The following is a 286,208-nucleotide window of genomic DNA, read 5'->3' as shown; positions in this document are numbered from 1 at the left end:
AGTGGCTGAGGGACATAAGAATGGCTGTGGGACATGGGAATGGCTGTGGGACATGGGAATGGCTGAGGGACATGGGAGTGACTGAGGGACATGGGAATGGCTGTGGGACATGGGAGTGGCTGTGGGACATGGGAATGGCTGTGGGACATGGGAATGGCTGAGGGACATGGGAATGGCTGAGGGACATGGGAGTGGCTGTGGGACATGGGAGTGGCTGTGGGACATGGGAATTGTGCTGAAACTTCAGTGAATCCAGGAATGGTTTGGGTTGGAGGGACCTTAAATCCCATCCAGTGCCACTCCTGATCCCGCATTATATGGAAGGAAAAACCCAAAGCCAACTCCCCAAACCAACACAGACTCATGTGCCTCACTATAAATTATACATTATAAATATCTTATATGAGATATAAAGTCACTTCCAGCCCCAACCATTCCACGGTTCTTCCCATGACTCTGGTTTACAGCTCATATTGCAGCCAGGGCTTTGGGAATGGCCTCGTGCTGCCGGATTTCCCCCTGCAATGGGAAGCTGGAGAACAGAAAGAGGAAAATCCTCTTAGCAGGGCTGGGGCGGCTGTGCCAGGCTCCAATTAACACCAGAAGGTTTGTTATTAATTATGGGAATGAGGGAAAATGGAGGATGTTAGAGCTGGGGGAAAGGAGATGGCCCCAAATAAGTGCCAGGGAGGGGAGAAGGAATTCCTGGGGAGCAGCACTGGATCAGGGATGGAGGATGGAGCCAGCCTGGTGTTCAGAACAAATCCCCAGACGCCTCCCAGGCCTGGGGCACCCCTGAAATCCCAAAGCTGCTTTTCCCTGGAGCCAGAAGACCTGGGGATATCCAAGGTGTTGCTTTTCCCCTGGGAGGCTGCTGGAGTTTAACTTTGTCCCCAAACCAAATCCCTCCCCATGTCCAACCCTCCACAAAACCCAGCCCAGGCAGGGATTTTAAATCCAGCCAAGAGGGATTTAATCCAGGGAATTTCAGGAAATGATCCAAACACACCTTGTCCAAAGCTTTGAGGAACAGACCCCAATCATACCCAGAGGACTGGGGGGTTATGGGGTGGACACCCCTTTCCCAGGTTCTGTGTCCCCAATTCCCATCCCTACGGATGGATTGTGGCTGTGAGGGGCAGCACATCCATGGAGCAGCTCCTTCCCTTCCCTCCCTCCCTCCCAGGGGTGGGAATCCAGGGCTGGAGCAGCCCCTGGCACCAGGGATCATCCCAAGGGATCCAGGGAGGGATCCCAAGGGATCTGGGAGTGCTGCAGAGGGGCTGCACATCCCAGCGGATCCCAGAATTCCAGGACACAACTCCTGCCTGCTCTCCCTGCCCCCAGCACATCCCTCCCTGGGCTGAAGATGCTGAGTCACAATCCCACATTCCCAAGAAATCCACAGCCCAACATCCCAAATTCCAGGAAATCCACAGCTCGGCTGGCAGAGTCTCAGAGTTTAACACCCTCCTGGAATAATTTCCTATAAAATCCCCAGCCCCACAAACTCCCTTTAGGTCACTCCAAGAAATTTGTCCCCTGACCTTGATGCCCTTTATGAGAAACAAAACCATAAAATACATCAAATAAATAAAATTAGAGTTAAAAATAACAACCTAAGATCCATTAGGATGCCTCCCAAAGATCCAAGATTTGCTGGTGGAGTTGTTGCTCCTGCAGAAGAATAACATCCACGGATATTTTTAGCTGCCGAGCTCAGAACGGAGCCTGGGGTGCATTTTGGGGAGAATGTGCCAAGACATTTTGTACTATTGTTATTATTATTATTGTTATTGTTATTGTCGTTATTATTATTACTATTTGAGGAATAGTAAATGTTATTCTAAACTAAATGCTAGGTATCCCTTAATAACAAAACCACCATAAATAAATAAATAAATCCCGAGTAAATAAATGTCCAATTAAATATCTAAACAAACAAATAAACATTTAAATAAAAAAAGTATTTAAAGACTAATGAATGTCCAAATAAATCAATGTTTTAATAAGCAATGTATTTGTGAGCTGCTGAGGGGGGTCCAGGCTGAGCTGGGCTCTGGAATCAGAAACCCTGGAGTTCTTCCCTATGCTTCAGCTCCTTCCCCGGTGCCTATAAATTCCTCCTCCTTCCAGCGAGGCCCAGGAGGGTTTTTTGGGAATTATTTAAAGGATCTGTGCCCAGTCTGTGCCTCTCAGAGGGGACAGAGGTGCAATCGAGCCGCAGAGCAGAGCTCAGACCGCAGGCAGCGATTTCAGGGTACTCACACTCATCTTCCACTCCGGCTCCTTTCAGGGCATTTTGGGGCGATCCCGGGGCTTGGGATGTCGGGATCCCCGCTACGGCCGCGCTCCCCCGTTCCCCTTCCCGCTGCCCATTCCTCTGGGATTCGCCCGCGGAGTTGAAAAATCCACTTTGAATTCCTCCGGCATCCGCGGTGCCCGCTGAGCTCTGTGTCCCGCCGCTTCCCAAAGGATCTCCCCGAATCCAGACGGCTCCTGGAGCCGCCGTGACCCCCGGGATGGAGGGAGATCCCTTCCCGAGGAAAGCGGGATGCTGCTCTCTCCAAAAATCCTCCCCTTCACAAGGCTCGACCTTGCCAGGGAAATCCTGTCTGCCCTGAATTATTCATCCTCTTCCCGTGCTGCTCCAGCAGACAATTCCAAGCATTAATATGCCATGACTTTTTATCCTTTTGGGGTTATTCCCTCCCCTGCTTCCAAGCTCACGCCATCCTGGAGGTGTTGAGCAGCATTCCTGGGATTTCCCAGCTGGAATCGGCGTCTGCAGCCCCCGGCTCGCCCTTCCCGGTGGGAATGAGCCCAGGAGCAGCTCCGGGAACAGGGATAGCAGGGCTGGATCCAGCCGGAGCTCCTGCTCCTGGCAGCGCTTCCCAGCCTGCCTGGCCATGGAATGCAGGGGAGGCATCCAGCAATGCAAGGAACAACCCGGAGCAAGGAAAATCCGTGCTGAGATTTCCAGGACAAACCGCGGGATTTTCCTTTTTAAGGAATGCTGGTGTTGAGGTGGTGGCCAGGCCGGGCTCTGCTCCCCGTGGTTTCTGCTGGCCGCATCCCTGTGGCTCCCACCTGGAATTTCACTCCTTGTGGCAATCCCAGACCTGCTCCAAGGTCTAGAAAGGGAATAAAGTGTCCAGAGGACCCTTTTTCTTTCCTTATGGAATCCAGATTCCAGTCAGAATGGAAATTAAGCTGCTCCACCGTGGCCAAACCCCAAAATCCGCTCGTTCCCATGGAAAACCCCTTTCCATTGGAAGTGGGATGAGCAATTAGCTCATCACTAGCACTTCCCCCTGAAAGGGCTGGAAAAGTTGGAATTCCTGCCCTGTTGGCTGAATAAATGACATTCCAGCAGCAAGCAGGGAACTCCAGCCAATGAATTCCCAGCCTCATTTCATTGCATTTGTTATCCCCTGGATTATTTTCCATATTTAAGGTGGGCTTGTTGCTACCCTGAGCTGTGTCTGAGAGGAGAGGGTGTCCCAAGCCGTCCCAGCATGGAATTCCCAGGCTCCTGCAGCTCCAGTTTATCCAAAATAGGAACAGACAGATTCCAACAAAATCCCCCTTTTCACGGATTTTGGAAAGGAGGGAATATTGGAAATATTTCCCCTATGGATGACAACATGAAGCTGCGCTTTGGGATGGGCTGTCCTTGGCTGGAGCAGGAGTCAGCTCTGGGATTGGGAGCTCTCAGAATTTAGTGGGATTCGAAAATCCCTGATTCCACCCGGGAAAAAAAATATAAATCTCTAAATCCAGCATTGCTGGGAGCTGAGTCCTGATCCACCTGGAGGGTGCCGTGTTCCACTGCAGGAACTGTGAGGAGCTCTTTTAAAAATAGCACTGAAATTAACCCAAATGAGGCAAACATCGCGTCTGAGAACCGTTTACTGGTAACGAAATAAAACCAAAATAAAAAGGAGTTACCTTAGTAAAGAGGGGTAGGAAAGGCAGGGCAAGGGGGAAGAAGGTGGGAGTGAGAGGGAAAGAGGAGACAGAGGGGAAACAAAGTGTTAAAAAACCAAAATAAAAAGGAGTTATCTTACTAAAAAAGAGTAGAAAAGGCAGAGCAAGGGGGAGAAAGATGGGAGGGAGATAGAAACAGGAGACAGAGGGAAAAGATAGCAGCGGCGCTGGGGGAGTGCCGGCCGTGTCCCCGGGCCGGGGCTGTGCTCGCTGCCGGCCCGGGATGGCTCCTGAGGCCATGGACACAGGTGAGGGGACACTCGAGGGACACAGGAGGGACAGAGCCAGCACAGGGTGTGGGCAGTGTCTGGATCGGGGTTCGGGCAGGGAGCAGGAAAGAAGCAGGAGGGACACGGGGAGGGAGGACAGAAATGAGGGAGAGACGGGACAGCTGTGAGGGAGAGACGGGACAGCCGTGAAGGAGAGCGGGGACAGCCTGAGGGAGAGACGGGACAGCCGTGAGGGAGAGCGGGGACAGCCTGAGGGAGAGACGGGACAGCCGTGAGGGAGAGCGGGGACAGCCGTGAGGGAGAGCCGGGACAGCCTGAGGGAGAGACGGGACAGCCGTGAGGGAGAGACGGGACAGCCGTGAGGGAGAGCCGGGACAGCCTGAGGGAGAGACGGGACAGCCGTGAGGGAGAGCCGGGACAGCCGTGAGGGAGAGCCGGGACAGCCTGAGGGAGAGATGGGACAGCCGTGAGGGAGAGCGGGGACAGCCGTGAGGGAGAGACGGGACAGCCGTGAGGGAGAGACGGGACAGCCGTGAGGGAGAGACGGGACAGCCGTGAGGGAGAGACGGGACAGCCTGAGGGAGAGCGGGGACAGCCGTGAGGGAGAGCGGGGACAGCCTGAGGGAGAGCGGGGACAGCCGTGAGGGAGAGCGGGGACAGCCGTGAGGGAGAGCAGGGCGGCTGGGGTGGCCATGAGGGACGGAGAGCTGAAAGGCAGGTCGGGCAAAAAGGGCAAAACACGGGCCGGGGCCAGGGTAAAAGGGACAAAACACAGGCAGGGACAAAAGGGATAAAACACGGGCTGGGCCTGAGGCAAAAGGGACAAAACGGGTCAGGGCCTGGGCCAGGGCACAAGGGACAAAGCACGGGCTGGGCCCGGGATAAAAGGGACAAAACACGGGCCAGGGCAAAAGGGATAAAACACAGGCTGGGCCCGGGGTGAAAGGGACAAAACGGGCTGGGGCCAGGGGTAAAAGGGACAAAACACGGGCTGGGCCCAGGGTAAAAGGGACAAAACCGGAAAATAAAAGGAAATTGGCTCCTCACAAGGGGATTAAAGGGAGCTGTGGGAGTGCGACCTTGTGTTCTGTCCATACAAATCTGCTTCTCTCAGATCTTCCCCCACTTTAGCTAGGACCAGTTTGTCCCCGACTCCCTCAGAATTAATTAATTAATGAACTGTTAATGATGTGCTACAACTCCAGGCATGGACAGTTCCCTGGGTCCCTTAATCCCCCCTTTCCAATACGGGATTACGGTTTTCCCTAATGGGTTTCTGCTAATTCCTTATGAGATTGGAGCACAAACAAACACATCCCTGATTCCTCCTTCCTTTTGCCATTCCCACGCTGTGAACACAACCCTTGGAAAAGGACAGGGAAAGGGGAATGGCTTCACAAGGACAGAGGGATGGGTGGGACATTGGGAAGGAATTTCTCCTGGGAGGCTGGAATGGATTTTCCCAAGGATGCCCCATGGCTGGGAGTGTCCAAGGCCAGGCTGGAGCACCCTGGGACAGTGGGAGAGTTTTACATTCGTTGTCACAGAAATGTACAGTTCATCCAAGAAAAAAATGCGAATTTTTCTAGCAGCAAGAAAATTGTAGGAAGTTCAAAAATGGGGATTAATTTCCAAGCACCAACCCTTGAAATCTGTCCATACACTTCTCCTTTCCACAGGCTCTATGGATGGTGGGAAAAGGCAGGAAAAATCCCCCTTTTTCTGAGTCAAACCACAAATAAAGCAATCCCAGACCAATATTCCAGCCCTTCAAACTCTTAGTTCCATTCTGCCGTTTAAATTCCAACTTGTTATAATTCACTTTTCCACAATAAAGCTTGGAAACCTCACCCCCATCAGAGGTTATTCCCTTAGATAACCTGACCTGACTTTTGAAATTCCCCTTCTTAGCAGACTAAAAGGAGCTGTGAAGGTTCCAGCAGCAGCTGTTGGGATGTTCTGCATCCTGACAGGAAATGCAGGCTGACACTTGGAGCAGGAGAATCCCAGGGGAGGTGTCCTCAGTGCCCTCCTTGAGCCTTTTTTAGGTAAATTTTAATTTTTTCATGGATCAGCACAGCTGGAAAATCGACACAAAGTACTCCCTGCTAGTTTCTCCCAGGGAAAAAAAACCATTAAAATAAAAATATATTTATTTTCCATCTTTTTTTCCCATTGCAGGTCCTCAGGGATGTGTTAATCCTCAGGGGATTCCTCCCAGGAAGAGCCACAAGGAAAAAAATTCCTTCAAGGTTTAAAGAAAAAAATGTGAGGAATGTTCAAGAGAGAATTTTTCATTTTCAAGGATTAAACTATGCCCAGCTCAAACAAAACCAAGGAAAACAAATCCCAGGAAAAAAGGGAATAAATCCCAGAATTTGGCATTCTAGGTCCATCTGCTGTTGGAAATATGGAAAGATCATCAAGATATTTTGGCTGTAAAATACCTCCAGCAGGGGCAGATTGGGGAAAAGCCTCCTGAGCAAAGCTGGAGTGAAAAACACCCAGAGAGAATGGAGGAAAGTGCAAAAAATGGGGTGAAAAGTATTTTAAAAAGTAAAAAAAAAAACGAAAAAATTCAGTGGGGGTGGTGGCACATAAAACTGGAGGAAAATTGGAGGAAAAAGCCCCCAAAAATGAGATTAAAGGAAATAAATTGAGCAGACAAGAAAAAAAAAAAGCCTGGAAAATGTCCACATAGGAGTACAGTGACAGGAAAAATACAGCAAAAGAGGGGGAAAACACACCAAAACGTTGGGAAAATACAGCAAAAAAGGGGGGAAATACACCAAGAAGTTTAAAAAAATACAACTTTAGGTTAAAATCTGAATTTATTTCCCACTTGGGCAGTGGTGGAGCCTGAGCAGGGCAGGATCAGCCTCGTTCCCTTTCCCTGAATCCCTGCTTGGAAAAAAGAGATTCCAGAGCAAGTGAGGCCATTAATTATTAATTAGCAGGGGAGAATTCAAATTGGAACGAAACCTTGGATGATTTAAAATAAACCTAAAGCAGAGCTGAGCTGCAGAGGGGGAGGGAGGGCTCTGGAAAAGCTGGGAAGAGCTGCTCCAGAGGGATAAATAATTCACAGGGCTTTTCATTTATTCAGCTTTCTTTACTTTCCTAATGTTCCAGGGAGGGAGGGAAGGATGGGGATGAGTGGCTCAGAAAGAAGAGGAGGGAATGAGGAGAGCCCAGCAATCCCTGTCCTGCAATCCCAACCTTTCAGGACATATTTCTATCCCCTTTTTACATTAAAAATGGGATTTTATATCCATTGATCTCCATGAGGTGGCTGAAATCAGCCCTCAGTAATTCATTCACTCCTGCAGGCACAGGGATGTTCCTCTCTGGTGTCTCTGGAATGAGCACTGGGTGTTCCCCTCCTCCTGCTCCAGGCTCCTGAGGCTGGGATATCCTGGAGTGGTGGCTTAGGAAGAGCTCCAGGCTCTCCCTGTTTTGGAGATGTGGGAGCACAGGGAATGTGGAGAGCCCAGCAAGCCCTGCCCTGCAATCCCAGCCTTTCAGGGAACATTTCAATCCCTATTAGACACCCAAAGTGGGATTTTATCTCCATTTATATCCATGAGGTGGTTGAAATCAGCTCTCAATTCATTCACTCCTGCAGGCACAGGGATGTTCCTCTCCTGGTGTGTCTGGAATGAGCACTGGGTGTTCCCACTCTCCTGCTCAGTCTGGGATATCCTGGAGTGATGGCTTAGGAAGAGCTCCAGGCTCTCCGTCTTGGAGAGGATGTGGGAGCACGGGGAATGAGGAGAGCCCAGCAATCCCTCTGCTGTAATTCCAACCTTTCAGCACACATTTCAGTCCCAATTTGACACCAAAAATGGGATTTTATCTCCATTTATACCCATGAGGCAGCTGGAATCAGCCCTTGGTGATTATTTCTGCAGGCACAGGGATGTTCCTCTCTGGTGTCTCTGGAATGAGCACTGGGTGTTCCCCTCCTCCTGCTCCAGGTTCCTGAGCCTGGGATATCCTGGAGTGGTGGCTTAGGAAGAGCTCCAGGCTCTCCCTGTTTTGGAGATGTGGGAGCACAGGGAATGAGGAGAGCCCAGCAATCCCTCTGCTGTAATTCCAACCTTTCAACACACATTTCAATCCCAATTTGACACCAAAAATGGGATTTTATCTCCATTTATACCCATGAGGCAGCTGGAATCAGCCCTTGGTGATTATTTCTGCAGGCACAGGGATGTTCCTCTCTGGTGTCTCTGGAATGAGCACTGGGTGTTCCCACCCTCCTGCTCCAGGTTCCTGAGCCTGGGATATCCTGGAGTGGTGGCTTAGGAAGAGCTCCAGGCTCTCCCTGTCTTGGAGATGTGGGAGCACAGGGAATGAGGAGAGCCCAGCAATCCCTCTGCTGTAATTCCAACCTTTCAACACACATTTCAATCCCTATTTTACATTAAAAATGGGATTTTATATCCATTGATCTCCATGAGGTGGCTGAAATCAGCCCTCAGTAATTCACTCACTCCTGCAGGCACAGGGATGTTCCTCTCTGGTGTCTCTGGAATGAGCACTGGGTGTTCCCCTCCTCCTGCTCCAGGTTCCTGAGGCTGGGATATCCTGGAGTGGTGGCTTAGGAAGAGCTCCAGGCTCTCCCTGTTTTGGAGATGTGGGAGCACAGGGAATGTGGAGAGCTCAGCACAGTTGCTTCTTTCCCTCTCCTGTAATTCCAACCTTTCAGCACACATTTCAATCCCTATTAGACACCAAAAGTGGGATTTTATCTCCATTTAAATCCATGAGGTGGTTGAAATGAACCCTCAATAATCAATTTATTCCTGGAGCCACAGGGCTGTGCTTTCCTGGTGCCTCTGGAATGAACGTGAGCTATTCCCCACCTCCTGCTCCTAATTTATTCCCCGTCCCGTATTTATTTCTCAGGCTCCCTGATCAGGGGGAAACAAGTGATTAGCGCTGATGGGAGCCTAATCAAGAGATTATCAGCGAGGACAATAAAATCAGCGCTGGGGGACAAAAGAAATCCCTCCTGGAAATGCAGATTCCGGCTGGGACAACAATGGGATTTTGGGATTTTGGGCTTCAGCAAAGGGATAAATTTGGGTTGGGAGGGCTCAGGTGAGCTCAGAAAAGCGGAGTCAGCTTTAATTGCAGGAGTTAATTTGCATTTTTGCGGTGACATCACTCGGCAACGGTGACACAGCAAAATTAGGGATTTATTCATGGATTTGGGAGAACTCTTCACTCCTGGAGGGCGGTTTTATGGATGAGCGGGATGGCAATGATGGAGCCGAACCACAGGTGCCATGGAGCCTTTCCCAAAGCAGGAATTGGGGTGGAAAACAAATCACCCCTCAGAACCCATCTCCAAAGCACATTCCCTGCAGGATGTCCTGCAGGGTCTCACAGCAGCACCCCAAATTCCCTTGGCTCTGTGCCACAGGGGCACCTCGGGTCCCAAATCCAGCTGGGAAGAAGCAATTCCTGGTTTTGAAAATGAGGATTTTTAGCACCAATAATTCCTTTGTGTCATTTGCTGCATTTCAGGTCAGGGAATTGAAGGGCTGAGTGAAATTGGTGGAGACCAGAACCAAAAAGATCCCCCCAGCTTTGATCTGGGGCCAACCCTCAGCATTAAAACTGCAACTTGATCCCAAAAGTTCTTAACTGGGGTGACACTTTTGAAATTCCTATTTGTTTTTTTTTATTTTTTTAAATTTTAGTTTTTAAAAGATTTATTTAAATTTGTAAAAAATTAATTATTTTGAATTTTCTTTTTCATTTTTAACTTTTTTTAAAACTCTGTTTTGTTTTCCACCACAAAAACATTGCTAGCCCCTGGTCACAGGAACAAATCTATCCATGGACATCTCAAGGGTGCTCCAATCCCACACCTGGACACAGCTGGGTTGGGATCAATAAAAATCAAGGAGTTCAAGGCTCCTCTCATCCCATGAACAGCAGCACCATGGTAAATTCCCCTCCTAGGAAGCAGAGCAAAAAATCCAATGGCAGCACAAACTCTGGCCAGGATCTCCTGCATCCCAAACTAGGAGGTGGCAGCAGCAGAGAATTTAATGAAGAATAAAGAACTTTTTAGAGCAGCATTGCTGAGCAGCTTTTAGAGCAGCTTTTTATCACTGGAGAGGGGAAACTGCCAATTTTCTTTGCTGGTTTCCATTTCTGCAACTCCTGTCAGCCAAAATAGTGAGAGGCACAGAAACTTTTCAAATGAGATCTGGCAGATTGGTGGGAAGATAAATTTCTTTGAGTTCCACACCTTTTCCTTGATGCTGTTCCTGGGAAGAGGATTTGCAGCTGGATTTGCAGCTTCCCAGTGTCAATCTTTTCTAGGAATTGTTAATAAAAGTCAGAGCTCCTGGGGGCAGAGGGTGGGGCTGTTGTCTGATGTCTCAAATGTAGAAAATTGTAATAATCCCTCATTAATTCCATCAGCTCCCTGGCAGACAACTGCTGGATAATTGGAGGGGGAAGGATTGAAAGGAGGATCCTGATTTAACACCCAACTTCCATCCCAGTGAAACCCTGGGAAGAAAATTAATCTGAAAATTAAGGTAAATGCCAATGGAAATGTCTTAACCCTTCATATAAATATTTTCACTCTTTCTCCCCCCTTTTTTTTTTGTAGGTTTATTTTAAAATAGGTTAAAATAGATTTATCAACCTATTTTTGTTTGTATTTTTAAAAAAAAAAGTTGATCCAGGTATTAATATTTTAAGGTTATTTTAAATATTCAATTTTCTGTTTAAATTCTCTCATTTCTTTAGAAGTGAAGCACAGCTGAGTATTACAGGCATTCATTAAGATTTCTATTTTAGCTTTTATGTTTCATTATGGACAAAAGCCACTGCAGGGAATTGTTCTGTCCCCACCTCTGGTTTTTAACTTTTATCTCTTTGGGGTTCCTGTTGGTTTGGAAGGATCAGGGAATGGAGAAATTGAGGAGGAATGAAGGAATCTGGGTCCATGCAGGGCCTGATCAGGTTGTTATAAACTCATTTATTGAATAAATCTGTGATAAGAGATAAGAACATCACATCAAATAAACATCTGCCCACAAAGGTTAAACTTCAGGCTGCCTCATTTGGGGAAAATCATTGTTTTCCTAAAATAAGCAACCCATTAAAGTGGGAAATAGCAGGAATAATTCCTGGAAGAGCCTGCACAGCTCTCCTGAGGCTGATCTGTATTGGCAGCCAGGGGAGCGTGGCCCCCTAATGGGACAATTTAAATGCATAACAGCTGCAGTAAACTCCTTAAAGGGTGTCCCCACATTCCTTATGCTGACATGGTCCCCAGAAAACTCTGCATAACTCACAGGCCTTTAAAGCAGGAGGAAATATTGTCCTGCCTGTCTCCATAACAGTTCTGCCCTTAAAGGTGGGATGGATTGTGTGGAAGGCAGAGCTCACATTCCCCTTTCCTTCCACCCCGTTTTAGACAAAGCTAACAAAAAAACCTCTTTAAAAACCCAAAACTATTACAGCGTCCTGTGTGGGTCGCTGCTGGTGAGAGAGAGACGGTGAATCTTGTTTCTTGATCAGAAGGCTTGATTTATTAATATATGATATTATACATTATAGTTATACTAATAGAATATAGAGAGAGGTTTTGCAGAGCTGCTAGCTAAGCTAAGAAGAGATAGAAAAGAATCCATAACAAAGTTGTGTCCAGGGACTCAGTCCCCTATCTTGCACTGATGATTGGCCCTTAATTATAAACATAGAAAATGAGCCAATCAAGGTGTTCCTGTTGCATTCCCCAGCAGCTGATAACAATTGTTTACCTTCTCTTCGGAGGCCTCTGGCCTCCCGAAGACGCAGAAATCCGAAAGAAAGGATTTCTGTGGAGAAATGTCTGCAACACAAAACTATTTCTGTAACCATGTCAGCTCCCCCAAAATAAAGCAACCTGCAGTGGTGGGGAAAATGCAAAGTTTGGGACAGCATCTGTGAGAGGAAAATTTTCATATTTTGGGAGAAAATGCCTTGGGCAGCTCCTGTTGGTCTGATTGTTTGAAGGCCACCCAAAATTGAACAGTTTGGGTGTCCAGGCTCTCCTGAGCCCCAGGAAATTTCAATTTCTCCTGATCAGATTGTCCAAAACCAATTCAGTTTTCCCTGATCCAATTGTCCAAATTTCCCCAAGGGTGTAATTAATCTGTCAGGTTAATTAGGCTGTGGTTTTACTTCTTAATTTTTTCCCAGTTCTTGGGTTGAGGTAACAATTATTTGAGATTTAGCAGCACCTTCAAGTACTAGATCACTCCCAATCTTTCCCCACTGGGATTTTGCTCCTCACAGGTCTTGACTCTCAGAAGGCCATGGCTGAAATGCCCAATTTTCTCCTGGAAAATTAAAAAGTAGGCCCTGGCTTTGCTCAGGAGCAAGACTTGAGGTAAATTCACTTTGTGTTTTGATGGATGCTTAATGAAGCCAGCATTGTTCAGCTGGAAATCTTGGAGCAATTTTTCATCCCAAACCTCTCCTGAGCAGAGCCTTTGACAGGTTATTAAGATTTTAGTGTCACTGTGGAAACATTTTCCCAGGCTGTGATCAGGAGAGGTTCTCTGCTCCTTTGCCATCTGCTGATCTCCCAAACCAGCTACATTTTAAAATCCAGCTTTTTTTCTTCAGAAATATTTAACAAGCAATGATTTCCAATCCTGGATTTTTTGTCCTAATGACCAAGGAAAGCTTTCCCACGTTGAATGGAGGTGCTGAGGGGAGGAAGGTGAGTTATCAGTGGGAAAAGTCAGGCTGCTCTGATAAATCCCCAAATCCTGGAGGCAGGGAGAGACTCATTTAGGGACTGATGCCACAGCCTCCCTGTGCCAAGGGATCCAGGAGCTGGGATGCAGATGGATACCAGATGGATACTGGATATTTGTGTTTTGCACGTGTCCATCCAGGTGTTATAGAACAGGAAAACATCTGCATCATGCAATTATAAATTACTTCATATATGGAAATATTTATATTAGGATACAGCTACATTTCCCATTTACATCCAGGTGAATTTCCCAAACCTCAGGTAATTTCCAGATTTTAAATGGAATTCCACAGGAATTCAGTTGATCTCCAGCATTGATTTAACCAAGGAAATAAACAACATTTTGGGACACCTTCCCCATCCCTGGGAGTGCCCAAGGCCGGGCTGGGCAGGGCTGGGAGCACCCTGGGACAGAGGGAGGTGTCCCTGCCCAGGGCATGGGGTGGGATGGCATTTAAGGTCCCTTCCCACCCAAATCATCCTAGATTTCCAGTAAAACACAGGAGGAGCAAAAACCCCAAAGCATTGCGAGTTCACTTTTAGACACCCACGTTTCTGATATGGGTCAGTCCAGAATGTCCAGCCCTGCAGCCAAAGCAGTGCTGGAATTACAAACACAGCTCATTCCCTCTGGTTTGGCTGCTCCATGGAGAGGACACTAAAATTAACTGTTAAAGGGAAAACACACCATCAACCAACCTCATACTCAAGTTCCTGTTCAGCCCTAATTAAGTGGGAAAACCCCAACAGTGGTTATGTTTAAAATGACTTTTAATTCAACTTTAAAAAAAAAATTATTTAATTAAAGTTTATACTTACAGATTAAAAAAAAATCTCTCTTGGAAGTGCCCCAGTTTGGGAGTAAACCCAGATTTACCTGTATTAAACCTGGCCCAACCTGATTTGTTCTGTCACACTCTCAGCAAGACCCTTCTCCAACCTTCCCTCTCTTTATGCTCCTATTGCTGCAATAAAACATTTACTGAGGCTCGTGTATCCCTAAAGAAATTCCAGGAGTTTTTAGGACCTTTTCTACCATTGACATCAACCCTTCCAGCAGACAAAGTTCCACTGTGTGGCAGAGGCTGCAAACAAAGGACAGTGGTTCTGCAAAAAGGCAAATAAAGCCCTTCAGTGCTGCTGGAAAATGCATCCATTGACAGCCAGGAGCTCTGCAATTCCTTTTCCATGGAGAGAGGAGCCAGTGACAGCCTCTCATTTCTCTGCCATTATTATCTCATGGTGGGCACAGCCTTTAATAAATGAAATAATTCTTTTCTTGTGTCAAAGAGCAGGGTTTAAAATGAAAGCATGGAGAAGATAAATCCCCCAAACAAGGACAGCTGAAAGGACATTGCCACGGAAGGTCTGAGTTTATGCTCTGAGGGAAATTAAGTGGGAACATTTGGAATTAAAATATCTCCTCGCTGGGAAAAAAAATGTGAATATTCTTAATTTTCTGGATCATTAAACTCCTTCTGGAAAACGAGTTAAGGAACTCTGGGATATTTTTACAGCATCGAGGGTTTGGGGATTTCTGATGGTGTGATGAGTCAGGCTCAGGTTTGCCTGAATCAGTGCCCTCCCAAAGATTTCCCCAAGAGGGAGCAAGAATCCTCAGGGAAAGGTCACAATCCAGGCACAAAGTTGTCCAGTTCCCTTTCTTTTGGGACAAGAAGCGGTAAAAGATCTGTTCATTCAAAGGGAATGAAGGAGTTCCTGCAGGTGGCCTTAACAAAGAAGTGTATCAGGATTAAAGGCATGGAATGGGAACTGGGACACAGAAAAGCCAGACTGGGGTTTGGTTATGCAAATTCCAGACTCCTCTGAGCCTCAGTGTTGTCCTAGAGGAGATTCAGGGCTCAGTCAATGGTTTGGGGCTTTTCTTCCCCCAGAAATTGAAAGGGACAGACAAAGGTCCTGCCCTGCCCTACAGACACCCATGGAACTCCCTCCAAGAAGTGAATTTAGAAGAAATTCATGGAAGAAAATCCAGGAAATATTTGGCCAGGAAGAGAAACATCAAAATGGGCCCCAAGAGGGCAGGAAGCCGCAGCAGGATTCCCAGTTTTGGGAGGGACACCAAGGCCAGAATTTAATGGAATCACAGAGTCCTTAAGGTTGGAAAAGATTCACAAGATGAACCCTCATTCACCACTAAATAATGTCCTCAAGTGCCCCCTCCAGACATTTTTGGAACCCTTCCAGGGATGGTGAATCCATGAATCCACCACTTGCCTGGGCAGCCTATTTTCATTTCTCTATATCCCAAAACCCACAGCTCTGGATTAAAAATACTGAATTCTCCAAGGCACCTCCATATTCCCTTTCCATTTCCTTCGAGGTAAGAAATCTGATCCTGAAATTTGGCTTCAATATTTCATATTTAAGTTTGCATCCCAATTTTGCAAAATTAAACACAGGAGATGAGATAAATCCCTGGCATTCTGGGAAGCACAGCAGGTTTTTACAGGAGAGGGGGAAACAGGCACTGCAGTGTTCATAAATAGCATGAATTCAGCATGGGAAATATTATGACATCTTCATCTAATTTACATAATTTACATAAAAATAAAATTACAGAGGAATATTAAATTCCTGCATGCAAAACCATCTCTTCCTTTCCCTCCCTGAATGAGATTTTCCTTTTGCTTCCCAGCGGATTTTATCCAATATCTGGGATTTCTGGACACTGACATAATCAAATCTAACAATAATTTGATTTCCTTCTGAGCTCCTCAGAGCACCAAAGCGATTTTATTATTCTGAAGATGGTTTGAAAGCATCTTTATTGAAGGCCCATAAATGTCTTTAAAGCTATCTCTGTGCCAATGGATCAAGAATACTCCTGAAATTCCTTGTTGTGCCTTGTACCTGAAAAATCCATTTGGAACAGCTTCTCCTGTATTGAATTCCTGTCTGGAGCAGCTGATTTAAGCAGCTGATAGAGGATGGCAAGTGGCCCATTCATTGTGTTATCATTTTACACACTCTGTCCATAAAACCCCCAGGAGAAGGATGGACTGTCTGTCCATGAGAAATAATCCACTGGCTGAGGTTTATTGGAACAGTGATGGAATTTTAAACACCTTGGAAAAGCCAAAGCCTGGCTGCTGACGCGATTGGAGCTCCACGTTCAGGCTCGGAGTGAGAGGAATTAATGCAATTAAACAGTGCCTTAATTAGCTGCTGGAAACAAGGGCTTAGTTGGAAAAACAAGAGCTGCTAAATTTTCAAATAATGAAGGACTGGAGTACACAGGGTGTGGGGAATGTGTTATCAGAACAGCGGGGAAATGTCCAATAAAATAAACCACAGGAATATTCCACAGTTCACCTCTGGCCCTGGTGTTCCCAGGTGGGAACTGCTCAGCTCCCAGAATTTTCCTGCCCTAGACAATGGCAGGAAAAATATTTAATTCAGTGTCAGCAAAGAAGGGCAAAATAAGGGCAAAATTTCAGGAGTCACCAGGGAAGGAAAGTTTAAAGCACAGTCCAAGGGATAAGGGCACAAGTGGGGTCTGAGGTGATCCTGGGGCTGCTGAACAAAATCTAACTGGAGAGAAAAGCCTGGGAAACAGGAACCCCTCCAAAATTCACTGTTACTTGGGTAGGACAGAGGAACTTTGGGAGTTTTGGGGTTCATAAAGGCTGACACTTTAAAGGAAAGGGAGAGAGAGCAGAAAAAGTTAAAACAGGGAGAACCAAGTGATGCAATCAAACAAATCATGGAAGCAATAAACAATCCAGAATAAACCCCAAAGTCCCCTTTGGACTTAGATCTCTTAAAGAGCTTTGCTGAAGGGTGGCTTTGCCAAAAACTATTGGTATGAGGGATGGGCTTGGGAGAAAATCTGGAGACCTGAATAACTCCAGCTTGGGAATCTCCATTAACACAGGGTTTAATCAGGTTCTGTTGAAATCCTGAATAACTCCAGCTTGGGAATCTCCATTAACACAGGGTTTAATCAGGTTCTGTTGAAATCCTGAATAACTCCAGTGTGGAAATGTCCATTTAAACTGGGTTTAGGGAGGTGCTTGTTGAGGAGCAAAGCTGCCCAACCTTCCTCCCAAAAGTATCACCCATGATTGGGCCCAGCTTCAGGATGGGCAGAGCAGGTGGGACATGAACCACCACCACCACCACCAGGACACCTCCCCGCTGCTCATTTTGGGTTCTTTGTTTAAATTAATATGGCTTTTTCCACCCCCAGTGTGAAATTTTCACTCTCTTGAGAAAATCTTCAAAGAAAATACAGCTTTTCCCTTAAATGCCTCCCTCAAATGCCATTTATGTCTTCCTAATGACCTTTAGATTACCCTAAGAAGTAATTTCGCATGTGGAAAATTGCCTCAAAAAATGGAGTTATTGAAACAGAGTCAGAATCTCCCAAAAGCCAGAATAATGATTATTGTTTGCCTAAATTCCAAGCAGTAAAATAGCTCAAATCATATTTATTCCCACAAAAATGTACTTTTCTGGTGTATTTACTTTGAAAATTCATTTTACGAGCAGAAATCAATACTCTGCCCTTTGGAAGGAGATAATCTGGATATATTTGAAAAGATCCACTGTTCTGTAATACACCCCATTAAAGTGCTGCTGCCACATTTCAGTGGTGATAGAGCCACTAAAATAATTTAATGGCTCAGGATGGGGCAATTTCCATTGGATTTTCTCTCCATCCCAGTAAGCTTCTATTAAATATATTTTATACATCTAATTCCTCCTGGTCTAATCATGACTTTATTGTCCATTACTTAAATTTCTTACATTTCCCCCTCTTTTGTGGTCCCATGAAAATAGAATTCTGAAAATCCGTCCCTGCCCTCTGGAAGTTCCTCAGATAATGGAGATTCTGGATTTTCAGTGTGCTGTCACAGGGCTGGGGAGAAACCCCCCAAGAACTTTCTGTGATGGTGCAAATCTGCTCTACACCCGCTGCTTAATTAAGCATTAAAATCTTCTTTAATATTATTTTTATTTTGGGGCCTGGCTTTGTAAAAGGCAGACAGTGGAATTTCCCTGCTGTGGGAATAAATGAGATATTGCAAGTAGAATTAGTTTAGAAAGGATTTATAAAGGATTCAGCCAAATTTCCTGAAGTGGGACATAAATAAAACTTTTTTTGAGACCTCTCATCAACACCCACCAGAGCCATCTCACTGTGAACCTTCACAGAGCTAAACCTACACCAGAACTCAAAAAATTGTTCTCAAATGTCTCAGGTAGCTGAATATTCCCCCAGAAAGTTCAACAGAAATGTCTTATCAGAGGTTTTATCATCAACCCCAAGAGCATTCCTGGATTGATTTTCCTGCTGCTGAACCACAAGGCTCAAGCTGACATCAATAATCACATCAATACCCAACCCTCAATGCACACAAGATAAAAGAGAAGAAATTGCTGGTGTTCTGCTCCCACCACAGAAAGGATCAAGAGGATCCTTTTGTATCCCAGCAGTTCAAATCCCATGGGATAAGATTTGTAAGAGATTTAAACTTGGATAATCACTGGGGATGATTATGTACACAAATAAACACAAACTCAACAACTATTTCTCCATAAAAACCCACTTCAAAGACAAATTCCATGTTAGGCCACAGCACTTTGAATTCCCTGCTCACATTTAGAACTGAGATTATCCAAAGCCAATGGGAGGGATTGAAAACAACATTTTTTTCCATGTTCTCTTCATTCCAAGTGTTATCTGACAGCCACATCAGCGTTAATGTTTCTCCCCAGCCCATCAAATATTTTATTTCTAATTAAGGCCTTTTCATCTCAGTTGGATTTGTCTCCTCATCTTTAATTATGTTTCCATCCACGCTGCTCAAGAGCGAGGATTTGCATTTTTACATTATATAGAAATCACATTGTAAATATTTATCAGATGGTTCCCTCTCTGCTGCTCACAGATTTGGGAATTCAGGCTCACAGGAAAGAAGGACTGTTCCCATATTAACACCCCACTGCTTGTTAGGATTTCGCTGCCTCCCATACATTGATTTTCCCTCTCCCTCAACTTCCCATCTCTCCTGCAGGTGCAAAACCCACCTGGGAATGTCACAGACACCAGTGGGAAAATGGGATTCTGCTGGGAGACCTAGGAACACACAAAGGCTGCAGAGAGATTTTGTTCTGTTCTAGAACCAAACCTTAACAAATCACTGAGGAAAGTCCCAGCTTTGAAGGTACCCATGGGGCAGGAAGGACGAACAAACTGGGGATTGGGGCAGAGAAGTTCCATCCTGGCCCTTTTGCCATGGGATATTTTCTTTGTCATCAATCAATGGAGAAAGAGTGGGGAAATACTCATTCTTGTTTGGAAAAGTAGGTTTTCTGTGGTTATACCTCTAAAACAACCCATTTCTTGGTAGAAGTTGCCTATTGGAGCGCTGGGCTCAAGCGAAAAAATGGGAATTATACAGAATCTGTTCCTGCCATTCTCGTGAGCATCCCAGTGATTTTTAGGAGAGGAAAAGAGGCGCTTTGCCAGGACCGGAGGTCAGGAGTGACAGGGCAGGGGTAAGATCCGCACCGAAGGGCAGCGAGCCCCGAGTCCCGGGCGAGGAGCGGGAGAGCCCGGCCGCTGTCCGCGGTGCTGAGCGGGAGAACCTGCCGCTGTCCGCGGTGCTGAGCGCCCGAGCGGGGCGGGAACCGGGCTGGCACGTCCCCCTGGACACGGAATGGTTCCTGAGAGTGGGGCTGACACATCCCCTGGACATGGAACCGGCCTGACACATCCCCTGGACACGGAATGGTTCCTGAGAGCAGGGCTGACACATCCCCTGGACACGGAATGGTTCCTGGGAGTGGGGCTGACACATCCCCTGGACACGGAATGGTTCCTGAGAGCAGGGCTGACACATCCCCTGGACACGGAATGGTTCCTGAGAGCAGGGCTGACACATCCCCTGGACACGGAATGGTTCCTGCAATGCTGCACCCACATCTGCTGTCCCCACAGTAAGAAGGACGTGGAGCTGCTGGAGCAAGCCCAGAACTGGCCATGATGTTGATAAGGGGACTGGAAAAAGCAGAAACCCATCTAGGAAGGAAAGTTTTGGCACTTTTCTACATAGTAGCAAAAAATAGAATATTTACAGGGAAGAATATTATTTTAAATCTGTTATACATCTGTCTTCAAATTTCTTTTTAGCAAAAATTAATATGCAAAAGGAAAACAAAAGCAAGTGAAGACAACACAGCTCCAGCCTGTGTGCCCTCATACCACAATATGGACAGTGATCAATAACAGATCTTTTCCGACAGTTGAAAAGCTGTTTGTACAACACACACAAACCTTTCTTTGATACAGAGCAGCAGCCAAACAAGAATTCTCCATTTCCCATCTCACCCCTCAAGCTCTGGCACTGCACCCATTCTATCAGTTCTCTCCATGGGGAACCCCGTGTGGTACCCCGCAAACACCCGGAGATGGAGCCATCACTTTGTCCCCACAAACGCAGAACTCCCAGCTGCCCTTCCTGAGCTCCCAAACATCCCAAAGTGTCATTGTCCAAACGAGATCAGCGCTGGGGAAACTCTGGAGCAGCCGGGAGTGTCCCTGCGCGGGGTACGAGGGACCTCTGCTGGAAGCAGATTCCAGTGGCAAAGAAACATTTATATCCTCATTTATTCCTCTAATTAAAGGAACCAAACCCCTTGAATCCATGAAACGTCAGTGTCTAACCCAATATTCCAGCTCACTTTATCCTCCTGCTCTCCAGCTCCCAACTGAAAATAAAGCAGTACCCTCAGGAATATTTTATTAAAATCTGTCAAGCGCCCAGACAGAAATAAACCAAAATAAACCTGCTGGAAACAGCTTCACTTTAGGCCTGGATCAACACTTGGATCAACCCTGGAAAGAGTCAAATTACCTCCAAAATTCCAAGATCAGAATTTTTAGTGTGGAAAAGCTCTGCTTGATCAGTGCCTTGGGCTTCATGAGATTAAAATCGTTCCAACTTCGCAACTCAAGGCAAAATTAAATTTATTCAGCTTGAAGAACACCACTAACAATGATTCCCAGGTTTTTGTAGGGATTCAGAAGCCACCAAATGCTGTCCTGGGAGTGGCAACAGCCACCGGCAGTGAGGATCCAACCAAGCTGTTCCCTCCTCAGGAGCAGGGAGACACTTCAGCACCACACACCAGGGCAATTTCTGCTCCTGTAATTCCTGAATTATTCCATGAGCTCCAGTCTGCAGTTCCCTCAAATCCTGTCTTCTGTCACAAAGCTGAAGGCAACACTTCCATACTCTGTATTTATTTTGGTATTGGCCAAAAAAAACCCAATTCAGAGATAGTCACAGAGCTGTCTGTATTCCAGAAATGGGATCTGTATTTGGGGTTTATTTAGGGTCACCTTAAAAAGAGAAATGCAGCCTCCAGCCACTGGTTAAGGTGGAATATTTATTCCAAAATCAAATTTAATTTTGATCTCCTACATCAATTTCTCAAAGTCCCTTTTAGGCTCTTTTAGTCTCTTTTAGTCTCAAAAATCAACCAACAAAACAAAACCATAAATCAACCAAGAAACCACATTTCTTTGCATGAAAAGCACCACAGTTTGAGGATTTCTGGGAACACAGTATCCTAAACACACTGGACCACTGGGAAGCCCCTTTTAACCAGCAAGAACACCTCCAAAATCTGCTGAATTCAGGTCTGATACCCACAGTCACACATCCTGATCAGCCCACAAGAGGAATCCCTGCCTGGAGCTCATTTGAGACACCTAAAAACCCCTTTTGAACCCATTACCAACCCCATGAACCCACAACTGAGCTTTCACTCGTCCCAAACCCCAGAAAGGAAGGAAGCAAAGGAAAAGGAGGAATTCCAGCCGGACTCACGGGGGTGCTGCTGTCGGAGAAGGTGTTCATGCTGACAGACCTGCTCATCTTGCCCAAGGCCGGCGACCTTGGGGACATTGGGGACGTTGGGGACGTCGAGGACGGGCTGTCCTTGTCCCGTAGCTCCGGGGATGGGGACAGGTCCTGGCGCTGCAGGTGCTCACGCCACGCTCGCTGGATGCTGAGGGAACAAAGGGTTTCAAAACATTGGCCTTGGGGGTTCCTGTGTTTTGTTTTCCTGTCTGGGTAAAGATCACATGGAAATATCTCTGCAGGGTTTGTATAAGGCACCACTGGGAGAATTCAGGGTATTTTTAAAGGAGAATCAGGGAATTCTGCAGTGGTTCGGGTTGGAAAGGACCTTTAAGATGATCCGGTTCCAAACTCTTACCACGTTACTCAGAGTCCAACCCAAGCCCAAAACCCATGGAAGTGATTTCAGTTGAGGCCATCCAGAACTCGGAATTTCTCCTACATTCCACCATCAAAATTTAAATAACCATTTGTCCATTTAAAGGAATTAACAACCATTTACATCTTATTTTTACCACACATTTCAGATTATAATTCAGATACAACTGGAATTTGAGACCCAGAGCAGTATCATGGAATTATGGAATTCCAGAATGGTTTAGATTGGAAAATGTCCTCTCATTCCATCCTCTGCCATGGGCAGGGACAATTTCCACTATCCCAAGTTGCTCCAAACTCCCTCCAACCTGGCCTAGAACAATTCCAGCATCCACTTCTCTACAGGATTAGCTCCTTGTAGGATTTTTAAGCAATTGAGGTTTATTCACTGGGATGAGCAGTATTTACATATTTATAGTTACATATTTATATTTACATATTTATATCTACATGTATTTCTATTTTAAAAGCCAGAGAATAGAACTGAGCTTAAGTCATAATTGCCCTCTTAGACAGTTCCCTGAAAATGGATTATTTTATCTGGCTTTTATCTGCATGACTAAAAGCTTAAAAGACACTGGGTTTTAATTTGAAACTTCATGTCCTTTTAATATTTTAATATGCATTAATATTTGAATGGGCTGTAAGTGAGGCAGTTTTCTGGATGGAGGCAATTTCTGTGCCAGGGCAGGAGGATCCATGCTGGGAGAGGCTCCAAAAGGAATCCTGGACTCTGATAAATATGTGGGGAACTTTAATTATTCAAAATCAAGACTTCTAGAATAACTAACCCCAGGGGAAACTCTGTATCATGTACAGCAAAAATTATTCTAGAATTCAAAGAGAAGATTGATTTAGGATATGAGGAAGGATTTGTTTCCCATGAGGGTGGCGGGGGGGAGATTTCCCACCCCTAAAAACACCCCAGATCAGGCTGATAATGTGCCCTTATTGATGCCATCTCTGCTCAGGGCTGGACTAAAAATTCTTTGAAGGTCCCTTCCAACCAGACCATTCCAGGATTCCATGATGGTGATGTTTGGAAGTTCAGAGCTCATTCCCGGAGCCCCGGGCTGCTCATCCCTCCCTTGCCTTGCGCTAGGTGTCAGCGTGAGCTTGGCTGAGCCCGCCTCCCGAGCAAATCCTGCTCCTCCCGAGCAAATCCTGCTCCTCCTGAGCACAGAACTCTGCACTTCCAGGGCTGCTCCTGCCACTGAGTCCCGGGTTAACTGATGTTAAATGGGAAAATGGGCACGGAAAAGGCTCCGTGCTGCCCTTCCCTGCTCTGGCCTCTCTGCACACACAGAAAAATCCAGCAGATTCCCAAATATTCTTGAGTTACACAGAGGAAATGACAAAATGAGTGCAGAACCGATGTGTAATATTTGAAACTCAGTGCAAAGGGAATCTGTGTGATTCTGTGATTCAGCCCAGGACGGTTTGGGTGGGAAAGGAATGGAAATCCCACCCAGTGCCACCCTGTCATGGGGGCACCTCCCACTGTCCCAGGCTGCTGCAAGCCCCATCCAAGCTGGCCTTGGGCACTGCCAGGGATGCAGGGGCAGCCCCAGCTGCTCTGGGAATCCCATCCCAGCCAGGAATTCCCAATTCCCAATGTCCCACCCATCCCTGCCCTCTGGCACTGGGAGCCATTCCCTGTGTGCTGTCCCTCCCCAGCTCTCCTGGAGCCCCTTTAGGCACTGGAAGGCCACAATTTGGTCACTTTGGAGCCTTCTCTTTTTTCCAGACTGAACAACAAATTTTCTCATCTCCACATTCTTAAACATAGAGAATTTTTCCAATTTGCTAATTGGAAGCTCTCTTATCCAGTTACACAGCAATCCAGGATGGATCCAGGGTGGATCCTGCAGCTCAGGAATTGGACACCCCCAGTGCATTCCAAGGCAGACCCAACACTTTTCCTTACTCACATTTTCACTTTGGATTCCAGGGGCTGGAGGTTGATAGGATATTCCTGGATATTATTTTCTTCATCCATGGCGAGCTGATGGCTGTGGGAAAAAAAAGGAAATGAGTTTAACGTGTTCCAGCCTGACATTCCTGCAACCCTGGGAATGAATTCTCTAATCTGGACAAGAACAAACAAGAGCTGCTGATCAGGGGGTGTTGCTGTCTTTGGAGGTAATTATCTGGACCTCTGTTTCCACTCCCAATAAAAAATGGGAATTTGGATCCAGTTTTCCAGTGAGAATCTGCCTGAATCCTTGTTTTAAATCTCCCAGCTGCCACAGCTCCAGGGACAGGCACAGCCAGCAAGAGAGCTGCTGTAAATAAATAAAAACAAAACAAAACAAAACAAACCCTGGTAGTTCTAACAGATATTCCTGCTAAATTAACTTCCATCCCTACAGCCACGCTGGAAAAGCTGGAGAGGGAAATGGAAAGGAAAAATGGGAGTCCTGGCAGCAAATGAGTTACAGCAGCAAAAGCCACATGGTGGGGGTGAGGAGTAAATTCTTTGTAATAAATGATGGCCAGGGAGTTGCTGCTGGGAACTGATGGCTCAAAGAAAGCAATGTGAAAATGCTGGAATATCCAAATCCAGCATCTGGGAACACTGCCCTGGGTGCAGCAGCAGCAAGGATTGAATGCAGCTCTCAGCAGGGAAATTTGGGAAGTCAGACCCCGACCTGGGGAGTTATTTTGAGACTTGCTCGGCACTCAATGATATCATTGTCAGAAATTGTCCTCTTGTAGCTAAAAACAGGGATTGTTAGTGGGAGAAAGGCAAAATTTGGGATAATGTCTGTCACAAAGAGGATCCCTCAGCAAAGGGTTCACACCTTGGAAAATCCTTTTCCCTTTCTCATGGGTGAGATATTTTGGAAAAGGCACATTTACCTTTGGAGTGAGTCTTTGCCATCATTGACCTGTTCCAGGCTGTGCTGGAGCCTCCTAAGCTCTTCCTGGAGAGAGAGAGAAAAAAAGAATTATTTTTATGACAAGCCCTTAGAGATTTCCTCTCAGCCTTGAGACAAACAAAGTTTTGAGTCAATCCTGAAACAAAAACAATCCCTCAAGTGCCTCCTACAAGAGTTTAAACCCAAAAATCCACAACAGTGACAAAGAAACCAATATCATGTTGATAATCCAGCACAAGTTTGAAAGGAAATATCAGAGCTACAAAAATAATACAGAGAGTAAAAGAGAGGAGTTTTCTTTCCCATCTTGGATGTCTTTGATTCCAGAGATGCTCCTGGGAATCTTTGTTGTATTCAGGCCCTTAATGAAGAGATTTCCAGCCTGCACCAGTTCCTGTTCCAGCAGTTTTATGTGGAGCTGGGAATCCCCACATCCATGGTAATTCCCAGGAAAAATCCATCCCTGGCATTCTGCACAGAAGTTTGGCTTAAAAACTGGAATTCTTCTGAGGCACAGCTCAGTTCAGAGATAACCACACAACCTCTCCTTCTCCCACATTTTCCCTCTGGCAGTTTTTGCAGCCTCCTCCAGAGCTGGGTACAGTAATTTAGAATGTGAAAACAATTTGCAGTTGACTTTATCCATAGCTCAGGGTGCCAAGAGCTGCCTGACTTCCATAAATCACTCCTGGTGTTTGACATCATTTTCCATTAACCCCGGGGTGAGGACTGAGCAGAGAACAAAAAAAGCAGAAGTCAGAATTGGTTGTGATGTTTTTGACAATGCCGAATGAAACCTCACTGAGCAGTGCCTGTAAAAGCCGGGATAAAAGGCAGCTCTGGAGGGGCCACAGCCAGGTTTGCATAATTGGGAAGAGCAGGAGGCAGGAAATCGATCCTAATTTCAGTCGGGCATCATTAACCGAGGGTATCGAGCGGCGCCGCTCGCTGCGGGGTTGATGGAGCTGCCCGTGGTGCTGAGCCCGGGAAAAGGGCCGGGATGCTGCAGGGACACCGGGGGACACGGGGACAGCCCGGATGGTGCCACCCCAGCCCCGCACCCTGCCCAGAGCCACCCAGCTCCAGGGAATTCCATTGGAAGGGATCCACGCTCTGCTGGAAGCCAGGACGAGTTACGGGGCCTCTCTGAGCCCGGATAAAACAAAAATATTGTGAAACTCCCTGGGCTTTTCTTTTCCCTCCTCCAGCTGCATACCTGGACAGGGCACAGAGACACTGAGGGGAAAACATCCAGGAAAGCTTGAGGAGCACACTCAGAGCAACCTGAAGTGTCTTTTCCTAGTCCTTAATGTGCTCGTTCCATTTATCCATTAATTATTTTTCAGCCTGAGCATACCCAGCATCCTGGGGTTTGTTAATTTTATATTTTTTCATTTTTTTATTGCTTTAATTGCACACACTTGAGTTGGATTATTTTGGAGAGGGATACAAGGAGGTTGGAAAGCAGGCAGAGTGAATTCCAGCATGGCAGGGAGGGGAAGGCAGGGGAAATCTCACATGACAGATCCATTTCTGAATTCCCAGGGGAAGGGTTTTCCCCAGAAAAAGCAGGGAGCTCTTTTTATAGCTCCTGAGCCTGTTAATTCTAGTGACAACAACAGAGGAGTGTTTGAAATCTGAAAGGAAATCTATTAATCCAATTTTCAGCTTTTCAGTGTGGGGAAATGTCTGTAATCCTCACAAAAGAGGGATGAAATAGTTTGGGAATCAGAAAGTTCCTGTAAAAAGTAACAATCCCATCTATGAAAAAATATTATTTCTGCAGTGTTTTCTTCCTGGGGCTTTAGGAGGAAACCTGAGGAGTCTGGGGGATGGAGGAGGCTCAGGGAGCACCTTGTGGCTCTGCACAGCTCCTGACAGGAGGGGACAGCCAGGATGGGATTGGGATCTGCCACCAGGGAAAGGGACAGGAGCAGAGGGAACGGCCCCAGGCTGGGCCAGGGCAGGCTCAGGGTGGGCACAGCAGGAATTTCCCCATGGAAAGGGTGCTCAGGCCTTGGCACTGCCCAGGGAGGGTTGGGGTGCCCATCCCTGGAGGTGTCCAAGGAATTCCTGGCAGTGGCACTCGGTGCCCAGGGGGGGATCGGGCACTGGTTGGATCCTGGAGGCTTTTCCAGCCTTGGTGATCCCGGGATTCCGGCCATGTGCACAAATCACAGCACTGGAAAAGAGAAATCCCCTGCCAAGTGAGCACAGAGGGGAGGAGGAGGCTCTGGAGCTGCTGAGCGGTGACATCTCTGCTCTCAGACATCTCCCTCTCCTCTGATGGCTCCGAAGATGGTTTCAATTGCTCGGCAACTGCATCCACGTGCGGCAGCGCCGCTCTTCACCTGGAGCAGGGAAACACCGGATGGTCCTCAGGAACAATGGATGGCTCCTCAGGAACAATGGATGGCTCCTCAGGAACAAACATCAGGATGGCTCCTCAAGAACATTGGGATGGCTTCTCAAGAACAAACATCAGGATGGCTCCTCAGGAGCACCAGGATGGCTCCTCAAGAACATTGGGATGGCTTCTCAGGAACACTGGGATGGGCTTCAGGAACAAACACCGGGATGGCTCCTCAGGAACACCAGGATGGCTCCTCAGGAACATTGGGATGGCTCTGCATGAACAAACATCAGGATGGCTCCACACCAACCTTGGGATGGCTCCTCCCAAACCTGAGCAGGGCCAGGAAACAGCGACAGCAACGAGGCACAAGTGCTCCTCCTCAAGTTGTGCCTCTGGTGCACAGCAGCAGGAAAAGCCAAGGAAACTCAGCTGCAGGTGGAACTCTTCTCTCCTCCTTCCCACCAAACCAGTCTGGAATTCCATGGCATGAGGCTGCTCTCAGTGTCCATGGGATGTGGAGATGCTGCTCATGTCAGAGGGTCATGGGCCATGGAACTCCAAGGAAGCTTTGGAGCGCACACTGATGATCATCCTGATCCTGGATCTGTTTTCCTAAACCTGGATCTGTTTTCCCAATCCTGGATCTGTTTCCCCAGTCCTGGATCTGGTTTCCCAATCCTGGATCTGTTTTCCTAAACCTGGATCTGTTTCCCAATCCTGGATCTGTTTTCCCAATCCTGGATCTGTTCCCCAGTCCTGGATCTGTTTCCCCAGTCCTGGATCTGTTTTCCCAAACCTGGATCTGTTTTCCTAAACCTGGATCTGTTTTCCCAAACCTGGATCTGTTTTCCCAATCCTGGATCTGTTTTCCCAATCCTGGATCTGTTTTCCCAAACCTGGATCTGTTTTCCTAAACCTGGATCTGGTTTCCCAATCCTGGATCTGTTTTCCCAAACCTGGATCTGTTTTCCCAATCCTGGATCTGTTTTCCCAAACCTGGATCTGTTTTCCCCAGTCCTGGATCTGTTTCCCCAATCCTGGATCTGTTTTCCCAATCCTGGATCTGTTTCCCCAGTCCTGGATCTGTTTTCCCAATCTTAGATCTGTTTCCCCAGTCCTGGATCTCTTTTCCCAGTCCTATTTAGCACACCCAAACCTAAGCAGGTTTCAAGTGGCAGCTGCAGCAGAAGGGTTTGAACTGGGATCTTGAACCCCATCTCATCCCATCACCTGCCACAGCCTGGGATGCTCCTGCTAATCTGTCACAGGGACTGGGATGCACAGGACCCTTAAAATCAGCCCAGAGCTAAAATAACAAACATTTTTCCCTCAGAGGTCCCACTCCAAAGCCAAAGCAGAACCAGGGATCATTCCCAGGGTTTCCCAGCTCCTCAGTTATCCCATTCCCATTCCCTCGTGTGCTGTGGGAAGTGCTGGGCATTGAGCACAGAGCAGCTCTGGGTGTTTGACTGACAGAGTCCCCCAGCATCCAGCAGGGCCTTGGGATGAAGGGCATCCCAGGAAAACCTGAAATGCAAACAAAAAACAGCACGGGAAGCCCTGAGATGGAAACTGGTCACATTCAGTCTGGGAAAGCAAAGAGCTCCACTGCTATGAATAATTCACAAACAGCCTCAGACAAATGATCTCAGGTCTGGAAGGAAATGGGAAAACCTCTGGAGGCTGCAGCTCTTTTTATTCCTGCCTGGTTCCTGCTGAAAGCTGTTTTCTCTGGGGTTATTTTTTAGTCTTTAAAAAAAAAATATATATATATATGGATATCCAAACAGTTAGGCTGGATGTTCAGAGAACACAGCAGACCCCAGAGAAATCCTTTCATTTTATTTTCCTCTCTGTCTGGTGAATTATTCATTAACAGGGATCACGCAATGGGGAAAAAATTAAAAATTGGCAAATTAGTTTTCATTTGTTGACGTTAATTATTTAGTGTTCTTCCCTTTTATTAGAGGAACCACAGAGGGGGATTAGTCTTGTTCTGGCACTCTGAGTTTGCTCCCCAGACAACTCCCAAATCAGCATTGCTGAGGCTACTTCTGTGGAAAATCCATGGGAATGTGACTCCAGGGCTGAGGTGTTGGGGCACAGCTGGAGTTTGGAATTCCAGAGAAGCTTTTGGATAGTTTTCCTCAGTACTTCATAAAAAATAATCACGTAGGGCTTTATTTCCAGGTATCACCCCAGCCATGGCATTAACGGGGATCTCATGAATTAATCTCCCTGAGCTCAGCCACAAACACCCCACATTCCCATCGAGCTCATCGTAACAAAGAAATATCCCGGTATTTAATGGGCAGTGGGAATGGAATTGTCTCAGGAGCAGTTTGGTTTGGATTTTGCAGCTCACTGCCCTGAAGAGCCAGAGGCAGGAGAAGTTAATCACAAATGCTGGAGCCAGACTAAACCTGAGCTCAGCCTCCCAAATCTCTCCCTAATCCTGCTGCTCAGCTCACAGGAGCTGCCAGAGAACTCGTCCAACACCTCATCCAATTTTTCTTCTGTCAAATGCCGGTGGCTGCTCCATCCTGAAAAGCTGGAAAAGCTTTGATTCCTCCCAGCTTTTCTACCAGGCAGCCACACAACTCCCAGGCTCAGCCCTGATTTTTCTGAAATACTCTCCAAATGCAACCAGCCACTCATTTATATAAATATGTATAAAATAATAATAAAATAATGATTGAAACCCCACCTGGCTTTGTGAGAGTCCCCATTATGACCAAACTATACCAATTTCAAGCTTTTTAATGAGTTCCTGAGAGATAAAACTGCTCCTGGTGCCTGAGAGCGAATAATCCCAGCTGAGCCTTTCCAGGGAAGTTCAATTCTTCAATCACAGAGCCCAAATCCCAGTTTTCTGCAGCAGCTGGTCCTGCTCCACTGAATTTCTGTGCTGGGAAATGTGAAGGTGACCCCAGGACCCGCAGCATCCTCAGTTCATTCAGGTGGGGTCAGCTTATAATGAACTGAATTAAACAATCTTGCCTTGATTGGGTTAATTCTGCCCTCACTGGCTGAGGTTTTTGGTGCTTTTTTACAGAAGGGGCCTTTTGCCAGTCCCAGTTTCCTGCAAACACACATCCCTGGGAGGATTTCAGACACATCCACCAGGACAGGAAATTAAAGGTCTCAGCTCCCAGACATCACAAGATCAGATCAAAACCCAAATCAAATCCCAGTGTTCACAAACAAAACCTGGGATAATGAAAGGAGGCCTGGCCACGGGGAGGAGGTGGAATTACATCAGCTTTGTTGCCCTTCCAGGACTTTCTCCAGACTAAACCAAAATGCTGCATAATTGTTCAGAGTAAAAGAACCCCCAAAAGTGACTAAACCCCCCTCCCTCAATGCCTGCTCTCCCTGCAGTCTCTGCCAGCAAGGAGCCTCTGCTTTGGCTTTCCAGGACCAAAACTGAATTCAGATGTCAGACAGAGTAATGACAAAAGCCTTCCTTTGAAATGTCTCCTTCCTGCCTCCATCCAAGGGACAGAAAGGACAGAAACTCAATCCACCAGAGCTTTAAACTCTCTGCCATCCCAAAGCAAGGCAGAGCCCTGGGGCTCCCCCATGGCAGCACTCACTGATTAAATCTCTTCTTTTCCGGCTGCTTTCAGAACACCTTTCATTCTCAAAGTTCGCAGTGACACCAAAGACCTTTCACAGCCCAGCCTGAGAGTGAAACATCCCAATTTTTCCCGGTTTAATGCCACAGGAATGTCAGGAACACCACAGAAACAACACACAAGCCCTGCCAAGCTGCACTGGGGTCACAGGAGTGAACTTCATCAAGTGAGAAGCAGCAGAAAAGGTCAAACGGGCACGAGGAGTCCATCCCTGTGGCTCCTGCGTGTGTGCAGGGTGAGGGGGAAGGAAATGTTCTGGAAATGTTACATTGGAGCTGCTGCTTTAATGCTGTGCGTGGACCTCTGGCAGCTGCAGCATTCAGGGGAGGGATCTGTCACAGTCTGGCTCAAAACAAGCCCAAATGCTGGTGCTGGGTGTTCTCCTGCTGCCTCTGTCAGGGTTGCTGCAGCTGGGAAAGGTCAGATCACGGCTCCCACAGGAGAGGCTTCCCAGGGAGAGCAGCTCTGGCTGGGCAGGAAAGGGCAGCTGGGTGATGCTCTGTGCTCGGAGCTGGGAATGCTGCAGGGATGCTCTGGCTGCTGGGCTGTGTGGGGCATTCCTGTCACAGGAAGGAATTCCATCCCTCCATCCCTGTGCTGGGCTCTCTGGTGGGACAGAGCTGCCGTGGGGGAGTTTGAGGCACAGGGCACACCGTGCCAGGCAAAGCATTAAATCCACCATGAAACAGGAGCTGTAAATTTAGGGATTAAGCCCAGGAGTGTCATCTGTGAAGTGACCCCTTCCTTGTTGGAAAATCCATTTTTATGCCCAGAAGAAACCAACGCAAAACACCAAAGCACCAGGACTGCAGAACTGTGCCAAACCAATCTGAGGAACTCCTTGGAGCCAACCTCTCCTGCTGGAGAATCCCAGGATGGTTTGGGTTGGGAGGGACCTTAAAGCCCATCCAATTCCACCTGGGACACCTCCCACTGCCCCAGGCTGCTCCCAATGCCCAGCCTGGCCTTGGGCACTGCCAGGGATCCAGGGCAGCCACAGCTGCTCTGGGAATCCTTCCTTCCCAACATCCCATCTACCAGAGCAGCTCCATGGAAAGAGGAAAAGCACTCCCAGCACAGTTCTGAGGATGGTGAACAAGAATAAACCAGCACTGAGGCGTTTCTTCCTTCATCACACGAATGATTAGGAATACACAGGGCTGTGTGATGCTTTTTAAATAGGATCTGGTGCTGCTTGTGGGAATACAATTCCACAGCAATAGTTTATCCTGGGAAGTCAGCTCAGTGGGGTTACAGCGTGCCAAGCTGAAATGGGAACCATTTGTTTTCTGTCTGCATTGCAGCAGAGCTGGCAGGGTTTTTATGGAGCATCCCTGACAGCCTCCAACTGTTATTTTTCCAAATTAACGCTGTGCCTATGGAGTTAATGGCAGTGCAGGCAGCGAGGGGTCTCTCCACAGCCTGGCCTCGTGCTCAGCATCCTGTGCAGGAGCAGAGAATAAAATCTGACAAAGCTTTCTGTAATTACTGCTCTGCTGCAGGGGATGTCACCACAGGCACCCCGCGCTGCCCTGTGACAAAGGACACGGTGCCACTGCTGCTCCCCAAACTGGGGCACACTGGGGCATGTGGAGGGGGCTTGGAAAGCCCAGAGGTTTCACATTTGGGAGGGTGTGGAGAACCCACCTCTGACCTTCCAGGGGGTTCCACAAGTCCCTGACCCCACCAGCACTGATTTCTGGAGAGGCCTCTGCAGGGTTTTACCTGAGGACATCCTGGGGGAACAAGGAAAGGCAATTCCTGCTCATAAAGGGGTGGATTGCCCCAGAAATTCACCCCAGGAGGTGCTGTAACCCCAAGGTGCACATTCCTCCTGCCACAGGAGCTCTGGCTTTGGGAAAGGAGTCACACAAGTCTGCTCTGATGGAAAATGCAGAATCCTGGAATACCCTCGGCTGGAAGGGACCACAGGATCACCCAGCCCAGCCCCTGGCCCTGCTCACACACCCCAAAATGCCACCCTGGGCGTGCCTGGCAGTGCTGTCTAACACTCCTGGACCTCTGGCAGCTTTGGGAATGTGCCCAGCACCCTCTGGGGCAAGAACCTTCCCCTGATTCCCAACACTAGAGAGGCAGCAAATCCTGCATCCTTTAACCTCTCCAATTCCCATTTATTACAGAAATATTCCATGTTGGATGGCTCCAGGACTTATCCTGTGCCCCAGAATTTCCAGGCCACCTCTCCTCTCTCAGCCTCACCCTTTCCCTGCTGATCCCTGCCCACCTCCAGCTCTGGATGTGCTACCCTTCCTTGGGCTCCTCCTTTCCCTCCTAACCTGCATTTTATCCCTCCTGGATAACAAGGAACAGCTCCAAAGCAGCTTTAAACAATTATTTTAACCCTACTATATTAATTTGGCTCCTCCAGAACAGCAGCTTTGCCGCTGCACTGAAGCAGGGAATCATTTTTCCAGGAGCAGCTTGTTTTTATTCCAACACTCTCCCTTCCCGATGATCCCACGTCCCTTGCCTTGCCCCGACAGATTTTTGCATGCAGAACTTTTTCCAGATGGCAGCTTCAGTGCAGACAGCAATTTGCATAATTTAAATCTGCTTCCTGGCATAAATTATAGCACAACACAGCTCAGGCTTTGGTTTCCAGCTCCTCACAGCCAGGGCTGGCAGTGCCCAGGAATTGCAGGTGACTCTGGAAAACCCTGGCATGGGCTGGGCAAGAGCTGAAATCAGAAATGTTTCCTCATGGAAATGGTAATTCCCAAGGGAATGTGCTCCAGACAGCAGCATCCCAGTGAAATCCAGGAGCTCGGTGGCTGCTCTGGAGTGAGAAGGTCAAGGAGAGCTCCTGGTGACAAAATTGGATTTTGCCACAAGGACAAACACAACTTTGGGGTGCTCCAGGAAGGCTGAGACAAATCCATGGTCAGTGAAACTCTTTGTCCTGAATTTCCAGTCCCCAGAAGTTGGGCTGAGAGCTGGAATCACCTCTTTGGGATTCACAGCACACACACTGATCCCAAACGTGAGGGGTTACTTGGGATGCAACCCCTCCTGCCAAAATTGGATTATTCACCTTCCAGAGGCTCCAGGTTACACCAAACACAAGTTTCTCTCCCAAAACACACCCAGGAACACCTGAGAGATGGAAGCATTGGAGCAGAAATGTGCTGGCAAACATGGAACACAAACAGCCCCTCTCCCAGAGAGCCCCCAGCAGGAGCCTGAATCCCAAACTAACCCCCTAAAACACACACACTGCCAGAGCCTGCCCTGCTCCCCTCGGTCTGGGGCACGGGGGAGCCATTCCAGCCTTGGCACGCGCTCTGCCCTGAGGCTGGCCAGCACTGACCATTCCTCTGTCCAGGTGGCACCAGGACAGACACAATGGGCCCGAACCCTACAGTCTGCAGCCATCTGGGGTGCTGAAAACAGCAATAAACCCAAAAAGTGCTGGTTTGATCTGTTAGCACCCTGAGCAAGCCAGTGTCTTCAAACATTTCTGTGTCTTATGTCTCCATTAATGCATTTTCATTTCTGCACCAATGTTTGCAGCCTTCTCTCCCTGTTAAATGAGCTTTAGTTCTGCCACTCCCTGAGTTCTGACTTTGAGCTCCCTGGCCCCATTTCCACTGTCAGAACTTGTGTTTGCAAATGCCAGATGCTGAATCCCTTAATTCCTTTATTCCTTAATTCCATTATTTGTGAGATTGTGACAGGCCCCACAAAGCTGAGGCCACTTCATCCCCAGGCAGGGAACACCTCCATCCCCTCTTGGAATGACCATGAAATTCCACACTATCAGGGCCATATTTTCAATTAAAATTTGTCTTGGCTGCTCCCAGTGCAATTCCTTCCCCCAGCCCGGTGTGGGGGTGTTTGCTCTGTCCTGGTGGTGAATTCCCATCAACTTCCTGCCAGGGAAAAACCCCAGGGGCTGCTCAGTGGGGACACATCCATCACCCTCAGGCCTCTGCTGCACTTTTAATTACAGCACTCAGGATCCTTCCTTCAAATCCTAAACCCGACGAAAAGGAGTTTTTCATTGGCACAGCATCCATGAAATTCCCTGCTCCAGCGACCCCCATGTGCTGCTGGTTCCTGGACCGAGGGAGAGATTCCCTCTTTTCCCTTTTGCCACGGAAGATGAGTTTGCTCAAGGCCACAATCACTTTAACACCAGCTGTGCTTTGTGCCCACACTGAATTATAAGGGTCATTTTCCATCAGCAACTGTCTTGTAAATGGATAATTCAGGTTTGTTTTGCCCGGGGTGCATAGCAGTTTGAACACTGGTTTAATTTTAATTATACCCAGTTTGGGTCTTCATTTCTACGTGTAGGCAGAACTTTGGGATGAGGAGTTTGGCACAAATCAGCTGCTGAAATGCTGGCCTAAAACAATCCTGGGAGGGGCTTACACAGACCCATTCCCCCATTCAGGCTGAGCCTAAACCCCACCAGCATTCCCAGATTCCTTTGGCATCCCTCCCTTTGCAAGAGGACATTTTCCATCAGGATTCCAATCAATGACCACACAGCCACATCACTGGATGGAAAATTCCCTTCAGGCACTGCTGGCCTCGTTGGATTCCTCAGGGAGAGGAGGAAAGGATGGGATAAAAGCTTGGGATGTTTTGTGGAGAGGGAAAACAAGACAGGAGATGAGCTAAAATCACCCTGAATTTCAGGCACCCGGAAAATGGAACACTCCACACTTCCCATTCAGTTATTAGCACGTAAAAACCACTTTAAATACTTGATAATGGAAGGAATTTAAAGGATTAACAGGAAATTAATGAATAAAGGACCCTCTCTGTGTCTTTCTGAAAGCAGCTGCTCCACATTGTTTTAAAAGGCACCAAGTTGAACCTTCTCCAACTGCTTTTTAATAAATGTAAATAATATTCCAAAGCAGGGACGAAATGCCAGCAGTTGAGGGGTGGCTGAGCCATCCATGGCATGTAAATGAATTCCCTGCCTGGATATCAGGATGTGGATGTGCAGCCTTCAGGAATTAAATGAGCCCAACTTGCAGAGCTTGTAAAGAGCTTCCCAGGGCTCCCCAAAATCCCTTTTATTATTTATGTGGGAAAAGCAGAGGAGCAGCAAGGGGGAAGAGTTGCAGGTGACACCAGGAGTCAGTGAAACCTGACAGAAAATGCTGAATTTTGGTGAAATTGAGGGCAAATAAATTAATCATGAACAAGGGAAATGCAAAAAAGCCACTGGGGGATGTAATTGGATTTACACACAAAAGTAATGGCAGCATTCCTGCAGCTGGGAGAGCAGATCCAGCTTCCTTCAATGGGAATGATGGAATTATTGAAGCTGGGAAAGGCCTCAAGGGTATTCCTAAATCCAACAGAACTGCCTGGAAATCATCATTGCTAAGGGATGGGAGCTCCCCTCTGCCTTGTTCCCAGTCTGGATTGCTCAGGGGGGTTCTCTGGCCCAGTTCAGTGCCAGATGGGCTCTCAAATCCCCACTTTCCCACAGTTTTCCTGTTTCCACTCCCTTCAGATGAGGGACTGTCCCAGTTCAATCTCCAGCTCTCAGAGAGAGAGGAGAGCTGACAATTCCTTTTCCTCATGGGTATTTTCCCAGCTCTGTTTCTCCCCAAAACCCCTCTTCAGACCCTTCAAAGGCTCTGACCCCGCTGAATGGGAATGTCCCCACAGCAAGGTCCTGCTCAAAACCTGGGGTGACCAGAGCTGCCCAAACTCCAGCTAAACCTGGATTAAGATCCTTGTTTCAGGAGATATGTCCACGTTTTCCCTGGGCGATTTTACTCTCTGTAGTTACTCTCTGTGTTTGCACCCTGTAGTTACTCATCCAGCCTGTTGTAGAGGAGGGAGTTGGAACTCAGGCCCCAGCCCCTGGTCTGAGGGACAGCACAGAAATCTGGGACAGCACCTGCAGGTGCCTCACCCCTCTGCCCACCTGGAGCCAGGGTGCTGCAATCAGGATTTCCAGCTGGAGAAAATGTGGAATATTGGCTTTGCTGTGCTTTCCCAGCTGCAATCGGGGCACTGAGAGCCACTGAAGGCCCCTGAAACAGGAAAATTTCCCCTTCAGAGAGCTCATCCCAGCCAGTTTGTCATTTATTCCTGTGTTTTCTTTGGCATCCAGGGGATTGCTGGAAGTAAAAACATTTCCTGGCATTTGATCTCTTCCCTGTAATTCAGGTCTGTACAAGATTTCACACACAAAGCCAGGCTTTAGCCCTGGGGCACACACAATCCCTGGTTTTATTGGGATTCCAGGAATCCCCAAACTGCCACAGCAGGGACCTGCAGGAGCCCCATGACAGAAAATCCAAGTTTTAAGAGATTTAAAGCAGGGAAAAGAATCCAGTTCTGTCTGTGCCTTGGAATACTCAGGGAAAGCAGGGAACAAAAGTATTGGACACAATTCCAGAGGTTAGACAGTGCTGCACTGGGAACATGAAGTAAATCCCAGCACCTACAGCTCAGGGAAATTCTTATGGGTTTATTTTATTTATGAGACTCCTCTAGAGCTTCTCCAGCCCTTTGGGAAGCTGAAAAACTTGAACCAGCAAAGGGAATCCAAATAAATTCAGCTCCAGGTAAGCGGGATATTCCTAATGCAGCCTTTTGTTTCCCTGTGCAATTTAACAAATGAGTTTCCAGCGTCCGACAAGTTGTCTGGGAAAACTGAGAAGCTCAGATTAATTCCAGCTTGGGAGAAACGAGAATTCAATATTTGCTGATTTCCAGCCACCCACTCTGGAGCTCAGAGCTGTGGAGGATCCATCAATCCCAACCTCCTCCTCCTGCCGTGAGGAATGGGATGTGCAGGATGGATCCTCACCTGAGGGTCGGCTCCCTGCCCCTGGAATTCCTCAGGAACCATCCCCAGCTCCCTGCCCCTGGAATTCCTCAGGAACCATCCCCAGCTCCCTGCCCCTGGAATTCCTCAGGAACCATCCCCAGCTCCCTGCCTTGCCTCCCAGAGTCTCTGCCTGCTTTATTTCCACCCTCTGGTGTTTGTATCACTCCCATCCATCACATCTCAATGGAATGCCTTGGAGTGAGGTTTGGGAATGCCTCGTGGGATGTCTGAACCCTGGCAATGAGGTTTGGGAAAGCCTGGTGGGATGTCTGAGCCCAAACTCAGGGATGGAGTTTGGGATGGAAGGAACCACCCTGTGGAAGCCGCTCCTGAGGGAATCTCTGTCCCAACGTGCTGGGAAGATCCTGAGTGCCCAACCCAGCCAGCCCTGCTCCAACTGCTCCGGCAAAACCCCACAATCCATCCGGGACCGGGATCATCCCAGCGCTCTGCCCAGCGCCAGAGCGGGGTTGGTCCCGCAGCGTTCCCGGGATGATCTCACCGGGATGCAGCCCCCAGCCCGGAGCTTCTCCGCGCTGACAAACGGCCGAACTCCCGGCTCAGGAGCCCTGCATGGATCCGCCGGCGCTGGGAGCTGAAATCCCTGCGGGATCCCGGGGCTCAGAGCCGCGGGCTGCTCCCCCGGGAAGCACAGCCCCAATAATGGCACAACCAAGAGAAAAAGGGCTGTGAAATCCAGGGAAATTCTGCCACAGCACCGGCCACGGCTCGGCAGAGCCCTGAGAATCCTCGGGTATGTTTTCCAAGCGCTGTTCGGAATTGTTATCAACCGGAGACGGTTCCCTCCTTCCCGAGCACAGAGCCCAGCCCTAAATTCCCGTAATAAACTTACAGCACGTCAGGAATCGCATCGCGAACGCTCCAGCCGCTTTCTCCCCAGGCAGAAGTGCCTCTGGATCCCAAATTCCTTAAGGAGATGTGCCTGCTCATCCCTGGTGTGTCACATCCCTGTCCCGCTGGGCACCCCGCACCCCGGCATTCCCTCTCCGGTTATTCCCGGGGAGCTGCTCCATCCCGGAGAGCTGCTCCATCCCGGAGCTCCATCCCGGAGCTGCTCCATCCCGGAGAGCTGCTCCATCCCGGAGCTCCATCCCGGAGCTGCTCCATCCCGGAGAGCTGCTCCATCCCGGAGCTCCATCCCGGAGCTGCTCCATCCCGGAGAGCTGCTCCATCCCGGAGAGCTGCTCCATCCTGGAGCTCCATCCCGGAGCTGCTCCATCCCGGAGAGCTGCTCCATCCCGGAGCTCCATCCCGGAGCTCCATCCCTGAGCTGCACTGCTCCATCCCGGGGAGTTGCTCCATCCCGGAGCTCCATCCCGGAGCTGCTCCATCCCGGAGAGCTGCTCCATCCCGGAGCTCCATCCCGGAGCTCCATCCCTGAGCTGCACTGCTCCATCCCGGGGAGTTGCTCCATCCCGGAGCTCCATCCCGGAGCTGCTCCATCCCGGGGAGCTGCTCCATCCCGGGCCGTTCCTTTAGGAATCCCGTCCCTTACCAGCCGCATGCTGAAGTTTCCCAGGAAAAGGAGGCAGGAACGCGGCTCCTCCCGGCGCTGCCTCCCGTGGAACAGCAGGAGACAGGGAAGCTGCGAACCTCGGAGTTGGGCACCAGAAAAACCTCAAGGAGAGGGAGGGGGAAAAAAATGGGAAGAGCCAGAGCGGGAGCGAGCAGCGACAGCAGCGAGAGCAGAAAGCGCTGGCACGGCTCCAGCGCAGGGATGGATCCGCTGTCATCCCCGGCCTGCAGCCGTGGAATGGCAAAACTCGGATTTACGGGCGCTTCGGAGCCGCTCTGACCCCTGCGAGGAGCGTCTGACGGGGAATCAGCGAGGCTGGCTCCGAGAGGGAATGGCGGGGCGGGTGTGTGCAGCACGGAAATACAGCGATCCCATATTCTACTTTATGTAGTCCGTTTCATAGATTTTATTTTATGTATTTTATTTAATATCGTCTATTTTCTATACTCTATATTCCATATTATATTATATATACGACATAATAAATAATATATAATATATAATACATTATATAATATATAATATATAATATATAATATATAATATATAATATATAATATATAATATATAATATATAATATATAATATATAATGTATTATATATTATACATTATACATTATATATTATGTATTATATATTATACATTAAACATTATACATTATACATTATATATTATACATTATACATTATACATTATATATTATATATTATATATTATATATTATATATTATATATTATATATTATATATTATATATTATATATTATATATTATATATTATATATTATATATTATATGTTATATATTACATATTATATATTTATTTTATATTTCTATTTCATAGATTCTATTTTATATATTTTATTTTATAGATTCTATATTCTACATTCTGGTTTATATTTTATATAAATAAACCCAGCTGCCAGTACCAACTCCAAAGAGCTCGTTCCATGAGCTCCTCGATGGGAATTTTATTATACACAATTCCAACCCCAAATCTGCATCCAGGTGGCTTCACTGAGGTTTATGATGCTCTTCAGGCACAAATTCCTTAAGGGATCTTTCCCTAACATTGCCAAAAATCCATTTTCTGGAGGTAATTTCAGGCATTTCATGGTGCACTGTCAGTGCCCTGAGCCTAAACCTGTGCAAAGATTTCTGCAGAAATCTTTGAAACACTTGGAAAACACTGGATTTTTCCCTGGAAACACCTGGAGATGGCTTTGGATACTTCCTGAGAACTCAATTTTGGTGCTGGGAAATTCCCCCTTCAGTCCTACCTGGTTACTGAATGAAACCCAATGTCACAAAAAGAATTTTCTCTCCTATAAATTCCCTGCAATTCACAGGAAATGCCTTTGGAAAGATTTCCAATGCAAAGTAAGGAATAAGTGATCCAAGTGGGATCTGCAGCACTTGGGGCCCTTAATGAGTGGTTGGAGAAAATTAATTTCCATGTGTAATATACTGAGAGACTATGAGGAAATCTGGGAATTTAATTAATCACAGCATTAAAAAAGGGGGTGAGTGGATATAATTGTAAGTAAATATTTCTTAATTATTATTCTACTTCCATGGCCAATTTAGAGGCATTTCCCTGGACACTGTTCCTGGTTCAGGCTGTGAAATATTTATTGGTCCAACCATAAATTCCACATTTTTTGAAACAATGATGGATTTTCAACGGCTCTGTTCCAAACCCCAAACATTTAAGGCACAAACCCCCACCCCAGTCCAAGCAGAGCTGTGGGATGCAAAGCACATCTTACCCAGGAAAAGCAGCAGGGATAATGCAGATTCCCATTAATTCCTCCTTCATTTGGATGCTGTCATTCCCCCTTTATTATCCCTAATTAATTGCCCTGCCCAGCACCTCTTGTGTCTGTTCATTCTCTCAACAACTTTATTGTGGATTTTGCTCCATTTAAAGCTTCCCAGTGATTTTTTCCATCCCAGAGCAAGAACCAAGAGCTCTCACAGTGAATTATGGATTTCAGCTCCTCGAATCCCTCCCAAATGTTTATTCTGAGCGTCCTTGTGCTGTGCAGGATGAGTGAACTCTTGGAAAATCCGTTTTTCTTTCCAGGGGGAGCTGCCCTTGCTCCCTTAAAACCCAACCCCGACTGTCACAGAGCTCAAATCAAACCCAGGCCTTGCATCCATCAGCCCGGGGAGGAACGAATGGGAAATCTCCCAAATCCCATCCTGCTCCCCATGGACATGGCTTCGGTTGGGTCAAACGCCCTTCCCAGCCTTTTCCTCCAGGAGCAGAGGGATTTCAGGAGCTGAAACTCCAAAGATTTGCGGGGCAATGTGAGGGATTATCTGCAGGGAATGTTCATGGTTCACTCAGAAAATATTTGGGGGGTTTGGTGCTGCTGAGAGAAAAAATCCCTGGGAAAATTGAGTGTATCCATTGGCTCTGGTGCTTTAGGAAAACCAACCAGAATTCATCGAGAAACATTAATCATCATATTTAAATATGAAATCTTCATCCAACCAGAACTCATCTAGAAACACTGAACATCATATTTAAATATGAAATCTTTATCCAACCAGAATTCATCTAGAAACATGAATCATCATATTTAAATATGAAATCTTTATCCAACCAGGATTCATCTAGAAAAATTAATAATCATATTTAAATATGAAATCTTTATCCAACCAGGATTCATCTAGAAAAATTAATAATCATATTTAAATATGAAATCTTTATGTTGGAGAGCAAATAGTAAAAGAACAGAATTATTTTACTCCTGCTCAGCCCTGGGGATGCAAATCCAGTGGGAAATGCTCTTCCATTGTCTGGGAATGGTGCTCCTGCTGCTCCTCAGGGGCCTGCTCCAGTTAATTATGGGATTTAATTAGTCATGAGTGGTGCCTGGGGACTGAGATAAATGGTCTCTCCTGATTTATAACATTCCAGAGATTGCATCAGTCTAAACAAAGGAAAATTGGGAATTATCACTGATGGATGAGCCTGGCTGGGATCTGGGGGAATCCCTCCAGGAATTCAGGACAGGACTCAGGGATGGAAAATCCCAAAAATATGGAATGGGGGGATCTTCCTGCATTCCTGGGGCACTCCCCATGGCAGATCCTGCACTGCATCCCTGTGGATCCCTTCCAGCCCAGGGTGCTCCCCATTCTGGGACCCCAAAGCCCCACTAAAGCCCCAGACCCCAGGTTTATTCTGAAATGCTGAGTTTTGCCTTCCCAGTATCCAAAAAAATGAAATTCTGGGCAGACAGGAGCCAGTTTGGCCCTGGAGCTGCTCCCAGCTCTGCTCCTGCAAATCCACATCCCAAAAATCCCAACTTAAAATGAACCATTGGCACATTGGGCAGGTAAACCTGGCTAAAAATGAACCACTGGCACATTGGGCAGGTAAACCTGGCTAAAAATGAACCACTGGCACATTATCCAGGGAATTCCTGATTTTCTACCAGCTCCACTAATCCCAGTGAGGGATCTGCCCTTTCCCAGTGCAAACACTGCTCCCTGATGGAGTCCTGCCTGGTTTTGGTGATTATTTGGTGTTATTTGGGGTTATTTGATGTTATTTGGTGTTATTTGGTGATTATTTGGTGTTATTTGGTGATTATTTAGTGATTATTTGGTGATTATTTGGTGTTATTTGGTGATTATTTAGTGATTATTTGGTGATGATTTGGTGATTGTTTGGTGACTATTTGGTGATTATTTGGTGACTGGTTATTGTTTGGTGTTATTCAGTATTGTTTGGTGATTATTTGGTGATTATTTGGTATTATTTTATGATTATTTGGTGATTATTTAGTGATTATTTGGTGTTATTTGGGGTTATTTGATGTTATTTAGTGATTATTTGGTGATTATTTGGTGATTATTTGGTGTTATTTGGTGATTATTTGGTGATGATTTGGTGATTGTTTGGTGACTATTTGGTGATTATTTGGTGACTGGTTATTGTTTGGTGTTATTCAGTATTTGTTTGGTGATTATTTGGTGATTATTTGGTATTATTTTATGATTATTTGGTGATTATTTAGTGATTATTTGGTGTTATTTAGTGATTATTTGGTGATTATTTGGCATTATTTTATGGTTATTTGGTGATTATTTCCATTCTGGGAGCTGTGTTATCCTCTCCCCAGCAGCCTGGCCTGCCAAGCCTGGATCATCGAGGCCAAACCAGAGATGGAATCAGCACTTGTGGGGTTTGATAAAAGCCACAATGACACCAAAAATCCCCCAAAGCCACAGAGGACAAAAACCCTGTGAGAGGCAGGGCAGGAAAATGATCTGGCTTTGAAATCACAGCCCACAGACAGCGAAGCAGAGGAAACCTGTGCTTGTACCAAAGACTGCCGGGATTTACATGGAAGGTTTATTTCAAAATAAACATTTTATCCTGCATTAAAAGGGGCCGGTGCTGGGCAACACCACCAGGGATGGTTCAGAAGCACTGGTAAATAACAGGACAATTCCTGTATCAAAGGACATTGGGGTGGCTTCTTCGGTATTTTTAAATCTTAATTTAAATGAGGTGCCGCTGTCCTTTGGTGCTGCATTTCTGGGAGAAAACAAAAGTTAAATAACAGATTAATTCCTGTATCAAAGGACATTTCTGTGGCTTCTTCAGTCCTTGCTCTCCTTTTTTTTGTGCTCATTTTTGGTGCTGCCCTTCCCTCCATGCCCAGGGGAGCCAGAACCAGATCCCACCTGTGCAAACCCCCACAGGTGTGCAAGGTTACTTTTGCAAGGTTACTTTTTCCCCTTTTTTTCTTTTTTTTTTTTTTTTTTTTATTTCTTTCTCCCAGGAGCTTTTGCTCCCTTTTGCTCCTCAGAGATGGAATGAAGCTGCTCAGGGCACACAAGGTGAGCTTGGGGTGGGGATCAGGGTTTGTTGGGGTTTTATTTTTTGCCTGGAATGGAGATGAGGATTTGTTGGGGTTTTATTCTTGTTTGGGATGGGGATCAGGATTTGTTGGGGTTTTTTTGGCTTGAGATGGAGATGAGGATCTGTTGGGTTTTAATTTTTTCCTTGCAATGGGAATGCGGATTTGTTGGGTTGGGTTTTTTGTTTGGGATGGGGATGAGGATTTTTTGGGTTTTTTTTGTTTGGGATGGGGATCAGGATTTGTTGGGGTTTTTTTGGTTTGGGATGGGGATCAGGATTTGTTGGGGTTTTATTCTTGGTTGGGGTGGAGATGAGGATTTGTTGGGGTTTTTTGTTTGGGATGGGGATGAGGATCTGTTGGGGTTTTATTTTTTGCCTGGAATGGAAATGAGGATTTGTTGGGTTTATTTTTGGGGCTTGAGATGGGGATGAGGATTTGTTGGTTTTTTTTTGTTTGGGATGGGGATGAGGATTTGTTGAGTTTTTTTTTTTGTTTGGGATAGGGATGAGGATTTGTTGGGGTGGAGATGAGGATTTGTTGGGGTTTTTTGCTTGGGATGGGGATCAGGATTTGTTGGGGTTTTTTGGCTTGGGGTGGTGATGAGGATTTGTTGGGGTTTTACCCAGGGCTGATCTCAGTTCCTGGGGGTTTTCCAGGGCAGTGCAGGGACTGGGGGGCTTGGCTGGGCTCAGGGCTGCCCTTTGGGGATCAGGGATGGGTTTGGGGCTGGCTTTGGGGCTGGGCTGCTGCTGCTGCTGTGGGGACAATTCCCTGCCACACCAGAGCTCTGTCCTTCCCTGCTCCTCCTGCTCTGGGTGAGTCTGAGCTCCAGGGCCTGGGGATTCAAAATCCCAAAGCCCCAATCCCTGACCCCAATCCCTGACCCCTCTCTCCAGAGGGACCCTGACCCTTTGTTTGGTGTTTTAGGGGAACCCAAGACCCCAATCCCTGACCCCAATCCCTGTGCTCAGGGGAACACAGGGCCCCAGTCCCTGACCCCAATCCCTGTGCTCAGTGCTTTAGGGAACACCTGGGATCCCAATCCCTGTGCTCAGCGATTTAGAGGAAACCCAGGACCCCAATCTCTAATTCCTCTCTCCAGAGGGACCCTGACCCTCAGCTTGGGGCTTTAGGGAACACCCAGGACCCCAATCCCTGACCCCTCACCCTCTGCTTGGGGGGAACCCAGGACCCCAGTCCCTGACCCCTCTCCCCAGAGGGACCCTGACCCTCTGTTTGGTGCTTTAGGGGAAATCCAGGACCCCAATCCCTGACCCCAAACCCTGTGCTCAGCGATTTAGAGGAAACCCAGGACCCCAATTCCTAATTCCTTCCTCCAGAGGGACCCTGACCCTCAGCTTGGGGCTTTAGGGCAGATCCAGAACCCCAATCCCTGACCCCTCACCCTGTGCTCAGTGCTTTAGGGGAATCCTGGGACCCCAATCCCTGACCCCTCACTCTAGAGGGACCCTCACCCTGTGCTTGGTACTCAGGGAGCCCCTGACCCCTCTCCCCGCTGCCAGCCCTGCCACAGGACACCCCACGGGACAGGTGGGAGCCCAGGAGAACCCCAAAACCCCTCTGTCCCTCTCTCCTCCACCTTCTCCTCCTGCAGGTGTTTCCTGCTGCTGCTTTGGGGGTTTTGTTCCGCTTTAACCCAGACATGCCACTGTTCCCACAGCTGCACCCAAGGGGGAATGGCCCAAAGGAGGGAAAAGGTTTTGGGATTGTTACTGGGATGGTTTTCCTTGTCTGTCACTTGTTTTCCTCATTATACACATCCTAGTAAAGAACTGCTGTTCCTTTTCCCATCTTTTTTGCCTGAAAACCCCATAATTTCGAAGTTACAGCCACAGAGCAGGGGATTTTCCTGGGATTTTCCATTCCTGCCCTCCTGGCAGAGTGCTGAGCTCCAAACCAGGACAAAGATTCACCCCAAAGGCTGGGGAGGAGGAGGAGGATCCGTGAGGAACAAGGAACCCTGGCTGGTGCTGCCACTGTGAGTGTTGTATTCAAACAGGGCTGGAAAAATCCCAACCCCACCCCTGTTTTTCCTCTCCCATTTTTTCCCACCCCCCCTTTTCCTCCCCTTCCTCCTGCTTTTCCTTTCTCCCCCTTTCCCCCCATTTTGCCCCAAATTTCCCCCTATTTTTATCTCCCTTTCCCCCCCCCTTTCCTCCATTTTCCCCACAGTTTTTCCCCATTTCTGTCCATTTCCCCCCTTGCTTTTTCCCATTTTCCCCCATTATTTTTCCCCCATTATCTTTTCTCCATTATTTTCCCCCATTATTTTTCCCCATTATTTTCCCCCCATTATTTTTTTCTCCATTATTTTTTTCTCCATTATTTTTCCCATTATTTTTCCCCATTTTTCCCCATTGTATTTCCCCCATTATTTTCCCCCCTTATTCCCTCCCCATTATTTTTCCCATTACTTTTCCCCATTATTTTCCCCTCTTTTTTCCCCCCATTATCTTTTCCCTGTTATCTTTTCCCCACTATTTTTCCCATTATATTTTCCCCCATTATATTTCCCCCTTTATTTTCCTCCCTTTTTTTCTCCCCCATTTTTCCCAATTTTCCCCCTTGATTTTCCCCCCTCATTTCCCCCCCCCCTTATTTTTCCCCCATTATTTTCCCATTATTTCTACCCATTATTTTTTCCCCATTATTTTCCCCCGTGATTTTACCCCATTATTTTTCCCCTGTTATTTTCCCATTATTTTTGCCCCGTCATTTTTCCCCATTATATTTTCCCCATTATTTTTCCCCACTATTTTCCCCCATTTTCTCTGCACCATTTTTTTTCCGTGTTATTTTTTCCCCGTTATTTTTCCCCCATTATATTTTCCCCCCTTATTTTCACCCCCTAATTTCCCCCCCCATTATTTTTCCCCATTATTTTTCGCATTGTTTTCCACCATTATTTTTCCCCATTATTTTTGCACTATTATTTTTCCCCATTATATTTCCCCCTCTTATTTTCTCCCCCATTATTTTCTCTCCCTTCTTTTCCCCCCATTTTCCCCCCATTGTTTTTCTCCCATTATTTCCCCCTCTTTTTTTTCCCCATTATTTTCCCCTCTTTCCCCCCCCCCATTATTTTCCCCACTTTTTTCCCCTGTTATTTTTTCCCCATTACATTTCCCCCCCCATTATTTTCCCCCACTATTTTCCCCATTATTTTCTCCCCCCTTATTTTTTCCATTATTTATTTTTCCCCATTATTTTTCCATTTTTTCCCATTTCCCCCTTTAGGAGCCCCAAGGAGCTGCTGGCACAGAGATGCCAGCGCATCCCTGGGCTGTGAACGTTCCCAGGCAGCCCCAGCCCAGCCCTGCACCAGCGCTGCTGGAAGAACAAAAACTGAGAATCAACAGCAAAGCCAAGCTCTGAGCCTGCATCGGATATTAGGGACGAGAACGACAGCGAGTGACCCCAGAATGACCCCAGAATGACCCCAAGTAACCCCAGCCAGGAACTCAAACATCTCAAAAGCCAAAAATGACCTCAAGTGACCCCAAAATGACCTTGAATGACCTTCAAATGACCCCAATGACCTCGAGTAACCCCAGAATGACCCCAAAATGACCTAAAGTAACCCCAGCCAGGAACTCAAAAATCTCAAAATCCAAAATTTACCTCAAGTGACCCCAATGACCTAGAGTAACCCCAAAATGACCTTGAATGACCTTCAAATGACCCAAATGACCTAAAGTAACCCCAAAATGACCTTCACATGACCCCAATGACCTGAAGTAACCCCAGAATGACCTCAACATGACCCCAAAATGACCTAAAGTAACCCCAGCCAGGAACTCAAAAATCTCAAAATCTTAACATGACCTCAAATGACCCCAATGACCTAGAGTAACCCCAAAATCACCTTGAATGACCTTCAAATGACCCCAGTGACCTCGAGTAACCCCAAAATTACCCTGAAATGACCTAAAGTAACCCCAGCCAGGAACTCAAAAATCTCAAAATCCAAAAACGACCTCGAATTACCCCAATGACCTAAAGTAACCCCAAAATGACCTTGAATGACCTTCAAATTACCCCAATGACCTGAAGTAACCCCAAAATTACCCCCAAATGACCTTGAATGACCTTCAAATGACCCCAGTGACCTGAAGTAACCCCAAAATTACCTCAACATGACACCAAAATGACCTAAAGTAACCCCAGCCAGGAACTCAAAAATCTCAAAATCCAAAATTGACCTCAAATTACCCCAATGACCTAGAGTAACCCCAAAATGACCTTGAATGACCTTCAAATGACCCAAATGACCTAAAGTAACCCCAAAATGACCTTGAATGACCTTCAATTGACCCCAGTGACCTGAAGTAACCCCAAAATGACCCCAAAATGACCTAAAGTAACCCCAGCCAGGAACTCAAAAATCTCAAAATCTTCAAATGACCTCAAATGACCCCAATGACCTATAGTAACCCCAAAATGACCTTGAATGACCTTCAAATGACCCCAATGACCTGAAGTAACCCCAAAATGACCCCAAAATGACCTTGAAATGACCTAAAGTAACCCCAGTCAGTGACTGAAAAATCTCAAATCCAAAATTGACCTCAAATGACCCCAATGACCTAAAGTAACCCCAGAATGACCTTGAATGACCTTCAAATGACCCCAATGACCTTGAGTAACCCCAAAGTGACCTTGCAATGACCCCCAGTGACCTCGAGTGGCCCCAGAATGCTCCTGAGTGGCCCCGGTCAGGTCTCAGTGCCCCGAGCAGCCCCGGGAGCTCCTCAGCCTCAGTTTCCCTGCTCTGACCCCACAGAGGCTCCTCGGGGATTTTGGGCTCCCTCCCCGTCCCCCTGTCCCCAATGTCCCCAGCTGGGGCTCCGGGGGAGCCCTGGGTGTTCCCGGGTGTCCCCCAATGTCCCGGGGCTCTGGGGGTGCCCTGGGTGTCCCCAATGTCCCCCAATGTCCCGGGGCTCTGGGGGTGTCCCCAGGTGTCCCCCAAGGTCCTGGGGCTCCGCTGGGACAGCAGGGACAGCAGGGACAGCTGAGTGTGACAGAGCCCAGCAGGAACTCGGGGCCCTGGGGCTCACTGTCCACAGGTCTGTCCTTTGGGGTTTATTCCATCGCTGCCATCGGGAAAAGTGGCAATTCCTGATCAGTTCTTGATCATTGAGTACAGAGCCATGGGTTAGTCATGGACTCAAACACAGATCAACAATTCCTATCCTTATTTATAATAAATAAAAAAATTCCAAGAATGATAGTCTAGAATTGGGAGGGAGATAAATTATGGAATTATAAAATTGTGGGGGGTTTTTATATATATATATATATGTGTGTGTGTGTGTATATGTATGTATGTATATGTGTATGTATGTATATATATGTGTGTGTATACATATATAATTTAAACATATATATATTTAGATATTTATATTATATATAATATATATAATTATATATAATTATAATATATAATACATAATTATATATAGATATATAATATATCTATATTAATATTAATATATTAATATATAAATTATATAATAAGATATAATATGTTATGTATAATTTTATGTTATGTATAATGTTTTATGTAAATATATAATAGATATATAATATATGTTTATTTTATATTTCTATTATATATTTTTATATAAATATATAAATATTTTAAATTTTTTTTCCCCTAGAATTGCTATGCAAGAACTCTCAAATCCTGCAGAATATTCCCAAGTATTCCCTTGGATTCTCTTCCTGGGTGGCACCTCCCTGTCCTTCTCATTCCTGCTGGATCAGAGCCTTTATTTCATGATTCTCTCAGAATATTTTTCATTACTTTAAACCTTTCCCTGACAGCACCCACACTGTGAACTGGAATTTAACAGAAATTTCCAAAACAGCTCGAAACCGGCCCCAAAATCAGCCTGCAAAGGATGCAGGAGCCTGAAATCCTGAATTATTTTTTCCCAGGAGTCACAGAAGCACCACAGCAGACACAGCCTGAGTGACCCAACAAAGGAAATTTTATTCCAACGATAAAACTTTGGTTTGGTTCCTTTCTTACTGACACAGGGATGGAGCTCCAAACAGAGAAACTCCTGGTGGGCAGCACACGAGACTGGAAACAAATAATAATAATAATTGCATTAAAATCAGCATTTTAAATTTCTGTAAATTCATTAATTGAAGTTATACGTTTTATAATTATATTAATTATTAATTTTATTAATGTTAACAATATTATTAATGTTAATAGAACCTCTGAACATTATTGATGCATCTGCAAACAAAACGAGCACTTGAACCTTAGAGCTCAGCTGTTCCCTGGGAGAACATTTCCCTTCTGGTTTTCCTTCTTCTTTAAAATCTGGAAGGATCAAACACAGCTGTTACAATTGTACATTAACGTCACTTCTATATTTTTGTTTAAAAAAAATGAGTTTGGTGAAAATCTTCATGTTTTCAACAGTGATATTTTCCAAACTGGGGTTTGAAAGGAGCAGGAGAAGCTGAGCTTCAAACCCTGTCACATAAACTGCTACATGGAAATAAAAATACAATTAAAAACTTTGTAAAACACAGTTCAAGCCTTGCTATTAAAGTTAACCTGTTCAGTTCCCATTAAAAAAAAAATTATAAGGATAAGAATCAGTTTACACAACAATCTGTTCTTGTGAAAAACCAGCTCACACCTACAAAGAAAATCCCACCTGCGTAAAACCCTCACTCCCCAAGAGACAAAAAATGTAAATGATCTAAAAAGAGAAAAATGTGAGAAACACATGCATTGGTCATTACCAGGCAATTAGCTGAGTTTCACCAATTAACTAATTAAAGTCACACACAATACCTTCTAATACCATATAAAAATCAACTCTGTAAATAAAAATTCACCCATTCTACATAAAAACCCCCACGTCTCTGTCTATTATGACACCCAACCAGGCTAATTAACTAATTAATTACTGAGATTAATCAGGAGGGTGACACAGGAGAGCAGAGACCTGCAGGGTGCGGCCCCAACCCAGCCCAGGGCCCCATCCCAGACTGGTTTGGACTGGGAGGGACCTTGGGGGGACCTCGGGGCTCCCCCAGCCCTGCAGGGACAATTCCAGCCCGGCCCTGGGCACTGCCGGGAGCAGGGGCAGCTCTGGGAATCCCATCCCGGCCAGGAATCCCCTCCCAAGCCCCCAAACCCCAGCCCTGGACCAGAGCTGCCCCAGCCCTGCTGGGGAACGGGAACGGGGATGGGCATGGGAAAGAGAAAGGGAAAAAAGGGAAAGAAGGGAAAGAAAGAAGGGAAAGAAGGGAAAAGGAATGGGGATGGGGAAGGGAAAGGAAGGAAAAGGGAATGAAATGGGAAAGGGAATGGGGAAGGGAATAGCAAAGGAAGGGAATGGCTGCCAGCCCTGCTCTGCCCTTGGAATGCCTGGCACAGAGTGGGTGAGAGCCAAGCCCGGGAATCAGGGCACTGCAAAAGCACAAATCCAGCCCTGGGGCTGCCTTCCCCCCTTCCCCAGCTCGGGAATGTTTCCCCTGGGATTTCTGGGCAGCAGCAGAGCCCTGGGGCTCAGCCCCATGGATGAGTGCCCAGCAGCAGCTGAGCTCCATCCTCCATCCATGGGGAATCCCAGCTCAGGAAATGAGGACAGAGCCCACCCTGAGCCCCGAGCCCCAGCCAGGGAGGGAGCAGCACATCCCCATTGCTCAGGGGGGCTGGGAACGTTCCCCTGGCTCTGCCCCACCCCTGGGCTGAATTCCCCCTTCCTCCTCCTGCTCCCAGACTGATTTCTGCAGCAGCTCATGAGCAGTAATTAATATCCAGGCAGGATGGAGGAGAGCAGGGTTCCCACTGCTTGGAGATGTTTATTATTTATTCCTCTTTAAGCCCTGTTAGATAAATCCATTTTAAATTACCACATGCTGCCAGGCACAATTATTGTAATTTATTGGGATCATCCTGGTGCTTTATTTCCCTCGGATGTGAGGTGGGGGCTGCAGGAGCAGCATTCCCTTTCCAGAGGGAGCATTCCCAGCCCAGGCTCCAGGCCACACTAATTCCCTTTTTGTTTTTCCAGCACAGAGGAGTCATGGAATGGTTTGGGATCTCAGAGCCCGTCCCATGCCCTGTGCAGGGACACCTTCCCCATCCAGCCTTGGGCACTTCCAGGGCTTTGGCAGCCACAGCTGCTCTGGGCAAGGGCAGAATTCCTGCGCTGAACCTCTCCTGCCTCATTTCCCAGCTGGGAATGGCTCCTCCTCACACATTCCCCGGATTTTCCAAAAAAAAAAAATCCTCCAGCTCTGCCCTGTGTCAAAGACTTCACCTCATTTCTTTAGGAAAACCCCACATTTCTGTTAAAAGCTGCAGCTGCCATTTTCCATTTAACTGCACGAGGGGCTGGGAGCCCATCAACAGCTATTGTAAATAACAGCACCTTAAATAACAGCACCTTAAATAATACCATAAATAAAATCACCCTAAATAACAGCACCTTAAATAATACCATAAATAAAATCACCCTAAATAACAGCACCTTAAATAATACCATAAATAAAATCACCCTAAATAACAGCACCTTAAATAATACCATAAATAAAATCACCTTAAATAATATCACTAAATAACAGCACCTTAAGTAATATCACTTTAAATAACACCACTTTAAGTAACTGCCCTTTAAATAACACCACTTTAAACAAAATCACTTTAAATAACGCCACTTTAAATAAAAGCACTTTAAATAACGCCACTTTAAATATTATCACTTCAAAAAATATCACCCTGAGTAACACCACCTCAAATGATATCACTTTCAATAATATCCCCTTAAATAAAATCACTCCAAAAAAATGTCATTCCAAAAAGTCACTTCAAAAAAAAAAACCCCACCTTAAATAATGTCATCATAAATATCAGTTCAAAAAGCATCACCCTCAGTAACAGCACCTTAAATGACATCACTTTCACTAATGTCATTTTTAAACACCACTTTCAATAACGCTGCTCTGACCCCAAATCCTCCCTCCCAGACCCCTGCACTGAAGGGTTTCACCAGAACTCCCAGGGAAATGCAGCCACGAGGAAAAAAAGAGGAATTTTTCAATGGAGGAGGGCAAAGGGGCTCTTTGGAGAGAAACAAAAGGAACAGAGGATGGGAAGGGACACAGGGGAGCTCCTGATGCCACATCCTGCACTGAGCTGAACTCAGAGTTCAGCCCCAACCCCAATTACAAATCTCCCTCAACAAGGCAGGAAATGGAATTTATTCTCCTATAAGAGCAGCCCCAATTCCAGCCTTTCTCTGTGAGCTTCCAGCTCTGGAGCTTGGGAACAATCCAACAGAATCACCTCAGTGATCAGATCTGTTGTGTGAATTTTGTGCTTTTGAATTCCAGGCTGTGCCCTGCCAGCTGTGAGCAAACAACACCAGGATATTCCCTTTTCTCTGCCATTTAGAACTCTCCATATCACCAGGATATTCCCTTTTCTGCCATTTACAGAACTCTCCATATCACCAGGATATTCCCTTTTCCTCCATGTACAGAACTCTCCACATCACCAGGATATTCCCTTTTCTGCCATTTACAGAACTCTCCATTCCCTCTCCTTTCATGAGCAGAGGGGTAACTCTGGAGTCACCAGGGCAGTTTCCCAACAAGGAATAAACAACCTTTAAATGTTATTTAAGCACTCCCAAGGGCTCCATGAGCTCCCCCAAGCTCTGGTTGAGCTGCTGAGTCCCTCCAGGACCCCTGGGAATGGGAACATTTCATTTCCATGGTTTGGAGACATTTCATTTCCATGGATAACCAGGCCAGCCAGCCCAGCCCAGCATCCCAGGCACATCCCACAACATCTGCCCTTTGGTGAAATACCCAAAAACCAGGAGAAACCAAAGCTCCAGCAGGGCAGAGCCACAGGATGGATCCCTCACATTCCCCAAGCCCTCAGACTGCCCTGGAAATCCAAATTTCTGCTTTCAGCTCCTGCTTTTCCCTCTGGAATACCTGACCACAACCCACACCCAGTATTTCTGACACCTGGCAGATTAGGGGCTTGTGTTTACAGTGAAATAACCAAAAACCAGGAGAATCCAAAATTCCAGCAGTGCAGAACCAAGAGGCAGAGCCCCTCCTGCCCCTCAAGCTCTCAGACTGCCCTGGAAACCCAAATTTCTGCTTTCAGCTCCTGCTTTTCCCCCCTAGAACATTTCACCACAACCCACACCCAATATTTCTGACACTGAACACACTGAGGCCTCGTGTGTGCACTGAAATGACCAAAAACCAGAAGGAACCAAAATCCAGCAGTGCAGAGCCACAGGATGGATCCCTCACGCTCCCCAAGCCCTCAGACTGACCTGGAAATCCAAATTCCTGCTCTCAGCTCCTGCTTTTCCCCCTGGGCTGTTTGACCCGGCCCTCCTGGCACTGTGGTTATTTTAAACACACTTTCAATAAACTGCCCAAGTTGATGCAGTTGGAGCCTGCAAATAAACGAGCTCATTAAACACCCCTGGCACTTAGCAGCATCTCTGGTGGCCAATCCCAGCTCGGGCAGGGCTGTAATTTATAACTTTGATGCCCATTTAATCTGCCCATAACCATCAATCTCTGATTTTTATTGCCCCGTTCTGCAGCCTGAGCAGAAAAGCTGCTCCAATTAGGCCCCCCCAAAGCGACTCTCACAAATAAATACTGGCTTTAGTGTCCCACAGCACAGCTCCCTGGGATCCATTTCTTATTCAGGAATGAAAGAGCTGGGGAAGAGCTTGGTGATGGCAAAAGCAGCCCCAAAAGGGCTGGGGAGCTGCTCTGGGCAGCCCAGAGGGCACCAGGAGGTTTTGGGGTGTGAGATCCCATAAGTGACCCTTCAGAGGGATGGAGATCCCACAGAGCTGCAGCTGGGCCCAGGTTCAGCCCCAGCAGGGAAATGGGAATGTTGGGAATGATGCCTGGAGCAGGGGAGGCTGCCAGGAAAATAAACCAGAGGGAGCCCATTGATACCCAGCGGTGCCAGGCTGCCATTAATCCATCCCAACCCAAGGAGCTGCTGAAGGAGGAGCTGGAATTGTGATTTTCCTCTGTACATCCAAAGGAAAATCATAATTCCAGCTCAGAGCTGGACCCTGCACCCTCTGGAGCAGCAGATCCCTCCTGCAAGGCTCTCCTGGGGAAGAGCATTTCCCACTGAGGGTGAAAATCCAGCTTTGGTCCCAGCCAGGAAAACAAATGGAAGCACCTGAACTGCTGCCCTTTAGGCCTTGATTCCTTCTGGGGATGCCCCTGAGCTCCTGATTCCTGGGGATGCCCCTGAGCTCCTGCAGCCCTGGGAATGCTCCCGAGCTCCTGATTCATCCCTGCAGCCCTGGGGATGCCCCCGAGCTCCTGATTCCTGGGGATGCCCCCGAGCTCCTGATTCCTGGGGATGCCCCTGAGCTCCTGATTCATTCCTGCAGCCTCTCAGGGGGAGCTGCTCTGGGCAATCTCTGCTGTGTCCATAAAAAACCTCGGGCAGGGATCACAGCAGCAGCTCTGGAACTGCTGCATCAAAGCCAAGCTGGCTTTTCTACCTCAAAAGCACAGATTGATCCCCGAGAAAAGCCCCAGTTTGGGAATGTGAACCTTGCTGGCAGCACTGGGCAGGGGGATGTGCTCCTGGATCCCTTTGGTTCACTGGGAGGCCAATTGCTAACTGTGGCAGGCAGTGCTCCAGTGATGGATTCCAAAAGGATGTGCAGGGCAATCAGGCTCTGCTCCTGAGGGCACTAATTGGGTTAAGCTCATCAGCAAAGCCTGGAGAGCAGCAGCCTGGCAAAGGGAGAGCAGGAAGGGCAGGAAAGGGGAAGGGAAAAAAAATTATTCCGTGCAAAAGGGAAAATGTGAGCCTGTGGATTGTGCCCTTCATGTGACACCCTTAAAATGGTCAATGGGAACAGAAATGGCACAAAAAGGGATGGGTGGGGCACTATGGGAGTGCCAGCACGCTGGAATGGTTTGGAGGGACCTCAAAGCCCATCCAGGACCATGGCAGGGACACCTCCCACTGTCCCAGTGTCCAACCTGGCCTGGGCACTGCCAGGGGACAGGAGAATCCTTGGGGAATCCCATCCCAGCCCTGCCCACCCTCCCAGGGAGGATTCCTGCCCAGCATCCACCCAGCCCAGCCCCTGGCACTGCTCCAAGCCAATTCCAGGACACTCCAGGCCAGGAGGAGTTCCCTGTGCCCAAATATCCCAAACAATTCCAGGACAGGAGGAGCTCCCTGTGCCCCAAATACCCCAAACAATTCCAGGACACTCCAGGCCAGGAGGAGCTCCCTGTGCCTGAATACACCAAACAATTCCAGGACAGGAGGAGCTCCCTGTGCCTGAATACACCAAACAATTCCAGGACAGGAGGAGCTCCCTGTGCCTGAATACACCAAACAATTCCAGGCCAGGAGGAGCTCCCTGTGCCCGAATATCCCAAACAATTCCAGGCCAGGAGGAGCTCCCTGTGCCCGAATATCCCAAACAATTCCAGGACAGGAGGAGCTCCCTGTGCCCGAATATCCCAAACAATTCCAGGACAGGAGGAGCTCCCTGTGCCCGAATATCCCAAACAATTCCAGGCCAGGAGGAGCTCCCTGTGCCCAAATACCCCAAACAATTCCAGGACACTCTGGGACAGGAGGAGTTCCCCCTGCAGCCTCCCTGTGCCCCGAATATCCCAAACAATTCCAAGGACTGCCCCAGCAGCCACCTCTGCTCTCATTCCCCATTTGGAGCCATTACAAAAGGACAGGGTTGGATTGGCTTCCCCTGCAGCAGAACAAAGCCCAGAATCCCAAACTCCAGCAGCACCAGTGAGAGATTTTCCCTGGGTTCAGCTCTGAAATAACACTGGCATTACAGCCAGTCCATCATCTATCACTGAATCCATGTCAGAGTCCCAGGCAGGGAAATCCATCCATGGAAATGAGGAGCTGTTGCATTTCCACGGAGCCTGGAGTGCCACCTGTGTCCCCCAGCTCTCCCTGTGTGCATCCCTCATTCCTGACACCTGTCCTGAGCTGGGATGATGGACAAAAATCCCGCCTCCACTCTCACTGCAAACTGCTTGCAGGGATTTCTTTAATCTGAAATCCTGGGAAATTTGCTTTAGGCAGCTCCTCTAAGCAATGTATTTTCTGATAGGATGGGAAATCAAGGTTTGCTCTGGATTTCATCTTCATGGGGGTCTGGAATGCAGGGTGGGCAATGAGGGACACCCAGAAACCTCCTCTGGCCTAACAGAGCCAGGCTGATTTGTTGCTACTGCTACACTGTAAAATAAACCCCAAAATCCATATACAAAAATATCCAATAAAATCAGAAATCCATGTAATGCTTACCTGCAGATATTCTGAGAATAAATTTGGGTTTTTAACGAGATCCTGGAGTTGAAGTAAATTTCCATCAGGATTGAGGGGACAGCTGAGATGTCCCTCTGGGTTTGCCCCAGCCCCAAATGAGCATTTCCCCCCAGCTGCCAGGAGGCTGCTCCTTCCCTGACCTTTTTTGATATATAATATCAAATATCTGTTTTATATATTATATATTATATATATTATATATTATATATTATATATTATATATTATATATTATATATTATATATTAATATATTATGTGAGGTGTGCCAGCTCCACCAGGGCTCAATCCCTGCCCTTCCCAGCTGTGCCCACACACACAGAGCTTTATAAACTCGTTAACAACTCCATTAATTAAGGGCTAACGTTGATTGGGATCATTTGAGGAGCAGCCCCGTGTTCACAGAGCCACAGCTGCAAAATCCAAACCCCAGGAGGAGCAGCTTGGGCAGGGGGAACAGAGCAGGAGTTTTTCCCTTCTGTTCCCTGCAGGCCCCACCTTTGGCTCGGAGAACAGAGAGGTTCAGCCCTAAATCCCAAAGAAATGAGGAAGTTTTCTTCCAAAGGTCAGGCCCAGCTGGATCAGACAAAGCTCATCCACCAGAAGCTCCCCAAGCCCACCCGGGAACAGGAGGAGTAACCACAGAATCCCGGGATCCCTGAGCTGGAAAAGCCCTCCCAGCCCATGGAGTGCAACCTGTGCCTGATCCCCACCCTGTCCCCAGCCCAGAGCTCTGGGGACACCCCCAGGAGTTCCTGGGACACCTCCAGGGATGGGTGTCCAACCCTCCCTGCCGAGCCCTGAGCTCCCTTTCCATGGGGAAATTCCTGCTGCTGTCCACCCTGAGCTTCCCTGCTCAAACCCAGCGGGGAACACCAAGATTCACCCACCTGGAGATAAACTCGGTCCGAGAGAGGCGAGGGATCGAGGTGCTTTTCCCAAAGGCTGGACTCTATCCCATGGAATCCCAGACTGGTTTGGGCTGGAAGGATCCTAAACCCACCCGGCCATGGGCAGGGACCCTTTGCACCACCCCTGGGCACTGCCAGGGATGGGCACCCGTGCCAGACCGGGCCGTGCCAGCACCGGGCCGCGCCAATCAGGCACAGAACGAACCCAAGCCCAGCCCGGAGGGTTTGGATCCCAATTTCCCCAGTGCCGACATCCCGAGGCAGCGCGGGCCGGTGCTGACCTCTAGCGAGGGATGCCTGGAAAAGGGAGAATTCCTGGGACAAACCTCCCGTCCCACCGTGCCCCGTCCCTGCCCCTCCTGCCAAAGGCTCCTCGGGCACTGGCACAGAGCAGGTTATGAGAAACTGGCACAATAAATCTCCGGTTTTGAGATATTCTCAATAAATGTGTCCCCGTGAGGGTTAAAGCCTTTTCCACCGCAGCTCACAGGGGAATTTGTCCCCCAGGACTGGGGCGGGAGCCTGAAGGGCGCAGTAGTGAAACCAAAACGGGAACTGCAGGGTTGGAAATGCAGCCTGGAGGGAGCAGCAGAGCAGCTCCTCCTCCCACCAGAACGTGGCAGAGTTCAAGAGAAGCAGGAGAGCAAAATTCAATTTAATTCTCTCCCTCCCAGCAGTGGGGGCAGCTTTGCCTTTGGATCCTCAAAGAGAAACTTGCCCCAAACTCTCCACCATTCTCAGGGAAAAAATATCCTCAACAACCCCCAAAGGCAGCAACAGAACCCTCAACAAGCAAAAACCACAGGGGCCAGTGTCCAGTGGAAGGTTTTATTTAAAAACACCCAAAATTCACACTCCTACAGGGAAACCAGCCAGCCAAGCCTCAGTGCTGGCTCTGAGGAGCCAGCAAGCACCAGTAAAACCAGCACAGCTCAGGGCAGGGAGCCCCAAGCTGCTGCTCTGCTTTTGTCCTTCAGAATCCACAGCTTTCACCCAAAGGTCCTTCAGGAAAATGAGAGTTTTCCAGGGACATCAAAGAAATCTCCACTGAAAAGTCTCTTAAAACCAACTTTAAGACTGTGAGCGCTGCTTAAATTAAAAAGATTAAATTAAGAATATTCTACATCAAATGCAGCATTTTTATCCTAACAGACTCCTCCACCTGCAGCCAAACACAGGGAAAGGCTCCTGAGCTTTTTGTGGCACACAGAATTCCCTGGAGCCATCCCAGGAAATTCCCCATTCCTGGGGCTCCACAAACCTCCTGTACAGTAAGATCTGCTCTCTTCTCAGGGGTAATTGATCCAATTACCTCGAGGAGTAATTAAACCAAAGCAAAGGGCACTCTGCAGGAGCTCTGGGAACTGAATGAAATGAAATTCCCACTGAAACGATGGGAAAATGATGAGTTCCAGCATGGAATTCAAGGCTTTTCCCTCTGGAAGCAAAACTCAGCTCTTGCTTTAACTCTTTTTATAGTTTTTAGTCATTAACTCTTAAAAACAAATCAGTTTTCACATTATTCAGGCTTGGAGAGGTTATTGCTGTTAGTGCCCTGGGACAAATTCCAAGGTGAACACTTTTTGTCCTTCTGGAATTGGAGATTCCTCTGCAATACTCACTTGGGAGCTCTTCCTCACCTTCTTCTCTCAGGAAAACAAATCAGAGCAATGAAGGGGTCCAAGAGAGGCTGGGAATCCCCACCTCCATCCAGGCTCACCCCAATTCAATGATTGAATTTTCCCATTTCACAGCCAGAGATCCAATCCTGGCCCAGCTACTCACGGAGGCTGGAGCAGCTACTCAGAGGTTCCAGCAGAGCCACAGTTCCCATCAGGATCTCTGCACTGCCCAGGCAGGAGGAGTTTGAGGCAATATTTGAAATCTAGGATCTAGGCTGGCAGCAAAGCACGGAGCATCTGCTGGTGCTGGGCTCTGTGGCCCAGGAAATTCAGATATTCCTGCTTCTCCAAGGGCCAAGCTGCTATTTCAGCACACTTCTGTGGGCCAGGGTTGAGAAACAGGAGGAGTAATGAGCTGGGAGCTGCAAAAAAATAAAATTAAGACATTCCTCAGCTTCTGAGGTGGGCCAGCCTTTGATCCCTTTCTTTCATTCCATTTTTAATTATTGGGAGATTTCCTTCTGAGACCAAATCCCAGGAATTTCACTCAGAAGTGCAGCTGCTGGCTGTTAAAACCAGGCAAACTCTTTAAATAAACCCCTGATTATTCTGGTTTTGGATTGTCTGTGACCCCCTGTTAGTGATACCTGAGCTCCAAGCCTGGACAGGTATTTATTCCTTAAACTAAAGGCATCAGCTTTTGGCAGCAATTTTGCCAAATCATCTTCATTCTGCCTTCTGAGCCTCTCCTGCTCTTCTGCTCTGCAAAAGAAAAGTGGCAGAAAGGTGTTTGCCCTGAGGGAAAACCTGCCCAGCAGGGAATTGTTGAAATATTATTTAATAGTTTAATATTGTTATTTTAATAGCTAGGAAATGTCCTGGGGTATCAGGTGAATGAGCCTGAGATGTGCAGGGATCAATAATTCAGTGTAAATAAAGAGAGAGGCTGATTTCTGCAGGTTCCTTTTATTTCGCTCCAAGATTTCAGTAGAAAGAGAAACCTTTTGCTTTTTCCCAGATTACAATGTGCTCAGGGAGTTCTGTAACATTTTTTCTATCTATTAAAAACAAACTTTCATCCTTAAAATAAACATTACAATACAAAGAGAATCCAGAAGGCAATAAAAGACTGCTCAGCAGTCTCAGAGTTCAGAAATCTACAAAAAAACAAAAGTCCCTTTGAGCATCTGTGGCTCTTTTTGCATTGTGTTGAAAGGACACAAGCCCAAAGCTGGAAATACATTTAAAAAGTGGATTTTGCATTTAGACAGTGACAGAAGCAGCAGCAGTGAGCTGTGGGAGCTCTGGGTGAGAACACAAAATGCTTTTTGCTCAAATCTCCACCTGTGAGCACAGGGGGTCTGAGCCTCACTCCAGGTGCCTGTGGGGAGCAGAGCCCAGCCCAGCAGGAAAAGGAATTTTGGCATTGCTGAAACACAGCAGGGGCTGAGGCAGGGCTGGAACCCCAGGGCTGAGAGATCTTCCAGAGAGCTCCAGAGCAAGCCCAGCCCTGCTGCTGGAGCTCCCACCTGGCAGGGCTTTGCTACTCAACTTTCCTTTCTGAAAGAAACAGGGGACAACAATTACTGCAAACCCTGGCCTGGGGGACCAGACCCCACAGAATCCCTGAATGGTTACTGAGATGGGGCAGCCCAAACCCCACAGAATCCCTGAATGGTTACTGAGATGGGGCAGCCCAAACCCCACAGAATCCCTGAATGGTTACTGAGATGGGGCAGCCCAAACCCCACAGAATCCCTGAATGGTTACTGAGATGGGGCAGCCCAAACCCCACAGAATCCCTGAATGGTTACTGAGATGGGACATCCCAAACCCCACAGAATCCCTGAATTGTTACACAAGGGTGACACACACTGGATTTGGGACATCCCAAACCCCATCAGTGCTGTGATTTAGGCTCAAACCACCACATTTTGTATCACATTTCAGTTTGAGGCCACTGAAATAAAGGAAGGTAAAGAGGAACAGGGCCAGGAAAGGACACCTGGATAATGCTGCCTCAAATATTGACTCACAGGAGGCAGGATATGAAATCCTGAAACAGACTAAATAAAATAAATCCACCAGAAATCAGACTGGAGAAATGATCTGCTTAATCCCTCCAGGACAAACCCTTCCCAAGGCCAGTGACATTTGCTGGCTCTGTACTTACTCAGAAGCAGCTGCTTTTTGCAGTTTTGCCCTTTTCTTTGCAGACCAGTTGAGATCCCCACCTGTAAGAGCAGCAATGGGCACTGAGACCTTTAAAACTCCCCCAGGAGCTCTCAGGGCACTGGGAAAGCAGAAGAATGGTTCCACAGAGGTACAGAGTGAGGCAAGGAGCAGCTGCAGACTCACCTGTGAGGTGATTCACAAAGTACAGCATGACCACAGCTAGCAGTGACACTGCAAAGGCAAAGGGACAGCCTTAGCTGACAATAAATGAACAGGTTTACCCAAGATCTTCATGGTGGCTCTGACTCAGAGGAGTTTCTGCTTTTGTAAATCTCCCTGTGTTCACAGCACGTGGCAATTCAGAAAGGATTTTAATTTTAAACTTATAATTTACACTTTAAAAGGATCATTTGTCCACTTTCACTCAATTTTTTAAACACTGAAACTCTCCATGTTTCAAGGAAGCCCCAAGCACTTCACTGGCTGTGAGCTCACCCCAACACTGCCCCAGCTGGCACCTCTAGAACAGGAATGGTTTCTGTTTTCCAGGAATATGAACCAAAGAGCCCCATGAAGCTCCCTGAGCCCCCTCCCAGCGTGTTCCACACTCACAGCAAACACAGGCACTGAAGAAGACCTCCAGGAACAGGTATCCCCTGGTGTCCAGGATCATGCCAGCTGCTATGGCAATCACTGCCAGGCCCAGGTTCTGGATGGACTGCATGCTGGGACAGAGCAGAGCAGCAGGGATCGCTTTTCTCAGGAAAATGGATTTTCATTTCCTCAGTGGCACTGAGCCCATGGAGCTGCACTGCCCCCATTTGCTGGGACATGGGGAAGCTCCTGTGCCTCCCCCAGCCCCAGGCTCTGTCCCAGCCCCCATCCCAGAGCAGCCAGGAGCCCCTGGAACAGCCTGGAGGAGCTGGAACCAGCAATGGGTGGGATCTGCTCAGACTCAGTGGTTCCAGAGTGCCAGGGACCAGGGGATGGTGTGGGATGGAAGCACCTTAAAGCTCCCCCAGTGCCATGGGCAGGGACAGCTCCCACTGCCCCAGGGTCAGCCTGGCCTGGGACACTGCCAGGGATCCAGGCTCTGGGAATCCCACCCCAGCCCCTCCCCACCGTCCCAGGGAGGAATTCCTTCCCAATGTCCCATCTCAATCTCTCCTCACCGAGTTTAAACCATTCCCCTTTGTCCTGGCACTGCAGCTCCTTGTCCAAGGTTCCTCCCCAGCTCTCCTGCAGGTTCCTTTCCCTGGAATTCCCAGTTGCCAAATCCCACCCATCCCTGCCCTCTGGCAGCGACAGCCATTGCCTGGGTCCTGTCCCCAGTCCCTCCCCAGCTCTCCTGCAGGCTCCCTTCGCTGGAATCCCCAATTCCCAACCTCCCACCTGTCCCTGTCCTTGTGTCCTGTCCCTCCCTGCCTTGTCCCCAGTCCCTCCCCAGCTCTCCTGCAGGCTCCCTTCGCTGGAATCCTCAATTCCCAACCTCCCACCCGTCCCTGTCCTTGTGTCCTGTCCCTCCCTGCCCAGCCCCTCCCCAGGTGACCCCACAGCCTCTCCTCCCCTGCAGGGTGCTCAGTCCCAGCCCTGCCATACTCACAAGCCATAGGCAGTTCCCAGCTGGTGCTCGGGGACCACAAAGGCCACCATGGGCCACAGGGCACAGGCCAGCAGGGAATAGGCCACGCCCAGCAGGCACTGGGGACACGGGGACACAGGGACAGGTCACAGCAGGGCCCCCTCCCAGCTGCAGCCACCATAAACCCACACATCCCCGCCCTTCCTCCCACAAGGAGCTCAAGAAATGCTCTGCGCAGTGAAATTGTAAATAAATATCCACAACTGGAGCTTCTGCTTCCAGGAATGAGCCCTAAAATTAACTCTGTTAATTTAAATTAGTTAATGAATGAGCACCCAGAGCTGCACCTCACTGGAAAAATGCTTGAAAATCAAAGTTTTTAATCCCTGCCCCACTGATGAGCACCATCATCCTCAGCTCCAAACAAACATGTCAGGAAATCTGCCCTCAATAATGCAGATTCTTACTGAGGTTCCAACCAGCACATTACAGGCAGTCTGAGTAACAGTAATAAGCTTCAGAAATAAAATAAAAGAACAGTTTTTAGGAGAAAAGTGAGCAGTTTGTATAACGGTAATAACCTTCGGAAATATATTAAAATAACAATTTTTAGGAGAAAAGTGAGCAGTTTCAGTAATAGTAATAACCTTCAGAAATAAACTAAAAGAACAATTCTTAGGAGAAAAGTGAGCACCTGGCACAGGGATTTAGTAATACAGTGAGGAATCTTTTCCACCTCACAATATATACAATAATGCAGTGCCAACCCCATTGCTTATTTTACATTTATGAAAAAATATTGATATTTTATTTCTATTTAGGTCTGAATCCCAGAAAGAAATATCTGATATTTTATATCTGTTTAGGTTTAAATCCCAGAATAAATATTTGCTATTTTATTTCTATTTAGGGCTAAGTCCCAGAATTTAATATTTAATATTTTATTTCCATTCAGTTCTGAGTTACCATGGCTATCCAGGGGTTCCAGAAGGTGAAGGCCAGCATGATGTGTGAGGCCAGAGTGGTGACCACAGCACACAGCACCCAGATGATGTTCTTGCCAACTTTATCCACCAGCAGGCCAAACACTGGGGACATGGGGGCTGAGATGATGTACACGATGCTGCAGGAGAGGGAAATTCAGCATTCAACACCCCCAGGGCCCTTTGCTCATTCCAAGGCCAGAAGGAAAAAGCACCCCACAAAGAAATCTCAGTAATTTCGAATTCTCAAAGGGTTTGAGGACACGAAGTGCTCAGCATCCAACAGTGACAGACTCAGAGCCCAGCCAGTGTTTCCTTGTGGGGTTTTACTGCTTTGGGCTCTGGCCACATCACAAATTCACCCTCAAACTGCCCAAACTGAGTTCCTTTAGTGCTGTTATTAAACTGCTTTTATCACTCAGAAAAGAAGCACTAAATACTAAAATAAAACCCTCCAGAGCTTTTTCTTTCCAGTGTGAACATCTGTTTTTAATAAAAACCACATCCACATTTCCCAGTTATTCCTTGGGTTGTGTGAAATTATTTCTCCACTTAAATGCAGCTCACAGGAGAGCCCAAATCTCTTCCCACCTGCCCAGAACCCAAAAATCCACCCTATACCCTGGCAGTGTTCCTTATTAAATCAAGCACCATGTACCTGTTGATTGCACTGGCTTCTTGAGGGGAAAATCGGAATTTTTCAATAAAGAAAACCCTGAGGGAAGGAAAAAAATTATTTAGAAAAATGCAGACTTGAAGGACGTGAAATCAAAATTAAGTTAGACAAAGACACGAGAATCTCATGTACAAAAATATTAAACAGAGCTTTGACATAAATATCCCAGATTTTTGTCTATAATTAATTTAGGAGCTTGCTGTCAAACTCCACTCATTTTAATTTAAGGATCATTCAAATTGCACTTTGGGGAACACATAAAAAGTCCATAACCAACATTTAACCCAAATAATGAGGTACTGGATTGTAAATATGGAAGGAATCCTACAGGACCCCAAATTCCACCCCATGTTTTAAACCCGCATCCAGTTTTCATCAGGAAATCAAACATTCCTCGTGCCCCTGAGTTTGTAATTCCCAAAGAATGTGAAGTTTTTAAGCATTTTAGTGACAAGCTTGGCCAAATTCCAGGGGAATGGCTGGACAAGTGAGTGGCACTTACTTCCCCAGGCCAATGAAAGGGAACACTGCAGCGTAGTAACAGACACAGATGACAAAGATGAGCCACAAGGACAGGGAGAAATCCTTCACATCTGTCAGCTTGATCACCTCTCCTGCAGGGGGGAGACACAGCATGGCAGCAGTCAGGATGGACACAGCTGGGAGAACACCCAGTGATCCCAAACCCCACCTGCACCACGGCCCTGGCTGCAGGTTAAAGGTCCCTTCCCTCCAAACCAGTCAGTTCATTTTTAATTGCCCTGAGTTGTCCCACATGGAAAACCCAACCCAGCACACACTGACAGGGAGGAGCTCCGTGGTTCTGCACCCCAGCTAAAGGAAATCAACTCCAAGGAAACTCAGAACCAGTGGCACAAACTGGTGCAAACTTTTGGTTTTATAAATAAAGCAGCTGGCAGAGCATCTGCCTGCTGAGCTGGTGTTTAAAACTAAAACTCCACGTAAAAATGAGCTAAATAGCTGGTGCATTCCAGGAAGGGTCAGCTCCAGCTCAGCCCCAGCACTCACCTGTTTTCCCCTGTTCCTTACAAAGCAGCTTCTCTGCCCTCCTGTCCAAGTAAGCCAGGATCAGAGCACAGCTCAGTGAGAACAGACAGGTGACCCCACCTGGGGAAGGCAACACCACATGGTCAGCTCACAACTGCAGCAGTGATTTGGGGATCCAGCCCAGTCAGAGCAGGCTTTGTTGGGCAGGTCAGGTACACCGAGCTTAGCACCAGCTCCAAGGTTCAGGTGGAAAACAGAACCCTGACACATGGCACACACCTGCCTTGGAGCACAGACATGCACATGGATTTATTTTATTTCAATCATCACCATCACTCCCCCTCAGCTCCTCATCTGCCCCTGGCAGGAACAGAAACAAACCTGGCCTCATTCCCAACACCAAATCTCCATGTCCATGGCTCTGAGGGAAGGGAACACACCCCAAAATTGTTCAAATTCCCTTTTACAATCAGATAACCACAAGCAAACTTTGACACTCCTCAGAAAAGTTTCCAAGCCTGTCCTTTGCTCAGAGGATGTGAAATATTCCATCTGCACAAGACACAAACTTGAACTTGGCAGCCCCAAAAATGCCACAGCATTTCAGAAGCTGCAATAACCTGACAGAAAATGAGAATATGATACAAAAGATGCTGGAATTGCTCCTTCTAAGCTCAGAGCTGTGCTGCTTTTAAGTAATTAATAAATGCTTTTCAGACAGAAAATGAGAATATGATACAAAAGATGCTGGAATTGCTCCTTCTAAGCTCAGAGTTGTGCTGCTTTTAAGTGATTAATAAATGCTTTTCAGAGATTAATAAATCAGTAACACACACAGAACATCACTGACCTATGAGCAGAGCCAGGCCGAGGGTGCTGGGACCAGCATAGCCCAGGAGATCCTGCACTCTGGAGTAGATCCATCCCATAATGTTCATGTTCACTGTGCTCCCCTAGGCACAACAGAGCCCCGTGAAGCACCCAGCACCTCCCAGCCCCAGGGATTCACCAGGAGTGTCTATTATTAAAATGCCACCCAGGGGACAGCAGGGAAAAGCATCCAGGGGATTCCCTGCTGGGCTGATAACAAATCCATCATTCCAACGAGGATAAAACATCACAAACTGGAGTTTGTACAGGTCTGGAGGAGTTTTCACTGGTGAGAAGTGCATAAATCCACGAGCTCATAAACTGAGCTGAAATGAACAGATTTGATCAAACAGGATTCCCAGCTGCCAGGGGCAGGGAAAAGCCCCTTCTGTCCCCAGGGGAGGAGCCATGGCTGCCACCACTGGTGAACACCCCCAGCCCCAGCAGGGTTAACCTGCAGTGCTGAAACCCCCAAAAGGAGCCCCAAAGGAGGCCCCAGCCCTTGTGCCCACGCCCACTCACAATCCTGGCCATGCTGAGCTGCAATCCAAACACCAGGTTGAGCTCCTTGCCCTTGAACCAGCTGACAGCATAGGTGTTCTGGGCCACGGCCAGGGACTCGCCCCCAATCCTGCAAAAGCAAACACAGCACTGCAAAGGGGGCCGGCCAGGGCAGGATGCCAGAGAAACCCCTGTGCACAGGCTGATAGTGCAGATCTGTGTACACAGAAAGCAAATGGAAGTGCAGGGATTGCAGAACAACTCCAGAGGGTTTGATTCAGCAACTCCTGGGTTTGGTTTTTTAAGTTACACAATGGAAAGAACTGGAGATCCTGCATTCCCCAGCTCCAGAGGGCTCAGATGCTCAGTTTTGGCTCCAAGTGGCAGCACTTTTCCAGGAGAGCTTTCCAGGGTTGGTTTTTGTAGTTTTCCAGATGGCCTTACCTCAAAGAGCACAAATGTGCCCTTCCAGACTCACCCAAAAATGAACCTGCCCACTTCCATCAGCCAGAAGGTGTTGAACAGTGCTCCCAGAGCAAACACCACCTGCACAGCAGCAAAGGAAAATGGTGAGTGTGCATTTCAGGCATGGAACAAGGCAGAACTGGCTGAAAACAGGAACAAAAATAGGTTTCCCTTCCCACATCCATTTCCTGCTCATCTTGGTTTTTGCTCCCTCTGCTGTTCATCATCTCCAGCCTGGCCCACCTGGGACTGGGTTATCCTCAACCAATTTCACATCCAACATATAAAAATGTGGGTCCTTCCCACAATTCCAGCCACACTCCAAGGTGAAATGTGGATCCTTCCCACAATTCCAGCCACATCCCAAGGTGAAATGTGGATCCTTCCCACAATTCCAGCCACATCCCAAGGTGAAATGTGGATCCTTCCCACAATTCCAGCCACATCCCAAGGTGAAATGTGGATCCTTCCCACAATTCCAGCCACATCCCAAGGTGAAATGTGGATCCTTCCCACAATTCCAGCCACATCCCAAGGTGAAATGTGGGTCCTTCCCACAATTCCAGCCACACTCCAAGGTTCCCCTTCCCACCAGAGCCCAGGGTTCTCCCATTCCAGCTCTCTACAGTGAAACCCAACCTGCAGGCCCAGCCCATGCTCTGCTCCCTCCCTTGCACTCACCTGCCCAGCACACACAAAAATGCTGAATATTACAGTGCCCAGCCTGCAAAGAGAATAAAATCACTTCATGCACAACCACAATCCTTTATTTTCCTTACAAAACTCTATTTTAGACCTGCAGCAGGGAAACAAGGGGAGGTGGATGGGCAGTTAAAGGGTCTGTGCCATAAATTGTGCAGCTCAATGATTCCCACAGAGAACAGGTAGTACAAAGTGCTGGGTTTGAAACAAATTTATTTAAGTTATAAAGGAAAGGAAGCTCATCTATATTGTTAAAAAATCTTAAGTTGAGTGGGAAAAATATTGAAGAGGTTGATTATAACCTTGATAAGCTTTAGAATATAAAGTCCAAACCTCCCCTGCAGTTTTAGCCCAGGGTTCCCTGCACAGGAGAGGCACAAAGGCTGCACTCACCGGATCCCAAACACTCTGTCTATCAGGAAGCCCCCAAAGAAGCACAGCACCACGTTGGGCCACGAGTACCAGGCATAGAGTGCCATGAACTGGGCTGTGTTCACCTTCATGTCCTGCACAGCACAGGGGCAGGGGGAAAAAACCTTATTGCAGAGTCAGCATTCAGGAGGAGCCAAGCAGAAACAGCATTTCCTGTAATCCACACAATTCCTGATGGACTGGGTGGAAAGGAATTATTTTGTTCCAAGCCCTTCCACTATCAGGGGGTGCCCAAATGGTCTTGGGCACTGCCAGGGATCCGGGGCAGCCACAGCTGCTCTGGGCACTGCCAGGGATCCACGGCTGCTCTGGGCACTGCCAGGAACCAGGGGCAGCCACAGCTGCTCTGGGCATTGCCATAGATCCAGGGGCAGCCATAGCTGCTCTGGGCACTGCCAGGGATCCACAGCTGCTCTGGGCACTGCCAGGAACCAGGGGCAGCCACAGCTGCTCTGGGCACTGCCAGGGATCCACAGCTGCTCTGGGCACTGCCAGGAACCAGGGGCAGCCACAGCTGCTCTGGGCATTGCCATAGACCCAGGGGCAGCCATAGCTGCCCTGGGCACCCCGTGCCAGGGCCTGCCCACCCTCCCAGGGAACAATTCCCTCCCAAATCCCAGCTCCCATCTCCCCTCTGCCCCCGGACTCCCTTCCCCGCTGCCCCGTTAGCCCATGCCCACACAGAATCTCACTCTCCGCGTTTCTCAAAGCGCCCTGAGCGCGACTCACCCGCTGGACCTGGGTCTGCAGAGCGGCCGGGTTATCGTAGCAGAAGTAGCTGCCTGCGGGGAGAAGGGGACACCTCAGGGCTCCGTCCCGGCCCCCACACCCCAACCCCCCCCGGCACACGCCGCCCCCCGGGCCCGTGCCGCACCGAATCCCAGGAAGCACATGAGGGCCAGGACGAGCAGGCGGTGCGGGAGGCGGCGAGGGTCGCAGGCGGCGGGCAGGGCGCGGGGCGGGCCGGGGGAGCCGCCGCAGCCATCGCCGCCCTCAGCGCCCAGCAGCGCCCGCTGCTCCTCCGCCATCGCGCCCGCCCACGTGAGCGCCCGCCACGTGACACCCGCCCGCCACGTGACGCCCGCCCGCCACGTGACGCCCGCCCGCCACGTGACACCCGCCCGCCACGTGACGCCCGCCCCGCGTGACCCCGTTGCCATGGCAGCGCCGGGCCGGGGCCTGCGAGAGAGGCCCAGGGAAAAGGGAAAGTGAGACGTGAAATAAATATAAAAAATGGAAATGGAAACTGTGAAAAACGAAGTTCCGTTTTTTACGTTTAGTAAGCTTTTTAAATTTTTACGAGTTAAAATTTAAAAATTTTACTAAAAAGCCAGTATGAGACGGCAGTAAAGCAAAGGGTTAAAAACAGCCGGGTGCGTGGCACTCAGCCAAGAGCACAGCTGCTGTTCTGCAAACACCCTTTAGTTACCAGTTCTGTTGTATCAGCCTGATACATAGCCACAGACCCCCATGTCAGCATGATATTGTATGAAAAATCCCTTCACCAGGATCTTTTCTCCTGGGAAGCTGGGAAGCTTCAGCTTCTCCATGTTTTGCTGCTTTGGAATGGGATTTGGAGAACTGTTCATCCAGCATGGGAATTGTTTTTAATTGATGGCAAATCACAGCCAGCTGTGTGTGGTCTGTCACAGGTTTTTATTCTTCATTCTTGTTCTAGCCTTCTGGCTTCTTTCTCTTTTTTAGTATAGTTTTAATATAATATCATAAAATAATCGACCTTCTGCAAACTTGGAGTCAGTTCTCATCTCTCACCTCATCCTGGGGACCCCCACAACAGCACAACACCTTCCTCATGCATAGTAAACTTTTCCCCAAACTCATTTACATGCTCTCAATGAGGCACAACCACTTGTGATTTAAGCCAAAGGATTTATTTACCTTTCCAAGGCAATAATAATTTATTTACCTTTTTGAGGTGTAGAAAGCAAAGGGCTGAGTTTTACCTGAGATGCTGAAGAACACATTCACCTCCCAGCCACCCTGTCATGAATTTGGTAAGCAACCATGGAAGAAAGTCAAAACAACCTCTCCAAACATGCAGGTATCATGTTGTGAATCAGTGCAGACTCCTCTGGGACATCAATCACTTCATTTCCCTTGGTACATGTCTGTTCAGAGACCTGCCAAAAGAGAGATGTGTTAATAAATGAATCATGTTCAACTGCTCCAAACTCCTTTAGATTCCTTGAAATCTGAGCATCTCAGTTTAGCACAGTGGCTGTGAAAAACATGGTCTGAAATTACAAGGCTTCCTTGGAAAAGCAGTTGTGCAACAAATTTGAGGGTTTCAGTGACAAACTCAAGGGTTTCAGGGACAAATTCAAGGGGTTTTGTAAAAACTCGAGGGTTCCAGGGAAAAACTCAAGGATTTCTGTGACAAACTCAAGGGTTTTTGTAAAAAACTCAAGGGTTTCTGTGACAAACTCGAGGATTCCAGTGACAAACTCGAGGGTTTTTGTAAAAAACTCGAGTTCCAGTGACAAACTCAAGGATTTCTGTGACAAACTCAAGGGTTTTTGTAAAAACTCGAGGATTTCTGTGACAAACTCCAAGGTTTCATTGCCACTTGAGGGAGCTCAAAGATAATTGTCCTTGCAGAGCCACCTGGAGTTTCCTGATTCCAGGGAGACAATTTCTATCCACAGGTCAAACAGATAACTGTGGGGAGCAAAGCTAAATCGAGCCTGGGGTTGTGTTTATCTCGTTGTGTGTAACATCAGGCTCTTTATCAGAGAGTGAGAAACTACAGCCATGCATCCAGAATATTTAACAGGAGCAAAAGACAGTTTTCTATTTGTAAATTCCCAGTATTTGCCTTTCCCCCATCACCTCCACCTTGCCCTTGGCTGTCTGTGATGTTCCTGTGAGCTCACATGCATTGCAGTGAGCGTTTACATCCCAAATAAATACAGTAGATTGCTATTAAACTGAGGCTTTAGAATGTTGGTTACAGATGCAGTTGGTGCCTCCCCATAAATCAGAGCTTTTAAAGTGCCATATGATGCCAAATGCTGTGGTTAGCAGCAGCAGATGGAGGAAATGCTGTGCACAGAACTTTATGGGGGCCATAAAACCCTCGTGGCCTCCCCTCCTTGCCCAGATCAGGTGCAGGGAGCACTCAGGACAGCAAACACTCCCAGGAAACAAGGAAGAATTTCAGGGTTCAGCTGCTCAGAGCCATTGCTGCCCTTGGGGAGATGTTTCAAACTGCAGCGAAGCAGGAGCTGTGTTCCACATGATTAAACTGACTCCACCATCATTGCCCCATTATCCATTTCCTGAAGGAAAACTCATCTTTCCCCCCAAAGGATGAGGGATCTGTCACACACAGGCATGCAAACAGTTTTTAACCCCTCCACGTGCTGAGGAATGGGTTATTACAAACCTCTGTCTCACTCAAACATTACTGGGTGTTTGTGCACCATCCCAAGGCAAGTCTGATTTGTTCAGAGTGCTGGGACTAGGCTGAGGAAGCTTTTCTGCCCTCTCTGAGAGCAAAGATCCTGGCCTGAGGCAGCTCCTGTGGCTGGGAGGGATCCAGTGCCACACAAACAGCTCCTGCCTCTGCTGAGTGCCACGAGCACAGGTGGGGTGGGTTTGTGGCTCCTGGTGTTAATAGTGTTCAACATTGTTCTGATCCTCCCTGAAATTCACAGCTCCTCCCAAGGGCAGCTGCTGCCAGGCTCCTTCTCCAAAGCCAGCTCAGGTAATGGAGTGGAAATTCCCCCCAGAAGAGTGTAGGAACACATTAGTGATGTGCAGCTTCTCAGCCAAGGCAGGACTTCCAGGAGATTTTTCTGATGTTCCTGGCCAGGCTGGACAGGGCTTGGAGCAGCCTGGTCCAGTGGAAGGTGTGGGATGAGATGATTTTAAGGTCCCTTCCCACCCAAACCAGTCTGGGATTCTGTGATTCTGGGAATTCAGAGGGCTGTGGGGACTGTACCTGAATTTCTGGGTAACACTTGAACTTGGCTCTGTGCACAACTTTCCTCTGTGCCTGTTTTCCTCAGGGTACACAAATTCCTGGTGGACCTTATCAGTGCTAAGTTCTAAAAATCCCCAAGTTATTTGGTGGAAATAGTGAACAACAATAGTTCCTGAGAGCCACTGAGCATTTCCATAGTTCATCTTTGAAAAGATGCCTTCTCAAACATTCACACTTCTTAAAACTCTCATGTTTCTTCCAGCAGGATGGACATGAAGGGTTCCAGGACATGAAGGGTTCCATAGCTCAGCCCTGGAATTTCAGGAGGGAGCTCTGATCCTGACTCAGATGCTGCAGGGTGGTGCCACCCAGGCTCAGTGCCCTGGGAATGAAGGAAGTTCCCACCCTGGCTGTTCCCTCTGCTCCCTGCCCTGGCTGAAGGCCAAGGAGAGCTCACTGTCACAGGGCTCCTCATCCTCTGGAGAAGGCAGTGCTGGAATGGGTGCCAGAGGGAGCTGCTCCCTGGCAGTGCCCCCTGGCATCCCTGTAAGCACAGGAGCCCTCCTGTTCCCACAGCCAGAGCTGGGGAACGTGGGATCTCAGCACCTCAGGACTGAGGTGCAGAGAGGCCGAGACCACCCTTGGGGGGCTCGGGAATCCTGGAATGTTGCCAGAAGTGTCTGGTGGCAGGACTTTGATCCTACACAGGAGACGACGCCTGTATGAGGATGGGAGGATTCCACTGGGTGAATGGTGAAGGGATAAGTTAATTAGAGTGTAAGACACAGGGTTTAGGATTTTGGTACAGGGGGGTCTAAAGAAGTAAGATGGAGGAATTGGGGCGTGTCCTGTCCTTCTTCTTCTTCTTCTTGGCCTCCATCTTCTGTGGTGATGGTGGCACTTTGGGATTGGTTATTACTAGAAGTGCACCGGTTAATAAGGGTAGAAGGTATTGGGGAGAAATGATAAATATTGTACACGTAACTTCGGGTATAAAGATAAGTGACCGCCCCGGGGGCTCGCAGTGTGCTCATGGCTGGCTTGCTATGCAGACCTCTGTCGGGCTGAAAGAAAATCTTTTAGATAAACAATTAATAAACACCAAGACCGAGACAAGATCAGAAGTCTCCTCTCGTCCTTTGAAGCGTCGGCTCTTCAAGGCCATCCCTGGGCCTTTCCAGGCCACCTAAACAGCACAGAAAACTTACAGGGGAACACCCCAAGAATCCCCAAGGATCCAGCTCCTCTCCCAGGCTCCTGCAGGCCCCTCTCAGCTCTGCTCTCTCCCTCAGCTCCTTCATTCCCAGGCACATCTCCTGCCAGCCTCCTGCTCTTGTCCTGCCCAAGGCTGAGCATTTCTGCACATCCAGCAGCTCCTCCTCAGGCATTTCCTCTGCCCTGAACGCTGCTGGAGCCTTTCCAAGACCTGCCTGAGGTGGGCTGGACTTCTTTCCCTCTCTCTGCTGCAGCCTGGAGAACTTTCCAAGCAAACAACTTTGATTCAGTGGGCCTGTTGTTCCCTGAGCTTGAATTCCTTTGCTGATACACCTGATCCCTCACTTTCAATTCATTCCTCCCTTCAGTGGAATTCCTTCTCAGCAGCTCTCCCAGACCTTGGAGCGGAGGAAATTCAAGTCAATTCCATCCCTGTAGTTGACATGGCTATGTTAAATATTCTCATTGGGTTGAGATGGTTTAAAATAAAACCAAAAATGAAAAATCACAATTATTCCAATAATCCTGAGTCATTTCCATATATCCAGCTTTATCTCTGAGTATGAGGCATTGCTTCATAACCCAAGAAAGTGATACTATGGGGGAAAAAATCACAGAAAGCTCTAATTTTGAGGAAAAGAGAAAAGGTGGGAAAGGGGGAGCATAATCATTTCCTTATAGGCAAAGAATTGGAAACAAGCTGGAGAGGGGATGAAAAAACCATTTCACAAACTGATAATTCAAATTAGAGGACAAGAAATTCTGCCTAAGTATTCGTTAAAGTAAGGGGCTGGAGAGGGAGGTGAAATGCAATTTTCTTTTTCATTTCCTTCAAAGAGTGAATGAGAAATTATTCTGCACAGCAAGAAAAAAAATCCCTTGTGATCTAATTCTGAAAATATATCGTTTCCTTTAGAAGCATCTTGCTCAACACTTGATTTCACAGTTTCACTGACAGATTACAATTCTTTGCATTTTTATATCCCTGACCTCCCCACCTTGTGGTTTCCAAATGCAAACAATTTCCTCAATATTATTCATGGCCTGGCAGAAGGAAACGAGAGTTGTTTCCCATAACTGACAAGTGAATAAATCCAAGTGCTCCGGGTGAGTAACTGGAATACTCCCCTCACCTTTCCTGGTACACAGCCAGCTCATCCCACTCAGGAAGTGTGAAGGGAGTTATTCCTAGCCCAGAGTGTCAAGGAAAGGCCATTCCAGCCTCCCTGGCTTGGAAATGTTGTCATTTCTTAGGGAGCTCCAGGACTCACCTTCCTCCCTCGAGGCAGGGAAATGGTGCTGTGCTTTCACCACCTGGGTCTGAGCTGCTCCTGGGCTCCACATGTCCTTGAAAAGGAGAACAGAATTCCTTGAAAATAGCCTGGTTTGAGCAGAAGGAAATGAGTAAAGCAAGTTCTAGATGGTTTTAGTGGAAGTTGTGCTGTGCTGGGAGAACCTTTCCCTCACAGCCTGGTTTATTTCTATATTTACCTTTTCCATTTAGGCAAATCCTGAATTCCACCCAGCCCTTAGCAGCAGCACAAGGAACTGATCCCAGAGATGTGGGGGCCACATGGGATTTCACCTCTGCCTGCTTCCAGTGGGAACAACATTCCCATTGATATTAATATTTAAATGACTGAATTGCACATATAAACCAAATTCTCCTTGCATGGGGGAGGAAATACCACCGTGCTGACCAGGCCATGGACAGCTCCTGTGGAATCTGCTTTGGTTACACACAGAGGAGCTGAAACCCTTTTGAACAACAAGTTCTTCGTCCTTTTAGAATCATCCCAGAATCCCTAAAGTTGGAAAAGGCCTCCAGGACCATCAGTCCAGCTGTTAACCCAGCACTAAACCACATCCTCAGGATTTTTAAACACTTCAGGCAGGGGTGGGGACTCCACCATCCCTGCATGGCAACCAGGAGATGAAGTCAGATCAGAAGAAATTGGAGAGAAAATAAATGAAGTTTTCTTTTTCTCTCTTATCTGGAAGACAAATACAGCTTTTGGGTTGGTTTTTTTTTTCCCCTGGAAATTTGAGATCCACAACCACAAAGCATTCATAGAAAATCAGCTCCAAGTTCAAATATCTGACATCTGACAACAAGTGCCAAGGGCAAGGCTCTGGAAAGCGATAGGGAATGGAAAATGGGGAGGGGAAACTGAACTCAGGAAAGGGAACAGATAAAAATCCTGCTTTAGAGAGCCAGGCCAAGTAAGGACATCCCATCCTGCAGCTGGAGTGTTTGCTTCCTTGTGTGAGCTTGCTGGCAAAGCCTGAACTCACACTTCTTATGTTGCACCCCAACAATAGGAGCTTTGGGGCAGCCTTGGCTCCAGCAGCCCCCGCTGAACTCCCTGGGTCCAGCTGCCACGGAGCCCTCTGGGAAAGGACCTCATTCCTGGGGGACTGATGGCACCCCTGGGCTCTGCCCAAGCCTGGTACCCACTGGGGGGTTTCCTTGGCTCCCCTGAGTTTACATCCCCACCAAACGAGGAGAAACAACTGCTGAGGCTTTTATAGCTGCTAAAATCTGATTACTGCAGGGAATGAGAGCCAGCAGATGCACTGGAGACAAGGGAGGAGCACGTCTGAGCCCTGCTCTGCTGCTGGGGAGGGGGGAGGGCAGCACCCCCAAAACTCAGATCACGGCTCTCACAGCCCGGGGTCCAAATCTGCACCCTCAGGAATCCAAACCCTTCTTTTCCAAAGTCACTTCACCAAATTCACTCTGCAAATTGCTCATAATTCATCAGCTTTGTATAATTTTTTTGTCTAGAATTCACATGTTAAGTTTTCCTTTTAAGGCTGCCTGTTCCTTCCCTGCTGAGCATTCCTGCCTCCAGCCCGAGCTGTCCCAACATCATTTCAGCTTCTACTCCTCACATTCCCAGCCCATTTTCCTGCACTTTCTGCTCACCAAGCACAACTGGAGCTTTCCATAAGCCTCTTACAGTGACACCTGAAAGAGCAGTGCTGCTGTCAGCACATTCCCAGCCTTCCTTCCCGGGGAATATTTCCCAGAGCCAGCCTCACACCCTGTGTGCCCCAGAGGAAAAGTGATTTCCCTACCAGGCTGGAGGACTGGGATTCTCAGGGAGTTGCACCCAGCAGAAAATGCCTGAGAGTGGCTGTGGGTGGTGTCCAGCAGCTCCTCCCCTGTGGCCCAGCAACCTTCCCCAAACACCGAGTGCTTCCAGGAAATGGGAAACAAACACAAATCCCTCGGGATTGGGAAGAGTGCCTGGATGAGTCACTGCCCTCCACAGCCTTCTTCAAGGAAATGAGGAAAAAGAAATGAGTTCCACACAGCACAACTGGCTCCCTGGGGCCTTGGCTGGGGGTCTGTCCTACAGCCACAGCATCCCAGTCCCCATGGAGGCAGTGCCTGGCCCAGTCCCACTTTGGGGCTGGAAGAAAAGCACCAGCAAACAACTCTGCTGACACAGCAACCTGTGGTGGATCTGCAAGGAAACCTTTGTGCTGCTGCTGCTCTCCTGGTTGCTTTGTGCACTCTGCAAACAGATTTGGCAAGCAGGCATTGTTACCCTGGGATCCTCCTGCAGGGTTTATTCAGGGTGTTTAATACCTGCCACAGCCATCCTGCATTTCTCTGAGCTGGCACTAAATGCTGGCCCTCAAGTGACAATTTATTGTTGGTTCTGTTGGCTCAGGATAAGCCTCAAAGCCAATAATGGGTATTAAAGTGCCACTCCCAAAGTGTCCCATTCCCAAAGTGTCCCCTTCCCAAAGTGTCCCACTCCCAAAGTGTCCCCCCCCAGGGCTTGGGGATGCTCCTGTGGTTGTTCCCATCACCTCTCAGCTAAGGGATAAGCAAGAAAAAACAGATAAAATGTCTGCAATTCCTGTTCAGATCAACAGCTGGGAAGGTGCTTTAGCCCCCAGTCACTGCTGGCTCCATAACCAGGCTCTCTTTGGGTGGGAATCATGGAGTGCTTTGGGATGGAAGGGCCTTAAAGCTCCTCCAGCCCCACCCTGCCATGGCAGGGACACCTCCCACTGTCCCAGTGCCCAGCCTGGCCTTGGGCACTGCCAGGGATCCAGGGGCAGCCACAGCTGCTCTGGGAATCCCAGCCCAGCCCCACCCTCAGAGGGAGGAATCCCTTCCCAAGATCCCATCTAATTCTCTCCTCCTTAGTTTAAAGCCATTCCCCCTTGTCCTGGCACTCCAGGTCCCTGTCCAAGGTCCCTCTCCAGCTCTTTCAGGCTCCCTTTAGGTCCTGGAATCCCCAGTTAAATCCCCAATTAAATCTCCCCAGATCTTTCTCTTCTCCAAGCTGGACACCCCCAACCTTCAGGCAATAGTCTGAGAAAAATCTCCTGCAGCCAACTGCAGAAAAATGCACAACTATCCAACAGCTTCTCAAATTCTGCATTTTTAGTTAATTAAATAAATTGACCAGGGAAACCCAAATTGCTTTATGAGCAAGACTGACCTGAACCAGACTCTCCTAAACTCCTGCCCCTTCCTTGCTTTGGAAAGGAAACACAGCAAATGGAAAGATGGAAACACAGCAAAAATAAAAGAAGGAAGAATTGATTTGGTTTGATTTTGGTATTGATCTTCCATCCCTGACATTTCTTTTAACACACGACCTATTTCTGTTACCTCCTCCAGCTCATTGAAACCTTCTCAGACTGCAGTGATGGCACCTCCTGAGCCAGGCTTCTCTTGCTCTGTGTCAGAATTGTTTTCTGTTCCACTCACAATGAGCAATGAGATCATTCCTGCCAAAACTCTGGGTGAGTTCAGCACAGGTGCTGTGACTCTTCCCCTGGGACTGCCGGGCATTTCCTCTCCAGCCATGTGAAATATTAACATCACTCCCCTCCCTTTGAAGAGTCTGGCTAAGAAATGGCAAATCAAACCTGAATCACATTTAGGTATAAATGAAGTACCTCTGAAACCCTGCCATCACTACAAATATGGAAAGCTGATCATTAGAGTTAAGAAGGCTGGAAAAACCATTCATTAACAATAAATCTCTGACCTTTGGAGCTGTTAGAGTCAGTGTAAGTCCCCCAGTAGCACCTTGTGAATGCAGCAGGAAAGGATCCTGAGGTTCCCTGTGCCTCCCAACGGTGCCCCTGCAATCCAGGAGTTTTCCATGGTCACCATTCCCCTGGGGAAGAGGCTCTGGAGCAGAGGATCCACCAGGGCAGGGAGAAGGGCTCTGTGCTGATGGAGCATTTCCCATCATTGTGCTGGAAATACCCTCAGCACTCACTCCCCTCCATTGTTCTCCTCTGGAACCGAGGGCAGCCAGGATGAGGGAAAGAAGGAAACCAAAATGTCAACACAGGTTGGAGCTTTCTGCAGGGAAACTCTGCAAAGGCTTGCACAGAAATAAGGGAAAGTTCTCCCTTTTTCCTCTATGTAAGAATTTCCCCTAAACTTTCTCTATTTGTTTGGACAATTAAACACTCAATTAAAAATCCTTTCAGAGGGAAAGGTGGATGATATCAGAGATTCAGCCACAAAATCACATCAATCATGGGTTACACCTCTCTCATTAAATACATATATATATTGATTTGTAATTTATATAGATGTGGCACTGTGGTGTTTGTCAACACGTCACCAATTTGAAGAGATCTATATTTAATAAAAAATTATAGCACCAAGGTCTTAACTGGCAGCAAATTATTTAATCTGGGATAATTTCATCAATTTCATCCATACAAATAGTTCAGCACACTCTGTAACACCAATACCTGGAAGAATAAAATTCTACAAGTCTGAAGGCATTTTTTCCTTTGGAAAAAAAATTAACAAACCCATCGTGGACATGGTTTTATAACCGAAATCCCTCCCTGGGAGGGTGGGGAGGGGCTGGGCTGGGATTCCCAGAGCAGCTGTGGCTGCCCCTGGATCCCTGGCAGTGCCAAGGCCAGGCTGGAGCACCTGGGACAGTGGGAGGTGTCCCTGCCATGGCAGGGGCTGGGAATGAGAGATTTAAGGCCCCTTCCAACCCATCCAGTCTGGAGTTCCATAATTCTGTGAACATTTGATGGTACCAAAGGCCCATTTTCCAAGCCAGAACCACCTTTTAGACATTAAATAGACATTGAGACATGAACTGTTCCCAATTTCATTTGCTGTCTCTCCTGAAAACTCTCACTTTACAGGAAAACCAGCAAACCTGAGTGCCCCTGGCAGCATTTCTGGTGCATCCCTCAGTGGAGCAGAGGGCATGGTGAGCACAGCCCTGTCACTCCTCTCTGGGATGGGGCTGTTGGTGGGGTGGGGGAGCTCTGCCAGACCACCCCAGCTCCCTCCCTTTCTTTCCCAGGGATCAGAGGGGAAGAGCTTTCTCCTTGGAGTGCCTCCAAGGGGGATGGAGCTGCTGGGTCCCTCTGCTGCTCTCCACAAGCTGCTCCTGGAGCCTGGCATGTCTGGAAGGCCTTTGGGCAGCTGCTGGATGGATCAAACCGCACTGAGCTCACAGCTCTCACCCTTCCCTTGGAGCTTGTACAGGATCAACACTGGCCAGGCACTCCACACTCATGAAAAGCACCACACTGCCCACACTGAGCTTTGGAAAAGCTGAGATTTCACCAGATTTTTACATCCAAATATTCAGCTGGGCTCCCCCATCCTCCTGCTGGTTAAGGCTGTGGAGAAATAAACACAGTGGTGCTGATACATTTCTTGAGGAAACAAGGCCATGTTTGTCCAAACACCGTGACTAATCCAGGGAAAAAGATCCTTTTCTTAGAAGTTCTGGGAACACACAGTGATGCAGAACAGAACAAAGGAGGAGTTATTGCTAATCACAACCAAGAAAACGAGATTATTGTGAGATAATTCACTGACCAATGTGAGATGAGAGAAACCAAACCATGCATCAGTATGGAAATGAGATTTTATATACATTAATTACTTAAAGAACTGGACACTGCTGCTCTGTTTTAATTCCATGTCCATCTAATACTCAGACTAAAATGCAATCGTGGTTGATTTTTAAGTCCCAGGAGTGGTGCCTACAATAACCAAATAAGAACTTTGCAATACAGACAAATCACAATGTGGATTTTGATTTGTTCTGTGAAATAATTGTAGGGGTTTCTGAAGACCAACCTGCCTTTTCTGCTGTCAGGGTGCTCAGTCTGCTTCAATCACCTGGTTACTGGAAATCCTGCAGAAGAGTAAAATTAAAAACCTGCAAACTGTCACCACACACTTTATAGGGTGAGCTGAAAATTGGATAATAGAATCCCAGAATCATTAAGGCTGGAAAAGATCGCCAACATCATCAAGTTCAATGAATAATTCCATGAGTAATTTATGCATCTACTGACATAAATACAGGCTTAAGTGTTTAACTTTGAGCAAACCTTTAAAAAGCCTAAATACAAAATTTGTATGTGAAGATAAAACACCTCATTTAAGTTAATTAATCTCCCTGCAACACAAATTCTTGTTATAGCAGAATTAACAATAAATGTTTTCCACTCTAAATAACATCCCCAGCTCCTCAAGGAAAGTCTCAACGAGGAATTTTTTGTGTTGTATTTTGTCTAAGAGATGTTAACAATTATGAAATCAATAATGTTGGGATCACCTTTGGGGTGTGCCCAGAGCAGTGACAGTGCAGGGCTGTCCCCACAGGGGTTTCTGTCCCTTCTGGGTTTTGATGAAAGGAACCTCGGAGCTCAGCATCCCCAGCTCCTGGAAAGGGGCACAGAGAGGGGACCAGGAGCAGGACATGGAAAATTCCTTGCTCTGAGGGGCCACTGTCACCTTGCAGAGAGGGGTGGCTGCTGAGACAGTGCTGGGGAATTTTGGTGAGAATCCCTCTGCTGTCCTCACCTTGTTCCAAACATCCCTGAGGCATCACCCCCTTGTTGCGCAAATATTTAATGCCTTCTCCAAACATTGTGCAACCAAACACCTCCCAAGTTATTGTGCTGTTGCAACCCTTTCACAGGGGTGTGCACTGAATCTTTACAGAATCAGTGTCACAAAGTCAGCATTACAAGGGGATTTTTATTGCTATCAGGTAAGTAAATGTTAGCCTCAAACAAATTAAAGTTTTGTGGGGTGAGGGGTTGTGCCTCCACATCCATCATCTGCCAGGAATTCCACCTGGGCAGTGCTGTAGAGGCTTCATTGCAGATTCCCATCTTTTAGGGATCTGCCCAAACATCTCTGGAGAGGCAGAAGTGCTGCAAGAGCTGTCCACCAACCAAACATCCCAGCTGAGCTCCCCTGTGACAGCCAGCAAGCACTCCAAAAAGCAAATATTCCCCTCAGCAGCTCAGCTCCAAAGGGCTGCTTTAATTATGTTTGTTTTTAAACAGGCCTGAGCATGATCCCACACGCTTTTGTTACAGTTTCACAAGGCAACACGGTAATTTCAGGTTATTAACAGGGATTATTTACTGCCCATGTTTATTCCTGGCCCTGGGTGATGGCAGCTCACTGGGCATGGAAGGGATTTGTTTGTCTGGAAAGGTTTCTCTGTTCCAGAACAGCTCCAGGATTCAGAGGCAATTATCCCAGAGAGGTTTGCCAATGTTCTGTGTCTCTCCAACGTCAGTACCACGGTGATCATCTGCAATGATTGACTCCCTGTTTATAATCCATGTCCTCTCACTTTCCTGGGTAAAGTCATGGCAGATTCATTCCAATTTCCTTGCAAAACAACTTTTGGGGAAGTGCAGTAAAAGAGGATCCTGTAAATGCTGACGTGCTTGGAGTTTCTGTGCTTCTCTGTTTCACTGGGTTCACCAGGGGATTTTTCTGTGTGGGAATGTCTGACACTGCAGAAGTATTGGTTTGAGACAGTAAAAACCCCAAACTGAATGAAATGGGGCACTAAAGGTGACTTCACACCATGAACCTTCAGGCTGGAGGGGCCTCCAACAACAGCAGCAGAAGTGCTGATGGATAGCTCACTGGAAAAGTGGGAACAGCAGCTAAGAGAGCTCAGAAACTTCCTGGTGCCATTTCAGATGTGCAGGACCTTGGCACACATTTTAAACCCAACATAAAAACACACAAAATAATGCAAACAGCATCAATGAGCTTGGTTTTGACCAGAAGGCCTTACCAGACCTTCCTGGCCGACTTAAATATTGTCCCTTAAAAGTCAAGTGCTGGGGTCACCTAATTATGGCCTTCCAGTACCTGAAAGGAGCTACAGGAAAGATGGACAATTTGCAAGGGCCTGGAGTGACAGAACTGCTGACACAAAATACAAATATTTCTTTTAAAAAAAAAATTCTATTTGTGATTTTAAAATAATCAGAAGCCTTCAAACCCAAATTTTTCTGGAAAAAATGAGCCTCACTAAACCAATACCCATATTTTATTCCTATAGGTAAGGTCAGTCCAGCAATGCATTAGAAGGTGACCAATTCATGGTTTAGCCAGCAAAATATTTGGAGAGTCATTAAAAACAAATTCTTGGGATTAATTATTGAGACTAAATCCCAAATCAGTTAAAATCAAGTAACAGAACTTGTTCATAACTACAACAAGATGGTGAAGTTAAAACTGGAAAAGTTGCACAACCAAATAAAGTGAGTTTTGTCCAAATTCACTGTATTAAATTACAGACAGCTGGTAATGATTGTGAGCCAGTGAGGTCTGGTGTATACAGGGGATATAGAAATCGCCTCCAAATATGAAACTAATTAGGGATAACTGGCACTAAACAAGCACTTGATGTATGAAAAAGGAAAATGCAAACCTCAGAATGCTTTTCAGAGCCCCTGCCTTCACCAAGCCTTGCTTCCAGTTCCACAGGGTCCAAGTCAGCTGTGGCAGAAGTGTGATGCAAACCTTGGGAGCTTCCCAGAATGTCCTGGCTCCTACAGGGGTGGAGAAGGGGACGGGGAGAGAGCTCTGTGAGATGGAGCTGGCACCAGCTCTGCCCTCCTTGGGCTGCAGCAAATGATGTGGGATGAGAGGGGAAAATACTGCCAAGGACAAACCCCCCTGCACCACATTCTAATTAAGCACAAAACACACAATCATGGAATCATGGAATGGTGTGGGTTGGAAGGACCTTAAAGCCCATCCAGCCCCACCCCTGCCATGGCAGGGACACCTCCCAGTGTCCCAAGTGCTCCCAGCCCCAGTGTCCAGCCTGGCCTTGGGCACTGCCAGGGTTCCAGGGGCAGCTGGACCTGGGCACCCTGTGCCAGGGCCTGCCCACCTTGCCAGCCAGGAATTCCTTCCCAGTCTCCCACCCATCCCTGCCCTCTGGCAGTGGGAGCCATTCCCTGTGTCCTGTCCCTCCATCCCTTGGAAATAGTCCCACTCCATCCTTCTTGTAGCCCCTTCAGATGAGGCCTCAGTGAGGTCACCCCAAGGCTTCTCCAGGCTCAGCAATCCCAACTCTCCAGCCTTTCCTCCCAGCACAGCTGCTCCGTGCCTCTGACCATCCTCGGGACTCACTCCAGCAGTGGATGCATCCCCCCAGGGCAGGTAATTCACCTCAGCTCCTCGGGTTCAGCTCTGACACACGGCACAGCTTCATTTCACCAAAGAGCCTGCAGCAACCTTGGCTCTTGGAGGCTGCACTTCCAGCTTTTGAGGGTCCAAAACCTTCAGAACTCAAAGGAAATACATTTCCTAAATGTTGTGGAGGCACAAAATCTTGCGCTTGTACACATTTACAAACATGCCCCAGCCTTGACCTGGACCTGTTCAGCACATGAACTTTTGTTTTTCCCAAGTCAAACTGTTTTGTAAATTCAGATGAAGGGCAGATTACGGCAGCATGATCTCTGCGGCAGGGTAGGAAACTGCGCTGGGATTGTCCCTGCTGTGTCACAGGGCTCAGTGTCCTTGTCACTCTGGGTTACTCACAGTCCCCGGGCTGCCCTCGGGAGGAAGGGAACTGCCCTGTCACTGGGACAGCAGGAAAAGGAGAGGGCGAGGGGGAAGGAAGCGCATCCAGAGTCAGGGATGGGGGCCCAGGGCTCGGCTCTGAGCCTGGCAGGCTCCTTGTGACAAACCTTAGAGGCTTTTACCTCTGTTTATCAAACTCCCCCAGCATGGAAGGCGCCGAGGCTGTGAGTGTGAAACCCCCACGCTGGGTGGGTTTACCTCCTTCCCTGGGCAGCGGGAGCAGGAGCAGCCGCTCCCACCCCACCGCACCCTGCCGACATCCTGCGCCAAAGGTTCCTCACGGGCCATCCCCGCTCGCCTGTCCCTGATCGGCGCTTCCTGCGCTCCCACGGGATCCTCGGCGCTCGTCCCACACCCAGCGCGCTGCAGGAAGGGCAGGAAGGGGACAGCGGGACACGAATGGCACTGCCCGACCCCTCCCAGCGCCAGGAGGGCAGGCAGCCTCGGGATTCCGGCCTGAACGGGGCATCAGCGCTGCCACCTCTGCGGGGATAAACGAGAAAATGTTGGTTTCTTCCAGAAAAATATCGGAGACAAACGTGGCATGTGTCCCAATAAGGAAAAAATCGTCCTTCAGCTAGCCTTGGCACCAAGCAGGGACACCTTCCACTAGTCCAGGTTGTTCCAAGCCCCCTCCAGCCTGGCATGAAAAGATACGAACCGTTAATTACAGAATCTGTTTCAGCAGGGAAAATCATAATAAACAAATTCAGGAAGGTTAGCTGGGTGGTATAAAAAGCTGTAATAAAGAATGATATTATACCTTTACTGTAATAACTCTTGCCCTCACTTAGGAAAGCCTCAGAAACACTAAACTTCCAGTTCTGTGAAAAAGCATTCCAGTAATAAAAAGAGACTTTAAGCTCCACAGGAGACAGTTTGAGTACTTAAGCAGAGTTTTGATTTAGTTTTGATTTACTTCTCTGAGGTCCCAACCCTGAAACCTGCCCCAATACTCATGCAGAGCACAAAAATAGATTCCCAGCTGCACATACAAACCCCCGTCTGCTGGGATGGTAATAGAGCAGGTCATTAAAAATCAGCTTTTTTAACACAGGAAGTGCTGCAGCCTTTTACATTTTACCACATTCAGTCTCTCCAAAGGAGATGCTTCCAGGAGGAGCAAGGCAACAAGCCCACTTGTATCCCAAACATCATTTTAAGGGAATCTGGCTGCTCTCTCTGTTGATTTTCTTCACGTTACCAAGACATGACTGTACTGGTTCCAAAAACTTCACTAAGTGAGATTTATCCCAGAGATGAATGCTTCTTGTGCATTGTATTTGGAATGTTTCAGCTGTGTCCCAGGCAAAGTGTGCCATGGTCTGAGTAAGGCTCTGGACTTTTGGGAGGTGTTGAGTTGTGGTAACACTGAGAAGGAGCTAAGTGTGTTTTTGCAACCATTACCTGTGTGTGCTCTGATCTGTGTCAGGATTGCACATCTGGCTCGAGCTGCAGGCTCCCTTCAGACAAATCCTGTGACTGTCAGTGCCCCTGGCTGCCCTCAGAACCCCTGGTCCTGCTCCAGTTCCAGTATTTTTCAGGTCCCCCTGGCTCCCAGCCCTCCTTGAGTACCCCCTGTCCCCCTCACCTCCTCTCAGATCCCCTGATCCCCCCTGAGTCCTCTTGGCTTCCATTAGGGCCCCTCAAATCCCTCCGACCTCCCCTGATACCTCTCAAACTCCTCTGGCTCCCCTCAATGCCCTTTGGCTCCCCTTAAAACCCCTGGTCCCCCTGGCTGCCCTCCAAGTCCTCAGTCCCCCTCAAATCCTCCTGGTTCCTCTCAGAACCCCTGGTCCCCATCAAGTGCCCCAGGCTCCCCTCAGTACTGACACCCCTTAAATTCCTCTAACTCCCCTCAGAAGTCTCAGACCCCCTCAAACCTCCCAGGCTCCCCTCAGTGCTGACACCCCTCAAATTCAGGCGGCTCCCCTCAGAAACCTCAGACGCCCTCAAATTCCCCGGCTTCCCTTGGAAGTCTCAGACTCCCTCAAACCCCCCTGGCTCCCCTCAATACCCCGGTCCCTCTCAAGTCCCCCCAGCACCTTCAACCCTCCTGGTTCCCAGAAGGTCCCGGCTACCCCCAAGCCCCCGGTTCCCCCCAGCCCGCGGGGCTCCGGGGTGGGAGGGCTGAGGGAAGGGGAGTCGCCGCCGGGCCGGGCCCTCCGGCGGGCGCTGGCAGCGGGCGGAGGGCGGGCGGGAGCAGCGGGCCGGGCCCCGCTATTTGTACGGGAGCGGGGCCGAGCCCGCCCCAGTGCCCGCCGCTGCCCGCACCATGCCGGGGCTCCGCGCCCTGCCCGGGCTCCGTGCCTCACCGCCCGCCTTGCTGCTGCTCCTGGCGCTCGCCTTGCCCCGGGGCAGCCTCGCCGTGCAGCAGCTGGAGCCCGGCAGCCGCTCGGCCGCGGCGGCGGCGCGGGTGGCCCTGCAGTACCGCAACTTCCAGGCGGGATCCCTCGGCGGGCTCCGGGCGCTCGGGCAGGTCCGCAAGGCTACGCTGAAGGTAAGCGGGGAGCCGGCGGGGTGTAAAGGGGCGCCGGGGAAGTGTAATTAACAGCGTGTAATTAATTATTACATTCGTACTGCTGTATGTAACTGAGATTAGCGCGTTCCCACGCAGGGCACCGGGCGCCTTCCCGCGTCCCTCAGGAGCCGCTGCCCCATCCTCGGGCATAGCCGGGTCCCCGCGGGGACCGCTGTCCATCTCCCCTTCCTCAGGAACACCCGGGTCCCCGCAGGGACCGCTGTCCCTCCTCCCCTTCCTCAGGGACACCCGACTCTCCTCAGGGACCGCTGTCCCCTCTCCCCTTCGTCAGGGACACCCGACTCTCCTCAGGGACCGCTGTCCCACAGCCTCATCCCTCAGGGACCCCTGGCTCTCCTCAGGAGCTGCTGTCCTGTAGTCCCTCCCTCATACCACGAGCTTCGTCTAAAGGCGGTGCAGTTCCCACCAGAAAATAAACCTTAATCTTCCAAAAATCACCTGGAATTGAGGTGGCAGAATGGGACAGGAGTCCCAGAGAGGAGCAGCTACGGGGACAGAGCCTTCCCGTCATGGGGAGCTTACCGGGGATGCTCGAGGTGGTACTGGGGTGCAGCCCTTCTCCTCCTCCAGGTCTGGGGTTTTTTTACAGCTTATTCACTTTCTGAAAGTACAGGATCAGGCAAAAACTTCTGGGGAATGTTTGTCCCGGGCTGTAGATCCTGGAAGGAATGCATCCTCTTCCTGGAGAGCCGAGGGATGGGATTTAAATCCAGCCCTGTGCTCCTGCTGCTGGGCAGCTCCTGAGAGCAAGGGCTGCTTGTTCTGGGTTCCCAAATCAACAAATTTGGGATTCTGGATTCTGCTGGGCAGCTCCTGAGAGCAAGGGCTGCTTGTTCTGGGTTCCCAAATCAACAAATTTGGGATCCTGGATTCTGCTGGGCAGCTCCTGAGAGCAAGGGCTGCTTGTTCTGGGTTCCCAGAACAACAAATTCTGCATCCTAGGGCAGCTCCTGAGAGCAAGGGCTGCTTGTTCTGGGTTCCCAGTGTCAGGTGCCAAAGGCAGCACTGGATTCCACTGGATCCTTTCCAGGATCTGGAGATCTTCCACTACTTGTCCTGTGCAGCTCCTAAAACTGAGTAAGAAAGTGTAGTGTTAAATCTCCCCTTTCCAAAAAGATGTTCCAAACCAACCAGGAATATCTGGGATGCATTAATTAATGCAGCCCCTGTGTTAGAGAGATTATTGGGTGCTGAGCATGGAGGTGCTCCTGGGATACTGAAGTTTTCCTGTGAAATTGCTACAAACACCTATGACAGGGATTCTCTGTTATTTTATACTCTCCAAAAGTATCCATGCTCCTTCTGTATTTCCTGGGCACTTTGCATATGTCTACATGTGAACATTTCCTTATATAAACACCTGTGCCTGGCTGAAGAATAAGTGAATATTTGTGGGGAGGGAAAGGGGTTTTTCCCCCTCCATCAGCCACCTGCCTCCTCATACAGGGAGGAAAATAACTGCCTCATTATAGAGAAGTGAAATTGCTCCTTATTTCCTCAGGGCTGGCTGCTGTAGGAGCTCCCTGGAACCACTCTCTGCAGTTTATTTCCTCCCCCCTTTTTTTTGCATACTCTGTGAAAACAAGAGGAGAAATGCATGAAAAGTGGGCACTTCCTTCTTTCCTGTCCTCCCCTGGAAAAAAATGAAAAGCATTTCCTGCAAGGAATTGGCTGTATTACATAAAGGCAAGGGACAAAAATATTGGGATTTGGGTATTTTTTAGGTTTGTCTGGTATTTAATTGTTTTTGAAAGTGGGCTAATTTCCTATTGGTTACTCTATTACTGGATGCCATAAAATCAGGATAATTTTTAGTGGAATTTAATAATGAGCACAGTAATTTAATACTAACTTTATTAGCCCACGAGCTGGTGAAACTGGTAATTGGAAACAGGGAACTCTCTTAGATGGGAAAGATCTTTCAAGTTTAGGTAAAATGAGACTTTGTTTCCTGGCAACAAAATGCAAAACCTGGAATAATCCTTACTTTGCTGTTGGATGCAGATGGTTTTTGTTGTCCCTTCTTTTCTCTTGAGTGAGGATCTTCTAGGAAACAGCAGCTCCTGGAGTTGTTGTCCTGCACTTTAAAATGGACTTTTGATAATGAAGCATTAGTTTGTGCCAGATAAAATCTCAGAATTTAAAGGGAAGCTTTGGGGAGCAGTGCCCTGTCCCAGTCTGCCCTGGAAATCCTAAGTCAGGAGTAGGGAGGTGAAGAGGAAAGGGAAAGGTGGCCTCATGCAACATTTGCTTAAATTGGGCTAGAAAATCCAGTTTTCAAATACCCAGATGGACATTTCACAGCCTCAGCTGGACACAACAGCAGCACCACAGCTCTGCTCCCTGATACCAGCAATCAATTAGAAATGTTCTGTCACCACAGCTCTGCTCCCTGATACCAGCAATCAATTAATTAGAAATGTTCTGTCCCCACAGCTCTGCTCCCTGATACCAGCAATCAATTAGAAATGTTCTATCAATGTGCAGCAGCCAGAGCCCCACGGTGGGTGGGAAAGGCAGAATCCAAGCAGGGGCAGCTCTGACTCCTTCTCCCAGCCCAGTGATCCAGGCAAAAACTGATCCCAGGGGAAAATCCTGCTGGGGAAACAGAGCGGGACAGATGGAAGGGAAAACTGATGGAAACTGATTGGAAACTGATTGGAAACCGATTGGAAACCGATTCCTCAGGGACCTGCAGTGAAGCTGCTCTGAAATTGCTGTTTTGGCCTTCCCAGGAGTAAAAATCTGTCAGTTTTGAAAGTCACAGTAATTTGGAGCCCAGAAGTAAAAGAATCCCGTGACCCAGATATTGAGTGGAAAAATGAATTACTCACTTGTTTTCTTCCCTTTTTGGACACTTTTATCTTTGGCTGCTTCCCTGGGGGTTGCCAGACATCCCTGAGCTCTGCTCAGCCCACACTCTGGGATTGGGCAACAGCATTTGGGATGAGAGCGGGGAAAATAGTGGAAATAAAAGTTTCCCTTCTGGACTACAAACACTTTTGTACAATTATTTTGTGCCAAATGGAGCTTCTCCCTTCTCCCCGGTGAGCTCAGGAAGCCTCAGGTGTTCACACCAGATTAAATATTTGTTTTAGCTGTGTGGCATCATTTGCAAGCTGTCTAGGCAGCAGTAGTAGGATGGTAGTAGCTACTAGCAGTGCTGTGGGGAGTTGCTGCAAATCAGGAGGGAATCTCTGCTTCAAAACCCCCAGAAACACAGAATTCTGCACTCTTTTAAAAGTCCTGCTGAGTATTGCAGCTTCTCTCTCCTGCAGGACTGATGGTACACAGGAGCAATCCTGGGTCACTGTAAAAATTTAATCAGGTTAGGGGTGGTATAAACCATGGCAATAACATCTCTTAGTTGGCTTTACAGCAGTTGGAATCTTAGACTTCAATGTGGTTATTGCACGAGGTGAGACCCTTCCAAACCTAATTCCACTGCAATCCCTCTTTCTTTGGTGATCCTGCATTGCAGAAAGTCACTGTCACTACCCTGCCCATGTCCCACTGTCACTTGGAGGACAGTGTTTGAGGCAATACACAAAAAGGGCAAAGGGGAGAAGGAGGATGCAGAGAAGAAAGAAATTATCAGAAAGTCTGAGCTCATCCTCTCTGTTTCCTGCACCTCCTTCATGGTGAGATTTGGCTCCATACTGGACTTGCCTCATCCTAAAGCTGCAGGAGGGGATTTTTAATAAAAATAGAGTGACTGAAGCAATTGTTTACCTGCATTTCCCAGCTCTGCAGGTGCCACAGGCAAGTGTGAGCTGAGGATCTGCTGTGGGTATGAAACCCCACTCACCTTGAACCATTAGACATTTCCTGGGAAAAGTGTGCTGAGAACAGGAAGGCTCAGGGTTAGATAAATAACACAGAGGTTTGCTTTGGGACCTGCAAACAGCCAGAATTGTACTTAAACACCAAGAAGGACTAAAACTCAGTGATGCTGCACTCAAAACCAGGGAATCCAGAAGGACCCTCCCTCCTCAGAGCTCCTTGCAGCACACAAGGCTTTAATCCCACTGCTGGCTCCATCTTCTCTCTTCCAGAACACCCCAGAGTCTGGCCACAAGTATTACCTGCAGTTCAGCACTGAGGACTACAGGACTGGGGTGAGTTCCTGCTCCTCCTCACCCTGGCCATCAAATCCACTGCAGCAGCTCCCAAACAGGGACATGTGTGTCCCAAATGGATCTGCCACCATGGAAGGACCTTGCTGTTCCTCCCTGCCTGGCTTTGCTCCAGGGCTCACCTGAGTGATCCCCAGGCCTCAGTCCCAAAGGGAATTCTTGCTCAAGTCATGGAGGCCACCAAAGGCCTGAGTGGAACTGTGCAGTGGCCCAAGCTGGTGACAATGTGACAGTGTGGGGCCTGTTCCCCCCCTCAGGTCCCCGTTTTCCTGCTGTCCACCCCCCAAAATGGGAATCAGGAGTTGGCAGCTCCATGGTGTTTCCAATTCCACCCCTCCATTCGCTCTGCCCCAGCTGTCAGCAGCGTTTTACTGCCCTCTTCCTTCACACACACTTTGTGGAATTCAAATGATTTTCAGAACTTACCGTGAAGCCTTAGATTATTTTTGTTTCAAGGCTGGCACAATCAAAGTCCCTGTTATCAATTAATGTTGTTTTTTGAGCTCTCACAAACATATTTCCAAGATGACTTAGAGCATTGTCGTGCCCTGAAAGCAGGACAAGCATTAATGAAAACCTTCTGTTAAATCCCTTTAGCCTTGTGGTTTTAACCTCGTTCCTGGAAAAAAGACAAATAAAATCCTCCTTGACACTTTCCTAATCCCTGAACAGCTCCATACAAAGAGTGAGTTGCTGGTAGATAAAATCTTGATTAAAAGAACAGTTTTAAACTCTCCCTTGACAGGAAGATGCTGGGAACTGCCTGGCCACAGTGCTCTTTCCAAAGAAAAAGTCTCGTCCTGTTGTCAGCATCAAGTGCTCCCACACCAAAGACCAGAAGGAAATCCAGGAGGAGGACAACAAATTTTACCAAAGGATCAGGCACCAAAGCAAGCCAATAACTGCAAACAACATTCCAGGTATATTCCTCCAAATATTCACCTGTATTTCACTTTATCTCAAAGGGCATGAAGGACACCAGCATTTGAAAAGGAGACACGTTACTGACAGCAGCACTGTCAGAGCAGTCCCACCTCCCCAGGGATTCTGGGGAGAACAGAGCCCCTCTGGATTTACCACTGGCACTCAGCCCCATCCTGTGAGGGTGGTTTGGGTTTAAAAGCAGCTCCACACCATTTCTGAGTCCAGTCAATGCAGATTGTCCTCCAGGAATAACAAGTGCCCAAACCCACACAGCTCCCCAGCCGTGGTTGGAAACTCACTGAGGATGACCAACACCATTTTTCCATCCTGGAAAAATCCCATCTTTTCTCCCAGCTGGGTAAGGACTCAGATTACTGTGGATTTTTGGGTTTCTCACCTCTTCATGGGGATCCCTCTCTTGGCAGTGTCAGCTGTGCCACTCTTTATACTCCCCTGGGTCTGCAGGTTCAGCATCATCCCCCTCCCTGTGACACAGCAGAGGGAGGAGCCCTGTGCAAGAACGGTGTTGTGCCAGGCAAAACTGCTCTGAGGTTCATCATTCTGCTGCTGCCCAGCCAGAATTAATATTATTTTCTCTTTCTCCTTGCCTTGCAGACAGCTATGGCAACATCGAGCCTGCCCTGGAGCCACTGTGGGCTCTGGCTGTAGCTGGCAGCAGCTCCATCATGTGGGAAAAGTCCACGGAGACCTTGGGATACTTCCTGGCCCAAGTGAAGTCCGTGAGGCAGTGGGTGAGTGGGGCAGGAGGGACAGGGGCAGCACAGAGCCCCCTCTGAGGGGATTCCCCAGGTCCAGGGCCTGCTCCTCACCAGCAGCTCCTCCTCTGCACGAGCACTTTCCCAGGTTTTGCTGGGAAGATTGTCCTGACTGGATCTGCAGTTCCTGAGCCCCTGGGCAGAGCCCCCTGCTCACACCTGACACCAGCCCAGCTGGGCAGCAGCTCCAAGGCTGCAGCACATCCAGCAGCACTCCCAGAGCCCTCAGCCAGCTGGGATCCACGGGCAGCGTCCAGCTTTGGCTCCTCAGCTATTCAGCATCTCTCTGAAGGAGAGGTTCATGCAATTCTTAGATGTAATTGAGGGTTAAATTCAATTAATTAGCACCTGGTTTCAGTGCAGACAGGCTGCAAGGCCACACAGCTCTTGGTGTCCTCAAACATTCCATGCAGGAAGGGCTCCTAATTCCATCTTTCCACAATCAAAACCCATCTCACTGCAGCCAGCAACCACAGCCACAGGGCCCCGCTCATCTCCTTCCCTGAGCTCCAATAAATCACAGCAGACATTCAATTGTAACAATATAAACCTGTGTTCTGATAATTCTTCCCTTTTTTTACACCTGCCCAGATGAGGAGAGATGATTTTGTTGAGTTTGACTACACGGTGCTCCTGCATGAAATGCCAACCCAGGTAAGGAAGTGCCATGAACAAGCCCTCGTGCAGCAGGGGCTGGGCTGCAGCAGGGTGATCAGAGCTGTGTTGAATTCAGCAGGGGCTGGGCTGCAGCAGGGTGGTCAGAGCTGTGTTGAATTCAGCAGGGGCTGGGCTGCAGCAGGGTGATCAGAGCTGTGTTGAATTCAGCAGGGGCTGGGCTGCAGCAGGGTGATCAGAGCTGTGTTGAATTCAGCAGGGGCTGGGCTGCAGCAGGGTGGTCAGAGCTGTGTTGAATTCCCTTCCCCAGGAAATCATCTCCTGCCACATGCGCCTGACGTGGCTGCCCGGGCAGCCCCTGAAGGTGAAACATTTCTGTGCTCCCGAGGGCCACGGGGCAGAGCAGGGATCCGGGGCAGAGTCAGGATCAGCTGCTGGGCCTTCAGCTGAGAAGGGAGCCAGCTTTTGAGTGAAATCCTCCTTTTGTGGAGATGGATCCTCAGCAAATCCTTGTGCTACAGACCCGGAGCTGGGATCGTCCTTCCGTGCAAGTCAGTGATTGGGAGTGGTTTCACTGATTGTTCTGTGCCAAAATCAATTCCTGTCACTTCTTCAACAGCGAGATTCAAGTTCTGCAGCTCTGCCTGAACCCTCTGCTACTCCATATATACACAGATGAACATACAGCAGTTGATTTGATGTCACTCATTAACTGTTACTTAAGAGTTTGTAAACAAAATTAATATATTTGGATAAAAATCATGAGCAAAGCGTTAATCTGTCACTAAGAGAGATTTGCCTGCTGATTTTTTGCCATGTTTTGGGCTACAATCATGCTGATTTTTAACTCACATCTCCAATAAACCAAATGCCATCACTCAGGGTTGAGGCTGGGTTTTCTTTCTGCTGCTGTTGGAGCCCAAATTTCCACCTTCTCTGTCACCTTGAATCAAACCAGACCTGCAGAGCCAGGGAGGCTCCTTGGGGATGAATCCCCATGTTTGGGAACAGCTCCTGTGACATTCCTGCCATGTCCTGTCCCACCACAAAGTCATGGCTTTGTCCTGTGCCACCAAATTCTCCAGCTGAGTTCCCAGCAGATCCATCCCTGTCCCACCTCTGCTCACTGCAATGTGCCAAACTGTCCCAAAGTCACCTTTTTCCCCATCGGCCAGGTTTGTGGCAGGATAAATGAAATCCTAGGAACAGCACGTTCCTGAGGAACAGAGGCTCTGGGGTGGCTGTTCTGTTTAACCTGGGGTGATCTTCACAATCCTGGAGCTGTAATTGGGAACAATTCAAGGATTTCACACAACAGCTTTCCCTGGATGTTTTCAGGCTGGGTGATGTCAGCTTCACAAATTCCAGCATTTTACACAAATAAATCTGATTTCCTGACTGAAGCTTTTCCCCTCAGCACCCAATAAACTCGGGGAAGCAGCATTCCACACCCTCCTGGTGTTTTCTTTCCTACTGGGAGAGAACATTTCTCATCATCAGATGTGTGAAATCAGGGAGTCAAATTCCAAAATTCCTTAAAGAAGCTGGTGATTAAAATATTTTTTTTTGGAGTTAAGTCAAGAAAATAGGATGGATTTGGCACTTTGGGCCTCTGCTTTTGTCTCCTTACCTTTTTTGTGCCTCAGCTCTGCAGGGCTGGAATAGAGCACCAGGCACTTCCCAGGCACCAGGCTGGTGGAACTGGCTGCTCACAAACTCACAGCAGTTCAGCAGCTCCCCAGGAGCTTCTGGATAAGTAGCAAAGCTGTGGAATTCTAAGGCAAAATCTCCCCCAGCTGCTTTTAGGCCAAGGTTTCAGCCTAAAACCTCAAATCATACAGCAAAGTTCTTGGGGTTTGTTTCTCTCCCGGGTTTGTGGAGAACCAGCACATCTGGCAGAACTCATCGGCCAGGAATTCACATCACAACTGGTCTAAACAAAATATAAACCTCATAAATAGAAATATAAATCACACCAATAGAAATAAACCTCACAAACACAAATATAAACCCCAGAGACACAAATAACATCATACCCACCCTGTTTCCTGTCCTGTGTTGACACTACTTTTATCAGACATCTCCAAATTTTGGGGAAAGCGCTACATTTGCTTGTTTTAGAAAACTTCCAAATGTCTGAGAACCTGCAGGGCTTTTCTGGGAATGAATTCCAGCTGAGCATTCCCAAAACCAAAGCCACGGATGTGCAGGAATTGGGGATTTGTCCCAAGGCAGCACCACGTGGACACCCCACATCTTGCCTGGCATCCATCAGCAGCTCCAGGCCCTGGCAACTCCTTTCCCAAGGTTTCCATAAATCATTTTCCAGCCCTTCCAGAGGAGAAGCAGCCTGGCTGCTCCACTTGTTTCTGTCTGGGAAGCAGCAACGCCAGCGCTGTGCCAGGAATGTTGCTGGGTTTGAACTGGAACTTCACTCCCTGTTTACTGGAATCTGCAAAAACACTTTTCAGCTGAGCAGGGCAGGAAGGAGGAAAGAAAACTCCACGTGGACATTCTGGGAATAATTACAAATACAGAATGATGGGAATATCTTCTCACCTAACACCTTGGAGTCAGCAAAGTCAAGTGATTCCTGAGCTGAACATCGGCTGCAACTCGGCCTCTGGATTGCGAGATTCTGGGAAAAGGGATCTTGGGTTTGGATTTCTAATTCCCTCTGGATTGTGAGGTTCTGGGAAAAGGGATCTTTGGTTTGGATTTCTCACCAAGAGCCAAAAGCCAAGCCCATACATGAATCCACACCCCAAGCCCATTAAATCCACATCTCCAAGCCACGCAGTAATTCCATCTTGTTCCCAGCTCTGGGAAGAGGCAGCTCCTCCCAACATCCTTGGCAACTCAGCTCCGTCCTCGAGCACCAGTGAAACTGCATTTGGTGACAAGCACTGACTGATGGCTTTGCCCAGTGGCTTGAGATTTTGGAGGCTCCTGTGCCATTTCCAAAGGATTGGGAGGGGGAAATTCCATCTGTTCCCTGGAGGGAAGCTGGAGCACCATGTTCTAAGTGATGTCCCACTCCCTGTACCTGTCCAGCAGCTCTTACTTCAGTTTAACATTTCCAAATAAAGATGTATCAAGTAAAAAATAAAATTATTTTAATAGATCTTGATTAAGACAAATCATCAGCCGTGTTTTAACATCTATTTGTTCCAAGAGCATTTACACAGAGCAATCCCGTGGTGATCCCCTGGTGCTGCTGACACCAGCCCAGAGGAAAGGTTCCATGATAAAATTCCAAGTCCAAATCCCACTGGAGCCCACCTTACCCAGCCAGCCTGGGCTGCTCCATGGCTTGGAAAAGCGAGTTGGAGAAGGCTGGGACAGACTGTCAGTGGGCTCCAGAGGAACCCCATCAGCTCTTGGCTTTGCCCTTTTTGGCAGGAAGTCTCCCCGTTGCTTCCAGGTATTTGTTGATGATTTCCTCCTGGGTGCTGGCTGAACAGGGGTGGTATTTGGAGTATTCCATGGTGTATTCCCCTTTTCCCTGCAGAGGTGGGAAAAGAAAGAGAGGATGGGCCATGTGCAACCCTGCTGGGCACACAGCTCCTGTCTGTGAAGGGATCCCAGGGATCCTCCTGATCTCACCCAAACAAACTCCTCAGTACAGGAGAATTGTTTGGCCAGCAATTCCACAGCTCTGCTCTGATCTCATTCCCTGCTGCAGCTGCCAGGGACAGGATGATCCAATGAGCCCAAATGTACAGAATCAAACACGTTTTACCAGAAAGGACCAGGAGGACTCACCTCTGTGCAAGACCTCAGCTCTGTGGCATATCCAAACATATCGTTCAGTGGCACCTAAAATCCAAACACATTTGCTCAAAATGAGGTTTTTTCCATCACTTTTGGGCTATCAGCTAATTAATCCCAATTATGACATAAAGAGTCAGTGCTGTGTGTAAACAGCTCTGATTTAATGATCTGCTGTTGTAAAGCATCTGTTATTTTAATTAATTTATATTTGCAGTGTGTTTTCAGCAGAAAAATCTGAGAGTTTGAGTGCACCAGGAACTGGAATATCCTAAATTCAGTGACGAGTCAACCAGCAAGGTTTGAGGTATCTGCAGACACTCCTCCAAGGACAATTTGAGAAGCAGAAGGGCCACAGGGCGTGGCTGTCCTGAGCCCCTCACCCAGCAGGAAAACACCCAGTGATCCTCTCCAATCATTTTTAAGAGGGAAATAAAAGGAGGAACATTAAAATCAAGTCACCCTACAGCTGTATCCATATAAACTGAGGAAAACAATGGAATCCAACACGGGGAAGGGGAAGTGAGGAGCAGTGAGCACTGACCTCAGCATAGAGGGTGAAGTAGCCCTCGGAGCCGTCCTGGCCCGTGATGACGCCGTGGCGCCGGTTGATCCCGGCTATCACTGCCCCCTGGAACTCCACGGGAGCCACCACCTCCACGGCCATGATGGGCTCCAGGATGCGCACGGCAGCGTTCTCCATGGCTGGGGAGGGATGGAAACAGGAGTGCAACATCAGAGGGGAGCCTGGTGCAAGGCACGCTGCTCCCGTGCACAGCAGCAGGTGGTTCGTGGTTAATATCATGGAAAAACCACCAGCGACACATGGAATTCCAGCTCCTGGCCTTTCATTCCTGGAGCCACAATCACAGAATCATTAAGGCTGGAAAAGACCCCCAGGATCATCGAGACCAACCTTTGGCTGACAGCACTGTGCTCACTAAACCCTACTGTGAAATGCCACAACACGCTGTGTAAGCACCTCCAGGGATTGTCACCCCAGCACTCCCAAGGCAGCCCCTCCCAGTGTCCAACCTCTCCTTCAGTGAAGGAATGTTCCCTAAAAAAGACCCACTTTGGCCAAATGTTCTCTTCCCACCCCGTAAGGATGAAACCAGTGGCACTGCTATACTGAATTCTAGAAAAACAGGATTTCCTTTGTACAGCCACAGGAATTATTGTGCCTCTTTCAGGAATTGTATAAACTCTTGTGCATGTTCTGCTCCATAAAACTGGGTAAGCTTTGGGGGAATGGATGGATGGATGGATGGATGGATGGATGGATGGATGGATGGATGGATGGAATAGGGGGTGGGTAGGTAGGTGGATGGATGGATCCCAGCCAGCAGGAGGCTGTACCTTGTTTGAGGGCTCCCTCTCCCGCCCTGATGAAGGAGATCTCATTGGAGTCCACCATGTGGTGGGCGCCGTCCTCCAGCACGAAGCGCACGCCGGAGATGCGGTGTCCCGAGAGCAGACCCTTCTCACAGGCATCTCTGAACCCCTGGGAATGAACAACACCTCCTGTCACCAGCAGGGACTGCAGCCTCTGCACTGCCAGCCTCTGCCACCTCAGCTTGGTTGTACAAACAAAACCCACACAACCAGGGAAAAACAGCCTCAGGGTTTGCCTTTGTAACAGATCCCACGGCCAAACCCCAAAGGAAAGCTCAGTGTGGAAAGAGCTCTTGCCTGGAGAACAAGATTCCTTTAAGACCATAATTTTTTTCAGGATCTGGCAAAAATCTTAAAGTGTTGCAGCATGGAAAAATGAAGGAATAATTGTAGGTTATTACAGGAATTCCAAGATGTTGGTAGGTTAATTAAAGCTCTGTGTAATAAATTATACAGTGAGGCAGTTACAGAGGAGATAAAGAAAGAGAATTTGGGAACTGAGGCAGGAAATGCAGCTTAATTACAGTTTCCTCTATAACTGGCCTCAGAGAAGTCACAGAAGAATTGGGGTTGGGAGGAGAATTGTGAAGCCACAACCAGAAGCAGAAGAGGCCAGGAAAAAGCAGCTTGAGCAGGAGGCTCTCACAAGGGAAACAGAGGCAGCACACATCACCAAAAACAACAGCAGCTCCTGAATTAACTGGAAACCCCAGGAATGCAAGACATGGAGTAAAACCACACAGCTGTGATCCTGCTGCCACTGGAGCAACAGGAACAGCCTCCTTTCCTGGTAAGGCAGACACAGCAAACGTGGGTGGTACTGCAGGAACACAAGAGCAATCAGGATTTTCTGTGCCACAGAGGGGTCTGTACCTTTTCCACAGCGGGCACAAACTGCTTGGGAATATTTGTGCCAATGGTTCTGTCCTCAAACTCCAGTTTGGTGAAGTCCTCTGGCTCCAGGGGCTCCAGCACTCCGATCACTTTGCCATACTGGCCGGCTCCTCCCGACTGCTTCTTGTGGGTGAACTCAAACCTAAACCCAACAACACCCCAAACGCCAGGTCACTCGTGAAACCATCCACAGCTGTCTGTGGAAAACATTCCCATTCTGCATTTCAGACAATCACAGACTGGTTTGGGCTGGAAGGGAATTTAAATTCAAAATTCCACGGGCAGGGACACTTTCTGCTATCCAAGGCTGCTCCAAGCCCCGTCCAACCTGGACGCTTTCGGGGAGCAGCCACAAATTCCCTGGAAAACCTGTGCTAGGGCCTCCCCGCCCTCCCGATCTGCCATGTAAGGCCGTGTGACACGCTATCTATCGCAGGGCAGGGACGCTCTGCCCCGCAGCGCCCGGCCCGGCTCGGAGCCCGCCCCGCCCGCTGCGGCCCCGCCCGGCGCTTCCTGCGGGAGGAGGAAGCGGCTCCCGGGCCGTCCATGGAGCTGCATCCCGGCCGCTTCCCGGCCGCCCGCGCCGCCGCCGTGGCCGTGGGGCACCTGCGGTACCTGCGGGGCGGCCCCGGCACCGGGCTGCGGCTGCGGGAGCTGCGCCGGGCACGGCGCCAGGTGAGCGGCAGGGACCGGGAACCGACACCGGGAACGGGGAACGGCAGCTGGCACCGGGAACCGGGAGCCAACACGAGAACCGGCAGCGGGAACCGACACCGGCAAGGGCTTTCCCTCGGGCACAGCCGCACGGGAGGGGTGCAGGTCCCGCTCCGGGGACATCCCAAAGCCGCCGGGCGCGCCCCGGTGGCACCGCTCAGGTGACCCTGCCTTGTGCCGTGTCCTTCCCAGCCGCAGCCGCTCCGGGCTGGTGGCACTGTCACCGCGGCGGTGACACCGCCTGGCCCTGTCTGGGCTCCCGGCAGGAGCTCGGTGTCACCGCGGGCGGGGCAGCGCTGGGGACACAGCCCGTGTGTCACCTGTGGGCACAGCGCCGCCCAGAGAGCCCTGCCCTGGCACGGCACCGGCACCGGGCCAGCAGGAGGCTCCCGGGGAGGAGGAGGAGGGTGCTGGGTGCTCCTGTGCGTGCCGGGACACAGAACAGCCCCGCCCTGGCTCTGCAGGGACACCTGGCACTGCAGGGGCACAGCAAAGCTGGCACTGCGGGGACACCTGGCACAGCAAACCCCTCCCAAAGCAAGGGCACAGCAAACCCCACCTGCTCCCTTCTTTAAAGCCAGAAAAATACAGGGCATGATCCAGTTCATAATAACCCGCAAAATGGAATTAATAGAGGGAAGCACTGAAGGCTTGTAGGGGAGTATTTAACTAAGCAGCAAATTCTTGGGTAGTATCACACAGGAGCCCAAAATTGGTAATTCAGGGGTGTTCAAGGATAGAAGTGAGGGTGGAGAGGCCCTGGCACAGAGTGCCCATCCCTGGCAGTGCCCAAGGCCAGGCTGGATGGGACCTGGAGCAACCTGGGGTAGTGGAAGGTGTCCCATGGCAGGGGTGGCACTGGATGGGATTTAAGGTCCCTTCCAACCCAAACCATCCTGGGATGCTCTGATTTTGTCCAGGATGCAGCCATTCAGCATTTGCCAAAATAAATGTTATTAATATTTTCCCTTTTTTAGGACATTGATGGTGTGGGGCACAAGTACTACCTGGACCTGGAGCTGGAGGATGTCCTGGACAAAGTGAGTCACACTGGTTTCATTACACAGCACTTGATACTTTGAATCATGCTCCTGATTTTTCTGTGCTGCCAATCAGGCCCCAAAAAGGCTGAATTTTAACCAAAAGGAACCCACTGACCACATGGTACCTTCCACTACACCACCAGGCAATGGTGCAGGGAGGACAAGGACATTTCAGTGTCACCCAGCTCCACCTGAACAGCACAAGGGACATTCTGCACCCCAACACTGCCCTTCCATCACTGCAGAAAGCAAATCCCACCCAAGGGACATTCTGCACCCCAACACTGCCCTTCCATCACTGCAGAAAGCAAAACCCACCCAAGGGACATTCTGCACCCCAACACTGCCCTTCCATCACTGCAGAAAGCAAATCCCCCCCTCAAACATTCACAGAAATGCCAGGAATTCAACCTTGTCTTAAATAATCACAAACATCTGGGGACCAGACTCAGAGAAAGCAGCAACTACATACAAATGACATTTCAGAAGTGCAAATGACCCTGGTTATACACACACTCTACCAGCTAATAATGCACATCATTAACTCTGCCACAGGACAGGACTGTGAACTGCACTGCTGAGGTTCTGTATCACCTAGGCAGCAAAACCTCTGCTCCAGATGTGCAGCTGACAGTGCAGGGAGAGCTCAGGAGCACAGAGGAGGCAGACAAGGAGTTCTACCATCGGATCAGGAGCCTGGAAAAGGAGCTTGTGGCTGAGAACATCCCAGGTACAGGCCAGGGCTGGCACAGGGCTCAGGCCTTCACCTTTCTCTTTTTGGGGGGTCTGCAGTCACAGCCACTGCATTTATTCCTGATCCTGAGAGTTCTGGAAAAGCAGCTGGCACTGGCACCTGCCCCTGCTCCCTCTGAGGGTGTCCTGGCACAAGTGCACAACGAGGGGCTGCTCTCACCCCAGAGCCAGCCCTGCCCTCGAGCCCTGGGATTTCTGTTCAGAGCAAAAAGTGGAGGAGAACACCCTGGCGGTGCCCCAGGCCAGGCTCTAGGGGCTGGGAGCAGCTGGGACAGTGGCAGGTGTCCCTGCCGTGGCAGGGGTGGCACTGGGTGGGATTTAAGGGCCCTTCCCACCCAAACCATTCAGGGTTGTGTGAAGTGGGAGGAGAACCCTGTGGCGATGGAGCAGCTGTTCCCAAGCTGGGGAAGGCAGTGTGGCAGGACTGGAGCAGCCAGCCCTGTGTGAGGTGACAATGCTCTGTGAAGGGCTCTCTTTCACACCCAGCGTTTGTTTTGATTGCAGACAGCCACGGGAACGTTCCCCCAGAGCTGGAGCCCATCCACCTGCTGGCCTGGGCGGCCTCTGGCTACGTGATCTGGCAGAATTCCACTGAAAACACCAACTTCAACCTTGCCCAAGTGAAACACGTGAAGCAAGTGGTGAGTTACCAGCAGGGACAGAATCCCACACTGGGCTGGGATGGAGGGACATTAAAGCTCATCCCATTCCCCCCCTGCATGGGCAGGGACACCTTGCACAGCCCAGGGTGCCCCAACCCATCCAGCCTGGCCTTGGCTTTCCCTGGAAAGTACTCACGAGCTAAGCAGTTGTGGCAAGGACAATAAATTAAATTAACAGAATTCCACAGATCCTCCCAGTTCTGCTGTGTTCTGTTAGAGAAAATCGATTCTGAGTTAAGAATAACCCTGAAGTGATCATCAGCTTTAAATTCAAGGCAATTTTCCACAGGAGCCAGGAAAAAGCAGCAGGATTTGGGTGTTTAGAAAACCAAAAGCTCCAGAAGTTTTGTCCCTCTGAACAGACAGTGAATTCCCAGGAAGTTCTGGGTCTGAAGGAAAGTCAGGAATTCCTTGTGGGAGGATGGATTTGTGAATGTTTTGCTCCCTCTGATGGCATTTTAGAGAATTCACAGCTGCTGGAGGGCTGTGCACCAGCAAGAGTTTAAAGATTTTCTCTAACAAACTTAAGGATAAAGGACACAAATAACTATTAACTAACCCAGATTAACTGCCATCTCTCTAGTTTTGTCCCTTTTTCCCTGAAAACACAGGAAAATAATCTATTCCAAAGGCCAGGGATTATTTTGTCACTCAGAACCCCTGGCTGTCACTCACTGTAAGGCCTCTGGAGTGTCCTTATCCTCCTGACAATTTTATTTGGGATTGTTTGGGTTAAACTGACACCTGCTAGAATGAGGTGTTCCCATCCCAAAGAATTCCTGACAGGTCTGGTCTCTGTAAGGCAGGAATTAGCAGTTTAAAGCTTTACATTCACTGTCTCCAGTGCAGTTTTGGAGTGCACAGAAATTCAAACCAAGAGCCTTTAGTTTTGTTACAATGCCTGAGCTCCTCCTGCTTCATTTGTGATCAGGAGCTGCCAGTTTTATCTGAAATCCATGAGGGAATTTTTGTGATAACCACGGAGAACTAAACACTTTTTCTGAGGTGGGAGAATCCCCAAATTCAGCCCTTTTCATCCTGTCTTTGCAGAAAAGAAATGATGATGATCTTCAGTTTGACTTTGTGGTTCTACTCCATGAAATGGTGTCCCAGGTAAATAGTTTTACTCCTAAAAAGACTTTAGTGGGTGTTTTAGGACTGCAGCTGTGTGAGCTCCAGCTCAGACACAGATCTGATGCTGCAGGGTGAGCTCAGGGTCCCCATCCCTGCCTGTCTCAGCATTCCAGGAACAACAGCAGCAATTCCCAGCTGCTCTGGGGCTTTGCTGGGAATGGCTGAGGCTCAAATCTGGTTCCTCACAGCTCTCCTTGGGAGATCCCAGTGCCACAGTGGGCAGGGCTAAAGGGGAGGGGCAGCTGGAGCATCCTGGATGCTGAATTCCAGAAAGGATCCTCCATGGCCCAGGATAATCCCAGTAACCCCCAGCAGAAACCCTCCCAGAACAGCATTTACATCTGTGCTAATCTCCAGCAAAATTCTGGGATCTGAGCAGGTTTTTCATAGGAAAACCACAGAAAATTGGGAAGGGAAACTCCTGACTGTAACAATCCAGGGATCTCCCTCCCAGCTCCCAGCTCCACTGCTCCTGACCCCCTGCACTCCCATTCCCTTGGGTTTAATTCCCAAGTTTCCCATCAGGAAGCTCCTGGCTGGCTTGGGGGGCAGCAGGGGCTGCTGACAGAGCTGTGTGTGCCCCACAGGAGGTGCTGCCCTGGGAGGTGACCCTGCTGTGGCACCCCCAGCGCGGGGCCCGAGTGCCCCAGAGCGGCGCCGCGGGGGCACCGAGATCCTGAGGGCAACTGGGAGCAACTGGGAGCAACTGGGAGCTCCTGAGAACAACTGGGAGCAACTGGGAGCAACTGGGAACCCTCAGCAACTCTGGGAACTTCTGAGCACCCCTGTGAAGCTGGAAACACCTGGAAACTCCTGAGCACCTCTGGGAAGCCCTGGGAGCTCCCACACCTGGAAGGAGCAGGTGGGAGTGGGGACCAAGCACAGCACCAGACATGAAATGAAACCTTCCTGGGTGTGTCTGATCCCAGAATTCCAAAGGGACCTCCCCTCCCTCCCAGGGATGAATGCAGCAATTCCCAGCAGGAATACTCACGGCACAGGGGCACAGATGTTCTCCCTGAAGGACACTTTGGGCTTCCCCATGGTGCAAGGACAGCCATATTCCCTCTCCATCCTCTGCAGGAGGAAACCCACAGTGGTTAGGGTCATTCCTTTGGGAATTATTTAGTAACTTCATCAGCATTAATCACTTTTTTGGTTGGGGGTTGGATTGATTTTTGAGGCTTTTTGTTTTTTGGTTTTTGGTTTTTTTTAATTAACAAATTATTCCCCATCAACTTCAAGACATGCATCTTCAGATGCAGGGAAAGGAAACAAAATTAATTATGTTATTAAAATTCAGGTTTTTCAAGGCAAAAATCACTTTTTTCCTCATTTTGTCAATATTTAAGATACATCTTTTTGTGTTAAGATTAAAACATAGACATCAGCTGAAATGAAACAAATCCCTCTAACTACTCCTTTCTCCCTACACCAGCTTTTATTAGGGAATGATACATTTAAAACCACAGAAACAGAGGATTTTTCTGTAGAAATTAATTATAATTAGGTATTATTAATTATCAGAAGCAAAGGCTACTAGAGCAAAGTGTAGTGTTTAATACATTTTTTATGGATCGCACCAAATCCTAAAAATATTCCAGGCAAATTTTCCTTTTAGAAACCTTCAGAACGGAACCACTAGAGAGAAAGAACCTTCAAATGTTGACTTAAAAGTCCAAGTTTTCCCTGAGCAGCTGGAAGGAACAGGGAGGAGGAAGAGGAGATGGGAAAAGAGGCAGAAGCAGAGTCCATGGGATGTGCTCCCCCAGTTACCTGGGCATAGATCTCCAGGTGCAGCTCCCCCATGCCAGACACAATGGTCTCCTTGCTCTCCTCATCAAAGTGGACCCTGAAGGTGGGATCTTCCCTGGTGAAGCGGCCCAGGCCTTTGGAAAACTTATCCAGGTCATTCTGAAACACGAGCCAAGATTTACTCAACACCCATCAGTCACTCCAAGAAAAAAGCCTCAAGTTTTCCCATCCATGCTGAGCATTTCTGCTCTTTGGGTTATTTTATGGGAGATTTCTAACTCTTGATTAAAGTGTTAATTATTTATTTCAAGGTCATGCTTCTGGCTGAGTGACGGCATCCAGCTCTGGGTTATCCAATGGATAAAATCATGGATATTTGGGATAAAACACTTTCCAACAGTGCTTAGACTGTTCCATGAAATCACAAAGCAGCAGAGGGAGGGAACTCAGGGAGAAGAGGTTGGTCCAAAGGCTCCTACCTTGTTGGAAGGCTTCATGGCCACGGAAATGACAGGATCAGGGACGTGGATGGATTCCTGTGTGGCCAAGGAAAAGGAGATTACAAATTCCAGCAAAATCCTGGTGACTGGCAGTGCCTGAGGCAGCCAGGGCCAGGGGGGCTCACCATGGAGATGTCAGTGCTGGTTTTATCCGTGAACGTGTCCCCGCTGGCACAGTCGATCCCAAACAGGGCACAGATGTCCCCAGCATAAACTTCATTGACATCCTGAGGGAAGGAAAACTCCTCTGCACACAGCACTGGGATCAGAGCAGCTGGGGCTGCCCCTGGATCCCTGCAGGTGTCCAGGGCCAGGCTGGACAGGGCTGGGATCACCCTGGGATCGTGGAAGGTGTCCCTGCCCTTGTGGCTGGATGATCCTTAAGGTCCCTTCCATCCCACACCATTCCAGGATTGATTCTGTCCTTCCCTCACACCCAAACTCCGCCTGGATTGTAGAAGATCCACAAACACTGTGTTTTAAGGCTTGACACTGAGCTCCTTAAAAACTCTGAGCTTGGATAAAAAGCTCTGCAAATCTCCCTCTTTATTCAAAGGACAAAAGGGAGGGCTCGGCTTGGATTAATTCTGGATCAAACGAAGCAAAGACCATCCTGTGCTTCAGGATCATCATCCGGGGTGACCCAGGGGCTCAGCAGTGCTGACCCACCCAGGGTGGCCCAGGGGCTGGCAGCCCATCCCTGGGGAGGGACCCACTCACCTCCATGGTGTCCGAGTGCATCCGGACCAGTCTCTGCACCCTGACCTTCTTGCCCGTGCGGGTGTTGTAGATGTAATCTGACTTCTTCAGCATCCCCTGGTACACCCTGACGTAGGTTAACTGCCCAAACTTGCCAGCCTGCGAGCACAACCCACCAAGATCTGGTCATTCTGGGAACCACTGATGCCTCAGGTTTTAGTTTTTATATTTTTCACATTCTGTGCTGCTTTAGTGTGTGGGTCTGAGCTTCTCATGAGGGGATGGTGAGCTGTGTGCGCAGAGCAGGAGACAAAACAATTCCTGCTCCAGCTGGGCACCAAGGACAAATGACCCAAATCTCAGCCCAGGAGCACAAACCCCGTGGGCTGGAGAGAGAAAAACAAGCAGGGTGGGACTGCAGGGGCTAAAGCTGCAATGGGACAATGAACTGCAAGGTGCAAATGGAGCAGAGCTGATCCCAGGGAGAGACCCCGGCAGCGCTCGTGCATTTTGGGGCCATTTTGGTTCATCTTGGGTGCAGCCCTGGCTGGGCTCTGGTGCTGCCCAAGGTGGATCCATGGAGGAGATCCTTTGGGTAAATCCCTGCTTTATTCTGGGACTCTGCCCAGCCTCTGCTCCAGGGCAGCCTGCACAAGGCATCAGCAGCTCCAATTCCAAGCACCAGCTGCACTGACTAAATGTGGTGTGAGTTTCCACACTACTACTGGAAATGAAAGATTCTTAACAGCTTTCATTTGGCTCTGCAATGGAATTTGGCAATTTTCTGAACCAATTTTTCACTCCCAAACCTTCCCAAGAGACTCATGCTACCATGGAATGTGGCTAGCCATTTTCCATATTCCATAGGAATCCTGAAGTGCTGCTCTCTAAGTAGCAAACAACTTATCTGCTTAAATCTCTGCACTTTTTCCTCTCTGACTCTCTCATGTCCCATTGTTTCCAAGGCCAGGATTTTTCCCTGAAAATATTTCCATTAAGCCAACAATCCTCTAGATGTTCAAGTTTTAACTAAGAAAACCAGGAAATACTTGAGGTCCAGAACCCACCCTGAAGTTCCAAACTGGCAGAGTTTTTGGATTTTAGGGTTGAAGCCTTTTTTTTTAAAAAGAAGTTAAATTTCAATTGAAATCAAATATAAACTGCTTTTCAGTATAAAGTGGTTTAAAAGTCTGCTGTAGGTGAGTTTTGGTAGCCCCACCTGGGCTCTCCATGACTGTGGAAGGAGCAGAGTGAGACTCACCTCCAGCTTGAAGGCAAGGCCAATAAAAGGCTGGGAATCGTCACGAGCAGAGTTCAACAGGAACTTGGTTTGGTCCTGAGAATCCCTGAGAAACAGGGATGAGACGGGGGAGAGGTTAGGAACCAACACAGGAGCTTCCTCTAAACATTTACAGGCTCTGCTGTTGGGGGTCACACGTCTGGGTGGGCTCTGCTCCCAGGGACAGGAGCAGAGGGAACGGCCTCAGGCTGGGCCGGGGCAGCTCAGGGTGGAATTTCCCCATGGAAAGGGTGGTGAGGCCTTGGCAGGGGCTGCCCAGGGAGCTTTGGAATGCCCATCCCTGGAGGTGACACTCAGAGCTCTGGGCTGGGTGACAAAGGGAGGACTGGGCACAGCTTGGACTCAAAGATCCTGGAGCTCTTTTCCAGCCTCAGGGATTCTGGGATTCATGTCCATTAGAATAAAACACTATTTACACACTTGGCACATGCTCCCTCCTCTAGGCAGGCCTAGCTTTAAGGGCTGCCATCAATTCTAGAGAATTATCTGACAATCATTTTCCAAATGCAACACTGAATGTGGTAAAATCCCAGCACAGAGTAACCCTTGAATGAGAGAGGAGCTTTGGGACTTTGTGCCCAATGCTGGTGGCACTGTTTGACACCAATGGTAAAGGATTGTGGATCCTGTTAGGAATGTTTCCTGCTTTGAAACTATTCCATGGAATCCCAGACTGGTCTGGGTGGGAAGGGTCCTTAAAGGCCATCGAGGGCCATGGGCAGGGACACTCCAGAGCCCTGCTCCTGGACACCCCTGCTGCTGCTGGATGCACTCACCCCTGGTTGAGGAGGGCGTAGTTCTCCACCTCAGAAGGGTTGGGAAGGTATTCCAGGACAGCATCCAGCAGTGGCTGCACCCCTTTGTTCTTCAGAGCACTTCCCACGAGGACAGGGGTGAAGGATTTCTGCAGCGTTGCCCTCCTGATTGCCAGCTGAAAAACATCCCTGTGAACTCCTCCTGCAGCACAGCCCAACTCCCTGGATTTCCTGGGCCTCTCCTGGAGCAAAGAGCTGCTCCCACAGTCCCCTGGACACCCCCCAACACAAGGGCTTCCCATAAAACCTGCTCTCCAGAATTCTCCAACAGATTGGGAACGGGCCCTCCCTGGGGGGAGGGGGGGAATGGAGTTCAGCTGTGGTGACACAACTCCAGTGAACAGAATTCCTGATACATTGATTGAAGGATGAGGGAACAGGCAGTCCAAGGAAAGTACCTTTAACTGTGCAGCTGTGGGAATCTTCTCCTCCAGGAACAGCTCCCCCAGGAGCTCATCAGCATCGGCCACGCACTCGATGAGCTCCCGGCGCCGCTCGGCAGCCTCTGCCCGCAGCTCCGCCGGGATCTCCTCCACCCGCACGCTCTGCCTGCACACACAGGGGCACAGGGACCCCCAGGATTGCACAGGGACCCCCAGGAGTTCCACAGGGACCCCCAGTAATCTCCAGGAATCCCACAGGGATCAATCAGCCTGCCCACCCCTGGCGTGACCACCCTGACTGAGAACACTCCACCCTGGGAAGAATCCCCTGTGAAGATCAGTGTGTTATCTCTGGTGTGGGAGGCTCCTTCCCACTGCTGGCAGGGATCAGGGAAACCTCCCAGCAGCTCACCCACAGCTGATCTCCATCCCAGGGAGCCACACACGCTGCAGGATCCCCGCATGGAGCACTCTCCTGCTTCTCCAGGTGGGAAGTGTGGCCACCACCCCTTCACAGCAGCCAAGTCCTGCTGCAGCCACCCCCACCCAGAGCTCCCTGCAGGCCCTGGGCACGAGCCCTTCCCAAATTTCCAGAGAGCTGGGTTTCACCTCTGAAGAGAAACTGCAGGAATTCTTCCCAGCTCCAGTTAGAAAAGAAGCAATTTCCAGGACTTACCCAAGTGCCCCATCAAAATAGATTGCTTTTTCTTCAATGAGATCTATAATTCCTTTAAAGTTTCCTTCCAGCCCAATTGGAATCTGAACAAAAGCTGCATTGTGTTTCAACTTGGATCTGAAAAAGGGAAAATAGGAATTATCGAATAAAAAAGTAATTTCTATGTGTGTGCTCCAGATGGTCTTTGAGCAACATCCCCCTCCCACAAAATCCATGTTTTGTCCTTTGGACAGTGCCCAATTCTGCCAATACGGATAAAAACCACCCAGCTGTGGTTTAGGGCTTTGTGTCCCACCTTTTGTATCCCAAGAGGGAGCAATTCCCATGGGAAAGGCAGCAGGGGAAACCAGTTTGAGATTGATTGCTTGATTAAAGGAGTTGCCTCCCCCTTAATGAGTATTAATGAGATTATCTCATGGATGAAATTAGGCAGGGAAAGGCTGGGAGTAAACAGGACTTCCAGGAATCCAAAGCACCCTGTGTCACCTCCCTGCTGGAATTTCAGCAGGATCCAGGGAAAACTAAGGGCTGCTCTCAAAGTGGGTCCTGATACAGTTCCACCAACAAAGCAAACACCAAACCTCAGCCCTTGGTCATTGCAGGTCCTGGCTGACACCAATATTTGGGGGGTTTTGGGACAATGGAGATTTGTCCTGGCTCAGGTCAGGATTTAACCCCGAGTCAGGAATTCTCCAAACTGCAGCTCCCAAGAGGAGCCTTTCCAACACTGCTCCTAATGAGCTGCCACGGGGATGGAATTTCAGGAATCACTGCAAATGCCAAAACCTGAGCTGCTGCACTGCTCTGGCCGGGTTGGAGCCCATCCTGTCCAGTTTGTTGATGAAGGTGAGGAAGGGGACGTTGTAACGCTTCATCTGCCTGTTGACAGTGATGGTCTGGCACTGCACACCTCCCACGGCACAGAGAACCAGGATGGCTCCATCCAGCACCCTCAGAGACCTCTCCACTTCAATGGTAAAGTCCACATGGCCTGGATAACAAACACAAATAAAATGATAAATGCACTGAAGTGATGGAGCACAGAGTCACGGAATGGTTTGGGTGGGAAGGGACCTTAAACCCCATTCCAGCCCTGCCATGTGCAGGGACACCTCCCACTGTCCCAGGCTGCTCCAAACCCCATCCAGCCTGGCCCTGGGCACTGCCAGGGATGCAGGGGCAGCCCCAGCTGCTCTGGGCACTCTGTGCCAGGGCCTGCCCACCCTCACAGGGAACAATTCCTTCCCTATATCCCATCTATCCCTCTGTCAGTTTGAACCCATCACTCCACGTTCTATCACAACCAGGGACACAAAGATGCAGCACATGCCCTGTATCCATGAGGAACAGCAATCCCCAGGTGCTGCCAGCTGCCCGTACCTGGCGTGTCAATGATGTTGATGTTGGTGTCCTTCCACATGGTGTAAGTGGCTGCAGACTGGATGGTGATGCCCCGCTGTCGCTCCAGCTCCATGGAGTCCATGACAGCTCCAACTCCATCCTTACCTTTCACCTTAGGAGAAATTAAAAAACTAGCTCAAGGAGTTTGCTAAGAATTCACATCCCATCCCTGGAAGTGTCCAAGGCCAGGCTGGCCAGGCTGGTTGCTTGGAGCAACCTGATCTGTGGAAGGTGTCCCTGCCCATGGCAGGGGGTGGAATGGGTGAGCTTTAAGCTCTCTTCCCACCCAAACCATTCCATGATATTGTGAATCCACATGCAGGAGTGATGCTGCACGGACTGAGCATCCTCCCTCACGCAGAAGAACACAGCGTGGAGGTGAGTCCCAGGAACATCCCAATGGGAGCTCGGCCCGACCTCGTGCATCTGCGCGATCCTGCCCGTGTAGAACAGGATCCGCTCCGTCAGCGTGGTCTTGCCGGAGTCGATGTGAGCCGAGATGCCGATGTTCCTGATCCTCTCGTTGGGAAGGACCCCCGAGGAGCAGAGCCGGCACGAGGTCAGCAGGAGCTGCAAGGCAACACAAGGGCACCGGCTCAGCCAGGGGTGATCCAACACAGCTCACAGGACACCAGCAATGGGACCGGGGGAAACGGCCTCAGGCTGGGCCAGGAGAGGCTCAGGGTGGACACCAGGAGGAATTTCTCTATGGAAAGTGTGGTCAGGCTTTGGCAGGGGCTGCCCAGGGAGGTTTGGAGTGCCCATCCCTGGAGGTGTCCCAGGAATTCCTGGAGGTGGCACTCGGTGCTCTGGGCTGGGGACAAGGTGAGCATCGGGCACAGCTGGGACTCGATGGTCTTGGAGGGCTTTTCTAAGGTAATTTATCCTGGGATTCGCTGTGCCCATGGCTAAACTGCCAAACCGCTTCCCCACGGCTTCCCGTCAGTCTATGGCGAACCGGTCACCCCGAGCCGAGTGGCCTTTCCAGGGTCACCTCGGAGCTGTCACCGCACCGCGCACCCCGCCCCGCGGCGCATTGCCGGTATCCCTATCCCCATCCATGTGACCGGGAGCTGCTCGTTCCCTGCAGCTGCTGCGGCCCGTCCGGGCTGTCCCTCCGCCCTCCATCCCTTCTGCTCCCGGCCCCCTCCCCTCCCCTCCCTGAGGCGCCGTCCCCTCATGCGGGCGCGGGGCGGTCCCGCCGCCGGTACCTGGATGTGCTGCGGGCGGCCGGGGGCCAGCCCGGCCCGTAACACCCTGAGCATGGCCCCGGCTGCGGCTGCGGCCCCGCTCCCGGCTCCAATCCCGGCTCCAATCCCGGCTGCAGCCCCGGGTCGCTCCCGCCTCTTCCGGGGCTCCGCGCAGGCGCCGCGGTCCCGTCCGGTCCCTCACGGGCTCCTCCGGTGGCGGTGGGAGCCCTGAGGGGGCAATGGAGGCGGGGGGTTCTCATCTCCCCCCCAGTCCCTCAGGGAGCGGTGGCACCTGGCGGGAGCCCCAGGGGCGGAATGGAGAGGGGAGGCTCTCCTGTTCCCCCGGCCCCTCACGGGCCCCTCAGGGAGCGGCACCGGGCGGGAGCCCTGAGGGGAGAACGGAGAAGGGAGGCTCGCACCGAGCCCATCCCGGAGCCGCCCTCGGGCTGGTCCCTTCCCGGGAGCCTTCGTGAACCAGCCGTGGAGTCCCGGTGTGCGGAATTCTCCCGAGTGCGGCCTGAAAGGGGCGGATTTCAGCCGAACCATGGAGCGGACGGAGCCCGCACCGGCGGCGGGGTCACAGCCCGGGAGTTTGGGAATTAGCAGGAATTAAAAACACCTGCAGAGCGGCGCTCTCTGGCCCGGGGGGCTGAAGTGCCGGGAATGGGGAACACAAGGTTGGGATGGGGCACGGGGACCCGTTTGCAACACGTCGTTGAAATCTACTCTTGATACAAAATTACTCCCCGGGAGCTGCTCTCATACCTGCAAAGGCTCCAGGAGCGGCTCTGAAACTGAAAGAGGCCCTCTCCGTACTCTGGTTCCACCAAGCTTTTATTTTTGTGGAAAACGCATGCTCACCTCTGGAAACAGAGGGATTTCCAGAGAATCCGGGACTGGTTCTGCTAAATCCCATCCCATTCCATCCCTCCATGGGCAGGGACACTGCCGAGAGCCCAGCTTTCCTTCACTGAACCGTTTCAAAGCAGCCCAAACTAAGTAATGCACAAATCCCTCTGCAGTGCAGAAAAACCAACAAACCTCATAAATAATAAATAACTTTATTAAAGAGTTGCATTTTCAGATGATTTTACAGAGCACAACTTGTGCCTTACATTGGAGAACAGTCTTGGTGTAGCAAAGGGATCTGGAGGGAACATTCACCTCTTCCCACTGTCACTTCAAACCCAGAATTTTGTTTTATTTCACACAAAAATCTGAGTTATCAGGTGAATTTTCAATTTAACAGCAGCAGCTCTCTAAGACTGTTGCTGTTAATTACTGAGATTATCTCATAAATTAATTGCAGAATCCACGTTGTCTCCAGTGGATGGAAAACGAGTCCCTGACTTTAAGGGATGTCCAACCCCCCCCCCCCCAATCCCCACTGCTCATTAAAGGGTTCAATTATTGCCATTAACATTGATCACATCAACTTATTGCCACTGATACTTCTCTAATTCAGGAAGAGACCACAAGCAAATAATTGTCCTTCCCTTCTCAGAGCTCAACAGAAGTGCTGCTTATTGGGTTTGCACATTAATAAACATTAATTAATTAAAATTAAATAACCTTAAGCAGGAAGATAAAATATGATTTAGAGGCTTTTTGGCCAAACAAATATTACTCTTAACTTACTAAACTCTATTTTATCATACAAACAGTACTTTTAAAGGCTACATTATAATGGAGCCTTGAATTTATATAAAGCTTTAGTGTTATTAATTTATATTATTTAATTAACAGGAATTCTTTCTGCTACACCACAGGGATAATTCTGCATGGTAGAACAGTACAGGGACTGAACACCTGGAATCCCAGGATTTTCCTGCTCTCAGGCACTGCTGGCTCTCCTAAACTATCAAATGTAGATTTAGGGTCATTCTACCCTCAGTAAAACCCTCAGTAAAACACAAAGAACACAGAAAGGAGAGGGGTTCCTGTATCCAGGGCTCTTCACAACACAAGAAATGGTGAAATCATTCCAGTTAAGCTCATTTCTCCCATGTATTTTTCCCATGAGTAATTCCTAGTTGCAGCTGACCTCAGGACACTGATATTACTACAGTATAATTAAAGTAATGAAATACTACAGACAATCCTCAAAATGGAAAATGATGGGCTAACTCCACAGAAACAAAGCATCAGGAATACAAAGTTGACAGATCAGGCACAGGAAATGAGGTGCAAGCACAGCTTATTAACATAAAAACTCTGATACATGTAAAGTATTGTCATATTTCAGTATTTCCTCTCATTTTATGTTACACCACAGTGAGTGTGGGGGTTCTGTAACAATTTATCACATGATTTTAAAGTAGTGCTTTGCAGTGTATTCAAATTCTAATAATTAACCTAGAAAATCAGTAATTATTTCAGCAACCTAAAATAAAGGAAATTTGCTTTCTGTGCAACTCAGAGTGGGAAGGAGGAGCTGCAGTACCAGGCTTAGTAAAGCCTGAGATTGGTGCAGGTGGAGCAGAAGAGCTCTGCAAATCCAAGCTGGTTTCACCAGGCTTAGAGATGTTCCATAAAGTGCTTTTAGGCAGAAAGTTGCTGGGCTGGAATTCACTGAGGTCTGAGGACACTGAGAAGCAGGAGGAGCAAAGGCACAACACAGAGCAGAGATTGGTCACAAATCCAGGTGTATTTTTATGGATGCGAGCACTGAGCACCATTCATCTGCTCCAGGGAACCTCTGTCCCCAGGGAATGGGGACAGTTAATTCCTGGAGCCCTTCAGGGGGGCAGGAGTTCCTTTCACACTGAGAGCCTCCAAGGAATCCCTGGGCACCCTGGATCCCGGAGCTCCCAGGGGCTTCTCTCTGCAAAAACAACAACAACGGTCACAACCTCCACGAGAACAGGAGGAATAACACCTGCAGTTCCCTTGGCACATGGCTCCAGAACTGGATCTTCCTGCTGCTGCTGGAACCCCCTTACCCTGCAGGACAGCAGGGAACAGTTTTTACCTCCTCGAGCCACCTTCCCTGGGGCTGTAATGGGCACTCCTGGATCTCGAACCTTGCACAGCTGCTCTGCTTCGGCAAGGCCTGAACTTCATGATCTCCCTCTGCCACTCCTCATCAAAGGTGCCAGCCTCAGCTGGAAAACAGACACGTTCATTTGAAATGTTAATAAAGAGGGGAAAAAAATTAATGAGTATTAGGGGGTTTGGGTAGCAATTTTAAACTTCGTAGCCCACAATTCTCCACATGGCCTGCAACTGCTTTTGGGGATATGTAAAAGAGAATTTGGATTTAAAGGTGCCTTTTAGGATATCTCAAGCTGGAACTTCCAAATCAGAGAGTGAAACACTGTAAAGCTCATTAACTGCCTAAAAAGACCTACATTCATCCAGGTTGATGAATTCTTGGTTCATCTCCTCATCCCCAGTCTTGGTGTTCTTGGATCTTCTGATGACATGAGCCCGGTCGTGGATGTGGTGACCAACAGAGATTTTCTCCAGGCCACTTTCAGAATCCTTCAGTGCTTTTCTTGTTTCTTTAACCTGTTAAAAAAAAAAAAAAAAAAAGGGAGGGAACTGAGTGTCCTTCCAACTAAAAATGAGGTAAAAGGAGTTCACAGAATCCCAGTGCCACCCCTGCCATGGCAGGGACATCTCTCACTGTCCCCAGTGTCCAACCTGGCCTTGGGCACTGCCAGGGATGCAGGGGCAGCCACAGCTTCCCTGGAAGAATTCCCTTCCAATATCCCATCCAACCCTGCTCTCTGCAGTGGGAAGTCATTCCCACTTGTCCTGCCACTCCAGGCCCATGCAAAGGGTTAAATCCTTTAAATCCTCCCCCAATAATTTGTTATCTTTCCTTTACAAAAGTCAAGTTTTCCAGGCTTTTCCAATTCTCTCATTTCCCGTGTTGGCTGTGAACACACCAACAAAACACAAATCAAGCCTCTTTTCCTTCAGCCACCAGAGAGGAAGATGAAACAACACCTCAAGATTTTTAACTGGGTATTAATTATTGGGGAAAACCCCTCAGTTTAAAAATGCCTCAGAGCCAAGGTTCCAACGTTCTCCTTGGCAACACAAGAGCAACACCCGATGCCAAAATTCCCAGCGTGAGGAACAAGCAGTTACTGGGCTGTGGTGCTGGCTGGCTTGGAGGGCAGGCTGGCCCTTATCAGTGTGCTGGGCTATTATTAGCAGCCTTGTGATAAGGGCTGTGCTGGAGCTGGGACATTCCCAGCCAATCCTGCCCACAGCCTTTAGGATCCTGTCTAGGCTTTCACAGCCCAGGCCAGGTTCACATTCCCACCCCCAGTTCCCAGCAGGATTAGACACAACAGCTGCAAGGGAGCTGCAGCCCAGGGTTATGTAAGTGTCTGCTCAAAGGGGTGCTTGCAAGGCAGGGCTTGCACAAATCAGTGCCTCTACTGGAGTTCAAGTGGACAGGAAAAGGATTCATTACAGCAAAGAGAAGGGCACTGGAAAATTGCTGCTCTGTGCTCTGCTTTCCCAGCCTTGGATGGGTCTGTAATTTATTTTAGGGTGTACTTAAAGCACAAAATTACAGGGAGGAAATCAGGCCTTTAATACAGAGCAGGGTTGGAGAGCCCTGTGTTTTCCTCAATCCCTAAATCTTCTTTGTGCAGTCAAGGGGGGTCAGGCTGTGCTTAGGGAACAGGGACAGGAGGAGAGGGAACAGCCCCAGGCTGAGCCAGGGCAGGCTCAGTTGGACACCAGCAGGAATTTCCCCAGGGAAAGGCTGAATAAACACTGCAAGGGGCTCCCAGGGAGGTTTGGTGTGCCCATCCCTGAGGTGGCACTCAGTGACCAGGTGGGGACTGGGCACAGACTGGACTCAAGCCAAGCTCAGTGATGGCAGGGTTCTGTAAACCCCAGGAGTAACTGTGTGCAGGGAAAGCAGCTGCAGGCCCTGCTGTGGTGGGCAGTGCCCAGCTCCTGCATCACTCACCCCTCCCGGAGCCGTGCGGGTCTGGCTCGTGGCCTGGAACACCTTGGGAGGCTCATCCCCCACTCTGGAATAGGTCATCATGGAGGAGGAGCTGAAGCTGTGTCCCTCGGGCTGGATGGACAGGTCATCCTACAAAGCAAGGCAGGCTCACTGCTGGAACTTAACACTGTGGCTAAGAGCTATTCCTCATTATTTTATTATGGAGAATATCCCTGCACAAAATTAACCCTCATGGCACCACATTCAACTTCAGTTTTATCTTCAAAGAATAAAGAAAAACTATAAACACAATATAATCTGGGCAAAAACCCCTTTAATTCTTACTATCTCCTTGAGAGTAATCCCATTTTTCTTGGCATTATTTTCTGAGGAATATTTGCAATAACTGGCACTCTCCAGAGCAATAAATTCCAGAATGATTTTCTAAAGAACTCACGAATTTCCTGTGCATTTCCAGCATGTTGTTCCTCATGTTTGACATCATCCTGTCCATTGCAGAAAATGGATCCATAAAATCTGCATCCCACTAGAAAAAGGGGAAAAAAAGACTCCAGTCAACACAGTCTCAGCTCTCCCCAGTCCTGGAGCTGCTTTTCACATGCATTTTATCTCAAACAGCTTTTCAGAATGCACTTCACACACAGACAAGCCAAAATGCACCTCTTCAAAAGGAAATTGAGGGAGCTGGATTAAGATGGGAATATTGGGAAGATGAAAGTGGAAGATTTGTTACTCAGATGTCAAACTGGCCACAAAATGAGTTTATTTAACAAAAATATTCATTGAATATTCAAGTATCCAATTATTTCACAAATGTGTTCATAAACCTCACCAACTTCTGCTCTGAAAGTCCTGCATGACTCTTCAGGGTTTAAATTTCAATTAATTCATTTCCAGAGTTATGTATTTAAATGCAGCTTTCATTTTGCAACATTGAAGCTCAAAATGAAGTAAAATTAAAGGACAGAAAATTTTCAACTTATTTAAGTACAAGGAATTGGAATGCTCTGGGCAAGAGCTCTGGGCAGGGGATGGATATTGAACAGGACATTGCAGACCCCAAAGCACAGCTGGAAAACCCCAAGCCCACCTGCAGGGGCTGCCCTGCCCTGCTGGGAGCAGTTTGTGCCACCCCACAAAGGCTGCTCCAGCAGCACTCAAGGTTTGCAGCTTCCCCGGGGTTATCCCATCCATATCCACAGCTCAGTGCCCCAGGAAGGATTTATTTCCCTGGATTTTCTTATTCCCAAACTGCAAACAGCACCAAAAGCAGGATGCAAGCACAGAGCTCAGCCTCTGCCATGCTTTGGTTACACACAGCTTACACAGGAGCTACTCCAGGGATACTAACCCCTCTCCCAAAACCTGCAAAAGGCATGAGGGAGAAGCTGGTGGCCTGCAAAAAAAGGAGCAACATCTGGAATCATTATCAGGAACAGCAGAAATGACTTTTATATGCAGCAGATTACATGAAACATTTCACATCTAATCAAAATCACCCATGAGGGCCTTGGTAATGAATTAATTAATCCCTAGGTATGCGGAAATAATATATTTACACTGATGATATTAGAAAATGATAACTGCCACCACATCTAACAAATATTGATAAGAGTGTGCGAAAAGCACTTGGAGGTTGGCAAACATCTGAACCCCACAAGAACCTTGGTGCTGATTCCACACTTCAGGCCCCACCCTGCAATGCTCCATTCCAGTCAGGCAGCACTGAAAGCTGATTCAAATCAGCAAATCAACAAATTATCCCACAGATATTGAGGACTCCTGCATGGCAGGGCAGTGAGATCCTGGGAAGCACAGGGGTGTTTGCAGGAAAGCCAGACTGGAGAATCAGACAAGGGCTGCAGACACTCGGGGGGCCAGAAGGACCCAACCCCTGGCAGGAACTTTAATGGAAAAAAAGGAATTCTCCAGCTCTGGAATAGCTTTAGGAACTCTTCAGGTTTCTGTCAGATTAGGCACAGCTGTAAATAATAATATATTTTTTCTCTATATATCAATTCCTCACCAGTAAGAGTTATTAGGCATACAAAGCTTATAAACTCTGCTTTATAACAGAGCCACTAAAAGCTGTTAAACATTTGCCTTATATACAGGATAATCAGACCTCCCAAAAACCCAATTAACAGCATCTCTTAATATGCTTTAGCTCATTCCTCCTTCCCTAAAAACTGAGCCTGCTGGAGAAAGGAAAAGCAGTTTTAAATTAGAATCCTACAGTGGCACTCCTTGAGTTGTCCCAACTGATTTGGTTCTTTTTAAAGCAGTTGTAGGCCTGCTGCAATTTAATTAAACACAGAATTACAACACTACTAATTAGTGTCAGTAATTTGAATGAAGTGTATTTTGACATGGCAGCAAAGCTCCACCTTTTCCTATACAAAAATGTAATTTTAAAGGTCTCAGTCCTTGGTGGAGCAGCAGTTTGAGATCTCAAGGCAAGGCAACCAGTGCAGAGTGTGGTGTGACATCTGACAGCTCTTCAGTGAACAGGAGGAACATCAGAGGGGCCTGGGAAGGGCTGGGCAGCTCTGGAATTCTTTCACCACAGAGCTCCTGGAGCTGTCACTGTGCTGCAGGCACAGACAAAGGGTTTGGGGCTCACCTGTGCCCCTCACTGCACAACAGGGACACAACCCTGAGCTCTGACAGGGTCTGTCTGCAAAGGAACAGCTCTGATCTGGCTTTGGGCACCCCTGATCCAAGGGCTCAGGGTCAGCAGAGGGAGGATGATGATGCCCTAATCAGATGCAGTTTCTTTATTTGCCAGGAACTGTCTGAGCAGGGAAGGAATGTGCCAGCCCCTCTGGAGCTGCAGGTGACGGGCTCAGCTCCAGCTCTGGCCTCCAGCCCCTGTCACCTGCCTTTCCTCAACAGCCTCTGGAAATCCAGGGGGAAGCAGGAAAGGAACAGGGAGGGAGCTGCTGAGAACCTGCAGGGAAAGGAACCAGCTCCCAACGTCCATCCTCTATAAATACAGCTCTAGATAAGGGCTACATATGGTGATCCTGCATGGCCAGAGCTGAAAAAACACTTCAATTAAACACACACCATCAGTTTCACTTGGTAACACACAGAAATACTGAATTCCACACCAATTTCCCCAAGCTTTAATTCTTAGGGGTTTGTATCTGAAAGAATATCAACAATAGCCCAAATTCAGAGCATGAAGTGTCTATTCCCAACTGCAAAGCTGAAACAGGGGATGGAATATCCACCCCCTGAGGTGGTGAAACCCAGGCTTGTGGAAATCAAACTGAAACAGCTGCACACAAGGGACTGAAATGCACAAATATGTCATGGATTTATGGAATGGGCTGGACCTGGAAACAACCTGGCCTTGAGCACTTCCAGGGGTAGGGCAGCCACAACCAGGCACCTTTTTAAGTTAACATGGAAAGGAAATACATGTAGAGAACATGTGGGACACTTTTAGTGCCTTTCTCTAACAGAAACATTTAATGTATTGCATTTATGAAAGCAAGCACTGGGTAAGTGATCAGTTTGTTCATTAAATGTCTGTTCAGTGATCAGTCAGCCCAGACAGATGTTCAGCACAGATAAGGGATGTGCCATGAGGGAAGCACCAGAGGAACCCTTCCATTTCCTGAGTGATGGAAGAGCTGAAGGAGGCACCGGGGCAGTGCCAGGGCTGTTCCCCAGGCAATGCCCGTTCAGGGGGCAGTGCCAGGGCTGTTCCCCAGGAATGCCCGTTCCAGGGGCAGTGCCAGGGCTGTTCCCCAGGAATGCCCGTTCCAGGGGCAGTGCCAGGGCTGTTCCCCAGGAATGCCCGTTCAGGGGCAGTGCCAGGGCTGTTCCCCAGGAATGCCCGTTCCAGGGGCAGTGCCAGGGCTGTTCCCCAGGAATGCCCGTTCAGGGGCAGTGCCAGGGCTGTTCCCCAGCAATGCCCGTTCAGGGGGCAGTGCCAGGGCTGTTCCCCAGGCAATGCCCGTTCAGGGGGCAGTGCCAGGGCTGTTCCCCAGGCAATGCCCGTTCAGGGGGCAGTGCCAGGGCTGTTCCCCAGGAATGCCCGTTCAGGGGGCAGTGCCAGGGCTGTTCCCCAGGCAATGCCCGTTCAGGGGGCAGTGCCAGGGCTGCTCCCCAGGAATGCCCGTTCCAGAGCAGAGTCCAGGCCATCACTTACCCTGCGGGGGCCCCTGGTGGCCACCTGCGAGTCCTGCTGGGCTCTGCCGCCCGCTCTCCTCCCCGCCGGTCTCTCCCCTCCCTCCGGGAGGCTCAGGAGCGGATCCCGCCCAAAAGGCTCGGAGAAGTTCCTCATCGCCCGCCTCATGTGCTCATGGTGGGCAGCAAAGGGATCCCTGCACGCCAGAGAGCACCGCGTTATTCCAGCTCATGGACAACGGCTCCAGGATAGCTCAAACTCTGCTTTTTAATACTCCATAAGGTTCTTTATCCAATTTTTTTTACTTTAATAGGACTCAAATGGGCAATCTCCCGTTCCTAACAAACTCTGATTTTCTCTTCCCTTCCCATCTCTAAGGTTGGGTGTTTGAGATCTATTTCCTCTCAGCTGCCCTCACTGCCCTCCTGGCTGTCCCTATTCCTCTTCCTCATCCTCTCCAGAAATATCCATCCTTGCACCTTTCACTCCAGCCCGTGTTTAATACCTGCCAGAACCATAAACTGGCAGGTATTATTATATAAATAAACCATATTTCCAGTTCCCAAATTTCCTTCTCCCTGTCCCACTTAAAATACCTTAAAATGCTTAAAAATAACCATTATCCTCTAAATTCAGGCCAGTTCCATCTATAGTCACCCACTGCTGCACCTGTGCCTTCCCTCTCCACAAATCCTGTTCCCACATCCCTTTCCTGTGCTTAGGAAGATTCTCACTGGCTTTTTGTTTCCCTCTTATTTTCCCCTCCTCCACTGGTGCAGAACTCCACCAGTATTCACAAAGCTTGGCTTGCAAGGAAAACCTTGCTCAACTTCCCCAACTCTCCAAGCTGGTCAAGCCCTGATATTCCTACTTAAGGCCAAAAGAGGAGCAGAGCAGGGATTTTTCTGAAGTGCAGGGTATGGGCAGTGCTGCTGCCTGAGGGCCAGGCTGCAAATGGACACAATTCCCACACACAAATGGACACAATTCCCACACAAATGACCCTGCTTCCCTTCCTCCTTGCTACCCCACTGAAAACCCTTTACTACCATGAACAGTCATTCCCAGGTGTGGTTATTCAGGTTTAGCACAGCTCACCCTCCTTCCCCTCGGTTCCTGCACTCCCCACAGCACAGGACAGCAGAGCCTTTCCTCGGACACCTCAGAGTTCTCCAGGCTGCTCCTGACCTCTCCCTGCCCAGCCTTGCTGCTCCCACCCTTATCTCCAGCCCCACAAACAGCAGCTCCCACATCACGTGGCTGCTTTGATCCTGTGCCAAAGTCACACTTTATGTTTATTCTTTTCCCTTTCAAGTGAAAAAGACAAATGTGAGGTTGGATTAATTTTGAAATAGGATTTTTTTAAACACAAAAATAGCCCTTTAAGCTACACCCAGACTTAAACTCAGCCCAGAAAGTGTTTTAGTGATGCCATGGAGCAGCCCCTGCTCTGCTCCCAGCCTTGGCTCCAGCCCTGGCTGATAAGGAGCTCACCCGGCCCAGGATGAAGAACAGATGGAAAAAGCTCTGGCATGAGCCAAGGGCAGGAACCACACCAGCAGCACCTCGGGATGTGCACCATTCCAGCAGATCCCAAACCCAGAGAGGCTGGGTTATCACACACAGAGAGCTCCTTGGTACCAGCGACAGGGAAATCAGACACAAACTCAGGAATGGCAGGCTCAGGAACACGAGGAAAGGCCCTCAATTCCAAATTTTAGGGAGTAATTAATAAAAAGAATTAATGCTATCAAGCTTCAAAAGAAACACTCCAATTTTGGTATGAGTAGGATAAAACCAATGGAAAGGGAACAGAAAATCCATGTGGAAGACAAAGTTTCCAAGGAATTAAACCCTGGTGGTTCCAATGACTGAAACTCAAGCCAGAATTGCAAGAGGAGCAGCTCACCCTGACAGACACAGATGTACTGAACAAGGCACAGTCTCTGCAGGGGACCTGCAGCAACTGAAGATCCTTGCTCCAAGCACAGATTTTATGGGATGACAGCAGGTGTGGGACACTCTAATTTAACAATTATTGACTTAAATACGACCTTTTTTGAGGGGGAGAAGATACTTTTGATGAGAAGGCTGAGATTTTTGTTATAGCATAGAAGTGATGAGGAGAAAGTGAGGGGCTCACAGGGCTTTGCACAGCACATTTGTGCCCTTCACGTGTTAAACACTAAATTATCTTTAAAATTAAATTCTGCACGGAGACAAACAATTTATACATTTATTGCTCCAGCACTCTGCAGTAACAGAATTTTGTCTAATATGTATTAACCTGACCCTCACCTGACATTAAACATGAAGTGTAACGTTAATGCTTACTTCAGTGCATGAAAAATCACTCCTAGAACAATAAACCCCACTTATTACTTTTGTAAACTGTACTTGGTATTAGATGTGTTTCTTTTTATTAGCTATTAGATGGAAATATTAGATTTTTCCCCCACTCAGGAAGTTATGTAAGGCTGCAGCTGCAGATTCCCCCCGGAGAGAACACCTGGCACAACAAACTAAAGAGAATCAAATGCAGAGTGTGCAGCTGGCAGGGCAAACACAGCCCCTGCACCTGGGCAGGGGGTCAGGGATGAGCCCAGCCTGGCCCTGCACCTGTGGGTGAGTGAGTGAGTGAGTGAGTGAGTGAGTGAGTGAGTGAGTGAGTGAGTGACTGAGTGAGTGACTGAGTGAGTGACTGAGTGAGTGACTGAGTGAGTGACTGAGTGAGTGACTGAGTGAGTGACTGAGTGACTGAGTGAGTGAGTGACTGAGTGACTGAGTGAGTGACTGAGTGAGTGACTGAGTGAGTGACTGAGTGACTGAGTGAGTGACTGAGTGACTGAGTGAGTGACTGCCGCTTCCCCGGGACAGCTGCTGCACAGGGGCTCCAGCCCAGGCACTATTTCCAGTCCAGCACCAAATCTCTCCTTATGAGGCAGCTGGAGCCCATTATGACTCTATTTTGGAGCTAATCTTATCTGAGGTAATCAGCTCATTTCCTCCACTCTATGCAAAGCAGACTGACAGGACAGTGCTGAGAAAATCAAGTCTCAATTTCCAGCTCGTCTTTCACACACACTCCCTGCCTCCACCTCCTGCAATCCTTGTGGCTACAATAACAAGGAATAAATTAATAAATAAGCAACTGTTATTTCAAACAAGACATAATTTCTATTGTAACTTTAATTTCATGCAGAGGATTGCATAGGGAAGTTTCCTGCACAGAACTCACGAGTTGTTATAACAGCAGGAATATTCCTAGAAACCAAGAGTGCCAATGTGTGTGGCACAGCTTTGGGAATTCTCCTGGAATGTGCTGTAGCTCAGCAGGAGATTCTCCTTTAAGCAGCCCCAGCAGAGCTGCCAGTAACCAGGAGATGCAGACAACAAACCACATCACAGGGCCTGCTGCTCCTTCCTCACCCACCCCTTATCTCGGCTGCTAATTAAATTCCTGAGAGTTTTTTCAAAGATTTAAAATAATTATTGAGGCTCCTCAGCGTGCTCTGATCCCATTTCCATGCACTACAAATCACAGTTTCTGACCAAAGACATGAAACGGGGCCAGAGCAGGTAATTCAGCAGCTCCGGCTGAGGGGAGAAGCACCTGCATCACTCACTATTTATATTTAGATTCCAGTGGCAAAAGAAGATTCCCACACGGAATAAACCGGGCTCAGACTTGAGTTCACAGACAGGAGCCACCACTGTGCTCACGGTATGGAAACAGAACCTCAGAATGGTTTGGGTTGGAAAGGACCTCAAAGATGGTCCTGTCCCACCCTCTGCATGGGCAGGGACACCTTCCAGCACCCCAGGCTGCTCCAAACCCACCCAACCTCGGACAACTCCAGGGATGTGGCACCACGGCTTCTCCGAACTGCCTGTGCCTCACACGGGATAAGAACAAAACCCAATCTGCTGGGGTAAAGCAGCACCGTGCCCTCGGGAAACGAGCACAAGGAGACAATTTGCCATCAGTGCTCTCACACGCGCGTCGGCAAAGTTTTAATTGAAGGACAGCCGGTGCTCTAAGCAGGGCTGGCACTGAGAGGAGTTCAGAGGCCGCCCGTGGCTGAGCCATTAATTAAACACGCACATAAAGCCGGATGAGCTGCACCGCTCGCAACCTGTACTTGGGAACCTGAAGAGCAAACAAACTCCAGGATCTCCAGCAAGGAGGCGAAGATCTCCTCTGTGAGAAATGTGGATTAAACCCTTCCCTGCTGAGAGGGGAGGCAAACCCAACTTTCCGCTATGGAAGCTCGCTGAGGACGTTTAACCCCCGCTTGGCACGGGCGGTACCGGCCGGGACACACGGGCGGTAAAACGGCCCCGACAGCGGCATTAACCCCTTTAACCCGCCCTGGTCGCGATACCTGCCCCGGACCCTTGAACCCACCCCGATCCCGGTCCTTCCACCAGCACTGACCCCTTTAATCCGCCCAGCTCCTGACACCTGCACCGATCTCTCTAATGTGTCCCGGTCCTTCCCCCTGCCCCGACCCCATTAATCAGCACCGACCCCCGGAGCTGCCTCAGCCCACAGTCGGTCCCACACACCCACCCCGCCCGCCCGTTTCCAGCCCCGGACCGGCCCGTCGGAGCCCACCGCCGCCTCAGCCCGCTCTCCCCCCGCCTCACCGCCGTGCCCCGCAGCCGGCCGCCCCTCACCTGAAGAAGGGATCATCCTCGAAGCACCTCCCGAGCCCCCCGAACATGGCGGCGGCCGCTGCGCTCTGCGCGCCCCCGGCCCCGCGCGGCCCCTCCTCACCGCGCCGCTCCGCCCCGCCCCTCCGGCGCGCGCGACCTCCCCCGGCCGCTCCCATTGGCCGGTCCGCAGCGAGGGGCGGGGCTCCACCGCGCGCCCCCGTTGCCATGGCGACCGCGGGGCCTCCGCTCCAGAGGGGCCCCGGGAACGGGGAAAGTTCCGGAAATTCCCGAAATGCGGGAAATGCGGGAAATTCGGGAAATGCGGGGACCGCAGCCCCTCCCGCAGCCCCCCTCTGCCACCGGCTGCCCCCGGTCCCGGGGAGTGCCAGGCGGGGACAGGCCCGGCCCCAGCGCGGCTGCGGCGCGTCCCGCTCCTCGGCGATTTGAGAAAAAATTCCTTTTTTTCCAGTAGATGGCAGTAAAATAAAGCTGCGGGCTCCTCCTGACGGCTGGAAACTGCGGGACGGGGGACGGAGCGAGAGGCTGCGGTGAGGGACCCAGAGCAGCTATTGCAGGGATCCAGCGGGATGCCCTGCTAATCAGAATATTGACAAGTAATTAATAAATGACCACTGTAAATGATTTAATCGCTATGCTAAAGACGCTGCTTGTGGCATTTTTACTGTAAAGAAACTTTACCTTCAGAGCAGTTTTAAATAATCTTTGAGTAACTGCAGTGCAGAGGTTGAGGTTACTAAACTATTTGTAATATTCTGTGTGTGGCTTCAAACAAAGCTGAGTTCCGTGTGAGACAGTAAAACCCGTCCCCACTGGCAGGAGATGTCCTGAGAAGCCCAGCAGAGGCAGAGCTGCTCCCTGAGCTGGTTTATTTGCTGCTGAGCTGGTTTATTTGCTGTTCTCTCATCCCCAGAGCTCACCTGGGCTTGATGCCCTCAAAGGCCACCTGGAGCAGAGGCTGGAAATGATAAAGGAATAAAGCAGGGATTTGTTAAAAGGCCTTGACAGGACACACCCTGGGCAGTGCAAGAGCCTGGCCAGGGCTACACACAAGATGGACCCCAAGTCACAAGTTTTCACCCTTTTATCAGTTTTGGTCCATTTCCACATTGGGTTCATTGTCCAATTCCAGCTCAGGCTGTGCAGTCCCACCCTCCCAGTTTCTCCCCTCCATTCCCTGCTGTTTGCACTGCTTGGGCTGAAGGTGCAGCCTTGGTGTCCTTGGTTCTGGGCTGGACAGGGATTGTTCTGTGTGCCTGAGCTGGGAGGGGAGCTGCTGGCACTGTGTGTGGGGTTCAGAGTTACACACTGTGAGAATGCAGTGCAGAAAATGAGAAATATAAAAGCTGAAGGCATCAGGGTGACCCTGTCCCTGCAGCATTCCCTGCCACCAGTCACTCCCCAGCCTGGAGTGAATCCCAAAGCCTGGGATCTGAGGGAATTCCACAGGATCACCTGGTTGCTGTGATCTGCAGCAGTGCTGCAGCCTCAGTTCGTTCCCCTCTGATGTCCCTGCATGGGTGGATCCTGTTGGAACAAGGATCTCCTCTCCTTGGGAAGAGGAGAAACGCTCCAGGGAAACGCTCCAGGCTCCTCTAATCCCAATGGTCATCCCAAACAGGCGTGTTTCCTGTAGGGAATCTGAGGAGGGACAGGACACAGGGAATGAATTCCCACTGCCAGGGGCAGGTTTGGGTGGGATTTTGGGCAGGAATTGTTCCCTGGAGGGTGGGTAGCACTGGGATGGGGCTCCCAGAGCAGCTGGGGCTGCCCCTGCATCCCAGGCCAGGCTGGACACTGGGGCTGGAGCACCTGGGGCAGTGGGAGGTGTCCCTGCCCAACCCAACCCAACCCATTCCATGACTCCCTCAACTCAGCCCTGTAAAAATAAATCATTTCTACCCCACTGTGGAACTGTCCCACAGCTGTTCCCAGCCCTCCACATCCCCCACACTCCCCTGGTTCATCTTGTGCCCACTCTGACTCCCAGGGATGGAATCTCTGCCAGCCAGAGCAGCTCCAGCCCTGGATCCTGTGAGGAACCCAGAGATGAAACTGCAGAGGTTGTTTCTTTCCCATTTTCCTGGATCCTGAGCAGGAATCCCAGGATGAGGCTGCAGAGGTTGTTAATTCCTCATTTTCCGGGATCCTGTGCAGGACCTGAGGGATGAGGCTGCAGGGGTTGTTCCTTTCCCATCTTCCAGGATCCTGTGCAGGATTTGGGGGATGAGGCTGCAGGGGTTGTTCCTTTCCCATTTTCCAGGATCCTGTGCAGGATTTGGGGGATGAGGATGCAGGGGTTGTTCCTTTCCCATTTTCCAGGATCCTGTGCAGGAATCCCAGGATGAGGCTGCAGAGGTTGTTAATTCCTCATTTCCCTGGATCCTATGCAGGACCTGAGGGATGAGGCTGCAGGGGTTGTTCCTTTCCCATCTTCCAGGATCCTGTGCAGGATTTGGGGGATGAGGATGCAGGGGTTGTTAATTCCCCATTTTCCAGGATCCTGTGCAGGATTTGGGAGATGAGGATGCAGGGGTTGTTCCTTTCCCATTTTCCAGGATCCTGTGCAGGATTTGGGGGATGAGGCTGCAGGGGTTGTTAATTCCTCATTTTCCAGGATCCTGTGCAGGACCTGAGGGATGAGGATGCAGGGGTTGTTCCTTTCCCATTTTCCAGGATCCTGTGCAGGATTTGGGGGATGAGGATGCAGGAGTTGTTAATTCCCCATCTTCCAGGATCCTGTGCAGGATTTGGGGGATGAGGCTGCAGGGGTTGCTCCTTTTGCAGCTGTAGGAAGGAGCTCATTATGGGGTGCTGTGTTTGCACAGGGATCTCTTTAATTGCCCAGCCCTTCTCCAGCTCTGGGGCTGCTGCAGCTGCAGCTCCTTTGTGCAGATTAAAAGAGTTCTGTGAGGAGCTGCTCGTGCTGCAGCTCTGCCAGGCTGGAGGGCATCTCCAATGAGATTAATGATGTCTGCCCTAATGGAAGAAAACTTTGCATAAATGAGATTATGGTTTCTGCTGAAACCTGCCAACTCTTATTCATTTGCAGTAAATATTATCTTTAATTAAAAGTTTTAAGGTATCTTGTTCCTGAGCTAATGAGATCTACAGTGATTTCCCTTAGGAATTAATTTACCTTCTTAATTCTTATTCATTTTGGTGATAGGACTATTTAAATCTGCTCCAGACTTCAGAGCTTCCTTGAGCACTTTCAGCCAGAACAAAAGGTCATTTTGCCATATTGATGTTTGTTGGTATTTGTAATTCCCTTGTTCTCTCTCCATTCCAAAGATCCCTGTTTAGTTCCTGCCCCAAACATTTCCTTCCAAGCCCTGAGTTCCTTTTCACTCCTCATGCTGAGAGGTTTCCCTCCCACCAGTTTGGGTTTGTGTTTTCTGTTGCCTCCAGAGTAAAAGTCAGTTCTGGTGATGCCCAAAAAGACTCTGATTGTGATCAACTTTTTATATAAAACACACTAAAATCTGTGGGAAACACTTGGTGAACTGCTGAAATATTCCCAGGGAATTTTTTCTGCCTTTCTGGGAAATCATCCACTCTAACTCCTCTAATAATCCAAAGGATTATTTTGAAGCAGCTTTAACACTTGGAGGTGAAAATTGCATTTCTGCAGATGTGTTTGAGTGGGAAAAGTGCCAGACTGGGCTGGGAGAGCTGGAGCCAGAGCCCTCCCTGAGGCTGCACACACACTGCTGGCCACACTGGAATTCATTCACTATTAGAACTAATAGACAAGGTTCCCTTCTTTAAAACAGAAATACAGATGCAAATTACCCAGCAAATTTCAAAGGAAATACCCGGTTTGTACACACAGAGAAGAAACCAAGAGGAAAGAAAGAATTAATTCTCCTTAGCTCATTATCAGCAAATTTTTTTGCTGAAATCCAATGTGAATCTCCTCTGAAGATGCTGGGTCTGACAAGGTTTAAAAGCTGGGTAATTAATTACCCTAATGAGGGAAATGGAGCAATCAGAGCCAAGTGTTGACCAGGGGTGGTTTTGTTCTGATGAAATATAAAATACCTGTTCAGGACTATGCTGTCAGCCTACTTGGATAAGTTGAACCCTATTTTATAGAAGATGCAAGCCAGGGAAAGACAAGTCCTCCCTTCTACAGAAAAAAAAAAAAAATCAATTTCTTTTACTCCTTTCTACAGAAAAAATAATCAATTTCTTTTACTATTATTCCAATCTTTTCCATTCCCCACCCAACAACTCGTGACAGAAAACCTCCCCATGTCCTCTCTTTGTGCATGATTAGGAAATATCCCTAAAAAAGTGCCCTTGTGTGCCTGCAGCTGATAAAAGGAGTCACTCCTGCCTGCAGGAACTCCTAACCCTGAACTTGCAGCACCAAAAAAGGGGAAGAAACACATTTTGGGGCCGGGTTGGGTTATAAATAGAGCTGTCAGCAGCTCGTGCAGGCTGCTGATGGTGTCCCTTTTATAGCCCAGCTCCCTCACCCACACTGATGGGAGATTGGCAATTAGGGATGGGCTAATGAACAGTGCTGGGAGCAGAGATCCCTCTGGGAGCAGGAGGGACCTTGGGGTGTGCCAGGGCCACTCCAGCCTGCCCTGCCCATAAAGTGGGAAATGGGATTTGGGTGGGTTCCTTTGAGGAAGCTGAGAACTGGTACAAAACCCAAAGTAAGACACCAATGTGGGTACAAAACACCTGCAGGGATTGCCAGGCTGGAATGGCTGGGATGGATCCTTGGTGTCCCCTTTGGGATTCCCCAGGCTGGAACTGCCAGAGCATCCCCAGGAGCTGGATGTGACACAGCAGCCAGGTGTGGCACCTCACTGCCACCCCAGCCCATTCCCAGGAGAGCCAGGAGAAGCTTTTGGGGCTTTTGAGAGGTTCTGGATGTTCCTTTTCAAATCATCTCTACAGTGGAGAGTCCCTGAGGTTTGGGTTTAATGAATCCCTGGCCTTCATTTCCCATTGTGAGCCAGCATTTCTTTAATCAGCCCTAATTTTGTGACATTATTTTCTCTTGGTTTTGTTTAGCAGAGTGACAACTGAGGCACAGAAATATTCTCCCCAAACACCAGGAGCACTGGGAGCTCCATCCCTGACCCCAGGATTTGATCCCAACTAGGATTTGTTCAGATGGGCTCTGGTGCCATCCATCAGTCACTGGGGATGGAAAAAGCCTTTGGAAGCACAGGGAATTCTCTCTCACTTTGCATTCCCAAGTCACCAAAAATACCCATTGAAGGTGCTTGAACACCTTGTGTGGGATCTCAGAGTTATTCCTTAACAACTCAGAGTTATTTGCCCCTGCAAGGGAGGGACAAATTCCTGCTCAGCCTCGGCCCCAGCAGTGGGGCAGGAGAGGGAAAAGCACTCACTGGGTTTTGGGGCTTCCCTCAGCAGCACCTCTGGGGAGCCCTGATCCCTCTGAAAGCTGGAGAGGCAGCAGGGGCAGAGATCTGGATTTGGGCTGGATTTTGGAGGTTTTTCACAGGAAAATGTGTCTCAGGTTAATGGTGAACATCATCAAAACTGAGCCCAGGTTTGGCCACGGCCTCAAGCTGGAAAATCAGACAAAAATACAGAACAAAAAATCTCACCAGAGCAGCAGGAGCTGCTTGACTTATTTGGGGCTTCCAGGAGCCCTTTTCCAGAGGGATCCCAATCCAGGTTTTCCTGGGACTGGCACCAGGTGAAGGCACTTTCAGTTTAAAGCCCGTGCCAGCTCAGGCCATGCTGTGTTTGTTCCAAAGGGCTCTCCTGCCTCAGTGGCTGCAGCTAAAAATGCCTCCTGCTAGTTCAGCAGATCCCATTAATCCCATGTTCCAATTAGTCCTGGACAAACTGAGGGTACAAGTTATCACAACATCGAGTTCCTAGCTCAGGTTCTGGCTGATGGCACAGCAGGGCAGGGATAAATTGTCAGTTCCACCAGCCAGGAGAGGTTTCACTGCTCACTGGAGAAACACCCAGCTTCTATTACACAATTACTTCTTAATTGCATTTCTTGCAGCCCCAAACTTCCAAACATTTAGCTCTGCTTACCCAGCTAGTGAGAAATAGCAGAATTAGTAAAAATAAGGATTTCCCAACTATTTTGGGAGAAATGGGAGCACCTGGGGCCCTGCTTCATTCTGTGCCCAGCAATGTCAGGAGCAAGGCTGAAGGAAACCCGAGAGGGCTCAGCTCAGCAGGGCTCCATCCCCAGCAGCTCCTGTTTCCATTTCCCACGGATTGGCAGAAATGAGGTGTCCTCACCCCTGCAGCTGCTCCTTCCAGGTGGGCTCAGAGCTGCTCTGCAGTTTCCTGAGGTTTCAATGGATTTTTAGTGGGAGAGGCCTTTGGACTGTGCTGTTCCACAGCTGATTTCAGTCCACAGGTGACATCAGCTTCTGCCAAGGCAGCTGGTGATGAACTGTTGGTAAATGTCACATAAAAGCAAGGACTGGAGGAAGATGTGTAAGAACATGGAAATTATTATTTGATTTAAATATCTCTTCAGCTCCCAGTTGCCCAGTTCAGGAATTTGTACGAGGCCTGAAATAAGACAACAAGAATTTATAACAAAATACTGTTAAATTCACTGGTACAGAATCAGGGAAGCATAGAATGCTTTGGGTGGGAAGGAACTTAAAGATCATTTAATTCTCATCCCATCCATGCCAGGGACACCTCTCACTATTCCAGGTGCTCCAAGCTCACCCAGCCTGGCCTTGGGCACTGCCAGGGATGCAGGGGCAGCCCCAGCTGCTCTGGGATCCCATCCCAGCCAGGAATTCCCAATTCCCAATGTCCCACCCATCCCTGCCCTCTGGCACTGGGAGCCATTCCCTGTGTGCTGTCCCTCCATCCCTGTCCCCAGTCCCTCTGCAGCTCTCCTGGAGCCCCTGCAGGCCCTGCCAGGGCTCTGAGCTCTCCTGGAGCTGCTCCTGTCCAGGTGAGCCCCCCCGGGTGTCCCAGCCTGGCTCCAGAGGGGCTCCAGCCCTGCAGCAGCTCCCTGCTCCCCTCTCCAGCAGCTCCAGAGCTTTTGTGGGAGCAGAGCCCCTGGAATGTGGGAGCTGGGCTGGGAGCTCAGCTCACCCTGCTGGGAGCACCCTCCTCCTCCTCTGTGTCCTTCCAGGAACAGGAGCCACCCGGAATCCCCTGTGTGGCCATTCCAGAGGGACCCAGGGCACCGAGCCATTCCCAACCTGGGCAAAACCAACCAGGCAACGCTGCCCTGGGCCCAGACTACAACAGGGGAGCATTGTCAACCCTGGTTCGTTGTGGGTTTAGGGTTTGTGTCACTTTGAAGCTGAGGAGTCCCCCCAGCCCCGGGTCCAGCCCCGGGTTCCAGCTGATCCCCACTCACAGAGGGTTCTGGAGTTCAAGGATCCCACTAAAAATAACTCCCTCCTTGTGAGCTGACAGATGGGAAAGTGCCCTCGCGCAGAGGGCTGGTTTAGGTTACAGCTGGCACAGAGGCCCTGGCATCTCCCAGGGCTGGAGTGACTGCAGCAGGAGGAGCAACATCCGATCCTGGCCAGGAGGGGTTTCTTTGACAGCTTCACCTGAGCAGCAAAATCCTCCTAAAATAATGTACCAAAACAAAGAGAACCAGTTAAAAACCACCCCCAGGGATGTGCTGGGAGGGACTGGGAGGGTGGCAGGGTAAGAAACCAGAAAAATCTCCCTACAATGAACCCCCTGAGGCAATACCCAAGTTGTTATTCCATGAAAAGTGCACAATCCTGAGGAATTCATGGATGGTCTGATCACTGAGCTGCTTCTGGAACGATAAAAATCAACTTTATCCTGATTTGCTCCTTGTTTCCAGTGGTGTCTAGAATATTTCAGCACATTTTTCATTCAGCTAAATTTTCTAAATGTTATTTAAATTATCTAAATGTTATCTAAACATTAAAAAATTTATTCATTTAACTTATTTAAATTAATTTAATTTATTAATTTAATGTATTGATTTTAATTTATTTCAATTACCTAAATGTCATCTAAACATTTAAAATTTTATTCATTTAACTTATTTAAATTAATTTAATTTATTAATTTAATGTATTGATTTTAATTTATTTCAATTACCTAAATGTCATCTAAACATTTAAAATTTTATTCATTTAACTTATTTAAATTAATTTATTAATTTAATGTATTGATTTTAATGTATTTAAATTACCTAAATGTTATCTAAACATTTAAAATGTTATTAATTTAACTTATTTAAATTAATTCAATTTATTAATTTAATGTATTGATTTTAACTTATTTAAATTATCTAAATTATCGAAATATTATTTCCATTTTCTTTCCTTGCTCCCAACTCTCCTCCAGCAAATTTAGATCTTGATTAATAAGCAATAAATAAATAAACAAACAAACTCTACTTTAAATCTATTTACAGCCTATTGTAACATTTTCTAATATTCTACAGGGCTGAAAATAAAAGGAATCATTTTACATCCAATGAAAGCACCAAAATTATGCAACACAATGTGTGAAAAGAGGAATTTACACCTGGACCTTCCTTGGGCAAACAGTTTTTATTTTCTATGAAAGAAACATAAAAGGTGATGAGAAAACGCAGCAATGACAAATATTACCATTTAAAAATGCTGAAATGAAACAAGGGAAACAAATTTTTTCCCACTTTTTCCTGCAGACAAGGTCTTGGACTATTTTGATGCAGGATAGAGTCAAACTAACACTTCATAAAGGAAGTAAAAATGTCACTCAACACATTTTCCTTTTACATCCAGGATCTAAAACAAAAAATAAAACAACCAAAGTCCATTTGCAGAGTCAGCCTCCATTTTTTGTCACCACAGATGTGAGAACCAGGAGGAATAACCCCAAAAATCCCAGGGGAATGGTGGTGCAGGGCAGCTCCAGGGAGCACACCCAGAGCTGGGGCTCAGCTTTCTCCTCTCCTGATGTGACCATTTCCTCCCAGTCTTGCTGAAGAAACACTTTTGTACTTTATTGATTTGATTTGGTTGATTTCCTGCACTCAGATGGATGATGGGCAGCTTTTTGTGGAAGTTTGTCCAGGCTAAATTGAGATGTTCAGACTAAACTTTGATTATCTGAAATCCCCCTGGCCCAAGGGAAGTCCACGGGCTGGGAACAGCCCCTGCCCAGAAGCAGGTGTGTGGTAATTCCATCGTTTGGTAATTCCAGAAATGATGAGCTGATAAAATTCCCCATCTGGAGCTGCAGGAGTGGCAGATGCTCAAGGAAACGTGGAGCATTCCCCCAGAGAGAGAAGTGGGAGCAGAGGGATGAACACATCCAGGGAGAGGATTCCCTGGGAGGAGCCTGCACAGGAGGGAGGGATGGCAGGGATGGAGCCTGGATCCTCTGCAGGGGAGGACAGGGATGGCCTGGGATGGCTCCACACATCCCTCACTGTCCCAGCACTCAGCTCCCACCTGGCCCTGGGAAACCTTCTGGATTGGGAGGGATAAATTATATTCCATTGGGAAGGATAAAATGATATTCCACTGGGAGGGATAAAATGATATTCCACTGTGCCAGGTGCTCCTCACCTGAGGAATTACCTCTAAAAAAAAGGAAATGCCCCTGGCTGTGCTGCCATGCCCATCTCCAGCACTGAGCTTGGAGAGAACCAGGGCAGGACATCCCTGGTTATTCAGGAGAACCAGGAGAGGACGTTCCTGGTTAGCCAGGGGAAAAAGGAGAGAATATTCCTGGTTATCCAAGGGAACCAAGAGAGAAGATTTCTGCTTAGTCAGGGGAGCCAGGACAGAACATACCCAGTTACCCAGGTGGAGCAGGGCAGGACATTCCCAGTTATTCAGGGGAACCAGGAGAGAACATTCCTGGTTATCCAGGGGAACCAGGACAGAATATTCCCAGTTACCCAGGTGGAGCAGGCAAGGACATTCTTGATTCTCCAGGTGGAGCAGGACAGGACATTCCTGGTCATTCAGGGGAGCCAGGACAGAACATTCCTGGTTATCCAGGGGAACCAAGACAGAAGAGTCCTAATTATTCAGGGGAACCAGGAGAGAACATTCCCAGTTATCCAGGTGGAGCAGGGCAGGACATTCCTGGTTTTCCAGGTGAGACCCTCCCTGGCTGCCCAGCTCACTGAAATCTCCTCTAGGAGACAAGAAGAGGAGCAGAGTGTGGAGTTCCCAAGGTGGGGAAGGGCCTGGGATGTCCTGGGGGCTGTCAGGCCACGGGGCTCCCCATCAGCCTCTCCTGGCGCAGAGCCACCAGCCTCTGGAACCACTTCTCCTCAGCCTCTGCCTTCTCCATGAACAGCTGCCAGGGCAGAAAAGGGCACAGTCAGCAACTCTGGGTCTGTGATCATCTCCTGGAGCACCCAGCACTGCCTCAGGGCACACAGGAAAAGCTCAGGGGGTCAAAGGGGAGCCAAAACATCCATAACAGCAGAGACTGTACAGGGAATCCTAAAATGGTTGGACTTGGGAAGGGTCTTAAAGATCCTCATGACTGAAAAGGCAAAGCTCCAGAGCAATTCATCATTGACATGTCCTGATCTGTTCTCTGTGTCTACTCTACAGAACCCACACTCATTTCTTCACTGCAAGTCATATTTAACTTGCTACTTCTTAAAAAACCTTTTATTTCCCTCTAAAGCTCTTCCAAAGGGATTTGCTCAAGCTTAGCTACAATGATTTAAAATTAGCTGAAGTCTGTCTCGTGTTTAAAACTTTGCAAGTTGGCAAAATGAGCGAGTTCTGAGTTTTCCACCAGGTTTCCAACTACAGAAACCAATTTGCCTTGAATTTTTATTTATCTTAAATTCCCCAATGTTACATTAATTATTATAAAATTCTCTAAAACTGCTGCTGACCCTCCTGTGGGATTGCTCTGCGGGGTGGTGGGAGGAGTGGGATCTCTTCATCCCAGAGCTCTGGGGTCCCACAACCCTGCTCTGATCCCAGGGGCTGCTCTAAAGCCAAGGGTGGGATAAATCCTGGCTGAAAAGATGGGATAAACACTCACATTTGGGTGTGCCAAGGAATTGTCATCCTGGTACTTGATGGCAGTGGGGATGTTGGCAGCTGGAGGCTCCTTCTCAGCAGCAGCTGCCTCAGGGGCTCCTGCTCCCACATTCACAGGCTCCTGCTGGGGCTCAGCAGGTTCTGCTGACTGGAAAAGAAACACACACACAAAACTGGAGTGGTTTATCCCAATATTCCCAACTGGGGCAGGATTTTAACCCAGCTCTTGGCTGTGTTCCCTGAAAGGATCCTCATGGATCCTCAGTGGGACACACTGGACAAAGGACATGAAGTGACAAAACCAAGGTGTAGGGGGGAGCTGGAAAAACTGCACCACTGGGATTTTGGATCACTTCCTGAAGAAGCTGCACCAGATTCTTGGAGATTTCTAGAAAGGTAAATTGCACATTCCTGGGGAAACAGCCAGGCTAATTCCAAACACTCACTGCCAGTGGGAAAATGAACACATCCCACACCAGTTCCCAGCAACACCTGCTGGCCAAAATTCAGGTGAATTCTGGGATCTGCATGTCTCCTCTTGGGTTTCTGGAAAGCTGATTGAAAACCAAGCTGCTTCTTTTCAGGAATAAATACAGACTTAAAGTCTGGCTTTAGTTAAGCACCATTAAATCATCTCCACTTTAATTACAAAGTAAATGTGATTAACTTTGGGATTTGCATTCTTCTCCTTCTCCTAACAAAAGTCTTCAAATCAGGTGATTTCCTTAAATTCTGCCACATTTATATTCCCTGAACCCACCCTGAGACCACCAGGGAGTCCTTGGTGGGATTTCAGGTGCATTTAAGGTTCTCAACATTGATGCTCTTTCATTGATGGAAAATCTTAATAGTGCAGCTTCCTCCTGGCTCTGAGAGGATAATACAGCAATAAAGGGACTGAAAATGTCCCTTTTGGAAGGAAAATGCCCCTTTTGGAAGGAAAATGTACCTTTTTGACCTCTTTGCTGGACCTGAAGGTCTGAGGGACGAAGGCGTCGCTCTCGATGGCTTCGATCTCCTTCACTCGCTTCACCTGGTCCAGGAGGGTGGCTTGGTCTGCACAGGAAGGTGGGATTTGTGGCATTTGTGGCATTTGTGGCATTTATGGGATTGGTGACATCCTGGGAGCCAGGCCCTGTCCCTGGAGGAGATTTTGGGACACACCAGGAAGAACTGCTGGTGCAATGCAGCCCAAAATCTTCTGTTACAAGGGAAAGCTCTGAGTAGAAATAACAGCAGAGAGGTTGGGAACATCCCAAATGCTGACCTGAGGGTTTGTGGGATAAATGGGGAGGAGAAGGATCCAGGGAGAGCTCAGAGCCCCTGGCAGGGCCTGCAGGGGCTCCAGGAGAGCTGCAGAGGGACTGGGGACAGGGATGGAGGGACAGCACACAGGGAATGGCTCCCAGTGCCAGAGGGCAGGGATGGGTGGGAGAAAACTTGTGCTTGCAAGTCCTGCTGCCTTGGTGCTGAAACCTTCTCCTTTAGAACAGATTCCCAAGGATTTTTGGGATAAACCAAAGGAGGAGGAATCAAAATTCACTGAGGTTTTGGATACACCTGGTCTGAGGGTAAATAAAGGATCCTGATTAAAGCCGGGCATAGAAAGACAGAAAAAGAAGATTTCAAATCCTCAGCTCATCTCCAGCTTCACCAAATCCCAGGCAGCTCCAGGATCCCACCCAGATCCTGCACAAAGTGATGGGAATGACAAATTAGGGAAGGGGCAAAAATCACTAAAAGCTGCCAATGACATCAGTGACATTAACGGGGGAAAATGGACTGGAGGAAGCAGAGCCCATTAGTGCAGGGCAGTTTTGACAAACACATTATGGGGAGATAAAACGACTTCCAGCTGTTGTTTGTCAGCTGTCAGGGGCAAGGATATGTATTTCATAGGAAAATCAAAAACAATGGAGTCAGAAAGCTCCCAGGCTTCAGACAAAAAAAAAATCAATACTAACTCAGTGCACCGTGAGTCTTTTCACCCTGTTAGGGGGGAAATAAAGGAACTAAATCTTGGATTAGGGCTGGTTTTTAATAAAAAGGTGATTCCAGCAGCAGGCACAATTTCCAGCCCTGTCACCTTGGCAGGGGGAGGCTTCCCAGTTTAGCTGGGAACATCATCATCCTTCAGGGATAATTCAGTATTTTACAATTCTCTAGTTCCACCTATTGCTCTCCTCCCATGTATAAATACACACACCCAGCTTTACAGCTGTAAATTCCTATGGAATTGGGCTGGAATGTCACTTGAGAACTAAAATGGGCTGGAATTCTCTCAATGCCACCCCAAAACATTACACACACAATAATCAGAAACAGCAGAGAATCAGATAAAAGAAACAGGGAATTCTATGATTCTACAAATCAGGTGAAAGGAAAACTTCCCTGTGGGCTCTGCCTAAAATACTCCCATTTTTTCCTTAAAGACAGAATTTATTCCACTAAGAGTTTTAAAATCACTGAAATAGAAGCATTAAATGACCAATAATATCTTGTGAAAGACCCATTAAACAAAAACATGTTTTAAATATTTTTTGGATAATCTCTGAGTGTAAATTTTTATGGATTCATTGCTTATCCATAATCCTGACCATGAACATGAACTTAAAGAGATTTTTTCAAGCAGGTCTAACTCCAGTATCAAAGCAAAGACAAAAAACCTCAAATATTCCTCAGAATCTGTTTCTTCCTATTTTACTAATTAGATTTAAGGGGTTAATTTAATTTAAAAATATAACACATTTTACATAAAAAGCTTTGAAATACAGAAAAAAGTTGCTATTTTTTCTTGCTCTTTTGAGTTGAGGATTAAAAGAAGGAAACACCCCCAGATCCCAGACTAAACAAACAACTACAGCAGAAAATACTTCCCCTTTGATCCCATTTTATTTGGGGTTATTGGAAGTGATATTTTTATCCAGCTGCCTTACAGAGCTGTGTGTTTTCCACCAGAGCTGGGTTTTCACACGTCCCATGGTTTTTAATTGATCCCAGTTTTACTCAAGCAGCACAAGCTGACAAATTAAAGAAAAATGAAGTTTTGCCTGGGTAATTTGCAGTGGGTGACACAAAACCCTCCCTGGCTGTGGGAGATGCTGGAGTCTGCTCTAAGCACTGGGAAAAGGAGGAAAATCCAGCAGGACAGGGGGGACTGACTGTGGCTGTGTCAGCTCTGGACCTCCCCAGCCCTGGGGCTCTGTCCTCAGGAATTCTCCTGCCTCGAATCCTCTCTGTTTGGATCAGGAGAGGAGCAGCTGTCCTGACCCTGATCCCGTGGGATCCCAGAGCCCTGACACCCTTCCCAGCCCGAGTGCTGAGCTCCAGACAGTGCGGGCTGCCTGGAGAGATTCCCGGGAGAACCCCCTTGAAAATCCCCCTGGAGATCCTCATTGCAGACCCTCCCTGGAGCCCCTCTCCGAGGTGAGCCCTCCCAAACCCGGACACAATCCTGAGGGGATGAGCCCAGCCCTGTCCCATTCCACAAACCCCTCCCGCTCCTGCCTAGCCCGGAGGGGGCTATCCCGGGATATTTCCTGGGATATTTCCCGGGACATTCCCCGGGATCTCCAGCCGCTGATCCCGTTTCCCGGCCGGGCTCCGCTGCCGTTAGAGGGAGGCACCGCCTCACTCAACAGCGCCGGAGCCGCGGACGGCGAGCCCGGGGATGCTTCGAGCGGAGCGACCCTGCGGGATCCATCCCTAACCCATCCATCCCTGCGGGATCCATCCCTGCGGGATCCATCCCTAACCCATCCATCCCTGCGGGATCCATCCCTAACCCATCCATCCCTAACCCATCCATCCCTGCGGGATCCATCCCTGCGGGATCCATCCCCAACCCATCCATCCCTGCGGGATCCATCCCTAACCCATCCATCCCTGCGGGATCCATCCCCAACCCATCCATCCCTGCGGGATCCATCCCTAACCCATCCATCCCCAACCCATCCATCCCTGCGGGATCCATCCCCAACCCATCCATCCCTGCGGGATCCATCCCTAACCCATCCATCCCTGCGGGATCCATCCCTGCGGGATCCATCCCCAACCCATCCATCCCTGCGGGATCCATCCCCAACCCATCCATCCCTGCGGGATCCATCCCTGCGGGATCCATCCCTAACCCATCCATCCCCAACCCATCCATCCCTGCGGGATCCACCCCCAACCCATCCATCCCTGCGGGATCCATCCCCAACCCATCCATCCCTAACCCATCCATCCCTGCGGGATCCATCCCTAACCCATCCATCCCTGCGGGATCCATCCCTAACCCATCCATCCCTGCGGGATCCATCCCTAACCCATCCATCCCTGCGGGACCTGATCCATCCATCCCTGTGGGATCTGATCCATCCATCCATCCCTGCAAAATCTGACCCACCCCTGAGGGATCCATCCATCCCTGCAGGACCCATCCACCCCTAAGGGATCCATCCCTGCAAGATCCATCCATCCCTGCTGGTTCCATCCCTGACCTATCCCTGCAGGATCCATCCATCCATCCCTGTGGGACCAACCCATTCATCGCTGCAAGATCCATCCCTGAGGGATCCATCCATCCCAGATTTTGGGATCAGCTTCCATCCCCCCCATAACTCATCCCAGTTAATTCCCATTCACACTTCCCAATCCCTGAGACCCCCTCCAACACTCTGTCCCAGCTGTTGGGATTTCCAGGGAAGGATTTCCCTGCCACGGTCACAGGAACAATAACTACACCCCAGAAATAGAAACTGGGCAGAGAAACCTTTGCCTGTTCATTTTTCTGCTCCCAACTTCACTGCAAGCACTTGAAAAATACAATTAAATTTGTTGAAGTAGCAAGCTGGGAGTACCCCGGCATCTATTTACTATGGGAAGCACATAGGATTTACAAATTAAGCTGGAAAAATGTAAATTAATGAGAAAAACTTTGCCTAGGCTTGTTTTAACATCCTGTGAAAATGAGGTTTTCATTAAAATATATAAAAAATAGTATTTTGTGAGCACTGTGGTACTTACTACAGAACATACTTCAGAGAGTACCAGACTACCCTAAGTTTGCTATTTTGATACATTATAGTGATAAAACCCTCATTTTTATCGGATTCTAAACCAAGTCTAGACACTACCAGCTTTTCTTTTAAAGACCTGGAAGCATTAGGTATAAAATGCAGCAGAAAACAGGAGGGGAAAGTTCAGCAGGTGAGCTCTGAATTTAAGAACCTTAAATTTAAGAAAATATCTATGCATTTAGGAACTTTGAATTTAAGAAGGTGAACTTTCTGCTGGAGCCCTGCACATCCTGTGTGCCTTCCCCACTGCCCTCCTCCCACCCTTGCACTCCCATTTTGGGGCTTTTTGGGATGTTTTTGAGACCATCCTGGGCAAGAGCCCTGCTCTCAGAAGAGGAGTGGGCACAGCCTTGGCACAGGGAATTGTGCAGGATCTGTGGGACACAGGGAATTGTGCAGGATCTGTGGCACAGGGAATTGTGCAGGATCTGTGGCCCAGGGAGCTCTGCAGGATCTGTGGGGCACAGGGAATTGTGCAGGATCTGTGGGGCACAGGGAATTGTGCAGGATCTGTGGGGCACAGGGAATTGTGCAGGATCTGTGGGGCCCAGGGAATTGTGCAGGATCTGTGGCCCAGGGAATTGTGCAGGATCTGTGGCACAGGGAATTGTGCAGGATCTGTGGCACAGGGAATTGTGCAGGATCTGTGGGGCCCAGGGAATTGTGCAGGATCTGTGGGGCAGGGAATTGTGCAGGATCTGTGGCCCAGGGAGCTCTGCAGGATCTGTGGGGCACAGGGAATTGTGCAGGATCTGTGGGGCACAGGGAATTGTGCAGGATCTGAGGGACACAGGGAATTATGCAGGATCTGTGGGGCACAGGGAATCGTGCAGGATCTGTGGCACAGGGAATTGTGCAGGATCTGTGGCCCAGGGAGCTCTGCAGGATCTGTGGCCACCCCGTGTTTGTCACTGCGCCCGCCGTGCTCCTGCCTGGGCACACAAAGCCAGGCCTGTAATTCAATGCTCAATTTACCCTTGTCTCAGTGGAGATTTCTCCCCGCTAATTGATAGAAATTAAGCCATTAATCAAGGCACCAGCCATCATTCAACCCGGGGAAGATGAATCCAAACTTTCATCATAACCACCTTCCCCATTTTAGTGTTCATTAGCATTAATTTTTAATGCAATTATGCTCTTCTTTTACGCTGAGCTCATAAATTACTGCTCTTTTGTTGCTCGCTGGCCTTGTAAAATCCAAGGTAATGCTTTGTGCTCTGATCTTAAAGGCAATTACTGCCTGCTTCTATCTGTCCCATACCTCCATCCCAAATAACCTCTGTGCTGGAGGTACAGCTCACCAGTGGGGATCCCACACGGACGTTTCCTACAGAGAGATCTGTCCACGTTCAAACCCACACTGACACAGGCAGAGTGAGAATTCCTGCTCCTGCTGCAGGAGCCCAGGGTCCAACAGCAGAGAAACTACAGGAAAATGGGATTCTGCAATGGGTACAGGGAGGAAATTGGCGCAGTGTGGTGGGAATAAACTGTGGGAGAGCGTGCAGGGCAGCAGGGCTGCAGCTTGGAGGCCCTCCAGCTTTCCCAGGGATCACTTTGTGTTGTCACTTCAGAAAGTGCTGCTGGCACGTGCCCAGGGCTCCTTTCTTTCCCCCTGGCCTGTGCCAGTGTGTGGTGACCCCACAGAGCCCTCCCAAGGGATTCTGTGTCCCGTGGGATCCGTGCTGGCACACGGGGCCCCAGTCAGGAGCTCCCAGCCCTTTATTCCCACCCTGATCCTGCCAACCCCACCAGGGGAAAGGCACAGCAGCTCCAGCCACCTCTGCTGCCCCCAGACACCTGGGCTGGCTGCAGGGAAAAGGAAATGCACTTTAGGAAATGCACATTAGGGAACGCACATCAGGAAATGCACATCAGGAAATGCTGCTTGGTTCAAATTATTTTGCTGTTCCTTTCCCAGACTTTAGCTGGGACATGGAATAAAGTCAATCACTCCAGCTCAAGGTCTGCCCAGCACCAATAAAATATCATCCACCTCTGAATTCCCAACTTACCTAGGCCTCAGCCAGCCTGAACAGGACAATTCCCAGTGAATTGGCTCACCCCATAGATCCCCAGAAAAAGACCTCTCTGGAAGTACCTGTGAGATGGGCCCAAATCCACAAAACCCTAATTTTTATCAAAATAAAATTCCCCACACCAGGGATTGTGGGCTGAGCAAATGGATCGGGAATTTTGTTCCATACACCCCTATTTATTTTCCCCATATACCTCTATTTGTTTTCCCCTACACTCCTGCCTGTTTTCCCCAAAACCCCCTGTTTATCTCCCCCATAACTCCCTATTTATTTTCCCCATACACCCCTGTTTATTTACCCATACACTCCTGTCTATTTCCCCCATAACCCCTGTTTATTTCCCCACACACTTGTTTATTTTCCCCACACACCTCTATTTATTTCCCCATACACCCCTCTTTATTTACCCATACACCCCTGTCTATTTTCCTCAAAACCCCATGTTTATTTCCCATACACCCCTCTTTATTTGCCCTTTAGAAGCAGCTTTTCAATACGAAGCCATAAATTTGTGTTCCCACTGACTGAAGTCCAATAAGCAATTCCATGATGGTTTTTACAACCCCATTCCCTTAAGTGACTTCTCCTTTAGCACAAATAAATGCCATGGGGATGACAGGGAAACACACAACATTAATGAGGTACAGAAATCAGATTTGTTTCTCATCTTGAAATTCGAAGACGATTTCAAGACTTTTAATTTGTAAAAATAAACCATAAATTTCCCTGTTAGGGAGATCATAAATTTCTGTTTCACTCGTAGAACTGTAAAACTTTAATGACACCAGCTGTGATTGCTAAAATAAAATCATTCAAATATCAGCTTCAAATATACTTTGATATTTTTAAAGATTCATGGAATGCTTTGGGTGGGAAGGAACCTAAAGATCATTTACTTCTCATCCCTGCCATGGCAGGGACACCTCCCACTGTCCCAGGTGCTCCAGCCCCAGTGTCCAGCCTGGCCTTGGGCACTGCCAGGGATGCAGGGGCAGCCCCAGCTGCTCTGGGAATCCCATCCCAGCCAGGAATCCCCAATTCCCAATGTCCCACCCATCCCTGCCCTCTGGCACTGGGAGCCATTCCCTGTGTGCTGTCCCTCCATCCCTGTCCCCAGTCCCTCTGCAGCTCTCCTGGAGCCCCTGCAGGCCCTGCCAGGGCTCTGAGCTCTCCTGGAGCTGCTCCTGTCCAGGTGAGCCCCCCCGGGTGTCCCAGCCTGGCTCCAGCCCTGCAGCAGCTCCAGGACATTGGGATCCCATTGGGATCCTCTCCAGGGAAAGCAGGGAAGCCAAAGAGGGAACTCTGGAATACAAAGGGCCAGGAGAGGATGGGCAGGCACAAAGCAGGGCAAAATGTAAGGAATTCATTTAGAAGTGATTATTAATTAGAGCAGCTTTAATAAAAAGCCAGGAATTGATTCCTCCAGCAGCCATTATCCTTGGGGGGGCATTGATCCCATTTCCAATTCCCTTTCCTCAGCTCTGGACACAGAGAGTGGCCAGGACCCCAAACTCCCCTCTTCCTTCCCATCTCTCATTTCCTCACGTGGCTGCTCTTCCTAACAAGCCACACTCTGCCACTGCACCAAAACTTGGCATTTTTTGTTTTCCCCTTGATTTGCTCCTGCCCCCTTTCAATTCCAACTCAGCAATCTGAAGATTAAACAGAGATAAAAGGAGATCACAGTGAGTGCCAGATGCTGGAACAGCCCCCTGGGAGCAGCAGCACAACACCAGGTGTTGGTGTCAGCCTAATGAAGTGACACTGGCACACCAGGGACACCCTGGGAGGGGCTCCAAACCTGCCATTATCGAGGAATATTGGAAATTCCAGCTTTGAGGAGGCAGGGAAAAATAATCCATGTCTTCATCTAAATGTATTATCTGTAGGAAATAATTTGGGGGTTAAACAGATTGAGTTTGGTCTTTGCCACCACAATGAACTTCAGGAAAATTTACTGAAGATAAATGAGGAGCTCAGGCAGTAACTGATGAACTTCAGGGCATCCCAATCCAGGGCTGAGTAAAGCACTTTAACTTATTACAGACTGACCTCACCCCAGCAAATCTTCTCCTGGCACGTCCAAGCTGTGGTTTAATATCCATTACACCCAGGAAAAGGCTTTTAACTCTCTCTGAAGGAAGTGGGAAGGGAAATCAGTGGGTTGGGGTGTCCTGGGCAGGGCTGGGGTTGGACACATCCCTGTGGGTCTCTTCCAGCTCAGGATATTTTGTGGTGGCCATGGATGAGATTCTTCATGTGAGAACTCCTGGCCAGCAGGTTAAAGATGAATAGGAAAAAGAATTAAAACTCTTAATTCAGGTTTATAGAGTTCATAATTTAGGGATTTTCTAAAAGTCAAGTCCTCCAGGCTTTTTGTACATTCTGACTTTGCTTCCATGACCTCTCTATCACTCAAAATCACAGAATCACAGAACCATGGACTGGTTTGGCTTAGAGGGACCTGAACACTTGAAGAATCTCCCTTTTGCTGAAGGGAAGTCATGCCAGCAGCACAGAGAGCTCAGTAAAAGGCAGGAATGCCCCTCAGGGATGGGGTTTATTCCCTGTGGAAGGGCCAGCTGTCTCCCAGCCACATTCCCACTCTCGTTTGCATCCCGCCCTCCCTCCCTGCCCACGTGGGCCTCATTTCCAGGCCTATTCAAAATGATATTTTCCAAGCATGTGCCACACGACTTGTTCATATAAATGGAACAAATTAAACTGTCTCCACAGATACCCCCTCACATTTGTAGCCCTGATTCCTCTCCCTCACACGTGGCCAAGACACCGAATTATCTCCCTGCAGAGGTTGACCTCAGGATATTGGATTCTGCCACGGAGCTCTCCGGGACTGAACCGACGGGAAGCACTTAATCACCCCTGCCTTTGCAGGGAAAAAAATCAACTTCCAATTTGCCCTGATGAAAAATCAATAAAGCAGTAATTGCCTGGCTTATCACGGCGTGGAGGGACAAATTGGGCAGCGGATCCCGGGGAACGGCGCGTGGACTTTTGGGATCACTAAGCCAGAAAAGGGAAAGGTCTCCGAGCCGTAATTAAATCTACTCCTGCTGATTTGCTGCCAAATTTATTTCCCTGGAGTTTATCAAAATGTTGCAGAGCTCACCAGCGGTGGGGGGGGCAGAAGGAATCAGCTCAGCAATGAGATGGCACATGCCAGGCACGGGAACGCAAAGCCTGGGGTAAGGGACCGGGAAATGGAAATCCTGGGATAAAGGGACTGGGAAATGGAAATCCTGGGATAAAGGGACCGGGAAATGGAAATCCTGGGATAAAGGGACTGGGAAATGGAAATCCTGGGATAAAGGGACTGGGAAATGGAAATTCTGGGGTAAAGGGACCGGGAAATGGAAATCCTGGGATAAAGGGACCGGGAAATGGAAATCCTGGGATAAAGGGACCAGGAAATGGAAATCCTGGGATAAAGGGACCGGGAAATGGAAATCCTGGGATAAAGGGACTGGGAAATGGAAATCCTGGGATAAAGGGACCGGGAAATGGAAATCCTGGGATAAAGGGACCGGGAAATGGAAATCCTGGGATAAAGGGACCGGGAAATGGAAATCCTGGGATAAAGGGACCGGGAAATGGAAATCCTGGGATAAAGGGACCAGGAAATGGAAATCCTGGGATAAAGGGACCGGGAAATGGAAATCCTGGGATAAAGGGACCAGGAAATGGAAATCCTGGGATAAAGGGACTGGGACATGGAAATCCTGGGATAAAGGGACTGGGAAATGGAAATCCTGGGATAAAGGGACTGGGAAATGGAAATCCTGGGATAAAGGGACCGGGAAATGGAAATCCTGGGATAAAGGGACCGGGAAATGGAAATCCTGGGATAAAGGGACTGGGAAATGGAAATCCTGGGATAAAGGGACCGGGAAATGGAAATCCTGGGATAAAGGGACCAGGAAATGGAAATCCTGGGATAAAGGGACCGGGAAATGGAAATCCTGGGAGAAAGGGACCGGGAAATGGAAATCCTGGGATAAAGGGACTGGGAAATGGAAATTCTGGGGTAAAGGGACCAGGAAATGGAAATCCTGGGATAAAGGGACCGGGAAATTCAAATCTTGGGATAAAGACACTGGGAAATGCAAATCTTGGGATAAAGGCACCAGGAAATGCAAATTCTGGGGTAAAGGCACCAGGAAATGCAAATCACAGGATAAAGGCACCAGGAAATGCAAATTCTGGGGTAAAGGCACCAGGAAATGCAAATCCTGAGTTAAAGGCACTAGGAAATGCAAATTCCAGGATAAGGGCACCAGGAAATGCAAATTCCAGGATAAAGGCACCAAGAAATGCGAATTCTGGGATAAAGGCACCAGGAAATGCAAATCCTGAGTTAAAAGCACTGGGAAATGCAAATTCCAGGATAAGGGCACCAGGAAATGCAAATCACAGAATAAAAAGGGACTGGGAAATGCAAATCACAGAATGAAGGCACTGGGATAAAGGCACCAGGAAATGCAAATTCTGGGATAAAGGCACTGGGATAGCACCTGCCCCATCCAGCACCACCCTCCCACCCATCCACCTATGGAATGACTGACTGCCAAAAATCCTAATTTTCTATTCTGCTGTGTTCCAGAACAACTTCTTTTCCTGGTTTTCTGATGCACCCTCAGCTCCTCCTCCCCACACGTTGCTCTGCCGTGGTGTATTTTAAACTCAATATTTAACAATATTATTATTTGTGGTAGATTAAGCAAAACGAGCCCAAAACCTCTCCCTAACATCATCCAACGTGTTCCAATTTTTCCTTTGCATTTTTTTTTTCCAATTTTCCTCTTGTCCATGTCACCTATTTGGAATTTGTCAGGAGTAAAACACAGCTGGGTGGCAAAATCCCCTCTGGATTTTGTCACTTCTCAGGCAGCCCCAAAGCAAGTAAACAAACACCTAAGTAGGAAAACCCAAGCACTGAAAACTGAAAATTCTCCTGGAAAAGTGGTGGGTTTTGCTAATAGACCTAATTTCATGCAGCAAATTAGCATAGCTCCAATGGAAGTGCAAATGTAATCAAACTGAAAAATTCAAATGAGGCGGGGGGAGCCTTTTCCTTTTTCTCTTTGCTTTTTAGTCACTTAAAAAAAAAAAAATCAGCATTTTGCTGTGTGTCCTTCACCAGGCTGGAGGGACTGTGGTAATTAAAACATTTAAACCAGCACAAGGCCCCAGCCTCTAATCTGGAGCTGGGGTCAGCTGTCTGTAGATTCTAATTTGTCCTCGATTTTTTATTCATGCTGGGGAAATGCTGCATATTGAACAGGAAACCAGCGGGAAGGGGCAGAGCTGGGCTTGGAGGTCAAATAATTTGATTTCTGAGCAGATTACACGGAACATCCAACGTCTAATCTCACACCTGATTTGGCAATAAAATGACAATAAAAGGAATGTTAAGACACCCTCGCTGTGGGGTGGGCAATAACCAGGTCTTATGAGTTGGGAGAGGATTGGTTTGTTTGTACAATTATTTTTATTGCAGCTCCTGAGTAAAGGAGTCACAGGCTGTCTACACAGGCTGGAATTTCCTTTTGGAGGGTTCTAGATAGAGAAATAAAATATGGAATACTAGAGAAATAAAAATTCTTTTAAAATAGTAATTTAGAATATTTTTTAAGATTTAATTTAATATAATTTTGCTTTATCTTATTTAATTTCAATGATTGGATGCAGCACTCAGTGCTCTGGTGGGGATCAGTCACAGTTTGGAATCAATGGTCTGGAAAGTTTTTCCAACCTCAGGGATCCCATGAGGGATCAAAGAGGGTTAAAAACCACCCAGAGATGATGTGTGAGGAAGGAGAAACTCAGAAAAAATGCAAAATGCTCTTTTTTCCAAGAAAAAGTTGCCTGCCACTAGAGCCTGGGACAGGGAAGGGAACACACTCAAAGCCCTGGATAAATGCCCTGTTTGAAAATCCATATGGGATACAAACCTACCTAAAACTGGAATTCTGAATCCATATGGGACATAAACTTAAAAAAAACCTGAGTTTCCCAGTGTGCAATTCCCCTGGATGTCTTGGAATGCTTCAATGCTTCATACACAGTTTAATAAAACTTTGTATTTTCTAGGCAGAATCTTCCATTCCTAACTGGGAGCCAATTCAGCAAATGGACAGATTTGAGTTATTCAGAGAAAACCTTTTCTTCATTTTCCAGCACTGTGACATCCTCACAACCCTTCAAAGCCACCCCAGGACAGTTTTCACGGCTTATGAATGAATTTTAGAGAAGTTTTCCTCCCCATTTCCCTGGAAATTCCATTGTTCCCAAGTCATGAATTCCCCTTTTCTCCTCCCTCTGCCTTTCCCCCCTGACCCTTCCCAATCCCTGCTGGCACAGCCTCTGCCAGCACATCTGCCATCACAATGGGATGGAAGCACAAACAAAAATAAATCCTGCATTGTTCCAAACCTTCCCTGCAAACTGGTGCTGGTGGGACCCAAGCAGCTCATCCCAAAATCCCTGTGCCCGTGGGACTCCTTCAGGTGGAAAGGCTCCCCTGGGCCACTGGTTCCAAAATCCAGGAATCACAATGGGGAGAGGGCACAGCCCCTTGGTTTGGTCCCTTTTCCAGCCAGATCTGGATTTTCCCCCTCCTGCCACGTCTGGGCCATCCCACTTTTCCACTTGAATTTCCTCCTTTGGTACCACAACAACCTTCTCCAAGCAGGATTAACTGGGAGCACCAATGAATTCCTCTCAGCATCCCACAGTCCGCGAGTAAAACAAACTAAAGATCAGAACATTTTGATTTTGAGTGAAATTCTCAGCAGCTGCCGTTTCAGAAATGGGGAATTTTCCTGAGCTCCCTCTTGGAATTAAATAATGGAATCCCAGAATGGTTTGGGTTGAAGGGACCTTAAAGCCCACCCAGAGCTCCAGTGAGGATTTGAGGCTCCTGGATTGTTTGGATTGGCTCCCTCATGATGTTGGATTTGTCTCTTCCCATCACTCCCCGACATTTCAGTCCCTGTGGTTCCATTATTCCACCTGCAAAGCAGCAGCTCAGGGCACCAAATTCCATCATCAGCCCAGGCAGGAAAATCACACAGCCCCACTGGAGTGTGGGCACTTAAATAATAATTTCTGACTCCTGGGCTTTAGTTTGTCATGAAATAAAAGAAAATTCCTCACCTTCTTCCTTTCTTCTCTTGGCTTCTTCTTCACTTCTCTCCTTGGCCTTCAATGCTTCGTCTGCTTTGGCTAAAAAGAAGAAAATGAGTGGAAATTAATTAAATTTATCCTATCAAATCATGGAATCATGGAATGGTTTGGGTTGGAAGGACCTTAAATCCCACCCAGAGCCACCCCTGCCATGGCAGGGACACCTCCCACTGTCCCAGGTGCCCCAAACCCAATGTCCAACCTGGCCTGGGACACTGCCAGGTGTCAACAACCTCTTGCCAAACAATATTTCCTGGGCTTTAAACCCAATTTCATGTTCCTTCCTGCAGGCCCCACAATGAAATCCACGTGCCTGACAGACCAGAACTTGCTTCTTCATTAAATTTATGTAAAGTCATCCCCACAGTCAAGGAATGGCATAAATGGGATTATGGATGGTAATATCAGGTCAATATTAGAGGCAATATTAATTCAATACAAATCCCCACATGCATTTTGCGGTAAGCAAAGCCCTTAAGAGACTTTTAGGAGGTTTTCTTTCTTTAAACCCCAATCTGCCCAGCCCAAACTGCACCAAACGTGGTGCACCCATGAAGGGGCAGATTTGCTGCCACTGTGAGTAATCTAACAGACCCATTTTGAGGCTAAAACAGAAACAAAATAATATTTCCAGGGCTGCAGACTCTGCTCAGAGCGGGAGCCAGCTCTTCCTCAGGACTTTATTAGGTAGTACACAATTTCCTCTTCACTCCAAATCACAGCAGCAGTACTTAATCCATGTTACAACAATCTTCTTTTAAAAGAATTTTTTCCCTCTAGAAACCTCTTCCCTTATTACTTAATTATCTACCAGTTGCTCAACTGCAGGGGTTTTCAAACACTTTCCTACAGATGTTAAAGAAGATTAAAAATATACAGCACAGTAACAAGGGACTATCAATATACTCTGTAAATTAATTAAATTTCTGTTCTAGCACATCATTTATTCCAAAGCATTAATGTCTCAAAGGAGCCATTCTCTTTTATTGCCATCTCACTGCCTGATGAGTGAACTAAGTGAGAATAAGTCTCTAATAACATTATACTTGATGAAATATTAAGTTTTCAAAAGTATCACCAGGCCAGAAAGAGAAGAACCAACAAGGACCAGGAATCCAGAATTTACACCAGGCCCTCTCAGGGAGGGAAATGACTATAAACTGTGCTCTGGATGGTAAGAGCTGAGTCAGATTTGCAAATATTTAATCCCAGCACCTCCTGAATTAAGCAAGAATTAATGAAAACCAAATTCAGCTCAGGAGGGGGTGAAGGGCTCGTTCCTTTTTGGAGCCACAGCTCCACCTTAAAATGCACAACCTGGCCAGGGTGTCACAAAGTGATCCCATCACTGCACTGACAGCTGCTCCCATCTCCACAGTTTTATACAGATTTAGACAACATTTAAAGCCGTGAAATATTAAAACTTTTTATGCCACTGAAGATCATTACAAGAATCTATTAAATCCCATAATAAAACCAAACCACGAGTAACTCTAAAGACTTTTACTTCATTTACACTTTATTCTCCTTGGTAAAAGGACAGGGATAATAGAAATTCCATTTAAATTCAATTTTGGTGATATGTGTAATTGTAGATATACCCCTTGAGTCATGTAAAATGCTCAGCTTATGTTTCTTTCAAATTATCCCGCTCCCATTCCCATTCTGCTCCTTACAACTGTCTTCAATATGTATTAGCAGAGCTCATTAGGCTGGAATTTAATAATGCAAACATCAGGTGGATTTCAAGACCCTCCATTATCAGCACAAGATGGATTGCTCATATAGCTCGTGGGCCAACTGGGCACAATTTAGATTCAATAAACTACCAGGCCTAAATTTGATTTATCTATTCCACTGAGCTACTTTGTTCTTCCTGCCCGATTTGTTGCTGCACAGGAACAATTCATTGGGTATCTCAGTGGCAAAAAGATATTAAAACACACAGCAAAAATGCTGCTGGTCAATGAATACATTTTTAGCTTGTCTTTGTTAACTTTAAATCGCTGATTTCCAGCCCTTGTAAGCCAAGTTAAAACTGCTGCCCAGGCAGAGCTCGGCCTTTCAAGTCCTGGTTAATTAGAGGGACAACGGGGCAATTTAGGAACTATCACGAGGACAATTCTCCACACAAAATCGCTCATTAACAACAATTTAACTTAGCCCGTAAATCTCCAGAGCAGCCCTGGAGCTCACAGGGCTCTGTCCACCGCGACCAACGCAGGCATTGAAACTCTGAGTTACTTCCAGGATTTAACATCAAAAGTTCTCCTCAAACATTTCCCATTTCTGTCATTTTTGCACTAAGTCCCAGAATGGGCCAGGCTGAGAGGATCATTCTGGAGAATATGGCACAGGATTGTGCCCACTCTTCTTCTTCTTTCTCCTTTTCTTCTCCTCTTCCTTCTCTTTGCCTTCTTCTCCTTCCTCTTCTCCTCTTTCTCCTTTCTCTTCTTCTCCTTTTCTTCTCCTCCTGCTTCTCTTCTTCCTCCCCTTTTCTTCTCCTTCCTCTTCTCCTCTTTCTCCTTTCTCTTCTTCTCCTTTTCTTCTCCTCCTGCTTCTCTTCTTCCTCCCCTTTTCTTCTCCTTCCTCCTCTCCTCTTTCTCCTTTTCTTCTTCTCCTTTTCTTCTCCTTCCTCTTCTTTTCTCCTTCTCTTTCTCTTCTCCTTCTTTTCTTCTCCTCCTCCTCCATGCTGTTGTTATTGTTATTATTATTATTATTTAGTGAATATATTGTTGTTCGCTGTCCAAAAGCAGATGGCACTGTTCACTGCCATCAAAAGCACTAAAAGAAATTCACTTTTCTCAAACCAAGCTGCAATCAAACAACATTAAAAGATCTTTACAACTCGAGGGTTGGATTTGATGGTCTGGGAGGGCTTTTCCAGCCTAAACAATTCCATGGAACCCCTGGAAGTGCCCAAGGTTGGGAAGCAGAGCTCCTCCCTGATGGATGGGTGATGCTTTAATCCCCACCAGCCTCACACTGTGCCAAGGTGAAATTATTCCAAGCAAAGCTGCTAATTAAGAGAAGCCAGGAAAACTGTGAATTACACCAAGGTAGAACAGGGCAGGGGATGTTTTGGGGCTGGAAAGGGCATTTTGGAGAGTGTGGCCATGGAGGAGCCCCTGCAGCAGAGCCCTCTCAGTGCACGGGAGCAGCAGGGAAGGTGCATGGAAAACACTCAGCCCCTCACTAAGGAGATTTCATTTTCCTGTCAAAATTAAAAAGAGAGGAGTGTCAGAACACCCACAACTGCAAACCACCAGAGGTCTGGAAAAATAAATTAATTCAACATAATTGTGGACTTTCCAACTGCTCAGAGTTGAAAATACAAGATGTGTCTGAGGAAAAGAAAGCCGAGAAACTGTAAAAACACATGGACATCTCATTTAAAATGCAGCCAACCATCCACGGTGCTCATCAGAAAGACTTCACCTTTTTTTTTTAAACACAAACATTTTTGCACTTATAAAATATTCAGTCAGCTCACATATAAAAATACAAGTGGAATCCATTATTAATTTACAAGGCTCTGTTTAATTTACATGCTATTTTTCTCTGGTATATTAAATTTATCAAGGCTTGTGGAAATCCTCTCCGCTGAATATTCATGGGCTGACGTGTAAAATTATCTGTTATCCATCTGACAGATTCCAGCACAAACTCCAAACAACCACTTGCTCAGAGCATTGCTCTGACAGCAGCACAGGAGCAGCACCCAGGAATTCTGGGTTCCAGAGGAAAAGTGACACCACCACACACACTCTTACCACCCCAGATTTAAGTTTTCTGTATTTCTGCCTTTACTAACATTTCACCCAACATTTAAACACCACCAACACACTTGGATGCCTTAGAAGGTTTTTCCAGCCTAAATGAGGGTATGATTCTATTAATCCATGACCCCATAGCTCCACGGGGCTCTGTGATTCCATAAATCCATGTTTTGGGGGCTCACTTGCCCAGTCCATCGTCTCCCTGCCCTCCCTGATTACACCTGGAACACCCAATTCCCAAAGATGGGAAGTTCTGCCCTTGCTGCCCTGTAATTTAATTACACCAGACCCTAATTATGGATATTGGAGCCCTGAGGGTGAGGGAGGAGCTCGCTGCCCCTCCCCTGCTCTGCCAGTCACACTTAGAAACTCCCCAGAAACCCAAATCTGGTTATTTTAAACTTCTCTGAGCTCTCAGGGGAACACTGCCAGTGTTTGGAAGGGACATGTTATCCCACTGAAGGAATGCTATTCCTCACCTCTTCAGCACCAGTTCCCTTCCCTTTGTCATTTCAGAAAATATTCCTTATTTTGGGATAAATGTCCTGTTATGGCACAGTTAATGAGCACCTGGCTCGCGGCCACGAGGGTTTTCCCAAATAGGAAATGGATTTTTGGTAGAAGATAAATTCAGTCATGTGCAACCCAACTGAAAAAACACAGGCAAAACCCAAACACTGTCTCGTTCCAAAGGATAACTGAGATATTTGTAGTTATTTGGTATTTGTTCATATTGAGTATAACCAAGATAATAATCAAGATAAACCCTTTCTCACCAAGCAGGCAATTTTCCCCCTGTTTCTTTCACTGTTACCATTTTCAGGAAGCAGTTTGCGGCTCACCTGCTGGCTGGGAACAGCACAGGGCTGGGAGAGAGCCCAGCAGCAAAGAGAGAATATCCAAAAACCCGCTGAACAGTGCAGAGGGGTGAGACATGGAACCAGCTCTGTGCAGAGAGGGAGGCTCAAGGGGTGAGACATGAGACCAACCTTGTGCAGAGAGGGAGGCTCAAGGGGTGAGACATGGAACCAGCTCTGTGCAGAGAGGGAGGCTCAAGGGGTGAGACATGAGACCAACCTTGTGCAGAGAGGGAGGCAGGCTCATCCCGGGAATATCAAGGTGCAGGGCAGGGATCTGGGAGGGCCACGGGGTGCTGGGCAGGGAAGGAAGAACCGAGAGCTGAAATCCAGCTCTGCTGAGCGGGGCCCAGCTCCCCAAAGGCCTCCCCGATCCCGGTGACTGCCTCCTGTATTAAGACTGCCTTTCTCATCACTTAATGCTTATTTTCATCACTTTGCTTAAAATATTGATAATCAATTAGGGCTACGTCTGTTTTGCCACAGAATCTGTGTCACAGTCTATCAGGCTGTCAGGGCCAATTCAATCCTCATTCAAAGTTAATTTTTTCTCCATAAATCCGCCTTTGGAGGAGTCATTAGGCGCAGAACATAGCCCGAGGTGCAATCACCTATTCTCTTTCATTAGAGGCAGGCAGGGAAGGTGAGGGAGATTATTAGAACTTTGGAATGATCACAAAGCAGCGTGCTGCCTGTCAGATCCCCCCAACATTTCATTCATCTCGCCCGCTCGCTGCCAACGCTTCTAAATGGACATTATTCATGAACATCTGTGACACGCTGAATATTCCAGGCTGGCAGGGATGAAAAAGCCATGCCCCCCCTTTGGCTGGGAAATTAATTCTGTGGTCAGAACAATTAGCAATATAACAAACTTGCTCCGTGGTGTTATTTTTAGGCTTTCTGAGATATTCTCCTTAGAAAGGTGGGTTTTTGGTTTTTAAGCATAAATGTGGCCACACCAAATGGTCAAACACTGGATTTTATGATACTGGAATGATGAAAAAGCTGTGCCCCCCTCTGACTGAGAAATTCATTCCATGGTCAGAACAATTAGGAATACAAAAAACTTGGTTTGTGTTGTTATTTTTAGTCCTTCCAAGATATTCCACTTTTAAAAGTGTTATTTCAGAGCTGGATTTGTTTTGAGTCCACTCTAGAGGGTCAAACACTGTATTTTAAGGTATTGCTGAACAATGTGCATTTCCTTTGCTATGGAAATAGATTGTTGGTTGGTTTTTTTTACAAGCAATTACCAAACCAGCAGCTTTGCAATCTGATTTGTTGATACCTTTCTAAAACACAGCCAAATGAGATCCCCACGTTGAATTTGAAATCGCTGCCATCTGAAATTCCAGCCCACCTCACTCCTGGTCGGAAAGCAGAGTGGGAAACAGATTTCCACAATCAACTCTCTTTATTCCTATTTCCTTCCAAGGAACACGTGATGGCCATCCAGGCATTTTTGAGGTAGGAATGGCAGAAATGCTGGTGCAGGAGACAATCAGCCACAAAAATAAATAGACCACCACATTTTCCATGCATATTCCCTTCCTACATGCAGGGGGTTAAGATGTAGCTACTTGGGGAAAAAGTCATTTCTATCTAATGAAATCACATCAGGTAGTTCCTTGAATCTCATTACAAAATTCAAAAGAATAGTCATTTACATTTTTGTCCCTGATATTACCAGGAAAACAGTGTTCTCATCACCCAACTTCCCACAGCCCCCACCATCCTCCTCCCCAAATATCCTCCTTTTCCAGAATTAAGGGCCAGATCCTCAGTGAGTTCAAGCTGGCACAATTCCACTGGCTTGAGCTGAGCCAAGCCCATTTACTCCAGCTGAGGATCTGGCACTCCCTATTTATAATAATAATCCTAAAGAAGACTTAATCAGCAGCTCTTGGCTAGGTACATCCATCCATTATTTAGTGCATCCCTAATTTCTTTCTCTCTTTCTCCCACAGTTTCCCCCCCAAACACACGTTGGAGGAAAAATCCAACCTTAAACAGGGTTTAACACTCAGGATTAATTGGCTTCTGACTGATTGCAGGGGCTGCTGTTAAATATTGCAAGGGTTTGTGTCCATCCCAGAAAAGGCTGTACATTGTCCACCTGGACATCTCCTAGCCAAGCAATGGTCCAGCTGGGATCTGCTGCCCCAGGGGAACTGCAGAACTGGATGTGGAACTGTCCCCTCCTGCTCAGCCCTGGGGAGGACACCAGTGCTCAGAACAGCTCAGGGATCCCAAGGGAAGTGCTCAAATGCACCTGCCAGGGCAGTTTCTTTAAGGGGAGAAGGGGAATCATGGAATCAGGAGATGGTTAAGGCTGGAAAAGCTTTCTAAGATCATCGAGTCCTGCTGTTGATCCAGCACTGCCAGATCCAGCACTAACCCTGTCCCCAGGTGCCACATCCACACCTTTCCTGAACACTTCCAGGGGTGGAGGCTCCACCACTTCCCTGGGCAGCTCATTCCAAAGCCAGACCTTTTCCACCTCCTCCAAGAAGAAATTGTTCCTTAAACCTAATCCAGACTTCCCCCAGTGCAACTTGAGGCCATTTTCTCCAGCTGATGAGAAGGGAAAAGCTTCCTCTTCCTCAAGGAACGAAGAGCTGGAGAATGTAAAAGGATGGCCTGGAGTTAAACCTGCCCCTAAACTACTGAGACAAAAGAAGCAGCAACATTTAGGAGCAAAAAAAAATAAATGTCTTATATAAAAGTTGATGGAGTAAAGAATGCTGTTATTGCTATATCCTTCAGGAATAATCCCCAGCTTAACCAGAAAACCAAGAGGCCATCCCTATGAAAATCTCCAATTTGATTCAATTTATCTAAATTGTCCTTCAGGCAGTATTTGCCCCAGAGCTCTTTCCCCCTGGCCCACCCTGGGTGGAGAAGGGAGAGGATAATGGACAGGGCTGCCATGGAGCTGGTGAGCAGGTGAGAGGAGGAAGCCAGGCTGGAAGGGCTTGGAGCCACCTGGGCTGGTGGGAGGTGTCCCTGCCCAGGCCCTGCAGTCCCCATGGAAATGCTGTCAGAGCCATCACACAGACTCTGAAGGACAAATCCAGGCTGCTTTTTTCCTTCTCAGTGGCTTCAGTGCTCCCTTTCCTGTGAGGATCTCAGCCCAAACCATGACCCTGTTGTAAGCAGAGCTCAACCAAGCCCTGCAGCTCCACAGACTGTGTCCCACATCCCACACCCCAAAAAACACACATTTCTCATGGGATCTGCCAGCCACCAGCTCCACCACCCATGAGAAATCACCCTGATCTTGTACTACCCACCTACCTCCACGTGAAAACCTACCAGCTCCTCCATTTAATTCCACAAAGAAATCATTTTAATTCAAAAAACACTTCCTTGCTTAAAATATAACCACAAAGACAAATTACTTAAATGATTTCTGGGGGAAAAAAATGGTACTGTGCCTCAAATACAATTGTCATTACAGGCTGTAGATTGGCAATGACAGTCAGCTTTTCTTTCTGGGGTAAGGGCAGAATTCAGCCTGACAGCTTGTCAGCAAACTTGAAAAATTCACTCCCAAAACTTCGATTCCAAAGGAGCCCTTCTTTCATCTGCCAATTTCCCCACGTCAGGAATGGCCACGGTAAGTGAAAACCAAGCAGATGACAAGTCCTGTGGCTGTGGGGAGGAAGCAATAAAGCACAGAGCGCACACAGCTGAGTGCAGAGCAGCTCTGAGAGGAGCCAAAGCGGCCCCAGCACCTCGGAGGGCTCCGGGAATTTCCAGCTCCTGCTTTCCAACCCGGGAAAATCATCAGGAGTGGAAACGTAAGGAATAAAGCTGTGTCAGTGGAGCATACTTAATCAAGAATGGAGCACAATTAATATTCAAATTGTGCTGCAAGGAAGCATTTTTGAGGATTTTTTGAAGAAAGAAGGAAATTTGTGCACCCTATGTATGATCATTTCCCACTTTGACCATGATGTTAATGAAAAACCTTCATGAGGCAACAAAACAAAAAATATCAAAAAGCACTTTTTGAAGTTTTTTTTAAAACCCTGTAAGCGCATAAACACAGAGACAGTGTTAAAGAAAAAGAATATTAGCAGCGAGGAGTGTTAACTCATAGAGATACTGAACAGGGCACTGGAAAAATCAGGAGAGGACGAGGTGGAAAACTCAGAGCTGGAAAATTCGGGGTGGGGGCGCAGCAAAGTGCCAGGATTCACCGAGCTGGAGCTGTGGAATCAGGGGCCAGGCAGGGACAGGAACCTGACATCTGGCACCAAAAGGGGGAGCGTGTGTCAAGGGAAGATCGGTGGGGAGGACTCGCAGCGATGCCAGCACTCACTCGACGGCAGCCTCGGGAACATCCCGGCGGAGAAGGGAAGGGAAACTCCACGTCCCCAGCCTGCACCCTCAACTCCTATAACCATTCACTGTACTCGGCCTCATTAAATACTCCCCCAGGATAAAAGAGGTAAATATATTGCTTAAATATTCAGCGGCTGGCTGTAAAGTTTCATTGCAGATTAAGTGATGAAGATGAAGAAATGCTGCTGAAAACAAACAATTTATCTTCACTCGGTGCAGCGGAGCACTCCTGGAACCCCGCCAGAGGCTCTGTGGGTTGGAATTCAATAACTGCATTAAAAGAAAACTACACCCCTACTACACACCAGGCTGAGCATCCCTGAGTAAACAGTTTGCTCCAGCGGCGCTTAAATAATTCAGGAAGGAATTTGGGGTAGCAAACATTTTTTTCTGAAGTGCTGTGTGGCTTAATGTATTTCAAATAAACGCTTGTTTTTAAAAGTTCGAGTAGAGCCCATTAGAGCAAGTGGGAAAACAGACAAATCCAAGGCAGAAAACCACCAAAGCAGTGATTTCCAGGAGAGCAGTGAAGGAAGATTTGTCATCAGGGAGGAAGTCGCCGCCAAGGGCACGGAGCTGATAATATACACATGCATTCCCACTGCTCATCTGCAGCCTTGAGAGATTCCAACTGGCTCTCATAAGTCTGGACAGCATCATTTTCCCTCAGACACACGTGCATCCATATATTTGTATAAAGCTGTAGCAACGTAATAAATAAGCAGCCTTATTCAACACCAGAACTTCCATAAACTTTCTCCAATTAGGTTTCATTTCCAGCCGGCTTTAACTTTGGATGGGAGAGCTCTGCCAGGTACTTTTGGAGGGTCTTTCTCTCATTCTTAGAGAACAGAAATAATCTGAAATATTAAAATGTCATTGGGTGCTTAAGGGTTTTAACCATGAGGAAAGGGAATGCACATCCCTGTGTGGGGCTGGCACCACTGAGGCCCCCATCCTTCATCCATCAGCAGGAACCTGCCTCTGAACTTGCCATGCACCCACAGGATGTCTGGGCACTCTTTATATGGAATTTGTGCTTTTTAATGAAGATCATTGTGTTAATCACACTTTTAATTGCACTGCTCAGTCGTCCAAGCATAGAACATGGAATGGTTTGGGTTGGGAGGGACCTTAAATCCCACCCAGTGCCACCCCAGCCATGGCAGGGACACCTTTTACTGTCCCAGGCTGCTCCAAGCCCTGTCCAGCCTGGCCTGGGACACTTCCAGAGATGAGGTGTCCATCAGAAGGTGACAAAAGGTTAAACTGGGTGGTCTCCAAGGTTCCATCCAACCCAAACCATTTGGGGATTCTATAAAAAAATTCTTAAAGAAAAATCACCCCTTTTTTCAGATAACTTCCATCATAACATTTTTGGAAAATGTTATAATATTATGTATAACATTATAATATTATAATAAAATGTCATAATATTAAAATATTATTTTTACAATTTGTACAAATATTGCAAGCGGGTTAATAACTATCTCCAAAAACCCCACTGAACTGCTTTAATCTCTATATTCTGCCAATACTGGATATCCACTCCTCTGAAGAGCCCCCAGCCAATGCAAGGCCCTTTGCAATAAACCATGAATTCAATGACCTGGCTTCAGAGATCTCTCCTCTCCGTCCATCCCAACTGTCCCATCCCCTGTCACTTCTACAGATTAGGATTAGGGTTAGGATATTCCTTACACCACCAACTGGAATTTTTTTAGTATTTAATAGTTATTATTTCATATTTTTGTATTTTCCTTTGTTACAATAACATTCACTACTTTCTTACCAGCCAAATCAATTAAAAAAATATCACGAACACACACATCCATTATTTTCACTGAGACTAACAAAAACATTAAGTAAGTTGAAATTAATGATGAAGCTGAGCTTTGATTTTAAACTTAATTTACTAAAAATAAACTAATAGAATCATTAAGGTTGGAAAAGACCTTCAAGGCCATCCAGTCCAACTTTCAAGAATTATTTATATTGTTCAAAGTTTACTTTGCATAGCAGGTGACCGAATAATTTAAATATGAATAATTGCAAATAGAATGTACTGTCAAACAACATTTCATGTTCACGAGAAAGAAAAACGAGATGCTATTCCCAAAATTACAATACAAATGACAAGTATTTCAAATTTTGGATTTTTTCCCCTTAGTTTACAGTGCAACAGGGCTGTTCCTTATTACCAGGCCCAATTCCACATGGATCAAACCATAAAGGACTTTCTAATCCCCCAGCTTTGTCCTTTAAAACTCATTTAGCCCTATCGCAGGCTGTGGCAGGAGTGGGCAGCACTAATGGGCCCCAGCTCCCCCCATTCATCCCCAATTCCCCCAGGTGCTCTCCCTGCTCGTGCCCAAATGGCACCAACCTGTTGTGCAGCACATCCCTGAAAAGCCCAGCCTGGAGCATCCCCAGGGATGGAAACCCTGCAACCACTCCAAGCTGTTCCTCTGGCTCTGTGCAAAAGCCCTGCCCGGCCAAAGAGGAAGGCAAATAAAGCTGATTTTAAGGCAGAAAAAGTCAAAGTGGGGCCCTTCAAAGGAACCCCTCAAGTGCCAAATACATCAGGTGCTGCTGCACATGTTTGCTGCCTAAAATTTGGGGAAAAATTGGGAAATGCCAAGTGCTGTGATGTTCTAAGGGAACTTGTGTTGAAACACACTGATATTGGTAACAAAACCTGAAACTTTCAATAAAAACCACCTTACAGCTCTGCACAGCTCTGGCTCTAGCCCCTTGACATTTGTTCAGTATTTGGTGTTTCTGAGTGAACCCCCTGGTTTTATCCCCACGCTCGCACAGGGAAGGAGCGGGGCTGCTCTGCTATTCCTGCAGCCACAGCCCTGATCCCGAGGGATGGGATGGCACAAACCCCACCCAGCACACCCTGGGATGCTCAAAGCAATCAAATCCATGGCATTTGTCCCCCTGGGCAGCAGCAGAGCCCAGGGAGGGAAGGGCACATCCAAAATCTGCTCCTGAGGAAACACCCGAGCTCGGGATCCAGCCCACACAACTCCAAGGCTCTTCCATTTCCTTCCTCCACGCTCCCAAGTTTAATAAACAACAAACCCATCATTTTTTAACACTTTAACCAGCGAGAGCAGTGATTCATAACTCTGTCATAATTAAAATTTTATGGCAAATACACACAGCCATCAGTCATCCGGGCAGCAACGTCCGAAAAAAGTGGGATTTCAATTTATAAGCCCGTGCAGGATTGTATGAGTTACACTGTATAAAAGCACATTTCTAGGGAGTTATTGAACTGGGGAAAGCAAAAGTTGGTTGGGTTTATTTTTTTAAAATCAAATACAGAGGAGGTTATGAATTTGTTGGCGCAGTGGCTCCGTACAGTGACTGATGGTTAAAAAAGGGAAGGAAATATTATCCTGTGTCTTCTTCCAGAGCTGCACTAACCACGTTTGGTGCTGTCCCTGGTGCTCCCTAATGCCACAAACACAGATTTCCTGAAATTATTAAAAACTCCCCAAAAAAAAAGAGAGAAAAATCCACACTGATGCCAGGGGATAAAAGGGGCAAATCAGTGAAATTGGTAAATTGTGAGATACACACGTACAGAAACATTTTAATGTTTCTGTAAACATTTTAATTCATTCAATTTCAATTAATTTTATCCCAGCAACAACATGGAATTCTCCAAATAAATGAAAATAATGAATTAGTCGTCTGGCACAGACAGACATTCAGGGATTTCCAAAATTTTATATTTGGCTCTCCAAGATCCATCCTGGAACCAGTCATAAAATGAAGTATTCTTTAAAGCATGGATCAGGATGATTTTAATTATTTAATATACAGCTGGTTTTAGGATATAGTAGAGAATAAAGAAATGTTTGCAGATCAGTTTCACAAGCTGCTTTTTTGCTTAGAAATACCAGAAACCCAAAAACTTTCAGTAGCTGTTTCTCATCCCTGTCCTTAAAAGGACTTTTTCCTAAATCTCATAAATATTCCACATCACCTGGGAAATCCCTTCTGCTGGCACACACCCAGCTGTTAAAGCAGTTGTGCTCCACGGCTTTACAAGAAATTTCTATTTTTAAGACACAATGACATCCCCATTCCACCCCAAGGCCAGATGATAGGAATTCTCTGTAAAAATATTTAGGGATTCCCAACACTCTTTGCTGCTACAACATTGTCAGTATTTGAGATTTTTATCCACTTTTAAGATGAGAAAAATACTGTGGGACAGGCAGGGAAAAGTTGGATTAAGTTTTCTAGTGAAAATGGTAAATGTGGCAATGCTGGGTATTTTCCAACCTTAATGATTCCATGATTTAATTTCTACTTGGACAAAGAATCAGTTTGTATTTTCACACATTCAAAAAATAAAATAAAATAAATAAAAAGGGAAGAAAAGAAGCTAAGCATGAGATTTGGAGCTTCCACAAACTGTTATCTCAGGTCTCCCCAGTCCATTAAAGGAAGTAATTGAATCAGTTTGCGTTTTCTCCGTAAAATCTCATTCAGGGAAATTTTATTGCCAGCCATCTAAATAGTAAATACTTATTATCCACTCCAAATGAGGTTTTGCTTGCCAAGGGCAAAGCCATGGCAGTGACTGTGGCTCTGTCAGAGGCAGCAGAAGTGAAAAAGGTTATAAAGACGCCATTAATGTCACGGGAGGGCCTCGCCAGCGCTCCGTAATTGGGGCCTTTATTCCCAGGCCCGGGCCCTGCTAATAGGATGCTTTAGGGTTTCTCTGGTGGCAGCCCCACATAATCACCTCCACCAGCTCAGTGTGGATGTTTATCTGGGAATAAAATGTCAATAATGGCCAGCTGAAAGGGCAGAGAGGCACGGCCAGGCAGGGCCAGCACCAACGGGGGACGGCCACACTGAGAAGGGCACCAAAATATTGGGAATAAGGCTGGAAAATGAACTTTTAGAAGTCAGTCTCTACTGTAAGGAAACCTGAGAAAACAGGCCAAATGGTAATGCTGAGATTGATTTAAAATAACGTATTTCTAACTCAACTGGCACAGAGTGCCCCAGGCCTGGAGGAGGCCAAGGCGCAGCCTGGCCCAGGAAAGGAAAGGGGAGCCTGGCCCAGGAAAGGGGAGCCTGGCCCAGGAAAGGGGAGCCTGGCCCAGGAAAGGAAAGGGGAGCCTGGCCCAGGAAAGGAAAGGGGAGCCTGGCCCAGGAAAGGAAAGGGGAGCCTGGCCCAGGGAAGGAAAGGGGAGCCTGGCCCAGGGAAGGAAAGGGGAGCCTGGCCCAGGGACACGGCAGGGCTGGAATGAGATGGGCTTTACGGCCCCTTCCAACCCAACCCAGTCTGGAATTCCATGTACTCTCCCACAACTTATTTCCTTTGCCCTTCAGCTTTGCCCACATGTCAGACCAGAAAATGGAAACACAAATCCAGAGCTGCTGCAAGTTAGGAATGTACAGGAGGCAAAGGCAGAGCTGCAGAGAGTGAGAAGCCCAGGATGGTTTGGGTTGGAAGGGACCTCACAGCCCCCCCAGTGCCATCCCCTTCCAGGGCCAGGGACACCTCCCACTGTCCCAGGCTGCTCCAAGCCCTGTCCAATGCAACCACAATTTCCTCTTGCTCAAAGAGACTAATCACTATAAAATCATTCACATTTCTCAGAGAAAACTCTCCAAGGGCTTCAGATCAGCAGCACAAAATGCTCAAAACCTTCAAGGAACTACTGATTAAATAGTTTTAGTGGGTATTTTAAGAACATAAGGGGATACACCATGGCTTAAACAAAGCAGCTCAGAAATCTTCAATAATAAATCACAGTGCAGCCACAGAGAAGAGAAACAGAACTGGAATTAAAGGGAGGATCTGCAATAAAGGCACCTAATTTGATTTTTCACATAAACTGTGTTTTGAAACACTTCTTTTTTCCTTGCTGGGGTGATCAATATGAGAGATTGGTAGAGGACACAAGTTTCCATTACTGCTGCCTTTTACTGATGATGCTGTTCTGCCCTTTCCAATGGATTCTTTCATGGGCTTGGGGCAACAGGGCTCAAACCACCTGATGCAGGTTTAACTCAGTGTGAACTTGCCTTTCTTGACATTTGGAGGAGTGGTAAAACCTACTATTACAGCAGTTTACTCCTGCCTTTCAAGAGCAGAAAACACCGCTAAAAAAGTTATTTCAGCAGAAAACAGAAAATACTGCATAAAATCCTTTCCAAGTCACTAAAGTTACCAAACACTCCTAAGAAAACACAGATATAAATATTCATAGAATAAAGGTGTGTTAACAACAAAAAGAAAATAAAAGAAAATTTTATTATCAGCCTCTTAGGTATGAGAAGAAATGTTTCACATATAAAAATATGTTGGCGGTTTTGTTTCTATCAACTTTCACAACCCCCCACACTTGCAAAAGCCAAAGTATGAGAGCTGCCCTTAAACCACCCCAAAATCCCTGCCAATGACAGGCAGCAGCCCTGCAAAAAGCCCACCAGGACTGAAGAGTCCTTGCCAAGCACCCTCTGCTCCACGCTAAGATTTATTCGGCCGACACCTCATAATCATCTCTAAATCTAATGGGACACAAATGCATTTCATCACAGATGAAAATCTTCAGCGCTGCTCAAATGGAAATCAAGGAATTATTACAATGCCGTGGTCTGGCTTGCAGCAGGCATTAATCAGAAATCATAATAAATCCACACAGCACACTCAGGCAGCACATTAGTCAGGCGCTTTTGCATGATAACGACGTTGACTAATGGGCTCCGAGTTGGAAGGGTCAATCATAAACTCATCAAATGCTTCATTTAATTTCTTAATTTGGACAAACACGATTTGTTTATGGGAAAGATATCAGGTGTTCTTGAATGAATAATGGCTGTGAAACCAAAGTCCATTAATCAGTGCTTGATTACAAATGACTCGGAGATTGTTTGTTCTAATTTCATTCATTTGGGGCAACAAAGAGAACACGAGCGAGCGAAAGCACTTGGCCAAAATGGCACACTTAGTTCTCCATGTTTAATAAAGTTGTGATAAATGGGCTTTCAATAACTAAAACAAGGGGGTTATTACCCATATTAAATACTGTCCCTGAGAAAATTAATATCCAGGAGTTACAAGGAGATGGTGCAGGCACACAACAAGGTGCTGGATGAGTGCTGAACTCCTGTGCTGGCATTCCAGCTTCTCCTGAAAGGATGGGTGGGAAAAGCACAAAACCAGCAGGGATTTATTTCTACTTCCTGTGAAATACTTTAGGAAAATGATGGAGTTATTTGGGTTGGAAGGGACTCTAAAGCTCAGCCAGTGCCACTCCTGCCATGGCAGGGACACCTCCCACTGTCCCAGGTGGCTCCAAATCCCAATGTCCATCCTGGCCTTGGACACTTCCAGGGATCCAGAGGCAGCCACAGCTTCTCTGGGCAGCCTGGGCCTGCCCACCCTCACTGGGATTTGTAATTAATTTAATTTAATCTAATCCATAGGTTCCTTTCAGCAAGATGATTCTGGGACACTTCCCACGTGGAAATTAGGGAGGCCCCCAACACCAGAACAGCACCAGCCAGAGCAGATGGGGCAACTGAAAACCTTTTCCTGGGCATTCAGGCTGTAAAATCCACCACTGGAATTTATATCCATGGATAAAAACACTCTGCACTTTCACTTGTAGAAAATCTAAACATCCAAAGATGTTACAAGGGAAGCTGTCAGCACAAAGCTCAGGACACCCATTCCTGGGAACGCCTGGATGGCCAGAGCCCACACAGGGCAGCTGCACACAGAGGAGCCTGTGACAGACCATGTGAAACACCAGAACTAAATATTTGCCCATCAATATTAAGAAATAACATCTCCCAAAAGACTTGCTAAAAACAAACGAGCCCCACGACCACATATGGTTTGCACAGCCAAACCAGCGGATAATTAAATTACAGCAAAGTTGCTAAATATGAATTGATATAAAACTTCAGCTAACTGAAAAATTGTCTTTGACTGCAGATCAATAGCAGGCCTGCAAGATTCATCTGCACATAATTAGCACAGAGATTTGCATCAAAATCCTGGATCCCATATGCTGCAATATTACAGAAACCCATTAGGCACCATGCAAGCCTGAGATACTTTTGGTGCCACAAAAAAAAAACCTTGGATAAAAATCTAACAAAAAAATTAGAAATTCTAAAAGCTTTAGAATGATTTCTGGAGGCAATAAATGTTCATTAACTAATAAAGTTCCTCTAAATTCTGCTTATAGGCTCTGGTTTATTTAGGCATCCCCACAATTCCTCATTGGCTTCTGACTCTAAAAACAAATTAATATTCTACAAAAATGGTTCAAAGCAATTTTTTTTTAGTTTCTTGTAAGAACCTAAAAAAGGTCCCTGAAGTGAACCAACAGAATGATAGTATACATTGCAAAAGTGAATTATTTCATTTCAAACACATTTATTCTCTACCTACACTCAATTAAAATCCTGTATTTTTTCAGCAATCCTGCAAATTAATTTAAATTATTTAATTAATTACTATTATCCAAGTGTTTACTTTGTTTACCACAAACCAGCTGCACTTCAGAAATCACAAATTTTGTAAACACAACACCGTTAATATGTTAAAGAAGCAATTAATTGGAGAAAGACTCTTTTTTTCTACAGTTGTCACTTTGTGTGCAGAAATTCACACTTTTTTTAGAACTCTAATGAGATTATGAAGCTCTGCCAGGAGCTCAGGGCAAGGAATGGCTGAGGAAATGTGTCTGTGTCCAGCTTGGCTGTGAAGCTCATTGGTGTGGAGCACCCAGGTGAGCTCAAAAACTTCCTGAATTTTCTGAAATTCAGTCTTAAAACGCCTGAATTTCCCATCAAACACATGATATAAAAATTAGCTACTTCTTCTAATGCACACCTTCTTGATTTTTAAACTAACTGTTTAATTATCCTATTGCTCTGAGCTTTTCCAAATGTTCTTTCTCCTGATGCTGTCACTGAAATCGGTTTTGACACCAAAATCTGCCGAGTAGGAATCAGCAGCTGACCTAAAAACTGGGTTCATTAACTCCATAATTAGATGGATTTCCTAAATTAGCTGGTGCCCAAGAGCAGGATAAACCTCCCCTATGGAGCCAGGAGAGGAGAAAGATCCAGAGAGAGCTCAGGGCCTGCAGGGGCTCCAGGAGAGCTGCAGAGGGACTGGGGACAGGGATGGAGGGACAGCACACAGGGAATGGCTCCCAGTGCCAGAGGGCAGCCATGGGTGGGACATTGGGAATTCCTGGCTGGGATGGGATTCCCAGAGCAGCTGGGGCTGCCCCTGCATCCCTGGCAGTGCCCGAGGCCAGGCTGGGTGAGCTTGGAACACCCTGGCACAATGGGAGGTGTCCCTGCTGTGGCTGGGGTGGCACTGGGTGGGATTTAAGGCCCTTCCAACCCAAACCATTCCCCAAATATGGAATCTCAGGTGGCCCTAGAGCAGGACACGAAGGGAAGGTGTTTGAGCCATCACTGCTGAGGCTCTTCCCAAGGTAATTCCAGTTTATTTTCCTTTGACACAGGGAACAGAACAACCTTCCCACTGGTGAAGACTCACAAGGGATGAAAATTCCTCTACTTGCTGGGGGTTCAGGAAACGCTCCACAAAACAGCCTCCAAACCCTTTGCAGCACCTCCATCCACATTTGTCACAAAGAGAAAGCATGACTCAAGGAAGAATTTGATGATTCAAACATGATTCAAATAAGAAAACACGATTCAAAAAAGATTCCTTTGCTCTCCAAATAGAGATTTTTATATAAACAGAGGTAAAATTCAATTATTTGAAGTGTCAACAGCCACTATTCAAGACCAATATTTGAAATTGATAAAAATTAGAGTTTTATAATAAATCAATCCTACACAGCAACTGAATTAATCTTTTTTTCAATATTCAGAACTTTTAAGCTTATTAATAGTTCAAATTCTTGCAGTTTCTGGGGCAAGAATTATTTTTAAAGCCTGCTTTAAATTTCCACAGAACAAGTAAAATATTTTAAGTATTATTTCATCCTTTGTGTGTATATAACAGCACATGTTATCCACCCTCCTAAAATTCATTGCATAATCAGAAATTTAAATTAAAGCCAGAGAGTTCTCAGTGGAAAGAGCACAAATAAGAAAACTGAAAGAAAACCACCATCAAAACGAGAAATCCATAAACATTTGATAAATTTGGCAGTTGAAAAGAAGCCCCAATAAAAGGAAATTTTTCATACTTGTTGCCACCTGCCCGCCCGACTGCTTTGCATAGCTAGAAAAGAGCAAAATAGAGGCCAACCTATTTAACTAAACAGTTTTTATTAAAGTAAAAGAAAAGCAAGAATCTATAAAGTAGCAAGTGATCCTATTAGTTCCACCAGACTAAAATCATACAGTCTACGTATGTGGTCCTTTCAGCCACATCTGTTATGAGCCATTTTGATACCCAAAAGCAGAGAATATTTGCCTATATTTATCAGGCACTGAGTGCAAATCAGGCTTTTTCTCCTCAATAATTCCTGGTAGAATGTGTAGATTAATTAAAAAAAAAAGGCAGTAAGAATTATAAAATATTTGTATTTACCCCAGTTAAGGCTGAAGTACTCATCGTATTCCATGATTTTCCCTTTGAGGAATATGCTAAATACAATAAAGATGCAGGCTACAAAATTAAAGGCAGCGATCTGATAGCATAATTCAAAGACGATGAGTTAAATATCCAATATCCAGAACTGGATCTGATAAATGGTAAATGTTTGGGATTTGTATTTCCCCATTTTCTCACATTTAGAGCCTCGCTCCCGAAGTTTCCTTTAAATAAACTCCGGCGAATTCTTTGCACAAAACGCCCTATTCTTGACTGCTCTTTCAGCCACAGATTGAAATGCAGATCCCAAAAATACATCAGTCACTTATTTCAACTCTAGACCTTTGAAAATCCAGATCAATTGCCTTTTGTCATCGCCTTTATATGGAGAGTAAGAAATTTCTGCTTAGCACCATGGAAAAGCTCCCGGAGCCCTTTGGAAGAGGCGGCAGCATCGACAGCTCGAGACACCCGTGCGCTATTTCACGGGAATTTATTGACATTTTGGGAATATCCATCCATATCTGAATCTTTATGAGAAAGCACAGGTGCCCATATAATTTACAGCACGCACTAAGCAGCTTTCAGGTTCTGAGGTTTGCCCCGAGCTCGGGATTTCACATTTGCAACTTCTCCCTAAAAAGCGGCGCCGGGAGCCACTCTCGGCACAAACCCCCAGCGCGGATCCTCCGGGTCCCTCGGTAATGAAGTCTGGGAAAGAAATCACAGACACCCAAGTGGTTTGGCAACTGTAAGTGACAGAAGCTGAGCTAAATCCTCTGTTTACACTGGGGATTATCCGGGTGGATTGTGCGGCGCTCCCGGAGCCGGCGCTGGTCAGGGGACGCTGCTCCCCGTCCGCCCGTGGGGCAGGGCACAAAGCCCCGGCCTGGTAGGAAGTGACCCAGAAGGAGATGGCGAGCAAGGATTTACACAAAGCCAGTCTGCCTCAGAAAAACTCCATATGACCATTAACTGGCCGGCAGGGCCTGCCAGGAGGCCTAATTACAGCCCTACAGAGCCCGCTAACAAAAGCTGGAGAGCTTTAGCCCAGGGATGATCTGCTTTATACTGACTTGAGAGAGTCCATATAGAGCGAGGAAAAGAAAGAGGTTTAGCTTGGAAATTCTCCCAAGAGACAAAGCATTGTGGCTCAGTCTGGAAGGCCCACATGGAACATACTTCAGATGGGCTTAAACATCCCACCCTCTCCAAATTAACATTCAACTACTGCCTGCTTAACATCTGCTCGGGCACGGCGACTTGTGGGAGGCTGTCAGAGGAGCCTCAAAAGGCTCCCTGGCACCTCAATATTAAGAAATCTAATTCAATAAATCGTGGAAATATGAATTTATAGCTGGGACCGACAACTTCTGAGGAATGAAGGGTTTTATAAATCAAAACCCAGTTGTCTCGAGAATTAAAGTGTTTGGGTACCTCCCAATATTGCCTTGCTCAATGAGAACAAAACACTGACATTAATCTACACTTAAAAATAAAAAAAAAAATTTAATGAAGTCAGCATGAATGCAGGACTTGGAGAAAAATCTCTCAGCACTGTATAACCTAAATATAAAAATGGCCATCTTACCCTCCTCCCCCACAGACACAGGTGAGTATTTTTTATTTTACCTGCTCTCCTAATGAGAGACCAGAGTCACAATTCCAATCTCCAAATACACCAGGGAAAAAAAATCTCAGTAATAAGAGCCTGATTTACTAGGTGCTGATTTCTGCCTTTCAGAAGGAGCAGCTGCTATTTCCTAAAATAATATCTAGGTTAAATTCGAAAAGCAGGTTTTCTCAAGATCCTAAATATCTCCACAAGGGCAATTCAGATAGGGAAATACAAAGAGGGAGCTGGAGAGCAGCTGTGGCTGCCCCTGGGTCCCTGGCAGTGTCCCAGGCCAGGCTGGACATTGGGACAGCGGGAGGTGTCCCTGCCATGGCAGGGTGGGATGGATGGGATCTAAGGTCCTTCCAGCCCAAACCATTCCATGATTCCACAATTTCAGCAGGGATGACCCATGAAGGACTGTCCCCAGCGTCCCTACAAGCCCTGCAGATGATCTGGAGCCCCTGCTTTGTCTGTCCCAACCAGGGAGGAGCAGCATCAACACCAGATCCATGACAACCCACTGGGAACACAGCACAGCTTCCCATTCCCACCCAGTGGGCTTGGAGCAATCCCCATAACCTGCACAGATATTCCACGAGCTCATTCCCAAGCTTGGGACGGAGCCCTGTGCACACCAACAGCAGCTCCACTCACCACCACTGAAGTACAGAGTTAATTTCAATTTTATTCAAACAAAACGTTACCACAACAGCAATGAACCTGCTGAGCCTCAGCTCCTCAAAAGCTGCTGGGTAATGGCTCAGCAGAAATTCATTTTTAAGTTTGAAGACTAAAAGGTGCCAATTTTGCAAGGAGTAAACACACAAAAATATATTGAAACAACATTTATCAACATTTCCAACCCCTTCTCACAGCAATTAAATAAAAATTAAATTTAATTGACTGAATGCAGGACTAGGGGAAGAAGGTGGGTGATGATCCCATAAATGCCTGGGATGACCAAGACTTAAATAAAGCCAGGAAGGAACTTGATTCTGTATTTTGGATTGTAAGAGACACAAAGATATTAAATCTCTTCTGTTCCTTATGAACAACCTGCAGCTTCAATCTAAGATCCAGCCTTCAATGGTGGATATTTAAATTTAATAATGTCACAGACCTCTGATAAGCTTTGGAAAATTTTGGAGCCCAGGTCACAATGATATACAACCCCCAGTTATCTTTTGTACATCTCCCAGGTGTGAAATTAAAAAATGAGATGTGATCGATGGCAGCAGAATACACAAATTGTGCTTCTGAGGTCAGAGCTGTCACATCCATTTCATAATTACATGCTTCAAAGATTTATTAAAAGTTCTGGAGAACAAGGAATGTATTGGAAGAGAGACAAAGCAAAAGGCTGGATGGATTTTGGAAAATGAAGTACATCAGCAATGTGAGGACATTCCTCTAAACAGAGGGTTTCCAAAAGGGGAAAAATTATATATATATATATATATATATATATATATTACATACTTGTACTGATTTAGAACAATGCTAAAATATAAAGCAAATTGCAAAAAAATAAACAAAACCAAATTTTTGAGAACACAGAATCATGTCTCAGTAGCAGCAAGAGCCAGAGAATAAACATGAGGTTTTAGTGTAGGAAAAGCCTTATTTTTATTTCCTTAAAGGGCTTTACTAAGTACCAACAACGATGCAAGCCAATTTAATCTTAACCTGCAATTCAAGTGAGCTCCAGAGAACAGGATCAGCATCTGCCAAACACAAAGGGATAAAATCCCACCTGACAGCACAAAAATGAAGCAAAGTTTTGAAGATTGTCATTTACTCACCAGCTGCCTCCAGAACCAGCTGCAGTCTGGCCTTGGCCTGTTCAGCAGGAGTCTGCAAGAGAGGAGGGATCAGCTCACACCTGCTGGGACACTGGGCACTCCATGGGACATTCCCACCCATGGGACACTGGGCACTCCATGGTGGACATTCCCACCCATGGGACACTGGGCACTCCATGGGACATTCCCACCCATGGGACACTGGATACTCCATGGGACATTCCCACCCATGGGACACTGGATACTCCATGGGACATTCCCACCCATGGGACACTGGATACTCCATGGGACACTGGGCACTCCATGGTGGACATTCCCACCCATGGGACACTGGACACTCCATGGGACATTGGACATTCCCACCCATGGGACACTGGACACTCCACGGGACATTGGACACTTCCACCCACAGGACACTGGACACTCCACGGGACATTCCCACCCCAGAGAGCTCCTGCCTCCTCCAGCCACTCCACACCCAGAGCAGCCAGAGGAACTCCCAGACTGGAGTCACCGAGGGAGGAATCACCAAGGAGATCTCCAGAGCTGACCCAAAGCACCATCCCCACCATGGCCATCCCATGCCCAGCTCCTCTCCCAGCCCTCCCACCCCAAACCCTGCCTGGCTCCTGGGTGACCTCGCTCCACACAAACACACAGCTCCACAAAACGCTCCAGAACTGGGTTTAACGTGATTAATGTGCTGAGTTTTTCACACTTTTATCTGGGCTGATTTTTCCCTCTCCTGAAGGTATTGCTGCACATCTGTTGGCTCGAGGAGCACATTGTTGGCCGTGGCCCCACTATGCTAATCATCCCAGTGATGTTGCACTGTGTCCAATGTGTTTGCCATCCCTCCAAATGTGAAGCCACTCAAACGTTGCCACAGTTAAATTGATACACAAACCCTATTTGTCACGGGGTTCAGAAGTTGATTATTTCTGGAAGCGTCGGAGAAGTTTGAGAGGTTTCTGCTCTGCACTGAAAACAAAACCTGACGGGAATTTTTGGTGGCGTTTTGCAGCTTAGGAAATTCTTCTCAAGAGTTTCTCTAAATGGCTGCAAAAGGGAAGATTAAATAGGAAAATATAGACAAGAGAAGCTGTGGCTGCCCCTGGATCCCTGGCAGTGTCCAAGGCCAGGCTGGACATTGGGGCTTGGAGCAGCCTGGGACAGTGCAAGGTGTCCCTGCCCACAGCAGGGGATGGGATGGGATTTAAGATCCCTTCCAACCCAAACCATGCTATGATTCCATGATTTTAATTAGGCAGAGCTCTTTGCCATGAATACCCCGACTGGTGATGCTCTGCATGGCCTCACCACCCTCATCCACACCCACAAGGAGAGGCTGACAGTGACAGAACAATTCTATTTCTTCTCCAAGAATTTACTGACTGCTCCTTCCAATAGGAGAGATGCTGCATTAAAGTGCAATTTAAATGAAGATCCAGATTTTGGTTGTACAGAGTTCTATTGTTTTTAGTTCAGATTTTTGCTGTTTGCATAAACCCAGAATTACTGGGCAGAATTTATTATTATTACAGCTGCAATATCGATCCTGCCATCAGACCTGACCACTAATCTGGGTGGCAGCAAGAAACATCTTGAAATTTATCACAAATTATCTTCCCATTTCTTCTTCCTGCCATGAACTAATCATTGCAATCTGTTTTGGCATCTTTGGTATGCCATGGGAGGAGAGGCAGGAGAGGAAGGGAAAGATCTGCTTTTTATCCAGAACCAACTTGCCCAGCTTCAGTTTCAGAGAAGCTTTACTTGGGTTTGTGGTTTCTCCATTCCATGACAACTGTAAATTTCAAAATCCCACCTGGATTAGTCAAGTTTGGCAAAATTTTGCTGGACAAACAGAGAAAGAAAAGTGTTTGGAGTCAAACACCACCATGCTCATGTCTGCACATGAACAGCCCAAGTCTTTGTGCACCTCATGCATCAGGTGGGCTCTGGCATCCCAAAATAAAATTTCCTATACAGCATATCCAGTTCAATTATTTACCCAAAAAATCCCTGGATCTCTCACATTCTTGGATCCCTTCTTGCTGGCCACACAACCACCTTGATCTTGGCCTTTGATCCCTTGTGGCCACACAACCAGCACTGCTCAGCACCACTGACTGGAGAAAGAGGTTCCACCTGCAGCTTTAGGATATTTGTGCCCAGCACCACCACTCCCACAAGAACTCCACCAAAGAGCAAACCCCAGGCAGGCTCCAGAGGAGGAGAAGGGAGCAGCAGCAGCTGCACAGATTCACTCCCAGCACTAAACACAGAGTTCCACAATCGATCCTGCTGCTCTGAGGAGCTCCAAACACCTTTCCCCACTCCTCCAACGGAGTTACGCATGTGCCTTGCTGGTGCAAGGGAGGGAAGACTCAAATCCTTCCTTTCCTCAGCAGTTTCCCACTGGGAGCAGCCCAGGCAGCTGCTCTGAGGCATCTTCCCCTCTGCCCTGGCCCCAGGTGTTAATTACTCCAGGGGAGAACTCGGCACAGCCACCTCCTCATCAATCAATAAGCCCTAACCAAGGAGTGAAAGCAGGATTCTGAATAAAGGTGACTGCCTTGGCCCCAGAAAACATCTCTCCAACTGGTGGATGGGGCCAGCACTCGGAGAAAAAAGGACAGAGGGGATTTCAGCTGAAAACCACAATTAGAGCCTCAAACAAGCCAGGAGCAATGCGTGAGAACAAGCAGCTACCCCAGGTCAGTATTGATTTGGGGACCATTAAGTGAAAAAATTCAGCAAGAGCCTCAGGAAACTTCAAAATGGTGAAATGATTGGTGGAGGAAGCATTACCAAGAGTGATGCTGAGCAAAATAAACCCTTGTACCTTTCTCATGGTCTCAAGCATAACACAGAAGGAAAAGAATTCAGAGAGTTAAAGGAAAACTAAAAGTATTTCTAGTGGCAGCTGGTGAAGGAGTCCACTAACTGTAAAAGCAGGAGAGGAATTCCCTAAAATTCCTTAACAAGCACACTGTAAAATGACCTGAGGTCATCCCCAGCAATGAATTTTACACGTGCCCAAAGTGTCTGTGAGACACTGGAATCCCAGCTCAGAAAAGGATGGGATTCCATAGGACACCAGCAACACCCCTGTGATTAATAACAGCTTTTAATATTTCAAGCAAAAATTGGATTAGATCATTCAATGTTTAATGGCAGCTGATTTATAAAGGTGCAGCACAACCCTTAACTTGTATTTCTTTGCAGTTCTCCCACTGCATTCCATCACTACTCTTTTTATAAAAAGTTATTTTAATAAAACTACACTAAAACAGACTCACAACTTAAAGTTTGGTGGGTTTTGTGTAAAAATCCCCCCATAATTTGGTTGTCACTCACAGATCCAGGAAACAAGTGCCAGGAATATTTGGGAGAGCCATGGTTGGCTTCCCAAATACTCCATTTCAAGGGAGACGTAGCTTCTCAATTAATTAATAGATTGGAACAAACACTTTAATTCAGCTTTAGAATGTATTTTGGAAATTATTCCTGCTATTTGGGATGGATGGTAAATGTTCTTGACAGAGGAAACAATATTAAAGTGAAAACTTGAGAACACTGAGGAAAAAAAATTGAAAAACATGAAGTTGATAAAGAGAGTCCAAGTTTCTGCTGGAGGCATTGGGAATTTTGTGGAGCAGAGCATGTGGGTCTTGGCAGCACTGGAAAACTTTTATCCAGGATTCCAGGAGGCCATGAGGCTGCAGCACTTTGAGCTGCAATGTCGCCTTTCTGAATTTTTACCATCATGGAATTTCATATAGAAAATGGCTGAGATGTGCTGAAACTGGTCAGGTTCCACTCCTCCTGCTCATCCCTGGCACTGCTGGGGTAAAACTCACCTGCAGGACTTTTCTGTCTCAAACCATCTGGATAAAAGCCCAACAAACTTTCTGGTGATGGTGATCCATTTTGGGGGTTTTTTATCAAATTCAAAAAGATTTGTGTAAAGACAAATCCAGCCCTCACCATTGCCAGGAAAATCTGTACCTGAAACCAGAATTCCATGTTTGACTGCAGAGAAATCCCCAGTTTGGGGCTGTGGGCAGCAAAAAGAGACCTCAAGTGCCAGTGAGGGGAAGAGCCAAGGAAGAAATCAAACATAAGGGTTACAACTAAAATGATATTTGAATTTATTCTGTGAGTCAGGGCCTGCCTCCACCTGCAATATTATCCATCCCACTCCCAGAAAATCCCAACAGGAGAGAGCAACAAAGGAGCCTAAGCCCAGCCAGCTTTTAAACAGATTTTGATCAAATTATGGAAAATATTGTGGGACAGGTTTATCGTAGGAATGCTGGATTCCTTTCCTGCCATTTACTCCTCTTTGGTGATTAAAAAATAATTACCAAAGAAACTGAAAATGCTTATTTGTATAAGAAGACATAAGAGAATAAAATAATCTCTCTTCATGAGAGAATAAAATACTAAAATAAAAATAAAACCAAAGGAGATTGGGAATTTGCAATTGTCAACTTTTCCTTATATAAGTCTTTGAGGGTGGCAAATTCCAGCTTGATAAAAGAATGGTTTTCACATTAAAAACATAAAAATAAAATCCCACAGAAGAATCCCTAATCTGAATTAATAGCACAGAAATATAATAAGCACATCTGGCACTATTTGAATTAAACCCCTGCATTTTCAGACATAAATCTGTTGAAAAGATTGGATGGTAAAATTATATTTACGTCTGAGTTTTTCCTCTGATACAATTAACCAACAACACTACTCAGGAATAGGCTATGGTAGGAGTGTCCTGACTGGATACAGATCCACCTGCTCCCAAAAAAATAACCTTAGATTTATCAAAATTAACTATAAGTGGAGAAAAATCATGCAAAACATGGAAAAATGGCAATTTTAGTCCATGGAATTCACAGATGCTCTTTGTACATCAACAGAAATAAAGAATCCAGCATCAGGGATGGACTAATTAGGAAATTATTAACCAAAACAATGGGCAGAAAATCTGAAATTTTAATTTATGTAAAGGCCACCAAAAATACGACCAGTGATGAAGGGAAGAGTCCATCCTAATTGGACATCAACACCACAGTGAAGGGAAAGCCTGGCTATGGAATGTGGCTCCTCCAGCCAGAGCCAGGAGAAAACACTGGAACATTGACAAAAGGACACAAAACCTTCGCAGAGCTCTCCTCCAAGATTGCCAATTCACCAAAACTGGGAAGGAGAGAGCCAACAATGACAATGCCCAATTGTGAAATTCATGGCCCAGCGAGGAACTAAATGAGGCAGAACTATAAAATCCCAGCTCTGAATGGAATGCCCAAATTTCCTGCTAAAACACCACAGGATATTCAGACTCAGAGTTTTCCATCCGAGGGAATTTTCACTCAGATCTGAGATCAGAGGGACAAAACCTGAAACTGTCCCCAAACATCAGCAGCACTCTGACCTGAGAGCTGAGGATTCCCCAAATCCTCTCCTTCCTCTCACCCAGGACACACACGGCCACTAAAACATTTGGATTTGTTAACTTTAATTGTGGATTTATTACTTTAATTGTGGATTTTCCATTTCACTCCATTCAGCAGGAGCCGCTTCCCAGAGCAAGGTGGGTTTAAGCTGAGATCTCCAGAGAACCCTGCAACACCAGGTGGGTGGAAAATCCCATCTTGTTTCCTCTAAAACCAACCCAAAATGTCAGGAATAAGCAACAATGGATTGCTGGATGCAAATCAAAGGCAGGAGGGAATGGCTGTGGCAAACAGCCCAGGTGGCTCGGGCACACGGACGGGATTTTTGGGGTTTAAAGCAGTTTTTGCAGCAAAGGCACCTTTAACAGGACCAGAAAACAACAATGCACTCATTTCAGTGAATATTCCTGAGAAAAAGCAAGGAAAAAGGCCTTCCTACTGGAAGTGGATACAGCAAAATGGATTAAACACTCAGCAGAAAGAGGGAGAGCTGTAAATAAGATTTTAGAAAATTAATCGGTAAACCCAGGTCTTTTTAAAAGGAAAAATTCCTGGAAGTGTTAAACTTACACAGCCATAAAACTCTGTGTGGGTTCTTCAATAAGAGAGGAAATATGGATAATATTGCACTAAAGGCTAAAAAATTACCTCCCCTTATTTATCTCCTTGCAGCCTGGAATATCATCCCTTAGATTTACATTTGCATGGAAATGCAGCCACAACCACCAAAAAATTCAACATTCTGATAAAGAGCTGACAGAACGGAGATTTCTGCATCAACATCATCCAGTTATTATTCTATAAATTAATCTATTTCCTAATTAGACCTTTAAAAATTAAAGGTAGAACGATCCCCACAGCTTACAAAAATTATAAAATGATTAATATTTAACTCTTAAATATGGATTTTAATCTTTTATCACTGTTTCAATTTTTGCTGCATTATGTTGCAACAAAGATGTGGACATAAAAATAGCAGCAGATAAATGCAGGTTCTGAAATGAAAATTTTTAATTAACACATCATAAACTGCTTAGGAAACAGCTCCAGCCAAGGTTGGACTGGCTGGAAAAGCAGGAGCACAACCAACAGGTAACAGGGATTAATTAACAAAAGGAATAGCTAATACTTGAATTACTGCTTTGCTTTTTCCAGTAGGAGAGGAATTTTCTCTAAATAAATCAGAATTTCTCAGAAAAAGGGAATCCCATCCCCTTTGGAACCATTGCATTAAAATGCAGCAATTGAAAAATATTAGAAAAAAACATTTTGAAAATTAAAAGCATTTCAAATACCACAAGGATCCAGTGGGTTCTAAATCAGCATTAAGTTTCAAAATAATCTGACAATCTACCCCAAACCATGCCTAATTATACAGGAATTAACTTGAACTTAATCAAGATTATATACTTTGAATAAAAGTGCATTTTCTCTTTGCTCTTGGATTCAATGATCAACTCAGCCCCACTGCACCGTTTTTTGGGCTGGCACAGATCTGCAGGTTTAACTTTTCCAAAAATGACTTGTGTTTCATGCTTTTGGCTGCTTCTTCTGACAAATAAGTACAATATAAAATGTGCAGGGCAAAACATAATTATTCTGAGGAGCACCTGCATAAAACCAGGGTGCAGAGATTTGTATTTTAGGTGCAGATCACAGATAGTTGGGCAAATTTATGCTTCATCTCAGTATTGTGCCAAGATCCCTCTTCAGTATCTGCAATAAAATACATTCAGAGCAAAATGTAAAATCCCCAAAAGAAGAGGAGCAAGAACCCCCTAAAAAGATGAATTTGCTGGTGGCCTCAATAATTAAATTAAAAATCAATTACACTTCTGCCAAAGTGTTTGTTTGCTGGAGAAAACCCTCCCAGGAAAGGCACTTAAACTTGGGGATAGAGAAGCAGCCACTGCCCTCCATAAAGTTCCTTTATATATTTTTCCACAATATGCACAAAACCAGAATATGAAATCAGAAACATTTTACACATTCTCATACTTCAGAGAGCACTAACAGCATTTTACTCGTCGAAAGCACTTTATCTTCATGTCTCTATAAGGCAGAGTTGGTGCATAATAATGTAATTTATATTGCCTAAATGTTATTTTGGGAGCATTGCATCATTTCTCAAACTTCATGACCTTTACAATTTTCTAAACTTTTATTTCCCTCATTATTCTGAACAGATTTCATTACATATTTTGAATGTAAACAACCCTGAATAATGATGGGCCCCATTACGTATGTACAGCTCTGACAATCGCGCGCGGGGCCGAGATGGAAACCCAGTGCATTAATTTACCTCTCATCCGCCGTAACTGCACTCCCATAAAAAGTTTTATGCTCAACTCACATAAATCATGGGGAAGAAAAATGAGAAAATCTGGTGGCTAACTCATCTTCCACCATTCTGCGAAAATGAAATTCACTGAAATACCTATCAAAACTGCAATCATCAAGAGATAATGTCTTCTTAGGTCTATCTGCACTTTCCGATTTAATTTCCTCCATGCCCTTGACATCCACAGATACCATTAAGATTAAGAGCAGCGAGTAACTGAGCAGTTCTCAGATTTTGATATATGGGGCCCAGGCACTAAATGTAATATCATCATTTGAAAATTAATGCAATATTTCTTTTGTTAGTTTTTCCACTCGGAAAGCGGGATGAATACTCGGGGTTCTCGCCAGTAATTTCCCCATCAGAATGCCGTGCAATTATGAGGAGATGTGCACCTGGGCAGAGGTCACCCAAATTACTCCATCATTTAATGAGCACCGAGATCAAACCCCAGCACACTGTTGCTGCCGAGAGACGCCTCGCAGCCTGCTACATCAAATCTGATGGAATCATTAGAGTAATAAGCAGGAAAATCTGTTTGCAGATTAACCTCTGGTTTCATGCTGCTTTCATCTAATGGGGCGCTGTGGAAATCTTGTCAGCTTTTCATCAGCCGCGATCAAATTACGGGAATTGCGAACAAACCGCCGGCGCGATTGGAAACAACACCCGCACGTGCCGGGGGTTTTATGCAGATGCCAGGGAAAATCACACTCTTGATATTTTACAGCCTTATTTACTTCAGCTGATCACTGCTCTCCTCAGCCTGCAGAGCGGGAATCGGGGACGCTCCCGTCGGACTTTCCGAATTTACGGCGCAGAACGGCGGCCAAACGAATTTATGGGGGAAATATGAGCGGGGTGACAAAGGGAAAGCAAAATAAAGGCACAAAGGTCACAGGGATGGAGGGTCATGGGGTCCCCACCACAGCCAAGGGCGGGGGAGGCACCTCAGCCTCGGTGGTAAGTGATCAAAGTTTACTTTTTAATAAAGACACAGAGACATTAAAGTGTTGTTTTATGTGGAGCGGCTATGGCTTCAGAGCTCGCTGGTAATGGGAAGTGACAGGGTAAAACTCGCCTCTCTTACAAAGTTTCCACAAAATTTGTCAATGTTGGAACAACAAACTGCTGCAAGCCTTTGAATATTCTGCCATGAAATGCTCTGCCTCTGATGGTTTGATCGCGCCGCTGTTTGATTCACATCTGCAGCTACCAGCAGCAAAACCTCAGAACAAATAAAGCCGTGTGCGCACACACTTTAACAACACTCACTGCAGAGAGCTCTCCCCAAATCCTGGGATCCACGGAGCCCCTCTGCAGGAGCAGTCCAGGTTTCATCCCTGCAGGCAGGCAGAGCCAACCAAGCTGCTTTCCCATGGATATTCATAAGCCATTGATCTCTGCAGTGTGATCACCTGGAATGAACCTGGTCCAGAGCTCCTCAAGGAGCTGGAATGATTCCCAAGGGCCAGGCTGCTGCTGAGCCAGGGAATGTTTGGGATGCCCACCCTGGCACAGCCAAAGGGTCCATCAGCCACTGACACCTGATGGGTTGGGACACCAGGGTCCCCTCTCAGTGTGGGACACAGCCAGAGCCAGCACTGCTCCCCAACCAGCACCTTCCAAGCTGGTGCATCCAGCTGGACACTCATTGGCTCTCCAGCCTATGCAAAGGGAAATTTGGAACGTCCCTGGGCACAAATGTCACTTTGGCCTCAGGAGGAAAACCTCTCCACCCCCACCTTCACTCCCTTCCTCTCAGAATGGAACAGACAGACACAATTCAAGAGAGACAGAAGAGACAATTCAAGCCTGCAGAGCATAATTGACCAGCATGGAATTTTGCCAGGACAGCAAGATAAACATAATTACTCCTATTAAGAGCGTTAATTAATTGTTTGTGAACAAAAATAATTGGCTGCTTGGTTTACAGCTCGTTAGGAAGCCCAGGACTCTGCCAGACGTGGCTGTCTGGTGGCCACCCGAGGGCCACCGAGCTGTGACACCACAGGTGACAAACCCAGAGAGCCACGAGCAGCGAGGGGCCAGCACTGCAGCCAGGCTCCATGGAAAACCCAGGGACAGCCAGGAAATACATACTGACATTTAATTAAAATCAATGCTTGATCAAGTATTAACACAGAATAAAGGAGAAGGGTTCTTTCTTGGCTGGAGTTTGGGGGTTTTTTGGTTGATCAGATTAAAGAAAGACATGGACCTTAAATCCCATCCAGTGCCACCCCTGCCATGGCAGGGACACCTCCCACTGTGCCAAGCTGCTCCAAGCCCTGTCCAGCCTGGCCTTGGGCACTGCCAGGGATCCAGGGGCAGCCCCAGCTGTGCTGGACAGCTGTGCCAGGGCCTGCCCACCCTCCCAGCCAGGAATTCCTTCCCAGTATTCCATCTAACCCTACTCCTTCCAGTTTGAAGCATTCCCTGTGTCCTGTCAGCCCAGCTCTTGTAAATCCCGAATTGTAAAACACAATTTTAGAGAAGGGATCCAGTAACAGATTATCAAATCAAAATAAAGACCTTTAAGGGATTCACCCTGCAGGTGAGACACCCCTGGAAGCAGCAAACAAAGTGGATTTTCCAACTGCTCCGAGAACTCTGCTCTTTATTGCATTTGATGATTCCCAACACATTTCACAGGACACCTTTAGAAAGGAGGAGCTTCAGGATCTCAATCCCAGCAGGATCTCCATCATTTCCATCCCACTATGATCTCCATCCCACCGGGATCTCCATCCTCTCCACTATGACCTCCATCCTTTCCATCCCACCAAGAACTCCATCCTACCAGGGTCTCCATCCGTTCCATCCCATCACAATCTCCATCCTTTCCATCCCAGCAGGATCTCCATCCTACCAGGAACTCCATCCTTTCCATCCTACCAGGATCTACATCCTCTCCATCCCATCACAATCTCCATCATTTCCATCCCACTATCATCTCCATCCCACCATGACCTCTCTTCCACAATGTACATCCTTTCCACCCCACCAGGACCTCCATCCCTTCCATCCCACCAGGATCTCCATCCCATCAAAATCTCCATCCTTTCCACCCCGCCAGGATCTCCATCCCATCAAAATCTCCATCCTTTCCACCCCACCAGGATCTCCATCCCATCAAAATCTCCATCCTTTCCACCCCACCAGGATCTCCATCCTCTCCACCCTCTGGCACTCCAAGGAGATCCTGGTGCCCAAGCTCCTCCAAATCCTTCCCAGGTGATTCCCAGAATGGGAAGCAACCAGAGGAAAGCAGCTCTGTCCAAAGAGACACACCAAGTTTTTCACAGCACTATGGAACAGCAGGGATTACTTAGATATTCCATGACAAAATTAAACCCTTCTCAGGATGGATGCGCCATTAATAGTGAATATTTTTATTTAATGGGATTTAATAATCACTTTACATCAACTATTTAATGTTCCACTGACTGCTGGTACCAACATGTGAGGCTCAACTGCTTCTGACTTGTGACAAGATTTTATTTTTCCCAGTTTTGATCAACTGATGAGTTTTTAATGCTAAGCCTGGCTTGCCATCACTTGTGGGTTTAATATGTTTACTTAAACCAGAAATATTTTGCACCTCAATTATTATTTCCTACTAGAGCCCTGAATGGAATTTAAGTCGATCCATTATTCATAAAGCAAAGACAAGAGAAAACACAAAGCTGTGCACTTCTTTCAAAGCCTCCAAATGACTCAAACACACCATATTTATGCATGCAATATTTGATTGTGTCCCTGGCTCTTTTTTTTTTTTTACTTTTTTTTTAATCACAAGTTTGTTGTTTTCAGATCAGGATATGCCAAAAATCCAACACCAAACAATTTTTGTTTATAATTAAGGCAATCATCAATCCAAGGATTTTAGTCCAGTTTATTTCATCTCGACATCAAAAAAAAGTAATTTAAAAAAATTAAAATTCCCTTGAAATGGGGAGATAAATGAAAATGTGAGTGCCTTCACATAATAACAGTAGCCTGACCCTCTGGGAAATGGTTGACTTTCTCAATTCAAGGTATTCAAAGCTCATTCAAAAGTGTTCATTTGGAATGCAGATATCAAAGATGATGCAAATGTTCAAGAGAAAATTAAAACTTACCAGATGTTCTAATCCAGCTTTGATGTTTGCAGGGTCCCTGTAAGAGAAGAACAAAAGTTCTAAATAGTTGCTAAACCCTTGTCTGCAACGATTTCTGTTTAACTCTGAAATGGCAAAGCTGGGTAATTTCTCCAGTGTGTCCAATTTTTAATTTTAATACATATATTTACCTGTAACACCTAAAAAACATTGATTATCCTAATGCTCAATGACAGAATTCCACTCTCAGACAGTACCTGCCCTGAAATTGTACAAACTGTGGCAATGTCACAGGATACACATTTAAATTAACATTTTAATCTCATTATCCCACTATTTACACTGGAAAGAATCAGGGAATTTGTTTATCAAATCTGTGTTTGGTGCCTCCTGGTTCTGCCCTGCCACCACTCCCACAATGAAATTCCCTGCCCCTTTCCAAGGGGATGGAGAGAAGGAATTGTCATTGATTCCATGGCTTGTGGCAGCCATGCTGGAGCTGGGCACCCAATCCCTGAAAGCCACAAAAAGTACAAAGGTACAGAGAGAAAATGGGAAGAATTTTACATAAAGGCAGCTGCAAAAAGAACGGACTGAAGTATCCAAGTAAAAACTCTGAAAAACAAAAATTCAGAGGGAAAATCTATCTTTAACATATCATGCTATGGAAAAAAAAGACGAAATCCAATGGAAAACAAATTAAAAATTCCCCAAATGCCAACCCACCAGACAAGGAGATGATTCCTGCTTCCATCAGCCCCAGGTTCTACCTAATTCAAACATTCCCTCTTGGAAGGTGGGTCATTCCCACAGCAACAGAGAAACCAGCCCGTGAGGGCTGCAGGGAACCAGTTAACACTACACTATTACTAATTACTAGTACTAAAATTGCTAATTGTTTATCATTTCCTAAAGCTTTTCAGAATCTGGTATGAAGGTTTTTTTCTGTTTAAATGTCATTAATGAAGTGAGAGGGAAAAATAAAAAATAAGTACTTTAGTTGTTTGACTTTGAAAGAATTTAATTTCTCAGCCCTACAGGATTTATCCCAATTTTGGAGACAGGAAGAAGATCCAGGGAGAGCTCAGAGCCCTTCCAGAGGCTAAAGGGGCTCCAGGAGAGCTGCAGAGGGACTGGGGACAGGGATGGAGGGACAGCACACAGGGAATGGCTCCCAGTGCCAGAGGGCAGCCATGGGTGGGACATTGGGAATTGGGAATTCCTGGCTGGGATGGGATTCCCAGAGCAGCTGGGGCTGCCCCTGCATCCCTGGAACGTCCAAGACCAAGTTGGACATGGGGGTTGGAGCACTTGGGACAGTGGGAGGTGTCCCTGCCATGGCTGGGGTGGGATGGATGGGATGGATCTCCCAGGGGATGGATCTCCCATGGGATGGCCATGGCAGGGGTGGGATGGATGGGATGGATCTCCATTCCCACCCAGAGCATTCCATGATTCCCTGATCCCTTCTGGAGGCTCCACCTGGCCCTTGGAGGTGGAGCTGCTTTGGGAGAGGACGCAGGGCAGGGCTGGAGGAGCTCCAGGCCAGCCCCATCCCTGCCATCAATATCCGTGCACCTCCCTCAGCCTGTGCTGAAAGCAGCCCTAATTCAATTCCAGGCCTCAAAACTGATAAAAAAGGTCCTGAAGTGGAAAATGTGAGGAGATTATTGGCAAATGAATAAAGATTTGTATCGAACCAACACACGGGAGCAGAGCGGGGCTTGGTGGGGCTGTTTTTTAATCATGCCCTGTCTCAAACCTTCTGGGAACAGAGAGTTTCCCATCCCCTCCTGCAGCACATCGATTCCTGAATTAGGCTGCAATATTAAATAATTAATATACTTGCCATGATTGATGTTTTGCATTAGTTGAATATTAGGTTATCAATCAAAATCCACTTGGTTTAATGCAATAATATTGAAAAAGTGTCACGGGCTGTTCAGCCAATTTGTAGTTGAGGCAGCCCAGACAGGAATATTGGTGTAGCACAAGGCCCTAACGCAGGAAATGCACTGCTGGAACATCCATAAGGAAAACATTATCAAACTAACCAGGACAAGGCTGAGCTTGTCCTAAATAAACCTTGGGGCACCTGTCACTTCCAATGAAAACCTCTTCCCAGCCTGAGGCTGCAGGGCATCAATCAGCCGGGCTATGGCAGGGTTTATCTTTTAGTTAGCCCACAGATTATATTAGAGATCTTATACAATTATATTCTGCATCCCATTCTATGTTACATTACACATACTATAAATTATATTACATAATTACCCTTATATTTATATAAATATATCTAACAATTATATATTTAAAATACATACTTTAAATTATACTACAACATCTGTTGCATTTTTATAATTATGTGAAATAACCACATACTTAAATTATATTATTTGTACAATAAACCATACAAATAAGGCTCCAATTATTACTATATTTCATATGTTGTTTTAGGCAAAATCAGACCTGTGGCCACAGCTCAGTCTCTCCCACACAGCCTTGAGTGCCTGCAGAATTTTAAACCATTAAACACCACAAATAAAAGCCAGGAGCAGCTTTATGCACATCCAACATTCCAATGCTCACAACACAAAAGAAACCATTAATCTGGTATCATTACCAGGTAATTATGTTTTACTCCATTTTATAGCCCAGACTTCCCCATATATTTGCTTTTCATACCATCTCCAGTGCAGCACCTTCCTTTCTTTGGTTCATTAGGCAAGTTTGATTTTATTCCTGAGTTTTCCTTATTCTACCAGAGAAGGTTTGGAATTTTTCCCCACTTTGGCCAAGGATTTGCAGTAAAACACCACTTGACATGCATATATATTTAAAGTCATCCATTAAACCCAGGAAATATCATACTCAGGTTCATCCAAACTTTTCAGCAATGCCAGGGGAAAACATTCCAGCTCCATCTGAATCCTGGTCATCAGGGACCTGTAGCAAGAAGCTGGAATTCAATTAAGGAAGTTCCATCCCTGCCCATGGCAGGGGGTGGAACTGGAGGAATTTTAAGGTCCCTTCCAACCCAAACCATTCTGGAATTCTCCAGGTTTTGCCAGGTTTGGGATTATTTAAACCTACAGTAAATAATTGAGGTGGTGTGAACTTCCTTTGCTAGTAAATTAAATTTAAAATATTCCCTAGAACTTGTTGAAATAATGATTTTAACCTGGAACATATTCACGTTCCTAAAAATACTCCCTGTATCAAACTAACCATCAATCAAGGGAGCTGAAAAATGTGCACTATCCTCAAAACACCCCATTTAGGTACTATAAAACAGCTAAACATTTCACACATAACGTATTCTCCAGTGAATTTACAGCAGTTCCACCCAAGAACTGTAGAATTAATACACAGTTAATTAATAACTAATAATTGTCTTTGCCATAGATTCTGGGTGAGAAGCCATAGGCTGCAGGATAATCCTTTGGGTTGTTTATACCTGCATGGACATTACAGGAAAACTCAGGTCAAAGGGGCTTTTGGAAGGTGCAGAGTTCCTGAGAAGAGAATTAGATTTCCATGTGATCACACAACTTTATTTCTACCTCAGGATATCCCAAGATGAGACACTGCTGAACTTGTCATTTTTTGCTGCTCTTTCCAGTTTTTCCTGCACAACAAACTCATCAAGAAGATCAAATAGTTTGGGAATCTCACGTCTTGATAGGAAAAGCACCCATTATATATTTTTTGAAGTGTGCAATGTTGTTTTGTTCTTACCAAGCACCAACTTCAAATGATCTGGAGCTGATTCTGGAGTGTGAAGACTCCAAACTTGGTGGTCTTGGTCCCTGTGGATCCCTCCCATTATCCAAATAATTTATCTCGGGAAAAACCAGTAGGAACTTTGGCTAATTACTAATAAATTTAAATGCAACAAAGACCCCAAGATGATCCTATGAAGGTCACTTAGTTAAAGCAGGATGATTAAAGCAGGATGAAAAGCCAAAGTCAGCCTCCACACAAACATTCTGGAATAACTTGGAACTGCCAAGGAACTCCATGGAATATAATGCAAAACCAAATTGAATCATGCTAAAACCAGGACTTTAAACAGGACACAAGGTGAAACAATCTCCATAATATGTTATCCTAGAAAGAAGGAAAATCAGTACCCAAGAGACCTTACCAAATATTCAGCACGGGAAATATATAATAACCCTGGCTCAGAGAGTAAAATCCGAGATTTTATGCAATATCAACACTGAAACTAAACAGAGAGGGAGAACTCCAAAATACAGTGCTGATAAAAGCAGTAATTTCAAACAGACCCTACAAAAATATTGCACTTCTTTGCATGTATTTCTCAGATAAACAAGAGACAAAATAACTACCCAAAATCTCCTGGTTTTGCATAACAGAGGCTTCAAGTCGGGTATGAAAATACCATAAATCACAAGAGATAAAACAACCACCCAAAATCTCTTGGTTTTGTTTCATGGAGGCTTCAGGCTGGGTATGGAAACCCCATAAATGACCAAAGCTGATTCCTCTGTTCTGGCTGCCTTAAAGGCATTCCTCAACTCAACCTGGTGATTCCAAGGACATCACAAGGTGCAAATCGTTGGAGTTTTCCAACTTGGAGTGGGGTTTGGTTGGTTTTCCCTGGTTTTGGATGATTTTGGCTGGGCTGGCTCTCCCCTGGTTTTGGCTGGATTTTTCCTGGTTTTGGCTGGATTTGGTTTGGTTGGTTCTCCCCTGGTTTTGGCTGGATTTTTCCTGGTTTTGGCTGGAGTTGGTTTGGTTGGTTCTCCCCTGGTTTTGGTTGGATTTGGTTTGGTTGATTCTTCCCTGGTTTTGGTTGGATTTGGTTTGGTTGGTTCTTCCCTGGTTTTGGTTTGTTTGGGTCTCCCCTGGTTTTGGTTTGGTTGGTTCTTCCCTGGTTTTGGTTGGATTTGGTTTGGTTGGTTCTTCCCTGGTTTTGGTTTGGTTGGTTCTTCCCTGGTTTTGGCTGGATTTTTCCCTGGTTCTGGCTGGGTGGCATTTCTCCTCCTGTTCCCTTCACCAGGAATGAAATCTTGTTCCTCCCAGTCTGCATTCCCAGCAAACACAGGCAATTAAACATCAGGCTCAGCGATGTCACCGTCTCTGTTAACCAGCCTTAAATAAATTAGACAACTTTGGCCTGGTTTACCTTCTCTGTAATATTATTTAGTAGATATTCAATTAAAACACATCCTGTAGGTGAAAGTGTAGGGAAACATTTCCATAATGGACATCAGTGGCAGTCGGAAGTGCTGCTAATTAGCCCCCAAGAACAAACCAGATTACAGAGGGAGCAGCGAGCCCGGCACTGGAAATGCCCACAAGGCTGGGCTGAATATTAAACAAAGCCCAGCAAGTTCCAGTCCTGGGAAGCACAACTATGGGAAAAACTCTCTGGACTGGTAGAGAGTGTTACAGGTTAATGAGGAACATAGAGGCAGAGCACAATAATTATTACACCCAACACCTCCCCATCTGGGCTGGGATGGCTGCAGAATATAAACACAGCACTATGGCTGCCACTAATTACACGTGTGCTGCCATTAGCAGAAATACTGGAACTCTGTGAGCTTCTCCTCTGCTCCTGGTACTGAGGAGTATTAAATGCAAGTGTAAGTCAGGGAGGAAATTTAAATGTTCTAAGCACTAAAACAATTTGAGTACAATCAATTTTCCATTTGCTGAAAGCTTCTAAATCCCCCTCATTCACCCAATTACTACTGTACTTAACCTAATGAAATTTTATTCTGCGGGAACAATACTATTCTTAAACAAATTCTTGAAAAAAATATAAGATTAAAAACTTCGAGACAAAGAATAAACTCCTAGAGAAAAGATGCAAATAAAATTACTATCATAATCTTTTGTTTTTTATTTGCAAGTAGAAGAGTGAAGAGAAACAAAAGCATGGAACATAGCATCTGTCATATCAGAATATAAAAAGATGATCCTGGCACCAAATGAAAAAGCTCTAATTCATTTGCAAATCAAGCCTGCCAGTTCTATTTCAAGCTGGCGGTAACTGTCAAGAGTTAACAAGATAATCACTTTCAATCCTGCCTTCAATGGTACATTACACTGTTATTCCATTCAATAAGGCCCTTCTTTGGGGCACTGGATGAATGGTTTTCATTTCCAACTCACACAAAAAGTTGCAGAAAAAAAAATCCATGGGGCTTAAGAAAGAAATCCCTTTATGGGCATTTATCTGCCGGCACTTGCTTTTAGGCAAAATGAGATATTTGGATACATTGGTGTCCATTCACTTCCTCTATTCCTTCAGGCCCTCAGTCTGGTGATAAAAAAAAAAAAAATCCCACAAGGAAACCTCAAGCCTGTTTAGTTTGGGGTTGGTTTTCTAAAACTCTCTATGCACATTAAACAAGTTCTGCAATAATCTTTGGTAAATGCTTCACACCACACTGAAACTACATCGGGTATGAATGGCTCCATCTTTGTCTAAATTCATTATAAACTGCTCAAAAAATACTAAATGCTCATGAAAATTGTGCTTGGGGAAACATTTGCCAGTTGCTCATTAAATATTCAGCAAAAATAAAGTTACCAATTAAAGGATTTCTGCCTAGGAAACAAGGCAACCTCCAATTTATCTGAGTTAATTATTTGTATTTCTTTTCTAAGACTCTGTGCCATGAATTCTTCCCAAGAGGAGAAAATCTTGTAGAAGTTTATTAAGTATTTTAAACTTATTTGCTGGCGCACAACTTTCCACTAAGACCTGTGAATAAAACTCTTCAAGCTTTTGCTCACTGCTCAAAATTCACATTACAAGACACAGCTTTGGTTCCCTTGCACAGATATCATTCTATTACTGCATATGCATATTTAAAGGTTGGGATTTATGATCTCAGATTTTTTTCCAACCTCAAGGATTCTACAAAGCAATTTAAAGCTTCTATACTGACTTTAGAAACAAATTACTCTTTTTATCCCAATTTTTTCCTTCTTTCTTTAATCCTCACAGATCTGAGTTCAGAGACCAAAGCTAAATTTATATTTAATATCTGAACTGAGCTCAGCTTATCCAACCTATAACCAATACAGAGCTGTACATATTTTTAATTTATTCTATTAATTTAAAAATCTCTTCCCTCAAACCCAGGGACCCACCTCACCCATCACTTCTTATTCTATCTGCAGAACTCAGATTTTTGATTGTTTTTCTAACCCATCACTAGAAGTCAGACAACTTCTTCCCCACCCTTCTCATGCAAATATTCCTTTCTAGTCAGGCTTTCTTTTATGGAAAATCCAAACACCACAAGTTACAGTTTCATTTTTGTTCTTTGCACTTCACAAGTTTTTCAAAGCTTCTAAACGCAAAGATGTTCTTATAATTAAAAAATGTTCTTATAATTAAAAAATTACTTCAACAAACCCAAAGTCTAAATGCCTCTATCTATGAAGGAATAGGATACAGCTGGTTTTGATGCCCTGCTGCCCCATAGTTCAAAATAAAATTAATTGAAATAAAAATTAATTTAAAATTCGCACAATTTTGAAGGACTTTGAAAGAGCACAAGACGTTGCACTTAGAATAGGAATTAAGAGACAGCGACAGATTTCAAACAGCAGGTCAGAAAGAAGGAAGACGAATAAAGTAAAAAAAAGGAAGGAAGATTAATAACGTAAAAAAACCAAAAACCCTAGGAGAAGTTTGGGATGTGCTCTCTAGCCAGCAGCAGGATGGCACCAACACTGCTGAAAAACAAACAACTGATTAAAAAACAATAAATCAACAACCAACTCCTCTCCACAGCTCAGGGAAGGACCAGGACACCCAGCAAGCCTTGGATGCACAGCTCTTACAAGCAAAGACTAAACAGAGGTTTCCAATATCCCTGAAGAGGAGTCATGGTCAAGTTCAGCCCCACAAATTCCCACCTGGCTGGAATTCAGCCCTTGGGACTGCATCTGGTCCCATCTGAGCAGCCTGAAACCTCCTGAGGGTTTAGACATCCCTGTTGGGAGGGATGAAAACCCAGCTTGGAAATGCTGCTGGGTTGAGTTGGTGACTTGGGTTTAATTCCTCTCCCTCCTTTCACCCAGCCCAGGCTGATCTCAGAATATTCTCAGAATATCTCAGTTTTTCACTCCTACACAAGACAAGAATTTCCCCATTCCCAAACAGAGCAAATCCACTTGATCTGAGAATATTTCCTCTCCTCACCTACCTCAGCTTTTTTGGTCAGAAGAGATTTGAGTTTCAGGCTTTCCTCCACAATTAATTTATTATTTTTTTTTAATCTCAACTCAATGTAGCTTTAAGGAAAACCTTTGGAAGTCTCTTGGTCTCTCCAAGATGTTCATTCCACGCAGCCCAGTCTAACTTCCAGTAAGGAAGGAAGTTGTATCTTCCAACAACTTCCATGCTGGGCTGTGTTGCAAGACAAATTCATAAAATTTTAAAAGGGAGAGCTGAAGTTGTTCAAGCTTGAGGGGGAATTTCTCAAGTTCCTTGGCCACAAATGAAGAGGAAGAAATAATATTTAATCAAAAGGAAATTAAAACAGAAACTGATTGCAAGTCTCAAAACACATCTGACCAAACCCAAGCCTAAGAGACAGTGACAAAATAACCTGGAAGTGCTTTGAAATTAATAAAAGCATGAGAGGAAAAAATCAAATAAAATTAAAACCAGCTACTTGGAGCTCGTAAAGGAGAGGAGATGGACAGGGATCACTAAAGTTCTCACCTTGCTTTTCCCAGGATTCAGCCCAAAACAAGGCTGGGCACCTTTGGGACAGGGCTGGAAACACAGACACAGGCTGATGTGCACCACAGCAGGGTGAGAACAAGGAAAGATCTGCAAGTTCCCCTAAATCACAATTTGTGTTTTTGGTAGAAAATCTGACAGCCTAAAAAACCCCAAAAGCACCAAGCAAAGCTGCCTGAGCTCTTCATGCTCCTTGAGTAGCACCAGAAGCTCCTTCAGGCTTCTCATTCCATCAATTATTAAACCTAAAATTCTTACACACCACACTGGCCTCACTCATTTCACTCTCTTGCTCTCACTAATTTGCTTTTTTAACCTTTTGCTGCCATGGAAAACCAACACCATCAGTTTGCTTTGGCATTCCTCACTCCCAGCACTTCCAGTGGAAACAGAGCAGGAGTGGCTTTGCAGGGTGGAACAAACTCCCAGCAAAGTGCCAGTCAAGCTCTAGATCAGGAATCCCAAAATCCCAGAAAGGTTCGGGTTGCAATGGACCTCAAACCCATCCCATTCCAGCTCCCCAGGGATACCTTCCCCCAGAATGTCCCAAAAACATTTTGTGTTCTGGCATTTCTTCAATGAAATGAAAATAATTACTGCTGCACATTATTGACTTACCACCAAATGCGACCAAAACCAGACAACAAAATAACACGTCTCATTCTACAGCCAAGATTTCCTTCAAAGGTTGTTTTTTTAGTATAGAGAAGAGACTCCTGAAGGAATAGAGCACCATAAACAAGGCAGGCTCCAAGGAAACCTGGATCCTAAGGAATTTAGAGGTTAATGGTTAAAACCAGCACCTCCTGTTGTACCTGCAAATCTTGGAGGTAAAGTGAAATATTCTATTTAAAATAAAAACACCAAATAAGTGGCCAGATCCTCGCAGGGCAGCCCTTCCCAGAGGATTCCCAGCCCATACAAAAGGGAATGTGGATGATCCAGCTGACACTGGAGGGAAGAATCCCAAATGCTCAAAGGACCAGGGGAATATCCCCAAACACCTCGAGTTCCAAACCCACCCAGTGAACTGTACCCAGGTTTTTGTGTCATGTGTCCCCTCCAGCAGTCCCCCAGCTCTGCTCAGGAGGGACCTCCTGCGACCACTGAGGCTGGAAAAGACCTCCAAGACCATCAAAGTCCAGCCTTCGACCAAATCCTGCAATGAAATCGGGTTATGAAATGGAGATCCAATTTTGTGACCATTCCAGGGCTGCCCTGCCAGTGCTGAACCAATCCTTCAGGGAGGAAATTCCAACCAAAGTCCAACCTGAACCTCCCCTGGCTCTCACAAAGGCTGGAAAACATCCCCAAAAATCACTGAGCCAACCATTCCTGAACCACTGCAGACTGATGCACCCAAAGTGCTGCTGCTTTACTTTAAAATTCTTATTTTCACCTCAAATTTCAAGGTGGTGACCTCAGCCAGCCCAGAGTCAGCTGAGCTCGTGGGTGAATTGAGCTTTTATAATTTCTGAAAGGAGGAGCAGCCAAAAACCCCTTTGCCAAGTGCAAGTTCTGCCTCTTTGTGATGCTCCCAGGATCAAGGATTTTCCCTACGGCAACACTCCTCAGATTTGTCTTATTTCCCTCTCTTTAGGAAATGCATCCAGACAATCTCACTGACATCAATCACAAAAAACTGCATTTTTGCTAACTGCTGGTGGAAGAAGAATGTGGTAGAGAGCATTGCAATACTTGTGGCTCAAAGGGATTAAGAGAAAATTTAAAAAATAATAAATAAATGGACAATTTATTAAATTTTTATTTAGAATGACTGTGCAAAATGAGAGACTGATCTCCACAAACAACACCTTGATATTGCTGAAAAACATACCCCTCATATATTGGCTTTTCACCCATTTTCAGTTTGGGCTGAAAGCTGAAATTTCAACAGACAAAATTATTGTGCCTTGCAAGGAAGTGCCACAAAGGGGAGTCCCCAGAAGGTGGAACTGGAACTGTTCCAAGCAGTCAAACACATCCGTGGGACCAGCACAAAGCTCAGGACTTTCACACAAAGGCAGCACAGGATCAGCCACTGCTTAACTTCCAGTCCAAGCAAGATGCTGCAAAGTTACATCAATGTTTTTTGACAATTTTCAGGCCTTTCAAACAGGCCAGGATGGTCCAGCAACGCAAATAAATAATATATTAAAATATAGATATTAAAAATATCCCCCTCCTCTGGTCATCATGGCTTCAGTCAACCAGGTCAGCATTTGAGTGAATAACTTTTACAGTTAATTTTTTTACTGTAAAAGTAAATTTTACAATTTACTTTTCACAAAAAATTTACGAAAGTAAATTTTTTGGTGAGTAAAATTTTACAAATTTTACTCATCCAGTACCAAAAGCAGAGAATGGAAGAAACTGGAAGAATCGAGTGAAGAAATATAAAAAACTTTAGTTCAAAATAATAATGATTAATTATTAATCAATAAAAATTATTATATTCTTAAATAGTAATAATAAATATTAATTTTGAAAACTTTGTACCTATTTACAAGAAGATAAAATAGTTTAGTATCTCTAGATGTATTATTTTGCCCAGCACAGCCAACAGCTGGAGTGAACAATGTTCAAACTGCAGGTGAAATGGGGGAAATAATTTCAACTATGGGGTAAAATTTGCAAACTCTGCTTCATGTCTGGGATTCAAGGTAGGCTCTTCCTTCTAAATCTGTAATGATTTACAGAATTACAGAAGCTGCACAAACCAACGGTAGGAACACTAGAAAAACATCCACTCTTTGTAGATAAAACACAGCCTAGCACATGGTACTTGGTGTACTACAGAAGGACCAAAAATATTTTTTTTAATTAACAAATTGGTTTTTTAAAACACTTTTTTCCATCCTGCATCTGGCATTTACATTACCAGGTAACAGGGAAGGCTGAAATCAGCACATCCTGAAGCATCTCCTGCACTTGCAGGATGTCACAGAACTGACTGGAAGTGACAAAAAGCCAAGTGCTGAGAAATATTTGAGAAGCTGTAATAGCCCAGCACCAGATAAACATTTTTTTAAAAATTAAAAGGCAGCCCCTAAAGTCAGAGCCAGGGGAATTCACTATCTCTTGGACGTGGAATTGATCTGAATGCAATTACTTTATTCTTTTCAGCTCTGTTTGACTTTGAACTAAACATCAATTAATGCACAAACAAGATCTGTTAACTCCAATACTGATTTCTCCATAAAGGATGTGAAGCAAATTCATTGGCCCCCATTGAATGGCTTGGAGCAATCGCAGCCATCACCCAGGCAAGCTCAACTTCATTTTCCAGTGGTCACTTAAACCCTTAATTGTCACAACAAAACTCCCTCAGCCTCAGGTTTAAAGCCCTGAAATGAGCAAACAAGACATCACATAATGTATGCTCCAAAGCTGGGACCTTCCAGAGCTTCAGCTGCAGAGCAGCCATTGAGCCATGGCCAATGGAAGCTCATTTGAATAATCAATATGACAACCTTATTTTTCTAATGCAAACAGGATTGCTACAGTAAGGTGTCTCACTGCCACATCACAGTCATGGCCTCTTTTAACCCCTAATTAGATTTAGGCGATTATCCCTGCTCTTCCTTACAAGTGTACAGCCCGGATAAGGGATGACAAAAGCTATCTGCCACTTCCTCAGCCTCTGCAGGCTGCAGGTTATGCAGGGAGATACAGGGGAAGATCAGCAAACAATTGTTATTCATATCATCTCCAGTTTGGAGATAGTCACAGTTTGCCATCCGTGCTGAGGGAAAATAGCCCAGAGCATTAGGTAAATGCAAAACCCCCTAAGAACATCGGGGTTACACAGATGGAAATTCAAGGTGATGTTGGGGAATTATGTTTAATTCAAATTGGTTATCACAAAGAGAACTATGGAGCCCTGGTTTTGCGCCTCACACAGGAAGCCCTGCCTTTTCAAGAGATTTCTGTGCATTGTCTGCTGGTGTGTAACATTTTACATGGCTGGTTCTATCAAAATTAAAGGGGGAAAAAAAAGAAATCAAACTTAGAAACAGCAATCCCAAAAGAATTACATTGCTCAACAAAGTCCGAGCAGACAGAGAAGATCTATTACAGAAATGTAATCACATTTCATTTACAAGAACTCTTATCTCAAGCACTTAAACATAACATTTAAACAGTTTTCCATTTTATTGTGCTCAGTATTGAAGCTAATAAGATAGAAAAGTATAATCACGTTAACAACATTTCTATTGCATTACATAAACACAGCAGAGATTAAAGGCAGAGCAGGGAAGGCAGCGCCTGCAAACTGAGCCCTGCCTTCCTGCTGGCACACAGGGACAGCACTGGGACCGTGGGTGACAAGTGCCACGCTGAAATGGGATCCTGGCCTCCCAAAATGGCCCTTCCCAGGCTGCCCAAAAAAGGGATTTCACCACACATTCTCCACATGGGAAGGGGTTTGGGAGAGAAGTCCTGGCTCTTACTGGAAGGATCATTTATCCAAGACAAGTAAAATTTTCAGAATTGCTACAAAATCCATTTGGACAGAGCTTTGAAAAGCACTGAAGGGGAATATATTTTAAAAGATGTTGAGGTGTGATTTCAAGGTTTACCCCAGAACCTGGGTCCCTCCCCTGACCATTCCCTCTCAGGAGTGTCAATCATCCCTCCTTTCCCCACCCTGCAAGGGCCAGACAAGCCAAGGCACATCCCTTCTGGCCATATTGGTAAATATTCCAATAAAAATATTGCATAAGTGGTGATGAACCCCTTAGCAGCACTGCTTGAAGCAGCTCCAGTGCAAGCCCTGCTCTGGGGCTGCATTTCTGTGGGGGAATCTCTGCAGCCCTTCCCAGACTCCTGCTCCATGCCCAGCCCAGGGAGGGACCGCAGGGCTCACCTGGTGCCACCCCAGGGCACGGCACTGGAATTGCCCCTGGGAGGCTCCAGAGCCCCCTGGTCTGGGGGAATTCCCTGGGATCAGTCCCTGCCCCTTCCTCTGGTGCCAGGCCCTGCTCCAAAAGTGGCTCCAGAACTTGCAGGACAGAGAGGAGAAACAACCAACCATGAGAGGAGAAAAGGCTCCAGGGAGAGCTCAGAGCCCTGGCAGGGCCTGCAGGGGCTCCAGGAGAGCTGCAGAGGGACTGGGGACAGGGATGGAGGGACAGCACACAGGGAATGGCTCCCAGTGCCAGAGGGCAGCGATGGGTGGGACATTGGGAATTCCTGGCTGGGATGGGATTCCCAGAGCAGCTGGGGCTGCCCCTGCATCCCTGGCAGTGCCCAAGGCCAGGCTGGACATTGGAGGAAATACAGTTATCAAATCCCAGGAAACTTTGTCAGGAAAAAATTCCTCTCCCATAACAATGTGAGAAGCACAACCTAAAAATAAGGCACGAGTCAGAATATATTACAGTGCAGAGTAGAATTTTCAAAAATTATATCTAAAACCTACAGCAGATAAAATTCTGAGTCTGTAACATCAAGACCTAATTATCTACTATCCATTTACTGAGTTATTGTAACATGAATGTTTAAAAAAAGAAAAAAAGCAGCAGAATTATTAAAATTTTCTTTGAAGCTCATGGAAAGAGTTTCCAACAAGCTCCGGGGCCTAAAGCTTGCTTTGTTTTTAAAATAAATTAATTGATGGACTTTAATCTTTTGTCCTCCTCAATAAAAAGCACATTGTGACCCTTTAAATCAGATTTAGTGGCTCTCACTCCTTATAAACCCCTTCCTTCTCTTCCCTCTTCATGCTTCTGACCCACAGGGGACCTGTAAATTAACTCCCAGCAGAAACTCCCACTGCAACATCATCCAAAACTTCACCCAGGTTTAGTGTGGCCAGGAAATAAAGGCAGAGCAAAGGAGGAAGTAAAAAGGAAAAAGGGAGATGGCAGAGGGAGGCACATGACGCCTTCTTACCACTGGCCCTGCAACCCCAATTCCTCTGGTGAACACTCTCCATTGTCTGGATTTCCCTAATATTTTTCAATGCCCACCTGACAATAATCAATGGAAAATTCCCTTTTCCCTCTTGGACACAGCATGATCCCATTAAGCAGCCTCAAAAGATTCTGCTCTGAGCAGCCAAGGCAGACTTTCCTGATCAATTCCTTAATCCATTTGGAGAGAATGGACTGGTCCTGCTGCTTCAGTTTCAGCCCAGGAAAAATCATTCCCAACATAATTCACCATTACATGGGCCTTGTATTACAAGAACTTCAGCTGCTGGAGCAGCTGAGGAGAATCCAAGATGTTCCCTCTGGGTCTCCCCATTCCCACCCTGGAAGGCACACTAAGCATTTCCCAGCCCTGTTTTCATGGATATTTGAAGGTGTTGGTTTTTACACTAAATAATGTAAAAATCAGTGGCTGGAGTGGAAGCCATTCCCAGAGTTTTGCCCCAGAAAAAGTGCAATGCATCAGGTTGCCATAATCTTAAAAAAAAAAAAAAAAAAAAAAAAAAAAAGTAAAAAAGGAATAAATCCAACACGATGCTGAATTATTGTCACAGGGACCACTCTGCTCCATGGGGAACATCATCCCATCCTGCTGGGGAACCAGAGGGGATCATTCCAAGAAGGGATCAGGGGATTCTCAATGAACAAAGAAAGACATGAAGGTCAAGAGCAGCCTCTGCATCTGGAAATCTCCTTTGGGAACCAGACCCACAAGTTCCAGAATGGAAAATTTGGGTTGGCAAGTCTCTCCTCCACGGGAAGATCCAAGAGCCTTCCCTCCTCAATGGAAAATCACTGCAATGAAAGGATGTGCAAGCAGGAAAATGGCAGCACAGGTTATAAACTCTGTAGGGCTTCACTCCTACTGGGTAGGAACAACCTGCCCTGCACAGAACCAGGGGTGCAAGGATGAAAGCAGGGGCTGCAAGTGAATTGTGGAATCACAGAAAGGTTTGGGCTGGAAGGGACATTAGATCCCACCCAGTGCCAACCCAGTGGCAGGGACACCTCCCACTGTCCCAGGTGCTACAATTCCCAATGTCCAGCCTGGCCTTGGGCACTGCCAGGGATCCAGGGGCAGCCACAGCTGCTCTGGGCACCTCTGCCAGGGCCTGCCCACCCTCCCAGCCAGGAATTCCTTCCCAATATCCAACCTACATCCCTCTTCTCTTAATTTAAAACTATTCCCTCGTGTCCCATCACTGATAACAATTTAAATTATTTAAGTTCGTCACATTATTTTATAATTCCAAACAACAGAAAGGTCCAAAATTAGACCAGGATTAGAAATGCGTCCTCCAAACAAAGATTCTCCTTCCCTTCCTAATCACAGCCATGGATGGTTTATAATCTCCATAGCAGGTAAGCTCATTCCAAAAAAGCATTCCCAATCCAAAATACGAGGTGCAACAACGAGTTTAATATTTTAATGTGAATTTCAATTTCCCTTTACCACAGCATGATCTTTCAGATGGGCTGTGTGTGACCTGCCCCTCCTGTGCCCGCTCTGAGAAGCAGTTTTCTGTTTGGGGCTGGGTTTTCCCTAAATCCTTGCTGGGACTGTGGGTTTAGTGGCAGGATGCAGGAGCAGGGTGCAGGGTGAGGTGATTACTGTATCTCTGCTGTTCAGTATCTGCAGGGTGTCTCAGTGCCACTCCAACTCCTTAAACCCAGTAAAGAGATTACAGCTCACACTAACTGGATTTGCACAGCTCTGGATCATTCAGTTTGGATTCCTCCTGCCCAGATTAAGGGAGGCCATTAAAACAATAGTCAGCTGCTCTCCCAGCACAAGGTGTCCCAGGGGAAAAAAAAAACCAAAACTCCATGTTTACATTCAGAGCGTGTGTGTGTTTGGACATGTGGGCAAACAAAACCCTCCTTCGGCAGGAACACCCCACGTTCAAGGGATGACTCCCCCCAAACCCCAGGATAATGCAAATTATATAGTTATAAAAGGACAATCAGGGTGGCTGGCAGTTTTAAGGAGCAGATAGTTTGGAAAATTTTAAACAGCTTAAAAGAATGTGTGTCTTTGAAGATACTGCCTTCAAATGCATTCCAAAACCTATTTCTGGAAATAGGGAGAAATATAATTCCCTCAGCATAGTCCATGAATTTAGCAGGGAAGCTCATTTGACAGCCATCACTAACTGACAGTCTGAACTACAGAATCTGAACACAAAACTTAGATTTTTGTACTTAGCACAAAAAGTGCTTAATGAATGAAAATGAAATGTTTACTCTGAACTAAATTCTATTTATTCTCCAGAGCCAGTGGTTCCCCAGCACCTCCTGCACAGTTTTGCTCCACAGCTCACAACACGTGTCCCATCCACACTGGCTTTTCCAGCTGTCTGGGAGTGAAAGGAAAAGAAATCATCCCATATGCTGCTGCCCATTAAATAAATGGCCAGTCTTTTCAGTCCTAAAAGAGGATTTTTAGCAAACAAAAAGAAAAACAAGGCCAACACAGCTTAGACAACAATAGCAACAAATCTCGGTCAAAGGCAAGTGACCCTCGAGCTGCTCTGGGCATATGAAGGTCTCAGTCCTTTTCAGAGAAAACCCTTCCTCTGCTTCCCATTAGCCTTTGGCTGACTTGCTGGGAGGAAACTGTCCTGCTCTGGCCTCTCAGCTGCTTCCTCAGCCTCCCAGCAGAGCTCAGATCCTCACCCATCACCCCAAACACGCCCAGGGGTTCCCTGGGTGCTCCCTGGATCCCCACCCTGGGCACTGCAGGGACCAGCCCAAACTGCTCAGCTCCTTTTCCATCAGCAAACACAGATCCTGACAGGGCAAGGGATTCAATCTTTCTGCTCTGAGTCACCCAGAGACCCACTGCTGGTGACTTCTTCATTACCTGCTCCGGTCACCTCACGCTTGCGCTCTGCCTGCAGGCTGCAGCTAGAGAGAAAGGCAAAAGGAGTAAGAATAAATTATTAATTAATCAATAGAAGAGGCATTTTGGTTTTACTGTGGATAAGCGACTCCTTTGCCATCCTAAAGATCCTGGAAAATCTAATTTGAGTCCAAGGAAGTGCCTGGCAGCCACTGGAGTATCCCAGGCTGGACAAAGGGGCTCAAGCTCATTCAATTTTAGAAGCTGTTCTTCAAGAAGCTACCAAAGGAAATCACTGGAGCCAAGGAGTCCTACCAAGCATCTTAAAACTTTACTGCAAGCACTTCTCAAAGACTTCGTAATTTAGCCCAGACACTGAAAATAAACCTACCTGGATTAAGGAAAGGGTTTTCCCTTCTGCCAAAAGATATTTCTCCCATAAGCATTCAAACTAATTTCCACCACAGGATGGAGTAGTTTGGTTTCAGCATTCAAAATGCAGTTGCTAATTTTAAACAGATTTTAAAGAAGTTCTCCAGTATTTCTAGGAATGTCCATGTTTAAGAGGGATTTTTGGCCACATTCTACAATTCCCAGCAGCCCATTTCTGCTGCCCATTTCCATTTTCCTGGAAGCACCTCCTCTAGGATGTTTACAACTCAACAACAAGAATTTGATCAAGGTTGAACCATGGCATGCAAGGGTCCAGCCCAGCAGCAATCCTTATTTATTCTATTTGGGATCAGAACTTCCAAAATGAATGTATTTTCCTTCTGGACTCCTGAGCTACAAACCAAACACAATGTACTTTATATTTTCTTCATAAACCTCTTTGAAATAAACTCCAAAGAGAATTGAAACAACCAACAAGAACTCCTGAAAGAGAGACCTGAGCAGTGCAAATTAAACAAGCCTTGTAGCACCCTGAACATCAATTTGTGTTTGCACATTTCTGCTCCTTGAGAAATGGATTTTGGCAGGTCAGATTTTGAGGAAAAGGTCTTGGAGAGACAGAATCAGCCTTCCCAACCCCTCAGCTCTGGTGTAACACAGGCCCCAAACGTGCCAGAGGAATCCTCCCTCCCAATCAAGCATTCCCCCTCTGCTGCTGGTGAAAGGCAGCGAGATCTCTCTTTACAACCCTCGTCTTGCCCAATAAATTTTGCATGAAAACATGTCAGCCCAGCCCAGAATTCCTGCTGGCAGGCTGGGAGGGTGATGAATGTTTAATGCAAACAACACCCCCAGCCTGGTGTCAGACAACAGCTCCTGCACAGCCCCTTTGATCCCAGCACAGCTTCCCAGCACTTCTGGGGTGCTCTGCCCCACACAACTCCATCACCTATATGCAAATCAGGGCCAATTACCATAAATGACTTCCTACTGCACTGGCTGGGAAGAAGGAAGGGGAAAATAATCCTGTGCCAAGCTCCAGGAGAGTGTGACTCTGGAAAGTCCAATATTGCCACTTGACTGCTGATGTTCCTCCAAACAGCAAAAATCTCATCAACAGCCATCAATGAGCCACGTGCCATCCATGGGGCACTGGGTATGGATCCACTCCAAGGGATTGCAGGAAATGCCACTGGAAAATGGCCCTCAGACTGGGGGACCTCAGTGAAGCCTCAAAGCCCTGAAGTGTGGAACTGACAGGAAAAATGGGGATTGTGTTGGAACAAGGAGCTCCTCAGCTCTGGAATACTGACAGGACCCAGGGTGTGGATCCCACAGCCAGGGGAAAGGATGGATGGGATTTGGGGAAGGAATTGTTCCCTGGAGAGAGGGAAGGGGCTGGCACAGGTGCCCAGAGCAGCTGTGGCTGCCCCTGGATCCCTGGCAGTGCCCAAGGCCACCTGGAGCAGCCTGGTCCATGGAAGGTGGCCCTGCCATGGCAGGAGCTGGAATGAGATGGGATTTAGGGATGGTCCAGCCCAAACCATTCCAGGATTCTGGGATCTGTCAGGGTATTTAGGAAGCTGGGAAACCATTGATGCTCAAATGTATCAATAACCTTATTAAAGATCAGCAATTAAAACAGTGGTCAAGTTTGATTAAGGGTTCACCACTTCTTTTCTCTTAACAACTGAGGAGCTGCTCTTAATTTATTCCATTAAAAATTGTCAAAATCACTTGGAGAAGTAATCCCAAATTCCACCAGTACACAAGAAACTACGAGACCCATAAATCTAGGAAAATTTATATAAAACTAACAAGCTTTTAGTAGCTTTGCCCCCCAATTTTAACAATAAGCAAGGAGCCTTATGAAAAACACATCTCAGAACAACAGAATTTGCATGTTTAGAAGCTGATCAAGACTCAAAACATCAAAATTCAACAGCACACCCAACCAGGTCAATGAAGACACGCATGCAGGTTGTTTTAAAACAAGAGAATTTCAAAAAGCATAAATAAAAGATGAATGTAATGCTTTGATTAGTACAAGAAATAGTGGGAAAACATTGTAGTGCTGTAAAACCCCTCACTTGTGCAGACTTGGACAGCTGAGGGCTTCCTGCATGTAGATGTTGCTGGTCTAAACGTGGGATTTGGGGCTGGAGGGAACTCCCTGGAGCTCCCCACATTCCCAGGATTTCCCTCCATCATGGCTGGACAAGTGGAACATCCCTTAAAACATTTCAGGGTGTAAGAGGAGAGGAGCCGAGGTGTCTCACAGCCCAGCTCATGAACATCTGGTACTTCTCCAGCACTCCAGAAATTCAGTGCTCAACGTTAGAGAATCATCACTGAAATGGGGAATGTCAAAGGACAATGCCCAGAATACTGTTTTTAAAATAATTTTAGTTTTTTCTTTTGAAATTTCTCTTGAGATGTTTACTGTGACAAGATCTCCCTTGAAAGAATCTAAAGTTGCCCCAAAAAAGTCCCAAGAACAGACCTTTCCCTCTCACATCTACAAACATAGCCAAGCCAAGGACAGAAAATCATCATTAGGACTCACAGGAGCCACAAACAAATGTGCTGCTTAATTAGTGAAAAAAAAAGCATTTTGATTCTGTGCTTTAGAGGAGCAGTAAAGCCCCAAATATACAACATCTCTCAGATAAGCCGCAGTGCTGCCAAGCTGAAATACCTCCTTTTATGCAAAGTTAAACTATAAAGTCAAGCAGCACCTGAGAATTTATGTCCCTTCTTCCCACAATCTGGCTTCAGGCTGATCATCATTACAGCTCCAAAGCAGCTATTTTGAATAAATACATTGCAAACAGCCATGAATTTAAACTGGGAACCAGACCTGGTCCTTGAGGTGCCTTTGAGGAAGGATCTGCTCAAATACTGAGGCCACAGGATTGTTTCCACCAGGGATTCCCTGATGCTGGAGGTTCTGGAAGGGCTCTGTAGAATAATGAGACTTTCCAGACTCTGGGTCTAGAAATTAAATCTGCTTGGAGAGTCCAAACTGGATCCAACTCAACCAGGAATTTTCCTGCTGCCGCAGGGAACAAAGGGAGAATTCCAGAAGCCAACAGAAGCCCAAATGTGGGTGGAATATATTGCTCCAGAAATTCCCCAGGAGCATTTTCAGTGGGAATCCACCCAAGGGAAGGTCATGAAGTGACACCTCAGTGTTTTGGGTTTTTTTGGAAGGGATCTGACAAAGAGGGAAAAGCAAACAGCCAGGAAAGGCTGCATCGGATCATGATGCATAAAGCAGAGGGAATTACGTAAATTACATAAAATATTAAAAAATTACATTGCCTTTCCTGCAATTTGTCATCAGCAACCCCAGTTATTCCAAGCAGAAATTCAACTACAGCAGGTTCTCAAGGGTTCCCATCATTCACCCAGAGCAAGGCTTGTGCTGGAACTGCATTTGTGAGCCTCACCCACAGCCCAGGAGGAACTCCTGCCCCTGGGAGGAGGTGTAGGTGTGTGTGAACAGTGAAACCCACCTTCTTCTAGGAAGAGGCCCTCATGCTTTCCAATATTCCTCATTCTCCCCTATATCATGGCTATTACATATGGGAAGAATGTTTATATTAACAAATTGCAGAAGGTCTTTAACCCACCTGAAACCAAGCAAGGAGAGAAAGGGTGGAAAATTAAACCATCACTTAGTGTGAAACCTAAGTTACCGCACTGCAGAACTGTAAAACCCTACAAACCCCACCCTCCAAATAGTTTGAATAATTCCCCACCTTTCAAATATTCTGCATTTACATAAGCTTAGTTGATATCAAATACAATTAAAGGAAGATCATCATAAAGGAAGAGTAAAAGGACATGGTGTTGCTGCCCGGTTTTGCTCCAGCTCCATTATTTGCCGCTTCACTCACCCAGCCTTGGTGCCGTGGATCTCCTTCTCCTTCCCTTTGCCCTTGTCCTTGGCTTTGTCCTTGTCCCTGCCCTTGCGGCGCTCCCGGGACCCGCTGGGCGTTCTCCTGTGGCCGGACCTCTCGCTGCTGCGGCTGTAGGAGCGCTGCCGTGCCCGCGACCGCGACCTGCACAGCCACAGAGACATCAGCTGGGAGAGAATTCCTGACAGAACAAGGACATGTTGTACTTCTACAGGAACTGGACAGCCCTGGCCTGCAGGTGACGCAGTTACTTTGAAGGAACACAGGGACCCGGCCCTGTGGCAGAACCTCTCGCTGCTGCGGCTGTAGGAGCGCTGCTGTGACCGTGACCTGCAGGGACACACAGACACCAGGTGGGGAAGAATCTTGGCAGAACAAGGACATGCCCTACTCTTACAGGAACTGGACAGCCCTGGCCTGCAGGTGACACAGTTACTTTGAAGGAACACAGGGACCCGGCCCTGTGGCAGAACTTCTCGCTGCTGCAGTTGTAGGAGCGCTGCTGTGACCGTGACCTGCAGAGACACACAGACACCAGGGGGGGAAGAATCTTGGCAGAACAAGGGCATGCCCTATTCTTATGGGAATTGGACAGCCCTGGCCTGCAGATTGCAGAGTTACTTTGAAGTAACACAGGGACCCACTGTGGGTTCTCCTGTGGCAGAACGTCTTGCTGCTGCAGCTGTAGAAGCACCGCCGCAACTGCGACCTGCACAACCACAGAGACACCAAGTGGGGAAGGACTCTTGGCAGAACAAGGGCATGTTGTACTCCTACAAGAAATGGACAGCCCTGGCCTGCAGGTGACACAGTTACTTTGAAGGAACACTGGGACCCGGCCCTGTGGCAGAACCTCTCGCTGCTGCAGCTGTAGGAGCGCTGCTGTGACCGTGACCTGCAGGGACACACAGACACCAGCTGGGGAAGAGTTCTGGGCAGAACAAGGACATGCCCTACTCTTACAGGAACAGGACAGCCCTGGCCTGCAGATGAGAATTAATTTGAAGTAACACAGGGACCCAGCCCTGCGGCCAGACCTCTCGCTGCTGCGGCTGTAAGAGCGCAGTGTTCTCTTTGGGGTCAGAGCCTGGCAGCACAGAAAGTCTGAAATTCTCGGTGTCCAGGACTCCAACACTCCAAGATCACTGAGTCCAACCCAGCCCTAACACCCCAACTAAACCTGGCACTGAGTGCCACACCCAGTCTGCTTTTAAACAGGGATGGTGACTGATGCCTAAAGAGGCTGCCTGGAACAGAGGTTGGGCAGAGTTAAAGGAATCAAACAGGGATTTATTAAAATGCCTTCAAAGGATACACCTTGGGCAGTGCAAGAGCCTGACCAAGGCTACACCCAAAACAGACCCAAGATGGACCCCAAGTCACAAGTTCTCACATTTTTACAACTTTTGGTCCATTTCCATATTGGAGTAAAAGCAACTGGAAAAGAGATTCTCATTAAAACAGGTTAAATCTTTTACAGGATCTATTGGATTATCTAAACAAGCAGAAGAGAAGTCACCAAAACTCTTGTGGGGAAGCACCCAGGTAGTGAAGGAAGGTTCTCCTTCACCAGAGAAAGAAGGGGCTGCTTCTAGGCAGACAAAAAGGATCTCCATAGTGTAAAATAGCAAATTAGCCTAACAAAGTACCATCAATTCCTCTGCCTTCCTCCACAGAGATATCTAGGTAACTTTTTTCTCCAAAAACCACAGTGAGTGAAGTCAACTCAGACATCACCAGGCTTAGTTTGCTACCAAGGGTTTCAGTTCCAGGTTTTAGAAGATTTTGGCTACTCAGCCCTGAACACAAACACTTTAAATGCCTTAAAGGTCTAGAGTGAAAATCTCAGAGACCTTACTGCCCTACCTCACAATTAGAAAATTTCATCATCAGAACAATCCATGAGCCATTTCTCACCAGCACTGCTCCTCAGCCTTGTTATATTTTTTTATTATTTAATTTCAATTAAATAATAAAAAATGTTATTTTTTATTAAATTTCAATACATTTAATAAATACACCTAATAAGGCAGCATATGTCACAATTTAATACCTTTAAACTGATAATTTAGCAAAAGAAGTGAAATAGAAAACATGGCTCCTGCTCTGAAAAGAGATGCAAAATAACTTAAAACAAATAATGGATTCATCCATTAACAAAATGGAAAAAAAGATCCAGAAATATTAGGGCTGGTTCTTTGTGTGTCCAAAATTATTTCATTATTCCTGAATTTCTTGTAGAACATTTTCTGAGTTTTATTTGATAATTTGTCACAGATCAATGCTACCTGAGTGGACAAGGGATATTTGGGAAAAATCAGGTCAAGTTTTCCTTGGTTTCTCTTACCTGAGCACCCTGGCCTTTGGAATGTGCCCCTCCAGGGCAGGGATGGAATGAGAGGGGCTTTAAGGTCCTTCCCAACCCAACCCATCGAATGATTCTACAATTCCATGATTCAATTCTGATGGCACCTCATGGAAAAGTTTCATCAAGTACTGAAGGAAATGGGAGAATTTTTAAAACAGTATAAAAAGTTCCTTTAGCACCTCTTGGAGTGCAAAACTCCCAAAGCCTTTAAAAGCCAAATCACACAGACAAAATCCCTCCTTTTATGAAACAACAACTGCTTAATAAAACTCAACAATAGACTAAGCAAAAGAAAATCCTCCATCCAGATGAGGCTATAAATTACATTTCTGGAATTTGTCCAGCACATGGGAGTTCAGGTCCCTGTTCCTGCCAGGAGCAGCTCCAGAGGTCAGGCTGGGTTCCTGTTTCAGCAGCTGGTACCTTCCAGCAGCAGCTCTCCCATCCTGGTCACTCTATTAACACTCATAAATAGATCAAATTACCACTGCACTGCTGGATTCTTAACTGGAGAGCATTTGCTGGCACAAACTGGATTTTTAGCGTGTCATCACAAATGTAAACGTGTCCGTCCATCCATCCATCCTTACTACTCAGGCAGAGGAAGTTTTGACTTGAAAGAGAGTTCTGGATATTAAATCTAATTTTTGTTTGGCACAGAGGCACTGTACAAACATCATGATGAGGCAGTACAGATTAACACAGCACTGCCCTAAATCCAGTATTCCCAGGTAACCCTGGCTTCTCAGAACTGCAGGTAAGTCCAAAACAGAAAATAAACCCCAAACAAACAAAGCCCTGTAGCAACACAAATCATCTTTAATCAATGCAGGGCCTCTCCTCATTTAATGGCACAGTCCTCCACCAGCAATAACCGGAATCTCAAATATTTATTACTAAAGAACTCCAGTTTCCCAGCTCATATCTGAACTGGAGTTCAGCTCTACCTTTTGCAGGTGCAAATAACAAGTTCAGCTCAGGCAGGCTGGATGCTCAATTCCTGGATTCCTGCTCACTCCCATGTCTGTGCAGGTAACATTTACATACAGGAAACAGCTTTTAAAAATTAAAGAGTTATTGCATGAAATCTCCCCATCCCTGTCAGCGTCCAAGGCAGGGATTGGAGCTCCCTGGGACAGTGGAGGGTGTCCCTGTGCCCCCAGTGTCCCACCACCCTCACAGGGATGAATTCCTCCCCAATATCCCCTCTAAACCTCCCCTCCACCAGCTTCAGGCCATTCCCACATATCCCATCACTCCATGGCCTTGGGAAGAGCTTCTCTCTACTGATCCTTAATTCCTATTAAAGTATCTTGCAAGATCTACAGGACAGGAAATCAAGATAAGACTTCCTGAAATGGAGCTCCCAAAAGTCATCTGTGTCCCCAGCTCACCACCAAACCACAACAAAAGGCCACATATCTGGCAGAGCAGACAGATTTTCTATTTTATCTGCTGTTGAAAAATAACAAGAATCACAATTAGTCCTATTAAAGCAAGACCCCAAATGTTCAAATTATGTAACTACCGGGGGGGGAAAAAAACCCACCACCAAAAAATGAAGCTGCAGAGGAGATTGGCAGCATGGATCCCCTTCCCCCCAACAACACCCAAAACACCCACCCACCATGCCAAAGGTTAAGTCATTTAGTCAAGTTCAAAGATCTTCAAAGGGTTCTTAGATCCAGATAAGCCCATATGTTCCCAAAATTCTGTGAAAAGCCATTACTTTCCAATCTGCTTTTCATGTCTAAGTTGCAGAACACACAGATGCTTGGCATCACGCGGGATCCCTAAATTCTCACACCAGATAATCAAGGCTCACCAATAAGTTCCCTATCTCCAGCCCTAAGAAATGGCTTTATTCCATCAGCACTCGGGCCGCTTGTAAAAATTGAAAGTCTCCATAAAAGCCCATTCAGTTACTGCACAATAAGTGTTAATTTGCTAATTTCTTCACAGGTAATCAATTAAAATGTAAAATATTGGATAAAATTAGTTGCACTAAATTTAACAGCTGCTCCATAAGCATAATTAGTTTCACAAGGGCCATATGTATTCTGAGCAGAGACAGAGTTGAAACAAATAAGCGGATTTTAAAACAAGTTTGAGGAAATCTGCATTTAATTAGCAGGTGGGCACTACAACTGCATAATGTTTTTATACATTTATATTTATGAAGTGACAGAAGATCTAAAGGCTTTTTAAAATGGCGTTTATTGTTTGAATGGGAACTGTTTTGCTGCATGCTAAAGTGATTTAAATCCTTATAGCCCCGCTTTGAAAAAATCATAAATGGTGAAAGAAAACATGTGGAAAACTGTAAAACTAGAAAGAATTTGCGACAAAAAGCAGAGCCACATACCATAACCAAAAGGAAACTACACTTAATTAAATGTACACTACATCTGGAATATCAGCCTAATAAAACGTGCAACTATTAATTCTCATTGTTCTAAAGGAAATGAGGTCAGTGGCGTTTAGTATTTCCCCAATTATATTGCACTAAAGCACTGAACTCTATCTTAGAGGTCCAATCCAATCTCTTCAAAAGGTTACAACTGCAAAAGAGAGACTTTTTTAAATGGAAAGAGGAATTAGAGCCCAAAACCAAGACAGGGCTTGTTTTCTTCTCTTTGAGCTCTTCCAGGAAAGATCAATTTTTGCACAAATAATCCGTTTTCTTGGCAAACAGCACCCCCCACTCCAAAGAAGGGTGCTGAGATGTCAACTTCTCCCCTGGAATTCTTCTCAGCATCTCTCACCTGACACAAGCCTTATTAGATTATGTTTAGCTCAATGGCCACAAACAAAAGCCAACAAATTGAGGGCTCTTTAATACTCCAGCCATAAATCCAAGGGCGGAACAATGGAACAACTGCGCTGCATCAAGCCTGGGTGCTCAGACTGCTAATAAAGCCAGAGTGCAAACACACAAGTAATTGCAGCAAAATGCCATGTTCTCTTTCAAAGCATATTAAGAGAAAGTTCCTTGTTTAACTCAACTTCACCACCAGGAAAAAAATAATCGCAGTACAAGTTATTGGAAAGGTAAAATAATTACAGGTATCAATTGCAGTCATTCAGACTGCAGAAATTATTAAAGATGTATATATAATACAAATGTAGCTGCCTCCATAAACACTGCAGGTCATTATTATTAGTTTGCAATTTTAAAATGCATGCCTTTGAGGAAGTTAAATATAGATAATATGTATGATAATAGTATTTTAATAATTTACTGTTCAATATAAGGTGAGTGATAACAAAAGTAGGCAGCAGCAGAGTTTCAACCTGAAACGAGACTGATGCTAAGAGGAAAAAGTTGTACCAAACCAGTTGTTTGGAGAGTTGGAAAGTGACAAAACAGACATATTATTTCAGAATAAGGGAATATTTAAGATTTTAAAAAGTGTCATCCACAGTGCCAGAGAAAAGCAGGATGAAATAAATACAAGAACTGGGACAACCATGAACATTTTTGGAGATGATGTAAAATGTCTTTCCTCTAGGACTGCAACATTTAAACTTTCATTCAGCCCATTTCTTCCTGGCTGCCTTTTCCTCAGCCTAAGCAGGGACAGTTCTGGGGTTTGGCTGGGAGAGGAAGAATTTCCTTGCTGGTGTCTTTGTGTGGCAAATTATGCCAAATGCAGAGCTGAGGAAATGCACTCACCAAACACCAGCACCAACTCAGCCCAGCAGTTCTGCACCTTTAAATCATGGCGACTACATGAGCAAACATTTGAGGAGGTGAAATTCCCATAACTGTGATTTTGAAAAAGATGGAGAGGCAGCATGGAGAGGACAGGGATGCAGCTGGAGAGAAGAACCCAGGGATGGGACACTGCTGGAATTCTGAAGCAGCTGGTTTGGCACAACTTGAGCTCTCCAGACTCTTGGTCTGCTCTGGATGACAAAGGGGGTGAAGGTGCCTCCTCTGCCACAAAGCCCTGATTATCCTAAGGAGTCCCTGCACATCCCCTGGGATCCAGGCACAGCTCCCTGGATAGAAGGCAGATAAACCATTTATTTCTCTTGTCAATCTGCTCAAAGACTCCTTCCTAAAATTCAACTTCAAATTAAGATCACCAGATAAGAACCCATCTGGTTTTACCTGACACGAATTTCCCTCACCTCTTCTCAGAGTGTGTCCCAAAGCAGGACTATTTTCTAACCCTGTATTCCTGTAGCCATGTCATGACTGAGCAGAAAAATATGGACCCTAATTCTAATAATCTTTAGGGAATAAAATAATAAAGAAAGCAAAGTTAATACAGAAACTGGTACATTGTCCTATTAAATAAACAGCCAAAACTCTCTCCCATCCCTTGTCCTTTCTCATTCAAAGCAATCTTGGAATTCAAAGGCAAAAACTCCACATACATCAAAAAAAAAAAAAGGGTGCAACACCCAGCTGCAGGTACATTAGATAAAAACTCCCATATAAAACCAAAGTTAATGTTGATAGGGGAAGTAAATATTATTCCAATAATCTGAAAACAAAACAAAAAAAGGCTCGGTTGAGTTGAGAATACCCAACTTGTTTTCAACACAAAAAATACAAAATACAAAGTTTAAAGCACGAGGTGAGGCAAAACACAACAGTTGCTCATTTGTCACACAAAGACACCAGCAAGGAAATTCTTCCTCTCCCAAGCAAACCCCAGAACTGTCCCTGCTTAGGCTGAGGAAAAGCAACCAGAAAAAAATGGGCTGAATGAAAGTTTAAATTCTGCAATCCTGGAGAAAAAACATTTTTTATTTTCTCCAAAAAAATGGGAAAACTTGAATTCTACAGGAACAAACGATCCCCACATTCTATTAGCAAGCAGATCCACCAGCCCCTGTAATTAATTCCTACAAGCACGTGGAGTTGCTCCCTTCCCCAGGCAGCTGGAATCTATTTGAAAACACAAAGGTGCAGCTTTCTGCAGGACCCTGGACAAACAGGCCAGATTATCCCTCTCTGCCTGTGCAGGCATTGGTGCCTCTGCATCTGCCCTGGATGGATCCCAGAGCAAGGAAAAGGCTCCAATTCATTCTCCAGATGGAACCACGAGCCAGGCAATTATTTGTTGTAAATTTGACAACACCTCTGATATTATGGTAAAATGTTAAGGGACAGACAGGAGAGATTTTCAGGTTGAGGTTTTCCACTTCTCCTGTGCCTCAGCTCAGATTAATTACAGGTAAACACTGCTCCCCTGTCTGCCTGGGACAAACCCAATAGTTCAGGGTTTGGGATCATAAAACCTCCGAGATTGAGGCCCCAGTGATGGGCTTAAAGAATCTGTAATATTTGTGGGTCCTTACATCCCCAAATTGACATTAGACAGCTGAAAGGAATTACCTAAACAGACATTTGAAATCAGCTTACACACCAGGACACCACCTGCTCTCAGAAACTGCAAAAAAAACCCCAAAAATCCCAATTTAGGTCCTGCAGCACCAGCACTGGCAACTGAGATCTGAAAGTGCCACCAGCACGGAGCCAAAATGGAAACAACAGGGAAAAAAACTGAATATTCCTCATTCTTCAACACTGCAACACCTTTTAAAAGGCAAAGAAAAAAATCTTAAATACAGGATTAAGGCATTTCCTAGAAATAAATACCTAATTTGGGAGACGGGGAATATTGAGACTGACTGGATTCATAATGACCACAAGCAACACAAATAATAACACCTGGATGAAAAGCTGTGTCTCTGCCTTTTCCTGAGTAAAACAAATGAACCCATTCTCTGTGCTCACAGCTTCTAAAAAAGGCAATTTTTTTCTTTAATTCAGTAATAACCAGACAGGTGGAGGTTTAAATTTTATGAGATGCAAAAAAATTTAAGGTTTTCCACCTGTACTTTTTACCACCATATGTTTACAAAGAATACAGAAAGATTTTCAGAATACTGCATTTTCCCAAAATAAAAACAAAATAAACTTAACATTTTTAATGAAAATTGCTATAACTGGCCTCCAAAAATTAAGTCATTAAAAGGTTTTAGAAAAACACAAGAAAAACAAAAATATTTCACACCATCCACTCAAAATCTTGGGGAGGGATAACATAACACAAAGAGTTTGGATATTTTGTGTCTATAAACACAGGGATAATTCCTAATTTCCATGCAAGTTGGATGCATCTCCCTTTAAATATTTTGCATGTAACAAATCCAGAGCAGACAGAGGAAGGCAGGGGCTGTTTTCAATATTCCCCTGGATGAAAACTGAACAGCTCCATTCCTGCAGACTGCTGAGGAGCACAGAGCTGCCACCTTTATCAGCCCCAAAATCTCCTTTTCTGGGAGTTATCACCTCTAACCCTGTCCTGTCCCTCCCAAAGCCCAATTCTTATGGCGAATTAAAAATTCCAGGGAAGAAACTCTCAATATTTCATTTACTATTCTAAAATTAGTGTTTTCCTCATGGAATATGCAATAGCTACAAAAATATTGTCAAATAAATCACACCAGAAAAAAATAATCCAGATTTTGTTGTTTAAAAAATACAAAAAGCAACAGAAGTACTTAATAATTATATTTCAAAATCTGTTCTGACTGTGCTGATCAGCTGATGATGCTGAGCACAAACTGGTTGGTGTCAGTGCTAATTTAAATGGGGAATAAAGGTGAATTATGATGTGATTCCTACATAGCTAGGCTTTGTTTAAAAAAGGGTCTCATGGAACTTTCTTCCAAGCTCTGCTTTTTGTTTAAAACACAAAAGAAACTCACAAAGCCTCACTAACCCAGGAAAGAATGACAGGTTCCTGACTCTGCAGCAGCTCTTATGGACCACACTCACCTGCATTTCCAGACCTCAAGGCAAGAATTAAAATGAAAAATGAATTCTTTCCATCACTGAGAATATTACCCAAACCAGGCAGCTGAGGAATTCCACAAATAAATTCCAAAAAGGAACCAGTACCTGTTGTGTCACTCAAAACCTTCCACAATTCTGTCCCCACAACTCTGGGAAGATCCACACCACCATTAACACCATCCTGGGGATGTTGGAGGGGATGTAATAGGAATAAAATGGGATTTTAGAAACTGAAATGTGTAACTTTTGTTTACCAATGTACTACCCAAGGGAAATGTGTCTGACACCCCTCTGGGAGTCACTGGTATCCCCAGCTGTTCCTGCTGTGCATTTTGGGGTTTTTTACTGATGTATTTTTCACGTTTCTCCAGCTTTTTCTCCCTCTCACTGGTTCCTGCTCCTGACCAAGCTCCAAACCTCTGGCATTTCTCCTTCTGGACACTCCTGGACGCTGCAGAGGGCAAAGAGCTGCATCCCAGCCAGCCCCTCCCTGTCCCCATCACCTGAGGGTCACTGGGGGTGCCACCCTTCCCTGGGTGAGCTGAAACCACCAGCAATCCCTCAGCCCCAGAGCTGGGACAACACAAACCCCATAGCTTTGCTCCCCAGCCTCCAGCTCCCCTCACCAGGAGTGACGCTCTGAGCAAGGCCAAGGCTTCAGTGGATTATTCAGACAATTCCATCTTTTCACGTGGCTGAAGTGAGGGAACACCTCAGAATTCAGGTATTTTAGAGCCACCACAATGCTCCAGCTCTGGCTTTGTCCTGCTGCCTGACCCACAACATGCACATTTCCAACATTCCTTTCAAGGGAATGAGGAACACCCCATCCTCCCGCCATCACCCTCTGAGGAAGTGGGTACCATTTTCACTGAAAGTCTAATTTAATTTAATTTCCCATTTTCCATATTATATGGATGTAATTAAAGCTGTAGCTTCACTCTAAAATGCATTTCCTAGTTCTGATAATCTACTGAACAATTTCCATGACCACATATTTGATGGGACTCCATAAAATAAAACTCCTAATGAATAAGAAAGGCTTGTTTGTACTTTTGTAAAATATTTGTATTTTACATCATTTTTCTGTATTGAATATTTGCTCACAGAGTAATCAAAATATTACCCTTAGAGAACTCTCACAATTAAACCAGTTTTTAAAAAATTGAAACAATTCTGCAGTTTTCCTTAAGGATTTGGTTTTATTTTTGTTTACACTGCCACAATTCATTTGCTTTAATCCTTTATCTGTTATTTGAACCAATATCTGTTATTTGAACCAATATCTCATTAATAAATGACATTTTGGTTGTTTTGTAATTCGTAACTCTTTTTAATCAACGTTACACTTTGCCCACAATACCTGTTTGGGTTCTGCATTAATATTAGATCCCCCAAGGCCATTTTTTGTGGCCCAATGGCACTGCTGACCTCTCCTGTCTCGGGCTGCAGTTTGCTGCCAGTGCTCCCGAGTGGCTCCTGTAGCTCACAGTGCCCTGCAGATGGTTGTGATTACACCCCAGACCCTCCCAGGCACTCTCCTAAAGGGATCTCGCGTTCAGCCCCACAGAGAGGGGCAGATAAACCCCTCCAGGCTGATTCCACCTCTCCAAACAGGAGAGGGTTTCGAGCCACGACATTTCCAATGGAAATACTGCTGCCTGCACTGACCCAACACAGACCTGGGATTATTCCTGCTGCTGGGAGATGCCCTTGGATGTCAGTGCTGTCAGCAGCTGGGGAATGGATGCCCCAGACTCCCAAACCCTGGGGAACAGCAGGGTTTGCCTGCTCCTGGCTCCCTCTCCCAACACAGCCCTGGTTCCTCAGAGATTCCCTGCGCTGTCCCAGGGCACAAACTCCCCCTGGGAGCCAGGAGCTGGTGAAACCCTGGGAGCTGGATCAGGAACAAATGACTGAAGAAAGGTGCTGCAGCTGAACACAAGGCACAGCACTGAGGCTGCTGAAGGGGCTCTGGGAGAAGGTTTGGGTTCCCGGGAAGCCGATGTGCCGTGAGAAGGGCCGGCGATGAAAGCGCACCCGGCCCCACAGAAATCCAAACACAGCCACAGACACAATTATTTTACTAATTGCTAATGAATACAGTCAAGTGGCTTCAAAAAGCCAAACTTTGCTTGGACTACTTCAGGTTTTGACCTCTGCAGGAGCAAATGCATTTCAAACTGGAGCCCACCAAAACTGATTAACGGCGCCAGCCAAGGCCAGCGCGGAGCAGGAGCTTTTTTCCATCTATCACATGGCCCCAAGGATAGTTAAATGAACCTTAAAATGGCTACAAACAGCTCAATGACTACACAGAGTCCTGCCAATTAGAAATAATTAGGCAGTCATTTTGGTGGTAAGTCTTTTTAAGTGCATACATAATGATGCAATGATGCTTATTAGCGAGCTCATAGGAGCTCTGCTCAAACAGCCTGGAATAATTATGCAACTATCACAAAGCCTTGCACATCTCTGTACTTCACCTTAATGCATTTAAAAATCCACTTCATTACCTCCAGTAATTAATCCTCCATTAATTGCAGGAAAAGCCCAGTTTACCGTGCTTCGTTTCTAATTATCTTATAAATAGTTATGGTTCTAATTAATGTGTTCATTAAGCTGAATATCTTTCTCAAAGCCATGCTCAGAGCAAAGGTTCTGCTTTTGAGAGAAAAAGCCTAACTAGCCATAAGGTGAGGCCATTTTGGTTGTATTTGCTTTTATTTTAGTATATTCAACCTCCTAATTGGCATTTAAAATCTAATTTGGAAGAACTTCAAGAAGACTATATAGGAGAAAAATAGGAAAAGGCTTTGCTTTTTTTTCACCCATTCTCCAATCAAGAAGCTCAGAGCTTTAACAGGAAAACTTTTAGCATCTCTTTTTGATATAGACTGGGAACAGATTTTCAGTGCTGTGCCACAGATTAATTTAAATTCTATCACAATTCAGTTGATCCCTCCATGTTTCCATAGAGGGGAAACAAAAACCATGGAAGAAAAATAGATACCTAAGAGTTTATACAGAATTACATAATAAACCCAAACTGCTGGCCTTGCCTTCATTTCTAGGATATAAATCCATGGCACAGAATTACAACCAGAATTTACATCAGTTATTTGAGCTGAGCATGACCTGACCCTTTAAATTCATTGAGAGGTTGCCTTCCTAAGAGATATGGATATGATCCAATAAAAAACACAACTGGAGAATCTCTTACAATAACACCTATGGATAAAGTATTAAATACCCCATTGAAACACAATTCCCAGGATTTTGGGGCTTTGCACGTAAGAATTTTGCAGAAAACTTGAACTCAAAATATAATTCTACAGGAGTACAATAAAAATATTTTAGTTATAGCTACAATTATGGTATAGATACTAAATTCCCATATCTTTCTAGATTTCAGTTTTTTAAATATATATTATATATCTAATACACCTGTCTTTGGTTACACTGTGCAAAAACAAATCCAAATTTTCCCATCTTTTTATTACCCTCACCACATATTTAACATTAAATATTTTGTTCAAAGAATTGTTCTTATTCTATTTTAATACAGCAAAAGGACAAAAGCTTTCCACGTGCCTGTAATTATCCCATTTTTTTGGGGAACATTTTCTTTCTAGAATGTCCCAGCTTGGGAAAATCTGGAATCACTGAACTCAGGTGCAGCTTTGCCACGGCTCTGCCAGGGCTGGGGTTTGATGCCAATAAAGCTGCACCAGGAGCAGATGAATTATCAGCTCTACACTTGCTCTGGAATTTTTGGGAGCCTCAGCATTGGGAACTGGGAAAATGTAAAATCTCAGGAGCTCAGATGTGGGAGGAGAAGCAGCAGCACAAAGGACAAAAGGACAGCCAGGGAGGGGCAGGATAGCAGAGTTTTAATCAAATTAATCATGGACTCACTCCCAGAGCACACTTTGGGAATGGCACAAAATGGATTTTTATGGGATAAGGTTTGATACAAGGCCCCCAAACCCTGCCTGCAGCAGTGACTGCCCTGCCCACACACAGCCATGTCCTGGTAAGGAGCAGTGCCTGGAATCCAGAAATACTGACAGCAAAGGAGTCCAGGGCATGGATGCTGGTTTATAGACAATCATGGCATACTTTGGGTTGGGAGGGACCCTAAAGCTCATCCACACCCACGGCAGGGACACCTCCCAGTGTCCAGCCTGGCCTGGGCACTGCCAGGGATGCAGGGGCAGCCCCAGCTGCTCTGGGAATCCCATCCCAGTGCTACCCACCGTCCAGGGAACAATTCCTTCCCAAAATCCCATCCCAGTGCTACCCACCCTCCAGGGAACAATTCCTTCCCAAAATCCCAGCCCAGTGCTACCCACCCTCCAGGGAACAATTCCTGCCCAAAATCCCAGCCCAGTGCTACCCACCGTCCAGGGAACAATTCCTTCCCAAAATCCCATCCAGCCCTGCCCTCTGGCAGTGGGAATTCATCCCCCCCTTGCTCTATCACTCCACACCCAACATAACCTCTCCATATCACTTTTTTGGCAGAAATCCGCCTTTTTTGTCTTCATCATTTTAACCAGATTCTGTTCCTGCCATACATTATCAGAATTAGAAAAAGTGAAAGAAGGGAATAAAGAGTAAATTTTTACTACTAAACTCTGCTATTTTGTGTTTCACAGTGGGGAAAAAATCACTCCTAGAAATGAACCCTGGAAAGAGCAACAATTTACAGAGCAAAGAGGGTTTTGGATTACCAGGGCATCCTCAAGACATCTGCTTTTGCAGGGCTGCCTCGAGAAACTCGAGCTCTGCAGCAAAGAAAAAACAGATTCTGTTTCATGGCCAGAGCTTTGGTAGCAGATGAAAAAGAGAATTTAAAAAAAAATTAAAATATATGTAGTGGTTTAGAATGTAGACACGCCGAAATCAAAAAGTCAGTTCCTCACTGAGGGGAGTTCCTTTTCCAAACAGAAAACTGAAGCACTAAAAACCCCCACAACCTGCAAAGACCCCGGAAGAGTGAGAGGTTCTGGAGCAGTAAACAGCTCTGCTTTAAACACATTTTGTGTACCCACCACCTGGGCTGCACAAAAACCAACTTTCCCTGCAATCAGACTCGAGCCTGAGCTCCAATGAGCAGCACTTCTGCATTCAGAGCTTTTTTAAGGCTCCTTTTTTTGGTTTTATACCAATGAAAAGCATCAAAGCAGCTGTCACTCGCAGCTCTGTGCCTTTATTGATAACTGGAGGGCCCCTGGCGTTGCCTTGTGAAGTTTAATTTCCCAAAGTGGTCAATTAAGGGTGGGCAATGAGCTCAGCAGTGCCTACTGCTCCAGGATATCCTCACTGCTCCTGCTCCACCTCTGGGCCTTTCCTGGACAGCCACGGACACAAACTGATCAATCCTCTTGAAAAAGTCACTTATTGCAACAAAAGAATAGGATATTTTTAGAGGCTGGTGCTGATACAACCTGGAACGCAACAAGATCCTAAATAAAAACTGCAGGGCTGGATTTACTGGGGGATAAACAAACAAGAGCTGACATTACCATCAGCAGGATCACACTCAGTAACATCAATTCCACCCTCCTGCCCCAAGCTTTTATTTGAAGTTTCATGAAAGAAATGCTGCAATATCTTAATTAAATTTATTTGCTAATGGACCAAAGGCTTAAAACTTTCCCAGCAGTAAAAAGAGAGAACATGTAATATTTACACTGATTCCTCACATAATTGCATCTGAGTGGGTTAACCTGAGGAGCAAGGACAGGGGAAAAAAATATCCTAAGCTGCAGATCAATACTTGAAAGGAACAGTAACTCCAGTGGCCACAACCAGGCAAAAAATTAAGCAATCCTAAGAATTAATCACAAGAATAAAATTACAGAGGCATGGAATGGCTTGGAATTTCAAAAGCAATGTTCTAATTAAACAGCACTGCTTGATTTCTGCCAGGACTCCTGTCTGCTTCTCTTTGGAAAACTCCTCCCTTGGCATTTCCGAAGGGATTTCCCAGCTGCAGAGGGCGCAGCTGTGTCCCTGCGTGCCCAGGTGTCCTGCAGCAGGAGCAGGGCCCTGCCTGTCCCTGTCCCATCCCTCTGAGCCAGTGCTGCTGCTCCCAGCCCAGTGCCAGTCCCGGTGCCACCCTCCCAGCACACACAGCTGCTGCATGGGCAGCCCAAACCCTCCCCTCTGTGCCCAGCTTGTCCTGTTCCTGAACTGCCACCATCAGCTGTGCCAGCGCTCAGTGCCACAGCCAGACCTCTGCTCTCACCCGGAGCACCACCAGCTTTAATCCCACCGCTGCGGCACCCTCAAATTCACACCCCAACACCCCTAAAAACCAATCTGCTAACTCCACACCACTACAGTGGATCTCTGCCCACCACTGGACACATTCCATTCTTTTTTTTTCCACCAATCTCTCCTCTATATCCTCCTGTTCCTCCATAAACTCTCCATCACAATTTTACTCTTTATTTATCTGCTGTCCACTCAAAACATCCATCCCTTTTCATTTCCTCTCTCCTAAAAAGCTTTCTTTTCCTTTTAGGCCAATGCTGTTTGAGGAAATCCCTCCTGAAGTTTTCATAATGAAGCCCCTGCTCTGTAATCCATGAAAAGCTCTCCACCAGCGTGTGCTGAGCAGGACAGACAGACACAAAATTACTACAAATTGTGTCTTGATCCACTAGTTGTTATCAGCTCTGAGGTCTGATAGGCCTGGTTTTAATGTGGAAAGACTCCAGCATTTCAATCCCACACTAAGATAATTGCATGGAAAAAAGGAGATTAACTGAGACAGGTACCAGTAACACAAATACAAAAGCATTCAGTGATGCCATCTTTAAAAAGTCTTACAAACTGTGCAGTACCAACCCTTGAATAAAATATATAACAGCAATTTTTTTTTTTAAGAAGGGATTATAAGGGAAACTCTCAAAGACCCCAAAAACCATAATCAGTGGGGTTTTACTATCAGGTATTTAATGACTCTTCTCACAGTGCACTTGAGGACTCTGGGTTTAAGTAGCACAAATTAACTGCTAACCACAAAGAACTGTGCCAGGCTGAGCCCAGGTTAATTCCAGCTCCCACTGCTGGCACGGTGGCAGCTGCTTTTGCATCCCCAAACCCAAAGCTGTGCCAAAGGTTTGGGGTTTGCCCTAAGCAGCAGCTCCCCTGCCCTGGCTGCAGTAACCTGCACATGAAATAATCAGACTGGAGGAATGGGAAAGAAACGAGATGTAAAACCTGATCCAACACCTCCTTCAGCCACACTGCCAAGGATCAGCTCTCCAGGCAGGATTACTTCCCATATAATCTTTTTTTCTTCTTCAACATGTACAGATGCACTCGCTGGTTTTGTGTAGATTCTTAAGTTGAAGTGCATTAAAGATATTTTAAGGCAGCAGTTTGCAGTTTAACATAATGGGAGAAGCCAAAGCCATTTGGCAGACAATAAAGCAAACCTGCATATTCACAGGCAGTCCCAGGATTGGCTGAAATCAGGGAATAAAGGTCAACATTTTTTGGTTAATTCTATTTAAAGCTCCGTGAATTAGAAGATCTGTGCAGCAAGTTCTGCTGCAGAGTATTTTCTACGTGATTAACTGGCAGAACAATCACAGTGGAAACTCTCTCAGTATTCCCAGGGCTCCATCCAGCCCAGAATCCTGCAGGAGCCACAGCAGCAGAATATTCTAATAAGAACTCCCCTAATCTTCACCCAGCAATAATTTCAAGATGATATTATTATTCTCATTTCCTTGAATAATATCCATACTCCAGGGCCATTTTCCTTCTCATATTCAATATGGGGCATGCTCCTATCAAGATTCCTTTCCTCATATCCTGTCACGGTATCAATCACTGCCTGCTGTCCACTCAATCCACTTTTGATTTATCAGCCCCGTCTGCCTGGACTCCATAACTCGACCCAAACCATTTTAGCAAGACAGTGACAAATAACACCCAGGATCACATCAACCTGTTCCACTTAGTAAACTAAGGAACAGGAACTGTGACATCCCTCCATAAGTATTCCCTGCTATTCCCCAGCCTGATGTATATTAATGAGGAGCTGCTATTTGAAATGCTCCTTCCACATCAGCATCTAATATGATCAAATTAGGAAATGGGATGATTTATTAAATTCTGTGGAGCTGAAATATTCCTTCCCAGCTCTGGATGCCTGGCTGCAGAGAGGGAGCTGTTGCTTCCAATTTTTCCACAGGAGGATGTGCCCGCGCTTCGCAGACGAATTATTGGCTTTAAAAAGATTGTGAGGAGGCAAAATGTTATTAAGCAAATGCTCAGTAAAACAAACTAAATCGGTTTTAAAATTCCTAATTTAATGTAAATCTTGGTTGTTTCTGCTGAAATTCAGTTTGTGATCTTATTAAGTCGTATTTGCATTGTACTCCCTCACTGTAGGACAGCTTGGAATTTATAGCATTACTGGGAAGCTCCACTTTTCTGACTCTAAAAATGCATCTAAAACAGGATAATTATAATATGCACAAGTTTTCTTATCTTCTCAAATAAAACACAACCACTACTGGGAAGCTCCACTTTTTTCACCCAAAAAACTGCATCTAAAATAAAACAGCCAACACACACAAATTTTCTTATTTTCTCAAATAAAACACAACTGTTATTAGGAAGCTCCACTTTTTAACTCTAAAAATGCATCTAAAATAGGATAATTATAATATGCACAAGTTTTCTTAACTTCTCAAAAAAAAGTACATGCAATACTGGGAAGTCCCACTTTTTTCACCCTAAAAATGCATCTAAAATAAAATAACCACAATATGCACAAGTTTTCTTCTCCAATAAAGTACAAGGAATCAGTTCAGGTTGCAAACAACACCTATTTAAAATATCTTACACATATCATTATAAAAATCCAACTTTTCAAAGTAAAACTTGATCTATCTCAGTGCTTTGCACTGCTGGAGATCTGTAAATCACCTGCTCAAATAAAACACCTGTGTTAGAGAAGTTATTAAAAAACACATTACTTTTAACACCACCTTCAGTACCTTGAAAAACAAATTCAAAGAAGATTGTGGGGAGAAAAGATGTTACAGGATGGAGAATCTGTGCCACCTGCATGATTTATACCAAAAACAATTCCAGGCATTTAAAGAGACCACAAAAAAAACCTTAACTTCCAACAGGAAGGTGATTTTCTAGAGGCAGACTCCTAATAAATAAAATAAAATTTACAAATTTAGTTTTTCTGGGCTCCTAAAGGGGATAATCCTCTGGGGGTGCAGCAGGAGGTACAAACCAGGGCTGATCTCCCCTTTCCAGGTGGGAAACAGCTTTTCCTTACTCCCTGGCAATGCAGGAGATCCCCAGGAATATTCCCCTGGATAACCCTTTCCTCACCACAGGAACACAGGGGCTGCCTGAGCTCCTCTGGAGCCTTTTATGAATTATTGATTAATTATTTACAAGTGGTTTCTTCAGGATTTGCCTTGAAAAGCCATAGGAAAATAAGTTGTGCTGCCCTGAACAAATAAAAATTTGGAATTACAGCTGGAATCCATAAGAACTCCAGGCCAGCACTAGAAACACACACATTTTCCAGGACAAACATTGTCACACCTGTCCCAGGTGGGGCAGAGATGGGGAACCCTCAATCCCAAACCATCTTTTCCCACCATCTTTATTTTTAGGTTTATTTTTTTACCCCTCCATCACATTCCCTCTCTCCCCCACAATCTCTTTTCCAGCCTGAGGAATCCTGAACTCCTTGGAAAGCTGGAGAGCCCCTGGGTTGAGTGATTTTGAGGCAGAAAAGGGATTATTTGGCATCACTGACAAGCAGGGCAGGCACAGGCCTGGAGTAGCAGCTTTGTGCTAAACCAAGATTTAACTCCCCAAAATCAGATTAATGCAGAGCTGCTCAATGCCACACTACAGCAGAAAAAATTACAATAAAGGATGAAATGGGTCCTGTTGGGTTTAACTTCAAGCTTTTGGGGTCCTGTGGGATCATTTGGGCTGTTATTTAGCAATATTTTCCCTCTGTGGGTGTGAACAGAAGCAGCATTTAAAGGAATGTGCAGCTCTACCCCTCTGGTGCTGCACACTCTATATGTGAAATATTTGACAAACCAAATATTTAATACATAAAATACCCGATACATCAAATATTTGATACATTAAATATCTGATACATCAACTATTTAACACCAAATATTTCCTAGCAGTAGCCAGGTTTTTCAAGTTCAGGTGCCTAATTTCTATATATTGTAACCATGATTAAAATCAAATCCCTTGGAAAGATGACCACTAAACCACAGCTACTGAGAGCTGCAATTTATATTTATTATATATTATTGTATGACTATTAAGCCATAGCTAATGAGGTCTGTGATTTATTATATATTGTTTTATTATAATAAAAGCCATTTTAAATCAGTTTATCACACTTCCTAACACTGAGTATTTGAAAACTCTTCCCTTTTACTTCATTCTTCTGACATTTCTGTGGGTTCAAACTGATTTTCTTGGCAAAAAAAAAGTGGCTATTCACAGGAATACCTGCACAGCTCTGATGGGGAGGACACTCCAGGAGAGGTCAGGCAGTTTAATTTCTAAATTTATTTCTAACTCTAAATAATCAAATTTCTACTACAAAGGCACTGCAGCAATAAAGGGTCCAAGCAACTCTTCCAGTGAACAGCTGGGAATAAGTCATGGCACAGCACAAAGAGGAGAAAGGGGAATATTCACATCTTTCAACAACAATTTTTCAACATTTACAGGCAACAGCTCTCCTGGTTTGGACATGGAAACCAAAGGTTTAACAAATTCTTAGTGCAAGCACACAAAATCACCCGGCTGAAGATTTTAAATAGGGACCCAAACAGCTTTGATCTGCCTGATCCACTCAATAATTAATTTCAAATCAATAGAAAATGCTAATTGGAAACCTGGTAGCCAGGATAAACTTCAGTTAAACCTCTTAATTGGAAAATACACACAAGCACAACTTGAGCATCTTTTAATTAAAGAAGAAAAGCAGATTTTATAATACCTTTTGCAACTTCTGGTTAAGATTTAAATATTTAAATTGTGAAATATTTGTTTGTCACAAACCAACGCATGCAAACTTTCACTGCAGACATCCTTAAATATTAATAAAAGACTGCATAACTAAAGACGTCCTTTTCTGAGAGGAACACAGGTGAGAAAATCAGTTTATTCTGAACTTCAGGGAGCCAGTGTTATGTGTGGGAATTATGGAAAGCAGGAATCAAAGGGAAAAAAAAAAAAACTAGACATTTCCAAATGATCGTATGACACTGAGAGACCCTATTTATGGGGGTTTTTGCTTGAATCAAATGCAAAATAAATATCTTATCTTCAAAAGTGTTCCACCAGGGTAACTGAAAGATTTAGTGCGTGGGAAGCACTGCAGAGACCCCAAATGAGGAATTCCAGGGATGTGTGGTGTGAACCATCACCTGCAGCCATTATTCCCATTGATCCCAAGCCCAGTCATTCTGGCAGGATTTTCCAGGAATGTTTTTCCAATAAAACACCACTGCTGTTTTTCCTACTCTTACCTCCTGGTCCTGCTCTTTGACCTGGACCTTTGGGATCTGTAGGATTTGCCTCTGCCCCGGGAGCGGCTGCGCTTCCTCCTGGAGCCGTAGGAGGAGCTGCTGCTGGATCTGTGTCTGCGCCTGCAACAGAGCTGGGGTGAGCCTGGCGCTGCCAAAATACCCCAAAACAGCAAAAACAACCCCAAGGAGTCCCGAGGAAACAGAGCTGGGGGGAGCCTGGCGCTGCCAAAATACCCAAAAACAGCAAAAACAACCCCAAGGAGTCCTGAGGAAACACAGCCAGGGGAGCATGGCACTGCCAAAACACCCCAAAAACAGCAAAAAAACCCCAAGAAGTCCTGAGGAAACAGAGCTGGGGTGAGCCTGGCACTGTCAGAATACCCAAAAACAGCAAAAAAACCCCAAGGAATCCTGAGAAAACAGAGCAGGGGTGAGCCTGGCACTGACAAACACCCCAAAAACAGCAACAAACCCCCAAGGAGTCCTCAGAAAACACAGCTAGGGGGAGCATGGCACTGCCAAAACACCCCAAAAACAGCAAAAACAACCCCAAGGAGTCCTGAGGAAACAGAGCTGGGGTGAGCCTGGCACTGTCAGAATACCCAAAAACAGCAAAAACAACCCCAAGGAATCCTGAGAAAACAGAGCGGGGGTGAGCCTGGCACTGACAAACACCCCAAAAACAGCAACAAACCCCCAAGGAGTCCTCAGAAAACACAGCTAGGGGGAGCATGGCACTGCCCAAAAACTCCAAAAACAGAGACAAACCCTCAGCAATCGCTGAGAAAACAGAGCCAGAGCTGAACACGGCACTGCTCTCCAAACCTCAACCAATTCCTGAGAAAACACAGCCAGGGGTGAGGCTGGCACTGCTCCCCAAACCCTAAAAAGCCATGACAAACCCCCAACAATTCCTGAGGAAACATGCACAGACTTGGGGGATTCCAGAAACCTCAAATCCCACTATTCCCCCATGGCAAATAATTCACATACACAGGGACGCTGCTACCCTAAAGAGTTGGTCCTCCAAAATCCACATCCCAGGCAAAAAATGAAGTTTGGGTGGGGTCCTTAACTACTATTAGTAGTACTCAGTTAATCAGTGTTGATTTACTTCATTTGAGTTCATTTAAGGGCAGTTCCCTCCTGAGTCCAATCAGGAATCAAAAGGGTCTCTTCCTTTTCCCCTCCCTCCCAGTTTTGTCTATTCCAAGAATAAATTCTCCTACACCAAGGAGAAAGGTGAAAGAAAAGATATTAACCCCAAAATCCAAATATTAACACTTCCTCCCCATCTCCCCAATAGTTAATTGATTAACAATTACAACCTCCCTATTTTTACATGTGATCAATATTAAAATGCAAAAAATATATTATATTATATTATATATTATATATTATATTATATTATATTATATTATATTATATTATATTATATTATATTATATTATATTATATTATATTATATTATATTATATTATATTATATTATATTATATTATATTATATTATATTATATTATATTATATTATATTATATTATATTATATTATATTATATTATGGAATTCAGGATGTGCTCAGGGATGGTTCAGCAAAGGCAAAGGGGCAGCAGGAGCTGCAATGCTGGGCAGGATACAAAAATTAATGCTGAAGAAGAGGGCTGCTCCTGGAAAGGGAATGTGATGTTCCTGCTGGACGAGGAACAGGAATTCCAGACACTGCTGCCTTTGATTCCTGGGGGTCAGGGATAAACCCACATGGAGCAGGGCCTGACCTGCCAGGAGCATTTGCCCTGCCCCAGGGACAGAGTCAGGATCCCAAAAGCAGAGCCCTGGATCATTCCTGGGTGCAGCAGGGATGCCCTGGGATCCCTGGAGCTGTGCTGGAATAGCGGGATCCAAGGTGCCCTGCCCTGGCCCTGGGGAGGATGGAGATCCCAGCAGGAGCAGGAGAAAGGGCTGGAAATGCACCCCTGAGGTTCATTCCCACCCTGCAGCCATTCCAGAAAGGCCTGGCAGGAGCATTTCCTCCTGGACACCAGGAGAGCTCTCCAGCTCCTCCTCCCAGTGAATTCACCAGCACAAGCCAGGCTGAGACAGCTGGGATGGAGCAGGGAGCTGCTGCAGGGCTGGAGCCAGGCTGGGACACCTGGGGGGGCTCACCTGGACAGGAGCAGCTCCAGGAGAGCTCAGAGCCCTGGCAGGGCCTGCAGGGGCTCCAGGAGAGCTGCAGAGGGACTGGGGACAGGGATGGAGGGACAGCACACAGGGAATGGCTCCCAGTGCCAGAGGGCAGCGATGGGTGGGACATTGGGAATTGGGAATTCCTGCCTGGGATGGGATTCCCAGAGCAGCTGGGGCTTGCATCCCTGGCAGTGCCCAAGGATGAGCTGGGAGCACCCTGCGGCAGAGGGACGTGTCCCTGCTGGCAGAAGAAAGGAAAAGTTATTTTGCTTCCTGGGGTTTCCCTGGGTTAAAGCAGAATTTCCCTTTGGACCTGCACATTCCCTGCCTTATTCCCCTGGGGAGAAGGAGGTGTCGGTATTTCTGGTCATGGTGGTGGGTTTGGGGTTTTATTTTGACAAAGTGAAAGCAGTTTCACATCTCTTAAGGTTCAGAACAACCTGTGTCATAACATCCCAACCCGTGGCATCCAAACCCTTCCAGCTTCCTGCTGTAACACGAAAGAGTTTCTAAAATCTCCGACAAATGCACCTTTTCTCATAGGAGTGGGACCAGGACGGGAGATCCCGGGAGCGCGACCTGGACCTGGATTTCCGGCCCGACTTTTTGCGGCTGTAGGCGCGGCTGTCCGAGGAGCTGCTGGAGGAGGAGCGCCGCCGGTGCTTCTTCTTCCTGCGGCTCCTGCCCTCCTCCTCCGTGTCCGAGGAGCGCCGGCCCATCCCGACCTGCACGGAACGCAGACGTGCCCAGCTGGGACAGGGCTGCTGCCTGCCCTGGCTTGGTTTGTATTTATCATATTAAAAAAATTAAATCAAAATACACCGTTCCATCTCCTGCTGTCCCTGTTCCCTGGAGCACAGCCCGACCCTCCCCGGCTGTGCCCTCCTGGCAGGAGCTGTGCAGAGCCACAAGGGCCCCTGAGCCTCCTTTGCTCCAGGCTGAGCCCCTGCCCAGCTCCCTCAGCCCCTCCTGGGGCTCCATTCCCTTCCCAGCTCCGCTCCCTTCTCTGCTCCTCCTCTTCCCAGCACAAGCGGCTCCAACTCGCTCAATTCCTCCATCCAAACTCTGGCCCATCCTCACACCTCCGGTCACCGGGGCGGCGCCTCCTGATCCACCGGGCAGCGAGCGCCTGCAGCGGAGAAAGGCAAACCCACCGTAAGGAGACGGAGAGTTCTCGGAGCACTGCCGGGAGCCGCGGGGCTCCAGGGAACAACACCCTCCGGGAGAGCGGCCCGGTCTGGGCACGGCACCCGCACCGGGGCAGCTCCCGGCAGCTCCCGAGCGGTCCCGGCCAGGCCCGGGGGCTCCGCGATCCCCCCGGAGCCGCTCCCCGCCACCCCGCAGCTCGAGGGACTCCTTCCCAAGGCCCAAGCCCTGCGCACGCCGGCGATGCCCAGCACAGCCGGGACCCCGTGAGGGCTCCGCCGGGGCCGGGACCGTGCCCCGCACCGCCCGCACCGGAGGCCGCTGAGCACAGCCGGCCCTGCAGCGGCCGCCGGCCGCCCTGCCGTGCCCTCGGGTGCCGGTGCGGCTGTGTCCCGTGTCCCTGTGTCCCTCCGTGTCCCTGTGTCCCCCCCTGTGCCCCCAATGCCCCCCGTGTCCCCCGTACCTGGCGGAGCCGCCGCGGCCCCGGTTCGAGCCCAGCGCCTTCCGGGGCGGCGGGCAGGCAGCGCCAATCCACCGCCGAGCGCGGCCAGGCGGCCGCAGCGAGCGCCGAGCCATCGATGGGGCGCGCCGGCGAGCGCCCACGCGGGACGGGCCGCGGTCGGGACCGGGGTCGGGCCGGGGTCGGGACCGGGGTCGGGCCGGGGTCGGGACCGGGTCCCGCTGCCCGCGGGCGTGCAGAGCCCACGGAGCACTGTCTGCACCGTGGCCGACACAGTGACCCACGGGCGCACGGCGTGACACGCCGCGGGTGAGGGGAGCGTGGTGGTCCCGAGGTCGGGGTCCCGCTGCCCACGGGGGGTGCAGAGCCCACGGAGCTCTGTCCCCACCGTGCCCAACACGGCGACCCACGGCGTATCCCCCCCGCCCCGTGTCCCGCCCGCCCCGTGTCACAGCGGCACGGAGCGGGTTTCGTTCCGTCCCGGAGAGCTAAGGGAGGTTCGGGGGTTTATGGCACCGAGAGCCGCCCCGCGGGCCGAGGGCAGCGCTCCACGCGCGGCGTGGGCACCGAGAGCCGCCCCGCGGGACGGAGCGCGCCTGGGCACGGACCGAGCCTGACCCACCGGGCCGGGCGGAGCCTCCGCCGGGCACCGAGCAGAAATGCAACAGAACGATCGCATCGCTCCGCTTAATTCGATTTTCCTACCGAATTTGGTTCGCTTAACGCGAGCTCCCGAGCGCGCGCTCCCCCGCCACGGGAGCGGCGGGACGCGCGTGGGGACAAACGAAATGTCAGGGCGGAGGGGCCGGAGAGGGTCACCGGGCCGGTCGGCAGCCGCGGCGGGCCCGTCACACCGAATGCCCCGGTGCTCGGTGCCCCGGGGACCGAAATGGCCCCGCGGGAGCGGCTCCCGGGCGGGCACCGGGACTCGCCGCCTGTCGCGACACGGTCGCGTGTGACCGGCTCGGAATGAACCCCGCTGCCACCCCCGGTGCCGACCCTGCCCCGGTAAATGAACGCTCCGTTATGTGCAGTCATCGCCCCAAAGGTCAATGAAAAATCGATACGCAGGCAAGAGTTAAACAATTCTGAATAATTTATTAGAATTTAGCGAAGGTGGGAAAGAGGCGCGCTCCGCCGACAAAAGTGCTCCGCGGTGGGATTTAAAAAAACAAAGGGACACCAATATCAGCGATATCGGCGCGTTCGGCGCTAATTCGGCGCTCGCTGCGCGGCCGCGGAAGGAGCGCGATGTCCCTCGCTGTCATTTGTCCCCTCGGCTTCTCGGGGCGCCCACGGCGGAACTTTCGCGGCTCCCGCGGGGCCGGGGCCGCCCCGGTTGGCCGTGCCCGCCCCGGTTGGCCGTGCCCGGGGCTGACCCGAGCGGCGCGGGGCGGTGCGCGGAGCCTGCGCGTCCCCGCCGCCCCCCCGCGCGTCCCGTGGCCACTCCCCCGCCGCCCCGGCCCCGCTCCGCGCCGCGCTCAGCCGGGACCTCGCGCACGGTCCCGCGCCTAATTAAATTAATTAGGGCGCAGCGCGCGGCGGGCGGGCGGTGCCGTGGCCGCAGTGCCCCGCGGCGGGCGGGCGGCCGGCGAGCACGGGAGGAAGGAAGGGAGGAAGGAAGGGGTCCATTCAGAGCTCCGAGGGGAGGTAATTCGCCGGGAACAAGGGGCCGGCTTTGCAAAGTATAAATAGTGCCACTTCAATCGCGGCGTCGCTATCAGACCCCGGGAGCCCTGCACGTCGGGCGGCACGGCCCGGCACGGCCCGGGGCGCCGCCGCCTCCCCGCCCCGTGGATGCCCGCCCGGGGAGCCGGGGCAGCGCGCCCCTGAGGCATGGAGGAGCTGACGGCGTTCGTCTCCAAGTCGTTTGATCCCAAAGCCAAGGAGAAGAAGGAGCTGATCACCTACCGCGAGGTGCTGGAGAGCGGGCCCCTGCGCGGTGGAGGCGGCCCGCGGGAGCCCGGCGGGGCGGCGGCCCCGGAGCCGGGCCGGGAGGACACGGGCAGCCCCGCGGCGCGGCCGGCCGGGCGCTCCCCGCCGCGGGAGCCCGACGCCGCCGCCGAGAGAGCGGCCGAGGCGGCCACCCCCAAGCTCAGCGACGGTAACGGCGGCACCGCGGGCTCCCCCTCGTCCCGTTCCCGTTCCCCGTCCCCCCTTCCCCCGTCGGGGTCGGTACGCGCGGGGCGGCCGCGGCCGCGGGGGGCCGGCGGGGAGGCAGCGCCCGGCGGTGATGGGCGGCTGCCCGGGCGCTCCCAGCCGCGGGAGATGGGCGGCCGGCCTCGAAGTTTTTAGATTAAAATATTTAAACCCGGATTTAACTTGCTCCGAACGCGATCTCGTTCCCCTTCCCGTTCGGCATCCCACGGGAAGCCGCGCCGCCAACGAAAGCCCGGCCCCGCGGGCCCGTTCGTTCCCCCGCGGCTCCGCGGACTCGCGTGGGGCCGGGCCGCGCTGCCCACGCTCGCCCCGCGCCTTCGGCAGATCCGCCCGCGGCCGTTCCGCGCGGCACCGCGGGGCCGGCACCGGGGCCGCCCGCCCGCCGCTCCCGGGCGCCGCGGGAAGCGGCCGGGCCCGCGCCCGTGGCCTCGGGGACCCGCGGGTCGCTGCCGCCCTTTTGTTCGGGCCGGCGGAGAGCCCGGAGCATCCCGGATCGGATGCCCGCGCTGAGCCGATCGGTGCGGCGGGACCGGGCCGGGCGGCCCCGGGGGTCGGGGCGCGGGCCGCGCTCTCCGGCCCGGGGCGCGTCTCCGGCCGCGAATTGACCGAGAGCAGCGGATCCCGGGGCGCGGAGGGGCCGCGGCGGCCGGCGGAGGCTCCGGGGACCTGTTGCTGCGCATCCCCCGGGGCCGCGGCGGGGCCGGAGGGGAGGGCTCGGTGCGGAGCCCGTTCCCCCGGTAGCGGTACCGGAGCCGGCGGCGGAGCCCGGCACGGCAGCGGCCTAGCGCGGCCCGGGCGCACAGGCCCCGCTCCCGGCTGCCCCGGCCCCGGGGCGCTCCCGCCCGCGTCCCCCCGGCCGCCGAGAGCGGCGGGAACGGGAGCGGCGCCAGCCCCGGTGCCCCCGGCCCCGCCGCTCTGACTGCTGTGTCGTGCCCAGTGTCCCCAGAGCTGAAGGAACGCAAGGAGGATGCGAAAGCGATGGAAGACGAAGGGCAGACGAAAATCAAGCAGAGGAGGAGCCGGACGAATTTCACCCTGGAGCAGCTGAACGAGCTGGAAAGGCTTTTCGACGAGACGCACTACCCGGACGCGTTCATGCGGGAGGAGCTGAGCCAGCGGCTGGGGCTCTCCGAGGCCAGGGTGCAGGTAGCCGGGGCCGTGCGGGTGCGTGTGCTCGGGGAGAGCCGGGGGGACGATGCGAACGAGCCCCATCCTTCTGGCAGGGCCCGGAGGCAGCTCCGCAGCTCCCCGGCTCCCAACTTCCCCCGCAGATCTGCCCGGGGCCTCGCAGGGCTTTGCGTGCCCGGGATTTGTGTCCCCCGGTTCTGCCGCGGTTTATCCCAGCCCCGCCGCCGTTCCATCCCCGCCTCGGCAGCCGCTCCCGGGGCCGCTGCTCGGCTCATCCATGGACAGCGATTCCCGTCATGGATGTGGCGAGCATAAACTGAATTAGACACCGCCGAGTGAAACAATGATAGAGGCGTTTTCTGCCCGTTTCGCCTCGTAATTCCTAAATGTTGAAACGGCACGAAAATTGAGCGAGGTGCTTTGTTGGGGTTTATGGAATACAGAAAGTCTGGGATTAACCCGAGACATTTTGAGCTTTCTGTCCTCCCGGGAAGCCGCGGCTTCTCTGGGTTTAACCTGCGCTTTGCACCCTCCCAAAGTTTTTCCAAACGGGTCCCTGGGCTGCTCCCTGCGAGTTCTGTCGGGATGAGCTGAGGAGAGGAGAGGAAGGGGAGATCCCTCAAATGAGAACAAATGTAGCTGCTCCGGTGTATTTCCGTTCTGAAAATAAAAGAAGAGAAAATGATGGTCATTATTTGCTGGAACACATGGAGAAGTTTTAGGCCCCGAACATCTGCAGCTGGTGGAAAGTATCGCTGTAACAGATACTCCCCCTCAATCTTTATGCTCGCAGGCACCATCTGCACCCGAGTATGCGCTCAGTCCTCGGGGGCTTTCCCTGCATCGCGTAAGGTTGTGAGGACAGAGGCAGAGCCGGCACGGGGAACCGAAAAACTCAATACGAGCAGCTTTTGTCAGAGCCTGAACCACCAAAAAAAAAAAAAAAATAGAAAGAGAAAAGAAAAAGAAATAAAAATTTAAAACTCTTCATTTTCCCTCTCTCCTCCCCCTCCTTTTATTTTTTGGTTGCTTTTTATCTTTTTTTTTTTTTTTTTTTTTTTCCTGGCTGCTCGGTTTTTGGTTGCTTGGTTTTTAATTGTGTTTGTTCGTGGTTTTTAAATTTGTTTTTTATTTCCGTTCACCAAACCCTAACAAAACCAAGGCAAAAAGTTGTTGGCTGTGGAAAATGGAGCAGGGAGGTGCTCGACAAAGGAGGCGGCGGCGGCGCATAATCCGCACTCCCATGATGCCAAATCGCAGGGTGCATAATAACTTTTGGAGATTTACATAGATTAAACCCATTCCCTAGAAATCCGCCCGGAAAAAAACCGCTTTTCAATAATATTTTGCCTCGTATCTGCTCTAATTTGTAAATGACGGAAGGCGCGTTTGTTTCCACGGGAGACTGAGGGCGAACGTGGCTCTCGGGCAGATTTTCCCTGGCTGGAGAAAATGACAGGGCGGGAGGAATTCCCGTTTATATTTGTCTCTTAAAGTAAGACCTCAAAAAATGCAATTTTTATCTATTTTTTTCTTTTTTTCTGGCCGCGGGGAAAGGATTCCTTGGCCGATGCGGCTGCTGGGATGCGCTGCAGAGCCCTGGGTTAAAACGGGGATGTTTTAGGACCGGCTCTCCCCCTTTCCCTCCCTCCTTTCCTAAAGCCAGCAGAACTTCGGGCTGGGAATTTATTTTAACGATTCCATTTCCAATATTAAAAGTACGTTCTTGTCTAACGGGGCAGCCTCTTCGGTGCAAGCAAATTAGATTATTATGATAATGAGATAATTATTCCGCTTCTGCGCTACACTCCAGTGAACAGAGAAATTCGAAACTTCTTTGTAGCGAAGCTTTTAGGACCGCGATTCTCCTCCACCCCCGCACAAAAAAAAAAAGACGATAAAAAGTCATAAAACCCTGTTGTCGTTGAGTTTTTCTGTAAGGCAGAACTAATTAATTTATTTATTAATGAGCACAGCTTCTCAGGCCATTACCGCCCGTCGGCAGCGGGTATCGAGGGCGATTCCAGCCTTTGGGAGTTGGTGCGGGAAGAGGAGCCGGGGCTGGGGCGATCATTTATCATTTCCCCGGGGGTGCGCGCCGCGTTTGCCCATTTTGGGGGCTTTGGGCTCCTTCCCTTCTGCCTCTCGGAGCCGGGGAGCGGGGGCTGCCCGGGCGGGGGGCGCACCCGCGCCCTTTGTCTGCGGGGTTCGGGGCATTTTCAATCATTTTTAATGATTATTACGGTTGTTATCGTTGTTGCTGTTGTCTTTCCGGGGCCGCCCTGACCCGCGTCCCGCTCCGCTCCCGCAGGTCTGGTTCCAGAACCGCCGGGCCAAGTGCCGCAAGCAGGAGAACCAGCTGCACAAAGGTAGCGGGCCGGGGGCGCGCCGCGGGCACGCGCGGGGGGCCGGGGCCGCGCCGCCCGGGCCTGACCGCGCCGTGCCCCCTGCCAGGGGTGCTGATCGGCGCCGCCACGCAGTTCGAGGCCTGCCGGGTGGCTCCCTACGTGAACGTGGGCGCGCTCAGGATGCCCTTCCAGCAGGCAAGTGCGCTCGGGAGCGCGGCGCGGGCGCGGCGCGGCCCCGCGGGTGACACGGGCCGCCCTCTCCGCTTGTCCCCGCAGGTGCAGGCGCAGCTGCAGCTGGACAGCGCCGTGGCCCACGCGCACCATCACCTGCACCCGCACCTGGCCCACGCCCCCTACATGATGTTCCCCGCGCCGCCCTTCGGGCTCCCGCTCGCCACCCTGGCCGAGTCCGCCTCCGCCGCCTCCGTGGTGGCCGCCGCCGCCGCCGCCAAGACCACCAGCAAGAACTCCAGCATCGCCGACCTGCGCCTCAAGGCCAAGAAACACGCCGCCGCCCTCGGGCTGTGACCGCGACGCCGCTGCTTTATTATTTTTTTTTTTTCCACAAAAAAAAAAAAAGGCGTAAAAAAGAGTTAAAAATAAAAGAAAAAGGAAAAAGAAACGAGGGAGAGGAGAAACGGACGGGAGATATATACTTATTTAAGGAATTAGAGGACGCGCAGCTGGGAAGTTCACAGGTTTTGAAACTGACCTTTTTCTGCGAAGTTCACTTTAATACGAGAAATTTGATAAGAGAGGCGGGCCTCCTTTCACGTTGCATCAGGTACTTGAGTTTAACAACCACGTCTGGAAAAGCGACAAAAAAAAAAAAAAAAAAAAGGATAAAAAAAGGAAAATAAAAAAAGAAAGAAAGACTACGAGGAACAGAAACAAAAAGGGGAAAAAAAAAAAAAGACAATGATTTCTCTGCGAATTTCTAATGGGAAACTGTCCGGGATACTTCCTCCAGCAGCATTCCGGGTTGCATGTATTTGTATTTCATTGATGGAGTCCTTTGATTCACTTGCACTTCACCCTCATCTTTAGTAGAAAAAAAAACCGAGACAACCACAAAAGCAAACAAACAAACGTGGCTGGGTTCTTTCTCCTTTAATCTTGGAGGGAAGCAGGCAGAGAGAGGCAGATCAAGCGCTACCTTCCCCACTCTCAAATCTTTGTTGGTCGTTTGCTGTCCCACCTCTGAAATAAAAGGGAGCGGAAAGCGCCAGGAGAGCGGAGTTTGCCTCCCTTTGCCGGGTCTCTCCTGTCCTGAGGGCAAAAGTAAATGGGGAAAAAAAGAGGAAAAGAAAAAAAAAAAAAGAGTATTTAATTCCCAACCACCACTTGACACCACGGCAATTTCCAATAAGAGGTACTGGGTACATGTAAAATATGTTGATACACACGAACAAAGTTTATTTTGGCTATAACTTGTGAATTGATAGTTGACTGTCAAACATTTACATTTTATCTCATAAAGGTGTATCTATTCACGTAACCTTGTGATTTTTTTGGTTATTATTATTATTATTTGAGAGACGTATAGCTATTTAACCTGGGGTACCCTGCAGTCAGTGATTGTTATCCCAGATTTCGCCATCTGACCCTCATGCTTATTGCCAAGACAGAGGGAAAGCTCTTCTACGCGAACTTTGGTATGGACGGGCTTTGTATCTATTTGTTCTCCATGAAAACAAAATTATTTATATTGACCATATTTTTTCTAGTGTATTTTAAGTTATTTTAAAAAGAAAAAAAGAGAAAAAAAAAAAAAAAAAGAAAGCAAGATGCTGTTATCTCATTGCATTTGTTGTCAGTACAATATATTTTGTTTCACTCAGGTTTGCTTCACCTTTTTTAATCCATTCTCGACGTCACGAATTTCAATAAGTGCCAAGTAATGAATTTAAGACACTTTGCCTATGGATGCCGGGGCCGGTCGGGGGCCGGTGCCCGGCCGGCGGCGATGTTCTTGCTTTCCCGTGTTCTCACCTCCTCTACATCTCGCACGTTCCTTCCCGCTCCGTAGATGTCGCGACACGCCGATAGCGCTCAGCACGACGAGGAAGCGCCGCTCGCCTCCGCGCAGCTTTTTTTTAAAACATTTTTTTATTTCCCCTCCACTTCCCGTGAGTTTCCCCCGAGTTTCGGCCGCGCAAACCGGGACGTTCGCGCTGGGCTTTGCTGCGGCGGCCGGGCCGGGCGCTCTACAGCAACCGCGTCCGTGCGAGTTCTGTCAGGTTCCCTCAGGTAATAAAAGCGAGCAAAGCGGAACGGCTCGGCATCTTTTCCAGGGCGGCATCCCACAGGGGGCACCGGGACCCCCGTGCCCGGGCATTGCCCGCACCGGGGCAGAGCCCGCACCGGGGCATTGCCCGCACCGTGCCCGGGCATTGCCCGCACCGTGCCCGGGGAGAGCCCGCACCGGGGCATTGCCCGCACTGTGCCCGGGCATTGCCCGCACCGTGCCCGGGGAGAGCCCGCACCGGGGCATTGCCCGCACCGTGCCCGGGCATTGCCCGCACCGTGCCCGGGGAGAGCCCGCACCGGGGCATTGCCCGCACTGTGCCCGCTCCCGGCCGGCCGCTCTCCCCTCCCCGGGGTTCTCCTCCCGCTCCTCCTTCCCGGGGCGCCGGGAAGCTCCGGGAGGTCCCGGCGGGAGGAGCCGCTCCGGGGCCGGCGATGGACGGGGCTGGCCGGGGATGCGCAGCCCTGAGACCCCGCCGAGGAAAGGCTGGGAAGGGTCGGGAAATGTTGGGGAGGGTCGAGAAGGGTTCCCCGGGCCGGCCCGAGCGCCGCGGGCAGCGACGGGAGAGCCCGAGGTGTCCCCGCGGGATGGACAAGGGGTCAAGACCGGGATAACAACACAGACAAGGACAGGGATGAGGACAGGGACAGTCAGGACACTCCCGGCGAGGCCCCAAGCAGCTCGGCCGTTCCTGTGCTAATAACGGGCTGGAAATGATAGATTTTACATTAGGTAAAACGGCTTTATTCCGGCAAAAGTAAGATACTGCTAATTATAAAGTCAATAAAAGTAGCGGTGCTGTCGATTGATCCCGAATAGAGCAGTTCATTAATATGTGCATGAGAGCACGGCAGGCTCAGCCCCGGCCTCTGCCGTCCTCTCCCTCCTCCAAATAAACCTGCCAGGTCCTACCTGCTCTGCTTAGAGCACAATTGTTGAGGTGGAGCAGCCCTAAAGCCTTGTGCATGTTTTTGGGGTGTAACACAAACGTGGTGGGAACCTCAAACCTTCCCCCAGCTCTTGGCACGTCTGTCTTCAAGATGGTTGTAATAAAAAGTCAGGGAAAATGGGCTTTCGTCCTATCAGGGAAGGTGATTGGATGGTGTGAGAGAACTGTGTGGTTTTTAGCACAGCTGTGATTAAAATAAAATAGCCTTAACGGGATGTGTTGGACAGGAATACTCACATTCCTGGTTTCCTTGGACTGGAATCCCTAATAAGTCTACAGGCCAACAGAAGTTGGCCAGGACTCTTCTGTTTCTATTTTATTTCTTAGAGTGTCTGAACCTCTACAAAACCCCGTAGATTTCCCCAAATTTAATTACGGCTATTTCAGGAACCAGCCAGCTCTCACAGCCCGTGCTTCCTGCAGATAAAACTTTGGCGTGGGATTGATGGGGAGACGTGCTGGCCCGAGCAGGGGGTGGAGAAGGGATCCAGGAATGCTGCAGGAAGGACAAACACCTGTTCCTGTGCTCCTGCAGGCCCTGCCGTGGGGTCTGTGGGGCTGAAGGAGCCGTTCCCACATTTTGGTGTCTCCCTGCAGCAGCAGGAATGAGGAGAGCGGGGCGGGGAGCAGCCGGAGCTCTGACCGCAGCTCAGCCCCACAGATCCCGCCGGGCTCTCAGCTCTGCACACAGCAAGGCTGGCAAGGAGCGAACGGCGTGCCTGGAAAGGTGCAGAGCGCTGGGCACAAACCTGCTGTGTCCCCTGGGGCTCTCCCACAGCTCTGCTCCTCCAGAGCTGCCTGTTGGAGCAGCAGCATTGGAAAAGCACCCGAGCCTCTGTGGGATCCCTGGAGGGAGCTGTGGCTGGGCAGCCGGGGAATTAACGATGTGTTGTGCCAGCAGAACGGCCTGTGCTCCTTCCTGCCCAGCAAATATTGATACTTGCTGCATTTTGTGGCTGTTCCCGTTCTGTTTGCCCTTGAGTCCTCAGTCCCTGGCTATTCCTGAGCCTGATTCCCTCACTGTGAGGTGCCAGCAGGTGAGAGGGCACCTTGAAGGTCACCTCCTGCACAGGTTTGAGGAATAAAAGCAGGAGATCTGCGTCCCTTTGGGGGTTCAGCAAAGCTCTGCAGGGACCTGGAGAAGCTGTGCTCATTTTTAAATTTCCCTTCCCTGCATTCAAGCAGCGACTGCCCCTGGTTTTCCTGGAGGATCCAGTGAGTGTTCCCAGCCACGGCAGCTGTCACTACTCACACTTTACACCAGCACTCAGCCTTCCCTCCAGGTGTTCTTTAGGCAATTAACTTGGTGTGAGTGAAGGAAATCCTCAGAATTTTCGACACCCCGAGTGTCCCTGCTCTGCGGGCAGGCTCTGGGCTTTGGGATGTGTTTGTGCTGCCCTGCCAGCTCCTCCTGCCCCAATTCCCAAGGGCAGAACCAGCAGAGCCACCATTGCCCATCACCTCCCTCAGCCCTGTGCTATCACCGGGGATGCTTTGACAGGGGGAAGAGCCACACAAACCCTTCTCTTCCCTGTGAGGGTGATTGCTGGGGCTGTGAGTGCTGAGAGTGCCAGTTTTGGGGCTGTGAGTACCAGTTTTGGTGCAGTGAGTGCCAGTTTTGGTGATGTTTCGGGGCTGTTTTGGTGCAGTGAGTGCCAGCACTGCTGCCCACCCTCCCAGTGAACAATTCCTTCCCAAATCCCACCCATCCCTGCCCTCCATCACTTTGAAGCCATCCCCTCCCTTGCCCTGTCTCTACATACTCTTAGAAGAAACATCTGAATTTTGGAAGCAACCAGAAGAAGCCACAAGGATTGTCCTGAAGGTGATTTTAGTGACTGAATTGTGCTGAGGGCTGGCCCAGGTGCCCTCCCCTCCTGGTGTCCAGAGCAACCAGGATGGGGTTTGGCACCCCAGCTCAGACAGCAGTGTGCAAACTGTTATTATTAACAACAACACACTTCCCACCCTCTCATTGTCCTTTGAGTAAATATTTAAGCAGTGGAAACTTGGCTTGCACTCCCCCAGACTGGCAATCTGCTGGAAACTGAGATCCTGCCTGGATCCCCATACTAAATCCCTGTGAACACTCAGAACATCTTTTTCACCACTCCTCCGCTCTATGTACACACTTTAATTATTATGCAGATTCCCCTTTAGGAAATATTTGGATTTGGAAGTGTTTGGCCATGTGGTAATCTTTAGGAAGAAGGTAAACATATTCTTTGTTAAAGAAAATGTAAATAAAGAATTGCCCCAAAATATCTCCGAGAGGTTAAATGCAGGACAATGGGAACCACATGGAAATGTCCCTGCTGTCCCTGGCAGGGAACCCAGGGATGTTCCCAGTGACTTTGGTGGCTGCAGCAGGAATTCTGCTGGGGTCCTGACCCTGGAAGAACAGGGAAACAATGGGGTGTGGAATTAACTGGGTTTGATGGATTTGAAACCACAGAATCCCAGACTGGTTTGGGAAGGATTTTAGTGTTCATCCCACCCACCCCTGCCATGGCAGGGACACCTCCCACTGCCCCAGGTGCTCCAGCCTGGCCTTGGGCACTGCCAGGGACCCAGGGGCAGCCACAGCTGCTCTGGGCTCCTGTGCCAGGGATTTCCCACCCTCCCAGCCAGGAATTCCCTCCCAGGATCCCATCTTTCCCTTTGTCATCCCAGACCTGGTTTAGATTATCCCAATTACTGAAGAGTCATTCATTTACAGAGATACCACAGCTCCAACATCCATCCTCCCTCTGCACAGGGATGGGAGCTCATCCCAGGGCTCCTGCTTGGTTTTTAGCAGCTTTTCCTCCTTGTGCAATCCCTGCAGTGGGATTTGGGTTAATCCCACATGGCTGGAACTGCAGGAGAGCATTTCCTGATGGATCTGATGGAACTGCAGGAGACATTTCCTGATGGATCTGATGGAACTGCAGGACAGCATTTCCTGATGGATCTGGTGGAACTGCAGGAGATATTTCCTGGTGGATCTGATGGAACTGCAGGAGACATTTCCTGATGGATCTGATGGAACTGCAGGACAGCATTTCCTGATGGATCTGATGGAACTGCAGGACAGCATTTCCTGATGGATCTGGTGGAACTGCAGGAGACATTTCCTGATGGATCTGGTGGAACTGCAGGAGATATTTCCTGGTGGATCTGATGGAACTGCAGGACAGCATTTCCTGATGGATCTGATGGAACTGCAGGAGACATTTCCTGATGGATCTGGTGGAACTGCAGGAGACATTTCCTGATGGATCTGGTGGTTTCAGGCCATTCCTGACCTGGTGGAAGCAGTGGCAGCTCTGTCCTCCTCCCCCAGACAGAGCCTGGTGGGTTTTGTCCCTGTTCCATGCAGCTGACAAAGAGCTGTGCAACCTCAAGCAGATGACAATTAGTACATGTGTAATCAATTTAATTACACAAGCTGTTTACAATACTTTCCTACCCAGGTAAAGGATTCTGTATGAATTTCAAAACTAATTTGGCCACATCAACACTGCTAAAGGAAACAGCAACATTTGCAATTCATGCATTATTTTACGTTCAGATGTAATTAATTTGGATTATTTTCTAATGAACTCCTTTTGCTGGAAATCCAGAACTTCTTTTCCTGGGCTGGGGAAGTGCCTGTGGATTTTCCCTCCGAGCTCTCTGGCAGGAATGTGCCCTGAGCTGTGTCTGGAACAATGGAGAGGCAGATTTACAGGGTGCCAGCTCTGCTCTGGGCCTGCAGGAAGATGAATTCAGATGAATTAAGCCTTCTCTCAAGAATGGAACATATACACTTCAATTGTTATTAGCCAAGATATGGCCTGGGCCAGGCTGAGCTCTGGGTGAAGTACTCCTGTGGGTAATTTATCTCCAGGGCTATCAAATGTAAGAATTTATTTAAATTTTGTTTCAAGTTGTGCACGAGTTCTTTAAATGTCTTGCTTAGTTTTCAGGTAAATAAAAACAAACACAGAGCAGGATTTGGGTTTGTTTTTAACTGTTTCCTGTGTGCTTGCACAATCATGGGTCATTCATGTGGGGAATGTCTGGGGGTTCAGGTGTTGTCAAGGAGGAAAAGGGGGTTTGGTCTTGTCTAAGTGCAGAGAACTTGGAGCAGAGGTGTTGATTCATGCTGGAGGCTCCAGTAGGAGGAACTTTTGTTCTGCAATTTGCAATTAAAATTCAGAGAATCACAGAATGTTTTGGGTTGGGAGGGACCTTAAAGCCCATCCTATTCCACTCCCTGCTGAGGACAGGGACACCTTCCACCACCCCTGGGTGCTCCAGCCCAACCTGGCCCTGAAAAAATGCTCAGACTTTTGTATTTTAACACCTATAAAATGGGGATGGTCACAACCTCAACATGGAATTGAAATTGCAAAAATTTGAAGAAAACCATAAGAATTCTGCAAATTGCTCTTGGGGCTGCACTGGGTCCCTCTGTGGGCAGCACCCCCTGGCCCTGAGGTCTGAGGAGGAGGATGGAAGGATGGACTCCAGCCAGCCCTTCCAGAGAAGGAGCTGCAGAATGTAAATGAAAACAAAAAAATCAGATTTGGGCACAGAAGAAATGCATTGGCCACAAATTGCATTTTCCCCGATTTCTGTACAGCTCTCCAACTGGCACAACCTTGTTCAGCTTCAAAGATGTAAGAAAATTACAGCCCAAGGCTCTTGGATGGTGCCTGAGCGTGGCTCTTATCGCTGAGGTCCCGGGGAACAATTTAAGGCCAAATGTCCATCCCAGCTCTCCTGCTCTGACATTCCCAATGTTTGCCCTGGGACACCCAGGAAGGCACAAAATGTGGGCAGTTTTTGGGGCAGTCTCACATGAAAAAGGTGTAAAATTGCCAAAAGCAGCTGCAGCTCCTGCAGAGAAGCACCCTGGAGCATCCCAGGCAGTGGGAGGGGTCCCTGCCATGGCAGGGGTGGAAGGAGATGATGTTTAAGGTCTCTCCCAACCCAAACAGCTCTGGGATTCTGAGTTCCCTGGAAATATTTAACCTGAGAACACCCCTTGGGAGCAAACTGCTGCTGGTCCTTGAATGGCAGGGTTGAGGAAAGAGCCAAAGGAGTGAATTCCAGCAAAGCCCCGAAATTTGGGGGGCTGTGGGTGCTGAGCACGGCTCCAACCCAACCCAGGCAGGGGTGCTGGGAGCCACATCCCAGCTCTGCTGCAGGGGGAGAGGCAACGGGGAGGTTCTGAGTGTGACAGAGGGGCCAAAGCAGCAGGAACCCATCCCTGAAGCAACCCATCCCTGCAGAAACCCATCCCTGCAGGAACCCATCCCTGCAGGAACCCATCCCTGCAGAAACCCATCCCTGCAGGAACCCATCCCTGCAGAAACCCATCCCTGAAGCAACCCATCCCTGCAGGAACCCATCCCTGAAGCAACCCATCCCTGCAGGAACCCATCCCTGCAGGAACCCATCCCTGAAGCAACCCATCCCTGCAGGAACCCATCCCTGAAGCAACCCATCCCTGCAGGAACCCATCCCTGCAGGAACCCATCCCTGAAGCAACCCATCCCTGCAGGAACCCATCCCTGCAGGAACCCATCCCTGCAGGCAGGGAAAAGCCAGGATGGGCCATGGATGGGGACAGGGACAGGAGGAGCTGGGACAGGGAATGTGGGGATGGGGACGAGCACAGGGAGTTTGGTGGGAGCCATGGACAAAACCAGGAGCATTTCCAGGTCCCCTGGATGCCCTCCCAGCTGGGCACAATGCTCTAATTGTAATAAGCAGTCTCAGGCTGTGCCAAGGGAAATGTAGGTGGGATATCAGGAACAAGTTTTTACAGGAAGGTGATAAAGTTCTGGAATTATGCCCAGGGAGGTGGTGGAGTCCCCATCCCCGGGTGTGTTTAACAAAGCCTGGATGTGGCACTGGGTGCCAGGGGTGAGTTGAGGTGTTGGGGCTGGATTGGACTGGATGATCTTGAAGGTCTCTTCCAACCCAGTGATCCTGTGAATTCTGTGATTCTGTGATTCTGTGAACCCCAATGGATTCATGGGATGCCTTTGTTCGCTCACCAATTTATTTTCCTGGATGAAACAGCCCAAGGGAGCCTGGGCGGTCTGTGCCACACGGGCTGGCAGTGCTGGCCCTCCCAGAGCTTGGGAATTCTGCAGGTGAAGGTGGGAAGGGAAATCCCCCGTTTGGCCCTCGGAATGTCATTGTCTCATGCACTTTTGTGTCCCACAGAAGGAGCAGAACCATGGAGTACAAGCAGGAAATTCAATTTTCCTGCTATCCATTAATCCATCATTCATGAATGGCCACTGTCTCCATCATTCCCAGGGACAGGGAGAACAAAACTCCTTCAGGGGAGCTGGGGGGTTCCTGAAGGGATCACAGCTGGATGAAGGGCATGGAGATCATCCTCCTCCTCACCAAATGTCCTCCTGGCCTTGCACCTGCTGCCAGCAAGGCAGTTCCAGAGTGAGGGTGATGGAAACCTTGCTGAAAGGGGATGTGCAGTGATGGAAAGGAAGACAGAAGATTTTAAGCTGTAAATAATATTTTTCCCTCCTTCAGGATTTGTTCAGAGAGGCACAGGAACTGCCAACCTCAGCCTGGCTACCAGCAAACTGTGAGCATTTAAACACAATTAACGCAAAATAGCATTTAATTCTAACTGGATTCCCTCATTTGCAGCACATGGATAATAAATATTCCAGTGGGGTGTGACTCCATGGAAAGTCTCATGAGCAGTGCTCACTGAGCTGGGGCTCTGTCTGTGTAAGCGCAACTTCACAAAGGATAATTTTTATTTTTGACACCCATTTTAAAGGAGATTCAAACCTAAGTAACAACTTATGTTCCAAGCTCCCAGCAGAGCCGTTGGGCCCCCAAAATAAACTGTTGGTTTAGCATTTATTTGTGCCCAAACCCACACGCATTTGTTTGCAGAGATCAAAGTGGGTTTCCAGCTCGCAGCCGAAGCTGCGGCCGCGGCAGAGCTGTGGAAACCCTGCCCGGGCGCTTGAGCAGAGAGTGTTTAAACACAGCTCTGCAGCCAGAGAATCACACGGAGCCCCGGGCGCCGGGGGCACCCTCGAGCCCTTTGTAGGCTCCGTTTGGGATTTCAGAGGGGAAAACATCCCCGGATCAGTCATTTCCCAGCGCCTTCATTTCCCCCTCAAAGCGCAGGGCAGCGAACAGCTCTGCCAAAGCGATGTGAAAAGGTCTCCAGCTGGGAGGACGTGTCGGGATCTGAAGGCCCACGCTGGAGCAGCTCCTTGCTGCTGGAGATGAATCCCAGCATCTTCCCCTCCTGCTCCTGGAGGGAGCAGAGCTCCAGCTGTCCTTCCACAGGGACCTTCCGCAGCGTTTCCCCTGGGCACCACGGGGAGGTAAAAGTTAATGATGATTGTGCATCCAAACCCCGGCAGGGCTGGGATTCAGGGATCAAGGGCTGCAAGAGCCCCTGAACAGAGTCAGAGTTTCCTCGTGTTCAGGCACTCCCCACTGGGCAGACACTTGGAGTGGCAGATGTAAAGTTAATGGCATTTAATAAAGAATCTGCAAAGGATAAAATACCAGTTCAGTATCAGAGAGAACAGGGTGAGTGCTCTGGCTACATTTCCATGGCCAATCTGGTTCCATTTCTACCACCCCTTTACCAATATTTTAGGCTTCATTATTTGAATTAAAAAAAAAAAATGGGCTCCAGGAAGAGCCCAACCTTCTCAAGGGCGTGGTAGATTTCAGCTGATGTTGGTTTCTGCTCAGTGAAACTATTGGCAGTTGCTGTGTGCGAGGGGGTTGATCTTTAAAGCATCAATTCACGGGGTGTTTGTCTTTGCCCGTGCCTGCTGTCTGCAAATCCTTTAGCAGGCAGAGATCTGGGGCAGTCCTGACCACAGCAGCATATTTTATTTGTTGAAAATCAGTTTTGTATTGTAATAAAGAATATTTGCTGTGGCAGCCCGGGTTTTTTTTCTGGAGACTGATTTATACCTGTCCAGACAGCTAAAGAAAAATGCCTTAAGACTTAACTGCACAATTCTATTACCCTAAGTATCAACTCTCAAATTCCTGTAGTGAACTGACTGTGAATTTCTGATTAAAAATGAATTCTAATTAATTTAAGGATCAGAAAGAAACAAAAGGAAAGCCATGAGCTGCTACCTGACATCATGGATGGGAATGGTCTGGAGTGGATGGAGGGCTCAAAATGTGAGAACAGATCCTGGAATCCCAGAGGGGGTTGGACGGACTTTGAAGCTGATCTGCCATGGGATGCCTTCCACCACCCCAGGCTGCTCCAATCCCCTCCAGCCTGGCCTGGGACACTTCCAGGGATGGGGTGGAAGCAGCTCTGGTCCGTGGTGGGGCTGGGCTGGATCCCCTGGCAGGGCCTGACAAGGCAGGGAGGGAAACCTGCAGTGAGAGCATCATGGAGAGCTCCCTCCTGGAGTGTCCTCCTGCAGGTGTTCCTGCTGTCAGAGGGCCCACAAGTCTGAAATGGGGGTTCAACAGCTCAGCTCTGTGATGGGGGGCAGAAATGCCAAATTTACCATCACCAGGAGGAGGTGGAGGGAGGGATGGGCACTCCTGGATGGACTCGGGGCTGGGAGAGGGGAGAGGGAGCTGAAGTTGTGGATGAAAAGGCAGGAATGAGTCAGTTTGGAAACGTTCTGTGTTTATGATCTTTGGCAGGGGGTGACTCTGCTGCTGCTCTCTCCTCTCTCCTGCCCAGGCCCCCGTTCCTGGCTGGTCCCTTTTGTCCCATTGGGATATTTCTATTTTAAGCCCTATGGGGTGGGTGTCAGGGGCAGCTCAGCAGCCTGGCTGGGCCAGCCCAACCCCTGGGACACAGCTGAGCTGGACAAGCTCAACTTCCCCCAAATCAGCTGCCCGAGGAGGGGCCTCCTGCTCTGGGAACCTCCTTTCCAGAGGGGAAAAGTGCCCAGGAACTGGTTCTGTGTCCCCTGTCCCCTCAGCCTGACTCCCATGGGCTCCTTCCACCACCCCAGCTTGCTCCAAGCCCTGGCCTGGAGCACCTCCAGGACGGGAATGCAGGTGACATGGGAAAAACAAGCAGTGGAGATGGAAAATGGTCACTCACACAGGCAGCATTCATCAAAAAAACCATCCCTCAACCCCCGTTTATTTAACTTTTTGTTTGCTTGTTTTTAATTCTTTAATATAAACTAGTCAGTTTTAATTATTTTAGATGCAAGCAGAGCCCCTTTTTTTTTCTGATTTAAACCAGTTATAAATATAATTTTCTCATTGCAAACCCAAGGAGTCCCTAAAGCAGTTCCAGATGCCAGACATGGACATTTGTAACATTCCTACTGGGGGGAGAATTTTGGGTATTGAATCCAAAGCAACAACTTTAGCAAACAGGACACTGGCACATAAAGAGATAAAATGGTGAGAAGAAAAAAGTCCAGTCTATAAAATTTAGATGAAACTTCTCCAATTCATACAAAGAGTTTTACAAACATTAGTTTAAGCAAAGGTATAGCACAAAAATGAAACCTGAAAAAGAGTGAAAGAACTGGACTGGGTAGAAGTGGAATAAAATGGAAGGAAGAGGCAAAGGAAGAGAATAAACAGTAAACAAACAGGGACTTGAAAAAGAAGTGCAAAATGTCAAAGGAGAAAAGCAGAAAATCAAAAGAAATGCCAAGGAATAATAATTTCAACAATGCAGGGATAAAAAATTGAGCTGGATGAGGAAAAGTGCAAGAAATACCAGGAGTTACAATGTTCTAAAGACAACAAAACTGTGAAAACACTCAGGAGGAAAGAGAAAATATGAAAACCCTCATTTTGTATTAATTGTGTTCCCTTTCAGACACCACATTCCAACACTGGAAAAAACTGCTGTAATGGGATTATTGTTTACAGCAGGTTATTTATTCCTCAGCTGCTTCCTGTTCAGCCTGCCTGCGTTTGATCTCATTCTGTCAAACCTTGCAGCGCAGCCCCTGAGTTGCTACCTGAAAATAAAGACTTAATCACGCCAATGGATTTGGAACAAAAATCCTCATTATGGCCCCGTTTTTCCAAAAGGCTTTGTGTGATTACCCAAAGCTCAGGCTGCAGCTTTGCAGCTTCTGGCAATCCCCAGCCATTGATGGTTGGGGGCTTGGCTCGCTCCTTGACCTTGAGCAGCTCAGGTTTGGGGTGGCAATCACCCAGGATCTCCCCTTCTGTGCAATGCCAAAAAACACAAATTCAATTAAATATTACAGCCCAAATATTTAGACAGAATAATTACATCTAATCCCTTAATGGTTGTTGAAAATGCTGCCCTCACAGCATGGCAAATCTTTGTATTTTTGGGGAAAAGAACTATGGGAAACAGGCATGAAAACCCCCAAAGAAGCAATTAGCTAAATAATCTCAGGAATACACTGAGGAAGCAAGTAGGAAACGTTGTATAGAGATGTGGTTATGGAGGGAAAATGATTTTATTATCATGTGTTTTAAACAAGCAGGTGCCCACATTTTTCATGCAACGGCACAATTGCGTTAGGCACTAAAATCAGATTTTAACGTACTTTTTAAATGTTCTCCCTTCCCCTCCACTCCAGGGTTTGAAAGTGTGGCTTTTGTCACCATTCCTGTGCCTTCCAAAGGTTCCTTTAAGCACCCCACAATTACCAGAGCTGGCTAATAAACCATCTCCTTGATAAAGTTCCTCATCAAGGGGAGCCCAGGACAAAAAGCGAGCCTGGTTCTTTAAAAGTTTATCCCTGTGGCACCATCGTGTAAGCATCCATATGGGACAGTAAAAATGGAAGACGACACATTAAATGACATTATTATAAAATGCAATACTCTTGGAATGATCCCTTATTAAATTAGGCTCTATGATCTGAGATGAATTTCCCCGATCCCTAATCCATCACCAGAGAAATATTAAAAGATAGGTCTCAACTGGCATTAGAATCGCACTCAGTCTCTACTTTCATTATTTTGAATTAGGGTGCTACTGGGGGGAAGCCTCTTAATGAGAATTAGAGTGATTCACTGGCCTCCTTTTGGATTTTGACAAGTAAAATATTAACTCTTCAGTCACAGCTGTCGGAATTAAAATACTTGGCAGCCACAGATGCACAAATTAAATTGGCCTTTATGTTTCCATATTGCTGACCTCCTTAGAGGCAAAAACATCAAACCCAACAATAACAGCAAACCCACAGCATGTCATTCCTTGGAAGAAAATATATTTATTGAAGTTTTTATATTTGTTTCAGTTTTGAACACATAATTGAACAAATACGGGACGTTTCTACAAAAGGCTCTTATTTTAATTTTGCGTTCTGTAAAACTTCAGCTACAAATCAGTTCCTCTGAACCATTAATCAGGCAATAAAATAATAAATGAAGTTATTTCGGGGATTTCTTAACTGTTTAAACCAACATAAATCAGATTTACATGCAGTGCATCAGTGAAAACATCTTAATGGCTTTGACTGGCATTTCTTTGGGATTGTTTCTCTGGTTTTAATAGATTCTTTTTCTTAGAAACAATATTTGAAAATGCACAATTACTGCAAAAAGAACAAGGCTTTTTATTAGCAGCGCTCCAGTTTGGAACAGCAAAACAAGCTGGAGTTTAGCAATGTCAAGAAAAGATCCTTTCTGATCTTTCCCCCTCTTTTTAGATTTACTGCTGTGGCAGTGGAATTTCAATTAATCTCAGTTAAACGTGCCTCAATTAAGTGTATTTCAATAATAATAAGAGTTTCCAAAGTGGAATTGCAGCATGGAAAAGAAAGGAAGGGCGCAGAAGTCATGCAGAGGTGGCTGTATTTTTATTTTTTTAAGTTCTCTTTAAATTCTCTGATGCATCACACCCAGGGCAGCCCAGGGTTTGCTATCCTTGCTTGTCTCTGGTCACCTCCAGGGCTGTCCCTCCTCCCTAACGATCCCGCATTGATCCAGCTGGGAGTGCTGGGAGCAGCTCCAGGGGATGGGGATGGGGATGGGGATGGGGATGGGGATGGATGCCCAGAGCCCCTCACCTTCCCGGGCTGAGCTCCCTGGCCCTGCCCTGTGCAGGGAAAATCGGGGGCTGAGGCCGAGGCAGGCACAGAGGGTTGAATTTTGGCTCCTTGGGAGAGCTCACAGATGGAATTCCTCAATGGAATTCCTGGGATTTGCTGCAGAGTGGAGAGGCTGTGACAGGATGGAGCACCTCGTGTTTGATGGGAGGAAATGGAGTTTGGATCCCTCTCGCTGTTTCCTCAGTTTTCACTCATCCATAACCAGCCTGGGGAAGGTGGTGCCTCTTCTGCTCCTGACAGGGGAGTTCCAGAGCTGATAACACAGTGTTGTTGGTATCTAAATGATCCAGCTCTGAAACCTGAATATTAGGAAATGTCTTGTTATTCCCTGGCAGGGATCTGCTGGATGCATTTGCACTGTGCACATTTGTTGTTCCCCCTCTCCCTGGCACCTCCCCCGGGACATGGGACACACTTGCTGTGCTCAGGACAAAGGAACCGGCCTCAAGCTGTGGCAGGGGAGCTTCAGGTTGGATATTTGGGAAATTTCTTCAGCAGAGGGGTTGTCCTGTGCCAGGGCAGTGGTGAAGCCCCATTCCTGGAGGTCTGACAGCCCTGGGGAGGTGGCACTTGGGGACGTGGCTCAGCGGTGGCCTTGGCAGTGCTGGGGATGGTTGGACTCGATGGTCTGAGAGGGCTTTTCCAACCCTGATTATTCTTGAGGATGCTGAGGTGCCCTGGGCCAGTTTAGCGCTGTGACATCCAGCCCTGTCTGGTCAGAGGTCCAACCACAATGAGTTGTCCCAGAGTGGGCTCCTCGTGCTGCTCCCAGTCACACATGGGGACAACATTCCATCAGCAATCCTAAGGCTCTCCTGGAACCACTTCTCCATTGTTTTCATCCCTTTTATTGCATTATCTCAGCCATGCAAAGAAGCTCCTTCATGGGATTCAGGCTTTCCTAGGAGCACTTACCCCATCTGTCCTCCTTGCCACATCCCCACTCGGTGCTGAAGCCCTCCTCCCTCGGAGCAGCCCGAGCTTTGGGTAATCACACAAAACCCCATCTTAATCTGGAATTCCCAGTCTGGATTGGGGCTGGGAACCCACACAGACCTTCCCAGGCTCTGTGGTTCCTTCCCGGGTTCCTTGTCCGGAGCACCACGGAGCCACCTCTGTGTGAATTAGTCCTGGGAACTACTTAATCCATCTTCCCTGGAATTAAATGTGCACGGAGAGCTGCCGGGGGCCGCGCCGCGGGCGGCTTTAATTTCTTTTTTAGAAGGCATTAGCAGAACTCGATAAAGGGTCAAGTAATTTCATCCAACTTGCCACCAGTTAGTTAAGGGGAAGCGACAGGGCTGGAGCCTGACGTTGTTACAAGCCCGCAGAATCATTTTATACAACAGGAGGTTTAAAATCCCATTTTTTGGGGGGCGGCAGAGGGAGGGCGCCGGGCTGTAACGGATTGCCCCAAACGGGCACCACCACCACGATGGATATTTGAGTTTTGGGGCAGGGCTGAGGGCTGAAATGAGATGGTTACTTGTGGCACGGGAGCGGGGCCGGGGAGCCTGGCCGGGGAGTAATTCCCGGGAATTGTGAGCGGACAGTGGGTCCGCGGGGAGCGCTGGCAATCATGGCGGAAACAATGTTTGCATCGATCAGCTGTCACGGTGATTTATGGCTTCATTTTGCTGTAATGGAGAATTAGTGGAAAGATTATCAGGGACTCAACACTTTGGCTTGTTACCCATGTCCAGACGAGCAATTTGTCTCCCTGAAGCAGTGAAATACTTGTGACAGCTCCAACACTCGCCCTAATTCAATCAAGAGAAAATGTTGGAATTAATTTGTTACAAGAAAATTTAAATATGTTCAGCAAACAGTAACCGCAGAGCAGCAGCTGATTTATTGTGCTCGGCAAGATATCGATCCGCTTCGATCTGCTCCATGTTGAGGTTTTAATGTGTAATAATTTCCAATTTAAAGCTCCTTTTCAAGATCACGGGTTTAAAGAGAGGGCAGGCTGGGTCTCAAGACCTGATTAGGAGCCTGTTGCAATGGCTTTGTCAAAAGCCTGTTTGAATGTAAATTCATAGTTATCTTTTGCACTATCTTTAATATTCTTGACATGGATTTTATTGTGTGTCAAACCTCAGGCCAGCTGCCTGCCACAACCATTAATGAAACATCTTAGGAAATAAATCTCAGTCTTTATACAATATTTTTAAAAACCTGAAACATTAGATGTCAGCGAAAAAGGTGGAACAGCATCCCTTTTTTTTTTCCTCTGCACAGTAAAGCATCAGAGATGGAGCAGTTTTACAGCTCCCCTACACAATTAGATTGAATTATTGTGCAAATGCTATTATGCCATAAGCCTAAATTCCAAAGTCTGCAGGAATATTTTAGGTGCTTGTACAGATCTGTTATCTTCATTGAAGGTGTGACAGCTTATTCGACCCTTACAGATCTATAATTTTTAAGCTTTTCATTATTAAAATTCTCTCCCCTAACGCCTGTAGGGTGACACCACTCAGGGAGGTGGCTGGAGTGTTGGAAATTTTGCTCCTTATAATTCATGGAGCAGACGTGGTGGTCTGCAGGCTGTGCCAGCTCCTCTGCCACCCAACTCCTGCAAAATGGGGGGAAAAACCAAATGTGCTCAATGAATCCTTTCAACCACATTGTTATGATTGATTAAAGGGAAACCCAGGGCTAAAACCTTATGTAATAACCTGCTCCAACTTTGAGTTTTCGCCAAGATTTTTAGGACATCAGTGGGTCACATAATTAGAGAACAATCCTGTTCAATCTAATCAATAAGGAGTCGTCACCACCATTGGACACATCCATAGTCAAGGATATTTTTGCTCATTAGGAGAGTTTATTTTAGTTATTCTTAGTTTTACTGCCTCAGACTGAGCACTGGAAAATCAGCTCTCTTCATTTTAATCGGTTTTGAAAGTATTTCTAGCAATGTCTGGGCTGTCAAGCCCAGGGTTTGGCCATCACCACTGGGTCAGCAGTGCTGGGAGGTTCAGCCCCCAGGTTCTCCCAGGAAAACCCACACTAGGCAGCAGGATTTCTCCCAAATGGGTGATGGGAGAGGTGTGTGAACACCTCAAGCCCACCTGGGTGATCCCAGGAGAGGGTTTGCACCTTCCCAGTGCAGGGGAAAGGACCAAACTGCTGGAGAAGCTGAGCTCCTGAGCTCCCTTGGTCACCAGAGCACCTGCACTAAATATCTCCATCCCTAAGTGTGTGCAAAATGCAGTTTGAAGGATGAATGTTACCCCACCAAACAGGAGCTTCCTGCCTGCCCCTTCCTGGGCTCTGGACTTTGCTGGCTTTGGAGAAGCCTTTGCAGAAGCACATTTGGCTCTGTTGGAGCTTTTGGAGACAAAATGTGAAAAATTCCTGGTCCTACATCCACTTTTTTTTTCTGAGTGAAGATAATCCACAGGATGTCCAATGGGGATCACATTTGGCCAGTAACTGAAAATGAGGTGAATTTGGACAAAACAGCCCCACCTTGCTCCCTGGAGACACTCTGGCTCAGGGTGGTGACTTCTAGGAGGTGTTTTGGTGCCCTGGCAGCACAGTGTCCCCTGGCACATCCTCAGGGAGGGGACAGAGCGGGATCATTGTCACTGTGCTGGGACACATCCCTTGGATGCACCTTGGCGCCCTTCAGAGCAGCTTGGGCAGAGCTCTCATTGTGTCCTCAGCCTCCCTCCCAACAAACCCTTCCCTGACTCCTCAGCAGGACAAGATTTCATCTGCCAAGGGCTCCAAAGACTCCCTTGACCTCAGATGGTGTCTCTGGTGCAAGGATTTAACGCTGCAGCCTTTGCTGGGCAGCCACATTCCCACCTCGCTCCTCTCCATGATGGAGCTGAACGTCTTCCCCCTTCCTGAGACATTCTCTCTTTATCCTTCCACATGTGTGCACTCAGTGCCTTTGGTAAAGCAAATACAATTTTATTAAATTCTGCGCATGAGTTGGATCATAAAAGAAAAGGGATTATGGACATGCTGTAGCAGCTTTATGAAGGGAGGTGTCCCTGTATTTCCGAGATTCACTCTGACTGGGGCCTTCAGGATTGGGAATGAGTATTTCTTTTATAAATGCTGTGCTGATATTGTGCTCCCACCTCTGCAAATCCATAATTACAACTCAGTTTTTCATTACAAACTAGAAACATAAATATTTCTGTGGTCTTTGATGGAATTTAACTTCTGCAGCAAATAATATCTGCACATGTGTTTCCTATCTTGTTCTTTCCCGTGTAATACCAGGCATGCTACAGCCAGTAAAATATTATTATAAAAGTCCCTTTGCTGCAAGTCTTGACCAAAAAATCCATAGCTTTCTATCAAAAGTATTCCTGAGGGTTCCTGGGAGCCAGCAGAGCTCTCATGGTCGGGAAGGCCATGGCAGGAGCAGCTTTGTCCTTCATGGTCACAGCTTCAGGGGGTGTCCCGTCCTTGAGATCCTTTACTTTGCTCAGAGACCCTCACATCTCCTTTTGCTCCCAGTTTTTGGGAAGCCAGGCTGCTGCTGGGTGGTTTTGGGAGGCTCTGAGCCCCCAGCCCCCTTGGAGAGCCATCCCTGGGCTCTGCAGCCCAGCAGGGAGGGAGGGCCCACACCAGGCCTGTGTGACCTGGAGGAGAATCAGGCCTTGACATTTAAAATTGAATTAGACTGATATTTAAAACAGAGATAAACTGACATTTAGAACAGTCCAATGTTCTGTTCTTTCAATTAGGTTCTTTCTTTTTTTTCCTTTCTTTCTTTCCTCATTTTTCATGGCTCAAGGCTCCACCACATTGGAAGTGGCTCACTGGGGGTCTGCTGCAGGATCATGACCTGCAGGGACCCCAGGGCTGAGGTCTCACTCTTGCTCCTCCAGCCCTACAAGCAAGAAGAAACCTCCTGGCTGACTCCAGTGGGATGCAGCATTGTCCTCACCCACTAATGTGTCAAAATGCAACACCAAAATCAACTCTTGATCGCTCCCGAGCTGTCGGGAGCAGCACCAGCTTTAATTGTATGAAAATGTTGGTCAACAGTGCTAAAAGGCAGCATTGTAGATTAATAATATCGAGAGAAATCTAAAAACCTCATCTCATTTTCGGAGCCTGCATTTGGCTTTCTTCTCTCTCTCTCTGCTGGAACAGCCAAGAACTGGTTTGGTTCCCTGTGTGCCTCAGTGAGCCCCAGAAATGAGCTTTTCCAGCTCCCACTCATCAGCGTGGCCCTGCAGCCACGGGCTGCAAATCCCACTGGGGGATGTTTATTTGTTTTTAAAAAGTCGTATCAGAATCTGGATCTGCTTCTGCAATTGTCTTTAGTGCTGAAATACAAGTTTAGGGGCTGCTCATGGCTGCAAACACCAGTGTTGGGACAGAGCTGAGAGAATGGCATTCCTTTCAAGTCAGATTTGCACAAAGCACAAAAAATCCGGGCAAAAATAATCTTTAAATAAGTTACCAATTGTGAACTTTATAATGGTGCCAGCCATTAACAATAGACCCTCTTGGGGTGGGTTTTTCTCCCTTGCCATAACAATTTTTTCTTTCTGCAAGGTCATTTTAGGTCCTCAGCCTCAATAATTATTTGCTCCACGAGCCGTTGTAGACAGAGCTGTCTTCAGCCTCTCAGCTCGGAGGGAGAAACCCGATCACGCCTCGGGATCCTTCCCAAATCTCTGCCAACAGAAATGGCTTTATTTTGCCCAGAACAAGGGTGACAAGGGGTTCTCCACGAGGCTCTGGCACCTCTTGGGCTCTGCCCGTGGCCCTGGAGCTGGGGGGAAGGACGGGGCTCTTCCGTGGGGGTGAAGCCCTGGCTGGGCTTTTCCAGCGTTCCCATTGTTGTACAGCTGAATCCAATCACTGCTATTTGTTTTTCAAAACAGGGCCCAGCTCCCTGTTGCTGGATGATGTTTTCATCTGCTAACATTTAAAAGAGCTATTTCAAAACAAGCTGAGAAGGTTTCTAGAATGCCTCTATTTTTAAGGTGTTTATCGAAATCGGCTTTTAATTATCTGTTTGGAAATAATTGTTAGTAAACAGCTCCGTGCCTGCTCTGAAGGAGCTCACCAGACCTGTAAAAACCCGCTAAAAATGGCACATTTTGGGAGAGGAGACGATTTTTCCAAGCCCACAGAGTGATCAGACAATGCTCAAGCCCACGTGCTGCATCCCAGACAACGTGGCTGTGATTAACCATTTCCTTCAGCTCCTGAATTGTTGTTCCACTCAAGAAGAAAGGTAGAGCAAAGTTATTTAAAAAAGAAACAGCCTCTTCCTTGGAAAACCCACAGCTGGGCTCTCCTGCCTGGGGGGAGCTCCCAGCAGGAGCAGATTTCAGGAATTTCTGAGCATCCTGTTGTGATGGAGGGTCATTCTGGGGGATGCATTTCATGAAGGCTGGGAAATTGGTTTTGCTTGATTATGGTTAGGACTCCCTTCAAATGATCTGCCAGGACTTCAGGATGTCGAGGAAGAGAAGGGAGAAGAAATTAAGGCCTTCAGAAGACAATTTTGACCTGCTGAGCTGTTGTGTCTCCTGATCCCACCACAAAGAGCTACCAGATGTCCCTGTCTCCTTTCCGGGAGGGTTTCAATAATTTACATTCCCAGGAAAATGAGAAGCCCGAAAACCAGGGCTGAGTCATGTTTGCTGTGGCCATGGGCTCTGCCCGCTTGGCCATCACCACATGCGGCCCCACAACAACCAATTATGAGTAATTAATTATCAGCAAATTGTCAGAGCAGAGTTTAGGCCTCATGTCTCTAACACCAGCTCACAAATAATTTAATTCACCCCCAGCCCAACCCAGGTTGGACTCTGCAGCTTCACTCGCTCAAAGACACCAATCCCTGTGCCTGGATCAGAAGGAAAGGCTGCCAAAACCTTCTGAGGAGCGAGGGCACCTGCAGGGATGCCTTCCTGTGAAGCATCCACGTGGGGACATTTGGACACTTGTTCTCCCATGAATAAGGAGGTTTTGGAATGGCTGTGACCTCTCAGGAGGTGAGGTGTCACAGAATCACAAACCCATGGAATGGTTTGGGTTGGAAGGGACCATCTCACTCCAGGGACACCACGGAGCCTCCCTTGCTGCAGCACATCCAGCCTGCAAAGCTTTTGGCATTTTTAATGATCTGCCAGAATCTGGCTCTCTTGGCACAGAGGACACATTCCAAACTGAGATGCCTGTTTAAATCCCACCTGGCAGAGCCAAGCTAATCAATTTACTTTATCAAGCTGCAACGTCTAATTAGAGCTCTCCTGACACCGCTCCCAAGCTGGGTTCAGCTCGTCCTGGAGGCAGTGTAGCCCTTTTATTACTTTCTACAACTTAATCACTGTGCTTTAAAGATGTTTTCTCAGAATTGCTCAAAGGTTAGCCCCTCTGTCAATTTAAGTCAATATCTTCTTCTTTTCAAAATTAATTGCTATTAATTAATCACCATCTGAAAGAGTTTATTGGTATTGATTGGGTCGCTTTTGTGTGTTTATGCGAGATCTCTCATTGGTCCTCCTGCCTGGATTTATTTTTCCCCCACAGAGCCCCTTTGGGTGAGCGTGGGTTGGCAGTGGCTCCAGATGAACATCCCAATGTCCAGGATAATCTTTCTGCTGAAGGACATCCATGGTGCGGGTGCCTCTGGATTTTATGGGATTCTCTGTTCTTCTTGAGTCACTTAAAATATCAGAGCCCTTCTTTCAAAGCTATTTTGAAAATATTTTGAAAATGTGTCTTGGTTTTGGGTTCCTGGCACTCTTTTTCCTGTGTCCATGGGATTGAGGAGCTGTCCCAGCACCCATACCTCAGTGGTGTGACCCTTGGGCACAGAGTGGGGCGATTTAATCAGGACCAGACCACACATCTCCCTGCTTCACCTGCAGTGGGAAGGAGAAGTCCTCACCATAAAATCTCTGTGCAAGGCTCTGCTCCCGCTGCTCTGTGATGCTAGGGGGAGGCAGAGGGTGACGATGGAAAAGCATTAATTTGCTTTCAAGTTTTGCACCGTTATTGGCATTTTCTCTCCGACCTTTTTCCCAGTGTAATCAAATAGCAGCGATCAATACATTAAAAGTCAGTTTTCCTTGGAAGCCTCTCCTGGCAACGTGGAGTGACCAGTGCGGCACCATCTTCCCAGTCAATCATTGAACTGGAGTCGGGGGGGTTAAAAAGACCCCAGGTCGTGTTGGGACCTTACAGGGCTGAGCAGAGCAGGGAAATGAAGCAGGAGTGAGGATGGCGGTGGGAAGAGGTTTCAAACTGAAGGAGAACCTGCACAATAAAGTATTTTTCACAGAATGAGGAGCCATCTAAACGCAGCTTAATCTTGGGATCAGTTTTATTCCAACAAACCTGTTCAGCAGCAGGGACTGGGACCCTTCAGACCTCCCCTCCTGGCCTTGGGACATCCTGGGGATGATTCACACCTGAGAGGAGAAGCAGCCACACTTCCCAGCCTGCCAGCAGGACCCACCTCAGCTCCTTCCCCGAGGATGAGCAGGGAGTGATTCCTAAAGCAGAGTTTCCTAGCAGCTCCCCTGGAAAACTCGAAGGCTTTTCCAGCTGCTGGCCAGGGTTCTCATGGTCCCTGTGGTCACCACGGGCCCAGGGCACTGTCACTGTCACTCTGTGTCTGATCCAGGACTCCAGGAGACACATTCCAGGCTGCTGAGCCTGTCATTTGTCAGCCTCTGAAAAGACAGAATTCCTCCTCTCCAAAGCTTCCCCAGCTCCCCAGGGATGTCGTCAGCGGCTTTCACCGCCTTGAAAAAAATGTCATTTTTCTTTTTAAAGAGCACTACAATTATTATCACCAGGCCTCGGGGCACTTCACCCCAAATCACACAATGCTATTTCGGGTCTCTCTTTTACCACAAATGTTCAAAACCAGCTGCTTAAATCCGGTTTTCAAAAGTGAATTGGGTATTTAGCAGCCTGTGAGTCTCTTGGCACCTCTGAGATGCTGTGGCAGCTTCCAGCCGGCCAGGAGCACCCAGAGGTTCTGTCCTGAAGCCAGGGACCATGTCAGGAGTGCCTTTCTGGGATCCTTCAGCATCAGATGGGACTTTTCGCCTTGCCTCACTCTTCAGGATGCCCAGATGAGAGGATCCAGCTGTGTAGCACTGACTCAGGCAGGTCACTCGTCCCACATAAAGTACGGATTATATTTTGTATATAAGGTATTTTGGATTAATCCTTGCTCAGTTTTAGGGGCTAATTACTCCTGGGACAGGGCCCACAGGATTTGCCTGTGCAGCCTCTCCTGACCGTGTTTATGGGTGAGTTTCCCTGAGCTCCTCCAAGACTGAAAGCTTTTTTTTTTACGAGACAGATGGAGCTGTTCTTTCCAGGAGTGAGCAATATTTAACCTTAAGCACTTTCAAATCCGGCCTCAGGAATATTGAGATGAAAGGCTCGTGGCACTAAGCTCCTTTCAAATGGATATTGCAGCAGAGCTGCCTGGACATTTGTCTGGCTGAACCTGAGCAGTGTTTAACATGCTGCCAGTGTGCCCGCGCTCCTCGAGGAGCCCCGACAAGAATAAATACTCGTCTTTCAGATTTAATTTCCAGCGGCGGCTCCGCTCTTGCTATTGTGTTTTCTTTTGAGCATCTTTATTGGACTTGAAGTTGCTGAGAGTGGCAGGGAGGGTTTGGTGCGATGGCTTCACCCTCTCCCTGCCAGTGATGAGTACAGCTGCTGTGGCTGGGGACAACGGCCCTGGTGGCTCAGCACCACCGTGACACTGCTCACCAGCACCGTGGTGCAAATGCCCGTGGTTTGGGTGGGAAGGGACCTTAAAAATTATCTCATTCCACCCCTGCCAGGCAGGGACACCTCCCACTGTCCCAAGGTGCTCCAACCCCAGTGTCCAGCCTGGCCTTGGGCAGTGCCAGGGATCCAGGGGCAGCCACAGCTGCTCTGGGCACCCTGTGCCAGGGCCTGCCCGCCCTCCCAGCCAGGAATTCCTTCCCAATATCCAATTTAAATCTACACTCTTTCAGCTTAAATCCATGAGTACTAATTATTGAAAAGACAATATTCAATCAATGGAATTATAGAATTATTTGAGCTGGAGAGTAACAGCTGAAGAGAATGAAATGGGAAGTAGAAATACATTTTCAAGAGGTTTTAGGTTTTTCCTCAGCCTGGTGATCGGATTCTTTACACTCAAATCCTCATCTCAAAGTTGTGTGCTGTGGGGGGAGGGAGTGACTTTCTCCTCACTGCACAAAACACAGGCACTCCTCAGGTTTTCTCAGGCTCCTGTGTATCCTCTGAGTTTTCCAGGGAGCCTTTTGGCTTTGTCCTCTGCAGTGGCCCCATGGCCCGACCACGATCTGTATTTGTCTTGATCAGGATATTAAACCCCAGTCGTGCACAAAGCACTGAGGTCCCAGTGCACCACTGTTGAACTAAGAAATCATTATCATCAGGCAGAGGAGAAGGATGGATGATGGATAATGGGTCTCTCCCTGCCCAGCGATCATTACGCTCCTGCCGATGAGGCAGCAACTGTCTTAAGTCCCATTAGTGGATGATGGGCTGTCTGGAAGAGGATCCTCATTGCTGGGCAGGCAGCTCCCTGCCTTAACCCCGCCGTGGAGGGACTGTCCCCTCCAGCCCAACCCCCAGCGTGTGGGAAAGGTGAAACGGCATCTCCCCGCCAGGCAGGAAAATGCAGAAACTCGAGGAAGGCAAAATGCACCTTCCTGAAGGGTCTGCTGGGCAAAAAACACACTTAGGGACGTGTTAATGCAAGTCTGAGGGAGTTTGAGAGTTTGTAACTGAGAGGTGTCTTTTATGTCTGCACAGCTTGGTGAGGGTTAAACTCTCTGGGCTGGGGGTCACCCCGAGGGATGCTCAGAGCTGTGCATGCCCGTGTCTCAGCCAGTTTGGGGGTGGGCAGCGAAATGGGAATGAGCTGGACAGCAAAACTGCTTCAGCTGTGAAGGGGAGGTGGAGTGGGAGCCAGCCCCAAAGTGATGTGGGAGCCACCCCGAGGTGATGTGAGAGCCAGCCCCAAAGTGATGTGAGAGCCAGCCCCAAAGTGATGTGAGAGCCAGCCCCAAAGTGATGTGAGAGCCAGCCCCAAAGTGATGTGAGAGCCAGCCCCAAAGTGATGTGGGAACCAGCCCCAAAGTGATGTGAGAGCCAGCCCCAAAGTGATGTGAGAGCCAGCCCCAAAGTGATGTGAGAGCCAGCCCCAAAGTGATGTGAGAGCCAGCCCCAAAGTGATGTGGGAACCAGCCCCAAAGTGATGTGGGAACCAGCCCCAAAGTGATGTGAGAGCCAGCCCCAAAGTGATGTGAGAGCCAGCCCCAAAGTGATGTGGGAACCAGCCCCAAAGTGATGTGGGAACCAGCCCTAAAGTGATGTGGGAGCCACCCCCTCGATGGAGCAGGAGGAGGCGAGGATGCTGCCAGGGCTGGGGAACAGCTCTGGGGTGCCCCTGTGGGCTCCTGGCATCCGTTGCCAAGGTTGGCTGGGAAATGCTGTGGGAAGGGCCGGGTCTCTCCTGACCCTGCAGACTCAGAGAGGGCCTCCTGTCACAGCCAGTTTCACTTCATTCTCCTGTTGCTGTGTGATCCCTGAGTCCTGCAGGTCTGCAGGGAGTGGGGGTGATCTGTTAATCCCAGAATGGTTTGAGTTGGAAGGGGCCTTAAAAATCATCCCATTCCAACCCCCTGATTTGGGCAGGGACACCTCCCAATATCCCAGGTTGATCCAATCAGGCCTTGGACACTGCCAGGGATCCAGGGGCAGCCACAGCTGCTCTGGGCACCCTGTGCCAGGGCCTGCCCACCCTCTCAGCCAGGAATTCCTTCCTATTCACAGAATCAGAGAATCACAGAGTAACCAGAGTTTGAAGGGACCCACAAAGATCATTGGGTCCAGCTTCTGCTGCCAAACTCCAGCTGGGACCTCCCACCACAAAGGGTATCTAACCCAACATCTTATCTAAACCTCTCTCAGTTTAATGCCCCACCGCTCTAGAAAAGCGTTTGCAGAAGTCAGTAATTTTAAGTAAACTTGGAGAAATTGAATTTTAACTCGTATCTAAATCAGATCTGTCCCTGGCCTGTGACCTGGGCACAGGGTAATGAACAGAGGTATCTGCTGGCTGTCCCTGGGGAGCAGCTCTTCCCTTGGCAGCTTTGCTCTCAATTACACAGCCCTGACTGCTGTGATTCATCCTGACGTGATCCCCTGGTGATGAGAGCCCAGGACAGGATCCTGTGTTTAGCTGGAAATACATTTAAAAATGCATTCTGGAGGGTTTTCTTTAAATTATTAAAGAACAGTAATTCACCTTTTAAACTCACCAAGATGTAAAGCACTTTATGGACTATCTTTCAAATCGTTTTAAAAATCTTCAGATCCCCCACTTGGTGCTCTCATAACTATTTAGTAAAACAATAATAAAACCAAAACCGATACAAATGTTGCCTGTTGTTTAGAGAAGTAAATATCCTTGGTAAGTCTTAGCAAAGCACTTACAACAGAGTGGTTTGGATGCAGTCCAGACTGTTCAATAGTTAATATATTATTCATATTAATAAAATAATGTTTGGAAAGGCACCAAGAGTCATAATCTGTGCAGCCAGACCTGGGGTTTAGCAGTTAGTTGACAATTAGTTACCAGCTGAGGGTTTCCCATGTTTCTCTGAGTTTTACTGGGGTGTGAAGAGGATTTCATGTCACTGTCACAGCTGTGATTTATTCAGCATTCCCAGAGTCCCAACCAAGCTTCTCCCGGACCCCCGGGCTGGGCTTTCCCCCAGGAGACTCCATTCATTGTAAAATCAGATCCCAGAGGGACAAAAGTTTGCAAAGTTCCTGGGTGCCCTGGCTGGGGACCCCTCGGTGCCCCCGGCCCTGGCCAGAGCCCTCCCAGCAGCTTGGAGGGGCTGGGAAAAACAAACGAGCCATTTGTAACCCTTAATTTAAACAGCTCCCGGAGTAATAGTATAAATAGTATAATGCAATTGTAATGGCTGATGAATTATGCATGCAGCCTCTTCCCTCTTTGAATATGCATGAGGCAGGAAATCGCCAAGTGGCACAATATTGCTGCTTTAGTGCTTACTTAGAGCCCTGCCCGGGCTCGGGGGACAGCCAGCCCAGGGCTGCAGCTCCCCTGGCTCCTGCTCAGCTCAGGGATGCTCCAAACCTGCTGAGAAAGAGCTTCTGCTTGGGACCAGCCCAGCAGCAGAACCTGCACTTCCAGCCTTGGGTCAGAGGGTGTAAACATCAGAGCCAGCCCCAGCTTTGTACAGCCCAGCTTAAAAATCAGGGTAGTATCAAACTAGTTCTAGGAGCTGAAGCAAATAAATTAATTTCAGTGACAGGAATAAAGTGGATCTAATTAGAAGTCCCTCTGCAGTGCCTCATTAGTGTGGTTGGTAAGTAAATGAAATTTCAGCAGTAGTGAGTTAGACTATTTGTCTTGGGGTATTTTTAGGATTCACAAAATGCCAACAAACTGGGTTTTCCTCACAGAAAATTTCCTTCATCAGATGTCTGGGGGCCTTTTTCACAGAGCATGGCACAGCCACTTCATTTACATTCCTTGGGCTCTTGCCTTGCTCTCCGCAGCTCATTCATAAATTGAAACAAATCAAAGGGATTTTTGGAGACAAATGGATTTTAGCTGTCTCACTGCCTACTCCACAGAGCAACGTGCTGCTGCTGAATCTGAGCACTTCAGAAACTTCCTCTTTTCCCCCCTGTGAATGAACGACTCTTTCTTCCTTCTGTGGGTGCCACCACCCTCCTGCACAGACACCCCCACGTCGCAGGGTGATTTTATTACAGGCCTGTGCAAGGAGCACTCATTTGTCAGTCTTATTCAACTTGAGGCAGCTGTTGGTAACCTGCAATCCCAGATTGTCAGTCAGCAACGATTTCCCCTGACTTCCAGTGCCTAGAAAGTCATAGCCCGTGGTAATTTAATGAGCGGGACATAAAAATTCTGCTCATACCCACCCAGCAGTGGTCCTGACAGATCATTTAGTGAGAAGCCCTCCTTTCAGGACAGAGCCCTGCCATGGAAAGCGAAAAGTTATCCCATTAATTATGTCCTCAACACATCAGAACCCCCAAAACCCCAGCAATTCACAGGGCTGAGATTTTGGGGATGTGCTGCCACCTCAGATCCCTGGGGATGTGCTGCCACCTCCGTGTTATTACAACACTATGAGGTCTGAACATTGGGAATTTAATTAAATTAATGGAGTTGCTGTTCTGGAGAGGTGGCTGAGGGACCAGTGCCCTGAGCAGGGAGTGACCTGGAGCCTGGCTGAAGAGCTCTGCTCCTTGATGAGGGGAAGCTGAGAGATCCCAGGAGATCTGCACGCTGTTTGCAGCTTTCCAGGGTTTGTTTCTTACACAAAAAAGAGGGTTTTTTGCATAAAATGTGAGATTGCTGCCTGGGAAAGGCACAGGTTACACCTGTGTGGAGGCATTTGGGTGCTTTCTCCCTCATCCTTCCATCAATAGGTGCTCACAGCCTCCCCTGACACCTGGAATGACAAGAACTGGGAATAGCAGGGGAAAAGCTTCCCCAAAACCTCCTTTGGTAGGACTGGGATAAAAACCTGCATGAGCTTTTGCCCCATTTGCAACCTGAATTTCTCTATTTAACAACAACCCTGTGATGCTGACAAAACATTTGAATTGGGATTTTGGTGTTCAGCTTCCACCTCCAGAAATGTGGAAGGTGTCCCTGCTCATGGTACAGGGAGTGGAATGAAAAGAGTTTTAAGTCCCTCTCAAACCAAACCGTTCTGTGATTTTAAGCCTGATTTTAACACAAGAGCAGGCTTAGAGAGGTGGGCCAAAACTAGGGCCTACCCATTGCAATCAGTTCTAACAAGAACATTAATTTGAACTGGGCTTTTAAAGCTTTATTAGACTGCAGAGATTTGGACATCTAAATTAGTATAAAGTCCTTAACAGATTTCCAGCCAATGGCTATGATTAATGTCTTTATTAAAAATTTTTACATCTATTAAATTCAGACACTTCCATTCTGTTGCACAGTGTAACTGCTTAGAAATAGGGCCACACAGGATGATTCATAAAGTTTAGATACCAGAATAACATCCTCAGGCAAGAATAATTTGATTTCCCCCCTCCCCTCAAACATGTTGCCATAGATTTTCCTAAATGTTTTACAAACAGTTATTAAAAGCACATTGAGAATCTGAATTCCCTGCGGGCAAAATGTTTTTGTACTTAACTTTCATTTAATTCAAGAAAAAAAATCCCATCTGGTTGGAGTTGCAGCAAAACATGGGAAAATCCTTACCCAGCTATCACAACAACATGGATGTGAACCCAAAGATTGCTGGTGGCCACCTTCCCTCAGCCCATTCCCTCCGGGGCTGGGCAGAGCCAGGTCTGGGATCAGGACGAGGCAAAGCTTTGGGGATCAGACATTTCCCCCTTCCCAAGGTGAGTTTTGCTGGATTCCCAGAGCCTGCTGAGCCTGTCACCCCCTGGGTCATTGGGTGTTTGTGTCCTGACTGGACAGCTTGAATCATGGAATCGTTATGGAATGGTTTGGAAAGCTCAGCCTGGCACTCCTGCCATGGGCAGGGACACCTTCCCCACACCAGGCTGCTCAGGGTGTATTAAACAACAAGTAGGTGCTGTGGGGCTAAATGGTAAAAATGTTCTTCCTTATAGCCACTATCAGAGACATCAAAACCACTCCAGCATTTAGTGAGATTCAAAATACACATTTGTCAGCTTGTGCTTTTAAATAGCTCCTAACTGAGAAAATATATGGGAATTTTTAAAAATAATAAAAAAAAAACCCAACGCCCACCACCCCCTTTCAAATCTCCTTTGCCTTAACAGTCCCGTAAATTTTCAATGTCATATTCCTGTGCATGGCTGCCCTTAATCTGACAGTGTCACAGGGATCTATCTTCATTTTCTCACTCTTTTCATAATCTAATCCTCAACTCTAACATGCAATTAGTGCCCTCCTCGCCCCTCGCATACCAAGCAGGCTGATTGCTACAGCTTTCCCTGTGCAATCCATTTAGCCCCGCGCCTCATAATGAATATGTACATTTGGAGGACCTCGCCGAGGAGGGTCACAGGCAATCAACCTTGAATTCAATTATGCGAGTCAAGGTTAATGACTCGGCGCAGTGGTCGGAGGCAGCGAGGCTCCCGCAGATTAAATCAGGCTGTCACAGCTGCCAGTGCCGCGTGCCGGCAGCGCGACAGCGCCGGGACCCGGGGCTGGCACTGCCACACCCACTGTCCCCAGCCCCTGATGGCATCGGGCTGGCACTGCCACACCCACTGTCCCCACACCCTGATGGCATCGGGCTGGCACTGCCACACCCACTGCCCGCCTGTCCCCTGGTGGCATCGGGCAGGGCTGGCACTGCCACACCCACTGTCCCCAGACCCTGATGGCATCGGGCTGGCACTGCCACACCGCACTGCCCGCCTGTCCCCTGGTGGCATCGGGCAGGGCTGGCACTGCCACACCCACTGTCCCCACACCCTGATGGCACCGGGCTGGCACTGCCACACCCCACTGCCCGCCTGTCCCCTGATGGCATCGGGCAGGGCTGGCACTGCCACACCCCACTGCCCACCTGGCCCCTGATGGCATCGGGCTGGCACTGCCACACCCCACTGCCCGCCTGTCCCCTGATGGCATCGGGCTGGCACTGCCACACCCCACTGCCCGCCTGTCTCCAGCCCCTGATGGCACCGGGCAGGGCTGGGGGGGCACGCGGTGTCTGTGCCCAGCTGATGCTCCGTGGGGACAGCGCTGCCACCCGGGCAAGCCGAGGGCCTGTCACAGCACAAGGCTTGTACTGTGCAGGGGAAACCCCGAAGTGCAGCTCTGCCCCATGCCGAGCTCCCGGTCACACCCCGGGTCAGGCTGGACACCCCACAGGGGCTCATTCCCACTGCCCTGCTCGTCCCGGAGCCAGCACGGCCCCGCTCCCCGCGGTGCCTCTGTGCCTTCTGCAGCCCTGGCAGGGCCAGTGCCAGCTGGAGGTGCCAGCAGCCCATGTGGGACCGCCAGGAAGGGCTGCTCCCAGCCTGGTCCTTGCCCTTATCACCCCAAGGACAGATAATGCTCTTTCAGGACAACTTCCCAGATGATATTTAAATGGCACCCACTTTGATTTTGTCTCTCAGGGACACAATTTCTTTGGTTTGCTCCAGGACTAACGAGGTCGTAGAAGAGCTTAGAACAAGCTGGAGCTGGGGCTTTGGTGGGGAACTGCAAAGACTTTATGACAAATTTCCATACCTACGAGGGGTCAGCTGCACCCCAGCTCGGGGCAGAGGTGCTCTGTGCAATGTGCTCACCCCAAAGAGAAGCAGCACCCACGGCCAGCCCTGCCTCCCCCTGCCCTGCCCATCCCAGGCTCCCCACAGGGCTGCACACCGAGCCGGGAGTTATTTAGTGGTGCAGACAAATTAAAAACATAAATAACCTTCGACTGTCGGAATCTTTTCAATAAAAACAAATTATGGGGTTTATGTATGTAAAGCAGTTTCGCTTGGTGCGAAGAATCTTTTACAGGTGATTTATGCTGTTATTAAATATGGGGCAATTTTTAGAACCAAATCACTGCTGTCACTTGGGGACCATTACATTGTATTTAACACAAATTCCTAATGAATGTCTTTCTCAAAATGCTCTTCCAATGCTTAGATTTTAAAAGACAAACCCCTTTCTTTAAAAAAGCTAGTTTTGTTTATTTCTGTTTCTTCCAAGTGCCTAAAAAGTCTTGCAGGGGCTGTCAGGGAAAAGGGAGGTTGTTTTCCCCCATCTAATTATGATATAAATGGTTGGGAGGGAAAGGGCTTAGAGGGGAAGTTTGGAAAACAATTTGGTGTACAGGTGACACACTGGTGTGACTGGTACCAGTATCCTTAAATTTCCAAAATAAATTGTTGTAGCAAAATATATTCAGTTATAGCTGTGAGATCAGACATTTCAAACCAGTGTCATTATATACATTTATATTAAATTAAAGTTTTGCATTAAGCAAGGCACTTCAAACCCAGACTCAGAGACACTTTCCTGGGAGCCTCCAAAGCTTTCTCAATGAGAACTGAGAGTTAAATAAAGCTTTCCAAAGGATTTATCAGGTAAATGTTATGGATTGCTGTGATTTAATTTATGGAATTAGTTTGACTTTCAATTACCAGGCTTCACACTGAATCACTTTATATTTTGAGCTCTGTAAGTAGCACTCCTTACACTCGATCTTTCATTTGGGGAAGGATTATCAATAATTAGACATCATGGCCTTATTGATCAATTAATCAATAACCACATTAATCATCAGCAGTCTGAAAACAATTCACTCTTTGCATGAAAAGGAGTCGGTGCAATCAAATTAACATCCTGTGCCTCACCCCCTGCAGGTGGGTGAGAGAGGGGATCTGAGAACTTGCAGCTGCACACCCAGAGAGGCTCTGCCCTTTTTTTTTTTCTTAATTAAGTTTGGGTCATTGTTTCTCAATTTTCTGCTGTTGATTTGTCACTAACAATAACTTTTGGCCCAAAAATTTGTTGGCTAGAGAGAGAGAGTCTCCAAAGGTGCCAGTTTTTCCCCACAGGGACAGTACAGAAGGATTTCAGGGTGAATCCTGAGGCTGAGCTCTCATCCAACATACCCATCACCCCAAAGCTCAACAGGGGTGAGCTGGGGCTGCCCCCCAAACCAGCTGCTTCACATAAATGCCTCTCTCTGAGTTTTTTCCCCTTTAATCACTCAAAATTTTCACAGGCATTCCAAAGAATGGTACCTGCACATTATCCAAGTTACACAGGCTTTCCTCAGCGCCGAGTGGAACACCTGATTAAGTTTGTGTTTGCCATTCTCGGTCATAAAAAATCATTTATAGCCAAGCCTCTCCATCAATCAGGTGAGACTATTAGGAAAACAACAAACTGCCCAATAAATTATCCTAATCTGCTGTAAAACTGATCTTAGTAATTAATTTAGTCAATTATATTTAACCAGTTGGCAAGAGGCCTAAATAATGTAATCGCATTGGGTTTCTCACAGAATAAAACCTGAGAGAGTTGTAAAAATCATTCAGGGTAACATGGAACTGTAATTTTGATTTGGGATGTGACACAGAGCTGTGGCTCAGGTGGGCACATGGACTCAGGCACAGCAATAAATAGTTTTTGTGGTGGTCACTGCTGAGGGGAGATGGGTGTGAGGCCTCCTGGCTCGGCTGAACCACATCCCCTTCCAGCTGTGTGATGGAGGTGGCTTTAGGGGGTCCCTGTCCATTGGGGAGGGGACTCTGCGTGCTCTGACACCCCTGGCAGGGCCTCAAACTTTGTCCCCTGGGGTCACTGCTCAGCCCCCTCAGCTGAGGGAGAGGAGATGCAGATCCGCCATTTTCGTGGGAGTTGGGCCTGCAGGCCTCAGCAGGTTTTGTTTGTCCGGAGACAAACAGCAAATCCTGACCTGGTTCAGAGCAGGATTTGTGTGGTTTGTGTATTTTTTGTGTTTTGTGTGCTCATGAATGCTCTGGATTTCCAGGGAAATCAGCACATCCTGGAGGGAAGGGCCTGCTTGTTTCCTTCCTCCGAGCAGGCCTTTGCTCGGGCATCAGGGCCTGCTCCTACCTGGAGCCATTCCAAAGGGGTTGTAATGGACACTTGATGGCTAATTGAGGTGAAATCCCTGTGCTGCAATTTATGGAGTTAAACAAAGGCCGTGATTATGGTCAGGGAGGGAGAGTTTGCTACAGCACACCCTAAAAAGGATCTGTTGGTGGGGCGGCCATTGTGGAGGGCCTTGTGCAGGCTCCACCACTGGAACCACATTCCCAGTGCTCCCCTCAACGCCACCTGGCATGTTCCTGCTCCTTGCCAGGCACATCATCCTTGCTTTCCAACAATAAAAACATTTCTCAATCTCATCATTCTCTGCATTTATGAGGGGACACATTCCACACTCACCTCTCCACAGAAAGCAATCCAAAATCTGACAAAGCAGCAGCATTTGTTCCCCCATGGTCACTTGAGCCTTCACTGGGAGCGACTGGAGCCTTTGTGTTTAACCCATGTGGATCCAGCCTCAGGCATGGGTGGGACATGGGGACAATGGGGGCTGCATGATATAGCGCAGGATGTGCCACCATCGTGAGGGGCTCAAACTGCGGGCATGGAGTATTTTAACTTTGCGGAGGAAGAAGTTTTGTGCTGTGAAATGGCAACAGGACTTCTCCTCACCCAGGGTGGCTTGGGAATGCCGCCAGGGACACAGATCCTGTCCCCACATGGGAGACAGCAGGGAACAGCCACTCCCCTCCAATGCAATTAGTATTAGTTGCCTCAGCTGTTCATTAGTAGTAGTTGCAGTAGTATAATACCCTCCAATGTGTACATCAATACTTATATCTATATTCAGATCCACACATCCCTGATTTCTTTGCTGGTGACTGTGAACCAACCTGCTGTACCCTGCAATTCCTCCTGCACAGTGCAGGACGTGGAATCATGGAATCATAGAATCATGGAGTTTTTAATCTGGAAACACCTTTAAAGATCAGGGAGTCGTACCATCCCCCAGCATTGCCAAGGCCACCAGTGACCCTGTCCCCAAGGGTAACATCCACATGGCTTTTGAATCCTTCCAGGGATGGAAATTCCACCACTGCTCTGGGAAGCTGTGCCAGGGCTGGACAACCTTTTCCATGAAATAGTTTTCCCAATATCCAGCCTAAACCTTCTCTGGTGTAACTCAAGGCTGTTTTCACTTGTTCTTTGGGAACACAGACCAGCCCTCACCCGGCTGCTCCCTCCTGTCAGGGAGATGTGCAGAGCCAGAAGGTCCCTCCTGAGCCACCTTTTCTCTAGGCTGAGTCTCCCCAGCTCCAGACCCTTCCCCAGCTCCATTCCCTTCTCTGGACACTCCTGCAACATCCCACATTTCCAGCAGGCTCCAAGGCTCCATCCCACCCTTGGCAGGTCGGACTCTCAGCACGTGCCGGGGCTCACAGAGGAGCAGGAGCCGTGCCCAGGGTGACTCCTGCCTGCCAACAGCGCCATGCAATAAAGCCTGGCTTAAAAGCCCCATAAAGCCAGCAATTATAAGACACGGAATGATCTGAGGCAGGGCTGGAGCAGAGGCCTCCTGCCTTTGATGTTTATTGCCACAGCGGAGCAAATCGGAACAATGCCGGGCTTCGTGAGCTCTCCTTAGCGCTCGGAATTTCACATTTGTTTCCAATTTTACCAGTTGCCATTGTGGGCTTTCCTTCTGCCATTGTCTAAGGGGTGGCGGTTGTAATTTCTCTTTTGTGCTCCGTAATTCGGAGCAGTCCAGGCCAGGCAGGAACATCTGCATGGAGGGCCCTGCCCTCCTGCACCAGGCCGTGTTGGAAGGTCACTCTCCTCATAAACTTCGTTATCGCTGTTGGTTTTATTCATTATATTTGACATATTAAGCTTCTGTATCTTGGCATAAAGGACACAATATTGCAGCATATTGGCAAGCTCATTTGCTTTTCACAGCCAGTGTTGTGTCCAAATAGCAGTCCCTGGGGAGCAACACGTGGATATGGACTGCAGGAAAATGAGCCTCAGCAGCAGGTGGCCTTTTGCAGCCTAATGAACACGGCAATCTGTTACCAGCACGGCGAGGCTTTTCACCAGACAATTAGGCAACTAAGCATGTAATTATTCAGGCCAACAAGAAGAGCCTCTTCTCTAATTTCATCTTTTCATTGCTGTTTACTCACCCACACTCCCCTCATTAATGAGAGATTTTCCAGTCTATGCTAATTGGTTTCAATAACATTCATTTCAGTTGAAAGGGAGCGATTCTGTTAATTGGGAATCGAAGGCGTCTTTTCATTTCGAGTGCGTCCTGCCATGGAAATCTGAACACTCTCAACAGGTTTGAGCTAATGAAATTAAGTTACACAGCCACTGGTGGTGTAATAGAAATAAAGTAATTTATTTTCACTGAAGCATGTGCTATAGGTCCTGAACAATTAATCCAGCTCGTTGGGGAGAGCCATCGGAGGAGGTGATTTGGAACAAACAAGGCTGCAGCTCCAGAGCTGCTGCTGCAATTCTCAGGGTGGTTTCACTGCTGAGCTCTCCAGCACCACCCAAAATGTTTAACGGGAACGAGAGGCATTTATGGAAACACTAATTCTTTAAGAGCTGTTTGGGAAATAAAGAAACAGAGCGCGGAGCTTGCCAGCCTGTTAAGTGTGAGGGTGGGTTAAAGCACTATAAAATAAATAAATGGGTGGTTCCCGGCTCTGAAATCTGAGCCCTCCACAGGGCACGTGGTGCTGAGAGGACTGGGAAGCTGTAATCTGATTTCTCCAGTGTTCAGGACCTGGAAAGCAAGAGGGAACTGGAGCCCAAGAGTCAAATATGTTTGGGTTTTTTCATTGACCACAAGTATGAGGAATTATTTTGAAGGAAATGTGAGATTCTCAATTATCAACATAACTTCTTGTGCTCAGGCTGCAAGGAAAACTTCAGCTACATCGTTCCAGCTTTAGGTTTGGAACTGGTTGATTTTTAAAGTCCCTTCCAACCCAACCCACTGTAGGATTCTGTGATTCTGCCACAGATAAACCTTAGAACATCTGCAGGGAACACCAAGGTGGAGGAGGCAGCTTGGAGGTGTCTGAGCACCCTGGCCATGCCCTGTCTTCTCCTTGTGATGGAATCCCAGAACAGTTTGGGTTGGAAGCGACCCTCAGGATCATCCAACCTTCCACTGGACCAAGTTGCTCAGAGGTTGTTTGTCCTGGAGTGAATGATCCCAGCTGCTGCAGGTCACTGCAGTGGCCATTAATTAATTAAAAATAAATGTTCAGGATGAGAACTACAGTCTCCAAGCAATGCCAGGGATAAAGGATGGCTTTCCACGTGGGGAAAAATCAGGGAACTTTGAAAACTTCAGTGCTTCAGTTGGAGGAGACCACAGCTGGCACCTGCCTGAATGCTCCCTGGAGCTGAACATGAGCCAAGGGCAGAGGGATATGGAATTCTCCGCAAATTCAGATGTAATTATGGATTTTTAAATGAACATACAGTGTGTATTTAAACTACTTCTTGGACATCCAAAATAAATATTCAAAACAGCATAACAAGTACCCCAAACCCTACATTTTCTTTACTTAATCAACTTTTAAGGGAGACTTTCAGCTTTTCACACTTTTTTTTTTTTTTTTTTCCTGGCATTAAAGCAGCCTGATGAATTTAACACAAGAGAAAGGACAGTGTACAACTTTTGTTTTTATCCAACCTGATCATGGGAGGTGCTGTTCCAAACCTTTGTGGATAACCCATCCTCTGTGCTGTTCCTCCAGCAGGAATATTTGCTTGGTGGGAGATGCCCTTTCCCCCAGCAGGAAGAGGAGCCCTGGTTTGCTGCAGTTGCTGGTTGTGTTTCATCTTGGGTTTATTTATAAGCATTTATGCCAGCATGGGGGATGTAAATGCTAATGTTGGTTCTTTTAAAACCTGGCTTCCAAAATGCATAATAGGCAGAGCCTGATAAAATAATACTCTGCAGACTGTTATGAATATTTCAAAGAATTATTTCTTTATTTTGCACAGAGCTCATCGGGCTGACGTTTGATTCATAGCTGCACAAGTGTACCTGGGGTTGCTAAGGTTACCCAATTTCATTCACCCATGGATAGTTGAGATCTACATAATCCCATCAGATCTTCCACTGCATTTCCAAGTGCTATTGATGAATGGGGCCTTGCTCAGATGATGTGTCCATTTACATGTGATATATCTCACGAGTCCTGTCTTCGGGAATATTGCAGCTGATGAAATTTCCCATTATGTGCACACACAGAAAGCAGAGGTGCGTGGGTTTATTCTCAGCTTCAACAGGCCCCATTAATTAGGAGCCAAGGAGAGTATTTTGTACTTGAGTTTTGCTGTTTCTGCCCAAATTGAGAGTACTGTGACTGTTACACCACACGGTGCTTTGGTCACAGTTCTCTGTAGTGGTACCATCTCCTGATTGCCACCAGAAAGGCTCAGCCCCTCACTTCACTGAGCTTACCAGTGACACCCTCAGCACCTCTGAACAGGAAATACCGCATGAAAAGTGAGCAGCTTTTCCAGCAGAAGTTGCACACCCTGGGGGATGGCCCAGGTTGGGCATTGTGACTCTCAGGGGATGGGAACCAGGGGACAACTGAGGCAGGAAGGGAAAATGCACCACTGAGACCACAAATCCTGAGCAGTGGCCTCCCCACCTCCTGAGGACACATATCACATACAACAGATTAATTTCTGTGTTAGAAACCACAGCCAAGACACAGGTGCCCTTTAATTTGAATTTACAAGGGCTGAACAGCAACCATCAGCCTGGAATGTTGGGAGACAAAGAAAACTTTACCTCCACCAACCAGCCAAACCCAAATCCCTCTCCCTGTGCCCCTTCTCCTCAGAAGCCCAGCCCAAACCACATCACACAGGCTGGAAGCCCTGGAACTGTGGTCCTGGTGGGACCGGGGTGGGCTGGGAGGCACTGGGGGTGATGGAACCCCCAGGAGCCAAACTGAGGTGTGGGTGCAGCCGGGGTGGTTATCCCAGGGGAGCGTCCCTCACTGCCCCCGTGCCCTGCTGGGACACAGTGGGACAGATCGTGTCTGCACAAAAGGATGCAAATCAAACTAATTTGGTGTGAGTGGGGTGAGGACTGACTGTCCCAAGTCATTTATTCCCAGAGCAGACCTAGTCAGCAGCTGGTCTCAAAAGCCAGAGATATTAATCCCAAATCTTCTCAGAGATGTGTTTGTAAGTGGAAGGAGGAAACTGTTATTGAGGCAATCTGAGGCTGGAGCCTGTGCAGCCCTGCAAACCCACGCTGTATTTCATCCTTTAAAAGCTATCGCTTTACTTAGCAAGCTGCTTACTACAATTATACAATGTTTTTCTTGGCCCCCAGCTACATTAAACGTGCATTTTACAGCGTTTGCTGTGCTCCCCTGAAAGCCTGGCTCCGGAGGAGGGGTTGTAAAGGGTGATACTGTAAAAAAGGACACGGGTTCCTCATTAACTTTATAGTTTTACTGCCTTGTTTTGGGCCACCTTCCCTTCCTCCCTTCCCATGGCTGGTGCACAGCTACTTCACTCTAGCGGATTTGGTTTTCCAGCAGCATCCTCTGCTCCTGGCTGCAAAGCCCCTCCTATCAAAGCCCCCAGGCTGAGCACACAATCACAGAATCTCGGAATCACAGCCATTGAGTGGGAAGGAACCCTGAAGCCCATCCAGTCCCACTCCTGCCATGGGCAGGAGCACCTTCCACTGCTCCGAGCCCCGTCCAAATCCTCTCGCAGGGTTTCTCCCACGGCCGCTGCCCCGCTATCAGCAATAAGGCACCTCCGCAGCGGCGAGGGCAGAGCTCCCTCCAGAGCCGCCCGCCGCAGGATTTATGTTTCCCACACGTTCCCAGGCCAGCTGGACTTTTTTACACCCCTGCGCATTATCGAGACAGGCAGAGCAGCCGATTAAATCATGTTTGAACGTGCATAAAACCTGTGCTCGTTCCTGCGCAGCCTGGCCAGGCACAGGCTCTGCCTGCTGCTAATTATAGCCGATAAAACCTGCCCGGCGCGGCGGAGCCCTCCCGGAGCAGACAACGTCTCGAGCCGTTGATTATTTAGCCCTGTTATATATTGATAGCTTAGGATTTATTCCTGAGAGCACAGCCCAATAGCTGGGGCTCGGCTGGCGCTGGGGAGCGGGCTCTGGGGCCGTTAGCCCGGGGTAATCTATCAGCGAGAGGAGGAGGAGGAGGGTGCTCCAGCAATTAGGGAGCAGCAATCCCGGCGATGGGCTATCGGCAGCATAATAGAGATAATGGCTTTTACTGGCCAGGCCGGGCACGGGGCTGCTGGGGAAGCAGTGACATGAGATAAATAGAGAAATGCTCATTAAAAGCTGCTGCGAGCGCGGGCGCGAGGCACCACGGTGTCTGGATGGAGCAGATCCTCCCGATACGGGCGGATGTTGCAGGGAAACCTAGATGGCTGCAAATTTAAGGGCATACATTAAGCTGGTGTTTGTGACAGAATTAAGTTATTTCCAGCCCAACGTGTTTCTTATTACAGCCCCCTCCCCTCCCCACGATACTATTTTTATTCCCTGCGCTGTGAGATGCCCTTTTCCCCCCTCAAGTTTTCTGCCCCAAAACGCCAGATCCCCCCCAAACACCCCTCTGCACCAGCCCTGGCAGAAAATGCTGGCATGTGCAAAAGGTGGCCAAGGGCAGCTCAGAGCTGTGGAAAGCTTCACCTGCAAGGGAACATCTTCTCACTGGGGTCAAATGTCCAGCACCCACCAACAGCACTGCTCAGCCAACACAGCCGGCGATCTCTGCCCTCTGTGCCAGGGACAGGACCCAGGGGATGGCTGGAGCTGGGCCAGAGGAGGGTTAGTTTGGGTAGCAGGGAAAGGTGCTGAGCACTGTCCAGATTCCCAGGGAATGGGCACGGCCATGAGGCTGCCAGAGCTCCAGGAGAGTTTGGACAGCCCTGCCAGGGATGCCCAGTGTGGGATTGTTGGGATGTCTGGGCAGGGCGAGGGAGAGGTTGGACTGGACAATCCTTGGGGGTCCCTTCCAGCTCAGGAACTTTGTGATTCTGTTTTATGAACAGCCTACAGGAATGGTGATCACCCTCTATAGCCACTTTTACAGTCTGCCTAAATGCTTCTGACCCATTAAGGAATGGGAATAGGCTACAAATGCTGGACTCCATATAAATGCATGACCTGTTCACACGAGGAGGGCTGAGCCAGGGATGGGGAAGCAGATTTTGAGGGAAGCAGCTCTCCAGAATGAGAATGTGCTTTACCATCATTAGTGTTTAAGCCTTAAACAAAGTGTTTAAGGGGGACAAAATTAACAGGTGAATTATGAAGGTACCAGATCACACTCAGAAATAAATGAATACGTTTACTACAAACTCCTGAAGATGAGCAGGCAGCAAAGTGTACAGGTTAATCAAATGTTCAATAATAAATAAATTAATATACTGGTAATAAATTACCTCGTTTTGTCATCACCCAATCTGGGAACCACAAGGTATCAGAGAAGAAATTCATCTTGGAGTTGTGCTACCTGAATTAATGGGAGCTGGGCACTGGAAGAGGCACAGGGTGAGCATCATTCCCTGGCAAACACCACACACATCCCTCCCTTCTGAAAGGAGGCAGCGAAAGGGTCCGGCTTGAAGATTTTCTCCTTCTGAATATTTCAGTTTAGCTGAATATAAATAAATCAGGCACTTCCAGACTCAGCAGGATCCTACCTCCTGCGATATTGCTCTGTCATCCTATTCCTGCCCAGCCTTCCTTCGGCATCAGCCCGGCTGCATCCTTTATTAGTTCTGTGCTCGCTACTGGCCCGGGCAGATCCGGTTACCGGAACTCCCAACGGCAACCGGGAGCTTCCCACTCACCAGTTTGGCCTCCCAGTGCCCAGGGAGGGCTGGGAGAGGGCCCATCCCAGCAGTGACATCCCTGTTCCCAGCATCAGCCCTGCTCTCACTCCCCCACCTGCAATGGGAGCAGATCCAAAGGGAGCCTGGCACAGGGGGATGCACACGGCCAGGGAGCAGGGACCGTGTCCCTGGAGAAGGGATTCCACCCCTGGCATGTGCAAAATCCCTCTCCATCCAAGCAGCTGAGGGGTTTTTGGATTTTATCTCCCCTCCTCTGACTTGGAGTCAGTGAGCTCAGGCCTTTCCTGAACATCCCTAAAGAGACAATGACCTGGGGTGAGCTGGGAACACTGGGAGTTACTGGGATGTGCTGGGATCAGCTGGGACATCCTGGCACTTGCTGGGATCAGCTGGGATGTGCTGGGATGAACTGGGATTTACTGGGATGATCTGTGACATCCTGGCACATGCTGAGATCAGCCGGGATGTACTGGGATCTCCTGGGACATCCTGGCACATGCTGAGATCAGCCGGGATGTACTGGGATCTGCTGGGACATCCTGGCACATGCTGGGATCAGCCGGGATGTACTGGGATCTGCTGGGACATCCTGGAACATGCTGGGATCAGCTGGGATGTACTGGGATCTGCTGGGACATCCTGGAACATGCTGGGATCAGCTGGGATGTACTGGGATCTGCTGGGACATGCTGGGATGACTTGGGATGTTCACCACCATGCTCATCTCCCTGATCCACACCAAAGCTGACTGCAAAGGGCACGGGCATGGCTCTGTCCAGGCATCCCCTTTTCCCAGCATCTCTTTATTCCCAGTCACTCTTCCCACAGGCACACAGCAGGGTGTGAGTGCTGCTCACAGGTTCCAGGCAAAGGGAGGGAAGCAGGAACCTGGCAGAGCACCTTTATTTTGGTGACTCCTACATCAGCGTCAGTCACAGCACACGAAACATCGCAATTTTACAGCAACAACAACTTTGGAATTGTTTCCAAAGACACGCCTGAAGGTTTTCCCTGTATTTCTCTGAAGATTCATGAGCTCAGGCTGTATTTCCCAAGCAGGCTGGGCTTTACTGGTGTGTTCTGCTCAGCAAAGGAGTGAACCCGATAGCGCTGGGCCGGAGGATGTATTGATCTCAGCACTGAGAGTGCCTTGGCTCCGGGTGGATGAGGCCATGCAAAACGCAGATTGATTTTAGAAAGAGCTGCCAGGAAGAGCTGGGATAGCTCAGGGATGGCAGACGCACCTGGTTATTCCTCAAATATTTGTCCACAGCCATGGACATGGCCAGAGGACACTGCTCCAAGGGAGGGATGAAGTTGGGAGATGCTGAGATGTGTAACCTGAGCACTCCTGGTGGTGATGGGACCAGGGAAGGGGTGACTCCACACGTCCTGTGGGTCTTCGTGGGGTTGGAGCATCCCCCTGTCCCTCCTTGGGGTCCCCCCACACCCCCCACTGCTCCAGGCCCAGAAGCTGGACTTGACCCTTGTGGGTCCAGATGGGATATTCTGTGATTCAGGGATTCAGGGACTCAGGGATTCTGTGATTCTGTGATTCAGGGATTCTGTGTCTGACCCACTCAGGTTCCATGAGGCCCCTCACAATTCCCAATTCCTGCCCTTCTCCAGGCCCTGATTCGCTTTCTCTTCCTTACATGGATACTGAAGACATCCCAGGGAGATGACGTGGAGCAGGGACAATAAAAACCCCAGACTTTGGGAACTGAAGCAGCACCGACCATAATTCCTTCAGCCACACACTCATTACACCTAGTTTGCATGTGCTAATTTCCAGTGCACACAGGGAACGTGGTGAGCAGGGCACCCTCAAAGCTCAGGTCTCCATCCAGTCCTGCCAGACTGCTGGGAATTCTCCTCTGGCTAATGGGACTGCAGAACCACGATGGGCATCAAAACCCAAGGGAAACAACAACAAAAAAAAGCCATGGCAGCTGTTAAAATGTCTTGTGTTTCTTTCCTGCATGAGAGAAACTATTTAAACTGGCACAAAATAAATTTAGGGAGCATATTCTTGGAATTACATAGAAAAATACCCCATACGTTTTGGCAGCAGCTAAACATATCCTTAATGGAATTCATATGGGGCCTGGAGTGATCACAATGTTTGGAGAGGAGCCAGATAGTAAGTAATTTAAACATCACAGGAAATTAAATTTTAGAATTCAATTTTGCATAAAGTTTTCTGTAATGAAAATGTCACACATAAATTATGAAGTCTGATTATATTCTTTTTTGACTTTTTAATAAAATAATAGAGGCACTTGACAGTCAAGAACAAATGCATATTTTATGTGAGGAGCATTACGTTAAAGCAACGTCCTGTGGAAATAATGGAACAGATGTTAACACTGCTCTATCAGTTATCAGGTGCTCTGTTCAACAGCTTCAAACACAAGTATTTATTAAAAATGCTAACGGGATTGTCTCCCAGGGTTATCTAATTGTGGGCTTAAAATGGAGGTCTTTAATGTAATTAATTATAGCTGTGGAATTATAGAGTTAGGCCATAATTTATTGAATATGTGGATGTGTCCACATATAAATTATATGCTGCTGTTAATATAGAATTAATTCCAGGCAGGGGGAGAAGGACTTTGGTGAAAACACCAACTTGGTCATAACAGAGCCATAAATCACAACTAATCCAAATTGTCCCTTCGTTTCCATGGAGGGGCTCAACGCTGGCACGTCTCAAACCTCACCCACCCTGGGGGCCATCGAGCCCCTGAGCTGGGCTGAGACCCTGGGGGGACACAGGGACAGCCTTGAGATCCTGCTCCACTGCTGGTCCTGCAGGGTGCTGGATGTCCCGGTGGGAATTATGGTGGGAATTGTGGTGGGCATGGCAGTGGGAATCGCGGTGGGGATCATGGAGGACATTGTGGTGGACATTGCTATGGTCATCGTGGTGGACATTGCAGTGGGCATCTCAGCAGGCCACATGTCCAGCTGTAAAACCCAGCCCTGCAAGGGCCACCAGAGGTAGCTTTAGATCAGCAAAACTGTATTGATTACCAACAACACCGGTTTTTGGCCAAGGACATTGCTCTGCAGCTGTTCTATAATAACACCAGCTTGGCTTTGTGGGTTTCTCCATATCCTGACAAAGTCCTTGGTGCCTCTTTCTGCCCAGCAGCACCGGATGGGCATTTTGGCTGGGACTGGCACCCGGGGCTGGATGGGATCCTTGTCCTCCTCCTCACCTTGGGGTCAAAGGGATGCAGCATTCTCCCAGCTGAATACATTGGGAGATATCAGTGCTGGCTGTATCCCAAAAATTATCTTTGCAGGGAGCAGACAAGGGATATCTTCACTGCTAGCACAGACATGTCAAAAAGCTGCACCCCTCTGACAGGGGACATTAAAAACAGCCAGGCACAGCGGCCACAGAGCTGCCCCAGCCTCAAGGATGGCTGCAGATTCCAGAGGGAACATGCCAAGGGTTTTCCTTGGGCTCTCCACACTGCCCCACATGCATTCCTGCCCCTAAGAGATTATAAATGTGCCAAGGACAGGATGAAGAACGAGAAAGATCAATGGGTTTGCAGTTTGTGCTCATGCCCAGTTGCCAGTGCCTCACTCCATGCTGGCTGGGAGTGGGATGTGGGATGGGCAGGAGGGTTGGGGACACCTGCAGCAGCAGCAGTTGGGTGATCAGGGGTTGTG

The 286,208-nt window shown here is 47.6% G+C and overlaps 7 protein-coding genes across 37 annotated transcripts; 3 read left to right on the top strand and 4 right to left on the bottom strand.

The window, feature by feature from the left end:
* Positions 1-50,397: 50,397 nt before the first annotated feature.
* On the bottom strand, positions 50,398-76,224 carry MFSD1 (major facilitator superfamily domain containing 1). 26 transcript variants are annotated; one of them, XR_009419057.1, is made up of 19 exons: positions 70,595-70,796; positions 70,450-70,502; positions 69,682-69,794; positions 69,268-69,310; positions 68,600-68,667; positions 68,143-68,251; positions 67,601-67,703; positions 66,772-66,870; positions 66,245-66,356; positions 65,725-65,781; positions 65,050-65,206; positions 64,105-64,202; positions 63,114-63,226; positions 62,685-62,732; positions 62,500-62,560; positions 60,974-61,088; positions 60,327-60,748; positions 50,657-50,764; positions 50,398-50,515 (listed from the first exon to the last, which is right to left on the bottom strand). XR_009419057.1 is itself a non-coding variant. In XM_059479176.1 (18 exons), the coding sequence occupies exons 4-18, from the start codon at positions 69,789-69,791 to the stop codon at positions 60,689-60,691; spliced, it is 1,353 nt and encodes a 450-aa protein (XP_059335159.1). In that variant the 5' UTR covers positions 69,792-69,794; positions 70,450-70,502; positions 71,767-71,861; positions 76,153-76,224; the 3' UTR covers positions 59,519-60,688. The 26 variants fall into 26 exon arrangements, 15 of the variants coding, with proteins under 15 accessions (XP_059335159.1, XP_059335149.1, XP_059335158.1 ...); XR_009419055.1 differs by having other exon boundaries at positions 50,703-50,764; XR_009419056.1 differs by having other exon boundaries at positions 50,703-50,764; positions 60,345-60,748.
* An 11,795-nt stretch (positions 76,225-88,019) lies between these two features.
* Positions 88,020-95,645, top strand: RARRES1 (retinoic acid receptor responder 1). Its single transcript, XM_059478865.1, has 6 exons — positions 88,020-88,275; positions 92,373-92,435; positions 93,199-93,373; positions 93,993-94,129; positions 94,745-94,807; positions 95,079-95,645. The coding sequence occupies exons 1-6, from the start codon at positions 88,051-88,053 to the stop codon at positions 95,235-95,237; spliced, it is 822 nt and encodes a 273-aa protein (XP_059334848.1). The 5' UTR covers positions 88,020-88,050; the 3' UTR covers positions 95,238-95,645.
* A 2,222-nt stretch (positions 95,646-97,867) lies between these two features.
* Positions 97,868-114,015, bottom strand: GFM1 (G elongation factor mitochondrial 1). Its single transcript, XM_059478864.1, has 18 exons — positions 113,875-114,015; positions 113,081-113,233; positions 112,643-112,775; positions 112,049-112,253; positions 111,263-111,379; positions 110,602-110,752; positions 110,165-110,319; positions 109,350-109,434; positions 108,110-108,247; positions 107,515-107,616; positions 107,369-107,425; positions 106,911-107,048; positions 106,129-106,211; positions 100,808-100,970; positions 99,899-100,043; positions 99,084-99,244; positions 98,534-98,587; positions 97,868-98,273 (listed from the first exon to the last, which is right to left on the bottom strand). Exons 1-18 carry the CDS (start codon positions 113,926-113,928, stop codon positions 98,142-98,144), a joined length of 2,226 nt encoding a protein of 741 aa, XP_059334847.1. The 5' UTR covers positions 113,929-114,015; the 3' UTR covers positions 97,868-98,141.
* LXN (latexin) lies at positions 101,343-107,199 on the top strand. The gene is made up of 6 exons (XM_059478866.1): positions 101,343-101,503; positions 102,520-102,582; positions 103,141-103,315; positions 103,843-103,979; positions 105,051-105,113; positions 105,722-107,199. The coding sequence occupies exons 1-6, from the start codon at positions 101,375-101,377 to the stop codon at positions 105,812-105,814; spliced, it is 660 nt and encodes a 219-aa protein (XP_059334849.1). The 5' UTR covers positions 101,343-101,374; the 3' UTR covers positions 105,815-107,199.
* Positions 114,016-114,898: 883 nt separating the features above from the next.
* MLF1 (myeloid leukemia factor 1) lies at positions 114,899-127,685 on the bottom strand. Of its 6 annotated transcripts, none has more exons than XM_059478962.1 (8): positions 127,611-127,685; positions 122,952-123,126; positions 120,141-120,185; positions 119,226-119,315; positions 118,790-118,918; positions 117,204-117,363; positions 116,825-116,957; positions 114,899-116,677 (listed from the first exon to the last, which is right to left on the bottom strand). In XM_059478962.1, the coding sequence occupies exons 1-8, from the start codon at positions 127,655-127,657 to the stop codon at positions 116,575-116,577; spliced, it is 882 nt and encodes a 293-aa protein (XP_059334945.1). In that variant the 5' UTR covers positions 127,658-127,685; the 3' UTR covers positions 114,899-116,574. The 6 variants fall into 6 exon arrangements, with proteins under 6 accessions (XP_059334945.1, XP_059334947.1, XP_059334948.1 ...); XM_059478964.1 differs by lacking the exon at positions 127,611-127,685 and adding an exon at positions 124,029-124,123; XM_059478965.1 differs by lacking the exon at positions 127,611-127,685 and adding an exon at positions 123,980-124,071.
* An 8,440-nt stretch (positions 127,686-136,125) lies between these two features.
* RSRC1 (arginine and serine rich coiled-coil 1) lies at positions 136,126-235,225 on the bottom strand. The gene is made up of 12 exons (XM_059479459.1): positions 234,893-235,225; positions 234,191-234,675; positions 233,662-233,710; positions 233,113-233,306; positions 230,399-230,518; positions 209,620-209,784; positions 187,828-187,864; positions 175,898-175,949; positions 152,877-152,945; positions 139,548-139,654; positions 138,600-138,746; positions 136,126-137,891 (listed from the first exon to the last, which is right to left on the bottom strand). Exons 1-12 carry the CDS (start codon positions 235,223-235,225, stop codon positions 137,799-137,801), a joined length of 1,851 nt encoding a protein of 616 aa, XP_059335442.1. The 3' UTR covers positions 136,126-137,798.
* A 623-nt stretch (positions 235,226-235,848) lies between these two features.
* On the top strand, positions 235,849-240,351 carry SHOX2 (SHOX homeobox 2). The gene is made up of 4 exons (XM_059479452.1): positions 235,849-236,291; positions 237,285-237,493; positions 239,787-239,844; positions 239,930-240,351. The coding sequence occupies exons 1-4, from the start codon at positions 236,024-236,026 to the stop codon at positions 240,349-240,351; spliced, it is 957 nt and encodes a 318-aa protein (XP_059335435.1). The 5' UTR covers positions 235,849-236,023.
* Positions 240,352-286,208: the final 45,857 nt, after the last annotated feature.

Source organism: Ammospiza nelsoni, chromosome 10, assembly GCF_027579445.1.
Source record: "Ammospiza nelsoni isolate bAmmNel1 chromosome 10, bAmmNel1.pri, whole genome shotgun sequence".
Lineage (NCBI taxonomy): Eukaryota > Metazoa > Chordata > Aves > Passeriformes > Passerellidae > Ammospiza > Ammospiza nelsoni.
The sequence above is the reverse complement of the archived record's forward strand: the minus strand, read 5'-3'. Positions and strand labels throughout refer to the sequence as shown.

Excerpts from the sequence above, each read along its gene's own strand:
- MFSD1 (XM_059479164.1), bottom strand. The coding sequence starts at position 70,748 with ATGGCGGAGGAGCAGCGGGCGCTGCTGGGCGCTGAGGGCGGCGATGGC. Across the intron at positions 67,704-68,142 it reads AGCTCAGCATGGCCAGGATT|GGGAGCACAGTGAACATGAA; the intron begins GTGAGTGGGCGT and ends TGTTGTGCCTAG. Across the intron at positions 63,227-64,104 it reads CTGGGAACTGCCTATGGCTT|CATGCAGTCCATCCAGAACC; the intron begins GTGAGTATGGCA and ends GCTCTGTCCCAG.
- SHOX2 (XM_059479452.1), top strand. The coding sequence starts at position 236,024 with ATGGAGGAGCTGACGGCGTTCGTCTCCAAGTCGTTTGATCCCAAAGCC. Across the intron at positions 236,292-237,284 it reads CACCCCCAAGCTCAGCGACG|TGTCCCCAGAGCTGAAGGAA; the intron begins GTAACGGCGGCA and ends TGTCGTGCCCAG. Across the intron at positions 237,494-239,786 it reads TCTCCGAGGCCAGGGTGCAG|GTCTGGTTCCAGAACCGCCG; the intron begins GTAGCCGGGGCC and ends CCGCTCCCGCAG.
- MLF1 (XM_059478962.1), bottom strand. The coding sequence starts at position 127,657 with ATGTTCGGGGGGCTCGGGAGGTGCTTCGAGGATGATCCCTTCTTCAG. Across the intron at positions 119,316-120,140 it reads TTGCAGGTTTTGGGAGAGGG|TGGGATGCAGATTTTATGGA; the intron begins GTTAGTATCCCT and ends CCCTTTTTCTAG. Across the intron at positions 118,919-119,225 it reads TGGAAATGCACAGGAAATTC|GATGACCTGTCCATCCAGCC; the intron begins GTGAGTTCTTTA and ends CTTGCTTTGTAG.
- RSRC1 (XM_059479459.1), bottom strand. The coding sequence starts at position 235,225 with ATGACTGCACATAACGGAGCGTTCATTTACCGGGGCAGGGTCGGCACC. Across the intron at positions 187,865-209,619 it reads ATCCACGGCACCAAGGCTGG|GGACCCTGCAAACATCAAAG; the intron begins GTGAGTGAAGCG and ends CTTCTCTTACAG. Across the intron at positions 138,747-139,547 it reads CCAGCAAAGAGGTCAAAAAG|TCAGCAGAACCTGCTGAGCC; the intron begins GTACATTTTCCT and ends TTTCTTTTCCAG.
- GFM1 (XM_059478864.1), bottom strand. The coding sequence starts at position 113,928 with ATGCTCAGGGTGTTACGGGCCGGGCTGGCCCCCGGCCGCCCGCAGCAC. Across the intron at positions 113,234-113,874 it reads GCCGCCCGCAGCACATCCAG|CTCCTGCTGACCTCGTGCCG; the intron begins GTACCGGCGGCG and ends GTTGCCTTGCAG. Across the intron at positions 112,254-112,642 it reads CAACATCATTGACACGCCAG|GCCATGTGGACTTTACCATT; the intron begins GTACGGGCAGCT and ends TTTGTTATCCAG.
- LXN (XM_059478866.1), top strand. The coding sequence starts at position 101,375 with ATGGAGCTGCATCCCGGCCGCTTCCCGGCCGCCCGCGCCGCCGCCGTG. Across the intron at positions 101,504-102,519 it reads TGCGCCGGGCACGGCGCCAG|GACATTGATGGTGTGGGGCA; the intron begins GTGAGCGGCAGG and ends TCCCTTTTTTAG. Across the intron at positions 102,583-103,140 it reads TGGAGGATGTCCTGGACAAA|GACAGGACTGTGAACTGCAC; the intron begins GTGAGTCACACT and ends ACTCTGCCACAG.
- RARRES1 (XM_059478865.1), top strand. The coding sequence starts at position 88,051 with ATGCCGGGGCTCCGCGCCCTGCCCGGGCTCCGTGCCTCACCGCCCGCC. Across the intron at positions 88,276-92,372 it reads TCCGCAAGGCTACGCTGAAG|AACACCCCAGAGTCTGGCCA; the intron begins GTAAGCGGGGAG and ends TCTCTCTTCCAG. Across the intron at positions 92,436-93,198 it reads CTGAGGACTACAGGACTGGG|GAAGATGCTGGGAACTGCCT; the intron begins GTGAGTTCCTGC and ends CTCCCTTGACAG.